This window comes from Podarcis erhardii (genome assembly GCF_964252035.2).
Source record: "Podarcis erhardii genome assembly, chromosome: 1".
NCBI classification, from domain to species: domain Eukaryota; kingdom Metazoa; phylum Chordata; class Lepidosauria; order Squamata; family Lacertidae; genus Podarcis; species Podarcis erhardii.
This window is the reverse complement of record NC_138497.1, coordinates 22,554,844-22,817,318: the sequence shown is the minus strand read 5'-3', so window position 1 is coordinate 22,817,318 and position 262,475 is coordinate 22,554,844. Positions and strand designations below refer to the sequence as shown.

General features: G+C 43.4%; 3 protein-coding genes and 1 long non-coding RNA gene across 6 annotated transcripts; 3 read left to right on the top strand and 1 right to left on the bottom strand.

Moving 5' to 3' along the window:
* Positions 1 to 5,306: 5,306 nt before the first annotated feature.
* Positions 5,307 to 31,984, top strand: GOLGA5 (golgin A5). 2 transcript variants are annotated; one of them, XM_081860873.1, is made up of 13 exons: positions 5,307 to 5,503; positions 9,384 to 9,995; positions 12,234 to 12,452; positions 13,475 to 13,694; positions 15,757 to 15,880; positions 16,539 to 16,742; positions 17,499 to 17,669; positions 21,036 to 21,164; positions 24,195 to 24,293; positions 25,003 to 25,228; positions 27,061 to 27,166; positions 28,468 to 28,531; positions 31,327 to 31,984. In XM_081860873.1, exons 2-13 carry the CDS (start codon positions 9,431 to 9,433, stop codon positions 31,405 to 31,407), a joined length of 2,208 nt encoding a protein of 735 aa, XP_081716999.1. In that variant the 5' UTR covers positions 5,307 to 5,503; positions 9,384 to 9,430; the 3' UTR covers positions 31,408 to 31,984. The 2 variants fall into 2 exon arrangements, with proteins under 2 accessions (XP_081716999.1, XP_081716998.1); XM_081860872.1 differs by having other exon boundaries at positions 5,307 to 5,534.
* Positions 31,985 to 89,886: 57,902 nt separating this feature from the next.
* Positions 89,887 to 112,514, top strand: CHGA (chromogranin A). Of its 2 annotated transcripts, XM_081862493.1 has the most exons (9): positions 89,887 to 90,131; positions 91,061 to 91,107; positions 102,922 to 103,015; positions 103,244 to 103,312; positions 105,094 to 105,192; positions 106,890 to 107,447; positions 108,152 to 108,606; positions 110,512 to 110,622; positions 112,051 to 112,514. In XM_081862493.1, the coding sequence occupies exons 1-9, from the start codon at positions 90,086 to 90,088 to the stop codon at positions 112,132 to 112,134; spliced, it is 1,563 nt and encodes a 520-aa protein (XP_081718619.1). In that variant the 5' UTR covers positions 89,887 to 90,085; the 3' UTR covers positions 112,135 to 112,514. The 2 variants fall into 2 exon arrangements, with proteins under 2 accessions (XP_081718619.1, XP_081718620.1); XM_081862494.1 differs by lacking the exon at positions 110,512 to 110,622 and having other exon boundaries at positions 89,891 to 90,131.
* A 3,526-nt stretch (positions 112,515 to 116,040) lies between these two features.
* Positions 116,041 to 247,733, bottom strand: ITPK1 (inositol-tetrakisphosphate 1-kinase). The gene is made up of 10 exons (XM_081864237.1): positions 246,850 to 247,733; positions 211,505 to 211,529; positions 170,300 to 170,425; positions 155,007 to 155,124; positions 130,939 to 131,037; positions 130,134 to 130,174; positions 128,181 to 128,346; positions 127,016 to 127,083; positions 125,019 to 125,181; positions 116,041 to 121,339 (listed from the first exon to the last, which is right to left on the bottom strand). The coding sequence occupies exons 1-10, from the start codon at positions 246,942 to 246,944 to the stop codon at positions 121,020 to 121,022; spliced, it is 1,221 nt and encodes a 406-aa protein (XP_081720363.1). The 5' UTR covers positions 246,945 to 247,733; the 3' UTR covers positions 116,041 to 121,019.
* On the top strand, positions 227,181 to 232,331 carry LOC309336057. The gene is made up of 3 exons (XR_014153874.1): positions 227,181 to 227,841; positions 229,450 to 229,588; positions 231,940 to 232,331. It is a non-coding gene; the product is annotated as an uncharacterized lncRNA (long non-coding RNA).
* Positions 247,734 to 262,475: the final 14,742 nt, after the last annotated feature.

The window sequence follows — 262,475 nt, the reverse complement described above, 5'->3', positions numbered from 1 at the left end:
CTACTATTATTATTATTATTATTATTATTATTATTATTATTATTATTATTTGCAGGAATAATGATAATACATCCTAATAATAATGATTTACATCTCTTGCCCTGTTAAAATGCGTTTTTTGTGGGGACGGCCCTATTGGGTTGTTTTTGTTTTTATTATGTATTTTGTGGTTTTATATCTTGATTTTATTCTGTGACTCGCTGGTATAGGACGGTATGTAAACTCAATAAATTATGGTGATGTCTGAAATCAGTTTATGAGTCTCGCTCACAGCACGATCCCTGTGTATGTTTTAACACATTGAGTTCCATGGGAAACACGGGGGGGGGGGCTTGTATTTTCACAACAACCCTGTTGAAGTAGGTTAGGCTGAGAGGAGGTGACTGGCCCAAGACTTCAGGGCTGAAGTGAGGATTTCAACTCGGGTCTCCCAGGTTCTCCTCAAACATTTTAATCACCAGTCACACGGGTTGGCACAGCCGGCGCCCTATCATTAGACAAGAGTGTGGAGGCTGTTCTCAGGCAACTGGTTTTTTTAGGGAGGGTAGGATTTTGTCTCTCGGCTTGGCTGGCCTTCGGTATTGTTATGTACCATGATTTGAAGGTGAGGGGCCAGTTTGCTGTTCTGCCCCAGAGAACAAAATGTCTTTGGACAGGTCTAGAGGTCATGTGGCTCCACTGCACAATATACTTCGAAAACATTTGAGAAGTTTCAGTGACCTCTGCTGGGTGAAAACTGAAATTCCATTTGCTGGAGAAGGAAGTTTCAGTTCAAAACATATTTTTAATTTTTAATCTCTCTTTCGCTCTTGCGCCAACTTTTCTTCCCAGCTTTACTAACCATGGCAATCTCTTTTTGTTTTAACAACCCTGAACAATTTAGTGTCATCAACATGAATAACTTGGGATCATTCATTTCAATGGGGATACTCGTAAGTAGAACTTAGTCAGATATTACCCAAAAGCATCACTAGCTCAGATGCTACTTCACTTTCACTACAAGTTTGTGATATTGCTATGAGTTTGTAGGTACTAGACATTCCTAGTACTCCTGGCTTTAGAATTTAATTAAAGCTTGATGTTAAGAATAGGTGCCAGACTCCTGTGTATTAAGCTGTGTGCAATACACTTTTAATCCCCTGGAATTAAAAAACTAATTAAGGATTAAAAAGCCAATTAAATTAGGGTAAGCTTCACTGTGAGATGATAGTTTATGGAACGAGCCCTTAAGAGGACAACGCATCAAAGAGACTATGTGAGATAGCAAATGGCTGAGGCCTCTCCCTCAACTCAGAGTTAGACAATAAAGCCAGATTTTAGAGAGGTTTAGAGTGAGAAGCAATGTGAGTTAGGGATTATGTGACTGGGATGCAAAGCAGCAAGCAGAGCATGATGTCTGTTTGAATCCAGGGTTGCAGCTATGGGAGAAGCAAGACTAGGCATAGGCAAACTCAGCTCTCCAGATGTTTTGGGACTACAACTCCCATCATCCCTAGCCAACAGGACCAGTGGTCAGGGTTGATGGGAGTTGTAGTCCCAAAACATCTGGAGGGGCGAGTTTGCCTATGCCTGAGCAAGACCCTCTTGGGATGTTAATCCTTGAACTCCTCCATCGTAGGCTCAGGTTGTATATATGTGTAAATAAACCATATATCATAAAAACAACACAGCCTCCGCTGTGCCTCATTTCCGAAAGGAAACACAAACCCTGGGTAAGCTTGCTTAGAACCCCTGGAATCTCACACCACTCAGAGACTGGAGTGGCATACAACAGTATTTTGCAAGCCACATTGAGCACTCTGCAATGGAATGAAAATCCCAAAATACATGTATACACAATGGGACAGCAGCGGGTGCGTATCTTGTGTTCATGGACACACTTCACCAGAATCAAATGGGCTGGGGTGTAACACTGGACAGCAGACAGGCTACCTGATCATTATTCCTGCCCATGCCCAGCCAATATAGTACTATAACCCAACCTGATATTGTACTATAACCAATGAAGTTGTGGCCTGTTTTGTACCCACAACTAAGACCTACATCTGCACCATACATTTAAAGCACTTTTATACAACTTTGAACAGCTTCCCCCAAAGATTCCTGGGAACTGTGGTTTGTGAAGGGTCCTGAGATTTGTTGTAGAGACCCTTCCCAAAACTACAGTTTGACAGAGGAGCTTGTCAATCTTGCTTCCCAGGGAACCCTGAGAATTTTAACTATGAGGATTCAAGAAAAAGGGCCATGCAGCTCATAGTTAAACTCTGGGATTTGTTACCATAACATGTAGTAATTTTCATCAACTTTTAAAGCTTTAAAGGAGAATTAGGAAACCTCATGGGTGGAGGGAAGTACTGGGCTGTGGGGGAGGGAGGTGAAGGTATTAATTGAAATTGTTAAAGATTGGTATAGGATTTAAGAGATTTAAATTTTTATATTCTATAAGGAAAGCAGAAAGCAGCAAGAAATATCAAGTAAAGGTATCGGAGAGAAGATCAGTGTAAATGAAAACATGAGACTTATGGTTTTGTTACATATGATTTTATTTTGGAGTTGTTTGTTGTAAAGAATGTATATTATGTGAATAAAATAATAAAGGATTTGGAAGTGCTGGGGGGGAGGAACCTCATGGAAGATGAGGCTATTAAATACTTGTCATACTTGTTCCCATATGATGAAACCATCATCAATATAGTGTTACCACACCTAAAGTGATTGCAAAAATGGATTGCAATAAACAAAAATACATTTAATATCAATGTCCTCTGTAGAGATTAGTTTTCTAAGATAACAATGTGTGATCTTGTAGCAGGAACCCCCCCCACCCCAATCATTCTGTTTGTATAAACTACACACTCACACACTACATACGCCACATTTCTGTTATAAATTCATAGAAAATCAACCATACATCGGATTTGCACTGTTCCGTTTTTATTTTACTCCATATGACAAGAACTAACAAAGGGGGGTGACTTAGTCCTGGTCAGCCATAATCCCTTCACTGTCTCAGCACATACACAGGAGCCCTGCCCATGCCAACCCTGATGATCCCAGACAGAAGACAATAAAGATCACAAAGAACTTGCATATGGGAGTGGATTCAGCATGGACTGAAACAAAGGACACTGATCAGATCTTCCCTCAGGGGGCAGGAAACTGCCAACTCCCCTCTGTCACCTGGAAAGTACTCATGGGGAGGGGGAAAGGGGGAACCAGCCAGGTGACAAGACACTCAAGTTACCACCAACTCCTCCCTCAGCCCCTCCTTTCTGTAATGTATGCCTCCCTCAGCCCCTCCTTTCTGTAATGTATTCATGATGTTTCTGGGGGTGGGCTTGACCTAGAGGAGGGGAATTTCAAAAGTTTTTATAAGACCTTGTGTAGCGCCCTGCTTGTGGTTAACGCTTAGCTGGAATGAAATATTCAACGCAGCAATAGAGAAATTAAAATAGTAATTTATTTGTCAGACAAATAAATGAGAGGCTCAGTGGTATATGGTTACCAAGCTCTGGCCTGGCCTCCTGCCATTCTGGCCAGCACTTATATTTCCTTAATCCAGCCCCCTTGCTCCTCCTGTGGCTGCCTCTGTCCAATCAGCCTGGTTGAAATTCCTATTGGCTGTTTGCTAGAACCAATCACAAAAGATACACCCACTTCCTTCTGTCCTTTTATGGAACACAAAGAGCTATATATTCTTATCTATAAATGACAAATAAGTAGTAATATATCTTACATATGTCTCAACAAGGAATCTTAATTACCAGCTCACCTCTTGCCCTCCTTGCCCTATTGCCTTCTAAAACAGATGGTTAATCTTAAATTTTTATCTTCAACAGATGTCAAGGATCTTGAGCTCACATCAACATTGAAAGATCTCCTTCATTTGATGGTTTCTAAACAAAAAGGCCTGACAACTATATATCAGGAGTGCTCGATGGCGTCTCCTGTCTGGCAGGGGGGCTAGGCTGGTGGCTGACTTAATTTCAGGATAGTTACAACTCTTACAACTATATGAAATAAGAATCTAGCATTTCTTAAATCCTTTGCATAATTACATTTAAGCCAATATATTTAAGCTAATATATTTCATACATTATCATAGGTAGCCTTTTAAAAGGAATAAGGCCTTTGTAAAGTAAAAAAAAGGAACTCAGTAAAAAACAGCTTTAAAAGAAGCCTCTTCAGTTTACACCCCTCCTTTCACAGCCAGCTAGATGCTTCTCCATTGCTCCTGGCCTTAGGAAAATACGGCTCAAGTTTTAATGGGAGGCCCATGGTGTTATTTTACCCATTCCCAATTGTGTTTATCTCTGCTTTTTTTATCTTCTGTAACATGTAGGATCAGTGTCCTCGCTCTCAGCCTGTAATTTCCTTTTTTTTTTTTTTTTTACGACTTTGAGAATTGTTTTCTGCTATAAATCAGGGGGCCCCTTGTTCAGGAGGAAAACATTGCCAAGGTTCTTTCTAAGCAGCTGGTCTTCTGCCTGGCATGAAACATTTGAAAATCTTTAAGCTTATTTTAAAATGTAAGCCCTGATTAAACATATAGAAGCTTTGATAAAAATGCAGGCTTATGATTAGATGCCTCACTTGCACACTATTCTTCTGGGTCTTTCCTCTCTCCTGCACGTGAAGGGAATACCCTGTTGCAACAGTTCAATGTAGGCCAAGCCTACAGGCTGCTGTTTTGCTCCAAGTTATCCTGGTTGGTGTCTTTGTTTTGTCCAAGGGAGCCCTCGGATTTTTCCTGTAACAATCTCCGCTTCAGTCCGTTTTAAAACATGATGGCATCATCATCTGCTCACCATCCACATGAGAAGCAGAGAAGGACAATTTTGTAGCTATCTGCTAGAATTTCACATGTGCAAACACCTGGTGCACAATAAAGGCTTTCCCTTCAGTTACTTCTGAGTAGTAGAGATCATGCCGGTGGTCAGGGATGATGGGAACTCTAGTCCAAAAACAGTTGGGGAAACCCTGATCTGGCAGTCTTGAGCATCTGAAGAAAAGGCAGAAGCTCAAATCAAGCCCGTGAGCATTGGAAGTAGGAGTGGGAAACCCCTTCAGCTAGCAGGATCACTCCCCCATCTAAAGAACTGGGCGGATTTCCCTCTCCCCAAGCCACTCGCAAGGCAAAGAGGGAGAAAGCAAAGAAACTTCGGCTACGTTTCAACTCCACGGGCTACTCTAGCCGTGGCCCTATCTCTAGACACTTCGAACGCCGCCTTTCTACGTAACGGGGGCGCGGCCACCGCGGACGTGCGTGCTCGCGTCACTTCCGCACGGGGTCAGCCGCCTTGCGAAGGGATCGCCGACGTGGGCCTGACGCCGCTGGGTCCCGGTGCCCGCTGGTTAGTGGCCACGTCTCCCGGAAGATGGATCCGGGGAGTCCTGGCTAGACTGCGGCCTGGGCAGTAGCTGCTGTCAGCTTTTCTTCCGCCTCGCTCCTTTCCTCGGCGTCGTAGGCCCAGCGTGGGCTCCTTGGCTTCGGAGACCTGGGGTAGGAGCCGGCATGAAGTGAGACCGCGAGGGTAAGCAGAGGCCTACCTGGGAGCGGGGTTTGGACCCCTAATATAAAATAATAATAATAATAATAATAATGGTAATAATAATTGCATTTAGGTTATCTACTGTGGTGTAATTTCGCTGTGTCTTGGGGAGCGGCTGGTACCGCGCGATTGCGATTTTATTTGTTGTTTATGATTACACCGCCGGTTTATAGTCTTCATTTTCGCCCGAGGTCGCTCACACGCTTCTCCCCGCTCTCCCATTTCATCCCCACGACGGCCCGGCGAGGTAGGTCAGGCTGAGAGGCTGGAAATCAACCCGTGGGCCTAATGGTGGAGTGGGGATTTGAATCCTGGTCTTCCAGGTCTTAGCCCGACATCATCATCATCCATTACTCTTGCTCTTACTATTATTAATTTCTTTAAACCCCATTATTATGTTGTTATTATTCATTTGTTTAAAGCCCACTTTTCCCTCTGAAGGCTTTAACCACTATTTTGCACTGGCTCTTCTCTCTCTCCTGCCAATTATTATTATTATTATTGGCAGGATAGGGAGGAGAGCCAGTGTAAAATACCGTAATAATAATAATAATTATTAAATTTATATCCCGCTCATCTTGCTGGGTTTCTCCAGCCACTCTGGGCAGCTTACAACATAAATAAAAACACAACAAAGCATCAAACATTTTTTTTAAAAACCACTTATACGATCAACAAACCAACCAGTAAATCAATAGAAACCAATGATAACAACAATAACAATAATAAAAATATTAAACAGTTTACAGTTATACCCAAATTAAAATAACCGCCAACCCCAACTAAACATTTAACCAACATCAACCCGACAAAAACAAAACAGGATCCAAAATTAGAACCGTTTAAAACATTTTAGTCAGTTGCCCCAACTCAAGAGTTGTTCAGGAGCCTCTTTTAGAAAGGACACATAGTGGCTTCAAATCAGTGTGAAGGTAAGTAACCTGCTAATTGTGAACTAAGTTAAGATTTAGCAGGCGAACTCCGCCCGTAGAGAACTGCAGCAGAGAGATTCTGCCTTCCAAAAAAAGAGATTATTGTTGTTCAGCTGGAAAAAGCACAGGAGCCTGGCCACTCAATTTTTTTTAAAAGGTGGCAACCCTACTGTGGTGGAATTACCGCCATTGTAGAACTGTTCTTTGTTAAGGAGGTGGTGTGGTTTGCATAGAGAGGAATGTGTGGGTCAAATATAGAAAGAAATAGGAGGTAGGAAGAAGAGGGTTGGGAGCATTGTGGAATTTACTGGCTGCAGTGAGGGCATGGGGCAGAAATTAAGTCTGAGGTAATATCTCTGGTCTGGGAAAAGATGGAGCCTTTGGCAGAGCAGGATTCGATGAGCAAGATTAAAATTTAAAAGGCAAACAAATAGAGTAGGAGAAAAGGAGTATTATTGTCTGTCTGTCTGTCTGTCTGTCTGTCTGTCTGTCTGGAGTTTGAGCAAATAACAATGCACATCTCAGTATTTATGCCAACCCCTGGCCCCACCCACATGTTGTTTTTATTTTTGAAGCATGTTCCTCCTGTGCACTAGAAGAAACACCCACACAATTTAATCTACATAGCAGGCAAGAGTTTGCCAAGGTTGTGGCTTTCTAAAAACAAAACAACAACAAAAAAACTGGTTGTACAGTGCTATATATTTAAAGATAACTTGGCTGTGGTTTTTCTTTCTTTCCACAAAATGTGTTGTTTTTTCCTCCAGATTTGCAGTAGCAACCATCCCCAGGCCTGGAATACATTTATGTAAAACATGAGTGGAGCAATCACTGGCTGGCAGCTGTTTTCATGATGGTAGAGGTTTAAAAATCTGCCATGATCCAAGGATTTGGTGTTGTCTGCCTGTTTCTGTGATTGTTTTCACACATTTGCCTCTTTGGATGAACGTCATAGCAAGGGGGAGACTAACCTGGCCCCATCCATTGGGTAGAGGAGCAGCAGTACTTCCCCACACTCTATAAATATTATTATTATTATTATTATTATACCACTCTTCTGTGACTTTCTAAACTTTGCTTGCTTCCCTCTTTGTTCTCCATCCTTTTCCCTTTTGTATCATATTTATTGGATTGTGAACCTGCCGACAGGGGATCTCTTATGTTTTAATAGCTGTATAACACTTAGAAAGTTTTAGGTTCTTTAAAAGTGTTCCCTAGAGAAATGTAACATTTTTATTGAGGCCAGAATTGCTCATATAAAGTATAAATTATTGTGTGGATGGATCCTAGATGATGCGTGGTAGCTCAACCAAACAAACTTATTAATATTTTTGACTGATCTTTATTCGTATTTCTGGTCACATTTTCCAGCAGTGGGGTAGATGAACTTGTCATACATAAATACTTAAACCAGTACTCCTTCCTTGGAGAAAACTGTTTGGCATTTGAACAGATGAAATAAAGAATTCTACTAGGATTTATTGTAAATAAAAAGGCTGATATGTCCAAATTTGTCTCTGGCACAGCTTCCATTGATTTCAGCAAGACTTGTACAGAATAGCTTCACAGTGAATTTTGTCTTGTTGTGTAAATCTGTCTGCCATTTGTCTGCTTTTAATAATTCTCAAAATCCATATATATACCTGCAAGCACCAAATGTTATGTCATTGCATCCAGTACACATGTTTACATCCAGATCTCGCATAATCTCATAGAAAGTAGTGATTTGTGGAGCAAAAGGAATGCATGGCTGAGCCAAGATGTATCTTTTTTCAACTCATACTTATGTCCCCATTGTCCAACTCCACCAGAACAGTCAAGGTCACAAAATTGTAGAGTTGGAAGGGGCCATGTGGATCTTCTACTCCAGGGGTCTGTAACCCGTGGCTCTGGAGTCGCATGTGGCTCTTTTACACCTTTGCCGCGGCTCCGGGGCGGATACTAGCGAGGGGAGGAGGCGCATTGTGCGCCCCGACACTCCCCACTGTGGCAGGCGCTGTACTGGCTGTGACGTCGCATGGGGGCGGTGCGTGCGTTAGTCACGCACCGTCCCGACGTCACCTTCCTGCCCGCCCACCTGCTACATTGTAAGGGGCATGTACGCTGGTCACTGCATTGGAAGGGGGCATGTACGCTGGTCACTGTTTTGAAGGGGAGTGAAGAACACACACACACAAAAGATAACTTGTTAATTTAACGTTTATTTCTATGAGGAGGAGTAATTCTGAGGGGTCAAACAAAGAAATAATAAAAAAGTGACAAAAAAGTTATTTTTATAATGACGAGTTTTGCGGCTCCCAGTTTTTTTTTCTTTGGAAACGGGTCCAAGTGGCTCTTTTTGTCTTAAAGGTTGCAGACCCCTGTTCTAGTCCAACCCCTGCAATGCAGGATTTTTTTTTTTGCCCAATGTGGAACTTGAACCCACAACCCTGAAATTAATAAGAGTCTCATGCTCTACCAACTAAGCTATACTTCTCCCCCACTCATCCCTTTTGCTCACTGAATGGGACATTCTTACTTTCTGTGTGATTTAGATCTGTGTTGAAACCCATGGATTTTCTCCCACAGCCTATGTCCTGTAGGGCTGCCTCTAAAAGTACTGCTGAGTGAAATGGAGATGCTGTCCATAAATGTACCATGTTAGATGGCATTGCCCTTCTGCCTGACACTTTCATTGAGGATATAATTTTAAAGAATAAGAGAAATGTTAACTTGGTGATTTGTTGGGTTCCAGCTCCAGTTTATGTGGTGATGGAACAACTTCCTCCACCAAGCTCTATAAAATTGACTTTGCGTGGCAACCTGAAGGAAATACCAGCTGAATGCTTTAGTTAAAAATAATCATAACCTATGTGTGATCTAAAAATCCCATTGTTTGACTCTTTTCTTCTCCCACCAGGGCGGATATTGGATCTTCAAATTCCATATATTTTTAAAACTTTCATTATGTCTTGGTTTGCTGACTTGGCTGGAAAGGCAGAGGACCTTCTCAACAAGGTGGATCAAGGTGCTGCATCTGCTTTGAGCAAGAAAGAGAGTTCTGGCAATGCAAATTACAGCAATAGCACCTTGGATGATGTTGGCGAGTTCCCCAAAGTGCACCAACAGACCCGGGATCAGCAGTATCCAGCATCATCTAAGTCTGGCTTTGTCTCCTCGGCAGCAGATAATATTAAACATCAAAAGGCAACAATCCTGGCAGGAACCGCCAATGTTAAAACATCATCCAGGATATCCATGGAGTCTTCCCCTTCCACAGAGGCAGCATCCATGCCCAGACCGTCTTCCCAGTTTGTGAGAAGGAAAAAGTCCGAACCCAACGACGAACTCCTGTTTGACTTTCTCAATAGCTCTGAAAAGGAACCAAATGGGAAAATGGACCTTAAGCGAGAGAAGAGCAGAGCAGCTGCTTCTCAAAATCACTCTCGGACTTCAAGCATCAGCTCCGTGTCGGCAAGTTCGCAGAGTGTCAAAACTGGTGAAGACGCTTCCGTTCGGAGTCAAGGCAATGGTAGTTAAGCATAACTACAGAGGTTAAGGAATAGGTTAAAGTGTGGTAGTGGTGAGAGGATTCTGGCCTTTATTATGATGATTACATGGTGCAAATTCTGATTTCTGTGTTATTAAAGGATTTTATTTTAGGATTTTTCTGCTTGCCACTTGGCGGGGGGGAACCCCTCAAGGTGGTTTCACAATAAAATTAGTAAAACAAATTAAAAAGATACAGTTCAGCTCATCAAAACTACAACTTAAAATAACTTGTCTACAAGCTCATCAAAAAAACAGTAGCAGCAGTTAAAACTCTGGATTGGAAATATAAACCAGGATCATTATTCAATAAAAAGGGGTTTTCAGCAGTCAAACCCTTTTGAAAACAATAAGTGAGGAAGCCAAACAAACATCCCAGAGGAAAAAGTTTTACTGTGATGGGGCCACCACTGAAAAGGCCCTGTCTCTTGTGTCTTCTAGCCTGTTAGATCTTACCATTGACCCATGTGAGGGGTCTCCACAATTTACCTTAAGGCCTTGGTAATATCATATAGGTACATCTGCCTTACTCTGAGTCAGACCATTGGTCCATCTGGTTTAGTAATGTCCACACTGACTGGCAGCTGCTCTCCTTTGTTTTAGGAAGGGGGACATTCTCACCCCTACCTGGAGGTGCCATGGATTGAACCAGGCACCTTCTGCATACAAAGCAAATGCTTTATTATCTTCAACCCATCAACCCTTCTTGAAGGTGGCAGGTGAGCCTTCAAAGAATATAGTCCCAAGCTATTCGGAACTTTTAAATTGGGCCTGGAAATGTGCTGACAACCAGAACAGCACCGGTGCTTTATCCTCTGATCGTCTGACCCCTCACAAGCTACCAAGCAGCTGCCCAGTGTTGTCGAAAACAGTACATGTTTGACTCTTCTTATGTTCTTAGCATTGTATCCTTGGTACATGTGTGCTATAAGCACTGTTTCTTTCTGAAATTCCCTGCCATTCCCTGATGTTTGGTTTTTTGCCAAGACTTTAAATATTTGGCCAGTGGCATCAGTGAATCTTTCAACAGTGATCAAATCTATGTGGAGTTTTTCTAGTTAATTCAATAGCAGCTCTTAATTTTAAAGTTCTTTGCATCTTTGAGAGGAGTATAAATTAATATGATGGTAATAAATAGTTTATATTTTCTGTGTATTAGTTAGCTGAAAATTATGAAATGCAAGCTGGCACTTGAAACTTGTACTTAAAAGTAGCATCTGCTGTCCATTAGGTTTTGCCAAAGATGTTTGGGTGCCTAGGGAAGAAAAGCCTGCTAGTTAACACGAGTGGCAGAACCCACTGAGTTTTCCTCTACAAGCTTTATTGTAGTGAACAGGAGCTGTTCCTTTGTGTGCTTCCCATTCATTTCATTACACTGGGGATCTTACTGGGAATTTGCACCCTGTGGGCCTGTTTCTCATTTTAATTCTGAGATCACCACCTCCCCTTTCCTCCTGGTAGGCCCAACCTTCACCATGCATAAGTGTGCACAAATATTCTGCATGCAGTTTTGCACTTCCATTGGGCTTTCATTTTCTCTCCCATGTTGCATTTCCTCCTGCTGAATGCAGGAATCAGGATACCATGTCCTGGCTTTTGTCTAGTATCTGTTTACTGTGCCATTGAAAATAAGGTTAGGTTTTGGGCTTTGTTTGGCTAGCACGTTAGAAAAAAATAGATGGGGCATCCTGTTTCACACATGTCTCCGGCATGGCGGGGAACATCATTTTGGATTTTAAAAGATGCCAATGTGCTCCCACGAAGCAATACTGAACAGTCGGTCAGGCTGGTGGGGTGATGAAAATGGTCAATTTTGATGCACATAGTGATCATCAACCTACACCAGTCCTATGCAACTTTTGGCCCACTGAGTCTTCCACATTCTACCAACAGGGCACAATTATTAGGACAGGGCCATTGAAAACAGCTCCACTCTCCTCAGGTGTTTGGAATTGTGTGGGGCTTGGAACACCCAGACAGGGCTATGGAGTAAGGTAGTATCTTTGTATGTGTGGCAGTAATTTTAAAAGAATAAATATCTGGTGTGTCTGACTGCTATGGCAGATAATTGTATTTCATTAGACTACCTGTGAGTCAGTACATAGGAGCCTCTGTGAGGCTTGTTTATGATCAGACAGGCATAGGATTACGCTGTTCTGTTGATCGTAGAAAGTAGGTCTGCAAAGAGATGTGCTTGCTTTAAATGTGGCTCTCTGTACAGATACTCTGGATAGTTCCAGTTCTGGACTGGAGACTGATGTGGATGTTAAAAAAGACCCATTGCCAGCTGCAGAAGCAAACCCCAGCCTCGCACCTAATGATGGGAAATCGCACGAGTTGTCCAATCTTCGCCTTGAGAATCAACTTCTGCGGAATGAAGTGCAATCTTTAAATCAAGAAATGGCATCATTAATTCAGCGAGCCAAAGAAACGCAAACAGGTAGAGCATTTACAGCTTTGACATTTCAAGCTATTAGCACCTTTGGAAATAGTTGAGGGTAATACAGCAAATGATTGGGAATGGTGCTAATATAATTTATGTAAAGCCCTCTGAATACTTGAAACATGCTTTTAAAATTCCAAGTGTTATTATTGATATGGGGTTGGATCCAGAGTTCCAATTGGAGGAAATAGCAGGGACATATTATACTGACATATTTTCCCTCCTGAATGTCTTTGCTGGATTCTCCACACTAGTGAGAACCCTGTTTAGTATTTTTACAAGTGTCTTCAGTCCTTAAGTCTTTTTTTACACATTTGCATTGTTTTGCTTAATAACATTATTTATTTCAGGTATTTATATACCCCATTTCCTAACTGTACTTAAGAAATTGGTAACACTGGGTTTCGTCCAGGCTTCTCCCTCCACAAACAGAAGGGCTACTTCTGTCCATGGATGGCTTTTGATCCAGTGGAAGGATTGTGGTGAAAGAAGCAGGGCAGTTGGCACCCCAGCACCACCCACTGCACTATTTCAAAGGGTTCCCCAGTCTTCCATAGCAGATTTTAGAAGAAGCTCCAAGGGATGCTCTTCTAAAAGGGAGCTGGCAAAAGCATCCTCCCTCTTTTTGTTGGTGGGAGCAAAGTCTGGATACAAGTTGGTGGTATCCAAGAAACGTGTCCTGTTAGTGCAGGGATTTCCACTCATGCAATGCAGCTTCCCCTCTCCTTTCTCCACACCCTCCCCAGATCTGCTCTGGGGGGCTAGAGAAGGGTCAGAACAGATTAAGGAGGAGGAGAGGGGGAGTTCCGTTGCACAAGTGGAAATCCTTGTGCTGAAGGGGCATGTTGACTTGAAACTGCCCAGTATATCTGAATTGGGACAATGTGGTCAAACACTGCTTATTTACTTTCATATTTAGTATTCTAATTTCTAATCACTGGCAAAATCATGTTACACAAACTAACTATACAAACAACCTTGTCAATCACATTGATGTCTGCTGACTTAAACTTTTGCAGAATTAAATAGTGCCCGAGCAAGAGTTGAAAAGTGGAATGTTGACCATTCAAACAATGACAGGCTCGTTCGGGAACTTCAAGCTCAAGTGGATGATCTGACAGAAGCCGTTGCCGCCAAGGATTCCCAGCTTGCTGTCCTGAAAGTGAGGTTACAGGAAGCCGATCAGCTTCTCAATTCACGTACTAAAGCATTGGAAACAGTGCAGAGTGAAAAATCACGGTACTAATATATTTCTCTTGCCTTCCTATTTTTTAACTAGAGCAGGGTTTCCCAAACTTGGGTCTCCAGCTGTTGGACTACAACTCCCATCATTCCTCCTAGCCTGCAGGACCAGTGGTCAGGGATGATGGGAATTGTAGTCCAAAAACAGCTGGAGACCCAAGTTTGAGAAACCCAGAATTAGAGAAATCAAGGTCTTTAGGCTTGCTGTCTCTTAATGTATCCCTTTTGCTTATAACATGATTTTTGTATCTCTCAATAACCTGATTGTTGGCTTTATCCTCAAAGGCATCAGTCGGATTGCTCCGGCGGTACTTCTTCTGTCCATAAAGGAGAATGCTCATCATATGCTGTGCTGAGGGCCTGATTCATCTGACACATTTAGTGCTGTAGAAGCTGCTGCCACAACTACTACAGTTGCTTCCATGTGGTTTGGCCAGCTTGCATGATTTTGAAACCTAATCTGTGACATCTGCAGGTGTGGTTTCGAACCATGGAATCTGCCCAAGCACTCTCTGTCGAGATCTTACTCATGTCCCTTGTGATGTGGGAGCCACCCCAGAACAGTGGCTCACTTAAATAGGGCCTAATTTTCACTGGAATGTGCAGTTCCTCTCTGGAGGTGGAGAATGGGCGGCTCCTGAAAGCCCATTGGCTGAAATGCATCAATCCAGGCTCTTTCAGGGTTTCTAAGGGGGTGATGTGAGCTCATTGCACCTCTTGTTTTTCTCAATAACAGCATCATCATTTAGTGTTGCAAGCTGCTTCTTAAGCTCCCTGAGGTATTAAGGCCCAGCTCATTATGTAGTACCCGTGACTGTTACTTAGAAAACAGAACAGATGGAAAATCTGTTTGCATTCTCTGCATTGGGAAGTGTTCAGTTTTAAGGTGGCTCTTCCTCCTTCATTTGGTTTGCAGAAATCGACAAATTTGTAGTGGTTAAGGCTCTCAGTCGTTACTAGTGATGGTGGCAATACGTTACCTCTAGTGTTAGAGGTGCCATGCACTGGAGTACTTATGGCCAGGGAACAACAGCAGGAGAGATCTGTTGTCTTGCGTGTGGGTTTTCCAGGTGCATCTGGTTGATTGTCAAGGGAGACCAGAGACTATGAATCTGATCCTGCAGGAGTCTTGTAAAGTTGAGTTTTTCTTCTCTGGAAAAATGAAAGGAAGCAAAGAACCCAAATGCAGTCACTGTCCTTGTCAAATAACTAATTTTCCTTTGAACAGGCAAACAAACTTGAAAATGTAGTTTGTAGTTTGTTTGCCTTGAGATTAATTTTCCCTTTATAAACTTTGAAAAAAATACAGAGAGGGAAAGTATGCAATATAACATTTGGCTCGGTGTCTTGTTTTGTTTTTAATTGAGAGTTCCTTTTTGTGAAAGCTAGGCACTAAACTAGAAGAATACTGTGGAGGAAATGTTGAATAGAACAAGAGGAAGGAACCTCTTGCCTGCAGGCCAAGTTTGGCCCAGCTCAGGTCCTGATTTGTTCAGTGAGGCTTTCCCCCTAAACTGCATCCACCTGCTGTCAGATGTGACGTCAGATGTGGGGCAGGCAGAGATGCGGCTGGATCATTGTGAAAAATGGGATAATGCAGCAAGGCTCATGTCACTGCCCATCAGCTCATGTCTGTTGACTCTAAGCCTGCTAGACCTGCTGTGCAACAGGCTTCCCTGTGGGGAACATGGTTGCGCAGCTCATCCCTTCAGAAAGCAGCTTTGCCCGCCATGTGCTCAGCATTGGCAAAGCCCCTTCCACAGTGGTTCCTAAGTGCTTGTGCAAGGGCCTCCCATGGGTGCGTAGGATAACCCACCAGTCAATTGTCTGGCACCATAATGCCATCACGTGATTGGCAGGTGAGTTGTCGCACCCACGTGTCAAAGTTGGCCTGCTGGATCGGGGACAGATAAGGATCTGGTCCACAACACACACAAAAAGGTCCCCCACTCCCAAAGTAGGATTTTACAGTACTGTGGAAAAGCTGGCATTACTATGGATTGTGTCTTGATATTCTTCACATCTTGTTTCACTAAACCTTTGCTGTCTTCCTCTCCAGAATAATACAGGATAACAGCGAAGGGAACAGCCTGCACAATCAAGCTCTCCAGACTCTTCAAGAGAGATTGCATGATGCAGAGTCTGCGCTCAGACGGGAGCAGGAAGGCTACAAACAAATGCAGGTTAGAACAGCAACCTTGGAAGCGGGTGCTTCACTTCAGTGATTGAGGAACTGCAGTTGACAGTGCAGTAAAGTGCCTTCAAATCTTGGTGATGCTTCTCCTCCCTAAGCACCCCTCATGCAGAGTCTGCGCATTTGTTCACCTAGCTCAGTATCATTGATACTGACTGGCAGCAGATGTCCTGGCTTTCAGACAGGAGTCCATCTCAGCCATACTTGTATATAGATTTTATCTCTTAATTATGGATGGTTTGTGTAATAGGTTTTTATTATTTGTAAACTCCCTGGGAGCCTATTTTGTTACTAAGAGTTATATAGACTTAATAAGAAACAATAATAAATAATGCTTTGCAACTCCAGGGATTGTACCTGGGACCTTTCTGTGTTCTGTCACTGAGCTACAGCCTTTGCATATGTACATTATAGTTATAATTAGTCGCTATGGAGCAGGACCACCTTTCTTTCTTTCTTTCTTTCTTTCTTTCTTTCTTTCTTTCTTTCTCACACCCTCCAGAGCCAGTTTTCAGTCCGCAGGGGAGAGCTGCGGGGGAAAGGGGTAGAATCAATTCCACCAACAATGTCCCTTCCAGTTTTCTCATTTTTTCTCTACGTCTCTTTTTATTGTTTTGAAGTGATAAACATTAATCTTTCCTTCACAGAACGAGTATGTGGCTCGTCTTGGTAAGTTGGAAGCTGAGCGTCAGAACTTGGCTGAAGCAGTTATTGCAGCAGAGAGGAAATCTGCAGAGGAGAAGCGGAGGGCGGATGAATTTCAGCAACAAGTCAAAATGGCCAAGAGCGGCTTGGAGTCTGCTAGGCAAGAACTGGTAGACTACAAACAAAAGGCTACACGCATACTCCAGGTGAAGCAAATTTATTGGATCAAAATTCATACCTCCCCTCCTTTTTATCTCTTTAAAAATTAAAATTAAAATGTTCATACGAAGTAACGCAAGCCTTATCCGCAAAGATACGTATGCAGTCATGTTTTACTGATAGCTGGGGCTGCTAGGGAGAATCTTCAGATATTATTATTATTTACTTATGTACTTACGTACTTATGTACTTACTCACTCCACCTTTTCCCCTAATGGGATTCAAGGTATCTTACAGATAAACTTAAGAGCTGCTAAAAACCTAGAAAAAGCAGTAATTAAAAAACAAATAAACATTGACAAAAATTGAACAATATACATATAGAAAATCTATTTAAACCATACCAATAATTACAATAAAACTAGCATGGCAGCACCCCTTTCATCGAAAACAGTTGTTTCCCAGCTATGGGGTTGGTTGGCAGGAACACATAACTAGTTACAGAGTTAGTATCCCTCCAAGTAACAGCTGCTGAGGATGAACAACAGGGAGCTGCCATCACCTTCAAGTCCTGCTGCTGCCAGATTCAAAGTGAGCCCTTCTATGGTAGTAAATGTAAGGTTTTTGGGTTTTTTTAAAAATGTGTGCAATCAAGCATAGACTCTGGTGATTACTTTGCAATTTCATTAATATTACTTCTATATGTTAGCTTGTTTTATGCATGGCTGTAATGTTCATTTTTGTAAAAAAATTAAAAATTAAGCAGCTAATATAAATGAGTAAAATTACATCTTAAATCTTAGTCGAAAGAGAAGTTGATAAACAGCCTGAAAGAAGGGTCTGGCATTGAAGGTCTGGATAGCCAAACCACAAGTATCATGGAGTTGGAGGAACTAAGGCACGAGAATGATATGCAAAGGGAGGAATTGCAAAAACTGCGGGGGCAGATACAGCAACTGAGGACAGAACTGCAGGTATTGTAACATCCATAGCTGCTCCTGCTGCTGCTGCTTCTTTTTTTTTCTTTTCTTTTTTTTTAATAATATTTATTAAAAGTTTCCAATTATAACAATATAAAAAAAAACAACATCCAAATTTAAGATCTTATTTTCCGTAACATTTTTCCAGGACTTCCCCTCCCCTCCCCCTCTTATATTCCAATTCTTACAAATAAATTCAGCAATTTATTATCCCAAATTTTAACCTTATTATCATTAACCCAATTTAAAAATATTTTCCCATCTCCTAAGATCGACCTATTCCCTTCCACGCGTTCCCCCCTTTAATATACATAATAGATTAAAATATAATAAAATAAAATATAATTTTACACCCTTTGGATTCCAAATTTCCCTCCCCCTTTTCCTGGTTGCGTTCCCCATATTAATCAACATCTGATGTCTTCCTGGAGCTCCCACACTTATTTAAACCATAGTCCTTAAACTTATTTAAACCATAGTCCCACACTTATTTAAACCATAGTCCAAGGAGTCTATCTCAAAAAGGCCCATTTTTTCCATCCAGATTTTTATATACTTGGGAGTAAAAACTCCAATTTTATTTCTTAAACCTTTCAAATCTGGATGTCCCAAATGTTCCCACTTCCAACTTTGTCCAATTCTTATTATTCTTGTTGTTCTTGTTAATCTCTCTCCTCTTTCTTTTCCTGTTTTCCTGCACAAATGTTCTAATTCCAAAAGCTTCTAAATTCCACTGCAGAGGCTCTGTTATTCAGGAACGAAACATGATGCCAAGTCCCTTCCATTCTTCAATAGATAAGTCTATTGTCTACTTTAGTGTGAAAACCTCTGTAGCCAAAATAGTGTTCCATTTCTGCAGTTTCCCAGGAGATAAAAAGCTCAGTCAAATTCGATGCCAACAACTTGTAATATCCCTCGGCTCCTCTAGGTGGATTGTAATAACTCAGTTCCCTTCCAGATCACGTCCACCAGTCAAAGTAACTTAATATTCCTTGTTTTAAACATTTTGTATCCAATTTGTAACAAATATAACCGGCAAAGTCCTCGTAACAAAGTTCTCATTTTTGTTCTTCTGCTTTGACAGCTCTTTGACAGTTGTCAAAACCTCTCCTTGTCTTCTCCCGGCGCTCTAACTAAAGCACTCCCAGGTTCCGGGGGGGGGGGGGTTGCTTTTTGATTAAATTCCACTTTTCTCCTCCAGCTCAGTCTTATAATTTTCCATCGCGAAATTTCATAACTTTATCAAAATAGGGTTGCGCTCAATCTTAGATGTTAAGTCCTTTACTTTAGCTGCTCTACAACGGGGGGGGGGGCTGACTTCCTTTTTACGCCTCCCCCGCTCGTTCCGAATTCTTTAAAAATTTCTCGCCTTTTTTAATCCAAGTTCCGATTACTCACGGGTTATGCTTTTAAGTCCAAATTTCCAATAGAAGAAGTCAGCGCTCTCCGTCAAATGGCATGCGGCTTCGCTCGGCAGGGGAAGCGGAGGACTCAAAGCACCCCCCCCCCGTCACCCGTTCCGCAGCCTTTAAAAAGGCTCCTTCGCGGGTCGGGGGGGGGCTCAAAAGGTGCCAGCCGAGTCACCATGTCCATGGGTTTCAGCGCCCATGGTTTTTAGGGGTCCCCGCGTCGCCGGCGCGGCAGGACCCAGCCCCTGCCAAGCAGGCTCCCTCCGGAGCTCGGAGGGAGTCCGCCATTCGGCGATGGCGCCAACCCGGAAGTGCTGCTGCTGCTTCTTGCCCTCTTGCTTACTACATAAAATATCTCAAATCAATTTACATTTTTTGAAAAAGAGTTTAAAACAAACACTGAAAAGAATAAAATGATGGCATTTATCAGAAGTGCTCATCCTGCGGTAAAGGACAAAACCCTACCTCACCTACTAAAAAATGGAACACCACTACAGGCTAGCTTGTTGTCATACTATTTGATCCCAGTTAAGAACCAAATGCTTGGGGAAAGTCTTAACATATTTTCTTGTTGCCTAAAAGTTGGTAGTGTTGGTGCCAGGCGCACTTCTCTGTAGGTAGCCGGGGTGGCATCAAGGAACAGACCTGTTCTGCTTTGCAAGGGGGCCGAAATGCAGGGTGCAGGTTGGTTAATGTGGCACAAGAATCATCAGCAGAGGAAACTGCCTTGCACCAAATCTTGGCCGTTAGTCTGTCTAGTTTAGTATTGTCTACACTGAGTGCCAGTGACTCTCCAGGGATTTGGGCAGGCCTCTTTGCCAACATTGGCTTAAAGATGCTGGAAGTTTATTTTATTGACTGAATAGGGCTTGGGGAAGAGAAAGAGAGCTGCCGTGGGGCTCCATTGAGAGAAAAGGCGGGATATAAATTTAATTTAACAACAACAACAATGAGAATGGCTGGGGTGTTGCTTTTGAAGCAGGATGTGCCCGATTCAAATCTTCTCTCGGCCTTCAAGCTTGCAAAGTGACGCATGAGCCAAGCCACCTCAATCTAACTTACATTGCATGGTGGTTATGTGAGGGTAAAATAGGATAAGCATACAAAGGAAGGAAAGTGTTACTACACAAATGTGAGAAATAAAATTCATCTGCACCAGTGCTATCATCTTGTTCATTAAATTAAACCAACCCTATCTTTGGCCCAATGCTTCAAGGTGGCTGCACCCATTGGCTACAGGTGCTTCCATTTGAGATCTTGCGGGGAGACAGGGCAGGATGCATAGAGAAAGAGAGCGTGAGAGAATGAGTGAGCGTGTGTGTGTTCATCTGTCACCTTTCCATAGGATATAGGACAGTGCCTCCAGCTACTGGCAGAGAGATTTGAAGCATTGGCCACCATAGATTAAAAGATAGAAGTTCAGAATACACAGAGCAGTAGAGCTGGAAGAGACTTCAAATGACATCTGGTCCACCGCACTTTCAGTGAAGGAAATCCATTACAGTATTGCAGCACTCTGATTAGCGGCTATCTAGCTTCTGCTTAATCTCTTAGGCAAGAAGTTGGCCTTTTCAGCATTCTAATGAAGCACCACCAGCACATCACTCAAGAGACTGCATGTGCAGTTAGCCACACTTCTCCATAGTCTCTGGAGTTGCTCCCAGTGGGACTGCCTTGGCACATAAGCCAACTGCTGAGGAGGAAAAGTGTTGTGTGTTGCAAGGTCCACCCTGCAGTTATCACACGCAACCAGTCGTGGCTGGTGAGGTGATGCTAGTGGGGCACCGTCGCTCTCCCAGTTTCCCAGCACTGGGAGTTGCTGGTGCTTACTAAGAGGGGTCTTGTGAGAAGCTTGGCTCAGTTTGCCACGAAGATAGGGCCACTTGCTCCTGTTTGTAAGAGCTGCCATTTATGAAATTGCATACATAAGTAACATCTCCTTATAATGCAGGATATGGAAACCCAACAGATAAACGAAGCCGAGTCCACAAGAGAACAGATTCAAGATTTGCAGGATCAAATTGCAACACAAAAAGCATCCAGGCAAGAAGTGGAAGTTGAACTAGAGAGACAAAAACAGGTACGTGTTGGAGAGAGGTTATCATTTCGCCCTACTTAAATATTTCCTGCCACCCAGAACTTCGAAAAACTATTTTGGCTGGTGAACTGCATGTCTTTCTGAGGGAATTGAGGAAGATGTGATTAACAGGTGCTTATTGAGCCTACTGAATGAGGTCTGTGGAGCAGGACAGGATTATAACTTTTTATTAAACAGACTTTTTTTTTATTAAACAGACTTTAAATTAAAAATCTTCCAGAATTGCAAGGATTTGAGCCTCTCAAATGTAGGTGGTCTTTAAGCTCCCTGTGCCCATAAAGACCCCAGCTACCAAACCAAAATCTAGACAAGACGAAGAAGTGCTGTTGGTTCGGGTTAGGTTCTTGGAATCTCGGAGTGAGTGTTCGGCCATTTTGGATGGGGTTGCATTCTCCCCTCAAAATCTAATTAAACCACCAGGGAGTGTTCCTAGATCCAGTCTTGCTTCCGGAAGGTCAGGGAGGTTGTTGGCTGTGAGTGCCTTTTCCTTGAGAAGCCACAATTTCGCCGGAGTCATTCATGTCCAGGTCACTTCCACTTTGGATTACTGCAATGTGCTGCCTTTGAAGACTCTTTGGAGCTTCCGTTTGTTTTGCACATATGAAAGTGTAAATTTTGCACATTTACAATAATTGCATGTTCACTTCCTGGCTCAGAGTGTTCGGTTTGATCTTTAAAAGCCCTAATCTTGGTAGAAACCAAACTGCTTCTATAAAGAGCCAGCGCAGTAGATAAATACAGTTGTGAATGCTACTAAATGATACATTGCAATGGTCCTGCCGACAGGGACATGGAGTGCTTACCACCACAGCTATGGTGTTCATACATTAATGGAAATCATGGTGTGCTTTTGCACATAATTTTGATGTTATGAACCCTTGACAAGGTCAATGAAGAGCCCTCAAAAAAAGTCATAATCTAACCTGATTCAAAAGGTCCTGTCAATGCTCACTTGGAAACAGATTGGTTTCCCTGTATCTCATGAATCTTTCTCATTTGTTTTTGTTTTTATCATGTATATTGTGAGATGAAGGCAAAGTCACGGGGAGTGAAAAAGGTTAATTTGCTTTACCTGGTTGGAACTCTCCATCTTGTAGGATTACTTGTCCTTCCAGAAATTTCATATTAACTAGAGAGTGGCAGGCTGAACTAATGAAAAGGCAAAAGATCTACGTTTGCTCTTGGAAGGCAGCTGCATAATGTTTATTATTATAGTATTATGAAGCCATATGGTGTGCCCTGTTGCAGTTTGATGGACAGTCCGTTTTTAGCCTGTGCTTTGGCTCTGAGGTGGAAACTCTTAAATGTACCCTGGCTCATCCATTTGAATGGGCTTGTTTTAGCACATGAGTGTTGGGTGTAATTCGCTTCAGCCTTCTTGCTTGTTGTTTCCAAGCAATACTTGGGTTAAATAGTTTGAAAATGAGGATGAAATCTGACAACAGTGTAGTCCTGCTTTATAGTCATTAAAGAGCACTTACTGTACATGTCAGGTAGGTGCCATCGCTCTTGTCTTTTTGGCATCTGTTGAAGACTTTCCTGCTTCAGAATAGAGATCTTTCTCTGTCCGTATTGAATTTGAAAATGATGTTTAATGCATTTTAATGGCTTTTTTTCATTTGTATGTGCAAACAAATTTGAATTAGCTTTTTATATAAGTAGTGACTTTTAATTGTATGTATATATGCATATGTTCATAAATGAAATAATCGCAGTGCTGAACACAAGGGTATGAAGCCCTTGATCCACTTACTGCATGTGACCAGAGAGGCACTTGTTGCTTAAGTAATGCCTTTCTAGCCTGCAGAATAAGTCTGGAATATGTAGTGCAAACTTCCTCGTAAGCAGGCATGGGGAACCTGTGGCCCTTCAGATATTGTTGGAACTATAGCTCCCATCAGTTCCACCCCAGCCATGTTAATTGCATGCAAGGGGGAATGCCACTTCACTCAGGCCTGTTTCCATAATAGATGTCCTCTCTGCTGAGCAGGTTGCTCAGCCGTCCAGTCCTTGTGAAGTGACGAGCCTTTCAAATAGACTGGCAAGGGTCGTCTGCCTTTTTGGGACAAAGGGAACACTTTGGAAATCTAAGAAAGTGTTGTGAGCACCACCAAATTCTTATTTCACAGAAGGAAAACTGGAGGTGCTCAGAATCCCTCTCCTAAACAGGCAAAACTCCTATACACACACACTCCCAAGGTGCAGGTGGCCACTAAACTCCCACTCTCTCTACCTGACAGAGTGCTATAGTGCACTTTTGGAACCAGACAGAATATTTTTGGGCAGTATTAATATTCCAAGAGGCAGCCCCACATTTGATGTACTGGGGGTGGTTCCTGCCAGTTTGGTGGAGGGGGCTTCTGTCCATACTTTAAGGGCCAACAATGCCAAAACACTTCTCCACAATCCCCATCCTTAAAACGCATCATTATGGATCTCCCAGGCCCATTTCATTCAAGGTCTTCATCCTGTGTCATACTCGTGCTATTTCACAGTGCCCCGAGTTGTCGTTTCCAAGAAGAGGCATATTCTGAAAAGGGCCCCTGATCAAGTTCTGCTCATTTGTTTCCATATTCATACCCAGAGGATTTTGCTAACAGGTTTGGGAGTCTGTAGGTGTCTCTGTCACCATGCAGAACTCACAGCAGATGAAGCCAGTGTGCAAGGAATGCCAAGAAATGAGGCAGGGGAACATCTAGATGTGAAACGTCAACTTTTCACCACTAAAGAAACAAAACGTGTTGGAGCTGTTCCCCCCCCCCCCTTGTACCATTCTTGTGTGATCAGCCATTCATCTATATGGCTGGCACTGCATTCCATTACCCATAATTTTATTCAGCCTTGGATAGCCTTAACATGCTTTTCTCAACTCTTGACGTACCCTTTCAGCTATGGATGTGGAAACAACAGTCCATTGGTAAAAAGCAAAGGGACGTGGTAGTGGCATAAGGAAGCAGAGTTTACTTAACCATCCCATTTTAACCATCATTGCTGGATACATTTCTTTTCCAGGAGCTACGTTACACTGAAGAAGAACTGTACCGGACAAAGAATACTCTGCAGAGTCGGATATCAGACAGAGAAGAGGAAATTCAGAAGCTGAGAAACCAGGTAACTTGAGTAGACTTTAATTCTTTTCATTCCAGGTAACTTGAGTAGACTTTAATTCTTTAATTCTTTCCTCCTCCTTGGAGGAAAAGTGCGATGTAAATGTAGCATAACAGAATCATTAGCCAACGTACTGCTGGTAGATGCTGGAAGAAACCAAAAGCTTCCTGTGAAAGCACATAAATACTTTGGATGTGAGGGATGCTGGCATCACACTGGCCTGGCACCACAGTGGGACTGCTCCAGATGTTGGGTTGGTATTGGTTTTTGTAAAAAAATCAATTATATTAAATACAGTGGTATCTCGGGTTAAGTACTTAATTCGTTCCGGAGGTCCCTTCTTAACCTGAAACTGTCCTTAACCTGAAGCACCACTTTAGCTAATGGGGCCTCCTGCTGCCGCCGCGCCGCCGGAGCCCGATTTCTGTTCTCATCCTGAAGCAAAGTTCTTAACCGAGGTACTATTTCTGGGTTAGAGGAGTCTGTAACCTGAAGCGTCTGTAACCTGAAGCGTATATAACCTGAGGTACCACTGTACTGGCATTCTTGTACCTGACATTGCTTGGGACTTCAAGTTGTGCAGTGAGTGATATTGTACTGTATCTTTGCTTGTGTTCAGGGAGAGCCAAACAGGGAAATTGATTGAATTCACGCCACTCTTATGTGATAGTCAAGATGTTTTCATCTCCTCTATCCCTTTTCCTCTACCTAGCTGACAAACAAAACACTAGGTAGCAGCAGTCAATCGGAGTTGGAGAATCGGCTTCATCAGTTGACGGAGACACTAATTCAGAAACAGACCATGTTGGAGAACCTGAGCACAGAAAAGAACTCCTTAGTCTACCAGCTGGAGCGATTGGAGCAGCAGCTGAAGACTGCCCAAGGTCCTTCAACAAATGGCCCCTCCATTAATATGGTGGGAATTGACGGCGGCGAAGGTAAAAATGGAGGCATGTTGACAACTAACAACCATGTTCACTAAGGATGTGTGCATTGTAAATAAATTCATGTTAGTACATGGATAGAATGGGAAAATACCTGGAAGCTAAGCAGGTTGTGTTGCTTTCCCCCCTCCAGTTAGAATCCAGTGGGACCCACACCAAATGTTGCAGTGGATCTACTCTGAGTATGAGTTGGTCATGTACAGCAGTTTTAAGAGAAGCAAGTCAATGACTGCGTAGGGCTTTTCATTGAACTATTGTTAAACATTTGATTACAACCAGTTTACATGTTGAAAGTTTAACCTGCCCTTTTGTAGAGATCAGTGGGTTACAGGAAGACACATGGGGGTGTTTTAATTCCTTTTCAAGCAATTTTGTTGCCAGCATACCCGAACTTTTCTGCAACGTATTCAAAATAAAACCTTCCCTGTTTTCGAAATGTTTAAGCTTGGAAGGAAGTCCTTCTTTTTAAACTTTGATTATTTCTTTTCATTATTCTATCTTGTATATTTTTGCTCAGTCTTTTCAGAAATGATAAATATTCTCCCCCCCCCCCTCTTATTTAGTTGTGGTCAGGTGCTTAATGATAGTAAAACTACCCAATGCAGTCATTAGCTTGCTTCTCTTAAAATTGCTTTTCACTTTAAAATCAAGGTTTATTTTGATTTGATTTTCTTGTCTTAAAAAAATAAATAAATATTCAAAATAATTATGCATGGTTGGGGGCTATCTTTAGGCGCCCCCTCCACTTTGAACCTACTAGAAATTATAAAACGTTGTGTGGGACTGGAAGTGTGAGCCAGTCAATTGAGTGTAATTAATCAGTGACTTCATCAATGACATATAATAATGTGGATTTCAATTACAATTACATTCTAATGTTCTTAATGCAATCAGTAAACTCAACAGGACATTCCAGCTTATCAAAAGTTATAGCAAGGGAAGTCTTTCATCTAGACAGAGCTGTAGGAGAATTTTCAGAGTATTCCAGCACCCTTTTAAGGCAGTAGTAGCCCACTGCCAACTCAACAGATTTAATCCTATCATCTGGACTAGGGTACCACAGTCCAGGACTCAGAAACAAACAAGGTGTCTGGTGCCAGAGTTAAAAACAACAACTGGTTTAGTAAAAGGCTACGGATGACTTGAGCAAGTTGGCTCTGCTCAGCACTATATTTGAAGTACTTTCAAAATGCAGTGTAAACCAGTTTACTCTGAAATAAGATACACTGTTTCCATTGAGGCTTACTTCTGAATAACTGCATCTTTATGATGGCAGCCTTAATTTGTCATTTGGCTGCAATCAAGATAGCTAAAACTCCTTAGTCAGTTTACAGTCCAGCTTTTTTGTTTCAGCGCCCCTGCAGAAGAGCTGGGCCTGTGTTGTATACTTTCTTCTCCTTCTTACTACATTTAAGTCATAGCATTTCCCCCAAAATGAATCTCATTTATCTGTGTACATGAGCTTAAGATGTGCTCTTTCTGCTATCCCAATTGTGTGTACACATATCCTGGGATTTTTATTCCATTGCAGAGCACTCGGTGTGACTTTCAAAATATGAGCTTTCTGTTGAAGTCAAGTGGCATCTAAGCTGGGTCCTTCAAGTGTTGTGTTTGGGTGGTATCCCAATAGGTTCTACTTAAGAGTAGAATCATTGAAATGAGGGGACCTAACTTAGTCATTTTGGTTAATGTCAGTAGGTCTGCTCTTGAGTAGGACTATAGCCCTTTTCATTTTTTGTCAAGCCATATGTGGACTTTCAGTATTACCGACTGGTTGATGAATTCTTTTTTCTGCTACTAATTTTTTAAAATTGTTTTTAATCTAGGTGCACGAATGCGAAATGTTCCTGTCCTTTTTAGTGATCTTGATGTTAATGCAGCAGGAATGTATGGCAGAGTCCGCAAGGCTGCCAGCAGTATAGATCAGTTTAGGTGAGGAATTGAAGCCATTGCGGTTTTCTGCCTTTCCCTCCCCTCCCCAACTCACCTGTCTACTTACAGTATCAGCTAGTAATATAAACATAATTCTGAAAAACCGGCGAGGTGAACGAAGGTCCTGAATCTGGTACATGGTCATTTTAGAAGTAAAAAGCCCTCCTTGTTCTCTCATACAAGCCCACTGATTTGCATTCTTCTTCCGTCACTGCTCTGGTGGGGCAGGAATCATTCTCATTTTCCCATTTCTCCATACTCTTTGAAACCTCAAAAGGTATTCTGTGTTAATCTTGAAAAGTTACATATGTAAGCAAACGAAAGTTGTCTCTGTTTACAAGATAGGGCCTATAGATCAACCACCTTCTTATAGGGATTTCAGAATCTATCCCCATATGTGTGGAAATCTTTGTTCTGTTATGTCTTGTTTGATGGCTTAGAGCTGGGTTGAGGAACTCCTGCCCACAAGGTGGATATGAACCACAGCCAAATTTTGCCTAGGAAGTTCTCTCCTGCCCATCAACTATTTAACAGGGCGCTTTTGGGATGGAAAGGGTTTGATGTTTTGCAAAGTGTGCCATTACAGATCTTTCTTCTGTTAAGAATTTCTGTTACAAGAAGGTCAAAGAAGAAGGGGAGATGTCTCAGCAGAGAGGTAGACCTTCGTTCTTTGTAAACACGCAAAATGCGTCCATGCATTTTGCTATTGCATGCAAGAAATTTCCAGGATGCAGTTGTATTTAGAAGTTTGAAGCTTTGATGAGCTCTAAGGACTTGCCGTTCTGCTGTGAATTGATGCTTTCAGCTTCTTTTGGTAGGATTCTGGAGTTAATTTTGCCTTTTGTGCAATCAGGAAAGATAAACTGCTGGAGAGTGTGGCTTTTTTGGCTTTTTTATTTTTTACAAAGTTTCTAATGGAGAAAATTGAAAGTGACACTTGAGTTTAGTTGCCAAGATTTAAATGTATGTCCATTGTGTGTTATTTTGTGTGGGCCTTACCCCACCCACTACTGGAATACAACCCCCCCCCCCCAGAGCCTCACCTCTGGATACTGCAACCTATTCTCTTGACTGTGGCAGAATGCTTCTTTCAAGCCTAATTTCAGCAGGGGATGGGAACCTGCCAGGAACATGTCAGGAGTGAGTGCCCACAGCCTCCATGTTGTCAGCCCGTGTCTTACGAGGTTGTTGTTGTTGTATAAAAAAATTAACCACTACTCCAGAAATGATTTAAATAGTAGTTCACGGCTGCAAGCTAATAATATATTATTCCCTAATGTTGATATTGCATTTGGTTGCAGCATTCGACTTGGAATCTTTCTACGACGGTATCCCATCGCAAGGGTATTTGTAATCATTTATATGGTGAGTCTGTTTAGCCTACTTTGAAAGCACAGCAGTTTTATTCCTTCTTACATAATAAATAATCTTCATCTGACAGGCATTGAGTGGCATGTACAAGAAAAATTGGATATAATTAACGTTGGCAGTTGAGCATGCTCTGTAAGTAGGTTATGCAAGCTGCATCTTGGAAACATGCAGCACAATAGATGCTGGCTGTTGTCTTTTTAAAAAAGGTCTTGTGCTTCAGTGCAGTTTTACAGTTGGCTCTTAACTCCTAGTAATAATAGTTTGCTCCCTTGAAGTAGCAATGTGCCGTCTGGCATTAGTAGTTGCTTTCTTTGACTTAACACTTGCTTTTGGTAGAGCAGCATTTCCAACGTGGAAGCCCTGTGGCGGCGCAAGAAGCTAGGAACTGTCAAAGGCTGAAACAGGCACATGGCAGTCCTGAAGATAAGCTTTCATGGAAGATCACTTGGGTTGAAGGCCTGGAACTGCCTTAAGAGAGGAAGCTGAACATCTTGTTCCATACCCTCACCCTAAGCCCATCACAGCAAACAGGCTGTGGGCTGGTGCCTGCTTGTTCCAGGAAGCTCAGAACAATGAACATGTTGTGGTCACAACCCTGGAGCTGTCTTGCCATAGTTGTGCCTCTCTTTGTACCCTATCACTGTTTAGACCTACAACAAACTTTATTTTTTTTAATAAGATTTTAATAATAAAAATTACACTTTTTATCCTAATTTAAACTAAAAAAATAAATAAATTGTGATTCTGCCGCTGTTGCTGCCAGGATCCTTTCTATTTATCTCACAGCTTCCTTGCAGCTAAAGCATACAGTACCATCCTATAGGTGGAAACCAGAATGGACAGAAATGCCGTTTACCTTCCCACTGCAGCGGTACCTATTTATTTACTTGCACTGGTGTGCTTTCAAACAGCTAGGTTGGCAGGAGCTGGGACAGAGCAACGGGAGCTCACCCCATCATGGGGATTCAAACTGCCGACCTTCTGATTGGCAAGCCCAAGAGGCTCAGTCATTTAGACCACAGCACCACCCACGTCCCTACTTGGCCCATTTAGCTCAGCATTGTCTCCACTGACTAGCATAGGGACCCTGCAGAATTTCAGCCAAGGGACATTTCCACCCTACCTGGAGGTGCTGGGAATGCATGCAAACCAGATGTTCTATCATTGTTTTCCTGCTCAATCATCGCGGCAGATAAGATTGATTTTATTTTTTATTTTTTTGAATGCCATAATTGTCCCAAAAGAATGCATCTGTTTTGCCTCTACAGGGGTGAATAAATTTCCAGCGCATATAAAACTCCTGTCCTTTTCCACTAGAGGGAACTTCAGCCTGTGCTTTGTCGTGGTATCTTGCCTTGTTATATAAGCAATCCCTTTTTGAATTTCATCTGTCTTCTTTTGGTCTCTCCACTTGTCGAAAAAATGACTTTCTCGAGAGCATATTACTGAGTGTCTGAGATTTTCATTTTTCTGGCTTCACAATAGTGACGTACTGCAGGGGGCAGAAAAACACTTCAACCGAACACCTACATGTTGTTCCCTCCATGCCAGTTCCAAATATTAAATCAAATGGGCCATGTTAATTCCCCCCTCCATCTTTTAAAATTATTCAGACCCAAAAGTCCACTCCCACTTAACAGTAAAATCTTTAGATTGATATCCAAGTTCAGTTAGCATCTGCAGTGTATCAGCGGGGGTTCGGCCTTCCCACAATGTAATCTATAATCTCTTCAGCAGCCATTGTCGCTGCCCACGGGAGACTCTCACAAGGTCACTGTGGTATTTGAAAGGCTTTTCATAACGTGTCTGAAACTGCACTTTACTTTGCCATCGCTCAGCACCCTTGTCGTGACTAATGCAAGAGTGTGCCTTCTCAGTTCGGTGAAAAAAGGGGAAAGTCAGAATTCATTTATTTTGTATTGCACTGAAAGCTTTTGCTTTAACCGTTTTGGCATCTGGGTAGGTAGAGAGTCAATGTGATGCAACAGATAGAGCATTGAGAAGAACTGAGTTCAAATCCTCCGTTGGCCAATAAGCTGACTGGGTTTACTTTGAAGTGGTCTCTCTCTCAGCCTAGCTTCCCTCCAGTACATATGCATCTATGGGGCCATTCTATTTTTCCTTCAAAAGCTGATATACCAGGGGCCAGCAAACTTTTTCAGCAGGGGGCTGGACTATTTTTTTTTGGGGGGGGGACGAATTCCTATGCCCCACAAATAACCCAGAGATGCATTTTAGATAAAAAGACACATTCTACTCATGTAAAAACATGCTGATTCCCGGACCGTCCGCAGGCTGGATTTAGAAGGCGATTGGGCCGGATCCAGCCCCTGGGCCTTAGTTTGCCTACCCATGTGATATACAAATGCAAATTGGTCTCTGTGCTTATGGCATTCCCCCCCCCCCGCCCCAGCCAATGCAAATTCCCCATCTGCACGTGTGAGGTTTTATGGGGAGCACATGTCCCATTGCTGTTCCCTGAGTGGAATTGGATGAAGTTCCCCTAATGGTGCAGGGCTTTGCCTCAGGAGTGGGATCCAACATAGTGCAAAGTCTCTCGTTCCACCAGAACATTCTTCCCCTCTCATCTCCCTGCTCACTCCCTAAATCTTTTCTAGGGCCCCCCCAAAACATCTGGAGCAGATTTGGAAATGGTGTGTGCATGGGGGGTGCCCAGAGAGTCCAATTCTCCAAGCTGAAATCCATGTGGTGACGGGATACTGCCCAGGGTGTTTGGGATTCTCACAGTTCATTGTGTTGTGCACTAACTCCTGTTTCTCTCTTGCCAGGCGCTGCTTCACCTCTGGGTCATGATTGTTTTGCTCACCTACACCCCAGAAATGCATCATGATCATCCAAGTGGGAAATAAAACCCGATTCCGGAACAGAAACATACTTAGATGGTTTATGTAACCTTCATTGGCCAAGGAGAAACCCCCCAACAGCTGTTTGGAAGGGAGAGAGGGGTTTTGGCATTGGAAAACAGGACAGCGGCTGCATTTGTTTCCTTTCTTCTTTCGCAAACTTAAATTATTTGGCAGGTGATCTAATTTAAGTATCTTTCACTTCCATGAGACAAAAGCCATATCCCTGGGGGAGAAGGCTATTCAAAGAATTCTAGCCTCTGTTCTGTCTTTCGTCACTCCCTTAGCGTTGCCCACACTTACGAAGCCTGTGTAGAGCAACACCATTTTTTGAAACGTATACATGGATATGGGGCACACTGTATTTTTGATCCTGCAGGAAATGGGCTCTAATCAGGGAAACTAACTGTAATTAGAAGCTAAAATGAACTTCCATTCATTATTGCACCTTTTGACTTTGTAAATATACATTTAGCTTTTCTTTAATAAGCTCTCTCACAGACCTGACATCTGCTTCTCAGAATTTACCTTATCTGTAAATAGCTTTAAAGAGAAATAAAGAATATATTGTGCATTGCTTTAACTTTGGTCCTTCAAAATTTTGGAGTGTCATCCATAGTAATGCAGAAAACTGATATTTTTGAACCATATTTTGATAGTCATGTATAGTCGTGTACATATGCAACTGTTAGATTTGAGTGCCTTTTGTTCTTTGCATCTTTGCCATTGCCCATCAGTTGCCTTATTAAATCTTTCCTGTCTTCAAATTTTCATGGTATCGATCTTAGCATCATGCTCATTTAATAGAAAGAAAATATTTATTTATATATTCAAACACATTCAAAAAATGTGTTGAGGATTGATCATTAAAGGGGTTGGCAGCTGGCAATAAAAGCAACCACCAAGCTTGAGCTATTTTTGACCACTGTTGATTTCATGCAATTTGTATATCCTCCTATATCTGTGGTCTATTGATCTGCCAGTGCAAATTTCCTGTGGTCTTTTGACATGCTTTCCTATTAAGAGACTTTTCTTCCTTTTGCTTGTGCAGCTGAGAAACACAACAGTGATTAAGGTGAAGGGAATTAGACCTTTTGGGTCTGAGGAAGGGATATGGGGCAAGCCACCAGGCCACTTTGGCTTCCACTGGAATTTATTCCCAGCCTGTTCTGATGATAAAATCAAAGGAGCATCGGAAGCAAGCAAGAAATCGGAAGCAATGGATGATTTCACACAGACTCCTGTTATGCTCCTGTTAAAATTTCTAGATACCCTAAATGACTGTGCCCTAAAGCAGTGGTCCTAGGCTGCAACTCCTGGTGCCAAGCTTTCCTTTGGGCCACATCAGTGAGGCTGAGAGAGGGGTCTTGTCATCTGGACAGCCCAGAACCTCTAGGCTTGCAACCTGGGGAGGTCACATTGGTACTTGCTAACGCAGGGGTTTTGTTTCACCCCTGGAGGCGAACTCCATTGTCTCTTAAAACAGATTGATGCCAACAAGAACAGTTGGACCTGGAACCAACCAGAGGGAGGGTGACCCTGGCCTTAAGTGGGTTTACACTCAAGCCCAGTTTCCCCAAATACCCATTGTTGTTTATCTAGGCAATAGGCATCTGGTGCAAAATGCAATTGTGGTTGAACCAATTGGGAGCAGCGACAATAGGAGGAGTTGAGCCCACTCAGGGAGGGGTTCTTCCTGAGGAAATCATGCCCAAGGGTCCTCCAAAAGCTGCAGGCAAGAGTGCTCTCCCTTTCCCTCAACTTAACCCACTACTTAACCCTTCCCCTTAACCCACAACTGTCATCACTCCCTGCCAATCAAATGTTGATTTGTTTTTAGCATCCCTGCATGCGGTACAGCATGGCTCTCTCATTCTCCAGCTGCTGAACTACCATCATTTTTCCGGAAAAAAAATTGGATCAAGGGGATGGAGCAACTTGCCTATGCAAAAAGGTTGCGGAATTAGTACTTTTTGGTTTAGAGAAAAGGCGACTTAAGAGGTGGCGTGATAAAAAAATTACGCATTGCATGGAGAAAGTGAATAAAGAAAGGTTTCCCTCCCTCTCATAAGCACCAGAGACATCCAGTGAAGCTGAATGTTGGAAGATCGGGACAGATAAAAGAAAGTTTTTTTCCACCAAGCAGATAATTAAGACTATGGAACTTGCTTCCATGGGAGGTAGTGATGGCCACCAACTTGGATGGCTTCAAAAGAGGAATGTACAAATTTCTGGAAGATAAAGCTGTCCAAGCCTGCTTACCATGATGGTTATATTCTACCCCCACCTTTTGCCTCTACCAGTTCCTGGGATTTGCAGGTGGGCCAAGTGCTCTTGTGGGCATCCCACAAGCATCTGATCGGCCACTGGGAGAACAAGATGCTGGACAAAATGGGCCATTGGCCTGAGCGTCTCTATGCGGACCCTGAGGTCCAGCGCTGAGGGCCTTCTGGTGGTTCCCTCACTGCGAGAAGCCAAGTTACAGGGAACCAGGCAGAGGGCCTTCTCGGTAGTGGCGCCCGCCCTGTGGAATGCGCTCCCACCAGATGTCAGAAGAAAACAACAACTACCAGACTTTTAGAAGACATCTGACCGACTCTGGGGTTGTGGCGCTCATCTCGCTTTATTGGCAGCTTCCAGGTCATGTGGCCAGCATGACTAAGCCACTTCTGGCGAACCAGAGCAGCACACGGAAATGCCATTTACCTTCCCGCGGGAGCTGTACCTATTCATCTACTTGCACTTTGACGTGCTTTCGAACTGCTAGGTTGGCAGGAGCAGGGACTGAGCAACGGTCATGGGGATTCAAACCGCTGACCTTCTGATCAGCAAGTCCTAGGCTCTGTGGTTTAACCCACAGCGCCACCCGCATCCCTAAGCTCCAGTATAAAAACCCACCACTGGCACACTTCTCGTGTCAATGACATGCTGCAGAATGCAAAAATGAAACAAAACACCTGCCTGGAGGGAACCAAAGTAGAATCATAGTAGAGTTGGGACCGCAAGGGCCATCTAGTCCAAACCCCTGCATTGCAGGACTCTCTTGACCAACCTTCCTCAGAAAAAATCGCTGTGAGGAAGGTGGCCATGGCAGTGCCTGTTGAAAGTTTCACATTTTAATTTCCTTTTTCAAGTTTCCTGTCTGGCAACCCAACACAGACCCTCCAATTGTTCTTATTTTTCAGGGACAGTCAGATGGGTGGGTTATTGTTATTAAATAGGGTGTCCCTGAGAAATGTTGGAGAGTATGACCTAAGTCTTTTAGTTTTGACTGTTAGTACTGAAGCTGGGTCTGGATTGTGTTGGTGTACCACTCACTTAGCTGCCTATCAGTCTTTCCCTCACCAGACTTAATAGTTGTCTCCCCAGCTGTGGGGGAAATAAATTATCGTCGGCATTAATGGGAGCACTGATTGCAGCAATGGGTGGAAGTAGATTTTCATTGGGATCACAGCTGGGGAGTAAAGAGTTAACCTCCTTCCTGTACACTGGGGTCCCTATGAGAATTTCCCACCTCCCTAGCACATTCACATTTATTTCTTAAGTCCTGGTGTGGTTGCTCATCATGCGATAAAAGTAACATCTAGTTTAGTCCTGAGATGCAACAAATTAATAACACAATTCTGAGTGCTAGAGCTGTTGTAAAAAAGCCCAGACAAACTTCTCTGTGCTAGATCAGCATGAAGGCAATCATGTTAAGTTATGTCCTGGTTTTGCTAATACACATTGAAGATATCTACATGCAATATGCTAACAAGCTGGGTGAAAATGAGAGATCTTTGCTGTGATTTGGGAGCTGCGTCAAGTTGTCCTCACCATAGTCAGAAAATGTGACCATATAAATGATACCTTGAACCATTTATAGTTGACTAACAAGACAAATATAAGCAGAAAGCCTTCTTGCGGAAGACTTCTTAGCTAAAGTTTAACAAAGTTAAAGGAACTTTAGCAAATGTTTGGTCAAAATAATGTGAAAGAGAGAAGCTTTTACTGAACGATGTTTTCATTTGAATTGTGAACTGTGTGGCTTTTCAACTACAGTAAGTCTTCAGTGGAACAAACGGCTATTTGCTCTAACAGACATCTCACAGCATTTAATCTGGATAACACTCCCAAGTATTTAAATTGTCCGACTAACAGGAGCAGAAGTGGCATTTGAAAACACAAAAAAGTTGGAAACGGTATAGCAATTAGAACTCAAAAGGATCTGGCCAATTAAAGAAGGAGTTCTGATCTTCTGGTTTTTGTGTACTGTCAGGACATGGCGCTTGCTTCCCTGAATGGGGAAGAATTTGTGCAAGTGGCTTTTTTTCCCAGATGAGACTTGTCTGAATCGTACTGTCTCTAATTTTCTTGCCTGTCTTTTGGCTAACCCGAACTGCGTCGTCCTCAGCGTTAGCTTCAGTTGTGTTCTGCTGTTCCACTGGCTCTTCCTCTGTTGGGTGATCTTTTTGTCCCAATTCCTCCTCCTCCTGTGGCGGCTGATCATGTTGGGACCCTGCTGGTGGTTGATCACCGTTCTGAGATTCTTCTGCTATAGGTTGGCAGCCCTCAGTGTGCATGACAACTTCATTTGTGTCCATCGTCTCCAAGTCAATGACTTCGTTTCCCTGAGCTGTTGTCGAAGCAGGACATAGGATTTTTGCAAGAGGTATTCTTTCCCAAACAGAACTTGTCTGGACTAAGTTGCTCTGCACTTCTTTGCCTGTTCTTGGGTTTATCATAGTTCTGCCATCACTGACGCTAACTACATTTGTAAGTGTCATGTGAGATTTTACCTGCGGGGGTGTGCGCTGGTCAGTGGATGAGGGACTTCTTTGGCTTACAGACTGCTGCCTTTTGACAAGGAACTGTGACCTGACACCCTGGTTTGGGTTCTGAGGCTGTTCCTCAACCTCATTATCTGCAGTTGTTTCCTCTTGGGCTTCTCCCATTTCTTCTTCACCAGCAACTCCACTTTCCTGAGGTTCATTACTTTCATTGTTACCCTCCTCATTAATTTCACTGTTAGGTTTTTCCTCCTGGACATCAGAGACTTCTTCATTTGTGATGCTGCTGCTCTCGAGAGCTTCCTGATCAACCAGGCCTTCAGAATCCCCCATCCTTCCTATTTGTCTCCAAACTACTATTGTCAGTCAGTCCGCTTGGAACAGATGCTCAACATTTCCTTTTCCTATTAGCTACCTGCAAAGTTAGCACGTCCTTCCCTATTTTCTTCTTCCTTCTCTCTGAAAACAATACATCAAGAATAATTGGGAGGTGTTTTCCCTCTTATTTCGGTATAGCCCCACCTTCATGAAGTCTCATCTGAGTTCAAGCTTGTATGGCTGTTGCATAATGGATCCAGATGGGCTGCAGATGTCCTCTTTCCTCTTTTTCCTGAGAGTGAGTTCACATCATGGCATTGATACAAAAGCCATTGATAGGTTGGGAAAGACTTAGGTGGAGTCTTTCTGTTTTTACTGTGGCTGCTACACTGTTCTAGAACCTCTGACTGATTTCTATGACATCACTGTCTGTTCTACATCTATGCGTTCAGGGATAGGCAGGCTTCTAGATTACATGGTCTCCTTTTGTTTTTTTCCCACTAGAAACTCTGTGGTCCACCAATTTGTTTTAAGTTTACAGAGCAAGAGCACATAGCTGGAATATATTAAGGCAAAATTGATTTATGTTTAGTGATCTATGCTCTTGCTTCATAACAAAAATGGCATGTTGGATGTGATCAAGAACCACAGTGTTGATAAAAAACGGAACCAAGGGAGGGACTAGGAGGAAGTCAATTTATTTTGTTTTAATTTTGTGTTGTTGTTTTTATTTTTGTTACTTTTGGAAAATTAATAAAATGTTATCAAAAGAAAAAAAAGAACCACAGTTTCTTGACAGTATAGCTTAGGCTAGTACACTAGCTATGGCGCTACCTTGCTTCAGTTTCCCATGCTTTGGCAACTTCCAGTTTGGATTCACTCAATATTCATGAAAAACACACAGTACTGATTTTAGTTCAAAGCAGAATAGAAATGTCATTGCCCCGAAAAAAGCAGCGCATTGAAATATGTTGGGCATAAGGCCTTCCTTTGCAGGAACGGTTTAAATCCAAACCATGCATGGAAAGCATAGAAAGAAAGAATGGGGAGTGCTCTCCCCAATTCTTTCATTAGCTGGGTATGTTTAGCTTGAAAAGAGGAAACCGAGAGGAGATATGATAGCCATCATCAAATATCTCAAGGCCTGTCACATGAAGGCGGAAGCATACTTGTTTTCTCCTGCTCTGGAGGGTAGAACTCGAACCAATGGCATCAAGTTACAGTGGTACCTTGGGTTACAGGCGCTTCAGGTTACAGACACTTCAGGTTACAGACTCCACTAACCTGGAAATAGTACCTCGGGTTAAGAACTTTACCTCAGGATGAGAACAGAAATCGCGCGGTGGCAATGGGAGGCCCCATTAGCTAAAGTGGTACCTCAGGTTAAGAACAGTTTCAGGTTAAGAACGGACCTTCAGAACGAATTAAGTTCTTAACCCGAGGTACCACTGTAGAAGACAGGAGGTTCCAACTAAATATTAGGGAAAACTTTCAGATCGTAAGACTTCCTCAGGAGATGGTGGACTCTCCTTCACTGGAGGTTTTTAAGCATAGATTGGATGGACATCTGTCATGGATGATTTAGTTGAGTTTCCTGCATTGTAGGGGCTGGTGCAGTCCCGTGCTTGCAGTCCCGTGCAACTCTATGATTATATGAAGTTCAGTCACCGGGTGCATCGTGGTGACAGATGATTGACAGGTGGAGGGTCTCACCTGTCGAAATGGCCTGCAGGCAGGACCAGCCCAATCAAGAGGCAAGGTGAGGCAGTGACTCCCTCAGGTGGCAGGATCCACTGTGGTGGCGGATCCCAGTGTTGACCTTTCTTTCCCCGCTTGTTCTTGTTGTAGACCTTCACCCCTCTTTCTCTAGTGGGGGATGGGGCACCATTTGGGTGTTGCCTACTTGCTGGGGTGGGGAGGATATTAGCCACCCATTTTCTAGACAGGATTGTAAATTATATGTGTGGGTAGGAATTGCATTATTATTATTATTATTATTATTATTATTATTATTATTATTATTTTATTATTATTAACTTGTACCCTGCTCAGTCACTCTGAGCGGCTTCCAACAGGATATAAAACAACATAATGAAACATCAGACATTAACAGCTTCCTGATAGAAGGCTACCTTCAGGTGTCTACAGAAAGTAGTATAAATGTTTATCTTTTTGACTACTGATGGGAGGCCATTTCACAGGGTAGGCCCTCTGCCTGGTTCCCTGTGATTTCACTCCTCACAGTGAAGGAACTGCCAAAAGGCCCTCAGAGCTGGACCTCAGTGTCCGGTCTGAATGATGCAGGTAGAGACACTCCTTCAGGTATACAGGACCAAGGCTGTTGAGGGCTTTTTAAAGCTCAACGCCAACATTTTGAATTGTGCTTGGAAATAACAGACAGGTGCCATCTCTGTTGCATTTCCAACACCTGCTAGAGACCTTCCACTTTCAACAAACCTTTGAGGTGGAGATCTTCCCCAGCATCTGGGTTCCAGATATTCTTGAAGTTTAAATTATTTTATTACAGTTGTGTTGCCAACCTGGACTCCTTGGAAGGGGGGTGGGATGTAAACTTAATGATAAAGAAATCTGCACCGTTAACTAGGAGCATTGAATTTATTGAACACTATTGCCAGTTTTAAAATTGACCGGTGGGCAAAGTTGATGAGAAGCACCCCCCGCCCAAGATGCAAAATGAAGGTGAGGGGCCCAAGGTCCAAATCAGAACCACAGAAGGTTTAAACATCCCCTTTTCCAAGGTAGGATTGACTCATATCTGCAATTTACTTTTAAAGAGCCAATCATGCAGTTGCTGATCACATGATTAATGGCGTTTGAAAGAAGAAGATCGTGCATAATCATCGGGCTCTGGGATGACCTGTGGAACTACGTTCGCTAGTTTCTGCTCTCGTAAGAGGAATTAGCATTTCGTCCAGTGGAAGAAAGACATAGTAACTTGGAGGACAGAACAGATACTCTGTTCTTCAACCCCAAAAGAAACTTGTCGGCATAGTACTGCATTTAACTTCTTTGCCTACATGTCAGTTTAGTCAAATGGCATCCTCCTCAACATTAATTTACTTCCTTTGCTGCAGCTGCTTAGTTGTTTTGCTCTGGAGGTATCTTTGCTCAATTGATTGTTGACTGGACTGCTGAGATTCCTGATCCGCTGGCTGTTGGTGGCTGCTAGGAAACGCTTGCAGCAACTGCTTGATTTCTGGGCCACTTGCCTTTCTGCCTGTAGAATGCAGGTACTCTGAAAGGGTTTTTCCATCCCAAAAGAAAGTTGTTTGAGTAGCACTGCATCTAAGCTCTTTGCCTGTTCGTGGGCAAATCCAAACGGCACCTTCTTCAGTTTTAGCTTTCTTTGATTGCTGGGGTGGGTAAGCTTTGTTTCTTTCCGGAGACTGGTTCCTGTACTTGTATTCCGCACCGGCCGGTGGTTGACTGACACTCTCGCAATCCTGCCCCACTAAAAATTGGAAGCTCGGGACCAATTTATACAAGGAAGACTCTTCAGGCTCCGAGCCCCCAGGTGGAGCTGTACCTTCTTTTGCACCTCTCCCATCTCTCTCAGCATCTTTGTTTACCTGCCGTTTGTTACTAGAAGGGCTCAGGACTTCTGCAAGAGGTTTCTTCTCCCAGTGGGGACTTGTCTGGTTAAAGTTGCTATGCAATTCTTTGCCTGTTCTTGGACTTAACAAAGGTTTGGTATCCTTGGCGCTAGCTTCGTTTGTAGGAGGCACTTGAAGAGTTTTAGAGCTCTGCAAGCAATGGTGGCCAATGGATGGGTGGCTTCTAGGGAACCCTTGACTTACTGGCTGCTGGCAGGAGTGCTTCCTGACCGAAGCATTACCTGCTTTGCTGCCAGGCAGACCTGGTGTTTCCTGGTGTTTGCTCATTTCGTTGTTTCTTTCCTCGGGAATTTCACCCTTGACACCAGAAATCTGTTCATTTGTTCCGCTGTTCTGATCAAGCCGGCGTTTGGGATCCATGCTCCCCTTTCGTCTCCAGACTACTAACGCCAGTCAGTTCCCTTGGAAAAGATGCGGCAAAGTTTCCCGTTTTCTACTAGCCACCAGAGAAACACTTGGGAAGCCTTCCCCAAATGTCCTCCTTCCTTCTCTTTGAAAATTATAAATGAAGAATACTTGGGAAGTGTTTCTTCTCTTATTTTATTCTGATAACAGGTGTCTCCTCCCTGTTCTTCCCATCTCAGCTCCAGTTTGAAAGAATGTTGTGTAATCCCATAATGGTCCAGACGGGTGGTAAGTTTCCTGTTTCTTTTGAGAGCAAGTTCAAATCATGGTGTATTATATATATTAAAGTAACAGCTCTGGGTATGCTGCAGGTGGATTTCTATGGTATCTTCATGTTTTCACTGGCTCTACCACACTGTTCTAGAACTTCCAGTTGATTTCTATGACATCACTTCCTTTTCTACTCCACCCATGAACTGTAATCCTGAGCCTACCAAAGTTTAGTGCCAGCACCAATCAGGGGAAGCTGTGCATGATCAAACCATCTACCTACTCAACGGCTTCAATCTGAAGAACTGGCACTTAGACAAGTCCCTCACAGTGTTCCGCATTTGCAGGGGATCATAAGAACATAAGAAGAAGAGCCTGCACGATCACATCAATGGCTCATCTAGTCCAGCAACCTGCTCTCACAGTGGCCTACCTGCGGGAAACCCAAATGCAGGATCCGAGCACAAGAGTATTCTTCCCTCCTGCAGTTTCTAACAACGGGTATTCAGAAGCATATTGCCTCTGACCATGGTGGCAGAGCTAATAACCATGGATGACCTTCATTAATTTGATGGCTTTTTTAAAGCCATCAAAGTTGAGGGCCATCACTGCCTCCTTAGTTCCACATTTTATTTTATTTTATTTCATTTTATATTTATTGAACTTGTTCGTCTTGCCCAGGGTAACCCAAAGCGACTTACAATCAACCAAACAGGCAAATAACCCTGCCCCCCAATCATTTCATTAAAACCAAGACATCTGAGACATTGTCCAGAGTTTGGCGGGGGCTTGAGAGGAAGTTTGCTTAGAATTCTTTGGTAGGGTTGAGGGATAAGGTTTACCTTACCGAAACACAGTAGCTGACAGACCCCTGCCCCTGTCTTTATGGTTTTGAAATGCTTCATCAGCATCACCCACTACAGTAAATATGAATGCAACCAGGCGAAAAGGAAAAAGGAAGAGGCGGGACTTGTGGCTCCTTCCTGTCTTAACCCGGCAGTGACCTCTCCACCCAGCTGCAGCAAGACAAGAGATGAGCAGGGCCTCTTCACTGCAGAGAACAGCTCCATTTGCTGCTCTTCCTCTCCCTGAACTTTTCCATTCCGACAAGCCATTGTGAGAAGTCCTGTTTAAGATTCAGAGCCCAACTTTGCTTCCCTCCCCCTTCTCACCCCCTCTTTTCCGTTTGTGTTGCCTTTTAAATTGTAAACTTGCAGGCTTCAGAGACTGCCCAGTTTCTCCCCACCTGGGAAGCCTGTTTGGCTAAAGAGGAGGTTAGAAACACTTTAATTAATTAACTATTATTATTTTCAATTCAATCTTTATTGGTTTATAAACAATACATCCAATCCACTTGAAACACCAAAACGCAAAAGCATTACAATTAAATGATTTTGCAGAACTGTGCTGAAAAGCAGGATGCAACGTTTACAAAAGCAGAACAAAACCCCCCGCTTTAAATGAAAAATAAACAATTAAACAAACTCTAGCTATAAACTGTGTGTGCTAAAGACCCAAATAAGGTAAAGGTAAAGGGACCCCTGACCATTAGGTCCAGTCGTGGCCGACTCTGGGGTTGAGGCGCTCATCTCGCTTTATTGGCCAAGGAAGCTGGCATACAGCTTCCGGGTCATGTGGCCAGCATGACAAAGCCACTTCTGGCAAACCAGAGCAGTGCACAGAAACGCCGTTTACCTTCCTGCTGGAGTGATACCTATTTATCTACTTGCACTTTGATGTGCTTTCGAACTACGAGGTTGGCAGGAGCAGGGACCGAGCAACGGGAGCTCACCCCGTTGCGGGGATTCGAACCGCCAACCTTCTGATCAGCAAGTCCTAGGCTCTGTGGTTTAACCCACCTGCATCCCTAGAGACCCAAATAGCTTTGCTTTAAAAAAGTGTGTGTTTTTAACTTAGCTTCCTATGTTCCTATTTAACCTTTCTTGTACTTAGTCCAACCATTGGTCCATCTAGCCCAGCACTGTCTACTACACTGACTGGCAGCACCTTTCCAGACAAGGGTCTTTACCAGCCCTACCTGGAGATGCTGAGGATTAAACTGGGACCTTCTGCATGCAAAACAGATGCTGTTCCGCTGAGCTAAAGCCCTTTCCCTCAGCCTTGCTATAGTAATTATGAAGCATAAATAAGCCCACAGCTAATGGTCGACAGAGAACGTTTATTAGGCCACTGGCAAAACTACCAGCCATTTTGCAGCTGTTGAAGCTTTAAGATTATTTTAGGCCTGCAGATGGGCCCCTGCCCTTGATAATTAATTATGTTATGTTTTAACTGGCCACTAGGTAAGCATTGCTTTTCTCCCTAGAGTAAGGTACGTGCCCATTTTATCAACTATATTTTTCCTGGCGCTGGAGGTAATTTGGTTACTGTGTTCCCCTTTGCTTTGTACCCTGTCAACAAGGCCATGTGGCAAAACAAACAAGTCTTTATTAAAGCCATCTATTTGCTAGCAGTCAAGTCGGGGATTATTATGAGGAAATGGATGTTCATCTTTTCTGACTAATACCTTTATCTTTTTTAATTATCGCTGCTAACGAGCTGGCAGCTGACATGGCCTGTTATTGACTGGCTTTCTGTGTAAACTTTCATTCGAGAAACTGCAACATAATCACAGAGGAAAGGTGGTTGGAAAATTCTATAGACTCAGGCAACGTTTGTATTTTTCATTCATCGCGTGGGCAAACACAGCCCAGCCCTTTCACACCAAAGCTTTGTTCCCTCCACTTCTTTTACTAGTCAGAAAAGATGACTCAGACCACATCCCTGTGAAGGCAAAGGCAACGCATTTGAGTTGCTAACTTCCACTGTTGGTTCATCAGTTTACATTTGGGGCTCAATTGCTTTGGGAAAATACTGAATAATTCCCAGGGTGATTTTTAAATAAGAAAACAATCTAATCTTTTAATTTTATCTCTGTGCTGGAAGAGTATTGTTTTATAAAGGAACATGTTACAGCAGGGATAATTTTATGTCAGTTTGAAAGTGCGTGAAGATCCTGCTTGACAAACATTGTGTGTGTGCGTGCGCACGTGCAGGCTTTGCCATTTCACAGGTAAGCACAACAGAGTTAGCACAATAGAGTTTGCACAACTGCTGCTGCTTCCAGTTACAGTGGTACCTCGGGTTAAGTACTTCATTCGTTCCGCAGGTCCGTTCTTAACCTGAAACTGTTCTTAACCTGAAGCACCACTTTAGCTAATGGGGCCTCCTGCTGCTGCCGCGTCGCTGGAGCCCGATTTCTGTTCTTATCCTGAAGCAAAGTTCTTAACCTGAAGCACTATTTCTGGGTTAGCGGAGTGTGTAACCTGAAGCATATGTAACCTGAAGCGTATGTAACCCGAGGTACCACTGTATCTGGCTGGCCACTGTGGGAAACAGAAGGTTGGACTAAATCAGGGGTTGGCAAGGCTTACCTTGCCTGGGCCAGTTCACTGGCGCAGAGCCCCCTCCGTGGGCTGGATTGTGGGTGCGCATGACCGTGTGCACTCACTATTTCTGGCATCTGCGCAGAGGCAATTTCCGGTGTCTGTGCATGCAAAGATGCGATTTCCAGCACCGTGAAAGTGAATCCCCCCTGCCGTGCTGCGCCGGTTTAGTGCAGCACTCAGGGACTCACTGAGCAGACGGCTTGGTTTGGGGGCAGCTCGTGGGCCAGTAAAACAACCCCCATGGGCCACTTGTGACCCTTGGGCCTTAGGTTGCCGACCCCTGGGCTAAATGGACTTTTGGCCTGGTACTGTCAAGCAGAAGTTGCTTATGCTGTTCACAAACCCTCCAAGTGTCCCTATTTTCCAGGTGTCTCTGATTTAGAGAAGCCGTCCTGGTTTCTGATTTGATCCCAGAATGCCTCACTTTTCCTTAGGATGTCCCTATTTTCATTGGAGAAATGTTGGACGGTATGGAGTTACCCAACTCCTGAGCCTTCGGAAGGCAATCCTGTATAGAGAAGGGTTTTTTTTTTTAATGTTTAATGTTTTATTATGTTTATATAAATGTTGAAATCTGCCCAGAGTGGCTGGGGCAACCCAGTAAGATGTGTGGGGTATAAATAGTAAAATTCTCACTATGGAATGGGATGTCCCTATTTTCATCGGAGAAATGTTGGAGGGTATGTTGGTACCTCTGTGCAGTTGACATTTCAGGTAAATGAGCACAGTTCAGTTGTCTAGGACACTTTAGTGACAAGCAATAATGAATAGCAAGAAATCTTTTCTGCTTTGTTCTCTCTTGCAGAAGTGGTCTCTTTGCTCTCGGCCTCCAATCCTATTTACTGTCTCCCATTAGAAAGCTAACTAGGAGATTAAAAGGAGAGATTACTTTAGAGGTACGTTTCAGGGTTAAGAATCCAGTCCAGTTCTATTTTAGCATTATCCTGTCGAGGTCTTGGAGGACTTTGATTATCAGGGAGCTTTAGAAACCAGATTTTCCAAAAACTTCATCCCATATGACAATTAAACATGGCCTTTTACCCAGGTTTGATCATGTGAGGCCTGAATGGAGGGTACACATGTGCGCATAGAAACCTCTTGCCTTTGTGTGCTGGGAAAGGACAGGTTGTACAGAGGTAGGGTTGCCATATTCCAAAGAGCAAAAAAGAGGACACATTTGTAGGTGGGATGGGGAGGGGAGAGGAAGAAAAATGGTAGTAGTAATAATATGTGTGCAGGTGGATTGAAATATTTAATAATGGTATTAAAAATGGACATGACATGCCCTCTAACATTTTGTGAGAAAAATTCAGGCAACCCCCCCACCCCCAATCTCTGTCGCTTGCCCCCTCCCTGCCCCTGCTTGCCTGCCTGCTCACCCCCTCCTTCCCTCCCTTCTCTTCCCTTTGCTGGCTTCAACCCAGTGGCGGAGGAAGGGGAAGTTGCGGCCCGGGTGTCATAACTGGGGGGCAGGGCGGACAAAATGAGTTTTTTTAAAAGGGCTCACGGAACTTTTAAGGAGTGATGTGGTGGTTTAGGCCCCTGTAGGTTCCGCGCTGCCTGAAATGGCAGCGTGGGACTTGTGTCTGCCTACTGGCTCTCCCTCAGCTGCCCTACAGCTGGGGGGAGGCAGCGAAGAAGAAGAAGAAGAAGAAGAAGAAGAAGAAGAAGAAGAAGAAGAAGAAGACGAGGAGGAGGAGTTTGGATTTGATATCCTGCTTTATCACCACCCGAAGGAGTCTCAAAGCGGCTAACATTCTCCTTTCCCTTCCTCCCCCACAACAAACACTCTGTGAGGTGAGTGGGGCTGAGAGACTTCAGAGAAGTGTGGCTAGCCCAAGGTCACCCAACAACTGCATGTGGAGGAGCGGAGACGCCAACCCGGTTCCCCAGATTATGAGTCTACCGCTCTTAACCACTACACCACACTGGCAATTGAAATGAACAGATTACGCTTGTAGGACTGCAAGAAGTTCTGTAAGGAGGACTATTTGAAATATTACAAGAAAGATTGTGAAGAGAATTATTAGTTAATGATAATTAAGAGTAATAGAGAAATTAAGAAGGTTGTTGACGGAAGTCTAAAATATTGTATAAGATAAGAAGTTATGTTAAATGATTGTTGGAAATTATATGTTAAAAAAACCAGTAAAAATGTATAAAACAAAAACCATGAAGCAAAATTAAGCAGGTGCTTAATGGTCACCAATTGCTCAGCTGAGCACTCATTTTCTCAGTTGGAAAAAACCCCCAAGAAAACAACTATGCCAGAAGGCAGGCTGGATGCCTTATCTCTATTAAGTATAGAAGCAGATGTGTTGCGCAAGATTAGTTTTGAGGATCTGATCAAAGACTTCGCAGTTAGAAAAAGCTGGAGAAATATAAACAAAGTGGAAATATTTAAAAATGAGCATTATTTTGCCATTTGCTGTCAGCTTTGCTTTGTTTCAAAAAATAATAATTTGTGGTTTATTAAGTGTTTAGGTTTTGAATTAGATATATATGGGGGCACGAAAATCTTTTAAAATCTTCCTTCAAAGGAAAGCAGCCTTCAGGCTGAAAAAGATTGCCCTTTGCTTGTATTAAGTATTCAGGCCCCATCTGCATTTAAAGTGGTATCGTACCAGAGGTACCAAAGAATCCTTGGGGCTGTAGTCTGTGAAAGGTGCAACAGTAGAATAAACTAGGCACATAAACTAGCAGCCAGCCTGCCAACACATGCAGTTCTCTGACCCAGTAATGTCATGCAAAAGTATTAAGTGAAAATAAAAATGTGTATATGGGTGAAAACATACAGAAATACATTATATTAGGGAAAACAGAATTATGAGGGAAAGTACATTAGGACAGTGTTTTTCAACCACTGTTCCGTGGCACACTAGTGTGCTGCGAGATGTTGCCTGGTGTGCCGTGGGAAAAATTAAAAAATTCGAAAGATTTAAAAACAAAGTATTTTATAATTTTTCATATTTCTGTTTACTTACTATTTCATAATAAAGTAATTATAAAATACTTTCTTTGTGTTTATTTGATTCCTATTCAAGAGAATTACTTTATATATAGTCAATATAGGCACAGAGTTAATTTTTTTAACATTTTCTAATGGTGGTGTGCCTCGTGATTTTTTTCATGAAACAAGTGTGCCTTTGCCTAAAAAAGGTTGAAAAACACTGCATTAGGAGAAATGTGTACATTAGGACAAATTTGCACTAAGGTGCTGATTAATTTTCAATCGAAAGCTGATGTGAAAATATGGAGAACTAAAGACTAGGGGGAAGAAAGAGGAATTGAGAGAAACTGAAATTGACTGAATTTGCTCATCCCCCTCTTATTATTTTAGAATAGACAAGATTTCCTTAGGCAATCTATTGTTCCAAAATATCAAAAAATGAATTGCTCCCAGTGCTTTTTTGTACAATAGCAAAACATGGTCACAGCCAGTCAGTTCTTTCAAAATTGCCAGCAGCTTAGCATGATTATAATGTATCAGATTTTCCTACCCCATTAATCAAGCAGTAGCCATCTTTAGATCTTTCCAATATTTAGCTGTCAGCCTTTGGGCTCCAGCCAAGAAACTACTGCATGTCAGTTGAAATGTTAGCTGGTCTAAATACAAACAGCACCACACTGTCACATTTTGCTAGACTGGATCAGTGAGATCCTGAGATGTAGCCAGTTTTTGTCTTGCATGCTTGCAGTAGGAAGCTCCCAACTCAGCAAACTCACCACTATTGTTCTGCTCTAGGTGCCCCTACTTGACCAACCTTAAAATCAGCCCCATACAGAATGGATTAGTCCAGTTTGGGGAGGAGGCTGGAGAAACCTATGTCTATGTATAGAATAAAAAAATTCCTTCCAGTAGCACCGTAGAGACCAACTAAGTTTGTTATTGGTATGAACTTTCATGTACATGCACAGTTCTTCAGATACACTGAAACAGAAGTCACCAGACCCTTATATATAGTGAGAGGGTGGGGAGGGGTATTACTCAGAAGGGTGGTGGGAATGGGTGATTGGCTGATAGGTGTGGTAAACCTGTTGACGACTGTTAATGACTGCAATTGGTCTTACAGGAAAAAGCAAGGGGTGAGATGGCTAAAAATGTCTAGATGTATGTATAGAAACGCTTGAGTTTTGCATGGCTGAAATGTAACCTTAAGAGTCACATCCATTGGTTGTCTCACTTTTGCACCTGGCCCCACTTACCACTGGGATGCAGCCCCCTCACCAAAAATTGGAATGCAGCCTGGTAGAGTGGGTGGTCCTCTTGGACTTGCTGATTGGAAGGTCGCGGTTCAAATCCGCTAGACGGTGGTGAGCTCCCGTTGCTCTGTCTCAGCTTCTGCCAACCTAGCAGTTCGAAAGCACACCAGTGCAAGCAGATAAATAGGTACTGCTGTGTTGGGAAAGTAAACGGCGTTTCCGTGTGCTCTGGCACTCATCACGGTGTCCCATTGCACCAGAAGTGGTTTAGAGAGCCAGCGTGGTGTAGTGGTTAAGAGCGGTGGACTCGTAATCTGGTGAACCGGGTTCACTTCCCCGTTCCTCCACATGCAGCTGCTGGGTGACCTTGGGCTAGTCACACTTCTCTGAAGTCTCTCAGCCCCACTCACCTCACAGAGTGTTTGTTGTGGGGGAGGAAGGGAAAGGAGATTGTTAGCTGCTTTGAGACTCCTTAAGGGGAGTGAAAGGCAGGATATCAAGTCCAAACTCCTCCTCCACTTCCTCATAAGACTCCCTGGAAAAGACCCTGATGTTGGGAAAGATGGAGGGCACAAGGAGAAGGGGACGGCCGAGGACGAGATGGTTGGATAGTGTTCTCGAAGCTACAAACATGAGTCTGACCAAACTGCGGGAGGCAGTGGAAGACAGGAGTGCCTGGCGTGCTCTGGTCCATGGGGTCACGAAGAGTCGGACACAACTAAACAACTAAACAACAACAAAAATCATAAAGTTGGAAGGGACCAAGAGGGTCATCTAGTTCAACCCCCTGCAATGCCCAAGGGGGTGCTCGAACCTATTACCCTGCAATGAAGAGTCTACCGACTGAGCTATCCTAGCACTCTATTTGAGCGGATATGGTTCACAGCAGCACCCTATAGCGCAACTGCCAGGGGGCCAAGGTGACATCCAATGCCCTTTTAAAATGTGTTGGGGAGGTGGGGTAATTGGGTTGTTTTTGTTTTTATTATGTATTTTGTGTTTTCATATTGAGACAATTGGACTGTAATAAATAATGTGTGTGTGATATTGTGATTTTATGTTGTAACCGCCCTGAGACCTGCTTGTATAGGACGGTGTACAAATTTAATAAATCATCATCACCATCATCACTGAATGTCCTTCCCTAAAACTGGCCCCATAGCTAAAAGAGATCTGCAGTGCCTCTCCTCCCAGGCCACTAAGTCAGTGATGCCATGGCCAATAGTATTGAAAGCCCTCTCCTGATAACGTCATCCATCTGAGTACAATGAAACCAGCTGCATTTCCCGCACGTCCAATTCTTGGCTTTGCTTCTGCTTCAGAAGAAATTCATCAGCACACTTGTTTGGCAGATTGCCATCGTGTTGTGTGTTTCATTTACCATTCAACCTTTGCAAGCTGCTTGCTGCAGGCTTTTAAGTCTTTTGGATCCTTTATTGAACCTTGCTGGGTTTGTAGCCTGTTCAGTGACAGTAACATGCATCCCCTCTAGCAGTGTGCAAATGAGACGTGACCTCTTGCAAGCTGAAACCTAAGCAGGGATGCAAAACATTTTTATTTATTTTTTGACAGAGCTCCCTGGTCTGCTTGTTTTCCAAGAAGCAGAGGATCATGGGAGAATATTAAATGACCAAGATACATGACAGGACAGGGGCAAAGTTTTGTAATGAAAGGTGGTTTCTTTAGGAAAGTATCTTCTTCTTTTCCCCCAAGCAGGGTTTTGAACCCTGGGAGCACAGCATGAAGGTAGAGAGGGCAGCTCATTAACATAAGCCTGAGCTCGTTAGCAGCTTACTGCTAATTTGTTCGGATAGCTAGAGAGAGTAGATGCTAGCGACCCTGATACAGCTCTGAAGACTTGAAATCCACAGTGCAGTCTAAATTACAATGAGCTCTCATTTCTAGGTGCATTCTATGTCACAGCTCATTTTCACTTTAATATACCCACACACTCACTCTGGAATAAGGCAATAAGTCTGAGGAATAAGTCTGAGGAACTGAGGTACATAGTGCTGATGAGAAACAAAGTTCTAGGACTAGTAGACCCCCCTCCCCCAAAAAATTAATCACCAGGCATCCACTCAAATAGCTCAAATGTGAAACCGCTGCTCTTCTAACAGAAATATGTAGTTCCTCCCCAAGGTCATCCTTCATACCTGAAGACTAGAAAGTGCCCAAGGTGACACCATTTTTAACAAGGGACGCAGGTGGTGGAGGGACATGAGTGGGTTAAACCACAGAGCCTAGGACTTGCCTAGGACTAGGACTCAGAAGGTCGGCGGTTTGAAGCCCCGTGACGGGGTGAGCTCCTGTTGCTCAGTCCCTGCTCCTGCCAACCTAGCAGTTTGAAAGCATGTCAAAAGTGCAAGTAGATAAATAGGTACTGCTCCGGTGGGAAGGTAAACGGTGTTTCTGTGCGCTGCTCTGGTTTGCCAGAAGCGGCTTAGTCATGCTGGCCACATGACCCGGAAGCTGTACACCGGCTCCCTCGGCCAATAAAGCGAGATGAGCGCCGCAACCCCAGAGTTCGCCACGACTGGACCTAATTGTCAGGGGTCCCTTTACCTTTACCTTTACAGCAAATTCCAGTCAGTTAGCTTAACGTCTCTCCCAGGAAAACTGGTTGAAAGTATTGTTAAAGATAAAATCACCAAGCCTATAGAAGAATAAGTCTTGTTGAAGTAGAATCAGCATGGCTTCTGCAAGGATTAGTCCTGTCTCACTAACCTCTTAGAATATTTTACTGCTGCTACTATTATATCCTGTGCTGCCCCCAAAGAAACTTAAAATCTGTATTTTAACAGTGGCTTTGAAGATAGAAAAAATGACAGATTCTTTCCCCATGGGAAATACTCTGCAAGATGCCACAATGATCTCTCCCACACCCCCCCACACCCCATGTTTTTCAACATATATAAGAAGGCACTGTGTGAGATTGTCTGAGGATTTGGGGGTAAGGTATGAGTAGAATAGCATCCAACTTTTATTTCTCCTTTTCTTTAGAGCCAAGTATGAGGCTGGAGTCCATGAACTGGGGTTAGCAATGGGCTGAATGAGGATGAACAAGCTTAAGTCAGTTATTGATGGGAGCTGTCCCAATTGGCTTTAGAGTTGCTGGGTTGCCTGTTTTGGAGGGAATTGCCCCCACATACACACAGCTAGGGCGATACTTCTGCATTTTTAGGTGCAGGTGGCATTTGTGGCCAGGAACAGTTGTTGCTGTTCTTTGCCCAGGAAGGGCTGATTAGCAGGTGAATGAGATGGTTGAAGGGGCTCCTCACTGAAGATGGACAGAATCTGATCTGTTTAATTTATGTTGGTGCTCAGTCATAGGTCCCATTCTGTTCCTCTTCGTGTGGATTTTTGTTTTAAGAATGTGTGAGAATTTTGCATTTAAATTGTATGCATTATTATATGCGTTTTTGAATGCATTTTGCCAAAATAGCTATTTTCTCATGTGCTTTCCCATAAAATACACATTTTATATGCACCTTGCATGGGGGGAAAAATGTATTTTTGTGCATGTAAGCCAGAGGTTTTCAACCTTTATGAGTCCATGGTTCCCTTGACCAACTACAAACTTTCTGTGGCACCCCTGTGGGGCTCAGGAGCATAGCTGTCAATGTTTCCCTTTTTAAAAGGGAAATTCCCTTATTCCGAATAGGAATTTCCTTTAAAAAAAGGGAAACATTGACAGCTATGCTCAGGAGCCCTCTTATGGCAGCCTCTCATCCTTTGTCAAACACCTTCCCTTGTGGAGTGTTCCCTCAGCCTCATCTCCCCTCTCCTTGGGAGTCCTCCAGGCAGCCGCTGCTGCAACCCCAATCTCTGAGCTGCCCCCTCCAGCACCACAGAGAGCTGCCTCCTCACACAGAGGCCTGGGACTTGTCTGTCCATTCTCAACAGCAAGGGCTGGCTGGCTGGGCTCCCTCGCCTGCTTACTTGCATACTCTCAGGCCGCCTCAGCTCCTGGCAACCAGCACACCCAGAGGCACCATTTGCCTGAAGAGCTTGTAGCCAGGGTTGCTGCAACAAATAGTTGTACAAGCCTTTGGGAGGCAGAGACACAAGAGGGCATCAGAGGAGGAAGGGAAGGGAAGAAGAACAGAGGCCAGTGTTCCCCGTGGCACCCCTGACCATCATTCAAGGCACCCCAGGGTGCCACGACACACTGGTTGAAAACCACTGATAGCTAACTATGATGCAAAACTAGAGAAGTGCACAATCCAATCAGGAGTTCCGTCCCCTTCTGCGAGCAAGTTTGTTATCATTGGATTCAATCAGACCTCTTCAGTGTCAGTACTTGCTCACAAGTGAGAAGATTACCATGGTTGAGTAGCAACCAGGGGCCAGGAGCTCCTGATGACAGGCTTCCTGCAGAGGTGTCGGCCTCAGCAATTCCGGGACCATACAACCTGGGCACCAGTCCTGGGGATCAGGATATTTCAGGGCATAGTATCTTTCTTATTATCTTTAATCTTTTGTTTAATTCACCCTAAAACCCTTCTTTCCTCTTTCCTCAGGCTCCTCCAATGCTCTGCTTATGATTTCCGATGCAGCCCTGCATGGCTTTTCTAGCTGTCCAGACAGGCAACGCTTTCTTCTGCCATTTCAGTCAGAGATCCAAATGAGTTACTTCATCGGCCAATACGCTGATGCAGGCGAAGTGGTGCTGTTGCTAATACATCCTCTTCATTAGGCAAGTCAGTAGAGTCTTCTGTCGTTTCATTGTAAAGCACAGCTGTAATTAAGCATGCTACACTTTGCGATGGGATTTGTTAGGCAATGAAAGATGGGCTGTGGATCAAGTGAGACAGAGTTTATAGCAAAAGGGATCGTCTTAGATTATTAGCGGCAGGAGAATCTGTACAGAATGAGGAGCAGCCAGAGGCTTTGTTAAGTGTAAGGTGAGTCTGCTTGAGCGGGATCTGCAGGGGGTCAGTTCAAAAACCAGTCAAGTTTTTTTCTGTTACCTCCAATCAGGGCCGTCTTTAGCATATGTGCTGCTGGGGTGCAAAGATCCACCCAGCACCCCCAAATTTAGTTTAGCTGCCCCAAATTTAATTTTATTGAGCTATTTGGGGGAGGGGGAAAGCCAAAGTTTTTGAGGTTTTTTTTGGGGGGGGGGAATCGCTCACCTGTAGCAATGATGCAGTGGAAGAAAGTGCTTTTGTTTCCTGACTCGTTGGGAATATTTGACGCTATGGAGTAACAGAACAACAGGGGGGGAGGAGGGACTTTTGCTCCATTGCTTTTCACTGCCACCGATCGAGAGGGACGGATATACAGTAGGTATACATTTGGAGCCCCCAGAATTCGGCGCCCGGGTGCCCCGCACCCCTTGCACCCCCGGGTAAAGATGGCCCTGCCTCCAGGAGATGCTGGACTGCAACTAACATCATTCTTGGCCAGTAGCCCTGCTAGCTGAGGCTGATGGGATCTGTAGTTTAACAACACCAGAAGGGGCAAGAACAGTCTCCCACCTTGCAATACAATGGCAAGAAGCAGGTTATGTTCCAGGTCAGTGGCAGTCAGAGCCTAAGAAAGGACAGTTGCCACATGATGCTTATTTCATAGGCAGAAAGGTGTATTGGGTTAGGTCACAGCGGTTCTCAAGCTGTGGATCCCCAGATGTTGTTGGACTACAACTCCCATTATCCATGAGCTCTGGCCTTGCTAGCTAGGGGTGATGGGAGTTGTGGTTCAACAACATCTAGGGACCCACAGGTTGAGAAAGGCTGGGTTAGAAGGAGATGATTAGATTTCATAGATTTCATAGAATCATAGAGTTAGAAGGAACCCTGAGGATCATTTAGTCCAACCCCTTGCAATGCAGGAATATGCAGCTGTCCCTTACAGGGATCGAACCTGCAACCTTGGCATTATCTGCACCACAATCTCACTAACTGAGCTATTTATACGTGGGTCCCCCCTCCCCCATAAGGGCAGGGTGAAAAGAGGGGAAGGTGGCCAGGTTGTCTGCACTCATTTCAATTTCATTATGTTAAACAGGTTGCACAGGTTTTTGCATTGTTTCAAAAACCTGACTGTCCAGATGCATACAACACAGGAAACAATATAAACCACTTCCAGTTTTCTTTAAGAAATGACTCTGTCTGCAGCCAGACTGCAGTTGTAGACCTTCTATCCACTGGAAACTGGTTGTTAGTATCAGTTCACTATAGATGTAGGTTTCCTTTCACTTCAAAAGGCAAAAGTGCCTTATCCACACAGACCTAAACAAAGCCAGCATCCTCGGTGCATATTTTGCAGAGCTTCTGGTTCTATGCAGCAGCTGACAATCCCCTGACACTATTGCAAGCAGTGTCATTATGGCTGTCAGCTTTAATTAAATGCACTCCCATTTCTGTGACAGCCTGAATCCTGTTCCTGAACCAGCTATAATTCAATATGTGGCCGGGTTTCATCAGAAAGGTTCTCTGGATTATTATCAGGGTCGGCCCAAGACTTTCCTGCCTGAGGTGAATAACAAGATGGGGCCCAGCCCCCACCAATTCTATGTACAGAAGTTAACTAGGCTGTCAGTTCACAGTTTGACAAAGAGTGTCCTTCATCTCCAGCTCACCTGAGAGCAGCAGATTTGGGCTCCATCTGCACTACATTTAAATACTTCTTACACCACTTCAAGCAGTCCCATCTTTGTGTAAGTGAGGGGGGTGAAGAGACAAATACAGGCCCTTCAAGTGCCCCTATTTTCCAGGGACAGTCCCGGATTTACAGAAGCCATCCCGGTTTCTGATTCGATCCTGGAATGTCCCTCTTTTCTTTAGGATGTCCCTGTTTTCATTGCAGAAATGTTGGAAGGTATGGAGTTATGTGACCCCCAAGCCAAGGAGATAAGTAACTATACAACCTTTTAGAAGACATCTGAAGGCAGCCCTCTATAGGAAAGGGTTTTTTGTTTGTTTAATGTTTAATTATGTTTATACATCTGTTGAAAGACACCCAGAGTGGTGGGGACAACCCAGTCAAATGGGTGGGTTATAAATAATAAAATTATTATTATTATTATTATTATTATTATTATTATGGAATAGGACACCCCTATTTTCATCAGAGAAATGTTGGAGGGCACGCAACAATGGGGTTCTGGGTGAGTCTCTGATCACATGGAGGTAATCTCTATTGCAGATGGAGCTACTGCGGATCTCCTCTGTTTGAGAGAGTTGCACCATCCATCAGTTTCAAGAGAAATCAGTGGAAAGTTCCAAACACTTTTATCTGAGGCATAAAACTGATTGTTCTATTTAAGTCTTGTTCCACAAAGAGGGAGGGAGGGAGGGAATGAGAGAGAAGCAGAGGAACGTGCTATAACAACTTTTAAAAGAGTGATTAAAATAAAATACCAGAGAAATGTGAACTCCTTCTGATAATCCATCTACGTTTTTTTGTGCAAATATCCTGCTGTGTGAGAGAAGCTGATTCACGTTCCTCTCAAAATACAGCATAGAAGATAAAGCTGCAACAATATGCCATGATTTGTTTTTAAGTCTGCCTTGGCAGCCATGTCACTGTAGCAGGAGGAGTGAAGTATCTAGGCAACCAGCCAGCCTTGATGATTAGAAATATGGTGCCTGTAGCCTGATTTAATGAAATCTCTCACAAGGAGACCTGACAGGGCTCGTGCCAAGGAAAAATCACAAGCGAAAAAAAGAGAAAAGTAAATATGGTACGTTTCTTGAAATATATCTTCACTGGTGTGCCACCCCAAACAAAGTAGGCGTTGTATAGAGAGATGAGGACATAAACAGTCACAGTACATCTGCTTTAGAGTAAAACTGTGAACAGGATCAATACGGCGGTTGAATTGTGTCAAAAAGAGTGCTGAAGAACTGCTTCTGGCTGAGTCTTTATATGTGAGATGATCGACTTATGCTGACAGATTCTCTTGCTGCCACGTAATAGAAGACAGACTTGACCAGCTTAAGTATAGCAAGGAGCAGGTAGTGACCCCGACATAGAAAGCTATCAAACCTACTGGTCCATTTAGCTCAGACTTATGTACTTACTGACAGGGGCACTGCAGTGTTTCAGAGAAGGAAGATGCCAGGGACTGAAGCAGGGATCTTCTAAATGCAAAGCAAGTGCTCTTGCTACTGAGCTACGGCCCTCCTGCTTCTCTCAGAGCCATCTAGAATCATAAAATCATAGAATCATAGAATCATAGAATCATAGAGTTGGAAGAGACCACAAGGGCCATCGAGTCCAACCCCCTGCCAAGCAGGAAACACCATCAGAGCACTCCTGACATATGGTTGTCAAGCCTCTGCTTAAAGACCTCCAAAGAAGGAGACTCCACCACACTCCTTGGCAGCAAATTCCACTGTCGAACAGCTCTTACTGTCAGGAAGTTCTTCCTAATGTTTAGGTGGAATCTTTTTTCTTGTAGTTTGGAACCATTGCTCCGTGTCCGCTTCTCTGGAGCAGCAGAAAACAACCTTTCTCCCTCCTCTATGTGACATCCTTTTATATATTTGAACATGGCTATCATATCACCCCTTAACCTCCTCTTCTCCAGGCTAAACATGCCCAGCTCCCTTAGCCGTTCCTCATAAGGCATCGTTTCCAGGCCTTTGACCATTTTGGTTGCCCTCCTCTGGACACGTTCCAGTTTGTCAGTGTCCTTCTTGAACTGTGGTGCCCAGAACTGGACACAGTACTCCAGGTGAGGTCTGACCAGAGCAGAATACAGTGGCACTATTACTTCCCTTGATCTAGATGCAATACTCCTATTGATGCAGCCCAGAATTGCATTGGCTTTTTTAGCTGTCACACTGTTGGCTCATGTCAAGTTTGTGGTCAACCAAGACTCCTAGATCCTTTTCACATGTACTGCTCTCAAGCCAGGTGTCACCCATCTTGTATTTGTGCCTCTCATTTTTTTTGCCCAAGTGCAATACTTTACATTTCTCCCTGTTAAAATTCATCTTGTTTGTTTTGGCCCAGTTCTCTAATCTGTCAAGGTCGTTTTGAAGTGTGATCCTGTCCTCTGGGGTGTTAGCCACCCCTCCCAGTTTGGTGTCATCTGCAAATTTGATCAGGATGTCCTTGAGTCCATCATCCAAGTCGTTGATAAAGATGTTGAATAAGACCGGGCCCAAGACAGAACCCTGTGGCACCCCACTAGTCACTCTTCTCCAGGATGAAGAGGAACCATTGATGAGCACCCTTTGGGTTCGGTCAGTCAGCCAGTTACAAATCCACTGAGTGGTAGCATAGTCAAGTCCGCATTTTACCAGCTTCTTTACAAGAATATCATGGGGCAACTTGTCAAATGCCTTGCTGAAATCAAGGTAGGCTACATCCACTGCGTTCCCTTCATCTACCAGGCTTGTAATTCTGTCAAAAAACGAGATCAGGTTAGTCTGACATGACTTATTTTTTAGAAATCCATGCTGACTATTGGTGATCACAGTATTCCTTTCTAGGTGCTCACAGACTGTTTGCTTAATGATCTGCTCCAGAATCTTCCCTGGTATTGATGTCAGACTGACTGGGCGGTAATTATTTGGGTCCTCTCTTTTCCCCTTTTTGAAAATAGGGACAACATTTGCCCTCCTCCAGTCTGCCGGGACTTCGCCTGTTCTCCAGGAATTCTCAAAGATGACTCCCAGTGGTTCTGAGATCACATCTGCCAGTTCTTTTAATACTATTGGATGCAGTTCATCTGGCCCTGGAGACTTGAATACATCTAAACTAGCCAAGTATTCTTGTACTATCTCCTTAGTTATTCTGGGCTGTGTTTCCTCTGCTGAATCATTTGCTCCAAATTCTTCAGGTCGGGCATTGTTTTCTTTATTGGAGAAGACTGAGGCAAAGAAGGCATTGAGGAGTTCAGCCCTTTCTGTGTCCCCTGTTTGCATTTCACCATCTTCTCCTCTGAGTGACCCTGCTGTTTCTTTCTTCTTCCTTTTGCTACGAACATACCCATAAAAGCCGTTTTTGTTGCTTTTAACCTCTCTAGCAAGCCTGAGTTCATTCTGTGCTTTAGCTTTTCTGACTTTGTGTCTACACGTGCTGGCTATTTGTTTGAATTCTTCTTTGGTGGTTTCCCCCCTTTTCCATTTTTTGTACACATCCTTTTTTAATCTTAACTCAGTTAAAAGTTCTTTAGATAGCCACCCTGGCTTCTTTAGGCACCTTCCATGTTTCTGTCTCATTGGTATTGCCTGAAGTTGTGCTTTTACTATCTCCCTCTTAACAAACTCCCAGCCATCATGAACTCCCTTTCCTTTTAATATTACTGTCCATGGGATCTCACCCAGCACTTCCCTAAGTTTTATGAAGTCAGCTTTCTTAAAGTCAAGAAATTGAGTCCTAGTATGCTTGGCTGCTCCTTTCCGCTGTATAGTAAACTTCAGAAGAGCATGATCACTCGCGCCTAATGATCCTTCCACTTCTACCCCACTAACCAGGTCATCAACATTGGTTAGACCAGATCTAAAATGGCTGTTCCTCTTGTTGCTTCTCCCACTTTCTGGACAACGAAGTTGTCTGCAAGGCCAGTGAGGAATCTGTTTGACCTTATGCTCTTGGCTGAGTTTGACATCCAGCAAATATCCGGGTAATTGAAGTCCCCCATTACTACTATCTCCCTTCCTTTTGCATGCTTGGCCATCTGTTCCAGGAAGGCATCATCTATGTCCTCCGTTTGGCTTGGGGATCTATAGTAAACTCCCACAATGAGGTCCCTGGTATTCTTCTCTCCCTTAATTTTGACCCAAATGCTCTCACTTTGGCTTTGAGGTTCTAAATCTTGGATCTCTTCACAGGTATACACATCCCTGACATATAACGCCACTCCTCCTCCTTTCTTGTCTGGTCTGTTTCTCTGAAATAGATTGTATCCCTCCATTATTACATTCCAGTCGTGGGACTTATCCCATCAGGTTTCAGTGATGCCTATTATGTCATATTTAGTTTGCTGTACCAAGAGCTCAAGCTCATCTTATTTATTACCCATGCTTTGTGCATTAGTGTACAGACATTGAAGTCCATTAATCATTCCCCCGTGTCTCTTATTTAAGGATTTTTTCCTCCTACCACTAGGTCTGTGTGCTGTTTGCTCCATTTGGTATGACATTTGGATGATCATCTTCATCAATTGATAGACTCCTACCTTCAGGAGCACTGTCTCCCTCCCCCACGTTAGTCAGTTTAAAGCCCTCCTGATGAGGTTTCTGAGATTTTTGGCAAAAACATTCCTCCCAACCGTTGTGAGGTGCAGCCCATCGCTTGCCAGAAGTCCATCTTCAAGAAACTGCAGTCCGTGATCTAGGAATCCAAACCGTTCCTGTTTACACCATTTGCGAAGCCAGCTGTTCACTTCCACTATTTTTTCCTCTCTCCCTGGGCCACGTCGTTCAACTGGGAGGACAGATGAGATGACAATTTGTGCATTTAATTGCTTCAATTTCCTACCCAGAGCCTCATAGTCTCTTTTGATCTTCTGGAGGCTATTGCTTGCAGTGTCATCGGTTCCCACATGAACCAAGAGGAAGGGGTATTTGTCAGTGGGTTTTATGATTCCTTGCAGTCATTCAGTTACATCTTGGATCTTAGCCCCGGGGAGATAGCACACTTCTCGAGACATCTTGTCAGGCCCACAGATCACTGCTTCTGTTCCACTCAGTAGGGAATCCCCTATCACCACTACACGCCTCCTCTTAGGTTTGGTCGGGGTTCTTCCGTGATCTGTCCGTTCCAAGGTCGCCTGCACATTCCCTGAGGACTGACTTTGCTGCTCGTCTTCATATACTTGATCGACTGTAACGAGGGAGAGATCCTCAAATGGAGTCTGCTCTTCGTCTTCCATGCTAGGGGAGAGGACCTCAAAGCGATTGTGTATTTCTAAACAATCAGAGCGAACCCTGGGCCTCCTACTTCTTTGAGTCACATTTCTCCATATATCTGGCTCCTGTGTTGGTGAACTAGCCTCCTTCTCAGGGGAGTCCCCTGTCTCCTCCTTGGTGGCGACGGTGTGCTCTGTTGCTTCCAAGAAGAGCTCCAGCTCTCTAATTCTTTGGAGCGTAGCCACACGTTCCTCCAGTTGCTGGACTTTGTCTTTTAAGAGGGCAATCAACATGCAATTGCTGCAGGTAAAGCTGCCTGCAACCTTTGGCAAGATGGCAAACATTGTGCAGGAACCGCAGGCGACTGCAGCTGTTCCCTTACTCTCCATCTTGAGAACGTGTCGTTGGGGCTGGCTACAGCGGTCCTCCATCATAAGAAGCGTGCAGACAGGACAAATAACTCCCCCCCAAAAAACCCTAGGTCTCCCCCAACAAACGTTTGAGACTAGCTCCCCTAAATCTAAAGATGGATCAAACTGTGCGCGCCTAGCGGCCCGCGCCGCTGCCCTGCAAGCTCTGATAAACTCCTCCCACCGCTAATCACCTGCCTCAACAGAAACCCTGCCCCCTCTGACCTTTGCACAGGGAGAGCAACTAATCAGCCACAAGAAACACACACACAAGAAACACCTTTTTCCTCCTTCTTCAGCTGCTGCCCTGCAAGCTCTGATAAGCTCCTCCCACAGCTAATCACCTGCCTCAACAGAAACCCTGCCCCCTCTAACCTTTGCACAGGGAGAGCAGCTAATCAGCCACAAGAAACACACACACAAGAAACACCTTTTTCCTCCTTCTTCAGCTGCTGCCCTGCAAGCTCTGATGTATGGTGACAGAGATGCTTGCTGTATTTACAAAGGGGTGTTCTGCTGCAAATGCAACATATCGGCGTGCAGGGGAGTGACTCCCACTGCACGCCCCAAAACTATTTGGAAATATCTGCCTCCCCTTTACACTTTATGTACTCCTTCCAAAGAGTTGCAACCAGGAAGTGCTGCATTTCTCTTTCCAAGGTTGTGGGAAATGCAGTCAGTTTCTCTTGCTTTATTAGTCTCGACACCATTCCATCTGCAGGCATTGTCTACTTTGGGGGGCCTTTGAGCATGTTTGCAAAGTGGAGGAACTGTTGCGAGGAGGAACCAGGCATCGACCTCAACCACACACCAATGCACATTCATTCTCATCATCACCAGACAGCAGTTAGTTTCGCTCCTCCTTGATGTGTGATCTTCTTGAAGAGTATTATCAGAGAGACAAGAGTTAACCTTCCCTCCCGGGAAATTGCCCCCACCCGACCAACAATTAGGCTAATCATCATCATCATCATCATCATGAATTATTTATACCCCACTCATCTGGCTGGGTTTCCCCAGCCACTCTGGGCGGCTTCCAACAGAATATTAAAATACAATAGTCTCTTAAACATTAAAAGCTTCCCTAAAGAGGGCTGCCTTCAGATGTCTTCTAAAAGTCTAGTAGTTGTTTTTCTCTTTGACATCTGGTGGGAGGGCGTTCCACAGGGCGGGTGTCACTACCGAGAAGGCCCTCTGCCTGGTTCCCTGTAGCTTTGCTTCTTGCAGTGAGGGAACCGCCTGAAGATCCTCGGCACTGGACCTCAGTGTCTGGGCTGAATAATGGGGGTGGAGATGCTCTTTCAGGTATACTGGACCAATTTCCGAATTGTTTTCGGAAATGTACTGGGAGCTTATTGAAAAAAAGCCTCCTATTAGAGCCAATAGAAAAATCTCTTTTTCACCAGGCCATTGGTTTTTAATTATCTGTGGCTCCTTTTAGTGGAAGGGTGAGCTCCCAATTGCTCTGTCCCAGCTTCTGCCAACCTAGCAGTTCGAAAGCACACCAGTGCAAGTAAATAAATAGGTACCACTGTGGCGGAAAGGTCAACGGCGTTTCTGTGCACTCTGGTACCTTTACCTTAGTCTAATTGTGATGTTACTGATGTGTGGACTACCATCCATACACTGAACTTTGACTGGTGCTCCATAGTCTGGAGCCTGTGTGTGTGGTTCCTCATCATCCCTCTGCTTCATGTCACTTGCCATAAATCAAAACTTGATAGATCTTTTTGGTCAAACCAGTGCAATCTCTACCACATTGTCGATGCTTGTCGATGCTTGTTAAGTAAACATTTCTTGATTTAAACCCCAGTTCAAACAGCTCTGGTTACTTTGCCAGCTTATTAAAACCCTGCTGTCCCTATGCAACTTTGCACACATAAGTCAATTAGTTCCATGCATGTTCATAAAGCCAGCTTTAATTGGGTGGCCCTGTTTGTTTAGAGTCATCCTATCTTGTTTATATGCAACAGCAGGATATTGAAAGCAGATGTGTGGCTGACAAAGGTCTAGCTTAATATTTCTGGGGAGGGAAACAAAAGCAACCCACTGGGAGATAGTCACTGTTGTGCAACTCCCTTAAATTATAGCCAGGAGGGAATTAAGGTACTGCATTAGCAAATAATAAAAATGGATTTGAACTAAATAAGTATGAGGCTCATCATTATCATGGATCATATGTTCAAAAGGAATATCCGTGTTTATTTCAAATGAGTTGTCTGAGTCCTTATCATTAGAAAGAAGAGCCATGCTCCATATGTGGTGGGTTTGTAAAATGATCAAAACCTTCTGGAATGACATACTTACTCAGCTTCAAATAATGTTAAATGCATCCTTCCCAAAAAACCCAGAATCATTTTTATTGGGTATTACAGGACCAGATATAGCCAGGAGGATAAGGAAAATCTTTCTGTATGCCACCACAGCCGTGAGAGTACTTACGGCAAAACATTGGAAGAGTGACCAAATACCCATCAGATCAGAATGGTTATTAAAATTGGTAGAATATGCTGAACTAGATAGTCTTTCGGGAAATATTAAAGATAAGCAAAAACAGGAGTTCATTGATAACTGGAAACTCTAAAGAGTTACTTTAAAAATAAGTGTTGCAGTCTGAATTCGGTAGCAGCTTTTGAATAAGCTCTGTAAATAAAGGTTAAATGGGTTAAAATAGATATATATATACATAGATGCATATTAATATTTTATTATGATTTTGCTGATAAATTTATGTAATAGGTTTATTAGAGTGAAAAGATGTTGAGAAGGATGGGAAGTCAAATTTATGAAAATACATACTTCTTTGTTGGAATTTTTATTTTGATGAGTTTGATTTACAGACTATAAAATGTCTTTGGTGTATGGATGTAACTACGGTTAATAAAGCATATAGAAAGAAAGAAAGAAAGAAAGAAAGAAAGAAAGAAAGAAAGAGGAGCCTGATAATCAGCTCTGAATGACAAGGAACTAGGAGGAATCAGTATGGTCTTAAGACACATCCACCTTACTGGCGCTAAGGGCATTGGGCCAATGCTTGGAGGAGATACTACCTGAGAATCCAATGTACTCCATGTTGAGTTCCATGGAAGAAGAAAGCCAAGGATATAAATGTGCTACATGAGTTATGTTGTTAATCCTCCAGGAACATAGGAACAAGGTCGGAACTTTGGTCCACCTAGCTCAATACAGTCTACACTGACTGGCAGTGGCTCTACAAGTTTCCAAACAAGAAATATTCCCAGCCTTACCTGAAGAAGCCAGGGATTGAACCTGTGACCTTCTGCAGGCAAAGCAGATGCTCCACCACTGAGCCATGGCCCTAGGAGACCCCCTATTCCCTTCACAGAACTACACTTCCCAGGGAAGGAGAACTGACAGACCACTCTGAGAACTGGCATCAGAGTGGGAGAACCAACACATTGGGGTGGGGTGTTGGAGAGCACCCAAAAAAGAAGGTTTTTAGATTTGAACATTGCACACAGGTCATGCTTTAGCCACCTCTGGTGTAGACAGTACTGAATCAGATTGTCCACTGGCCTGACTTAGTATAAGGCAGTTTCCTGTCTTACTCAAAGTGCTGGTTAATAAGTGTTTATGAGTGCAAGTGTTCCTAGCATACAGAAAGGTGAAGAATTCTGAGATATAGATCATGTTGCAGATTTTCAAACTGCACAGTTTGAAGTGACTGGAAGCATAAGAACTGACTCCTTTTGGAAGTAATCATTGTCCATGCCCATAAAAATATTATTCAAACTTTTACTTGCAGAACTCTTTTAAAAACAGAGCATAAGCATCAAAGATACATCAAAAATAGCCATACAGTGTCTTGTGCTGTCAAGCATAGGCTCAGCATCTTAGAAAATATGAAATAATCAAAACAGACCTAGAAGCAGAGGTCTCTCTCTTCCTACAGCCTGCTTTCCAGCCTCCATTGGCCTTACTTAGACTGTTTACTCTCCATTCAGGAGAGCTTCATTTAGATCCTCACTCCATGGAGTTTGGGAGAGAAAAGACTAAAAGCAACTCCCTTTCAAAATGGGGATTTGCAACTCAATACCTTCATCACATGATAAAAGGTTCACTCTCAGCACAGAGTAGAAAACAACCAACAGTTGTTCATTAACCCACCAAGGAGCTCAGAGTCCTTTAGAAAACAACATTGGAAAACCCCCAATATTAGCAACCCTTCAGCTATTTATTAATATACAGGCATTTTCATTCCAGTGTCAATTAAATCAATTACACCTAACAGATAATAGAGGCAACAATTATCATATTGCCTGCTGTTTGTGTGAACCAGGCCTTCATGTATAGATCATGCCCTGGTTGTGGACTTCCCAAAGCGTACGGCTGGCCACATTGGACCCTTTGCCTGACCCAACAAGCCCATGCTGATGTTCTTGTCAGACTGATGCCTGCCTCTCTTGTTGCGTACAGCAGTGGCTTCATGCTGCAATGCCACCTGACATCCCACAGGCAGCTGCGAATACAAATTGAAACTGGTCCAGGAAAACGGCACTGCTTCCTGACGTGTCCTTAGGAGAAGATGCTGGAAGGGAGCTTTTGTGGCTGCCTAAGACAATGCCAATGGCTACTTTATACGCCTGCCCAGCACTTCCTGTAAACTTAATTAATGTGATGGACGCAAGAGCGAAGGAAGCAATTAATACAGCAAACAAGCAGGAAGCAGCAGGTATGCTTTGCAACAGCCCTGGCACTGTAGCATCTCTCAGCAGCTCCTGGCTGCATGCCAGGTCACCTTTTCCGTGACACAGAGTGGCAGCCAGAGTTCTGTATGTCTTGCTTATGTTGCTCTGTAAAGCCCCACGCATTGGCAGAAAGAAACAACTGATGCCAACGTATCGTTCTGCAGAGTATTAATAAAAACAAGTGTTATGTACTGAGTTGAATAGGATCCAGAATGCAGCAGTCTGATTGGTTCTAGAACAATAGGATCCAGAATGCAGCAGTCCGACTGGTCCACAGGAGCCACCCAATCCAGCTCCAGGTGGAAGTGAATCCGCAACCTGATTGGCCTACAGGTGAATCCCGGAATTAGCCAATCACGTGGGGCCCATTGTGTAAATAATGTACATAAAGCAGACAATCTGGGGGAACTTCCATTCCTCCTCACCACTATGAGCTGAATAAAGAGCATGAAATCCACTCTCGACTCTGAGTATATTTCAACAAGGGTCTTGCTTGCTGCAATTTGTTCTGTCAAATTGTTGCATCAAAGCTCCCCAAGGAATCCTGATTAGGCTGGCCTGGCCCAAGAACCATTTTCCTCGTTTGATTGCAAAGGGATAGAGGCCATGAACTTTTCCTCCCAGCTCTGCAGTCTTGGCTTTCTCAAGAAGGTTAAGGAGCCCTGATAGGCCCAAGAGTGGACTTGGTTTGTTTTTTCTATGGTGGTCAGGGGCGCCGACTTATAAAAAATATTGGGGGGGCCCAAGACCTCCAAACCGCTGCTGCTGGGGGAACGAAAGGGGCGAGCCCCGGGCTGCCCCGACCTTAAGTGAACCTGTGAGGGCCCGCCCTTTGCGGCAGCCGATTGGCTGCCGCCGTGGGCGGTGAATATTAATGAGCTAGGGGGAATCCCCGCTTCTCGCGGGGCTGACGCCAGCCCCGCGAGATTGTTGATGGGTCGAGAGCCCGCAACCCCACCCCCTCTCTAGATCGGGAGTGGCTTTGTTTTAACTCATTACTGAATGCATTTTAAAAGGTAACTATCGTCAAACAAGGAAAATAAAAAATACCAACATAATTTTGTGATTTTACAAAGCATAATATAACTAATAATTTTCTTAAATTATTGGGGGGGCGGAGCCCCCCCAAACGAATTTTTGAGGGGGCTCGGGCCCCCTCAGGCCCCATGGAGTCGGCGCCTATGATGGTGGTATATGATATAAGACAAGGGTTGAGAGCCTCAGGCCAAATACAGTCCACCAGACCCCTGTTTCTGAGCCTGAGAACTCTCCTCAGGCCACAACCCTCACTGATCCACCTTTGGACTGGGGTTTCGTTGGGGTTTTCTGTTGTTGTTTCTTGCTTGTCTGGCTAGAAGAAAGAGATGGATGCATGAGTGTGTATGGAAACTAGCCTTCTTCCTTCTGGCTGAAGCCAGACAGGTCCCCTCCCTCTTACAGAAGACATTTTTTTTCTTCCAGCAGGCATCTAAACTGGTCTGATTTTAAAGTTTTAACCGATTTTTACATTTTCTTCATTATATTTTCTGCACACCACTTTGATCCAATTGTAAGGTAAAGGTAAAGGTAAAGGTAAAGGTAAAGGTAAAGGTAAAGGTAAAGGTAAAGGTAAAGGTAAAGGTAAAGGTAAAGGTAAAGGGATCCCTGACCATTAGGTCCAGTCGTGGATGACTCTGGGGTTGCGCTCTCATCTGGCTCTATAGGCCAAGGGAGTTGGCGTTTGTCCGCAGACAGCTTCCGGGTCATGTGGCCAGCATGACTAAGCCGCTTCTGGTGAACCAGAGCAGCGCCATTTACCTTCCTGCCGGAGCGGTACCTATTTATCTACTTGCACTTTGACGTGCTTTTGAACTGCTAGGTGGGCAGGAGCAGGGACCGAGCAATGGGAGCTCACCCCGTCACGGGGATTCGAACCGCTGACCTTCTGATCAGCAAGTCCTAGGCTCTGTGGTTTAACCCACAGCACCACCCGTGTCCCATGATCCAATTGTAGTCAAGTGGTATATCAATGGTTCCAATAAATAAAAATGAATAAATCCCTACGGGTGCAGGATTGTGGCATTCACTGCCACAAGATGTGCAGGTGAAGGCCACTCACTTAAATGGATTTAGAGGAGGAGGAGATTACCAGTGGCTACTAGCCAAGATGGCTATACTCTGCCTCCACAATCTGAATAGCACTTGCTGGAAGCCACAGGAGAGGAAAGTGCTGTTGCACTTATGTCCTGCTTGCAGACTTCCCATGGGCATCTGGTTGGCTACTCTGAGAAGAGGAGACAGGACTAGATGGGCCTGATCCAGCAGGACTCTTCTTAGGAGTGACATAGAGCTGCAGCATTAAGTTTTTTTTTTAAAAAAAATCATTTATATTTTTATTAATTTTTCACATAATCCATCTTCAGTATGCCACAAGTTATCATATTTGTTTGACTGCCCTTATACTGCCCTTGATAAGATGTCAAATCTCTTTACTGCCCGTTTATTTCATCCCTTGTCTTGTTTTTCCAAGAGAGATTTGAGCTAAGCTGAGGCAGTTTGCATTGTTGAGTTCCATTTCCCCCAAAATCATAGAATTGTAGAGCTGGAAGGGACAACAAGAGTCATTTACTCCAACCCCTTATAGTGCAGAAATCTTTTTTGCCCAACGTGGGACTTGAACCCACAACCCTGAGATTATGCCTCCCCCATGCCTCCCCTCCCCACAACACACATAACTCAATTTCCAGTGTTTTAAGGCCAGTATGAAAAAGGTGGCTTTAAAAAGGCACTTTTGCTTGTTAGTTTGCATTTGCACAAATGGCCTCAATTGGCAATATTGATTGACTTTATGCAGCTCATTCTGTTTAGCTCCAGGAAAGCTGGCCGGTCAGCCTAATAACAAATGGGAGCTGCACGTTCCCATTTGTCGTTAAACTAGAGGGAACCATTTGCTCCTTTATAATAAATATTGTGCAGCATATAACTCTGCTGCAACGGGGAGCCATTACATCAGGGTAGCTGCTGTGGCTACAGTTCCCATCATCCCTGACCATGTGGTTTGCTTGCTGGGGATGATGGGAGTTGTAGTCCAGCCACATCTGGAAGGCAGCAGGTTAGCCAACAACATTAGATGCTCAGACAGTGCCCAAACATCACAGCTGGAGAGTAGCCACATTATCCCCCCTCTGCGACCCATCCCCTCTGCAGGGAGGTGGGACCGATTCGGATGGTCCGCCCCCGCCACTTAATGGATCCAAATGGTTTCCAGAGAGTGGTAGGGGATGCTTTATCCCATGTTGATGGCCTTTCAGCCGATTCCTTGGTGGCCCACTGGAATGTGGAGTTAACCAGGGCTATTGACTGTTTGGCTCCGAAGCGCCCTCTCCGATTGCATGGAGCCCGGAGAGCCCCGTGGTTTTCCACGGATCTGAGGGCAATGAAACAATCGTTGAGACGGCTAGAGCGCCGGTGGCGGATAACTCATTCCGAATCTGACCGGACACAGGTTAGAGCTCAACGTCGAGCCTACCAAGTGGCGATAGCGACAGCAAAGAAGACTTTCTTCACCGCCTCTATTGCATCTGCAGAAAACAGCAGCAGGAGACTCTTTCAGGTGGTTCACAATTTAGTGGAACCACCTGTAACATCGGGGCCCAGTACGGGCCACATGTTCTCCTGCAATGATTTTGCAAATTTTTTTGCAGATAAAATCGCTCAGATTCGGGAAGAAGTAGACTCCACCGTGGGAGCAGGGCCAGGGCAGGAGAGTGCTAGAGTCCTGTCTGGTCAAGTTGTGTGGGATCAATTCCAATCTGTTACCTCCGAGGATGTGGACAGGCTGCTTGGACGAGTGAAGCCAACCACCTGTCTCCTGGATCCTTGCCCATCCTGGCTTATAAAAGCTAGCCGGGAAGGACTGGGCGATGGGCTTCGTGGGGTGGTGAATGCTTCCCTCAGTGAGGGAGCCTTCCCAGACCTGCTGAAAGAGGCGGTTATTAAACCGCTTCTTAAAAAACCATCTTTAGATGCGGCCACGATGGCCAATTATCGCCCAGTCTCAAACCTTCCATTCTTGGGCAAGGTGATTGAGCGCGTGGTTGCTGAACAACTCCAGGCACGCCTGGAAGAAGCGGACCATTTGGATCCCTTCCAGTCAGGATTCAGGCCTCATCACGGGACTGAAACTGCTTTGGTCGCACTGGTTGATGATCTCCGGCGGGCTAGGGACAAAGGTGAGAGCTGTTTCCTAGTTCTGCTGGATCTCTCAGCGGCGTTTGATACCATCGACCATGACATCCTTCTGGACCGTCTTGAGGGGCTGGGAGCTGGGGGCACTGTCATACAGTGGTTCCGCTCCTTCCTCCTGGGCCGTGGTGGTGGGGGATGAGTGTTCAGACCCCTGGGCTCTCACTTGTGGGGTGCCCCAGGGTTCTGTCCTCTCCCCCATGCTTTTCAACATTTACATGCAGCCACTGGGAGAGATCATCAGGAGGTTTGGGCTGGGTGTTCATCAGTATGCAGATGATACCCAGCTCTACCTCTCTTTTAAATCAGAACCAGTGAAGGCGGTGAAGGTCCTGTGTGAGTGTCTGGAAGTGGTTGGAGGATGGATGGCGGCTAACAGATTGAGGTTGAATCCTGACAAGACAGAAGTACTGTTTTTGGGGGACAGGAGGCGGGCAGGTGTGGAGGATTCCCTGGTCCTGAATGGGGTAACTGTGCCCCTGAAGGACCAGGTGTGCAGCCTGGGAGTCATTTTGGACTCACAGCTGTCCATGGAGGCACAGGTCAAATCTGTATCCAGGGCAGCTGTTTACCAGCTCCATCTGGTACGTAGGCTGAGACCCTATCTGCCTGCAGACTGTCTTGCCAGAGTGGTACATGCTCTGGTTATCTCCCGCTTGGACTACTGCAATGCGCTCTACGTGGGGCTACCTTTGAAGGTGACCCAGAAACTACAACTAATCCAGAATGCGGCAGCTAGACTGGTGACTGGGAGCGGCCGCCGAGACCATATAACACCGGTCTTGAAAGACCTACATTGGCTCCCAGTACGTTTCCGAGCACAATTCAAAGTGTTGGTGCTGACCTTTAAAGCCCTAAATGGCCTCGGTCCAGTATATCTGAAGGAGCGTCTCCTCCCCCATCGTTCTGCCCGGACACTGAGGTCCAGCTCCGAGGGCCTTCTGGCGGTTCCCTCACTGCAAGAGGCCAAGTTACAGGGAACCAGGCAGAGGGCCTTCTCGGTAGTGGCGCCCGCCCTGTGGAATGCCCTCCCATCAGATGTCAAAGCGATAAACAACTACCTGACATTCAGAAGACATCTGAAGGCAGCCCTGTTCAGGGAAGTTTTTAATATGTGACATTTTAGTGTATTTTTATCTTTGTTGGAAGCCGCCCAGAGTGGCTGGGGAGGCCCAGCCAGATGGGCGGGGTACAAATAATAAATTATTATTATTATTATTATTATTATTATTATTATTATTATTATTTGCCATGTGGACAAAGAGGATCCCTATAGGCTTTTATGGGAGGCCCATTATCTCCACTCCAGCTCCCCACACTCACCTAGGCTTATTATTCAGCAGCAGTCTATACACCTGCTGACTTTTAAAGCCCTAAATGGCCCTGGCTCTGTATATCTGAAGGAGTATTTCCACCGACATCATTCAGCTGGGGCACTGAGCTCCAGTTTTGATGCCTCCTGATGGTTCCCTCGCTGCCAGAAGTGACAGGGAACCAGGCAGGGGATCTTCTCAGTAGTGGCACCAACCCTGTGAAACACCCTCCCATCAGACGCCGAGGAGATAAGTAACTACACAAGTTTTAGAAGGCATCTGAAGGCAGCCCTGTATTGGGAAGTTCTTAATGTTTGATGTTTTGTTATGTTTTTAATATATGCTGGAAGTTGCCCAGAGTGGCTGGGGCAACCCAGCCAGATGAGTGGGGTATAAATAAAACAATATTTTTGTTGTGACGTGGTGTTTGTGATTTCAGCTCTCTTGACATAATATGCTGGAGACAGCTCTCTAGTAACAATTCTTTATTAAAGCAACAAGACTAAGACCTGAGGAGGGGAGAGCTACATTTATAGGGACAGGGAACTAGCTAGAAGGGATACATTTTGGAGGGAACAATAACAGGCAATCACAGTCCTGCCTTTTGGAGGCAACCAATAAGACAGAGGATCCAAATACAGCAGCTTAAATGAACCAATAGTAGCTGTACCCTCTGGAACCCTCTGTACCCTAATGCAATTACAGACAATAATAATACAGATATAAAATCCGTTGACTCAATACACAACAATTTTTATTATTGCTATTATTATTATTATTATTATTATTATTATTATTATTATTATTTGCTCCCGCAAAGAGTATAAGTGCACCATAGTCTGGAGATCCAGCAGAGTATACAAATATAATAAAACATCAAATGTTAAAAACTTCCTGATACAGGGCTGCCTTCAGATGTCTTCTAAAAACTGTGTAGTTTAAAAAGCCATAAATAGTAACCTGCTAAAAATGCTCTATGCTCAGAGTAGCAATCTCAAATAAAGCAAAACAAAACCCAGGGCTGTAATAGTGTGAAATGTCCCCGTCCCCCGTCCCCCCCGCAACACACACACACACACACACACAAAAACTGGTGTTTAATAACCTTCGCTTAATAGTAGCTCCGAGGAAGCATTTATCTGTGTGGCCTTGCAAGAAAGTGGTTTTGATTAATTAAAAGAAGAAGATGATGAGATTGCTAAGTGGATTTAAGTATACTGTAGATGTGTTATCTGATCGCCCTCCCAACGGAACACATTGGTTATAATAAATGCAGAGCAGATGGCTTGCTACAGGGGAGGCAGATATGATGCCCCCCCATATTTCTCTGCCTTCCTCTCCTCTCCTTCCTTAACATTATTTTCTATCCTAAAACACCTATTGCCAGATTGTTATCTGATACAGGAACAGGCAATTGGTGGCCCAGTCTGGTTCCCAAGATTCAGTACACCACCAGCACTCAGCTTCGCCCCAGCGGCAAGTCTCCCCTTGCTTGCTAGAGCTGCGTTTTACTAAGGCAATACGCAGGCAAAGAGCTGCTGATTTTCCGTTCCCTCATTTTCCGTTCCCTCATTTGAACTACTACGGACGCTTTGTATGAATCCTTCCTTTAGTTTTGCGTTTATTTATTTAAAATATTTATAAGCTGCCTTTTCGGATCATGCCCATGCAGTATAATTGATGAACGATGTAACAATTACAAGTACAGTACCATAGCGTAGCATTCAGTATTGTATATATCGATCTGGTTTATCCCTAACGCTAAACCAATCCATCGTTTAGCACAGATATGTGAGCAGCTCCCAGAGAGAATTTTGCAACTGCTTTGCTCCTCTGTGGTGAGCTAAGCCACAGTTTGGCTTACCGTGTCATCTGAACGCAGGTTCATGGTTTGGCTTCCTCCAGGCAAACCGTATGCTTTAACCAAGGTTTGTTCTTGGGTTTACAGTTCATGGTTTGCCTGGAGGAGACAAACAATGGGTGTGACCACCAACACACATAGTCAAACCATGGTTTAGTGCATAGCAGAAGGATCAGAGGAGAAGCAAAGTGACCGCAATCTCCTCTCTGAGAGCTGCTCACACATCAGTGCTAAACAATGGATCAGCTTGGCATTATGCTAAACCAGGTCAAAATATACAATATAGTCAAACACCTCCATTTTGGAACGTTTTGGCTCCCGAATGCCAAAAACCCAGAAGGAAATGCTCCGGTTTTCGAACATTTTTCGGAAGCCGAACGTATGACGTGAATTCCGCTTGAGTGCAGGAAGCTCCTGCAACCAAATGGAAGCCGTGCCTCAGTTGTTGAACATTTCGGAAGCCGAATGGGCTTCCGGAACTGACTACATTCAACAACCGAGGTTTGACTGTATCTATGCTATGGTTGTTGTGCTTTTTTTTTGTCCAAAGTTGTTGAGCTTTTGTAAGTTTTGTCCAAAGTTGTTGAGCTTCTTTGGCAAATTCACAAAAAAAGGAAATATTTTTTTTTAGCTATTTTACAGAAAAAACAACAAAAATGACACTACTGACATGGGTTGCCATATGTCTGCCTGGACACTGCTTTATTGGTGTCCATCATTTATACTGCATGGGCATGATCCAGAAAGGCAACTTAGAAATATTTCAAATACATCAAATCGCAGTACACAGATTAACAACAGCTTCATTGCCCTTTTCTTCTAATTATGAATACTGATCTTTAGCCATGCAGCATTTTTATCGATGAGATCAGGCCATTGCTGCTGCTGGGATCGAGGGAATGTTGCTGGCAGGGTTGATTTGGGATTGGTTTGCCATATGTAGATCAGATAAGGTTGCCAGAGGCTGTTGCAGACCTAATTGTGAGTAGGATTGGAACTGGTACATCAAATGCAACTGTAGCTTTGAGGTGCCCAGAATTCGACTCACGAGATTTGGTCAGCCCATCTGAAATATTTGTACAAACTGGGGAATTGTCATCTTCTGTGTCTTTTGGGGTTTACATTTAATTTGTGCATATATTGATGTGCCTAAAAGCAAAACTGCACTCAAAATGTACTGCAGCCAGTGGAGACCTAATTAAGCAAGAGCTGCTGCGGAAAATATAGTGACTGCAATTTTTTACCAGAATAGACAGAATAATGGGACAAGCAGGAGACAATTGTGTTACTGTAGCCGATGTACAGTGGTTCCTCGGGTTAAGTACTTAATTCGTTCTGGAGGTCCGTTCTTAACCTGAAACTGTTCTTAACCTGAAGCACCACTTTAGCTAATGGGGCCTCCTGCTGCTGCTGTGCCGCCGGAGCACGATTTCTGTTCTCATCCTGAAGCAAAGTTCTTAACCTGAAGCACTATTTCTGGGTTAGCGGAGTCTGTAACCTGAAGCGTATGTAACCCGAGGTACCACTGTATAGGAAATAAGAAATTCAATAATGAGTTGATTTTTTTAAAAAAAATAACTTTTTAAAAAAACAACAACCCTGAAGCCTTTCTTTTAGGAATTCTAGGTACCAAAATCCCAAATAGAGAAGAAGAAGATTATTTATGTATGCGGCCACAGTGGCACAAATGTTATTGGCCCAGAGATGGAAAGAAGATAAAGTCCCTAGAAGAATGGCAGATTAAGTTGATGGATTATGCCGAAATGGCTAATCAGAAAGATCAAAATTTTAATTAAAAAAACCCATTGTAAATAACTAGAATTGTTAGTAGGATTGGAATAACACTTGTAGTCTAATGGTGAATTTTGGACATAATGGAGATGTAAAAGATTTGGATTATCATAAAAGATGCAGGAGGAAATGATTAACAATAGGACCCACAAAGGGGAGGAGGGAAGTCCAGGAGATTCTTTGGAATCTTGTTTTTATGTTGTATGTTGGATATGTGATTGTAAAACTTTTATCTGAAAAAACAAATAAATTTATATTTATAAAATTTATAAAAGAAAGAAACACAGGTGTCCTGCAAAACCCACACTTATCCAAATTTTATGATGCAGTTCTCTAACCAAAAATGTTTGCAAAAATTCATATATTAGGGGGAAATGTGCAGAAAAAAAAGAAGAAAGATGAAAAAGACAGGAGGTGCAGCATGCAAAATTTGTTGCAGAACACGTTCACAGCCATATCCTGTCAAGGAAGCGCATTTTGCTCATCCAAACAGATCCCCTATGCCACTTAGTTAAATTAAACTGTAACACATATGGCAGATTTAATGGCAATGCTATCTTGCATCAAGGGACTGGAACCCATTGGTTTTTCTAAAGAGATTCAAAGATTTTTCTTCCTTAGCGGGGTGAAAGATAATAGCCTCATCAGATATACTGTTGAGCGTTGTTTCTCCCAAGCACTCGATACCATATCCCTTCTGGAGGTCCTTTAACCAACACACACAGCGTTTGTGGTAACTAAAGTGAGCTCACCCCACCCCACTCCAAGGACAATCAAGGCTGCTGTTTATCTCAATATTCCAACTGTGAATCAAGGTTACTGTATTCCGGGCACAATTTTACACTGTAAGATTTAAGGCATCTGCGGCGTTACTTAGCTCCTTGATCTCATTAGTGAAGCTGCTCTCCGATTTTGCAAAACAAGCCACTTTTCTATGAGATCAGAGATATAGATTCCATGCTCACGGCCAACAAATCAGAAAAATCTGGCTCAGCTTGAGGGTTTGAAAACCCCTCTCTAGCGAATGCGGAAATCTTACAAGGGTTACTGCCGACAGAGAGAGGCCTTTTAGTGAGTCATGTTTTTGGCATCACAGACATCTGCTTCCATTGAGTAGCACAGGTGTATTATTAATAGACGGTGGCCACGATCCAGGGCACAATCTGCATCATGTGAAAAAGCCCTCAGACCCTACATTAATAATAGCAGGTTACTTAGCAAGACCAGATTGCAGATAAGTAACTGTGTTAATTGTTTTATTACCTATCCCTGCTGTTGTAAAGGGCCACTGCGCTCAATCGGCACACATTGCAACTCTAATTGAATTGGCACAGACTTCCTTCTTCCATTTTGTTTCCCTTTTGCCTGGCTTATTACAGATCTCCTCATTCCACCCCCCAAAAACTCTGGCATGTCTTGAGGGTGACGATGTTCCTGAGCCCTGGTTGGGGTAGATGTAAGCTAAGGAAGGTAAAGGACCTCTGGACAGTTAAGTTAAGGTTACCAGTTTTTTTTCAATGAATCCAGGGACACTTTTCAACTTCCTGCTACAATAAATAGATGGATTTTGTCATGGGACTGATTTGTAAATCTGGGGACTGTCCCCAGGAAACGGGGACGTCTGCTAACCTTAGGGTCAGTCCAGTCAAAGGCGACTTTGGGGTGCAGTGCTCATCTCTCTTTTCAGGCCAAGGGAGCTGGCGTTTGTCTGCAGACAGCTTTCTTGGTCATGTGGCCTGCTTGACTAAATCACTTCTGGTGCAATGGGACACCATGATGAGTGCCAGAACGCACGGAAACCCCGGTTATCTTCCCACCGCAGTGATACCTATTTATCTACTTGCACTGGCGTGCTTTCGAACTGCTAGGTTGGCAGAAGCTGGGACAGAGCAACAGGAGCTCACCCCATCACTCTCAGTGGTTTAGACCACAGCGCCACCCGCGTCCCTTCATGGTTGTGGACCAGATATGTGGTCATCCCAAAGTCAGGAAAGGACCCTGGATATGTGGACTCCTATCACCCTATTTCACTCCTCAGCCAGGACCAGAAACTTTCTACAGCCTTCCTAGCAGCACAGTTTAATAGATATATATCCACCTATATCCATCTGGACCAGGTGGGATTTGTAGCAGGCAGACAAGTTATGGATTCTATCTGCCACTTGCTTCCCATAATCCCTTAGTTCTCATCATTTTTTATGCCTTCGAGGCATTTGGTTTTCTTGAGGGGCCCTATATTCTATCCCCCTGCCCTATGATGTCACCACCATGCTCCAAGACGTAAGGACTGCCCTCCCTGAAGTAATTAAGACCACTGATACATGGTTATCTAAGGTATCTAACTGTTGGAGATGCCATGGGGATAATGCTTCTCTAAAACATTTGTTTTTTTGTTGTCCTGTATTGAAAGATTTTTGGCAGAAGGTAACTGAAACCATCAACAGAACTGTACAGAACAACCTTACATTTACAGAGCAAAATATCCTCTTGAATTATATACCCAGCACATGGAACCTTACAAAAGGACAATATGAGTGGACTCTCCGTGCCCCGACCACAGCAAAAAAGACTGATACTGATGAAGTGGAAAAATAAAAATGTGGCTCCCTTCTACAATTGGATTAAAGACTTATACAAACTTGCAACATATGAACAACTTGCATATAATCGCAGACTTGCCATGGACAAATTCAATGATATTTGGAATCCATTCTTACAAATACTGTAATAGGATAAGATCTGGTGAAGTACAATAACAACCTTGTAAAATATACAGTTTTGGGGTTTTCCCCCTCCCTCCCCCCTTTGTTTTCCCTTCTGCATGGGTTCTGTTTCTCTTTCTCTTTTTCTCTTTTTTGCTTGCGTCTCACCATGTCTGGTGCACATATAGTTGTGTACATTTTGAACTTTCAATAAAGGTGTTTATTTTTTTATTTTTTAAAAGACCACTGATACATTTGGCACAGAATCAGGGTTTTGTATTAATTATAATAAATCTGAATTCCTCTCTGGTTTTTGGAGCATTAGCCCTTGAGTCCAGTTGGATATACTCTGACCCTGGAGATATAGATTTGCCTGCAGGCTCTATGTTATTTAGGGATCCAAATACTCAGGAATCTGATTAAACTATAAAACTGGGACGTGCTTTTCCAGATATTATAGAGATCTTACAAAAACAGCATCAAACTCCAATATTCCCTTCTCATAAGGAAACCGACCCTGCAAAAAGAGACCCTGGAACTTCCTAGCACTTGGGAAGGTGAGGACATGATAGAGAGGGAAGTGCTGTTCTTTTTTTCTGAAGTATGTGCATGGGAGAGGGATGTGTCTTGTGACTATTGGTGAGATTGTGCAAAGTGCATTTGTATTAAACTCTGATCCAGGGGTAGCCAATGTGGTGTCCTCCAGATATTGTGGACTACAACTCCCATCAGCCCCAGCCAGCAAGGCCCATAGCCAGGGATGATGGGAGATGTGGTTCCAAACATCTGGATGTAACCACATGTTATCCATGCGCTGCAAGTAAAAACAATGCTTACCAAGAGCAGGGCACCAGAAACCGGTCGTTTAATTTGGTATTGTCTCCTGGATGCTTTGATTATGTAACTTCCAGAAGCCCACAATTTGGAGCTGAGTTGTCTTTCTTAAAACCTCATTGGATATTTTGCTCTTGTTGTGTGTGCTGTCAAGGCTAGCAAATGAGGATGCTGTCAAATGACATGGTGCAGCAGTTGGGGGAAGAATCCATTTGGTTTTATAGAATATTTCCCTGTTGGTGCATCTTCTGCCATCTGTCAGCACCCCTATTTCAGCCATTGCGATCACCAAAATGGATCCAACAGCAACAGCAGCAGCTGTACCTGTTTTCAACCGTTTCAAATAAGAGATCAGACTTTCTGAAAGACAGGCAAATGCGTGCACACTGTCTTTCAGGCTGGCTTCTGTCCCCCCAGAGTGGCTGGCAGAGACCAGGATCTGGGATGCTGTCCAGCATTTAATTAATACAGCAGTGAAAGCATTAGGAAAGGCAACAGAACTTAAAGCCAAGCGCAGCCTGAAAACTCCAGTCACGGAGGGGCAACTCCATAAATAGGCTGCACAAATGCTACAGGATGCAATTTCCTTGCGGCAAGCGAGGCTGTTCTGCTTCTGCTTCGAGGGCTGTTCACACAATATGCCTGCTGTGGTGTGGGAGCCTTGGCTTGGATCCACTACTGCGATTGCACCTCCCTTCCTCGGTTACCGGCAGTGATGCCTGGCATTGGGAAGCCAGGTGAGCAAGACCACTGAAATATATTCAGAGTTGAGAGTGGATTTCATGCTCTTTATTCAGCTCATAGTGGTGAGGAGGAATGGAAGTTCCCCCAGAATGTTTGCTTTATATACATTATTTACACAATGGGCCCCATGTGATTGGCTAATTCCGGGATTCTCCTGTAGGACAATCAGGCTGCGGATTCACTTCCACCTGGAGCTGGATTGGGTGGCTCCTGTGGACCATTCTGGATCCTATTGTTCTAGGACCAATCAGACTGCTGCATTCTGAATCCTATTGTTCTAGGACCAATCAGACTGCTGCATTTTGGATCCTATTCAACTCAGTGCATAACAACCACCCACATGTACTGCCCCTCCAGTCTCATGATATGATATTCATATGCCGGTTGTTGGTGGACCTGCTGTTTTCCTTTCTGTGTAGGAAGAAAGCCCTCTTTGCAGTAGACCCAGAGCCACTTCACGACATCAGCAGGCCCACTGCATGTGGTCTGTCTTATGTAAGTTGAAAATAGCCTTGATTCTTTTCTTAGATGTTTTTCAATATTGAGCTTAAAACAAAGCAAGGATCAGTAGAACAAACTGCCCCTCCCCCCCAGTCTCTCACACCTTCAATTGCAGATCAATGTCCTTGTTCAGGAAAATCATTTCTCCAGAGATGGATCTCTGTAGCAGGCAGATGCCAAGTTTTTATCACTAAAAATGATATGAATGGATCCCACCTTTCAATAAAATTGTCTGGGTGCTATTTAACGTGTTTATATGCTTAGTCAATATCTGCCATTGAGACCATTTGCCTCTGCTGCAAAAGATGGCTCAAAACTATTCCAGCTCTGTGCCACATTGGTTTCTGATTGCATAAGCACATGTAGACACAACCGCACATAGGCAGTTTCATAAAACACAAAATGCATGTTTTCTCTTGCATGTTCTGGAATAAACTTCAGCTGTGCACACCTGCTAATTCTCAGCTGTTCCTGGCACACGAATCAACTACCCACATCGTAAATACCATTCAAACGGATGTCAGGCTATGAGCGAATGTACAAAATAGCACCTGATCTTGGTGCAGCAACAACCTGTCCCTGTTCACTGTGAAACAGCTCTGGGGCAATCCAGTTCTGGGCAGATCTAGGAACAACTCTGGCCACAAGAAAACATCTCTTCATAGTAAACAGAGCAGTGCCGCCACACCTCTAAGAAGTCTGGTTCATTCCATATACAGGCAATGGCTCAGAGGGCGACAATTAAAGTGCATGCAGGGATAATGTGGGGTGCTGCTCCCCCCCCCTTGTGGGAGATTATCTACAGCAGTGTTTCCCAACCTTGTGCCTCCAGCTGTTTTTAGACTACAATTCCCATCATCCCTTGCCACTGGTCTTGCTAGTCAGGGATGATGGGAGTTGTAGTTCAAAAACAGCTGGAGGCACAAGGTTGGGAAACACTGATCTACAGTAGCATTCCCTAGCCTGCTGCTTTCCAGCTGCTTTGGACTACAACTCCTATCAGCTGTTGGGCTCCCAGTTGTTGGAGGCAGCCCTGCAATGTAATTGAAGTGAATGCTGAATAAGTCCCTGCAAGCTGGAGAGGACTTTGAAAGTTATTCCTGCAAATGACAGTTTTAATAAGTTCTTTGCTGGCAAAAGTCATGTTTGACATTTTAATGTGTGACCTAAGGGAATGCCAAGCTTCTCATCCAAAGCAAACTGCTCTCCTAATGATCACTGGCTGGTCTTTGTGTAGCTGTGGCTTCCTACATTGATTCTTCCAGGTCCCCTAGATTGTCCATGAAGTTCTTCTTCTTCTTTTTTATTTAGATTGTGACAATCATCTCCCAAACAATGCAAATTTGTGCAACCTTCTCAACATCTAGATCAATATTAAGACGCTTAAGAATACTTGACATCTATTTGCAAGATTTATTATGGTAGAAAATGTCCCCCTTATTAGTTGGGAAAGCATAATATGTAATGAGTTGCATAACTGCCTGGACTTCCTTCCTCTCGCAGATCATTAAAACAATGTCATTTTCATACCTTACGGGTAAAGGGATGTGATGATAGGAGAGATGTGTATCCCCAGCCTCCAGGTAATAGTTCGTGCACATTATTGAAAAGCAAAATGTTCGCTCAGAACCAAATGGGATGTTATGTAATAAAATTAAAATATTGCTTCCCCCAGTTTATGAGCTTCTTGGTCATTGGCTAAACTGCTGTGATGTAACAGGATGCTCATGAATTTTCTAAATACCAGGGAGCATTTAGCCAATCACAAATTGTTGATAATGCAGCACAGCATTGGGAAGGGAAGTTTCCTTGGGGGAAAGCCTTACACAGGGCCTTGGGGCAGGAGAAGGTGTGTAGTTCTGGTTAGGAAATGTGCAGAGAGGTTAGATCATGGGTAGGCAAACTAAGGCCTGGGGCCGGATCCGGATCCGGCCCAATTGCATTCTAAACGTGGCTCGTGGACGGTCCGGCAATCAGCGTGTTTTTACATGAGTAGAATGTGTGCTTTTATTTAAAATGCATCTCTGGGTTATTTGTGGGGCTTAGGAATTCGTTCATTATTTTTTAAAAAAATATAGTCCGGCCCCCCACAAGGTCTGAGGGACAGTGGACCGGCCCCCTGATGAAAAAGTTTGCTGACCCCTGGGTTAGATGGTATTTCACTGAGTAGGTTGGCTAAGATTTACAAGACAGAATCAGATAAGTGTTGGACATGTAAAGTTGTGGAGGGAACATTCTTTCACATGTGATGGACATGCAAAAAGAGTATTGGGAAATGATTTAGAATGAACTGAAAAAATGTTTAAAATTACTTTCCCAAAAAACCCAGAGTCCTTTCTGCTGGGGATAACCCAGACTGAAACCACCAGGTTTCAGAAAATTCATGTACGGAACAACTGCAGCCCATGTTTTGTTAGCCCCCAAATGGAGAGTGAGTGAGGTCCCAACTAAAGAAGACTGGCAACTCAAGTTGACAGAATATGCACAACTTGCAGATTTAACATATATAATAAGAGGACAAGAAGAACATACATTTAAAGAAGATTGGAAAATATCTATTGAGGATATGGAAAATAACTGTACAGCTGAAAATGCTGGCAGCATTAAGATAAACCCAAGAGAGTAAATAATTCTTGATGGATGTAATAGCAGAAAACTGATTTGAATGGTTATTGTAAAATATGCAGGGATGTAAGATATGTAAAATGAACCATGGAAAGAGAAGAAAGGAAGCCATTAGATAATTTAAGGTTTGTAAAATGTTTATTTGAAATTATAAAACAGAAAATTTAATAAAAAAATTTATATAAAAAAGGAAATGTGCAGAGAGGTAAGAGGGTCTGAATCCAAATACATAGATAGATGATAGATAGATAGATGATAGATAGATAGATAGATAGATAGATAGATAGATAGATAGATAAGATGGTTTTTAAATACAATTTTCCAAACCTAGATTAAAGTGATGTTGACAAGCTATCTATCTGCTTTTATTGAAAACTAAGGTCAATTAAAAACTGCAGGTTTTGTTTGCCAGAACACTAAACCACGCCAGCTGCTGTAGCAAAACAAGACTTCCCATGCACAGGTCTTAGAAGGTGAATATGCATTGTGGGAAAGGCCAGTATGTTAAATATATGTGGGAACAAGATATTCCAGGTCATCATTCACCAAACAAAGAATCCATTATATCTAATGGACTCCAATCTGGCAAAAGATACACACAGAACACGAGTAATCAGCTTCCCCTCCAAGGTTCGCTGGGAAAATCAGTTGTTTGCTTGAAGTGTTATTACACATTGTTCAGCTGAGAGAATTAGTGAATGAGAGGCTCTTCAGGCTTGGCATCAATCCGTTTTTGCTAACTGTGAAGCCAGTGTCAAGCTCCAGTGCTTTTCTTGGGGTCTTATTTAGGAGAAAGTAGATCATGCACCTGCAAGCGCTTGCTAAAACCTGGTGTCGTCCAGTGAAGTTGAAGTGCAGTAGATTCTGGACAGTCAAAAGAAAATGCTTCTTTACATAATGCATTCCTTTCGAAGGAAGCATGGTTGGCTTCTGTACATGGAATGGGACAAGGGAGAGGCTGTCCTGGGCCATTCCTGGGGCTATTGCCCTCCTCCTCTGCTTGTGGGCTTCTGATTGGGCTCCAAGTGAAACAGGATGCTGGACTAGAAGGAGCTTTTTTAAAAAAAAATATGATTTTCATTGATCTATATTACAACAATTATTAATTTAAAATTTTAACATTTCAAACTCCAACTCCCATCTTTCTGTGGTTCTTTACATTTCTTTTCATCTTCCGGCATACTCCAAATTATCTCAACATATTCTTTTAGGTATCTGTTCCCATATATATTTTGAAACCACAGGTTTTTACATTAATTCTGCCAATGCCATAATCTGTTTGTTTGTAAATACTCAGTAAATCATTTCCATTCCTTTCTTTAAAAAAATAGTTATTTTGATTTCTTATTCTCCCTAGAAGTTTCACCATTTCTGCACAGTCCATTATCTTCTGTATCCATTCTTCTCTTGTCAGGACCTCTTCTTCCTTCCATTTTTGGGCAAATAAAATTCTTGCAGCTGTGGTTGCATACACAAATAAATTTCTATACTATTTAGGTAGTTTTGATCCCATAATTTCTGAAAGAAAAGCTTCTGGGTTTTTTAAAAAATAAATATTATCTTAAACATCTTTTTCAGTTCATTACATATCATTTCCCAGTACGCTTTAACCTTGTTACAACCACCACCACATATGGAAAAGGTACCTTATTTCTCTTTATATTTCCAGCACATATTCGATTTGGATTTATACCTTTTTGCCAATCTACTAGTTGTTAGGTAGCATCTATATAACATTTTCATATAGTTTTCTCTTAAACTGTAACATGCTGTAAATTTTACACATTCCATAAATGTTCCCATGCATCCATTTCAGTATGACCAATATCTATTGCCCAGTGTATCAACTGAGGATTTCACTTGTTTCTCCTTTGTCTCCCATTCAAGTAACATCTTATACATTTTAGACATCACTTTAATTTTACAGTTTAACAGGTCTCTTTCTAGTTGTTATGTTTGTTCCCCAAACCCCCACTTCATATCCTTTTTAGTCAGAAGATGATATTGTAAACATGTTGTTAACATCTCTGATAAATCCTTAAATCCTTTAAATTTTAACTCTCCAGCCTCTTCTCTTAATAAATTTCTATAAGTTGCCCAAATTCCCATCCTATTTTTCTTTTTCACCACTATGGCTTCCAAAGGTGAAAGCCATAGTGGTGCTTTGGTCTCCAACAAGTTTTTATATTTATCCCATACTCTATACAATTCTTTCCTAATTATTGTTAGGATTTTTATCTCGCCAGCTGCTCAGCAAGTAGCACTATGGTTGTTTATATCATGTGAGTGTCTGAGAGCTTGAGGCAGGAAGTCTCAGTACTGTTGGGTACTGTGAGAGAGGTTACTTTCACTGCTGTGTGAGTTGTTTTCTGTACTGCTGCTGTGAGAGAGTAGACATGCTGGTGGGTTCTCTGTATATATGGACTGTAAATAAAGTAGTTTATAGCTACTGATTGTCTTTTTCTTCTGAAAGGAGATGCCAGACTACGAGTATGCTCCTCTCAGGAGGGAGGGGTCGCTTATCACCAGTCTCTCTGGACTGCGGAAGATTTACAGCCAGAGGGTGACAACTGGAGAGACGCCCCGGTGTCTTGAGAAGGTGGTGGCCTTCCCAGGCATTTTCCCAACAATTATATGGTTTGTAAAACTTTTATGTACTTTCACCTTTTCATACTACAAGTAAATGTGCCAACCAAAAATATTATCATGCCCTTCCAGATCTAAAATATGTGAATTCTTCAATAACAACCAGCACAGACAGGATGCTTCATAAACCTCCTCTCTCTTTCACATCTATCTATATTTTATACTCATTTTTTCCACCTTGCCAGATATATTTAGAAATATATTTTTGCCATTTGTTGAAACAATCTGTCTTGCCGATCACCAGTATTGATTGAAACAAAAATAACATCCTTGGTAATATATTCATTTTAATGGTTGTCACCCTACCCAATAATGAAAGTTTCATTCTACTCCATATGGACTAGAAGGAGCTTTGATATGATGCAACAAGATTCTTACGTTCTTGTGTTCTTAAACATGCCCTGTGTCTATTGATTTTCTATCTCATGGAACTAGGCCCAAGAACACTTAGAGAGGGCAAATCCGATGAGAGTGAAAATGAAAGAAATTTACTGTCAGAATATGACACTATTTATGTCTCCCTCTCTGTGTATTTTTTTGGCAGCGTGTAAGCGAGATGCTTGGCAATTCATGCAATTAATTCCAGGCTGCTGTAAGTGCAGTCGAGGCAAAGGAAAATCAAAGGGATTCACATCACTTTGCTGCTGACCTAAAAAAATGACGATAAAAGATGAATACCCTTTTGCAGACGGGCGACAGCCTGCTCTTTGAAGCTGTTATATTTTGGGGGGGGGGGGGATATATTATTCTGTTTTGACATATGAGACATATTTCACTTGCACTAGGAAAACAGCCCCATTCTCAGGGAAACACGAGGCTGAGGAAATATGGGAACGTTGTCTGTTTCACTCTCTTGAAGCAGCTGAGCTGGAGTTTGTGGGCAGGAAGAGACCAGAGGTCAATGGTAGAACACATCGTTTGCATGCAAGTTTAGCTCTCACACCTGCGGTTGAAGTGTCTCAGGTATCATAAGTGGGAAGAACCCAATTCTTGGAGTCCTTGAAGAGATGCAACCAGTCAGAGTAGACAGCTCTGGTACAACACAGTTCTGTCTCAACACATGAAGAGTTTCAGTTGTTTCCATTAGTAACTCAAAGTCAGCTTCCCCGTGATTGGAAACTGGAATCTTTTACAAGGGGCTATATGAGATCTCTTCTGAAAGTAACACTGAAATGCCCTCTACTTATAAATGTACAGTATATTCAGTGCTGTTAGATGGACTTCTAACAAATTAGTAAGCTTTGTTGGAGTAACATGGGAAGGGGTTAATTTCCTTCATGACTGTAAATCACCTCATGGATGAGCTAATCGCAGGTGCAAGGTGAGCCAATCCAGTTGCTATGGTAATGGCTCAGTGCCCCAATATATGTGATTAATGTCAGCTCAGTAGTAGAGTCTGTTGCTTCTCCGGTGTTACGTCTTGAATTGCTGAACTTATTTAATGGATATACTTTGTACTTGTATGTCTCTATCTATATCTGTACCTGCAAGAGCCTACAAGCTGTATACATCTACATCCAAAACTGTTTTACTGAGTCTTTATCTTCTGCAACAGTAAACTATTTGGACCTTAAGCTACTTTCATGTGGTGACTGGTACTAGCAACAACTTCTTGAGATTCTCAACAAGCTTCCCATAGAGACTGATAGAATTTCCAGCTACAGGTCCACAGGCACAATTCCAGAGCTTCACACAAGCTTCACAGATGAAACTTCCTTGCAGATCTCTCCCCACTCCCTGCTTTTTCCTTGAGGATGTTTCTTGCAACCATGGATGATGGTGACACAGCTCAACAGGCTAGATGAGAATGAAATCTGTGTCTATAGATAAAGAAGTAACAGATAGTTCCCCAGTAAACCTCTTAGGCAGTGTCTGCCACCACATAAATATGTGGGTTGGTGCAATATTGGTTGCATGCTGTTTCTCATTCCACCTAAAACAAACTCACCTTGGTAATTTCATTGCTCATTGGCTACATACTGATGTGCATCTATAGCCAGGATATCTGTGGGTGAAGAACACCCACATCAATTTTTAAAGAGCAGTCATCAATGCATCTTTCATGCTGCAAATAAGAATCACAACACTTTAAACAACTGCAGAAGTGCTCCAGGAATTGGAGAAAGAGATATGTTGCCAGTGGCATGGGTGCTAGCCAATAAGCACCCAACACATACAGCTTTTCTCCTCAGCAGGCTGAAAACTTGCAGAAAACTTTCTTCCTCTTCAGAGCGCACTCAAGGAAAGAAGAAACTATGTGTATTTTCAGGGCAGCCTTCAAATCGCCTTCACCATGTTTGAAATGTTATGTGCATCTTCACCTGAAATGACAGACTTTCTTATCACTGGTGAAGCTGTGCCACTTTCATTGGCCTCCCTAATCAAAATAGGGTCCTTTGCCATGACATTCCTGATCTTCAGTGTAATCACACCTCATTGCAAGGTGTATGTCTAAATCCACTTGCGTGTCCATTACACATGTTCCTACTTGCAAAAGGGTAACAGTTAAGTTTGGCTGATCTTTTCTGTGGCTTATAGGGTCAGGATGCTACTTATTCATTTCAGGTCACATCTCAGAGAGGCGCTTGAACCAGGGTCACAGATAGCTCATGAAGTATTATATATTAGGCTCAACTGCCCTGATGTCATGATCCATAGAAATAAACCATGTAAAAATCTGGACTAGCACCCATTGTCCCATGCCTGCCCACCAACGTTTTACTGCATTAAGAGCAGAGTCAGCTGGAAGTGGAAAGTACAGTCTTAGAAAATATTTGTGACTCACCTTTACAGAAAGACAATGGTTTATTTCTTTATTGTGCAGGAGTGAATTTAGAGCACTTCCAGGCCGGTCACTTTCCAAGTGGCCTGGAAAGATTCCTTACATCCTCCTGTTACAGACACCTCCTCACAAAGAGCTGCATGGAAATGTAAATAGAGTGAGATCTAGAAAACTGTTAGTATTGACTGATGTGCCAGGGGAGGAAATAAAGAAGTTATTCTCATGGCTGTTTTTCAGAGTTCCATGGAGATTTAGCATAGGAAACATGTGAAGTGTGTAAGGGAGCTGCACCTGTGGCAGAACCATAATGTGCTACAGTTGTCTGGTAGGTGTCCACTGTAGCATTGCCATTTACCTCTTCACTTTACATTAGAGGAAGCATGCATGTACCTTGTGTACAGGGCCATGGAACCTAGCACCCTCCAGATGTTGTTGACCCATAACAACCATGACCCCAGATGTTCAGCAACGTCTAGAGGGTCACAGATTCCCCACTGCAGGCTTTAGTAGATCCATATTTAACCACAATGGCTTAACTTCCACTGCTAAATGTAGCACAAAAGGTTGGAAGCCTGTTGTGTAAAATGGCTCACCCCTTATTTCCACAACAATCTCCTTGGGTAAGCAATGCTTAGAGACAATGACTGGTCCAAGGTCACCCAGTGAGTTTCATTGCTGAATGTGGGTTTGGACCTGGGCCTCCCCAGTCCTAGTCCAGCACTCTAACCACTGTGTCATGTTGGCTCTTGTCCTAATTATTAAGAGAATCCTCTAGGGCAGTGTTTTTCAACTTTTTTAAGGCAAAGGCACACTTGTTTCATGAAAAAAATCACGAGGCACACCACCATTAGAAAATGTTAAAATTTTTTAACTCTGTGCCTATATTGACTATATATAAAGTAATTCTCTTGAATAGGAATCAAATAAACACAAAGAAAGTATTTTATAATTACTTTATTATGAAATAGTAAGTAAACAGAAATATGAAAAATTATAAAATACTTTATTTTTAAATCTTTCGAATTTTTCAATTTTTCCCACGGCACACCAGGCAACATCTCGCGGCACACTAGTGTGCCACGGAACAGTGGTTGAAAAACACTGCTCTAGGGCCCTGTTTCCCCTCCATCATAAGTAGCCCCACAGGATGGGGGCTTTCTGATGTTCTGATGGTTGACGACAAGAAAGGAAGTTCATCATCACCACAACACTCCTTATGATGACCAGGTTCCCACTCCAGCATATTGACTTGGAGTTTATTGTAGTTTTAGCCTAATTGCATGCATTTTATTGTTTGATATTGTTCTAATTTCCTATCACGTTGTTTGCTACCTTGATTTATTTTTCTTTTATAGGAAAGAAGGAGACAGCTGTTGAAAATAAGTAAAGGAATAAGCAAACATGCATGTCTGAATTAGCTCTTGTCCAATTTCAGCTCCATAGAAGTTTTCTAGTGTGTTTGCATACCTTCACCCCTCCTTCCACAGTAAGAAAAGACACTGGTTGACATTTGAGGAGCCCTGTTTTTCCTGTAAAGTGGCCCTAAAAGTACAGAAGCTTTCTGCCTCCTTTTTCTTGGGAGAAAAAAACAACAAAGCTTTAGGGGGCAATTTGAAATGGATAAATTACAGGGGCAGGCGATGGGAGCACTTAACCATCCTTCCACCTCTTCAAACCCCCACCCCATCCCCCGCATCCAAATGAGCTTCTACATCTGTAATGTTCCAGAAGTGAGTGTGAAGATGGAAAGCAGTTATTAGGATTTTTGTGCTTGTGTGCAACATGTAGTTGGGTCCTAAATGTCTGTGAAAACACAATTTAGTGGTTACAGTTGTGTGTCCCTAATCTAACAGGAGTGCCATTTCAGATGTGGGGGGGGGGGGGGAGGAAAGATTTTAGGAGGACTCAAGATCCACAGCCAGCTTCAGAGGCGAATCTTAGAGCAGAGTCAACATTAGATTACCGAAAAGTACTCCCTTGAACTTTTAAGGGTTTATCTGCTGTGGTCATCTCTTTTTTCATCTTCTTTTGACACCTCTCAATCACTAGATCTCTAACTGCTCTGAAGAACATGACAGCCCACCATAATTGGTGCCCCTGCACCGCTCGCTCGCTCGCTCGCTCGCTCCCTCCCTTTCTTTGGAGCCTACGCTGCGCCATAGGTTACCTGCCAGCAGTGAGCATTTCGACTGGGCGCATTTGTGCCTTCTCTAAAACAGCTTGCAGAGTGTGAAAAAGGAGGAGCTGGCATACGCCTCTCTTACTGGAGCCGAGCGCTGTCCGACAGGAGCAGCAGCAGGGCTTTTACTAAGCTAGCCAGGTTCCCGCTCTAAGCGGGCAAGCTCAGAAAGAGTAGCTTAGCCGCGCATCGGCTCTGCAATCCCTAGCCAAGGAGATCTGGGACGTACCCTTCCTGGGAGGGAGAGATGGCTTCCTCCTGACGCCGTTTCCGGAGGGGAGGGGGAAGAGACAGAAGGGAGGGGATGAGATGGGAGGGGGGCCCTATATAAATGAGGTTGCTGCTGCAGTGCCCCGTCGGGGATCATCAGCATTAGAGAAGGAAGAGGATCTAGGGAAGGGAAGGGGACGGGGTGATTAATCTGCCTCCCGGCTCAGCTCTCGCCCGATGCCAGAGTCCCCCTCCGCCAGCTGCTACCTCTAAAGCCCGGCCGTCAGCAATAAAGGCAAGAGAGATCTCCTCTAGCCATCCTTCGGCGCTGCAGCCCGTTTTGCCAGCGTCATGACCCGCACAGTATTGCTTGCTGTTCTTCTCCTCACAGCGCAAGGTAAGCCTCCGAGGCAGCGGTGGGTGGGCTGGCTCCGTCCGTTGCCCGCAGTTCCTCTGCCGTGTGGAACTTGCCCGGGGACCGCTGTCCGCAGCGGCGGTTCATTTCAGCACCAAGGACAGAGGCGCGGTGAGGCGCGGTCTTTGGCTTGCTGGCCCCGTCCGGCTACCGTGGACGCAAGATGGAGGAGCTGCTCCAGGAGGACGGGGAGTTGCCTTGTTTTTGGAAGAGGGGAGACTTGGCTTGGGGGTACCACGCAGTTCTCTGAGTCAAGAGACTTCATTGAACTCCTGCGAGAGCCTCGCGAATCTGACTTGATCCACAAGGTCATTTTACGCTAGCAAACTTTTTGAAGCCCAGTCGACCCATTTTGAGTCTGTTTGGTTTCTTCCCCTTCTAAAAATAAAAATTCCGTCCTGCAATTTCTTTGTGTTTTTAACCAAAAAAACCCGTTCCTTCCTCCTCCTTTCACTCCTGAGCTTCCTACCCATACGCTTCCTCTTATCTGTTTGCACCCATGAACAACCTAAACAAACCACCAACCAGCTTACTCAGACTCAGGATGGTGAAAAGAAAGATTCTGCAACCTACTTCTGAATGATTTGTTGCAGATCTAACCCCCCCCCCCCCAGCACGCAATCATTGCTGCAGTCCACTTAGCCTTCACTTTGGATGTCTATTTGAGCAATTGTGCTCAGGAATCAACCACTTCTCTCTGTTTTTAAGCCCCAAAGTGGAGCAATCTTGCGATGCTGGATTTCATGCACTGTTTTGTGACTTATTATCCTAGCAGAATATATTTGTGCCAATCGCTCTCTCTTCCCCATCTGGCTTGCATTGGCTGAGTTTTGCATGCCATGGGCCAGCTGGCTGGAACTATTCCAGAGAACATGTAATATCTTTCCTTTCTCTCCCTTTCTCTCTTGCAGTACTTTCACTTCCAGTAACAAACCCAGCGACTAAAGATGACACAAAGGTGAGTTGCAAAAACAAAATGGTAAAAATAAATAAATCAGGAATATTGTTTAAGCAGAACTATGGGGCAGTGTCCTGTCTTGTCTGTTTAAAAGATTCCACAATATATAGTAGCTTGAAATGAATAAGATGAAGCAATCAATTGTCTCTTGTGGAGGCCACTTAACATGTTACATTTTTAGGTATATATCCAAGATTCGTGTGTGCTTTTTTTGTACCTAAAAAATATGGAGCAAATATTGGCTGCAAATCCCCTCTGGGCGTAAACCCAGGCATGTTGCTTGGAAATGTAGGAAACAGTCCTTCTAAAAAGTCATTTCCTTGCCCTAGTTTCTGCTCCTTCCCACTTTTTGCATGTGATTAAAAGCAAGACAACAAAGACGTGCGTAATTTCATCACTGTTTAATAGCAGCTGTAGGTGCCCCTCTTGAGTATCTGAAAGGTTAGTGAATTAGCTTTCCAATTATATCCTGCATAAGCCCATTGTGGACTAAACTTAACTCCCTGCTGTTAAAGGGCTTAAGTGTTACTGGGTAACATACTTGAAAGTTGTCATTAAGACTGATGGACTGTCTAAAGTGAGGCAAAACCAAACCAAAACGAACATTACACAAGTGTATTATTATGCCAGGAGCTTAAGAGATCAATATCAAGGCTCAGATAATCAGTGGGTAAGCGTATATGCTGTACGAAGTGGGTTACAATTGAAATATTGTAAATCCACATTTGAAGAAATGGTTGGATGAGGGTTTTGCTACAGGGCTGCCAATGGGTGGCATGGAAATTATTAAGATCCCAGTGAATTCTACCCAGTACTTGTGTAGCAATATGATTATGGGAAAACAGACAGACTGGGAATTCATTAATTCCATCAATCCATTCTATCACCTATCCATGTAGACACATTGAGCTGTAAAAGTAGTAAGATACAAATTTGATTGGGAGAAATATGTTACAGGAAATGAAAAAAGTACCATACTGAGGCCACTTTACCTTGTATAATATGTACCTTCCTTTATGGCCTACTGTGGTCTGGTTTATGTATCTACAGGACTGGTGGGACTGGGGAGGCATCATTTGGACCTTGGGCTTGATGCCCCTTTCATGCCTTTATTTTCAAAGTCAAATGCATGCATGGGGTGTGTGTGTGCAGAGCCAGAGGGCTGAGGGAGTGGGCATGGAAGCACATCCTCAACAGTGCAGGTGGGGAAAGGAATTGGTGGTTCACATCTGGTGGCCTCCCACAGTGTGGATGCACAGTGCATTTCCGTATATAGATCTGTGCTGGGACAGAGTATTTGTCTATTTTGCACAGTGGTATTTTACAAACTATTGATTAGTGCTCTGCCTCAGCCCCTGACACACTGTAGTTTGTCATGGGTAAAGGGGCAAATGGTTAAGCCTAAGACTGACTTTGTACATCTTGGGACTAACACAGCAGTCGTTGCTGTATCTGCTGCCTACTATCCCTATATTTATATTTATTTATATACTTCTATAGCCCTTCATCACATGGCCAAAAGGTGGTGCACAAATTATTTTTAAAAATGCAGCGATTCGTATTTCTAAAATAAATTATTTCAGAGCAAATTAAGCACAGCATAAACTGATAAATAAGAGGGGGGGGAGCAAGGGGTACAATACAAACTGACCTCAACAAATCACACCTCTTTGCCCCCAAAAGCTTGGCAGAAGAGATACATCTTCACCTTCCTTCTAAAAGAGCACAGCTCTAAGGCAAGACACGCCACAGTGGCAAAATCCAGTTTTGGAGCTGCCATTGAAAAAGTCTTCCTACAAACCCCTGCACTGTTGAGCCCTCACAGGCAGTGTTAGAAACTGAGATATGAAAGCTAGGAGCTAGGTTATGGGTGCCACAATGGAGTGCTCAGGCATGCAAGAATACAAAGCTGAAAATGGATGAACTGCAGCTAAAATCTTATGTTCATTTTTCACATAATCTAGTCCTTCCCCTGCCTACCCCTCTAATATTCTTAAGAGGGTCTCTTCTCCAGTCTTCAGAGAGTAGCTGGAAGTGGGGAGGCAGAAAAAGGTCCTCCTTTCCTTCCACTCTGCAGTTTTAACCTGAAATCTTAGGCACAGTACTGCACCCACAGCTCAGAAACTGCTCACGCTAATGAAATTCCCTGTTGCAAAATGTGACTAGAACAATGGGAGTTTTGAATGCTGCTCACAGGGACACCCCAGGAGGGTTGGACTAGCTGATCCTAAAGACTAGAGAGGTTGGTATGGGGAAAGGGATTCTCTCAGGTTTTTGGGTTCCTGGCTGTTCAGGGCTTTGTGTGTTTGTGTGCACTTGTATATCACCTGGAAATCTGCAGTCAAAATTCCCTACTACAATGTTTCTTTATGCAACCTTTTTTTAAAAAAATGCTGCCCACTTTAAATTTACCTAAATTGGCTTCCCTTGCTAATGGAGTTGAGCTTACATGCCTTGACTCCATCTTTTACTGAAATCTGCTACAAGAGACCTTTCCATTTTTGCGTGGATGGGGGAAAAAAGCTTTTTGCCAGCTTTGCTAATTATCCATAATCTCTCCCAAAAACACAATTACCTTTCAGCCCATGTGCTTTAAGAAATGCTGCACTGTCCCCTCTCTCTGCCAGCTGGGAGATTTTGTTTGGAACTCTCTTTATGCCCAGCGGCAGTTTTGGAGGCTTCCAAATATCTTGGGGTAGGGGGTTGATGTAATTTCACTTTTGTCTGGGGCCCCCATGCTGGCTCAAATCACTGCAATTTTGCAACATTTTCATTAGAAGAGAGCACATCAGCACTTTTGGAGGCACCGTACTGTACAGAATACTTGGCTGCGGCTGTTTGAGAAAACTCTAATAAGACCACAAATTCCCTCTCCCTACCACCATCCACAAGTGCTTTTATATCTGCAATTATATGAATCTCTGTTGAAAAGCCTTCCTTAAATGTTTGATGGTACCATTTGCACCACAGCACCCCTGAGCAGTAGTCAGTGGCTTGGAATTAAAATGCTAGAACTGTAGAACTGGGTGCAAAGACTGGAATGGCGAAGAGAATAATCTAAAGGCCAAGAAGATGGTTCTGTTGCTGAATATAAGGAAGTTTGGGCCCTGAGCTGTGTTTGTATGAGAAACTTCCAGGCTTGCAGTCCAGTCAGAATTATGCCCAGTGCTGTCTGTGTTGATATGACCAGGCTTCAGCATATGCATGCTGGATTGAGGACCATATGCAAAGAAATCTCAGCCCCATGAAGGAAGAGCATCATATAAATATAGGGTATAATCCAGATTAAGTTAGCTGAATTTAGTTCCCATTGATTTGGACTCAGGTTAAGCCATGACAAACTTGTCCCATTGATTTCAGGGGATACTAAGCACTGTACATCTTGCTTTGCACTGATTCAGCCTATAATAGCAAGTCAATGCTCATTTCAAGATTACCAATGCCCATGTGTCAAACAGAAATAACAGCAATCCACAACTTAAAGATTGTTACATAGCCCACATTGTTACATAGAAGCCCACATTGTTACATAGAAGTAAGCCCCGTTTAAGGATTTACTTTTGAGTCTCTTCCTCCTCCTCCTCCTCCTCCTCCTCCTCCTCTTCTTCTACTTTGTCTTCCTTATTAAATTTATATACTGCCCTTCATCCAAAGATCTCAAATCCAAAGATAAAAATACAGGATAAAAGCTCAATTTAAATAGTTAAAACAAAAGCAAAGCAAAGTAATAACCCCCCTCCATCCATAAGCTGTAAGCCTTGCAAAGCTCTCTGCACAATGAGCATGCTATAAAATAAGATAAAAGAATTACTAACAGCACTGTTTCCCATTAAGCCTTTGCAGAACGGTTTGCTTCCCTCTGCAAGCCACCAAGTCAGAACTCAATTCCGCCCCACCCCCGCCCCCACCCCGACCACAGCACCTCCTGCTGACTTCGGCCATCCAGCATTGCTGACAATGTGAGAAGGTCAATGCTGTGAGCTATGAAGTTAGCCTACTTCCATTACAAAAACTGCCAGCATCACACACATTGATTCCCCCCCACCAGGTACCCATCATATAATTCACCAATCTGCAGTGCCAGGCATAACACAGAAGAACAAGAAGCAGCTGCTTTGGGCAGCACATCTCAGAAGGAAGGGTCATTAGTCTTACTCTAGCCTTATTCTGTATGTATCCTTCAAATAAAACAGGAAAGGGTGCAACTTAGCTCTTCCTTTTAGCTGTGCCAGTGGCTTAAACTGGTCCTGCCAATGTCCATCATCTCCCCTCAAAAAATCTCTACTTTACTGTAGTTGACTATACAGTGGTACCTCGGGTTAAGTACTTAATTCGTTCCAGAGGTCTGTTCTTAACCTGAAACTGTTCTTAAACTGAAGCACCACTTTAGCTAATGGGGCCTCCTGCTGCCGCCGGAGCACAATTTTCTGTTCTCATCCTGAAGCAAAGTTCTTAACCCGAGGTACTATTTCTGGGTTAGCGGAGTCCGTAACCTGAAGCGTATGTAACCTGAAGCATATGTAACCCGAGGTACCACTGTACTTCAAAAGGACCCCACCCAGCATCTTTATATGCTATTCTAAACCTCCTATGAGTCTGCTTCTTTCTCCTGTATGTTGGGACAACATACCTGGCTTGGATAAAATTAGGGGAAATCACTCTAATGAAATACTTGCTATAGGGAAATGTCCTGCTTGACAGCCTTCCAATTGCCTCCACTTGTCCCCTGCCCACAAGACGACATGGTATTCTCACTGCCTTCCTGCCTGCTTATATTCCTGAGACTAATCCAGGAATATAACCCAACTCCATATTGTACGGCAGCGACTCTCCAAAAGTCTCAGGCAAGGAACTGCCTGAGTTGTTGTTGTTGTTGTTTGCATTTACAGCCCACCTTTCCCCAAGGAGCTCAAGGTTTTTTTCTCCTCCTACTCATTTAATCCCCACAACAACCCTGTGAGGTAGGTTAGGATAAGAGGCAAGGTCACCCAATAGGCTTCGTGGCTTAATGGGGATTTGAACCCAGGACCTAGTCTAGCTATGCCACCACTGGTGTACCCAGACCTGCATAGAGAGATGCTGAGGACTGAACGTGGGAACCTAGGAAGCAGATGCTCTACCACTGAGCTATGCCCCTTCCTCTAACCCCAACCGCGTGAGTATGAGCTGTGGCCCAGGAGACCCAAATCCCAGGTCTCTTGCACTGGCCACAGATGCCGTGGATCTTCCCTCTCTTTTTAAAAAAGAAAAAGTGCTGCTGTTGCAGCTTGCAGAGTGTGGCTCAGCTTGCTGCCAATGAAATGCTGGTGGGATCCCAGCGATCCATCATCTTGTTTTGCTCAGAAGCCCAACCTTGCATCTGTACACTTCCATTAGCACGTACAAATTTGTATCGGAGCCTATGACCTGGTTCTTAAGTGCCTAACACCCTCCAGCTGGCTGCACCAGACCCTTAGGTGCTTGCAGAAAGTCATACAGCAACATCCCACAAAGCAGACAGCTCATGATCAGAGAGGCATCGTTTTATGGCTTTTAGCTATTTCAGGGTTGAGCTCTAGCATCCACAACATGTTTCTAGGCCGAGCCCCATAGGGCCATAAAAAGGATCCTGCAGAATCTAACCATAGGACTATCTAGGCCAGCATCCTCTCCCACCGTGGCCAACCAGATGCCCCCGGGATGCCCACAGTAAGCATATCCTTCCCACCATACATCCAATGGGTGAACTATGAAGCAGGTCTCCCGTAAAATCCATTATTCCCTGACCCTCAAATCTCCTGCATAGCTGAAAGGCAATTCAGTCAGAGTGAAGAAAACACAGCCTTTAAAAAAAAATCTATTCAGCCTCACTTCAACTGAAACTACCCATTCCTTTATTCAGTGCCCCCTGTAGAGTCACCAACACACTAACTGCCGCGTTGTTGCCCATTAAGACCTTTGGCCTTCCATATGTTGCCTCTATCATCCTTGACTATTGACCAGGCTGGCTGCTGGCTGATAATAGTTGGAAGTCCAACAGCACTTGGAAGAATAGAGGTTCCCCTATCTCAGTCCTATAGGGTTTAAGTACAGGCAACATTTCTTGTGTTTAAAGGTCCCCTGAGGAGTCCATTCTCCAGATCCTATTTCCTCCCAGCCCACAGTTAGGCTGGGCTTTCTCAGTGGTGGTCCCTCGACTGTGAAATAAAATCCCCAATTAGGCTTAGCAGGCTCAAGGATGATTTTCCTTTAGGCAAAGGCTGAAACCTTTCTGTTTTCCCATTCTTTTAACAGTTAACGCTGCTCATTTTTCTTCTTTTGCTTGCTTATGCTTGCTATGACTAAGTGCTGAGGGGTGTATGCCATTTTAATATTTTTAATTAGTTCTATTATTGTTTTGTTCCTTATGTAAAACCTCAGGCGCTTGCAGAAAGGCCAGTGATAAATGTGAATAAATAAAGCACTGCTATGAAAACACATCTTTCAAACACCCACTTCTTCAAACGTGCGCATAATGCTCACATACCTGCCCATATAGGAACACAAATGCATTATCTTTTGTGTGTCTGTGAACATTTTATAGCACCAACATTAAGGGGGAAATTGCAGGGTAGTGAACAGCATAAAACCAACAATAAAATGTCACTGATAAAATAAGCATAAAATATGTCACAGATCAGTAGATCAGCACACACACACACACACATCCATGGTTTTATGTGCAGTTGTGCCATGTGTCATCCTAATGTGTCGTTAGCAAATAAAGGCTTGTCACATTCCCAGCCAGAGCAGTCAAGGACCTCTGGTCTTCTCAGAGTGACAAAAGATATTGCAGATGTAGCTCATCATACCTGTCCCTTTCCTGTTCTTGTTGGACACCTCACCCCCAAGCTGCTGCAAATGATCCAGATATTCCCCGCATCTAGCAGGAGTGGGACTAATGTGTCAGAAATCCTCTCTCCACAGTGCATTGGATCCAGACGAAGTCACACTTGAATCCCACTGAAATCAATGTGATTTGAGTAAGTCATTATTCACATAAGCCCAATTGATTTCAGTGGGACTAATTTGGTCTAGATCCAATTGTGGGAGTCCCTCTGCACAGCTGTCTTGCCTTTAGCAACTGATTGAGCAGCGGTAGGGCAACCTCTGGTTCTCCAGATGTTGCTGGACTCCCATCAGCCTTAGCCAGCATGACCAATGGTCAGGGATGATGGGACTTGTAGTCTAACAACATCTGAAGAACCACAGATTCCCTCATCACTGTGGGAGGGGGAGCCTTGAGAGCTGGAATTGACTCAAGGACCAACAGTTGCTAACCCAAAGTGCACAGCAATTTGTCACATAGCAGAATTCCAAAATGGTGCCCCAAATTAGAATATTTGCATGCAGGATTGACATTCTTCCCCTCAACTAGAGCAAGTCTTCCAGCAGGCAAGTCGCTCTTGGCCCTGAGACTATGTTTTCTCCAACATTCATTGTGCTCTTTAACCTGGAAGAAGGGGGTTCATTGTTTGCCTGTGGGATGTGATGCCTATGAAAGCTTATGCATCAATAAATTAGTTAGTCTTTAAAAACTCTGAAGAATGTAAAATCAAAGCATTGGTCTTTAGGAAGAACTAGTAGAATAATATGATATGCGGTGCCATGTGAAATGTGCAAAACAAGAATGAAGAACATATTTGTTATGTGTCCCCCTTTATTGATACTGGGAAAGCTCAGTGGGAAGAGCATGAAGCTCTTAATCTTAGGGTTGTGGATTCAGGACCATGTTGGGCAAAAGATTCTTGTGTTTAAGGGGGTTGGACTAGATGATCCTAGTGGTCCCTTCCAAATATACAATTCTATGTTTCTATGATCATGCTCTGGGTTACCTTTATCAGGGAGATAAGATCAGCACATGGGTTGGAGCATGGCCTGTTCTGCAGTAAGACTACAGAATTAGTACCCAACAGATCAGTGAAACTTCCCATTTGGCTTCAGGAAGAAGTATAAAGCACACACCTTTTCTTTTTCTTTGCTCATGGCTTTGGAGAACAATGGTGCTGTCATTAATCTATCTGCTGCTGCTTGAAATTGCTTAAGTGGTGCATTGGTTTTTTTTAATGAACTGTGAATTTATTTTTATTTTTTACAAATCTATTTTAATGGCTGTAAAAGCAACCTTGAGCAAATGATGTAATGAAGTGCACATTATTTATCAATGAATAAAACATCCACACTGCAAGGAGGCTGGTGGCAGTGCTGCAACTGGGAGGAGGAGGCAGTTCTAAGGTTTGGAAGAGGAAGAGAACCAAAGTGGTTTCTTTCTCCTTATCCCATGCTCCTGGGCTGATGTGTTTTCCTCCCTGGTTTGGGAGCAGCTCAGGCGTCAGAGATGGCTATGGGTCCTTTGGATCCACATCTTCCCCTGGCCCTTCCCACCATGAGATGCATCCTCAAGTAACTTCCCAGGGAGCCATAGGATTGCAGGGTGTCACAGCGCTAGCAGGCCCAGAGTGCGGAATTAACTCTTCATTGTCAAAAGCACACTTACAAGTTAGGGAAAGGCAGGTCCATCAGTCCTTCGTCTCTCAGCCACTCGTAGGTATGCACCCGATGAGGCAGTTGCCACAACAGAGAGGCCCCTGGCCTTGGCTTAAGTATCTCCCTGATCTGAGCTCCACGCAAGCAAGTGAAGACTCTGCCTGCAGGGAACCTTCTGCACCTCTCTCTTCTGGTTCTGGGAGACAGTGGAGCAAGAGAGGTAGAAGCAGAAGGAGGAAGTATGGAAGCCCTGGGCTCTACCCTAGCTTGACCTCTCCCTCCCTCCACCTGTTCTTCACTTTGCAATCCTGCAGCTTCTCCTGCCTCTGACTCTTAACTCCTGGCTGCTACAGGCTTCCCCAGATCATTGATCCCTTCTTCAAGTTGGTCTCCAACCCCCCTTCTCACAGGGCCCACTCCTCAGAATCCAGCCACTACCCCTCAGTGTCCTGCCAGTCCCTGACATCAGGTCAGCAGCTGTTCTGCAGAAGGATACACAAAACAATATAAAGAACTAAAACAGCACCCAACGCAATAAAGGCAAATGCCAGTAAGATCCAATAAAACAGGGATGGGGAACTTGTGGTCCTCCAGATGTTTTTGGGCTGCAACTCTCATTGTCCCTGACCATTGACTATGCTGCCTGGGGCTCACCAATGTTGAAGTCAAACAACAATTTCTTTTATTTGTGGGTTGTTTTAAAAGAGGTGCAGGTTGTTGCAAAAGATGGGTATTTGTGTGTGTGTGTGTGTGTGTGTGTGTGTGTGTGTGTGTTTTAAGTCAGCACTAGGTTCGAAAGCTGGAAGACCATGAGAGCAAAAGGGTTCCTTCCCATGTGGTTATATTTCCAAATTCCTTTTCATCTGAAATGTCATTATGGGGAAAGCAATTTTCTACGGGGATGTTAAGGGTTAGTCACTTACAAACCACAAACATTTGGACAAGGCTTGATGAAGGGAAGTTATTGGCAACTGGGACTCAATTGCCCACACATTTAAATTTAAAGGGCAGCTGTGATTGTCTAGTTTTGTGTTGCAGCAGCTTGTGGGAGGTTTAAATTTGGAACACCCTGCTGCTGATGAGTTTTTAAAAGTGTTCTGCTTCTAGAAAAGAAGGTTGCTTTGCAATAACTTTAAACTAACACCAATATCACAAACACACCCTGCCGTTTATGAGAGTCAATGTGAATTATTGCTTATCGTATATGATTAGGAATACAATCCTATGCCAATATACTTGGGAGTAGTGCCATTGAGCTCAATGGGTCCTGTTCTCAAGTAAATCTGTATAGGCTGGCAGCCTAAATTGAGAAATGCTCCTCTGCATAGACTTAAAAAAACAGGGCATAAATATTCCAGTGCTATTAATCCCTCTTGTGCATGATTGATAAATTGTGATATGTGGTGCTCAGCAAGGACAGGATAAAGTGTTCAGGGCTTTTAGCCCATCTTCCCGAACCTGGTGCCCGTGGGCAGTTTTGGACTCCCATCAGTGTGACTCTTTTGCATTGAAAGGCAGAGTACAATGTTGACATTTATTGCTTTATTATTATTAAGGCTTGGTTATCTTGCTAAGTGATGCTAGCAGCAGCTTAGGCTGCTACTAGGGGGTTGGGTCCAAAGCAGTGGTATGTAAGCATTCTGTCAGCTCCAGGATTTCCCCTTCATTAGGTTATTCCTGCCTTTCTCACCCTGCATGTGCCCATGGCGAATGAAGAAGGAAATGGAAATTACAATCTTGGCAGGCCCGGATTAAGCAACTGGAGTCCCTGAGGCTATGCAAACCTGGGGGGCCTAAACTTAAAAGCATCTGACCACAAAAAAACAAAACTTAGTTCTCTTCTTTACTATTACTAAGCAACTGGGTCTAGATCACGGGTATGCAGCCTAAGGCCCATGGGCCACAAGCAGCCCAAGGGGGTCATTTAACCAGCCCACAAGCTCTCCCTGAACCAAGCCGCCCGTTTAGCGAGTCCCCGTGCGCTGCGCTAAACTGGCGCAGTGCAGGGAGTCGCTTCCACAGCGCCAGAAATTGCGCCTGCACAGACACAGATGCCGGAAATCGTGAGCGCGTGCGCTCAGGCACACGCACGATCCGGTCCACAGAGGGATCTCTGCTGGAGTGAACCAGCCCAGGCGAGGTAAACCTTGCCGACCCCTGGTCTAGATAGTAAAATCTGCCAGTTTAATTTTTATTTTTTGGCAAGAGGTTAAGGGCTTGCTCATTTATCAGGCCCTGGGCTGCAGCCTGCTCAGCCTGTACATAAGTCTGGGACTAGATCTTGGTGCACAGCCATCCACAACATCATTGTGCAGGCATGGGTGCACCCACCCACGCCATTGCTGAGAGTAGCTCCGTCTGGTTTCAAATGGACACACTGGTGGTGTGTGTGTGTGTGTGTGTGTGTGTGTGTGTGTGTGTGTCATGCAGAGCCAATAGGCACCAAGCTTTGATTTTCAGACTGAAGCTAGTTTGTGGGGGAAATGCTTTTCAGGGACACAAAATGTGCTTTAGGTCCAGATTGTGTGTGGACTGGGTAAAAGAAACAAGATCTCAGAGAAGAGTGGCAACTTAAGTTGACAGAATACGCACAGCTTGCAGACTTAACATATAGAATAAGAGAAAAAGATGAACATACATTTAGAGAAGATTTGAAAACGTTTATTGAATATATGGGAAGTAACTGTGTACAGCTGAAAACGCTGGCTGCATTAAGATAAATTCAACAGCGTAAATAAGTTACGATGGGTGTAATAATGTAATAGTGAATGGTATCGTTTGTGTAAAATATGCAGGGATTTGTGATATGTAGAATGAAAGAGAAGAAGGGAAGTCACTGATATCTTAAGGATGTCAAAATGAGTATTTTAAATTGTAAAACAGAAAATTTTATAAAAATTATATAAAAAAAGAAAAGAAACAAGATCTCAGCATGTGTTGACTGTAGAATATAATGTCATGTGTATGCAGCCGGACTACATGTGGAACCATACAAGTTTCCCTATTCCATATACCTGCAGCCCTCCAGATGTTGTTGAACTACAGTTCCCATCATCCCTGTCCATTGGCCATGCTGCATGGGGCTGATGGGAGTTGGAGTCCAACAAGATCCAGAGGGACATCACAAGGTCCCTATGCATAGTTGGAGTGTTGTATTAGTGCTGAGGAGACCTGGGTTCATATCCCCACTCAGCCATGAACCTCTCTGCGAGGATGAAATGGGGGGAGGGAAGGAGAACCACGTCCAGAGCGTCCTGAGTTCCTTGGCAGAAGGGTGGGATGTAAACCAATATATTTTTGTTTCTCCAGGTGATGAACTGCATTGTCGAGGTCATTTCTGACATAGTGTCAAAGCCAAATCCACTCCCAATCAGCCAGGAATGCCTAGAAACTCTTCAAGGAGGTACAGAGTCATTTTCTCCCTTGCTAATGAAAAGTCCAATGTGTTAATATTATAAAATTAAATTGTGTGTTCTTTTTTAATGGGCTGCCATAATGGATTATTTTTTAAACAAAAACCAAAAAGATAACCTCAACCAGCCCATGTGCTAATGGAGCTATGATGAGTACGCCAGCTCGCCTTGGCTTTGGCAGGCTTCCCTGACAAGCTTCTTCTTCTTCTTCTTTGCAGATGAAAGAATCCTTTCCATTCTTCGCCATCAAAACTTACTAAAGGAGCTTCAGGAGATTGCAGTCCAAGGTACAGTTTAGCTGGAATCATGGGGAGTGCCCAGTCTTTCACTTAAGAGGCATGCACAGCTTCTGTGGTGTAGTGTGGCCAGTGTGGTGTAGTGGTTAAGAGCAGTAGTCTCGTAATCTGGGGAACCGGGTTTGTGTCTCCGCTCCTCCACATGCAGCTGCTGGGTGACCTTGGGCCAGTCACACTTCTCTGAAGTCTCTCAGTCCTACTCACCTCACAGAGTGTTTGTTGTGGGGGAGGAAGGGAAAGGAGACTGTTAGCCGCTTTGAGACTCCTTCAGGTAGTGATAAAGCGGGATATCAAATCCAAACTCTTCTTGTATTTTACCCAAATGGAAATAATTAAGAAAAAGTGAGAGAGAGTGAATTGTGCAGAATAAGGGAGTTGCATTATCTATTCCTATCACATCATTTCATGTTATTTGACACAGGGTTTAGCTTGCCCTGGAGTTAGGGCTATTGGTCAGTTATGTGTGAGGAGTACACACAGTTCTGTCTACAGACAGCCTTTGCAAAAATGGCTATGCTCCCAATGGCATAAAAAAACTTTCTCAGCTAGCCGTTCTGCAGAAGGCACATTTCAGCCCAGGGCTTCCTGATTTGTAGCCCTTAGCATGTTGCAAAGGCTACCCTAGACATTCAGTGAAAGCCTGTTGCATTTGTGTGTGCTCAGGTCCACCTTACAAGCATTGTATGAGAAACGGGTTAGCAAAAATGGAACCCCACAGCGCCATCTGGTGTCACAGTGTTAGAATGCATAAACAACACATATAAAGCCCTTTTTCTTTGCAAATGTAGCTGAGACCTGGGATGCTGGACTAGATAGGCCATTGGGCTGAGTCAGCAGGCTCTTCTTATGTTATAAAATATGCAAAGCAGGTGGTGCTGTGGTCTAAACCACTGAGCCTCTTGGACTTGCCTATCAGAAGGTCGGCGGTTTGAATCCCTGCAATGGAGTGAGCTCCCATTGCTCTGTCCCAGCTTCTGCCAATCTAGCAGTTCGAAAGCACGCCAGTGCAAGTAGATAAATAGTTACCGCTGTGGGGGGAAGGTAAATGGCGTTTCCATGTGCTCTGGCTTATGACACAGTGTTCCATTGCACCAGAAGCAGTTTTGTCATCCTGGTCACATGACCCGGAAAGCTGTCTGTGGACAAATGCCGGCTCCCTCGGCCTGAAAGCGAGATTAGCACTGCAACCCTATAGTTGCCTTTGTCTAGACTTAACTGTCCAGGGGTCCTTTACCTTTTTACCTTTACACACACACACAAGCACACACACACACGCGCACACACACACTAGCTGCCATGGGTGGGAGCATCGCAGCCCCAATGGAAGTCTGTTCCCCATCCCACTGCTATTTGCCTCCTGGTGCAAATAGCAGCTTCAGAGCCATGCTGTGTGTGTGACTGCAAGGAGGGGAATGGTTAAATCTCCTTCCCAATCCACCTCGCCCACCATGGCTGCTATTTTGAAAGGGGAAAAAAGATGCCCACTGGCTAACCAAAAGATTCCTAAGACAGGGGGTTGGATTAGATGACCCTCGGAATTCCTTCCAATGCTACAGTTCTATGATTAACGTAACATGCATTTTGTTCCGGGGGGGGGGGAGGGGAATGCTTTTAGACAACAGGTTTTTCCCGTATTGTTGCAAGGAGAATGAATGCACTTGAAATAGTTTGAATTTTAAAAGAGGAGAGATGCCAAGTGTTGATTTCCTTCTCTCTCTCTTTCCTATCCCCATCTCCCCTTCATTAAAACTTCTGTGTGTGCAAAAAAACAGGAGCAAGCGAAAGGACAGAGCAGCAGAAGAAAAGCAGCGGCTTTGAAGATGAGCTTTCTGAGGTCCTTGAAAGCCAAAGCAACAGGAACATGGAAAGAGGTCAGGGACGCGGGTGGCGCTGTGGTCTAAACCACTGAGCCTCTTGGGCTTGCTGATCAGAAGGTCGATGGTTCAAATCTGTGCGATGGAGTGAGCTCCTGTTGCTCTGTCCCAGCTCCTGCCAACCTAGCAGTTCAAAAGCATGGCAGTGCAAGTAGATAAATAGGTACCGCTGTAGCAGGAAGGTAAACAGCGTTTCCGTGACTCTGGTTTCCATCACGGTGTCCTGCTGCACCAGAAGCGGTTTAGTCATACTGGCCACATGACCCAGAAAGCTGTCTGTGGACAAACGCCGGCTCCCTCAGCCTGAAAGTGAGATGAGCGTCGCAACCCCATAGTCAGCTTTGACTGGACTTAACTGTCCAGGGGTCCTCTACCTTTTACTTTACCAGCTTAACCCACACATAAGTCAGTGCAAACCACATAAATAGATATTAATGATGAATTAACATGTACCATTAAGGTAAAACAGGGAATATGCAGGGGAAATGATTTTGAGGAGATATGGAGGGTGTTTGTAGAATTTGTACTGTTAAAAGGGAAAGGGGTCAGACCATCGCAAGAGGTATTGAAATTTTGGGAGGTTGGATAATTACAATGGAATGGTCTCGGTGGTGAGGTGCACATATTTATTCCTATTTATTTATATTATTACTTTGTCAAAATAATAATAATTAATAAAAAATAAATCTGGGCCCTGTACTCATGATGTGGCAATCAGTTAATTCTACCTTTGCAGTTGGCTATTTTCTACACACACACCCACTCCCACTCTCCTCTCTATCCTCCATCCATGCAAGCGAGAGTCATTATCAGAGTCCGATGACAGATTCCAGCCAGGCAAAAATACCCAGGGTGTGATGCAGTGAGGGGTGTGGCCTGGGGAGAACTCAAAGGGCCAGTTAGAGAGACTTGGATGTCCACATTTGGCCCCTGCGTTTGAGGTTCCCCACCCCTACACACCTGCTGCCCAGCAATGTTTCTTGGAAGAACTTAGCAGACTCTTTCAGAGTCCCTAACAAAAACCATTCGAGCCTGGGAAACTGGATATCGTCAAGGTTTGTTTTGTTCAAAGGAAATTGCATAACAAGGTAGATCAGGAGACTTCCCGGGAGTTGGTGAGGTTTATGAAGTCTGAATAGAATGCTAGAGTTAAAGAATATTGTATAATTGTTATTGTTAATGCAAAAAGGCAAAATGAATGAGTTTTATCAGAGGAAATATGATTTGAAATTATGATCAATGATTTATATGGATAGATAAAGGAAGAATAACTCTACTTGAACAACTTGGAAAATGTTATAGTTAAACAAAAGTCTAAGCAGGAACTGCATGCACAACCAATGGAAATTGAAAAAGGATGGAAAAGCAATAGAAATTAGGAAAAAGTATTTTGTTGTGAGCAGCAAAGGAGAGAAAATAAACATATGGAAAGGGGTGGGAAGTCAACTTTTAAATTTGAATTCATTTGTTATTAATTTGTTGGGGGTTTTTTTGAAAATCAATTAAAATTAATTGGCAAAACCAACAACACTGTTCCACATTGTGGGGAAAGACCCTTTGCCCCAGTAAAGTAAGTGCAACTGCTTGACTCACATGAAACATTCAAGGGTTTGGTTATGAACTGGGGCCGATTTCTACTGTGCATTTTGTAGCACAGCCCAATTCCCCCTTAACTCTACCATTTCGCCTCTCAGATCTGTCAGAGGGGACCCCTGACGAGGAGCCCACAGCCTCCTTTGCCGAGCTGGAGGCAGAGAGAAGTCAGAAGAACAGCGAAAGCGATGTTTCAAAAGAAGAGGAGAGGAACAGCGTAGAAGAAAGGGAGACGAGGGCTAGAGATGTTGACTCTGAAGAGCAAAAGGAGAATGCGGCGGGATTTGACGGCAACGAGGTTGGTGAGAATGAAGGACTGCCCTGGGACAACACAGTAGACAATCACATCCACGATGAGGCCCAAGACGATGAGGCCCCTCAGCAGAGACGCCAAGAGCGTGAAGAAGATGAAGAGAGAAAGGAAGACGATGAGGTGGTGGGGGTGGAGGGGGAGGAAAAGGGGCACATTTCCAAAAACAGCCAGGAGGAAAGCGAAGAGGAAGGAGAGGACAGTGTCAGAGACCAGGCTGAGGAGGAAGAGGAGGAGGAAGAAGAGGAAGAGAAGGATGGGGAAGAAGAGGATGATGAAGAAGAAAGAGATGCCTCTGAAGAGGAACGTCCTACCAGCTCAGAGGACAAGGATGATCAAAGGGAAGATGGTATGTTTATCAGCTTAAACCCATGTCCCCTCATTTGACTTACTGTCTGATGTTGCAGTCATCACCACTTTGAGCTTCAATACTTGGATGATCTATTTTACTGATGGGCAGTATCCAAGTTAACTTGTTTCATTAGGGCAAGGATTTCTACTCGTGCCATGGGACCTCCCCCATCTCCCTTTCCCCAACCCCCCAGAGTAGATTTGGGGAGAGTGTGGAGAGAGGAAGGGGGGAAAGTTCCATTGCATGAGCTGAAATCCTTGCACTGACGGAATGAGTTGGTTGGATAATGCCCTATATGTTTGGATGCTTCTAGCAGTGGCAGGGAAGACTGTTCCCCTGTTCTTCAATCCTAAGTGCACTTAACTGGAAGGAAACACCATTAAATCTTTCAAGTAAATCACCCAAACACTCAAGTAATGGAGGGGATTTGAATGGAAGAGCTGGGCTGTTTGTGCTCTCTGCTCTAGGTCTATATCCGCTCTCGACCCATTCCTTTCAGGCGTGTGAAATGGGGCAGAGCTCCTTCCTTTTCCTACCCTAAGATGTGTTGGTTGCTAGACATGGAGATGAAGGAGATGAAGGACAACAGCCAACCTTCAGAAAGGTCTTTAGGGAGGCTCCATAATCAGTATAGTCACCTGCATTTTATTTAGCCAAAGCAAACCATTAAACTACGTTCATTTTGTTCAATTTCCTTTTAGATAACCAAGATGCTAATGAGTTTGATCAGGATGGACAGCCTTCAGAAGAACAAGAGAAATTCCGTAGTACAAAGGGAGGAAGGCATCACACATCTCGAGATGAAACAATGCAGGATGAGGACACCTCCCGCGCCAGGGATGCTGAAAGTGAGGAAGTGGAAGAGGACCCCTCCAAAGGTTTAGAAGATGCCAAGAGATGGAACAAAATGGATGAGCTGGCTAAACAACTGAGCACTACGAAGAGGGCGGAGGAAAGCGAAAGCAACGAAGACCCAGACAGGTCCATGAAACTGGCTCTCAGATCCCGCAAGCAGGACTTCCGTACCTCTGAAGAGGACATGAGGAGAGCGCAGAAGCATCATTCCAAAGGGGAGAGCAGTGAAGGAGCCTTCCCACTCACCACTCTGCCTGAGGAAAAGAAGGATGAAGAAGGAAGCGCTAACAGGAGAACAGAGGTAAGATTACCCTATCTGCAATGACCAGTCTGAGAATGGGGCTGCATACACACCATGTGACTGAAGCACATGGCTTGCCCCAAAGAATTCTGGGAAGTGTCATTTAAGGGTACTGGGAATTATAGCTCTTTGGGGGGGGGAAGTAAACTATAGTTCCCAGGATTTTTGTGTATATGCCATCTGGCTGTGTTGAGTTCTAGAAGAGGATGGAGTGAGCTTTCTGGCAAAGGAAATTGCTTTTTGCAATAGCTATTTTATCACACACTCCAGGGGCAGTGCTACTTGGGCCTGGGCTTCCTTTGGAGAAGACACTTCCTGGGAGACTCATGGGAGCACGTACTTTATTTACAAATACTCATATGCATTTCTACCTAGGGCTTTTGGTGCCTATGAGCTATCCTGGAAGGCGGCCCTCCACAATTTAAAATCGTTATGTCATAAAGTACAGTTAAAGATACATTTATCTTTAAAGATATATGAAACATAAAAAATTGCAACAGAAGAAATACTTCACCTTTGCAGTAGATACTTAGCAGGCAAAAAAGCCTGCCAGAGCAAGAACATAAGGGCCTGCTGGTTTAGGCCAAAGGCTTATTTATTTCTCAAAGTGGCCAACCAGTTGCCTATGGGAAGCCAACAAACAGGACCTGAAGCATGTGTGACCCCCGGCAACTGGTACTGAGAGGCACATTGCCCCTGACTCTGGAGGTGTCTTCCTCAAACTCCCTATTTCCCAAACCTTCTCATCTCCCTTTGGTCAGAGCTGCATCCCTAGTAGAAGTGGGGGCCTGTTCTCCTGTACCTTCAGCAGTACAGAATTGAGGTTTCTGAAAGTGCAACACTGATCAATTGATTTTAAGCATCTTTACCTTTCCTTTCAGCCAGAGTAGCTTAAAAATGCCAACAATAAGACAGTCCCTGCACTCAGGTTTACAACCAAAAAGGTGTGACTCCAAAGGAAATGCGGGTGGCGCTGTGGGTTAAACCACAGAGCCTAGGACTTGCTGATCAGAAGGTCGGCAGTTCGAATCCCCGTGATGGGGTGAGCTCCCGTTGCTCGGTCCCAGCTCCTGCCAACCTAGCAGTTTGAAAGCACGTCAAAGTGCAAGTAGATAAATAGGTACCACTCCGGCGGGAAGGTAAACGGTGTTTCCGTGTGCTGCTCTGGTTTGCCAGAAGCGGCTTAGTCATGCTGGCCACATGACCCGGAAGCTGTACGCTGGCTCCCTCGGCCAGTAAAGCGAGATGAGTGCCGCAACCCCAGAGTCGTCTGCAACTGGACCTAATGGTCAGGGGTCCCTTTACCTTTACCAAAGTAAAGGGAGGATGGGAACACTTGTTAGAGAATTCTTGCAATGACCGGCTTTCAATGACCAAATCTTTGAAAAGGGATCGAAGAGAGGACCCAAAAGTTGCTGGTCTCTTAACAAAGCCCATGCAAAAGCCCTGCGAGCCCCTTTCTGCTTCTACTGTAGCCTGATTGAATGCCAGGAAGGAGCCTCAACTGGTGTATCTCATCCTTGCATGGCAAACTGTATCCCTAAAATCTCTTCTGCAAAGAAGGTACCTGAGCTCCCTTTGTATTGCTTTGCGTCTGATAACTGGGATCCCTAATAGCCAGCAGAAACAGGCCAACTTACTTGGCCACAAACTGAGAGGCTATTCCCTTTCTTCCATCTACAGCAGATGTGGGGAATCTTTGGCCTCTCCCCAGATGTTGCCAAATGGCAACACCCATCACTCCATGCTTGCTGTGGCTGATGTGAGTTGTTGTTCATCAACATCTGGAAGGTTCAAAGTTCCCCGTGACTGATCCGCAGCTCCACACTGCCTTGTTGTTCAGGATTTCAGTTTGTTCCTTTCAAGTGCATGCACACACATACACACAAATCACTGTGTTTTCAGGGAATTGCCAAGACACTGATGAGACACCAGGGAGGCCACCAGAAAACCATGACGACGGTTGCTCAGGTGCCAGTAGCAGAGCAAAAGCCCTCATCGCCAGCTCAGCAAAAAGTAAGGGAGGGGTGGGGAAAGAACAGCACACCTGCCCTTGTTCGTTAGGAGGAGAAAGAAATGTGCTACCAGTGAGATTGTTCAAACACATAAGAGAAGCGTGTGTACACACACACACACACACACACACACAAATACATTAACACCAGTTACCTGGCTTGCAACTCACGGCAAAACATTTTGCAACCCTTGATTGTTTTCAGCGCTCTCTCCTGTTTTACAATCATCTGAGACCACATGGCACACATCTCTTTGTCAGGGTAAACTTCTCAGCCACCTTAGGGGTGCAAGTGGTGTCGTGAGATGCTGCGAGCGACCTTGGTGTCAAAATACTCATTGTGCTTAATGCACGGCATGCGACAGCGGCTGTTTTCTCTCTAGGCGTTTGGATTTTCACCAGGACCGCGGGACATTTGGAAGAGAGACTTAGTAGAGATGGAGAAATTTGGCGCAGTTCACCTTACACAGCTAACTTTTTGAAATTCACACTTCTTCGAATGTTCTTGCAAAAGAACAGAAAATGGCCATTTTGTTCCACAAACAAAGTGTCTCCTGTGATGCTACAAAGTCTTCCTTCCGGTTACATTAACTGGCTGCTCTCCAGGAGATTCTAAGCACTTTCGTTAAATGGGTAGGGTTAAGTTCCTCAGCAGCTAACATATATTTCTAGCCAACTCACTGATATTATCCAGAGACATAGGATAATATTTAGGGCTGTTTTTTAAATAATACCATTGCTGTTGTTCAGGCATGGGGAACCTGTGATCCTCCAATGCTGTTGGATAACAATTCCCATCATCCTTGACTATTGGCCATGCTGATTGGGAATATTGGGAGGTGGAGTCCAATAACACCTGGAGGGTTGCAAGTTCCCCATTCTTGTTATATCAAGTGCAGGCACAGTAGCTCATAAGACCAGGCAGGATAAAGATCCGACATAGGCGAGAATGACATGCACTATTGGTTCTGCCGATGGCTGACTCCAGATTTAATCTAATGCTGAGTATATCAAAGAGCAGGCCTTTCAGTTCATTCCCCGTCCCATTTAATTTTTTTAAAATTTTAAGTATTTAAATTAAATTAATGTATTAATTTGTTATAATAAATTATATTAAATCAAATATTTTTAATAATTAAGTTAAAATGTTTAATTAAATTAAAATAGTTACACAGTGGTTTATAAAAAGGATACAGACTTAATAAAAACAAGCAAACTACTTGTGCAATAAGTGCATGTAAAACCCAAGAATCCAGCAAAAAAAAAGGGCAGTCCATTGCAAAATACATTCTTATATATTTTTTTCAAAGTCTTTAGAGCCACTCTAAAAGCAGATAGTTCTGTCTGCAGCGTTTCACAGCTGTGGAGCAATTTCTTCCAGCCCTGAAATAACCCTTCATGTGGTGTCTTTCCCCACTTTTCTTTTATAGGACCAAGAACTGGAGAGTTTGGCAGCAATAGAAGCGGAGCTGGAGAAAGTGGCCCACAAGCTGCATGCCCTGCGAAGGGGTTGACACTTTTATAACACACGCCGTAAGCAAGAAGCCAGAAATTTTAACTCACCCTTTAAACACTGCAATTTAATGTCTCTGTGTGTGGTTTTTGTTTTTTAAAAAGATGAAAGTAATAATAATGGAGAAAGTGCATTTTACATAGGAAGCCAATTATCACTAGAAAAAACAACAACATCGATTTCTCTCTCTATGGTAGTCATGCTTTCCATTCACAATTGCTTGTTGTTTGATTTCATGCTTGCTTTACTGGCTTGTAACTTTTGGATTACAGGATCACAAGCAGTATGGCTTACTCATGTATTTTCTGTTGATTAAAGGGGATTGTTTTGTCATTTCCCACCTTACTTTTTTCCCTTTCCTTTTTGTCCATTTCTTTTTTTCTTTTTTTAAAAAGAAAAAGCCATGACAGCTTTCTAGAATGTTTAACTTGTACCGTTAGGTTTTACTGGATAAAAGAACTTGCAATAACTTGTTAATCTTTTGATTCAAAGATGAGAATTCTGACTGCAATATATTCTATATAAAAATTAAGGACGAAAATAAACACACAACGTTGGGCTCCTTCCTTCGTCTCTCACAGCTGCATTCTAAGAACCCCCAGAGCAGTGCTTCTCAATTATGTAGATTTCTGGGGCGGGGACAACTTGAGTGAAATATATTGTACTTGTATTTCTTTTACAATATAAGTAAAAGAAATACAATATAAAAATACAAAAGTATGCTGCGTTCAGAAGGCAAGATCCTGTGCATGATCTGCACATCATCGTGGGGGCACAGTTGTTTAGCATTATCTCATGAAGAGTGGGGCATACAAGACATGGGCACAGTACATGGTGTGGTTAAGGGTGCTGTTCATTTCCATTAAATTTGATGTCAAATGTACTCCGTGCTATTGCCATTCATCCTCAGTTCAAGGCAGGTTTATTTTAGCGCGCAAATGCACACACACACCAAGTGCAGTTGGAGAAATGGGGAGAAAACTAGACTTGCCATTCCGGCTTCTGATTTTATCCCAGAATGACCCTATTTCCCCTGCCAGTGTTGCAGCTGAGCTCGGGGAGAAGGATGACCCAGCTCGTCCTGATGCGGCGGCAAGGGAGCATCTTGTTGCCTCTCCATGGCCTCCTCATATTATTATTATTTACTGAATTTATATACCGCCCTATACCCAGTGGTCTCAGGGCGGTTCACAGTTCCTGGAGAGCGAGTCAGGAGGAGAGGCTTCGCTTCCACCACGCAGGCCCAGCTCTTTGTGATGAACTGACTCTGAGAAGCAGGCAAAAGGAAAGGGCTACCCAAGTGGAAGAAAGATTTGTCCTCCTACTAGGAAATGCTCTTTGGGATGGGATATCGGGCCAGTCAGGACCTGGAACTCTACAAAGCAGCAGGTTAGAATATGTGCAATTTAAACTACACTGGGATTGTAAATCTGGATATGAAAGTTGTGTGCTTTTTTTAAAAAGACCAGTTTTATGGAATAAAATCTCACCAAGGTCCTGAACCCCAACCCAGCTATCTTGAACCATTAAAAAGAGTGCAGGAGAAGGTGGTTTAATAAGGCATTTATTTTAATCATGTGTTTGGAAAAGGACAGTGTTGTACCCAAAGCAGACACAGAAACAACAGGTGATACTTAAGTGCATTTTACTCTCGTTAAAAAAAAAAAAAATCTGTCACAGGTGTTTGGCAAATAAAGACAAAAATGGGATAAACTGCTATTGAAATCAACAACATAAGCAAGAGTTGAGAAGCACCATATTATTATTGAGAAGAATGTCAGACATGCAGTACATGTAAAAAAGCCATGGAGCTAATATTTTTGGTTTTTATAGAAGCCCAGATGTTTTTCTTATATCTTATCTAATCTATCTATCTATCTATCTATCTATCTATCTATCTATCTATCTAACATGTATGTATGCATGTATGTATATATAATATATACATATTCAAATTAAATACAAAACCATTTAGTTTTTAATGAAAGTAATTTTGTGAATGGGAACATAACAATCACAACACTCACACTTGCTAACACTACAGAAAGTGGCAAAGAATTATGAATGTTCTTTTGCAATCTTGGAAGGAGGAGGAAGCTGGTCCCGAATGAGGCGAGCTTTGAACTGGGAACACTGAATGTCAAGCATGCCTTAAAAAACCAAAACCCACAACAATTCCTGATTCATCAAACAAAAGATGTGAAATCCCAATTACTGGCAAAGATTAGTCCAGTTTAATGGGGTCTTTATTGGGGATCTCACTCGAAAGGGTGCACTTGAGCCACGTTTATAAACACTGAGGAAGGCAGGGATCTAAAGAAATAAATAATTTTAAAAATACATCTAGCATAGATTTTCATTTTTACAGCAGACTTTTCTTTTCTTTACAAAAGAGATGAAGACCTCTTATCATTCATATACAGCCTCAAATATAGAAGTCACTATTTTATACTTACATATTTGCAATGTTCAGATACTACACAAATCTCTTCACACCCTGAAATGTTGTATCAGTAAGTTACTGTGCAAGCAGGGGAAGAGAAACGTGAAATGTTAAAAAGGAAGACATGATTCCTCTCCCCACCACACACACCAACACACAGAAATTTCACTAGCTTTGCTCATTAGAAATTAAGACAAGCCCTTTTGCCGCCTTTTTTTTTTTTTTAAGGGCAGGAATTAAACTGAATTAATAAACACTCAAGAGTTTGATTTTCAAGTCATCCATAAGTCAATTATGCTGTTAAGCCCAGTGTACAAAAAACAGCAGATCCAAGGGACGGGACTCTCTGATGTATCTGGCAAACACAGGCTCCAGCCTAAGAAAACTTGCACCCCTATATATTTAGTTGTGTTTGAGGTGCCACGAAACAATGTTATTGTTCCTGGACTGTTCCAATTTAGGTGGCAGGTGAGTGCTCTGCCAGATAAAAAACAGAATGCTTCCAGGCAGGCAGGGAGGTGGCAGCGAACGGGATTTTCACCTAGGCAGCTCCCTAATATTCCAGCTTTCTATGTACCTACAAGCCTGCTGCCTGAAGCAGTCCAGTCCAGAAGAGATTTAGCACATGACCTGTTTGCTGCTGTCCCCCAGGGAAAACTGCTCTTTAGAGCTCAGTCGGAGCAATTGGCAATTTTGGTCTTCTCCAGATTGATGTTTGCTCCAATTTAGCATCGGGTTTTCCCTGGGAAAGCAGCAGGGCAAGGGGGTAAACTGTTCAGACCCATGACTAGAAAGGGCTGGGAGAGTGGGAAACATCTTAGATCCATGCTCTCTAGGTATGGGACACAAGCCCTGGGTGAAAGAAGTTCATATGGATGTTACTAAGAACAGGAATTGTTGGTCAAACGTGTGCTTTTGATCACAGGGGCTAAAAAAGCAAGCAAGAAAAGGCTCAGTTGCTTTGAAATAGCAGCGCTCAAGTCGTGCTACAGGTTGTTATGTAGAAATTATGTTTCTTTAAAAAGGGAGGGCTCCTCATAAAAGCTGAGTTTTAATATTAGAGCTGCAAGGTTAAATTATTTACCTGCTCAATGAAATAATGTTTTGTTTGACTAAGAAGATACCCCCAATATTTTTAATACAAGTAGTTAAAATTGCACATTGAAAGCATAGTAATAACAGAATTCCTTCTCTTAAGAAATTAGGAATGTCTCGTCTAAACTGATGCCTGGTGCACACATGCATGATTAATTAAAAATAAAGCTTTTTTGATAGATAGAATCATGGAAAGGACCCTACAAATCATCTAGCCCAACCCCCTGCAATGCAGGAAAATGCACCCATATAGGTATCAAACCCATTACCTTGGCATTATCAGCAACACACTTTTTTAAAATCTGCAAATTGACTGATTTAATTAAGAACCAATGAACTAAAACTCATGATTAAACCAACCAAGACAGATGACAGACGTAGTTTTTATTGATTAAATGGCCAGCATCCACCACCACTTGACAACATTTTCCAATCACACAAGAAAGCTTTTGAAATCAAGTGTCAACCAGGGTGTGATGGGTGCATGGGGGTAACAGAGGGGTAAACTCTTGTAGTTTTAAGTCAGCCATGACAATAATAAAAAATCGGGTATATGGATAACGTAGCCCCATGTAACTCCAATGGCTGATTTCTTTAAAGTACAGTTCAGTGCCATGAATAATTTACATAAATTAGGCTATAACATTACAGCAGATTCTGAGAAATTCTTTACTCTTGACTTATTTTGCACACTACTGGGAGAGCATGGCAGTGCTCATGGCAAATGGCATTACATTCACACTGAAAGAGCTAGGTTTTATATACATTTATTTCTAGAAGGAAGGGCTTTTCAGAACTGGGGGGCGAAGTTGAATGGGCTGTGGATTTATGCCCAAGTGCACTCTGAAATCTTTCAATCCATATGTACACAAAATACTAGCGTGAATGTCTTCTTTCTGTTCATACAATGTTCATACAAGGATGGGCAAAGCACCTGTTTCTGTAATACAAAAAAAGCCCGGTGGCTGCCTTCTGACAGGGCCTTATTTTAAGCGTGACATTGCTAAGTGCACACAAACATTAACGTTCTCAGGCAGTCCGAGAATTCTTTGCAACTTCTGTTAAAGATGTATCTACTGAACAGCAGCAGCAGCAGCAGTTCAGTTAGCTGTTCTCCTTGCCAAAGGTATATGTGTTAACCCTTGGTCCTGTCCCACTGATGGCTGCAATTGCCTTTCATTTTAAATTAAAGCAACATTTATGCATAAATGCGTAAGTTCCCCCTTCCCCTAATTTACAAATGTTTGAAGAACAGTAGCAAAACAAAAACAATTCCCCCCTGACTCAGTAGCAAGACTGTTCCAGGGCTTGGGTGTATCCGTGACAGCTCTGGTGCTAGCCAATAGGTAACCAACACTGGCCTTTCCTTGTTCCAACTGAACAAGGAAAACCTGCTGGACGATAGCCCTATTCAGGCATTAGTTCTCTCTGTGCATAAAGAAACAAGTGACTCAGTGCATGCTGCCAAACTGTACCCCTTCCAAAGCATCACAATTACCGTGTTTAGAGCACTCCACAAGCAAAATCTGCAGCGGGGAGCCTCCTCTACCAATCATTTTCAGCATTTAGATCCCTGGTTATATGCTGGAGTGGGACGGCACATGACAGCAAGCTCCCACTCACATTTGTTTATGCATTCAGTAAAAACGGTGCCCAGTAAGGTGTGTGTGTTTCCTGTAAGACAGAAAAATGTACAACTGTTTTCACCCTATGTATGACAAGGAATATCACGCGTACTTTCAGACTTTTAAGCACACACACAAAACTGGCACTGGAAACTAAAATCTGGAAGCACCTCAAATATGGGTTCAAGAGTTTTGATGCTCCTGTGGCCCATAGATGAAAAGTTCATTTTATACTGATGTAGCTTTATTTTTTAATAACATTTGCTAATTGCTCTGCAATTTGGAACAGCACACCCTTACTTCCCCAGCACTTGTGTGAATTAGTTGCATTCCTTACTCATGCCATATGGAAAGACTGATGCAGAGAAGCCTGAGGAATTCATTTTCTGCGGAATCCACTGCAAACTGGTTATCCTTTGGAGTTTGCATTTCTCCAGATTTTGAGATAAGAGATCTCAGCTCAAAAAAAAAAAAATATGGAAATGCTTTTTTTAAAAAAAGTGTATTTTAGTATTATGTAAGTTTAGAAATGCACACACACACTGATGTAAAAGACATGTTCAAATATGTATTTTGTGATAAAATACATATTTAAAAATAAATCTTGTGTGGTTTAAAACAAAAATCATTGATTCATGCGGACACGGGAACAGGCTTATGAATGAACATGTGTGAAATTGACACAGACCAGAGTTGGACTGATCCACCATCCGTAGTTTGACCCAAGATACTGACAGGCAAATGTCATACTAACAGAACTACAACTTACTTGCTGATCAAGCCAGTTGTTAATACCATCTTGTTACAGAATATTTGTAGGATATGAAACTTCAATAAACTTCAGTTATAGCCATGGGAGGAAAGAGGCTGGTCACCTATTTGGCTACGAAACTTAAATTAGGTTCTATTGGTAGTCAAGATTTGGACTGCATTTTTGTGTTAAAACTTCAAAGAAATTACAAAATTTATTAAATAATCATTTTTAAACAAATATTAAAATGCACAATTATATTTCAGTAGTTTATTTTGGAGAAATGAAGCAGTGCAAAATAGGCCAACCACAATTTAGAAGGCAGCCGCGAAAATAATTCCTTGCTTATTATTAAATCTAGCAAACAGCATAAATACACTGTAATTGGATCCAATACTCAGATTCATGTAAACATTGTTAGTTTTTAAATGTTTCCCCATTCCTAAACCAGACCGAACAGACTCTTCTTCTAGCTTGCTCACCCCTTAACTCAAATTTAATATTGCCACTTCAATTTTTTTAAAAAGGTGTGTGTGTGGGGGGGGGGGAGAGTAATAATTAAAAACGCTCCATAAGCCAGTGATGCCACAGCACCACAATATATATCATGGTTGACTGCTTGCTCCCTGAGGACATCTCTGGCAAGAAGCCATGACTCTTCCTGCTGCTCACAGCCCATAATGGTAAGTAAAGCAAAGTTTGTGACAGTACATCACATTGCTGGTTTCCTGACTCATGTCAACGGCAGCCAATGAGGTGGCACAGGGTTTGCAACACTCAAACCCTGATAACATCACAAACCTTGTATTACTGAACATTACAGGCAGAGAAGGAGGGGGAGAATCAGTTGCTTTCAGTGATGCTTCTCACCAAGAATAAAAGGGCTTTAGAGAAATACGTTCTGTTTGCATTCATTTATTTTTTTTACATCACAAACTTTGAAAAGGCTTCCTGCAACAGGAAGAAAATCCACGTTTGACCTACTTTTCACTCCCGCCCCAAATGCATGTTTTAAAAAAATGCACAGGCAAATCCGTACAATTTGTTTTGATGCCTCCACAACGGCTGACATGGGAGGAAGATAATTATTTAGGATTGCTGTGGCCTAAATTTCGTACGGAAAGCGCTAGCGGTCTCTCGTGGAAAATAGTTTACCAAGGATAGCCTCTTTCAGAGGGTGTGGGGTGGCTAATTAAGTTTATTACTTTCTTGTGGCGTTCTATAACGGAGTTTATAAATGAAACACAAACATATAAGTAAAGTTAGCATTCTCTCCCCAACCCACCCCCTGCTGCCCTCTAATACCAGCACTTATAAACCTTTCTCCAAAAAACACACCCCTATGGTTGGGCAGGGTGAACACTTGTCAAGTCTCCAAAATGTGTGTGGTCATTCTCCCACTCTGGTTCTTCCCATGCCCCAAAATTCATCAATTGCTCCCCGTTTCTCTTTCTTTATTGCATATCCAAACATTCTTGGGACCAATGGGTGGGGTCCTTAAGGCCAGTTCATATTCTTTTAGCGTTAACAGTACATCAAAGCAACGTGTGATGTGTGAAGTGGCTGGCAGACATGCATGATGGACATGCTCCGTTCCCCTGAAAACCATGTGTGCTGGGAGAGAAAACACATGTACAGCCTGGGCCACAGGCTGGCTTGCATGCACACATATCCTCTTACCATGCACTCACCATGTGTGAACTGGCCTAGGGAGCTACAATCCATGTAAATGCTCACTCGCTCCACCAGTATCTAAGCCCAATATAAGACCTTACTAGCGTTTCCTTAATTAAACGACTTAGTGATTGTTTCAAAAAGGAAGAAGCCCACAATCTCACCAACAATGCCATCTCAACATCCTGGCCAGCTCCATTAATTTTGGTTTAAGATTCGGAACTGGACAAATGCGGACAAAATTCCTGGCAGGAGAATTGAAAGGAATTGTGTGCTGAAAGAGTTTAAGGTGCACTTTTGCTTTGCAACCAGGTCCTAAGGTATAAGCAGGCTGTGAAATAAGTTATAGATTCAATAACATTGCCCTAATGACACTATTCTGGTGACAACGAGAGGAGGTGGGGAGAGAAAGAGAGAGACAGCCAAACACAAAGAGTGATTGGGATGGGTGGGTAGTGTAATGAAAGTTGCCACCCATTGGGTTTTTTTGTACAAAGTTCTGCCTGTTGAGTAAAATGAATGATGGGGAGTAGTGGTCACAAAACTAGTTGACCCTTTGCAGTCTCAGGATCAGCAAAGCAGCAAGAAAATTTAAAAAGGCCTGGTTGAAAAGGATTGTCCCGGATTACTCCTGTGCCAAATACAGCAACATTCATATACGCCAAAGGAACAAATGGCAGTGTTGGGTCGACCTACGCCAATAAGAAATGTACTGGGAAAACAGACTGTTCACACTTGCCAAGTACGTAATTTTCTTATGAGAAAAGGGGGAACATTTTGCAATTGGCCCTAACATTAGCGTCCACCAAACCAAAACTAATTCTGGGCATGTAGGTTGTGCCCTAGTCCTGAATCCTTTAAAAGCACCCATAGACATTCGTGCTTAACTCTTTGGACTGGTCTGGGAAGGAGTCACGAAGAAGAACTGGCATGTGCAAATTTTCAAATACAATCCTTATCGATTCTGTGAAGTTCATCCTTGAAATTCTGGTCATTAATAATCACAAAGAGGAAAGGAGTGGGGGGGACAGAGACCCCACCCTCCAACATTAAGATCTAGTGTTTAAGACAGACAGACAGACACACACACACACACACACACGTACGTATGTGTAAACTCACTACAAATCTACAATAGGAATCTGATGAAGTGGACCCAGATCACTAATTTTGTTTTTCATTTCCAAAATCACGCTGAACCGAGAGAGATTTGTTTCGTTTCGTAGTTGCATTACCAACCATCCTGCTCTGATCCTGGGGCCTATAGAGTTTTTTCTTAGTCCATGGCACTGATTGGGTTATTGAGAGGAAGCTTTCGTTGCCAATGTAGCAACGCAGTGTTGCTGGAAGCTAGGAGACACTGCGGAGTTGCAGCCTAGTCTCTGGTGCTGAAGCTTCACGGAGCTGTTGGTCTCACTCTCCACAATCCAGGAGTCTTTGCCCGCCAGGCTCCGGCAGCCCATGCTAGCACAGCATGTCCGCTCTCCCGCTAGGCTGTTGCTCTGCTCTGTCAGGTGCTTGCTGCGACTTAGCTGCGACACCTCCGGAGACTGCCCCTGCAGGACAGTAGCTATGTGATTCAGGAGGTCTGTGAAGAACTCCGAGACACCCTCATAACCTGAAAAGGGAATGGGAAAGAGGAACAGTCAGGCATGGATGTCTTCCTATTAGACTAGCTCTTTCTGTAAGTTCTCCCCATTCTTCTTCTCACCCTGTATCAGGGACTGGACAGAGGAGGAATGGTGGAGACCACCTCCCCGTCCTCCTGAACCTTCCAGAGAAGAGGAAGACAGTATAGATTCACAACAGTGGTTTGATGAAGGTCACGGCTCAGGGGCAGATGAAGAGCAGAGAAGGGCAATAATGGGAGAGAAGGAGGGGGGGAAGCAGACGCGGAGCAGCTGGCTGACACATTATCACTAGAAAGCCTTCCAGACCCCCCTTCTCCCAGAACCCGGCGAGCATTGAAAGTAGGTGAGCAAAGCGCTCATAGGCAAATGGCCTTAAGCGGCCACTGTAAGGTGGGTGGTGCTGTTGACAATTGAGGAGAGGGGGAGTTTACTCGGAGCAACGCCATTACTACAAGAGGCTACATTTCTAAGCCTCTCTCTGTGAATACTGAATAAAAGTCCTTGGTAAAAGCTTCCGTGTCTTTCTATTCCTGGCAGCCTACCGTGTGTGTGTGTGTGTGTGTGTGTGTGTGTGTGTGTGTGTGTCAGATTCCCTGATGCTTGACACCCTGCAATACACAGGGACAACAGCTTAAGAAGTGATTATTTATGGGGGAGGCTTCTGGTTCTGCTCTGCCTTAATGGAGGCAGTCCCCAAGGCAGTGGGAGATCATAGGCGAAGGAAAAACAAGGATGCTTGAGGGCAAATGATCCTTGTAAATTCCCCCCCAGGGACCGGGGGGGGGGGAGGACTTCACTCGCAGTTCATCTTGGTACCTGGCTCTTATTCTGGCATGGAACACAGAATTTTGGAACACAGAAATAAAGAAAATCATCAAATCTAGTATGCAGGGGGCCACTTTAACTAAATTATATATAATTCGGTACTTGAATGATTGGTATTAATAACTGTATTATAAATTCAGTTACAGATAGGTAGCCGTGTTGGTCTGCCATGGTCAAAACAAAATAAAAAAATTCCTTCCAGTAGCACCTGGTATCTGAAGAAGTGTGCATGCACACGAAAGCTCATACCTAGAACTAACTCAGTTGGTCTTTAAGGTGCTACTGGAAGGAATTGTATTATAAATTGGTACTGTTATAATGAGGCTATTATTGGACTGCAATTGAAAACTAATAAAATCCCCCCCTTTTAAAAGGGGGATCATTTTTTGTGGGAATGTAACAGTCGAATTCTAAGCTATACTCCTAAAAACATACAGCGGAGGACTATCACTTGGGTTTGCATGCTCAGGTGGTTTTGTTCTCAATAGTGCTGTCCTTAAATTACAACCCTTAATTCACCTCATGATTCCTTTACTCGCCAAAGAGGTCACTGCATGAGAGGGCAAGAGAGTTAACCTAAGGCTCTTGGACCAGTTTTTTACCCCCTTTGGTGAAACCATACTATGCAGGCTATTGTTAGGAATATTGAGGAGGGCAGACAGTGCTCAAGATCCATTCCTAACCATGATGCACCCAGAACAACCCAAGCCAAAAGGTCCATGGTGGGACCATGATTATTTTCCCTGCCAGTGTGAGCAAAGGTAATCCACTCATTTACTAGGAACTGGCATTTGCAACTATTTTCCTGGGCCAGATCTTGTTCCCTTTCCCTTTCTGTGTTGTGAGAGAAGATGAAGCAGGGGACTAATTAGTAAGAGGAAGTGTTATGTTGTTTGTGAGAAGTCCAATCAGTACATTTGAACATTGACTACCATCTCACCCTTCCTACCAAGATGGCTTTGTGTTTTCTGAGTTTGAGGAGCATAGGTGCTTCTCTTGCATGGCTCAAGGGTTTAGTTCTATAGAACTTCCCTCCAGAAGCATGGGAGGAGAAATCAGTTACCTAGGTTAGTTGTCCCTTAACCCATTCCTGATACATTCACACATGGAACTGAACCAAAGTATTCCTACATCCTTTTCCATTCTCTCAATGGAAGTTCCTGATGAAATGGGGATTCTAATTCACATATCAAATCTTTCTTTCTTTCTTTCTTTCTTTCTTTCTTTCTTTCTTTCTTTCTTTCTTTCTTTCTTTCTTTCTTGTATCATTCAGACCTCCTACCAAGTGATGGAGGAGCATTTAACTAGGTCTGCAATTTTAAGCAATCTTTCCTACCTTTCAGAGCAAATATATAATTATTCTTTGGATCTCGCAGTTTTCTGAAATCTGTATATGGTTCTCAGCTTATAAAACATCCTAACAGGCACTTTTAAGGATAGAATACATTTGAAAACGAGTACAAGGAGATAAATAGTATGCAGTATGGATTTTCATACAGATTACAACGTGACTGGAGGAGGGGAGAGCAGTAAAGTGTCTTTAGAGCACTTTAAGCACTAAAACATCTTAGCTGGAACAGCCCCCAAGTGTCTGATTGTGGAAGGAAGGGCAAAAAGCACATTTCCTCTCTAGAGGTGATGACATCGAGTGCCATAAAGCAAAGCAAACCCACCATGTTCCTAACTGCAATATTTTAAAGTGAAATTCTTTTCCAGAGAATGATAAATCCTCATGACAGAATAAAGCAAACATGGGATAAAGTAGGGGAAACCTGGATATTTTTAGGTGCTATACTTAGCAAGAAATGTTAATCTAAATACAGGAAACATATCCTGAAATTGGTTTTTGTTGTGGTTAAGAGATTTCAATTCATAACACCAATTTCTCATTATCAATGAAACTCCGGTTTCTAGTTTACCACTGTCCAGGTTTTCCCTCTCAACCTCCCGCCATCATAGTAGGAACATTGCAGGGAAGGTGAGTGCTGCTCCACTGTTTCCTGCAAAATCACAAAATGCATGGACATTACACGCAAGTATAAGCATGACTGGGGAAGCTGATTGGGTCACTTTCCAGAAACGTATACGCTGGTGTTAAAGAAGTATCTGTACTCAAATGTGATGTCCAACAAAGTCGTCCTGTTCACAAAAGGACTTCTGTTGCGCAACAAAACTTCCCCTCCCTCTCCTCTCGTGCATCCTCCAAATCTGTTCTGGTCCCCCCCCCCCCAACATGAGGAACGGTTAAGGGAGCTGGGCATGTTTAGCCTGGAGAAGAGGAGGTTAAGGGGTGATATGATAGCCATGTTCAAATATATAAAAGGATGTCACATAGAGGAGGGAGAAAGGTTGTTTTCTGCTGCTCCAGAGAAGCGGACACGGAGCAATGGTTCCAAACTACAAGAAAGAAGATTCCACCTAAACATTAGGAAGAACTTCCTGACAGTAAGAGCTGTTAGACAGTGGAATTTGCTGCCAAGGAGTGTGGTGGAGTCTCCTTCTTTGGAGGTCTTTAAGCAGAGGCTTGACAACCATATGTCAGGAGTGCTCTGATGGTGTTTCCTGCTTGGCAGGGGGTTGGACTCGATGGCCCTTGTGGTCTCTTCCAACTCTATGATTCTATGATTCTATGAACACGTCACAGCAGATTTGGGGTGGAGAGAGGAGAGGAAAGGCAAGTGCCCTTGTGCAGCGGACGTCCTTGGGCGAATGAGACCCCTGCAATGGGCACAACCCATTATATATTTGCTGCAGAAGGTGGTAGTGAAATCACCAGTATTTTCCACATCCATCGTAACGTTTGCGGATGCTCTCATATGCGTTGTAGCAGCCCGCTCTTACCTGGGAATGCATTTATATCGATGACAGCATGCTGACCAGTCTGGTTGTTAATGATGATGTCAATCCCAAAGAGAGAAACACCCAGGGCTTGCCTCAATGTCTTCGAGATTGCCTGAATGACGTCATCATTTGGCCTCTCAAACACACCTTCTATTTTATCTAGCTATAAAGGAGAGAGAGAAAGAGAGAGAAAGTTTAAAAACTGGAGTGTGTGTTTTGTCTCCAAGACAGTTTCCTATTTTACTGCTGGCAGATTTTTTTATTTTTTAATCACTGATTAGTGACAGCCATGGAAGAGTGTCTTGTGTTTTTTTAAATACTCTATGGTAATTGCATTATATATTGCTCTCAGTTATAAGACTTTAGAAGAGGGAGGTTATCTGATGCTCATAGGATGACCTCAAAGCCACGCACTCATGGAAAAGTTACGATGGACTTAGTTACTCATGTAACTTTTCTAAAGGTTCAGGTGTAGTGCTTTAAGTGGTAAACATCCACCTGGGCCATTAGCACTTCAAGGGAAAGCAACAACTACTAATACACCCTTATTTTAAATGACTTCTGAGTACTAGATCAACCAACAAGCTGTATGCAACAGATTTCTTCTCTCCTCCCTCCTACAAATTATTGTATGCCCTAAAAGTCTGCCCCCAAATCCCTGAAGAAGATTTTGAGGAGCTGCTGGGGCAAGGAGAGGAAGGTAAAGTACTGAGCAAGCAATGTCTGTCTTTTTGCACCATGGCAGCAGGGTGCTAGAACGGAAGCAGGCAGCACAGTGGCGGCAAATCAGGCGGCACATCTCACTTCACCGCTAGTGGCTAAATGGAACATGCCACATGGCTGCTGAATAGAGTAATGATAGACACCAAGTTGCACTCCAGATGTTGTTGGCCTCCAACTCTCAGCAGGCTCAGCCAGGACAGCAATGGTCAGGGAGGCTGGGAGTCGTAGCCAAGTGAAACCACACTGGCTAGCCTTACAACTGGAGTTTAGGGCAGTGGGACCAACTAATTCACTCTTTTGTCCCATTTCCTACTGCGCAGCCAGTGCAAGCCACATTTAGGACACGAAAGTGACTAATCAAGAAAGGGTCTTACGGACTAGGAGAAAAACACAAATACAGAGGAACCTCAGTTTTCGAGCATCTCAGAAGCTGAATGATTCAGAACCCGAACGCCAAAAACCCAGAAGTGAATGCTTCTGTTTTCAAACGCGCCTCGGAAGTTGAATGGCTTCTAAGGCGCATTTCTCCATTCTCAATGGAATTGGCTGACTGCCCATTGCGCCTCAGTTGTCGAAGGTTTCGGAAGTCAAATGGTCTTCCAGAACGGATTACGTTTGACAACCGAGGTTCCGCTGCACATTTATCCTCCCATAAGTGACTGCAGAGGGAGTGGACCTTAAACTTCTCAGAGCTGAGGTGCACTGCTCAAATTGCTCCACTGTTTACTGTTTCCTTTTTATTAATTCAAAAGGACTGCATTATTACATCAAGTGTCAGGAAAACACTTTGTTGCACTGTAACCCATTCTCCATTAACCCCTTCAGTCCACTTCTCAGGAGTGCTGTGGGGAATTACTACATGTTCAGCACACTGATGGGGGGGGGGGGAGGGCAACCACAGTGCATGCAACACACGCAGAAAACCCCAATCCAAGGCATTTCCATTTAGTTATAAAAAGGAAGAAGAATAACTATCAGGTGCTGAAAGGCCTTTGCCCAAGACTCTGGCGGCCACTGCCAGTTACAGCAAACAACAGTCTGACTTGGTATAAAGTAAGTTTCCTACATTTCTGTGACATAAAAGGTGCAATTAAAACATTTCAAGAGGCTTTCTTAGATGATTTTGATTTGCAGCTTTGCTGTAGCAGAAACCATTCCTAGAATGAACCAGGAAAGAATGGCTTTGGAATGGAGAGATTGTTGCAAAAAGGGGCCTTGAGATCTGTTTTGTTGCTTGAGTCACTGTATTCAGAAATAGGCCTTGTTATACTTACTGCTGTTAGGACTGAAGAGGATTCTGGCTTTGATACGTTGTGGCTGTTGAAAAATATCGATTCTCTATCTGCAGCGTGTAATAGTAAGAAAAGCATACATGTTAAAAAAGAACTCTGGAGCTGGTGATTTATAGGTGATTACTGTGCTGCATGGGACACGGGTGGCGCTGTGGGTTAAACCACAGAGCCTAGCACTTGCCAATCAGAAGGCTGGCGGTTCGAATCCCCGCAACAGGGTGAGCTCCCGTTGCTCGGTCCCTGCTCCTGCCCACCTAGCAGTTCGAAAGCACATCAAAGTGCAAGTAGATAAATAGGTACCGCTCCGGCGGGAAGGTAAACGGCGTTTCCGTGCGCTGCTCTGGTTTGCCAGAAGCGGCTTAGTCATGCTGGCCACATGACCCGGAAGCTGTACGCCAGCTCCCTCGGCCAATAAAGCGAGATGAGCGCTGCAACCCCAGAGTGGGTCATGACTGGACCTAATGGTCAGGGGTCCCTTTACCTTTTTACTGTGCTGTACAGGTAGAAGAAAACCCTCCCTTCTGCATTCAAATCATTATTCTTGGCTCCTTAAGGGATTTGAATAGATAAATGCAACACCAGGGGGCAGTGTAACCCAGGAACTCTATGTCTTTGCGATATTTGCAACTTGTTTAGAAGTCCTGGGACGATTTTACATCATCCCTTCATTTGCACCAATCCAGAACGAGCACTGCAATACTTCATCACAACATAATGGACAGGGAGGTGGTACATTTGCTGCAAAAGGGAGGGCACCGGAGCTTTTAATTAAATTGTTGTTGTATTTTTGAAAAGAAAAATATTGGGAGGAGGCAATAGAGATGTCACAAGCAGGTGCACGTGGCTCCTCACAACACTTGCAAAAGCAATGCGTGCACACACACACACAATATGATGGGCTGTGTGCTGGAAAAATGTGATACATTTCCAACCAAAGGCTTCCCCTCAAACAAAGACATCTGGATTCTGTGCAGATGTGAGAAAAAGCAGGCCATTTACTGCAAAACAACGACGACAAACATGATTATCCATCATGACCTAAAGCCCAGTTCTTGAGAAGGCAGGTTCAGAGGAATCCTCCCCTTTGGTCACCAAGATTTCTTTCCCGTTCAGGCTTGCACCAAAAGGGCCATTCTCAGAGGTTTACCTGAAATGCCTGCTGAAAAGTTCTTCACCGATGGTCTCTTCACCACAGTGTATGACTCTCCAACCACAAAGACTTTGTATAGGACGGCGTTGTGGTTGATGAAGCTTTGGATCACACACGGAGGCTGGATAGCTTTCAGGCCTTCCTGGTTGAATATGATGGCCATCTGAAAAATGGATAGGGGAAACCACATATTCTTACAAGGACTTGCAATTAAGCGTAATTAACGCACATTACATGGCGTACAGGATCACTGTACGTACCAGTGGCTCCCTGCAGCAGTAACACAGATGCGCACATAATCATTTTAAAGCCCTAAACGGCCTCGGTCCAGTATATCTGAAGAAGCATCTCCACCCCCATCGTTCTACCCGGACACTGAGGTCCAGCTCCAAGGGCCTTCTGGCAGTTCCCTCACTGCGAGAAGCCAAGTTACAGGGAACCAGGCAGAGGGCCTCCTTGGTAGTGGCACCCTCCCTGTGGAACGCCCTCCCACCAGATGTCAAAGAGAACAACAACTACCAGACTTTTAGAAGACATCTTGGCAGGGGGTTGGACTCGATGGCCCTTGTGATCTCTTCCAACTCTATGATTCTATGATTCTATGATCTGAAGGCAGCCCTGTTTAGGGAAGTTTTTAATGTTTTATGTATTACAGTATCTTAATATTATTAATATTATAGTATATTATTATTATTATTATTATTATTATTATTATTATTATTATTATTATTATAAGTCTGGAGAAGGTGTGGCTTCCACCTTGCACCTTGGGTGTGTTCGTCATGCAAATTGCCAAGTGGATGAAGAGCCCACTTTGGCTGCCTTTACATTTAGTATTCAGATGAGTCAATGCAGAAAAAAGCTTTCTGAATTATTTTATGCAATGTTTGGTTTTGGGGTGGGGGGTGGGAAGGAGACTGAAAGAAACCAAAGTTCCTAATCGGAGATCTCAGACAAGCAAAAATAACATTTTAAACCTTGAAGGAAGAAGCATGGACTGACAATAAAACCTTTCATTTTAGCAGTTTTGCATGACACAGCAATGAACCAATGGTCCGTATGCAGCTTTCTGGGCAGGGACTGTGCGACTTCTGTTGAGCTGCTGTTATGACCTCTTTTGTACTGAGCAGTTGGGGACTCTTTGCTGCCCCTGCCTATTCAAGCTGACAGCTAGCTTCTCACCTGCTGCGCTAACTTTAGAATCATGGAATCATAGAATCGTAGAGTTGCAAGGGACCCTGAGGAGCTGTACTTTAAAAGTATGAAGTATAATTTAACATGAAAACTCTTTGAAAGCAAACCAACAGCCAGCCCACTGCATCTCTGAAGTCGGTTCCACTGCTTTGCTGAAGATTTGGGTTCAGAATTTAATTAATGTCTTCTTAAGCTTTATTCCATACTTTTCCGTCAGGTAACCCAAGAGCAACAAAGAGCATGCTTTTATCAGTGTGTGCTGCATGTGGATAACATGGGGACCTAAAGAGGCATTCCTATCAGTTGCTGCACAGGTATGAAGCTCTCTTTTTACAATGCCTGCCTGTCAATGCAGAGGCTGAATACCTTCCAGGTAGCTAAAGGTAAAGGGCTGGCATTTAGTGGCTGGAATTGTTAAAAATGTCTCTGTACTAAATAGAATTAGGAACTCTCTAATGTTAATTTGGAGAAAAACACTTCAATAATAGTATTTCATTAACTGGGTATTAAGTGTTTATTAATTTGGCTTGCAGAATGAGAAAACAGTTAACTGTGATGCCCAGTATGAGTTATGAGACAATTAGCAATGACTTCTGAATTTTTTTTAAAAAAGAGAAGAACCTTCCCTACTTTTCCTTCAGATATATAAACAAAACTACCAACGGGGGCAGTTTCTCTCCTCCTTTTCTACTAGGACTCCCAACAAAGGCACTTTTTAATTTTTCATCAGGCAGAAGATGGGAGATAAATACTCACCTCATGCGAGTTGGTTCCATGGGCCACTCTTGTCTTACAGACTACATGAATGAAAAAGGAGAAATGCTAAAATGAATTCAAATTCTTCCATTTTCTGCAGAAGCTTTTCACCCTGTCATCTAAATAGGGTACAACATAACCAAAACACTCTTCACTGTGACTACCAGAGCCCTGCTGGGGGCAAGAGGGTCAGCACTGGTAACAGGCTGTGCTAGTACATTTTGGGGCCTAATGCAAAGGGATGGTTTTAACCTTTAAAGCACTAAGTGGACTGGGCCCAATTTTTTTGTTTGTCTGCCTGAAGCCTGCCCCAACCTGACCACATGTTAAGATCAGCTTTGTGGGCCCTCCTGGTGTGTCCACCCACATGGTTCATAAGATGAGTGGCCATGGGCAAAAGGGCTTTCTCTATGGTGGCCACCAGAGTTTTGGAATACTGTTCTCTCAATGCCACCAATATAATCAGGGACCCGAGTCTTTCACAATGACCCTGGAAAATCATTCCATACAATCTGGAAAGAATCAAACAATGGGAAAATCTGTTGCACCACACTGTGATGCTTGGTGAGAGCTTTCCTGCATACTATGTACACACAGTAAATCAAAGACACACACGTTAGTCTAGGGGTGGGGGAACGTTTTCCAGCCTAGGGGCCACATTCTATTCTGGACAATGTTCCGAGGGCCACAGCCAAGTACTGTTTTCAACCTTCTTTTCTGAGATGTGCTGATTATCAGAATACATTTCAGGGGATAATACTCTAGTTGCCTATTATTAGGTGAAATGCAAAGCCTGTTGACGTACTGAATGGGAATGCAATTCCATTGTTCTCTATTTGCTGCAACGTGTCACCTCCACAAGCACTTGTCAACTCCATAAATGGTGGAGAACAGATCCTTTCATCTGAAAAACAAGTGGGGAGGGAACAGAGACAGTAGATTGAAGCAGTCTGTCCGCATTTTTCAATTTGTGCCAGTACTGGCTTTCTAAGGAACAGTTTTGAACCCAATATTTACAACATTCTCTTCCCTTTCCCCTTATGCCTGAAATCTGGAGGAGCTCACTTCATGCATCTAGTCCATAAAACCTTATGACACAATAGATTTGTTAGTCTTTAAGGTACTGCAGAACAAAGTGGACTGCCCTGCACATCATGTCAGACTATAACGTTTAACTATGGGCAACGCAAATGCACAACATTTGTTCTTGGCTTACCATTTGTGGTTTGTTTTGAGGAATCAAACCACGAGCACAAGTTTGGACGACACAACAAGCCAAAAGCTAGCTGCTTGTTGCTCCCAGCTCAGCAAAAATGCAGAAGAGCAAAGTGGGGACATTTGGGCAGTGAGCACCAATATGCTTCTCACTCACATTTAACCACTGACTATGGTTTAATGCAGAGGTGGCAGCAGGCCCAGATTAAAGCAACTGGACATCCTAAGGTAGGATAGCTTGGGAGGCCCAAACTTAATAGCATATGATCATGAGAAACAAAATCTTGTTCTCTTCTTTATCTATGCAATGAAACTAGAAGATTGCTGAAATTTTAGCATTGATAAAAAGCCTATTTTTAAGAATAAATTTATAATCTTCAATAAGTTTACAAAAGTATGGAAGTAATAAAAACATTCACACAGAACATTCATAGGGGAATCATAGCTATGCTGTAACATTACACTACATACAAAGTCGGAACAGTTTCTTTCAAGTTATTTTGGATGCAAACGTATCAATTATATCATTAAAATCGGTAAGTCTCAGTTCATCATTTTCTATGCAGAGCATGCTTAGATCAGACAACCAATCTCAGGACATTGTTGACCGTAAATCATTCTTTATCCTTCTTAGTCTAGAAAATGATCTTTTGCCAGTACAGTTTGTGACCATTAAACAGAGGAACAATCTGAAAATTGTTTCCATATTGGGAAAAGCTGTCCAAATTTTCTCCAGGAATATTATTTGATACATATCTTGGTGGTGAGCTCGTTTAACGTACAGGTGGAAGTGCAAGAGATCATGGACTAGACTAACCTCAACATCCTTTGGATACTCTTGCACCAGCATCTCAACACCATTGTGAATCTGTTCCTTGGCTGTTTGCAGGTTCACCAAAAATGGAAAATTGCCAGCTGCACTCCTATACACTGTTGCTGTTCTGTCTAGGTTGACTTCAAAGCCATCCATGACAGGGATAAATGAATTTACCCTAAACGTGTCTCTTAGAGAAAGTTTGTCTAAGGCAGTGATAGCCAAACTTGGCCCTCCAGCTGTTTTTTGGACTACAACTCCCATCATCCCTAGCTAACAGGACCAGTGGTCAGGGATGATGGGAACTGTAGTCCCAAAACAGCTGGAGGGCCAAGTTTGGCCATCACTGGCCTAAGGCTTCGGGTGCTGTCTCATCATTCCCCCCCCCCCCCGCCCCCAATACTCACTGCCTTCTTTTCACAGATTCATACTCTACATCTGGTAGAGTAAATTTTGCTTGCTGTTCGATTTCATCAAAATTAGCCTGAATGTTTGATACAGACTGCAATAGTGAGCTGTAAATATCTGCACATGTGCTCATTTTGCAAACTTTGGAGTGACTTGCTAACCCTATGAGATTGGTCTAGCAAATGCCTCCAAAGGTGAAGCATGAAAATGAATTCAAATTCTTCCATTTTCTGCAGAACCTTTTCACCCTGTCATCTAGTCTCTCCTTTTTCAGTTTCATCACAAGCTTTCTTGTTAAGTTTGTTAACATGGAGTCCATATGACATTTAGAATTTCCATGGGTTTGAACAAGATAAGCGTGGTGCCAATCATCAAATCTAGTAGAAGATAGAGCTTATAGTTGAGGTTGGTTAGAGAAAAGTCTGCACACAAAGCAGTAGACTGGGTAGATTTCTCCATTGACTTTGATGGAGTAGAATAAATTATTTGAGCAGAACCAGGCTGGGTTTTTGAATGCTTGCTTCAAAATGGCAAAAGGTCCATTGCAGTGCTAATAGTCCAATGGACCTTTGTCCAGTGATCTGAACACTTGCATTGCTTAATAGCTGACTTTATCATTTGAATCCAAGAAGCTTTAAAGCCTCCATGAACTTTACTAAACAGACTCATACATCATGTGCTTAATGTTACTTAGCAACTGGGCCTAGAGAGTAAAATCTGCCTTTTTAAAATAAAATAAAACCAGGCAAGAGGCCAAGGCCCCTCTAGAGTCTGAGTCTCTGGGCTGCAGCCCACTCAGCCCGTATGTAAACCTGGCACTGGGTGGCAACTGCCTATTGGGCAATTGGGAAGCACTATGGCATGCTGACAGGTGAGCAGGACAACCCACCTATTGATCATCTGACATCGCAATTAAGCAAAGTGATTTGACGCTTGCGTTGACCACCACACCTGCCGAAGTTGGCCAGAAATGTTCCCTATCCTTGGGTTTAACATGATATACAAACACGGCCATTGTTTTTGCTGCAATAGACTAACACTGTTACTCCTCCGGAAGTTTTGCTTCTTTTAGTTATTCAGAGGAGGTCTATTTTTGGCTTTCCCTTTGAAATATGGGAGGGCATCCTTGAGCATCATTATGATGTCTGAAATGTGGATAGAGAAAATTATGGCCCATACAACCAGCTGAAAGCAGTCTTCTACAAGGTATTTGAAATTTATTTGAAGTTTATTTTCAGATATGGGACTGGCACATTTGTGAGTCACACCCTTCAGACTGACACTCCCTTCCAGAAAAGGGAAAGTGCAGTTCTATTTATTTATCTTATTAACTTACGGCTACTTTTTGCCTACCCTTCATCCCGAAGCGGGATACAGATACATAATAAAAATACACGGAATCACAAAGCACACCATAATATACAAACTCATTCAATACATCAAAACAGAAAGAACAACTAAAAATACAAAGCAGGCTATCTATTGCCATGGAGGCACAGGGAACAGAGACACCTCCTCGTGCATGGGCAGAATAAGACTGGGGCAGGTGCTCCTTTCATTTGTTTAGGTTCCAGGCTGTTTATGGCTTTAAAAATAAGCATTGCCACTTTGCATCAGGCCCAGAAGCAGCTAGTGAGACAGCCACTGCCATATCATTACAGTGATGGTTACTAGAAGATGGGTCAGTGGCTGGGCTACCCCTGTTCAGGAAAGGCAAACCAGCCAAAGTTGTTAAAAGGCATTCTGGGCCACCAAGGCATTAAGTGACAGATGTGGATCTAGGAGTACCACCCTAAGTAGGCATCTGCTTCTTCTAGGGGGAGCAGTCCCACCTAGACCAGGTTGTACACCTAATTTTTAGTGGTGTAGCCAGGGGAAGACGGTGTGGCAGCAACTTCTCTCCTGCTTGGAGGTGGGGAATGAGTGACTGCTTCCCTGCCTTCCTATTCACCTCTTGACTCTAAGGCTGCCCTGCTTCTTAACATCCATATCCATTCCTTGTGAAGCAAGAATAAATTAAATTAGGGGCCGTACATGATTTATTGAAGTTTGCAGAAGCATAAAGTAACGCTACCAATTCTTGTTCTTAACCTGTGAACTAAGTTTCAATTCAGATTCAAGTGCATGAATCCAGCTGTATATGCTAGTCTAACTGGCATAAGCATATACAATTGGCCCATTGCCCATGCTGGCTGGGTGCTAATAGGACAACATCTGTAGTATTACAGGTTCGCCATCCCTGCCGTTAAGCCATTATTTTATTGGAATGCATTGTAGCAGGCGAACAACTTGTAAGAAAGGGAGGATGACAGACAAACTGATGTTTTGAGGTCGCCTTGGATCTAAAAATAACACCTTCCAAACAAAATTAAGTTCTCCCGGCTTCAAAGCTTCCTTCTCCTTGCCATGATGAAACAGGCACCAGCATTTGAAAGTGACAGGACTGCAATACTTTTAAGTTCCTGGGCAGAAGAAAGTTCCTTAACTTCAATTAAGGACTTGCACCTGATTTAACCAAGATACAAGGGACTCTTTCTGGGCTTGATTGAGTCCCCATCCACATGTCTAAAGCTCACAAATATCTATTGGCGCCAGCCCTGTAAATTCAAAGAGAAGTCTAGTTCCACCTTTGTTCCCTCAGCTTGTCTTCCATGGAAACTCAAATGGGAAAAAACCCTACAGAAGATTTGTTTTGTATGTACGATACCATCACCTATTTTCAGCATTCATTCTGTGCCGCTGCCAAGAGTGTCCTACTTGCCAATGATCTCAAGCACAGGTGCACTGAGGGTCAGGAAAACTTTTCCTTGGAGGACACAGCCTACTCACAAAAAAGGACGGAGGGGAAAAGGGCAACACATGTATACTTACTTACATACCCGTCACATTAACTCCCAGACATGGTGCTGTTTCAAAGCATGCCACCATCTTTTGCACAATGCTCAGGGGAATCACAAAAGATTCAAAAGTGAACCTTGAAGCGGAAATGAAATATGACCGCAATATAGTGGAAGACGTAAGGGAACATGGGGGTAACACAAACTTTTGTCCCGGTCAAGGTCCACATTCCTGTAGGGACAAATCTTGTTGAAGGTTGGTAAACAAAAGTGTTCTGGGTTCAAGATAATCACAGCTACTTCAGATTAGAATTCCTAGTCCTACACAGAAACAAACCTACTGCATTTAATGGTGTTGTTATTGTATAAGTAAGTAGAGGATTGTGTGTGTGTACAACACACCTACTGTTTTCGAAAGCGCATCTGGCTTTAGTGTGCTACAGACACACACACAGACACACGCACACAAATGAGTGGCAAGAAAGGGAAGTGAATGAGTAGGTAGGAAGGAACACTAATGGGATGGAAGATAATGGCAGCTTCAGGCACTGGGAACTACATAAAATAAGGTTGGAGCTGCACGAGGCCCAGTGGCTACAGGTTACCAACCTGTGACTCAAGGAAGAGGTAAATGAGATCAGAGGCACAGGAGAGAGAAAAGGGGGGTTAAACAGGAGGCATTCTGAATTCCCCAGAACTAGTTCACTTTTGACCTTTGGTGAGCTTAAAAGGGCAGCTGATACTGCAAATGGGGAACCCAGCAGACGCCACCCTCTTCCAGTGAACAGGCTCTTCCTTCTCAAATGCTGTTTTGAATCAAAGTGAAAGCCTACCATGACACTAGTCAATTACATTCAACATCAAGAGAGAATTAGTAAACGAACAAACCCGAAAACATCCCTATGAAACTTGAGTAACTGTGTTTAAGGACATCTGGCCTCACAGCCTCCAAGGGAACTAGCCAGGTATGCATTTCAGTGAATTGATAAGGCTGTGACCCACAACCTGCACACATTTAAAGCCAAGTCTAAGGTTTAGAACAGATAACGTAAAGCATGAACAAAGTGCATCTCCTTCCAAACTGAAATAATTACAGAGATTTCATAGTTTCCTGGTATGTGAAGGCAGAAGTTTGCCTTAATTACTCAGTACATGATGGAATTCCCCCCATTCCTTAGAGCATTTAATAAGTTTTGAGATGGTGGCAGCTAACCTAAAGGCAGAAATACGCTTGTCTGCAGCTCCCTATTAGTGCCACCTTTATCTGCAGCTTGCCTGTGAAAGCATCTCACCTCCTCTGCCTAGGCCCTTTTATCATACAGAGAAAGCTACTGGCTTTGGGGAAACGAGAGAGTCAGTATAGAGCAAGAAGCATTTAATAGCAGATTTCACTGTTTCATCTCATCTCCCACGAACAAAATAGATTTGAGACCCAGTTATGTCATACTAATCCAAGGCTCGAGTAAACAACTACTGGTCCAACCCCCTCCTCTCCATGAAGGCTATATCGAGAAATCTTAGCTGCATACCAGCGTTAGGTAGCTGCTGTGGTTTCTCAGCAAAGCAAATGGTTTCCATGGGTGATAACCAACAGAAGAATAAAAACAGTAACTAATGTTCATTGGCAGGTTAGGACTGGGCAGCACGGAGTGGCCAGCATAAGAACAGACCACTGCGTAAGAACAGGCCATTATTTCTGTGCTGCAATGAAACAACTGCCCTGTTAACAGCACTGGCTCAATTCAGCGTTGGTAGACTGGTAGTCCGCCTGACGCAGAGGTGGAGGAAAACTCAGTTCCCCTCTTTCTTTTTATAGCAAGAATAAAACCAGCCTGTTTAGAACTGTTTCAACACACAATTCCCTTGGAAGGTATAAGGAAACTTAAAATCATTTTCTAAATTCGAAAGATTCTACATGCCCAAGATTACACGAAACGCCAACAAAATATGGTGCCCCGCAAGACGAATGCCTCGCAAGACGAAAAACCCGCTAGACGAAAGGGTTTTCCGTTTTTCGAGGCGCTTCGCAAGACGAATTTCCCTATGGGCTTGCTTCGCAAGATGAAAACATCTTGCGAGTTTTTTCCCTCCCCCCCTTTTTTCTAAGCCGCTAATCCGCTAATAGCCGCTAATCCGCTAATAGCCGCTAATCCGCTAATAGCCGCTAAGCCACTAAGCCCCTAATAGCGCTAAGCCGCTAATAGGGATGCTTCGCAAGACGAAAAAACCGCTAGACGAAGAGACTTGCGGAACAGATTATTTTCGTCTTGCGAGGCACCACTGTACTGCTGTAAGAAAAAAAATCAAGTTACAAGGGACTCTGCGACAAAGAACAGATTAAGAAGAACAAACATCTACCAAGAATAGAGAGTCAATGTGGTGTAAAGGTTAGAGTGTTGGACTAGGACCTTACAGAGCAGGGTTCGAATCCTCACTCAGCCATGAAGCTTACTGGGTGACCTTGGGCCAGTCACCATCTCTTAGCCTAACCTACCTCACAGGGTTGATTGAGAGGATGAAACAGGGAGGAGGAGAACCATAGACACCACCTTGAGATCCTTAGAAGATAATGGGGAAATATAAATGTAATAAATAAAATAGTTATGGGTGGGTGGGATGGGATGTAAGGGCAATGTAAGGACTCTAATAATGTAAGGACACAGCTATATCAGGCAAAAATCCATCTGGTCACAGCATTTATCTCCAACAGTTGGCCAGCCAGATGCCTCATGAAGCTTATAAGCAGATGTTTGGCAAATGTAAGCTTGCTCCTCAAAGGGCTACTTAGATTGCAATATCTGTTGGGGAAACTACATCTCCCAAGGGCCACTGGGGTTGTTCTTCCTGGCATGCAACCAGCACACTGAAGGGGAGAGGCAGGGAGAAGTTTGTTCCCCCTCTTTCTGTGACCAAAAATGCCAGCTGTGTGAGTCTCATTTAAAAGGGAAACGGGGAGGGAGTCAGTGTGTGAATGGAGGAAGAAATGACTTCCGGATTGGCTTCGGAAAAGAAGCCAAGTCATTTTTTTATTTTCCAATCAAATCTGACATGAGCTGAGAGGAAGTCACCCATCTCCACTGGCAGTGAAGCCTGTAGGTTAATTTATGAAGTGTAAACGTCTTTTGCCCATGTAAACTTGCAGCCACACAAACTTCACTGTGGTCCTCAATTAGGAAAAGAGGAGACAAATTGTATGCCCCAATCTCTTGAGACCTAGTATTCAGTCCAGTGCTGGTACTTACTTTCTGAGTGTACACATCTAGGCTTGCACCATTGGAAGGCAGATTCTATTTCAACAGCAGAACTAAATCAGAGGGAATTTTCTTTTAAAGAGAGAAGGGTGAGAAAAAATCCTGACTTATTCAGGGCAGCTCTGCACAGTTTATTGTGGACTTGCTGCTGTTTATGCATTCATGTCTTTTCACAGCATCCACACAAGTTGTCCTCGAAAAAATGCTACCCCATATTCACCCCTGCACAAACCCCATTTATTTTTGTGTCTTTGTGTGGACACTGCAAAAGACTTGCGTGCATTGCATGCACAAGTACTGAGTCCACAATAAAAAGCTGTGAGAAGCGCCCACAATGTACAGGTCAATTCTTGTTTCAGTGGCAGAACATTTTACCTGCAAAATCAGAACTAGAGGATTAAGAGGATACCCTTTGTTATATCAGTTTACCGTTGCAAATGCAAAAATAAGGTTTGTTGTTTTATTTTGCTGAGTAGCGGGTAGGTCCCGTTAATGGAAACCTTGTGTGCTTACATCTCTCTCTTGTGGAAAACACAACAAATACATCCAATTCTCTAACATGGCACAATTCTTGAGACCCTTTGACAGTATAAGCAAGATTTTTTTTAAAAAAACAAAACAAAGAATCAGTGGTGCATAATGTTTGTATGTTATGGTGGGAATGCAGTTACCTGCCTTTCTACTGCTGGCAAGACATATTAAAGCTAGTGTTATCATGCTGTGGAACGCGCCCTGTTGTGTTAGCATTTTGAGAAGTCAAATCAACATGGCAACAAAAGTCACACCAAACACTATGGTTCTAGAGGTATTCCAGCACACCGCTGTTAAACCACTTCTTGTGGAAGGATGAAAGAGAAACTGTGACCCAAAGAACGATTTTGTAAGTGCCTGAAAGGGACTGGTGTGGTTGGCCTTTCTGCAAAGAGCAGCAAACAAATGCTAGTGCTGCTTTATTTCCCATCTCCACTGTCTCTATGGCAGGTCGATCTTTGCCACAGCTAGATTCACAAATTTCTGCAGCCCTGCTGTAAGGAACATGCTTCTTTCACTGGGGCCAGGAGCACTAACCAGGCCAATCCCTGCCCCCTAACCTCAGAAACAGGGGCTGCCCCTCTAGAGAGAATGAAGATAGTCCAGGCATAGTTATCTATACCATAAAAGTCTCTGTGGGTGACAATACTTAACTAAAGTGGGAAACGGTTTCTTTCTAAACCGCCATCACAACAAAACGTTGCGTCACTACTGCATAGCAACAGCCAACATGTGAAGCGTTTTCTTGGCAGCTTTGAACTACCAGCTATGCACTGCGGTTGGCATCTATGTTAACATCAATTAAAAAAACCACACATTAAAGGCCACACACTCAACACCATCACAAACCCAGTAGGTGATGTCTATGTGGAACAGCCTGGAATTGCTTCAGATGCTATCAAACATATGGTAATTTCATGAAGCCAATTCTTTTTCGGTTCTGCTGGTGGTGGTTACATCGGTGCCCATCTTGGAGAGGTGTGTGTGTGTGTGTGTGTGTGTGTGTGTATTGTGTGTGTGTGTGTGTGTGTGTGTGTGTGTGTGTGTATACCTAATTTGCACAGTCTTTGCACCTTTGGAGGGCAGCATTTCCCAGCAGAGCAGCACACTGGGAAGAGGTCAGACTGGAAGAGCAGCAGCTTGAATTCCACTGAAGGGAAACAAGCAACCCCTTTCATGAAAGGATGTTAACAACAAGCCCCTTTCAACCACTGCCCTCAGTCCAACAATGAACTCAGGGGACAGTACAATACCTGCTACAAGCTGAGAGGCTTCCTTTAAAGGCAACACACATACACATATGCACAAAACAAAACAAATTCCTTCCAGTAGCACCTTAAAGACCAACTAAGTCAGTTCTTGGTATGAGCTTTCGTGTGCATGCACACTTCTTCAGATACACTGAAACAGAAGTTTCCAGACCCTTCTATATAGTGAGAAGGTGGGGAGGGGTATTACTCAGAAGGGTGGTGGGAATGGGTGATTGGCAGATAGCTGTGATGAGCCTGTTGACGACTCTTAACGACTGCAATAGGTCTTACAGGAAAAAGCAAGGGGTGAAAAGGTGAAAAATGGCTCTGTCATGTATAATGAGATAAGAATCCAAGGTCTTTGTTCAGACCAGGTTTCTCCATGGTTTTAAGTTTGGTGATAAGTTGTAATTCAGCAGCTTCTCTTTCCAGTCTATTTCTGAAATTCCTTTGTAGTAAAACAGCTACTTTGAGATCTTGTATAGAATGTCCTGGGAGATTGAAGTGTTCTCCTACTGGTTTCTCTGTCTTGTGATTCCTGATGTCCGATTTATGTCCGTTTATTCATCTGTAACTACACATATCTGTAACTACACATATGCACAGTCCTGACATTATTCACAGTTTGCTCAAGAAAGACTGTTGCTACCACAAATAGCAGTTTGCACTCAGAATGCTTCCCAGAAAAAAATTTCTCAACACTTTTTCTGAGTAATGAAGTCACTGGTCTTTTAGGAGTAATACCTATGGTGAATGGGATTCTACAGGTGGCCTACAGCAGGTGAAACCTTTGCTAAAACATCTCTTAATGGCTACCCGTACGCTAGCCATCAAGAGTCAAAGCTCCTGTGTTGATATACAAAGCCCTGAACAATTTGGGCCCAGGATACCTTAAGGATTGACTGAGCCCTTATATCCTAGACTGATCACTGAAATCATCCAGGGGAGCTCCATTAGTAGTCCCCCATATTACAGATACCCAACTGGCCTCAAGCAGAAGTCAGGTATTTAGTGTTGCCAGTAGTATGCTATGTATGGAACACTCTTCCAGCAGAGATTTGGTAGGCATCCTTGCCTTTGACTTTCAAGGTGTCTTTATGCTGACAGGTCTGTTCAGTTCAAATTTCTCAAGATTGTTGTTTAGTCGTTTAGTCATGTCCGACTCTTCGTGACCCCATGGACCAGAGCACACCAGTCACTCCTGTCTTCCACTGCCTCCAGCAGTTTGGTCAAACTCAGGCTGGTAGCTTCGAGAACACTGTCCAACCATCTCGTCCTCTGTCGTCCCCTTCTCCTTGTGTCCTCAATCTTTCCCAACATCAGGGTCTTTTCCAGGGAGTCTTCTCTTCTCATGAGGGGGCCAAAGTATTGGAGCCTCAGCTTCACAATCTGTCCTTCCAGTGAGCACTCAGGGCTGATTTCCTTCAGAATGGATAGGTTTGATCTTCCTGCAGTTCATGGGACTCTCAAGAGTCTCCTCCAGCATCATAATTCAAAAGCATCAATTCTTCGGCAATCAGCCTTCTTTATGGTCCAGCTCTCACTTCCATACATCACTACTGGGAAAACCATAGCTTTAACTATATGGACCTTTGTTGGCAAGGTGATGTCTCTGCTTTTTAAGACGCTGTCTAGGTTTGTCATTGCTTCTCAAGATTAGCTGGCCATTTAAACAATTTTTTTTATATTGCTTTAAGGGCATTTTATATTTTATTGGCGTTGCAGATATTGTTGTACACTGCCTTGGTAATTTATGTGAGATGGTGGTATAGAAATACTTGTATAAATAAATAAGGCAGACTAAACAACTAAGATGCCCAGAGAAACAGAAAAAAGCTTTGATATGGCACTGAAAGGCTAACAGGTTCAGTGGCGCCAGTTGTACTTTGTTGGGGAGGATGTACCAGCTAGGGTGCTATAACAGAGAAGCCTCTCTCCCTTGTTGGCGTGACATTGGTAGAAGTACTTTAAGATCACCAACCTCTGGCCCAAGCCTTGATTCTATTAGTGGGGTAGGAGAGCTGGAAAAAGAATTCCCATCTGGCAACCAATGTGCCCCTTTGGTTTCCGATAGTACATGGGCAGACACGTCAAAAAAGCCTGGGACACAATTTTTCATGGCCCACTAGCAGCTATTTACCAGAAGGCTTAGTCTAGTCAGAACTGAGTATACAGTTCCAGAATTAATGCTAAATACATTACTTCTGGTAAATGAGGCACCGTAGCTGCTAGAGGGCTATGAAAATTTGTGTCCCAGGCTTTTTAGACTCTTCTACCCATGTACTTTCTGAAACCAAAGTGGCACATTGATTGCCAGATGTGAAATATATTATTATTTTCTGCTCTCCTACCCAATATATATATATATGGGGGCGTTTATTAACCTGCATATATATATATATATGCAGGTTTTGGTGTCCTCGGGTGTCTTCCCGTGTAAAAGTTGGGGTGTCTAGGCGACGTTTCGACGAGGTCTCACTCGTCATCTTCAGGCTGGTGCTTTCGGCTTCTTGTTACTGGAACAGAGCAGGATCTCAGTGTTTGAGTTCCTATAAATACTGTAGAGGGGGTGTGGTGTATAGCCTCCAATGTTCTGGGCAGAGAGGAAGTTCCCAGGCTAGTGTGCCTTTTCTTCTTTTGTTCCTTAATTACTTGAGAGGTATCTTGAGTGATTTCTTGAGTGATATCCTGAGTACCACTTAGGTGGGTCATTAGGTGTGGATTAGTTGTTAAAGTCTTTGTGTCTTGACCTCTTGAACTTTGTGAAGAGTTTTCCTGAGAAGATGGCTGTACTGTACTTAGTTGTGCTCTGGCTTGGCTTCGTGTATAGGGGCGAATACACATCCCGTGTATAGGGGCGACGACACTTCGTGTATAGGGGCGACGACACATCCCGCTTGCCAGACATCTGGAAATTAGCCCTCCCCACAAAAACTGACACCAGATCCAGAGGCACACAGAACGCCAACACCAATCAACCACACCAGACCCAAACCCAGACCCTCTCCACAGATGAATTACAGACACCATCCAGTAGCCAATCCATGGTGGCACCTCCGGATGCTGCACCCCCCTGCAATCCCTACACAGACCTGGCTGACACAAGCCACAAAACCACAGCTCGCCCCTATACACGAAGCCAAGCCAGAGCACAACTAAGTACAGTACAGCCATCTTCTCAGGAAAACTCTTCACAAAGTTCAAGAGGTCAAGACACAAAGACTTTAACAACTAATCCACACCTAATGACCCACCTAAGTGGTACTCAGGATATCACTCAAGAAATCACTCAAGATACCTCTCAAGTAATTAAGGAACAAAAGAAGAAAAGGCACACTAGCCTGGGAACTTCCTCTCTGCCCAGAACATTGGAGGCTATACACCACACCCCCTCTACAGTATTTATAGGAACTCAAACACTGAGATCCTGCTCTGTTCCAGTAACAAGAAGCCGAAAGCACCAGCCTGAAGATGACGAGTGAGACCTCGTCGAAACGTCGCCTAGACACCCCAACTTTTACACGGGAAGACACCCGAGGACACCAAAACCTGCATTCCTGTACCCGTGAAAATCTACGAAAGCAAATATATATATATATATATATATATATATATGGGTCTTTATTAACTTGCTGCCTTGGTGTAAATGATAGGCGCAGAGAAAAATAATAGAGACCAGTGTAAAACTACAGTGGTGCCTCGCAAGACGAAATTAATTCGTTCTGCAAGTTTTTTCGTCTTGCGAGTTTTTCGTCTTGCGAAGCACGGTTTCCCATAGGAATGCATTGAAAATCAATTAATGCGTTCCTAGGGAGACCGCCTTCAGACCAGGTCCGGGGACAGTCTGTCCCCGGACCTCGTCTGAAGGCTGGTGGGGGGGGAGGACTTTTCTCCCCACCGCCAGGCTTCAGAACAGCCTTCTGAAGGCTGGCGGTGGGAAGAAAAGCCCTTCTCCCACCGCCAGCCTTCAGAAGAGTTCCTGCAGGGCTGCCTAGGCTGCTAATAGCAGCCTGCTGCCCCGTGCGAGGGACGCTCTGAAGCAGAACGCCCCTCGCGCGGGGCAGACATCTGCAGCTTGGGGAGCCCTGCCGGACTTCCCCACAGGGCTCTCCAAGCTGCGGATAGCAGCCTGCTGCCCCGCACGAGGGGCACTCTTAAGCAGAGCGCCCCTCGCGCGCGGCAGACATTCACAGCTTGGGGAGCCCTGCGGGGAACTCTTCTGAAGGCTGGAGGCGGGAGAAGGTCTTTTCTTCCCACCGCCAGCCTTCAGAACAGCCTTCTGAATGTTGGCGGTGGGGAGGAAAAACCCTTCTCCCACCGCAAGCCCCGGGAAGAGAGGAGAAGCTGCGCGCCTTCCCCTCTGTTCCCGGACCTGTCCTGAAGGCTTGCAGCAGGAGGAGGGCTTTCCTCCCCACCGCTAACATTCAGAATGCTGTTCTGAATGTTGGCGGTGGGGAGGAAAAACCCTCCTCCCTCCGCAAGCCCCGGGAAGAGAGGAGAAGCTGTGCGCCTTCTCCTCTGTTCCCGGACCTCCCACCGCAAGCCTTCAGGACAGGTCCGGGAACAGAGGGGAAGTCACGCAGCTTCTCCTCTGTTCCCGGGGCTTGCGGTGGGAGGAGGGTTCCCCGCTGTCCTGGAGATTTCCCTATGGGCTTTCGTCTTGCGAAGCAAGCCCATAGGGAAATTCGTCTTGCGAAGCCGCTAAAAAATCGGAAAACCCTTTCGTCTTGCAGGTTTTTCGTTTAGCGAGGCATTCGTCTTGCGGGGCACCACTGTAATCCATAAATGCCAGTCTCCAGCTGCACAGCTATCAGGAACCTTATGTACAGAATTTTAGTTTGATACTTGTATGTTAGGAAGTCACCTCAGATATTGGGGGGGGGGGGATGATGACCCTCAATGGGCAGGAACAGGCCTAACCCCCTCCTTCAAATTGCAGAGCAGCAAACCTGGAATTTGCTTCTTGACAGCTTAATTCATCTGAATTTATGTTGTCCTAACAAGAGACTCTGAATTGCAATATAAGGTAAATCAAAGAGAGAGCTGACATTCTGGCTGCTTTTCAGAGAAGAAACACAGCTAAATTCAACAATCTGGACACTTCTCACCATAGTCCAGTATGGCTTGTATAAAATAGGCTTTGATTTATTAGACAATCTATTTCCTTTCTGTCTGAGTTATTTAGTATCCCTTGCTAGACTTCAGTTTGTTTTTCTTTTCAGCTGTTTACAGGCTCAAATTTAGCTTTCAGAAAGTTTGGCTAGACAGAACTTAACACATCACCACAAATTACCAGAATGGGGTCCTTTTCTATATAAATGTATCTAGAATATTTGCATAAATGTTTTTGTGTTATCCTTTCTTATTTCAACACCAGAACTAGCCTGATTTTATACAAAGGACCCTCCCCCAGGGAGGGGGGGGGAGCAGGAGCACCAAAATTATGTTATTAGCATGTAAAAGCTGCAGTGTTTCTTTTGTGACAGCACTCACTGGTATGGAGCGCCGCCACCACTTTTTCTGCTTTTTGTGGCAGCCATTTTGTGCTGGCACCTTCAGCACTTTTATCAACATATGAGTACCAGCACCTTATTTCTTGCCAAGAAAAGAAGAAAACACTGAACAGCTGCTGTGCAGTAATACTGCAGTGGAACAAAGGGAACGCGTTTCCCAAGTTTTGAATTACATCCTATAACATTCAAGCGTTAATTAAAAAAACAACAACAACTAGCATTTTAAAACACCAGGGGCCCAGGAATACCTGGGCAAATAGGTGAGTTTTTAGCCATCCGCGGAACACCAAAATAGTTGGTGCCTCCAAAGGGAGATCATTATACAAAGCAGGTGACACTGCAGATAAAAACCCTACTCCTAGTAGTTAAGAAATGCCGTTTACCTTCCCACCGCAGTGGTGCCTATTTATCTACCTGCACTGGTGTGCTTTCAAATTGCTAGGCTGGCAGGAGCTGGGACAGAGCAATGGGAGTTCACCCCGTCACAGGGATTCGAATCGCCGACCTTCTGATCAGCAAGCCCAAGAGGCTCAGTGGTTTAGACCACAGCGCCACCTGTGTCCCACGCATTCTGAATATAGTACTACGTGATAGTTCTTAACATGTTTAAGGTATTGTTATTGACTTAAAAAGACATAAACAGCTTGGAATATGAGTATCTCAGAGAAAGCCTCACAGCAACTCCCCAACCCCCACCTGATTGTCAAAGGGGGCACTTCTAGTTGTTTGATGTCTTGTGGAAATCCCTTTCCGTGCATTCTGGTTTCCATCACGGTGTCCTGCTGCGCCAGAAGCGGTTTAGTCCTGCTGGCCACATGACCCAGAAAGCTGTCTGTGGACAAACACCGGGCTCCATTGGCCTGAAAGTGAGATAAGCGCCACAACCCCATAGTCGGCTTTGACTGGACTTAACCGCCCAGGGGTCCTTTACCTATATTCAGAATGCATCTGGGAGAAATTACATTTAAAATGTCACCCACAAAATGTCAACAGAGAACTGACCATCCCAATGCACTAGGTAATCCCGTCCCCCCGCCCCTTCAAACATGCCTACAACCAGGCAGAGGTTCTTCCCATTATCTGTTCCCTGGTCCTTCTAACTGGAGATGAGAGAAATTGAACCTGGTCTGTGATCTGTCACAGAGATATGGCCCCTTCACATGTGTAGACCTACTCCCAAGACAAAAGTAGTTTGTTTGTTTTTTACCCTAGAAATTGTTTACTCATGTGCAAATATATTCAGCTTTAAATGACTAGAATATCCTTAAGTTTATTTATCAGTTGTGTTTTAGTCAGGTGAGAGCCCCAAGCCATGTCTCTGCTGAAAACTTGTTTCGGAATGAAAAAGAGAGATCAGCTCTCCCCTCTCTGCTGCTCCCAATCCTATGTAATAGGATGCATTTATTCCCAGGCAGTTATTTTGTCATTGTTGAAAGAACATCCTGTCCCCAGCACCTGTTTCTTCAGTCTCCATGAATAATGAATTTGCTGCAAATGTGTTTGTCTGCTGGTCAACACTGCTTACTATTTTCTTTAAAAAGTAGTTTTAGAAGGAGACGATCTTTCTTTCTTGCTCTGCTTCACAAGAATAAGCACTTTCTATACGGAAAATGGGAGGGATACCCTCCCCCTCCTCTGTCTCCCCCACAACATGGCTGTGTTTATTCCACTGAATGTGCAAAGCTGCCAAGGCTTCTTTTGATGGGCAAGTCTTTTCAAGTGGAGTACCTCTGAATGTGACAGACTTTAAAACACCACCACCACCACACACACACACACACACACACACACACACCTGGCTTTTTAGCCATCTGATCAAGAATGTAGCACAATATCATCTGATTCAGCCATCTGGGTTTCTTTCTGTTCAAAGGAAGGAAGGAAGGAAGGAAGGAAGGAAGGAAGGAAGGAGAAGGAGAAGAAGAAGAAGAAGAAGGTGGTCTAGATTTGGGCCACTTATCACAACTGGTTTTCAACGCCAGAACATAACCCCAGGAGATGTGAAGCAGGACAAGAATAGTAGATCATCCTTTTGATAATGGATGGGCAACTGTTAGTCCTCCAAAAGTTGTTTGGACAATAATTGCTATCATCGTCAGTGCCATGCTAGCCGGGGTTCATGAGGGCTGCAGTCTATCATCTGGAGGGCCACGATCCCTATTCTTGAGGGGAAAGTGAATAAAGAGGATTTGCCTTTGCTATTTTGGAAAAGGCTCAAGCTATTTGTTACTTGGTAGGTCAAAACCTGCTGCAAACCACCATAATTGATTTTTTCTTCTTCCCCAAAATGGCACTTAATTATGAATCGCAATGGAGTGCTTTGAAAACCCAGCTCATATGCTTTTGGCTTCCTGCAAGATCAAAACGAGGAGGACTGAAAATGGTTGGAAATGGCTCAGATAGTGAAAATTGGTTTAAATCAAAGTCTGCCGCTATGAAAGTGTGTGCACTTAGTGACAGCGGGAAGGTATGTCTTCACCTTTTCTTTTACCTTGGGAAGGAGCTCAGAAATGAAATGCATGTAGTTCTAAGAAGCCTACACATCTACTAAAAGGCATCCCTGTAATATAACAAAATTGACCATTTAAGAAATCTGAACCTTTCTCAACATCACAGCCTTACTTCAACGCCTATTTTCCCTTTCTCCTCTGCTGTATTATTTCTGGATCACAAGAAACAAGAGGGGGAAGAAGGAGAAAGGGGTAAAAATAAAGAGGCATACATTTACAGAAAACAACTGCCTTGACACTATCTAGTCAGCCATCTTTTAGAGTTGTGCCTATGGAAACTTTTGGAGTTGGAAAATAAATCAGAATAAGTAGCAAATCTAAAAACAAACCAGCTTTGTTTTGGAAACAAACATGACCTTTCTTGGTCACTCAAGCCAGTAAAGACTTAGTCCCATAAAGCTTGAAAAGTTGAGAGCGTTCTCAGTTTAGAAACGTTATGAAACCAGGTTACCTGCAGTGTTGCAAACCCCGCAATCCCAGAATGTTACAAGGCTGCAAAAGTCAAGTTTCCCCTTGCAGCAAATACAGTTACAGGTAGTAAGAGGTTAAAAAAAAACACCAAACCCAAATATAATAGCATTTCCCAAACTGAGTTTGCAGGATCAGCTTTACCATGGAGTAGCTACTTCAGACAAAGTATTCTGTAGGGGTGCTGTTTTACTGCTTTCTCTTTGGATCCCTTCATGCAAAGAGGGAGTTATGCAGTCAAGGAACAACAGGGCTGTGCTGACATCCATGCCTACAGGTATAGACAATTACACACATCCAGCTCCCAGGGAAGCCTACACATGCAGGATTTCCCTCTGCAGATGTCCATGCATAACATGTGGGTGTTAGGGGTGTGGCCAGTAGAGGATTGAGCCACTAGTGCAACTCAGCAATAGGGTACACCACTTTGCCTATAGAAACCCCCTCGCCCCCAGGTTTAATACCCTAACTTCACTGCCACTGCCACTGTATTCTGCTCTGGTCAGACCTCACCTGGAGTACTGTGTCCAGTTCTGGGCACCACAGTTCAAGAAGGACACTGACAAACTGGAATGTGTCCAGAGGAGGGCAACCAAAATGGTCAAAGGCATGGAAACGATGCCTTATGAGGAACGGCTAAGGGAGCTGGGCATGTTTAGCCTGGAGAAGAGGAAGTTAAGGGGTGATATGATAGCCATGTTCAAATATATAAAAGGGTGTCACATAGAGGAGGGAGAAAGGTTGTTTTCTGCTGCTCCAGAGAAGCGGACGCGGAGCAATGGATCCAAACTACAAGAAAGAAAATTCCACCTAAACATTAGGAAGAACTTCCTGACAGTAAGAGCTGTTCGACAGTGGAATTTGCTGCCAAGGAGTGTGGTGGAGTCTCCTTCTTTGGAGGTCTTTAAGCAGAGGCTTGACATCCATATGTCAGAAGTGCTCTGATGGTGTTTCCTGCTTGGCAGGGGGTTGGACTCGATGGCCCTTGTGGTCTCTTCCAACTCTATGATTCTATGATTCTATGATTCATCTGGGGAGAAGGATATCTGGTAGAGCCCTTTACTAACTCTGCTACCTGCTTAAGACCTTGCAGAACTGCTTGCAGTCTCAGTCAAGTGTACCTGGGCTAGATGATGTAGTATAATTGGTACTCTGCTCCAAAACATATGCCAAGATCCAATTGGAAATATGAAGTGCTCCACATGCATACCTGAGAGCCTTTTAGGAGCCCATTACACTGCTGCTGACAACCACCACCACCCCGGATAAAATCCTGAATGTTGGGGAAACCTCCAAGGCAGCATTTGGTATTCAATATAGTTCAGAGAGCTTGCAGCCAGATGGGGAAATTGGGTAAGGGATTCTGCTTTGTCAAAGGATCAGGGTCTCTTCGGATCACAGGCACACTTGGTTGTTAGTTCCATTATTTTGGAGAAACTGTTCCAGTGGCTTTTATTCAGGTGAGCCAGCCCTAGTTATCAGAAATAAAAGGAGCCTTTAGAACAGTCAAGAAACCCGATGAGAGAGAGAAAGAGAGAGAGAAAGAACAGCCGTTATCAAAAATGAAGCATTCGCAGAGCCTAACTTAACGAGATCCACACTAATAATAATAATAATAATAATAATAATAATAATAATAATAATAATAATACTCTGCCCATCAGGCTGGGTTGCCCCAGACACAAAGTCAATAATGTGCTGATCTTTGTTGAAGGAAAGGCATTGCAATTAATTTAGAAAGAGAAGTAGCTAGATATTTCTCAGTCAGCCGTGAAATATTATTATTTAAAAAAATGTTGCTCTTATCGTGCTTTCCCGAATCACTCGAATGATGCGTGGGTAAGGGAAGCATGCAAGAGAGAACAAGAGGTCAATTCAGGAGGCAAGAATTCTTTAATCTGTTTTCCCTTTGCATCACGAAGCAGCTCTTTCTTTCTTAGATGTAGCCCCAAAATGGATTTAATCAACAGGGTGAAAATAGCTACAGGTAGAACACGGCACTCTGGGTAATTCCATTCATCTTGTACTTGCTTTTCATGACAAAATCCTAGCACAGGAGTGCTAGTTATTGATAGCCCACGGCAGTGACAGGATTATCTAAGAAAATACTCAATTCATAACTGTGATAAAGCAAGCAATCCTCTTTTGGATAACAGGGCACAACTTAACGCAGACCTCACAATCCTCTTGTGTCTACAGTGCAATAAATAAAACAGAAACAGCCGGCACTTCACTGTAACTAAATGTCTGAACAAGAGCAATTGTTTTAAGACTGTGTTCTAGAGAACTCTGAAGTTCCACGGAACTTCAATGGCTTTTTTAAATAAGAAGGAGGGAAACAAAAGCAGGCCTCCATTGCAAATAATTAAAAAGTTAGTCCCTTGTTGCATGTTAGTTGTGGGTGTGAAAAACCTGGGGTGTATTAGTTTAATATCTGTTTGGTAGAAGGTCGTTTTGTTTTTCAAGAGATGTCAGGCAAGAATCTTAAATTGTACCCGATACTATTATGTAAAAGAACTGAGTAATACCCCTGGAGTTACGAGGGTTTAGCTCTTTAATCAGGCAGCACAATTCTTTAGATCGTGTTTTGGCAGGAGGAAAAGAATTCTTGTGGCAGCATGTCCCTAAAGTAGCAGCATTCCAAAGCTTAAGTATAATCTCCCACTTGATCAATTTTGGCCGTAGAGTGGACTGAACCCTACCACACTTTCGTAAGATCATTATACAAGAAATGTTTACCATAAAGGGTATTTTTCCTCCTCGTTTTTTTGTTGCTGTTAAAATTTTTTTAAGAGGAAGAGGTGAGATCATGAGTGGTCAGTCACCTCAAGAAGCAGATACTGAGGGGCAGCAAGCAGACAGAGCTCTGTGTGTCACAAGACCTGCACCCCCTAAGCTACCCTGCTGCCCTCAGATTCAGCTGTTAGTCTGGTTAGCTTTTGTAAATGTAATGGAGGGGGACGCCATCTTGTCCTTTGCCTCAGGCAGCAAGATGTCTTGGACTGGCCCTGGTGGCCATACTTGGCCAACGTTCGCTATAATGCAACACACACATTTTCAATTTAAGTAATCTTATATATCATCTTTTTCAGGGCCAAAGGAGCTGTCAGAGCAGTTCACAGTTAAAACAATAAAAAACAACTATTTAAATCAAAAGATATAATACATTTAAACCACCCAATATAACATAGATCAGGGGTGGCCAACTCCCAAGGGACTGCGATCTACTCACAGAGTAAAAAACTGGCAGTGATCTACCCCCTTTTGGGGGGATCTACCCAGACATCCAGTGATCTACCAGCAGATCACAATCTACCAGTTGGATGTGCCTGACATAGATAAAAAAAGAAAGAGTTAAAACACTGTAGACCAATAGCCCCATTCAGTTAAAAGCAGTTTGAAATTAATGGTCTGTCTGAACACAACTAGAGAGGGGGTCATAGAATCATAGAGTTGGAAGAGACCACAAGGGCCATCGAGTCCAACCCCCTGCCAAGCAGGAAACACCATCAGAGCACTCCTGACATATGGTTGTCAAGCCTCTGCTTAAAGACCTCCAAAGAAGGAGACTCCACCACACTCCTTGGCAGCAAATTCCACTGTCGAACAGCTCTTACTGTCAGGAAGTTCTTCCTAATGTTTAGGTGGAATCTTCTTTCTTGTAGTTTGGATCCATTGCTCCGTGTCCGCTTCTCTGGAGCAGCAGAAAACAACCTTTCTCCCTCCTCTATGTGACATCCTTTTATATATTGGAACATGGCTATCATATCACCCCTTAACCTCCTCTTCTCCAGGCTAAACATGCCCAGCTCCCTTAGCCGTTCCTCATAAGGCATCGTTTCCAGGCCTTTGACCATTTTGGTTGCCCTCCTCTGGACACGTTCCAGTTTGTCAGTGTCCTTCTTGAACTGTGGTGCCCAGAACTGGACACAGTACTCCAGGTGAGGTCTGACCAGAGCAGAATACAGTGGCACTATTACTTCCCTTGATCTAGATGCTATACTCCTATTGATGCAGCCCAGAATTGCATTGGCTTTTTTAGCTCCGCGTCACACTGTTGGCTCATGTCAAGTTTGTGGTCAACCAAGACTCCTAGATCCTTTTCACATGTACTGCTCTCAAGCTAGGTGTCACCCATCTTGTATTTGTGCCTCTCATTTTTTTTTTTGCCCAAGTGCAATACTTTACATTTCTCCCTGTTAAAGTTCATCTTGTTTGTTTTGGCCCAGTTCTCTAATCTGTCAAGGTCGTTTTGAAGTGTGATCCTGTCCTCTGGGGTGTTAGCCCAGAACACATATACATGGAATATATATACACATATACATGGAACTTACTGGCAGGCCAGATCCTGCTTCATCAGACACATTATAAATGGGCTTTGGCCCATGAAAGCTTATGGCACAATACACATGTTAGTCTTTAAGATACTACAGCACGCTGGCCTACTTCCATTAAAAGGAACCTTTCAGGAGGATTGCAATCTGTTAATCTCTAGAATAAAATCTACTTACAAATTCATTTTATAAGCACAGTCAACCTTGAACAGATTTTCAGGTAAACACAGATCATAAAAGCTTCCTTTAGTAGAGATACTGGAACAGAATTCTGCCTGCCTGCAAGCTGCACACTTTCTTACAGTACCTTTATGAAAATACCTTAATATGTATTCAATTTCCTGCCCCAAAGGCATGCACTTTATTTAGGAAGTTCAATAAGCTCATTTGCATAGCTAGCAACACAGCCTCATTGAAGAGCAAAGATAAAATTAGTGTAATGGGACAAGATGACATACTTCAAAGAAAGCTGCTACTGCACTGAGCACGAAAAAGCTCATATTCCTAAATCAGCTACATGTACAAGACAAAAAACAAAAATGGAATGAAATATGTCAACTCAAGCAGCACTAACCTCAGCAGATTCATCACTTCATGCTTCATTCACCTCTAACCAATCATTCAACCCTTTCTAATAACTCTCGTCTTGAGAAAAACATACATAGTAATTCAGACAATTAACACCACCAGCATACTTGAAAAATGGCCACTGTAAAGATCCTCTCCACACTTTTGTAGCCAAACAGGTAAACTTCACCCCATTTTGCAAAACCATGCAATAAATATGTAGGTAGCAGCTCAAAATCATGGAACAGCAATTCATCTATTAAAATGTGAAATGCTTTCCTTAAAAAAATTAAAAAGTGTAAAGGTTGACACACTCTGAGCATGCGTGTGTGTAAATATCTATCTATAAAATTTGAGAATAGCCCCTTAAAGATACAATATTTTCCAGCACTGAAGGTTCAATGAGCAACTCCACAAAGCTAGATAAGATGCTTCTGCAGTATTACTCAAGGTCCTAATTATTTGCTACCGAAATCTCTTCATCTGCCCCAAATAAGAAGTGCCTGCTGTTCTCATAGTGGCCGGTTGAGTTCACTTTGTAACTGAGCAATCTGATTGGCAGAGATGTACTGCTGTCATCCTTCTACCCAGTGCTATTTTTCTAGAAAAAGAGGTTCCGGAACTCACCATGAACACCTCCCTTGCTCTCTAAGAATGGCAATGGCGCCCACCTGAGAGGTGTCGGAACTGAGTTCTGGCGAGTTCCGGCTAAAAAAAAGCCCTACTTCTACCCTTCTTCCTCAGACTTGCTCTGCATGGTTTACTTCAGGATAGAGGTCTCTGGTGCCATGTCATACCAAATGTGGTAGTAACAGGAGCTTTCTGGGGCTTCTTCAGGGCAAAGGCCTATACACAGGTGCAACACCTGTATTAAGATAGCTAGTATAAATAAGGGTTGGAGCTGTGTAGGAAACAGACAGAATAAAGCAAATAATATAGCAATATTTTTTTACTGGTGACATGCGAAGACAATCACTGTCTTAAGTTGTAAATAGACAAAAAAAAAAAAAAAAGGCTCGGTGTGACTTGATAGATCCAGTTTTGAATGATGAGCAGTTAGATTTGTCAGTACTGAACTTAGCCATCAATGAATGAAGACTACCTTTCCAACCAGGTATCAATCCCAGCCCCCTCCTCCACACTCAAATAACCAGTGAAAAATGCTAGCGACTTACCTTGCATGTAGGTCTCTATTTGCTTAATAAGCTCATAAGACTTCGATCTGTCCAGCAGGGTCCTGATAGCAGGAAGGGGATCCAAAATTATGGTTTCAGGATGAGCATCAATATACTCCTATGGGAATGAAGAAATATGGCACAAAATGTTACATATGAAGGTAAATGATTTGCTGGAATCTAGATGCATGAAGGGAATAAGAGTGCCAGAACAGAGGACACTAAAAGTTGACTGACAATTCCTGAATTTCATGTTTCACACCAATTTATCTTGCTGTTCTAAAAACAGCAATTGTTTAGGTAAGAGAAGCTAGGACTGCCAGCCACAAACCAAAACTGGAGGGGCGAGGTCTATAGCATCTCTTGCACCTCTTACTTTATGTATTTAAAAATATACATTAATTGTAAAAAATATTTTTCCTTGAAACACTGGCCAAATTGTCCCATGTACTGAACACCAACAGATCTGAGTGATCAGAAATACAAACACGCAAACCACATATGGCCATTATCAAGGGGCATTCAAGGCACCGTAATGACCCATTGCCTTGTAGGGTCTGGCTGAGGAGTCAAATGAGGGTGGGGTGCAGCCTACATACTTGGGAGAAGAACCGCCAGTATTTTATGACGGGCACTCCTGGCCAGAGGAAACAGTGGAACAGACTCCCTCGGGAGGTGATGGACTCTCCTTCATTGGAGGTTTTAAAGCAGAGGTTGGTCGGTCATTTGTCATGGATGTTTTGGATTTCTCACTTCCATTGAGAAAAATGGAGAAACACGCCTCGGAAGCCGTTCAACTTCTGAGGCACGTTCAAAAATGGAAGCATTCACTTCTGGGTTTTCGGCATTTGGGTTCTGAATCATTCAGCTTCCAAGATGCTCGAAAACTGAAGTTGCAAAGTGCTTGAGCAGCCTATCAACAGATAAATCAATCAATAAATTAATCAATAAATTTGCAACGAAGAAGAAGAAGCAGCCTATCAATGGCTAATAGATTTCACAGAAGTGTCTGGCTGGTCACTGTGGGAAGCAAGAATGTGGACTAGATGGGATTTTGGTTTGACCCAGCATAGCTCTTCTTAAGTCAACGTCATCTGTCCAGCTGAATAGAATTGCTATGGCACTTAAGAGATTACTGTTGGCATGGGTTTAGAAGGCTCATCCAAATTGTGAGGGACCACACCACATCTGCTAAAATCAGTCTGATGTCTGAGCTTAAAGGCATACAGCGAGTCCTGCTAAGCCCACACTTCAGCGATGGATGCCTGTGGGCCTTTGGATGTTGCTGCACTCAAACCCCCATAAGCTGTAGCTAAAACAACCAATGACAAGGGAGGGTGAGAGTTAGTACAGCCACATCTTCTCCATCCCTGTTCTACCTGAAGCTTTATAGGATACAGGAAGTGCGGCTAATCTTAGGCTCAACAGGGTTTCCAGTATATAACATCCTACGATAATGATTAATCCAGAAACACAGTGTTCAGCAAAGTCACAACCCACACTAAGAAAGAAAAAAGGAAATACACTTATTTTCCTGTGTATACTAGGGAAACAAAAATAAAGTCTACGAAAATGCTTAGAAACACTCGATTCCACTGCGCAGTCAACTACGCATCCCAATCATCTCTCATTGATTAAGGTGTCAGACTAATGGTCTCTTGATCTCGAAATTAAGCCAGTCCTCTCCGATGATCCTAAAACTTCAACTTTCTCACTTGTTCTGCCTGCCTTAACCAACATTTTCACCACTTCATCTGCCTGTTTTATCAAACATACCAATCATATTACATATAAAACTTATGAAAGGGCTGTGTTCTTGGGTTAAGATCAGCCTAACCCAGATGCTGTAGGTGTGTCCCTCTGCCTTTATCTTCTACACACAAGCCAAACCAAAAGAAACACAGACCTAGATGGCCCTTTGTTTGGATTTCAATACCGTTGTTTAGTAAGACATATGAGTGAGCCTATCGGCACGCCAAAAAACAACAAAGAATTCTTCCTTGCCATTCTAAGAGAAAGAGGGAAGTGCTCATGGTGATTTCCAGCACCTCTTTTTCTAGAAACAATACCCATAAAGGTTTTCCCACAGGGTCTCCTCCTCCTCCTGCAATCCAGCTTGAAAGAAGCATTCTATTCTAGCGTATCAAATAGGATGCTATGTGCACTTAGTTGTGGTGTGTCCATGTGTGGGTTGTGGGTGTGTGCATGTGTGTGGTACCCACAACAGTTTTCCTAGTTTGCAAGCAACCCCTCATAAGATATTCTATTTGGATTTGTTTAAACTCCTTTAAAAAATACATATTATTGGCAATGATTTGTCATTTAATCAAAGTATTTAAAAAAACAACAACACTTTTCAAGAATTATTATTTGTGATGCACTGGCCCTGGGCACAAAACCAGCTATCCATGTGGATCTTGACTGAATTATTTTTGCATTCACCAGTAATTCTTTTGCTGAGATATCAAAGAGCCACAAAACAACCCATGTTAACTAGACTTTACAGCCCGAGATGTAGTGACGACATCTTGCGATTTTCCGAAAGGTTGCTTAGTCTTAATTTAAGTCCTAGCTTTCCTTTACTACCCATAAAGGGCCGATAAAAAACTCTCCATCTCCAGAGTAACCCCCTAATTGCCTAAGTGGAGGAGTTCTAACAAGAGCAAGTACTCCAACAGGAACTGAAGTCTGGAAAACAGACTTAATTCATCAAATCCCTAGATGGGGCTCATACCACAGAAACGCAAGGAGAGGGGAAAACCAACTGCTCCTGGCAAAAGCAGTAGGTGAGAGCCAAACAAAAGGACGACACTCTCAGCATCACCCCTCCTTCCAAATCCCAAAATAGTAGGCTTAAAATGTTCAGTTGTAAACAAACCAACTTCTAGATGTACACTAAAGCTAATGAAACTAGCTTTTCAGCAGGATGAAAGATAATGTCAAGAAACCAGCTAGGCAGACACTAGCTTTTAGCCTTCGATTCCTTACGGACAATGACCTGCAACAGAGATAGTTACAAAGAAGATTGTACAATTCCAATTTCAGCTATTAAAAAATAAGAGGAAAGGACCTGTTGTGCTACTAGGAACAAGCTTTCTTTAACCTTCTTTTTACATATGGGGAGAAAGGCACAAGATATACAGCCGTCTCGGGATTCTGGCAATTTTGCTATAAATGAGGAGCTGTGTGACCATGTCACTGAGAGAAATATGTAGCTTTTCTTTTTTTAAAATTAAAAAAACAGCAAGGAAATGCCCCTTTGAGCAACAGCAAAATAAAATGGCTATATTAAGGCATTACTTATTTTTAGCTTGACCTTGAATTCCTCCAACTCTATATCTCTCCTTCTCTTAGGCCTACAGAGTAAAGGCTGGTTCAGAATACGCACCACCTTATGCAGCTAGCTAAATGCTACATCCCTTGGGAGAGCGGCTCAAGTTATTTCCGCATGGGGAATGAAGATTATATAGAGCAACAGTAATCCTACTGCGAATGGGAGTTCACTTATGGGCTGGCTGGCACAAACAGAGGGCATTTCTGCTCATTTTAGAGCAAAGGCTACAGCACTCTCCAAACCTGAGACATCTCATTTGGTGAAAAATGTTAAAATGAGTGCCCGTTTCTGATCTACCAGTGATCTGGTAGTGAAATAAAAATATAGGCATGGATTTAACGACGAACTCCACTCATGGGATGCTGCTGCCGGAAGAAAGGGTGATGGTGAATATTTTTTCCAGTTCCTCCTTCCTCTTGAACATCCTTTGAAAAGCTGCTTCAGAGAACTGGGATGCTCTCTGGAAAGATGTAGGAAATAGTCCAAGGAGGAAGAGGGGGAATGGCAAAAGTACCCCCTCCCTTGCCACAGTGGAAGCCTCTGCTGGGTCTCAGTCCCTTCCACAAACAGAGGGAGCCCTTCTGTGAGTGGCAAGGACTCTGGATTGTCTCTTGAAAACAGCATAAAATGGACTTGATTCTATGGTGCCACTGTTCCCAAGCTTTTTTACTTAGGGATCATTACCAGCAACATTTTTTTTTCCTCCCTCTCTTTCTCTTTTTCAGAAACCAGTTGCTGGTCCTGTGTCTATTTCCCCATTCCTGTCCTGCACTGTTTTCATTAACCATGCTCTGCTTTCTGGTGCCAAGGCCAAAGGCTAATGGGAGTGTCTGTTTAGAGAATCAGTTACCGGAGGGTGGCATACTGCGAATTCATGTCCTGTCAACTTTCGATTTAGTTATACTTTAAAGGGGAAAAAAGGAAATCGATCACACTTGGCCTAGCATAGGCACTTCCTTGATTGCTCACACAAGGTTGAAAGGGAAGCTGAATCTAAGTCATACACTAAATCAACTGAAATCAGTGGGCATGGCTAGCCTGAGCTTGCTGATTTTAAAGTGTTTATTCTGAGTATGACTTAGTTGCACACCACTGTTTTTTGAAAAATGTATTCAGGGAACCCTTTCTGTAACCACTTTTCTGCCAAGGACCCCCTTGCATGTTGGAGAAAATTATGAGGAACACACTCAATGGGGGGGAGGTGCTAAGCCATGGGTAGGCAAACTAAGGCCCGGGGGCCGGATCTGGCCCAATTGCCTTCTAAATCTGGCCCGCGGATGGTCTGGGAATCAGTGTGTTTTTACATGAGTAGAATGTGTGCTTTTATTTAAAATGCATCTCTGGGTTATTTGTGGGGCATAGGAATTCATTCCCCCCCCCAAAAAAATATAGTCCAGCCCCCCACAATGTCTGAGGGACAGTGGACTAGCCCCCAGATGAAAAGGTTTGCTGACTGCTGTGCTAAGCAATCCAAATGGGCCTCACCATTTTCTCTGACCTGCAAAGGCTGTTATTGCCTTGAGAGGTGGGGGTGGTCATAAAGATTTAAATACAGTGGTACCTCCGGTTACGAACTTAATTCGGTTCCAGAGGTCCATTCTCAACCCAAACCGTTCTTAACCTGGTCGCGCTTTCACTAATGGTGCCCCCCGCTGCCGTCGCGCGACTTCCGCTCACATCCCGGAGAAAAGTTCGCTACCAGGAGACCTACTTCCGGGATAGCGGAGCTCATAACCCAAAGCGTTCATAAGGAGGACGGTACATAACATGAGGTTCCACTGTACTGTATGTTATCTTTAGGTTATTTTTGCCTCTGTTCTTGGCATGTGAAAGTTTTAGACACACACACAAACCACCAGGCATTTGTATGCCTTTGCGAATAGAAGTTAATCCCGTAAAAGCTTAAAATCCATTTGCTGCAAGAGAAAACAATATATAGTTGTGCTATAACAACATTTCCCAGCAGCAGCAGCAGCAGCAGCAATACAAAATTTTGTGCAAAATTAAAGGAGACATTCCATCGGCTCCACGCATCTATCCATTTGTGAAAAAGCAGCCATCTGGCTTACATCAGCAGGTGGGCCGTAAGAAGCTCAAGGTGAGTTCAGGCCTTCCCTGAGCAGTGGGCTCAAAGACTTTGAATTAAAAACACCAAATTGTTTTGTTTTAGATTTGCAAATAGAATTTCGTTATTTTAAGGACTGGGCTTCTTTTGTGGGCTTTCTTCCAGCAAACTAAGAGAAAGGCAGAATTCATACAAAATCCATTGCTCCTTCACCTACGCTCAGAGGGGCGAATGCAGCATTTTATAATATTGTGCTATCCAGTTGCATGACACCTTACACAGCAACCTTAGCAGAAGACATGTTCCATAGGACTTACAACCTCAATGTTTTTTTGGGGGGGGAGAGAGTGAGAGAGGGTGATTGAGAAAGAGAGAGGAGAAACTATCAAGCAAATGCATTTGACCACACTCAGGCTTTGTGTGTGGGTGTGGGTGCAGACTAAGCCGCTAAAACTTAAAAACTTCATTGAAAAGGTGGCAGAGCCAAGAGGCAACAGTCTGCAGGTGTTTTGGGAGAGCGGTCCAGGCAAAAATGACAGGAAAGAGTGGCTGTGTCAATACAAAACTATTTGTCTTGCTTACTGCCCTTCAATGGAAATGCCCACTTGAGACAAGTGCTTTCACGCAGCACAAACGCAACATGGGTTGTTCCTAGGCAGCAGAAAGTCTGTGCACGATCAAAGTCCTAAGTTCATTATGCACCAGCCTAACAATAGGTATGCAATTTGTTCTTGCCCTCTGATAGACAGCAGGAGATCACACGCACCACATGCGAGACAGCTCATGGCGCTGGACAGCACACAATAGGAATTAGTCACTTTTTAAGCCTTATAACAAGGACACAGTGCACACACCAGGCTACATGTTGCACAAAACTCCAGATTGCCCAGTGTGTAACACCTCCCCAAGCTGTAATCAACTTGCCTTTGTGTTTTTAAATGTTTTTTATTTTATTTTTAAGCGTACTGTTTTTCTGCTTTGTTGTTTGCTGTCCTGGACTCCCTTGGGAAGAAGGGCAAGTGAAATATAACAACAACAACATACTCCACTCTGCCATCTTGCAAAGTCTTCTTAATTAGAAGGGGGGGGGGAGATCTAATTTTCTGCAAACCAGTAAAGAAATTGTACAAAATCTTCAGTGCCCACAGCAACGTGTTTTCTGAGAGCGTGTTACAAAGATGGGAGAGAAAGGGAAACAGAAATCGGCTATAATAAAAATATCAGATGACTGAACTTAAAAAAAATGTTTTTCTCCCTTCTTTCCCTCTCTTTGAGTGCAATAGGAAATGTGCTGCTTCAAAAGAAGCATCGGCAAGGGATCAGTGCCACTGGGCAATTGCCAAATTCCCAGCATCTTGGAGGGCCTATTGCCACTGCTTCCACAAGACGTTTTGTACCGCAAGAGGCGTGCTAAAGGCAATTTCCTGGTGTGTTGCCCCAGTTTCAAAAAGGGAGGTGGAAGCAAAGGGCCTGGGTGCAGGTGCCCGAAGGTCACGCGTATCCCAGGCAATTAAGTCAGAATTGGATTGTGCAAACACAGAATTGGGTTGTTCAAGTTGTTACGCTTTTAAACGAGTTCCCAAAGTCTGTTATCTGAAGGGTAACAGGCGTCTCTCTCACCATCCAGCCTAAGAATCTGGCTAGTTCCCATTGCCTTACAATCAATGTCAGAATGTCTGTATCCCTTCTTATCCTGCCATTCTGCAGAAAGACTAGAGTCTCAGGAGGAGCACATTTTTCAGGGGTGCAATAAGGGTAAAGGGTGGTGGGCATTATAATGTTCATCTGGCTGGCACTGGCATGGGGAAAATAATAAATGAAATCTATAACTCCTTGCATTAGCATTGTTAAAATCTGTGCAAAACTGTCGTCTTGAAGTTTTTTTAGATGAGATAGCTACCCAGCCTGGCAATAAAATGTCTCGCTAACAAAGCTGGTATGTATGAACTTCTGTCTCCAAGCCTCCCTCTCATGATCTTTGGCTTGCCTAGAAATACTAGAAGGAATATGCCTTCTAAATTAAATTCCTATGTGACTTCATTCCCTCCCCCTTTTTCATATAAAAAAGGATCATGTGGAATTCTTCACAGCAGGCTGATAACTTCAACTCTGTAAAAGCAGGAGAGCTGGTGAGCAAGGCCCACTAGTAAACATGGTTTCTGTGGAACTTTATTCTTAGTTAACCTACAGCCAAAGCGAGGTCAACCAGACGCAATATGACCCAGCATGCATTTCCACTTAGGGTAACATGCAAAGGTTAGTGTATTTATCTGTATTTTTACAATGGATAAATACATTGTTCAAAACAGCTTGTAAGAAAGAGCAGTGGCTGTTCATTAAGTTGGACACAATTTTTTACATACATATACAGTGGTACCTCGGGTTACATACGCTTCAGGTTACATACGCTTCAGGTTACAGACTCCGCTAACCCAGAAATAGTGCTTCAGGTTAAAAACTTTGCTTCAGGATGAGAACAGAAATCGTGCTCCGGTGCCGCGGTGGCAGCAGGAGGCCCCATTAGCTAAAGTGGTGCTTCAGGTTAAGAACAGTTTCAGGTTAAGTACGGACCTCCAGAACGAATTAAGTACTTAACCTGAGGTACCACTGTATATTCTTACATATGCAGTCAAGTTTGATAGCTACAACAGAAGGCCTTGTTATGTTGCTAAAGCCACAGCAAAATGTACCGTAAATAAATTAATCATGACAAAGTTAAACGAAAGGCCATTATGTCTGAGCATCTGAGTGAAAGTGGCATGGAGCACAATACCAGGGCATGAATAGCAAGTGAACTAACGCAGCTGAAGCTGCTCTCCGTAACGTGCATTTTAAGCAAAGATAAAATCAATAGCCTCTAAAGAACTGCTCATGGAGCTAAAAGCATTTTTGTAATGATAGAGCATGCAGAGCAGCTTCTTGAACATGCCCAAGAGTACAATAAGAATTGCATACAAGCTGTCCAACGGCCTGGGTGTCACACAAGTGTGCAATTATATCTGGAAACGAAATATGCCATCCTCAGAATCTAATTTAAAAAGAGCAAACATCTACTAGGGCTTATGTGAAGAAAAGCAAACCAGAGAATAGTCAGGCTACGGTGAATGAAGTGGATTTTGGAAAATGTTTTCTTTTTTTCTGAATGAAAGCAATTCAACAGCTTCACAGACCATTTGTATTACTTTGGGCGGGTGGGGGTTCTAGTAGGAGGAGTAGTAGTAGTATGCCTCTAATTTTTATACTCCATTGAATAAAATGGAAGTTTTATTATTAGTTTCATATATCCAGTTGATCTTCCTATTTGAATCCTATCACAGCATCTCCTGGATTTTGATGCTTTCTCATTTCATTCTTATCTCTCGGGGTTCCCATTGCATTTCTTTCTCTATTAAATTTGCACTAGATTGCCGCTGTGCTGTTTCTCAATGGCAGCGACTGAAGGACAGCAGTCAGAAATGAGAAGGGCCGCAGAATATGTGGGATGCTTCACTGCCATGGCTCTGTCAAAATATTGGGTACCACTGCAGGAGCAGAAGATGAGGGAGGGAACTTTTTCTAATTTCTCTGCTTACCTCATCGACCACCAATCAAATCTGGCCCAGCAGAAGTGGGGAGATAAGAATCTGGCCTACTGACCAGAAAAGCTTCCTTGCCCCTGGCTTATCTTGTTTACTTTTTGACTGAATTGTCTTCCCATTATATTAGCTACCACAAGATTTAGTGATGACCACCAACGTGGATGGCTTAGAAAAATTCATGGGGAATAAAGCTATGAATGGCTACTAGTCAAAACCACTTAGAGGATTGTTGTTGTTTACAATTAAGCGGCATACAAATTCTGTTCAATAAAACAAATAAAACTGAGGCTGTAATATTTCCAATAATACCAGTTGCTAAGGAATACGAGTGGAAGAGTGCTATTGAACTCAGGTTATGCTCTTTATTTTATTTATTTATTTATTTACTTCCTTACATTTATATCCCACTTTTGCCATCATGAAACCCAGGGCAGAATACGTGTAGTACCCAAGCAGTCAATCATCCAGACGCTAACCAGAGCCAGCCAAGCTTAGCTTCAGCAAGGTGGTGGCCTGATGTAACTGTAACCTGGGGCCCTGGAAAATTTGTTGGATTCCCATGGGCATCTGCTTATCCACAATTAGAGAACAAGATGCTCAGCTATGTGGTCCTTTGGTACGTTCCAGCAGAGTTATGTATTATTAAGTTACGTATTATTAATCCGACTCTGGGGTTGCAGCGCTCATCCCGTTTTACTGGCCGAGGGAGCTGGCGTACAGCTTCTGGGTCATGTGGCCAGCATGACTAAGCCGCTTCTGGAGAACCAGAGCAGCACACGGAAACGCCGTTTTCCTTCCCGCCAGAGCGGTACCTATTTATCTACTTGCACTTTGATGTGCTTTCGAACTGTTAGCTTGGCAGGAGCTGGGTCCGAGCAACGGGAGCTCACCCCGTCACGAGGATTCAAACCGCCGACCTTCCGATCGGGAAGTCCTAGGCTCTGTGGTTTAACCCACAGCACTACCCGCGTCCCTTACGTATTATTACCTCAAGCTTAATTTATTCCAAACTGAGCACCCGCCTTCCTATTTCTACACCTGAACCTTCTTTTTCTCTCACTCTGAATAATACTTGCATTCTTCCTTTTCCTCCAAATGCTGAACTGTGAGTTCTCCAACTCTCCCCCAACTCCCACTCCTTTCATTCAAGCTCCAGCAAAGAAAACCATACTGGTATCAGCCTGAAATGTCTTTTGTCTTCTACTCCTAACAGTGCCTTATTATTTTATTCTTTCATGGTTTGATTACTCTCTCTTCTTTCTGATTGGCATCTCTCTCACCTTCACCCTGGATCTCCTTTCTCCCACGTTTCCCTTCATTAGAGAATTCTATTCATTTGCTTCCATTTCCTTAGCTGATCCAATTTAAGTTGCTGCTTCTGGTCATTTTAAAAAATCTCTTCACTTCCTTTTATCTATCTCTGCTTCTTTCTCTTCATTTGCCTTCTTGTTTTGGTTGAGTCTACGGATAACGTTCCTCTTGGTTAAACCTCAGGTTGCTTCCTCTATTTCACCCCTTCTCTGTTCCTGCCCCCTTTTCTCTGGAACTTGCACAGTCTGTGCTTCTTCCTCCTTGCACACGTTTCAGCAGCCTCTGAAAACTTACCTTTGTTACCAAACCTTTGACATCTGATCTCTGCCTCTCCATCTTACTTGTACTCAAAGCAACATAGGAAGTCGCCTTGAGTTACCCATTGGTCCACCTAGATCTGTACTGTTCGAAGCATCTCTGCAGGGATCGAGCAGGAGCTTTCCCCAGCTCTACCTGGAGACACCAGGAATTGAAGCAGAGACCTTCATAGAAGCATAGACTTGTATAGTTGGAAGGGACCACAAGGGTCATTCTAGTCCAACCCCTTGCTATGCAGGAATCTTTTTGCCCAACGTGGGGCTCAAACCCATGAGCCTGAGAGTACTATGCAACTGAGCTATCCCATGCTAAGCAGGTGCTGTACCACTGAACCACGGTCTTCTCCTCTCCCCACAAAGGCTCTTCTAAAGAAAAGTTATGGGCAGTGTTTGCTCTTCTTAATACAACTATTGCACACTTCCTAGATTCTAAGGTGCTTCATAAATTACAATTGTGAATTCAATCACTTGTATATTGCTGTTGGGTTGCATGCATCCAGAAGGAACATCCCCTCCTCAGAGGATGCTCCTGATACTGGAAAGGGAGCAGGCAGGAGACTTCTTCTGAATCTTCTATCCCCCTAAAGCACCTTGCACCTTTTGCAACTGAGTTCCCAGGTGGGGGCAGGTGACAGTGTTAGAAACTCAGATATATAAGTATAGGTGTCAAATGGCACCTTAAACCAGGGTTACAGTAACCAAAACGGAATGCCTAGTTGCCATTTTGGAGTCAGACAACTTTTCCAATACAACTTTTTGGTTTCTGAAATTCATTCTGATTGTGCAGATAAAATATAATGGATAGAATTCTGCACGATGTGTGGAAATAGTCAGGATCCAAGGATCCTCAGGCATGCATCTCCAGGTAGTGGAGACGTCAGGTGCCATCCTGGCAACTGGGCATCTTTACTGGATTGGCAAATGGCCAATATCCAGGTGAAAAATGCACCTGACGAATTTCAAATGCTGGTGGGTGATGACTCTCCGAAACAGTGAGAAGAGGGACTCTGTCCTCCATCCAAGCAAAGAAGAAGTACTGTGAGGGACACATTTTAGCTAGACAAATAAAATAAAAACTATCAAGGAGGTAGAAAACAGGGCTGGTGAGGGGGATGGCATAGGAAGAAGTTGGGAGGCTGAGGAAGGTGTGTAGCCAGGAGAGAATTCTGAGGGTCAGATAGGTTCTCCATCCCTGGCCTAGCTACCGATAGCCAATTGTGACCAGATATGAATAGCTACATTGTGGGCTCTTCCCCCCGATCACATATGAAAGTGACAGAATGTTGGGAACTGGCTTATTATTATTATTATTTGAACCCTGCCCATCTGGCTGACTTGCCCCAGCAGCTCTGGGCAGCTTCAAGCATATATAAAAACACAGTAAAACATTAAACCTTAAAAAGCTTCCCTAAACAGGGCTGCCTTCAGATTTCTTCTAAAAGTCAGATTGTTTTTTATTTCCTTGACATCTGATGGGAGGGCATTCCACAGGTGGGTGCCACTACCGAGAAGGCCCTCTGCTGGTTCCCTGCAGCTTCACTTCTTGCAGCGAGGGAACCGCCAGAAGGCCCTCAAACCTGGATCTCAGTGTCTGGGCTGAATGATGTGAGTGGAGACACTCCTTCAGGTATACAGGGCCAAGGCTGTATAGGGCTTTAAAGGTCAGCACCAGCACTTTGAATTGTGCTCAGAAACGTATTGGGAGCAATGTAGGTCTTCCAGGACCAGTGTTATATGATCTCAGCAGCTGCTCCCAGTCACCAGTCTAGCCGCCGCATTCTGGATTAATTGTAGTTTCCGGGTCACCTTCAAAAGTAGCCCCATGTAGAGCACATTGCAGTAGTCCAAGTGGTAGATAACCAGTGCTTGTGAGACAATGCGCAGGCAGGTAGGGTCTCAGCCGGCATACCAGATGGTAGACAGCCGCCTTGGACACAGAATTAACCTGTGACTCCATGGACAGCTGTGAGTTCTTAAAGGGTTAAAATGTAGAGTCGAGGCAATTACACTTCAAGGGGTAGAAACCCCCTCAGGAGATTGTTGGTGCTGACCCTTCCACTGCAGGAGGGAGGGGCAATGTTTTATTCATGTAGCTGCTAATTAGTACACAGCTTAATTTAATATCTAGTAATGAGCCCAAGGGATACCCAGTTGCGTCAAGTAACTCCAAGGTCAGATGAGTGGTATGTTTACATTGCCAAGCACTGATGAGGATTTCTTGCTCCTGTTTAGTTATCACAGAAGCTTGCAGCGCTTGGCAGAGGCTTTTCATCACAGAGCACACAAGGGGTAGGGGAATTGCCAGTTATACATGGTCCAGAGTCAACTTCTTCTGCACCAACCATTCCAGCAGGAAGCCTGCAGAGCTGATTAGACAGAAGTCAGGTGTGTAAGAGTGTCCCCATGCGATAATGTTGTTGTTGGTGGTATCGAGAGACAATGGAGTGCGCCTCCAGGGGTGAGCAGCACCTGGGTGGATTGTGTATGGAGGTCCTGGAATGCCCAGATGACAAGACCCACCTTCTTGGCCTCACTGATGTGGTCCAGAGGAAAGCAGAGCAATACATTAGGCACCAGCTTGGCTGCAGGAGTTGCTAGAAGGAGGCGTATGAATTGCCATCCAACCATCTTAGGGACTCCACTCCAGATTTGTGTAGTGTTTACTCTGAATATCAAATGCTGGGAATCACAAGTAGGGAGAACACTGTTGTACTCGGGTCCTGCTTGCGGGCTTCCCAGAGGCATCTGGCTAGTCACTGTGACAACAGGATGATGGACAAGATGGGCCTCTATCCTGATCCAGCAGAAGTTTTCTTCTGTTTTCAGTAGGAAGGAGAGGATTAGCCCAAATGAAGACAACACAAAAGTCCCAGGGCAGATGAACAGTACATCCTCTAAGTCCTCTGTCCTGGGCTATGGAGAACATAAATACCTTCACTTTTGTACTTGGTTTAAGTAGTCCTGCAAGAAGGTACTTAAACTATATATAGTTTAAAGTGTATTTCTTAAGAAATCCACTTTTAAAGTGTACAGCGTAGAATAGTTTCTGTGAACAATAATTCCCTTGCTTTGTTTATTTGAAATATGCTACTTGGCTGCAACCATTGTACAAAGGTCCTCCTGTATTTATTTTGTTTAAAATGGTGCTTGCCTCTCAATACTGAACAACTGAAAGCTTGTTTCCAGCTAAGCTATTTAATACGCTGAGCTCACCCAGCCAACGGCAAACGTCTTAAAGCTGTAAGAGCATCAGTTGAAAACTTCTGCTTTGAATGCAAAGGCTGGCCAATTAACTGGAACAGCTCTTCTTAAATTAAGAAGGTATCACCTTGAAGTTTTTGTACCCAAGGTAGAAAGAAAGAAAGAAAGAAAGAAAGAAAGAAAGAAAGAAAGAAAGAAAGAAAGAAAGAAAGACAATGTCAGCAACATAAAATGCTGCATTCAGGACTTGCAGAAGCAGTAATTCTCAACATCCACGTCAGGTTTTTTTTGTACCACCTGCACATCCAAAAGGAAATGCAAGGAATAGCCAAGGGAACAGGTCACATGACATGTTCTGAAAGATGCCTGTGTTTAGCTCCTTAACTGCATTCACGCTTCCTTCTGCTGCAGACCATGGTGAGAAATCTTTCTGGCCCAATCCCCACATCCCACAGGCTAACTTTGACATCACAATGACTTCAGGTGACTTTCCCCCACTTCCCACCCTCCCAGGTCTTCTGAAACCCTGTTCAAAGTTCAACTCTGCCAACCGGCTGAGCCTGCAGAAACAGCCTTTAAGCCAAGCCCTGGCCTTACCTGCGCAACACCTGACATCACATATGACACCAGGTGGGTGTGATTTGGCCACAAGGGAAGCCCTAGAACAGTGTTTCCCAACCTTGGGCCTCCAGCTGTTTTTGAACTACAATTCCCATCATCCCTGACCACTGGTCTTGCTAGCTAGGAATGATGGGAGTTGTAGTCCAAAAACAGCTGGAGGCCCAAGGTTGGGAAACACTGCCCTAGAAGAACCTAACTGTAGGCAATACAACACTGCTGCTAGGTCTAAAGGTGAAACTACAAGGAACATATGGCACAGGAAAAACACAAATAAATCCCTCTCCCCTGTAACTTTTAAGCTCACTTCCTCCCATGCTGAAACAATAATAAAATTGAGCACATTCCCACAGCTGCCAGCCGGTAACGTTAAGCAAGGTCAGAACATCTACAAGCTATAGGGGTGCTGTTTGTAGCAGCTTCCCAGAGTTATACATAACATGTAGTTCTGTCCCAAGATATCAAATTCCCACTCAACCCCCACCCTGAACACAAGACAACTCAGGGCATTTCCTCTTTTGAACATTTTTGCTGGCACAATCACAGGGCTGCGGATGCATACCCTGGCAAGGGAACAGTGCTCACCTATGAGATTTGCATCTCTTCACACATTCAAGCAGACCCAAGTCAACCAATATGCTAGAGGGGAAAGGAAAATTCGCCTTGGAAAAGTGCAATGGGCACAGAGGGAAGGGCGACAGCACGTTACATGCAATTCTGCTGCTTGGCACATCTGAATGCTGTTCTGCAATACAGGCAGAAGGCCATAGGACTGTCATTTGCAGGTGGAGGGATAGCTTAACCAGACTCTTCTTCTTGCCCTTTGTATCCGCCATAAATCACAAGGAGGTATCAACTATGTTACTCACCTGAAACCTGTGAACCAGCTCCAGCGATTGGCTGTCATTTTGGTCAGCTTCAATGATGACGTCCGTCAGTTTGTGTATGATCACATCTAATGGACCCTGATCTTCTATCCGTTTGGTAAGGTCAAGCTGGAAAAGTCAAAAAAAGCAGGAAGTAGGTTTATTCTGTGTGAGATCAAATCTGGGTGTTCAGATGGAAACTCAGCTCCAGATATAAAGATACGGAGAATATTAGAATATCATGATGCATAGTTGAACATGCCAACCTGACCTACTGAGCTGGGCCATGTGTACACCTGCATCACGTCCGCAGTGGCATTCTAAGGGGTGCTCAACTAGTAGCCATGAATTACCATTTCCCAGAACCACTGCAGTCAGAATATGAAGATGTTTTACACCAGTTCAGCTTATTGATCTATCTAGCTCGGTTCTATCTACTCAAGACAGTAGCTCTGCAATATCACCAGGCAGACCTGTCTTCTGCAGCCCTACAAGATACCTGCATTCCTGTTTTCTTCAGAATGGTACGAAGGCTCACAATATGGTTAAGTTTCCAACCAAAGCTACAGCTTTTGTAGAATAAAATATATCCAATGCCACCTTGATCTGTCTTCCTTCTTGTGTCTGTATCCCCCCCGGCACCAAGATGAATCTTAAGGCACTCTTGTTCAGTGTCATGAACTCAATGTTTGCACCAAGGAACAATTGATCTTACATATCCAATTGTGAGTTGGGAAGGATTATGTAGGAAGACATCCAATCAAATGCTTAAATAGGCCTCCCTCCCCACGTCTCACCAGCAAATGAATAAAGCTAGACCATGCTGTACCACAGGAACAGAGAAGGAGGAACTATGCCAAGGCCACTTCTGTAGCATCTAGCCCAGGGGTTCCCAAATTTGTGGCTTGTGGACTATCAGTGGTCTGCAAGCTTTATTCAGATGATCCATGGTATGTCTGTGGATTTGTGGCTGAAAATGGGAGATGGCACACCCATTGCACTGAATATTCATACTGATTTTTAATTGCATTTTTATTGCTTCTTCATTTAATAATACAGTGGTACCTTGGGTTAAGAACTTAATTCGTTCTGGAGGTCTGTTCTTAACCTGTAACTGTTCTTAACCTGAAGCACCACTTTAGCTAATGGGGCCTCCTGCTGCCGTTGCGCCGCCGCTGTGTGATTTCTGTTCTCATCCTGAAGCAAAGTTCTTAATCCGAGGTAATATTTCTGGGTTAGCGGAGTCTGTAACCTGAAGCGTATGTAACCTGAAGCGTATGTAACCCGAGGTACCACTGTATAAATAATTTAACTTATTCAAATTATTAAATTTAACTATTATGTAGAAGAGCAAATTTCAGGAAATGGACGTTGCATGACAAACAATACCAGCTGAAATCCTCTCTTTTTATACATCTACTGAAGGTCCTCTTTTGCATCTAACCACCTCAGTAGGACAGATCTACTTTTGAACATGCAGGTGAGGTCTGTCATCGTCACTTGCAGTTTGGGCTCCATACTGATTTGGAATTAATTGAGTGCACTGTTACTTAATGTGGCCAAGCAAAGATAAGTGTTTTTAAAAAGAAAGAGGAAATCCAGAAAAGCTAAGTAGTAGAAACAGCTGCATTTGCCAATGCCAAATCACCACTCTAAAATCTAAAATCCTGGGGGGAAGTGCATGGGCGGAACCTTAAATCTACAGGAAGTGCATGAGGCTCAGCAGAAGAACACAAGACCCGAGTGAGGAATTGGCAAGCGACCCTGAAATAGCAAAATTTAGCATGCGCAGAAGCATCCTTTTAAGTTCACTTATATCAGGTGATCAGGTAGGCAGGCAGGCAGGTTGCTCACAGCACTTAAAAAAGAAAGAACTGTGTTTGCTTCCGTTTAAACTCAACTTTCCCTCCACAGCCCCCAAGTTCCTCGGAAGACAAGCAGGATGTAACAGAGACAATTAAGTTCTAGTGTCGTTTGCATGCAACGTAGGAGACATAAAGGCAAACAAAAGTTTCACCACCACAAAACACGTACTGAATCATGCAGCTGAGCGTAAGGCAACAACTGCACATGCAGAGCAAGAGATGGAAAGAGCACTTTGGTATTGCAGAGTCACAAAGAACTTTAAGCTGTTATAAAGACTCAAGGGCTCTCCTGTCCTCCCTTTCCAAGCAGCTGTAGGAAGCGGGACTAATAGTTCAACGTCACAGCAGGGAGGCGAGGAGGAAGGGGAAGAAGAAATCCAGCAGTAGCAGTGCAAGAGCCATTATTCCCTCACCCAAAATAGCGTGAATGTAAACAATCCAAATAAGGATGAGATATAAGAAGCTGTTGTTTTTTCACCATGCAGTTGCTTGGTTTGTATTCATGCAAACATGATGCAATTATTTCCCCTGCTACAAATTCCAATGTGTACTAAAAGCTGGGGAGCATCTAATGAAAAGAGGAAGAACCTGTGGCCCTCCAGATGTTGTCGGACTACAAATCCTATCAGTCCCAGCCAGCATGACCAATGGTCAGGAATTGTGGAATGACATCTGGAGGTCCACATCATCCATAACGATGGATGATGGGAGTTGTAGTTCAGCAACAACTGAAGGGCCAAAGGTTCCTCAGTCATGGTCGAGACCAGTGTTTCCCAAACTTGGGTCTCCAGCTGTTACTGGACTATAATTCCCATAATTCCTGACCACTGGTCCCACTAGCTAGGGATTATGGGAGTTGAAGTCCAACAGCAGCTGGAGACCCAACTTTGGGAAACACTGGTCTAGATCAGTGGTGAGGAACCTTTGGCCCTTCAGATGTTGCTGAACTACCATCCATCATCCATGACCCATGATCCATCATTATGCTTGCTGAGGCTGATGAGAGCTGAAGTTCAACAACATCTGGAGGATTAAGGTTCCCCTCACCTGGTCTAGTTTGCAGGCAAAAACTCACGAAAAAAATTGGAAGGCAAAAAATTGAGGTTTTGTTTTTTAAAGGTGAGTGGGGTTCACCTCCCTGGTCTAGAGGTATGCCTTCTATGTACTGTATTCCTTGTTATGGGATGTACATTACAGATGAATCAGCTATTTGGCCATCACAACTTTAAAATCCTCATATTAACCTATTTACTGCAAGGATTATTCAACTCAGAAATCTTTACCCTAAGAGATGTGAGGGTCAAGTGTGCAAAGCATATATATGCAAATATATGCTCATATTTACCGTATCCACATAATATGTAAAGTTCCTGCACAACACAAGGTTAAGAGAAATAATTAGCCACCTGAAACCGCTTGAACACAAGGAACAAATGCTCAGTATGTTGCTCGAGGTTTCCTCTAAATGGGGAAGGTTCTTTTGCCCAAAGTGCTTGAATAGGAGAAAGAGCTGCTCTGTATGGTGTAAGCAGATTTCTAAATGTGGAACAGGTTCTCTAGATCGTGACCCCAAACAGCGAGAACCAACAGCTTCGACCGATATTGCAAAGATTAAGCTGTTTGCAAAGAAGTTCTCCATGTTCTCAGAACAATTCATAGCTGTGGAAAGTAAACACTTCTAAACTGCGCAAGGTTTGGAGCTTTTCCACCTTTCCTTTGTATACTGGCATGAAAAGTCTTACATGAAGCCTTTTCAGCAGAAATATCAGCTCCTGTCACAAGTCTGACAAAGTCTAGTGCACATTTCTGATGGCCCTCTGCTGAGCAAAACAAGGAGCCAGTGTTTCTCCTTGGCTGGAATTCCAGCCCCTCCTGCTTCCTGGTCTTTGCAGCATCTCTCCAAGTTTTCCCTCACATCTGACATGTTCACCCCCCAAAATGTTAAGGTTTATTCCAGAGAATTCAGCACATTGCTCTCACTCGCAGACTCTGGACCCCGCAACTAGGAGACAAAAGCTGCCAAAATAAAAGAAAGGACTCTAGGGCAAGGGAGTTTTCAATGCGGGATACAGCGAGGGAGGTGTAACATGGCAAGAAGAGATGGGTGGTTATTCAGTGAAAGGAAATAAAAATCTTAGAAAGGAAAGAATGCCTTACAGGCTGTAACAATTCATAATTGGCCACTTCATGCATTGAAACCCCAGCTGCCATTTCTCTATGGACATCTACCATTTTTCTCCTGCAATTGCACCCTAGCCACAAACTTTATAAATGAAACTTTTTATTCCCCATGTGTGCCTAGAATTCTTTTCCACTTTGTGTGTTCCTGTTGTAGAGAATGCTCCCCACTTTCTTTTTTATTTCGGTTATAATACTGACCTGCATTTCTGAAGTTATTTCTAGGGATTACTAAGATAATGTATCTATGAAGCCCTATATAGAGGACTATAAAAATATGAAGGGTTTTGTGTGTTTTTTTGCTCTTACAGCAATTTTAGGGAGTGCAACTCAAGAACTATTTTGATTTCTAAACCCAATGTGGTTAACATCTAACTTGCATCGTACTGATTGGAATTAAAGTTTAACGTTTGGAGGGTGTCAGAATCTAGAGTTCATGACTGCACCTCATGCTATAACACCTACAAAGGCAAAAGCATTTCTATGCTGTTTGTACTTCGCTCCAGCATCAGATTTATGGCACTCTAACATATTTCCATAAATTGTACAATTCAATGCTGGTAATTTCAGTGTTCTCTGGCACCGGGTGAGCCTTCTTCTGAACAGAATGTACAGCGCCCGTCTACATTGACCTTGGCCAAATTCTGTATATGGTATTCCTAAGGCGGTTTGTAATAAGTATGATTGCTCACTTAGGGTTACTGAGCCAGAATAGCTTGTTTTTCTTCTTCCTTTGCTTCAACATTTGAGATTTCAGTTTATCACAGTCCAGCAAGACCAAGCAATTTAGCATGCAGCTTCCTGGGCAATTAAGAAGAAGAAGAAGAAAAAAAAGCTTCAGTTCATTCTTGCCATATAATCTCTTACCAATATATTCTTATTACAGTGGTACCTCGGGTTACAGACGCTTCAGGTTACAGACTCCGCTAACCCAGAAATAGTACCTCGGATTAAGAACTTTGCTTCAGGATGAGAACAGAAATCGCACGTTGGCAGCGGGAGGCCCCATTAGCTAAAGTGGTACCTCAGGTTAAGAACAGTTTCAGGTTAAGAACGGACCTCCAGAACAAATTAAGTTCTGAACCCGAGGTACCACTGTATTACATTTTTATCCTGCCATTTTTCCAAACAGCTCAGGATAGTGTACACTGTTCTCCCACATCCCACCTGTGTTATCCTCACAACCACCCTGTGAGGTAGATTAGTTCGGGAGATGCCTGGCTGGAAATCGATCCTGGAGATGCCTGCCTACATAGCTGTCATGACTAAGTGCTTGAGCTCACTACCAATACATGAGCTTCCATCATGCAGCCAGGCCTTTAGAAATGCTCCAGTAGACATCAGCCTAAGGAGAAGTAAATTGGCACCCCAAAATCTAGTAATATTATTCATCCCTATCTGAAGACAAAGAGTCTCTGTTGTAAGCAAGAGAAATCTGTGCCTCTTTAACAGTAACAACTTCATCAAATAAAATTGCCCTGGAACTGCAGAGCTGAAGGGGACCACATGTTGGTCTCTGCAACTGGCCAGGGAAACAAGAGCCATGGGAAGCTTCTCCCTCTGACATCCAGAAACAACAATATGGCAAGGTGCAAAAGAACCCAGCCCTATATCTCGCCTGTAGCAGGAACCCCCCCACCCCAATCATTCTGTTTGTATAAACTTCACACACACACACACACACACACACACACGCCACATTTCTGTTATAAATTCTTAGAAAATCAACCATACATTGGATTTGCACTGTTCCATTTTTATTTTACTCCATATGACAAGAACTAACAAAGGGGGGTGACTTAGTCCTGGTCAGCCATAATCCCTTCACTGTCTCAGCACATAAACAGGAGCCCTGCCCATACCAACCCTGATGATCCCAGACAGAAGACAATCAAGATCACAAAGAACTTGCATATGGGAGTGGATTCAGTATGGACTGAAACAAAGGACAATGATCAGATCTTCCCTCAGGGGGCAGGAAACTGCCAACTCCCCTCTGTCACCTGGAAAGTACTCATGGGGAGGGGGAAAGGGGGAACCAGCCAGGTGACAAGACACTCAAGTTACCACCAACTCCTCCCTCAGCCCCTCCTTTCTGTAATGTATTCATGATGTTTCTGGGGGTGGGCTTGACCTAGAGGAGGGGAATTTCAAAAGTTTTTATAAGACCTTGCACACCATTATTCTGGGTCTTTCCTCTCTCCTGCACGTGAGGGGAATACCCTGTTGCAACAGTTCAATAAAGGCCAAGCCTACAGGCTGCTGTTTTGCTCCAAGTTATCCTGGTTGGTGTCTTTGTTTTGTCCAAGGGAGCCCTCAGATTTTTCCTGTAACACGCCTAATGAAGGAAGAGTTGAAGGGAGTTTGCAACCCTCAACCCACCCCCAGCCAAGAAGAGCACTCTGTTCCAGTTGCCCTGGGATTGCAGAAGAAAGCAGAAAAACAAAACTCTGGCCCCATCCATGGGTCAAAAGACAAAGGGGGCACCAGCTGCTCTCCAAGCAAGAGCAACCAGCAAGAGAAGATCAGCCTGGTCTGAAACAAGAATAAATGCTTCTTAGCTCACCATTCTGCTATATTTTCATGCCACATCCTTTTCTATATATATCTATGGGTTTTTTGCTGTTGTTTTTTTAGCTTGTAAGCCTGAAGACAGGTCCTCAACTTTATGATTGCTAGAAGCCATTTTGGGAGGAAATGATTGACTGAAAAAGTGGGGTGTAAGTAAGTAAGTAAGCAAGTAAGTAAATAAATAAAGTTCAAGTGTGTGTGTGTGTGAGAGAGAGAGAGAGAGGAGGGGTGTGTGATTTTAGAGTTGGGCAGCCATGTTTGTATTTAAACATTAGTGCACCTTCTCAAGCTTTGAAAACCCTGCTGAATCCCAATTGCTCAGTCACAAAGAAGCTTGCATAAAGTGGGATTAGAGGTCTATATAGCTGCAGATGTCATGTAAAACAATTTCTCAGCTAAGTCAGGCCCGAAAGCCTTTGCCTGGAAGTGCATGGGTGTGAACCTCAGGCTTAAAGCAGGTGGGCCTAACTGACAGCTGCATGGCAGACACAGAATGAAAGCTGCACCAGCAGTTAGAAAGCCACATGACTGGGAAATGACGATAATGGATGTATTAGCAAAACGTAAAGATCTACAGCAGCTAGCCTATCTGACAGCAACCAGGCAGACTTTAGAGCCATGCTGTGTGCGCCGCTTGTTAAGTCGTTTAATCAACTTTAATGTGTTCCCATATCATTTCTACCCACTTGGAAGAGATCTTCGCCCTCCCCTTGACGCCACCGCTCTCCCCTCCCCTGTCCAGTTGCCAAAATCAGCTCAGCTATGTTAATACTTGCAGCAGTTAGCATGGAGCCAAAGGGCACCGAGGCAGAACTGGTGGCATGAAAACCTCCCTTTGTGACAGAAGAACTATCCTGATCCCGTTGCAAAGGGCAAACTCAGAACAAACCATTGCAGAAGCTAATCAAAGAGTTGAAAAGTTCAACAAATGGGATTTCCATTTATCCCTCCCGCCCTGTTCTTACATGCTGCAGTTAAGTCATCTAATTATCCATTCCGGTTCTGCTGAAACAGCAGAGGGTCGAGAAAGGAAATATACTTCCATGTGGAATTTTCCCAGTTTTTTCTCCCCCTTCAGTGTCTGCCCGGACAAACATCTTTGCACTGAAGCAGGGAGCAACTTTCACCGTGAAGGAAAGATGTCAAAGCACTAAGTTTCCTATTCTTCACAGAACTGGAAAACACCAAGATGGAGAATATCTGTCCAATCCAGTACAATTTGATTATGAACATCTGGATGTTAAAATAACTTCTAGTTGCTATTTTTACATAAGCCTGCACCAGGTGGAGACATTCATGAGGAGGATGGGCGATACTTTTGTACTATTCTGCATATAAAGCATTTGCATTACAGTGGGCAAGTGTCCTGCTTCACAGAGCACAGTCCTCTATTCGAAGGCATTCTCTGATTGGAACGCTGCTGACTGAAGTCACCCATCAAAATAGCACTAAGCAGCAGGCTAAGCTAATACAACAACTGCCCCAGTCAGTCTCTCTCTCCATTAGGAGATGTATTCCTATTTAAACTAAATTATAGCAATTTCTAAATTTTCATCTATGCATATAAATTAGCATATGCAGATTTTATGACCCCTTTTGAGGGGGGTTAATGCGTTTCCTCTCTCTTTAGCAATGCATAAATGGGCAGCCTAATTTGTGTGAATACTACAAAGTACATTCCCCTGCCCTCTCTCTCCCCACCAGGGAGGAGCATTTTCAATAAAAGTTGTATAAGAATATACCAATATTCAACTTTCCCCTGATTTCTACAAAATTTCTATTGATTTCTATTGTGGATAGGGGCAACTAGGGGAAGTATGACCATATGTGAATATGGTGGGGAATCTGTGATGTTCTAGATGATACTGGAGTTCAGCTCCAATCAGCATGGTGAATGGTCAGGGATGATGGCATTTGTAGTCCATAACATCTGGAGGCCACCATGCTCACATTTACCACATTAAGGCAGAAACCTTTCCCAGTACTTTGAGGGTCTTCAGCTAAGTTTTATGCAGAGTAGACCCACTGAAATTAATTTCATGTTCACTAATTTCAATGGGTGGTATTCAAAATTTAATTGCATACCACCTCTTACTCCCAATACTGTATTCTTCAACTAGAAGTGCAAGGGTAAACACTTTAAACAGACTGAAATCATATTGTACTTTTGGAAGACAATATTTTATTTTATCTTGCAAAATTGAATAAATAGTTAGAGACTATATTTCTGTAAAATCATTGTTATTCATTCCTCTTATTCTTGCTCTTAAATTCCTAGAGCTTAGTCATTCTTTACCATATGGTAATACTAAAGCTTTCCACTTTTGGAGTAACAACATCCTTGCTGCTATGATCATATAAAATGATAAGTTTTACATGTTTCTCTTTTTTTACTTAAAATGAATAATAACAAAAAGGGATTTAATGGTATATCATATTGTAATGTTCTTAAAATTTGTTCAACAATCATTTTCCAGTATCTTTGACTATGCCAGCACCACCACTACATATGAAAATACGTTCCAGACTCTCTCTTACACCTTTCAGCAAAGTTTAGACCAGTCCTTACTTACGACTAGAGTTGGAAACCATCTACACATAACTTTACAACAGTTTTCTCTTACGTTTGCATTTAATGAGAATTTATGGGCCTTTCTCCAAAGCGTTCCCCAAGTTTCCATCAGAATATAATATCCAATCTCTCGTTGCTGTTTTATCGGGCATTCTTTTAACTTCTTCTAGTTCTCAGTCACATTACAACATCAGGCGATAAATTTTGGATAGCATCTATTTCTAATTTTAAATATGTAAGCCACACTTGGAAGAATACTACTCAGGAAGGTGGCATATAAATGTTTTAAAATAAAACAGTCCCAACAGGGCGTTCTGCCCTCTGGTGTGATAAAAGACTCTGTCTCAATGCCAGCAGCCACCTTTAGTATACTGAATAGAGGCGGTGCCATCTTGCCCTTCGCCTCAGGCAGAACAAAGTCTAGGGTCCACCCCAGTTGCCTAGCATTATCAACTTTATATTTAAAGCTCCAGGAGATTCCAGGTTCAATAGTTCAGGGTACATCTGATGTCATGTGAGATAATATCCACAGATACATGAGTATTGGTTGATTCCCCCCACCCCCACAACATCAAAATTTATATTTGTTTCAATGCCAAGGGTATGAATTAACCAAAAGCAAATTCAGCTGCTCTCATTCTAAAGTATTTCTCTCTAAAGAAGTTGACTTGGCTTTGTTATCTTAGAAAGCTGTCAATACAAACAGAAAAAAATAAAAAGTAGCACCACCACATTCTGCCTATGGGTATCCTCTTCCAATGGTAATAATATACAACAATATTTTGTTGTACAGTGGTACCTCGGGTTGATTACTTAATTTGTTCCGGAGGTCCGTTCTTTTTATTATTATTATTATTAATTTTTTAAAAAAGATTTTTCTTTTACAAATTTATATAAACACATTCATATCCAATATAATACGAAATTCTTTTAGACTTCCCCCCGCTCCCTCCGCAATCCTCATAATTTTAAATTTAGTTCACATTTCCTTTATAGTTGTATTGCCAGTTTATAAATCTTTACAGCTCTTTTCCCTCTTACAATACCCTTTCTCCTCACAAAGCCTCTTTAAATCCAACTAGCGTTGTCTGTTCATCACAAATGTTTTCCAGATAAATCGTAAACTTTCTCCAGTCCTGAGTGAACTTGTGATCTTTTTGATATCTGATTTTTCCTGTCAGTTTATCTAATTCAGCAAAGTCTATCAATTTCCGTCTCCTCTTCTTGTTTCCATTTTTGAGCCATTAAAATTCTTGCCGCAGTCACTGCATATTGAAAGAGTTTATGATCACTTCTGTTAATTTCTCTTCCTGTGATTCCTAACAAAAAGGCTTCTGGTTTCTTCACAAACGTATATTTAAACATCTTTTTCAGCTCATTATATATCATTTCCCAGAAGCCTTTTACTTTCTTACACTCCCACCACATATGGTAAAACGACCCTTCCCTTTCCTTACATTTCCAACATTTGTTACAGCCGGAGGTCCGTTCTTAACCTGAAACTGTTCTTAACCTGAAGCACCACTTTAGCTAATAGGGCCTCCTGCTGCCGCCGCACCACCAGAGCACGATTTCTGTTCTCATCCTGAAGCAAAGTTCTTAACCTGAAGCACTATTTCTGGGTTAGCGGAGTCTGTAACCTGAAGCGTTATGTAACCTGAAGCGTATGTAACCTGAGGTACCACTGTATATTATTTGCCCCCAACATTTCTCCTTCAATCCTTTTGTGTATGAGAACTACTCAAACAAAAAGACAGCACTGGCCTAGTAAAAACTTAATGGCGACTGCCTGCAAACCACATCCATGAAAATCAGGAGCCGATCCCACCCCCCAGTGGCGTAGCGTGGGGGGTGCAGGGGGGGCCGGCCGCACCGGGCGCAACATCTGGGGGTTAGGGTTAGGGGGCGCAAATCCACGGGTTAGGGGGTGCAAATTACTTGCCTTGCCCCGGGTGCTGGCAACCCACGCTGCGCCACTGCCACCCCCACTTCTTCCTCCTTTCCTTTGTTTACTTTAATGATATTTAATGGTAGCTAGGACTCTATGAACATTGTATGTACCTTTGTTATCTATGAAAATCTTTCAATAAAATCAATCAGGGGGAAAAACGGTTTAGCACTGCACCTACAATGATGCGAGTAAAGGTAAAGGTAAAGGGACCCTTGACCATTAGGTCCAGTCGCAGACTCTGGGGTTGCGGCACTCATCTCGCTTTACTGGCCAAGGGAGCCGGCATACAGCTTCCGGGTCATGTGGCCAGCATGACTAAGCAGCTTCTGGTGAACCAGAGCAGTGCACGGAAACGCCATTTACCTTCCCGCTGGAGTGGTACCTACTTATTTACTTGCACTTTGATGTGCTTTCGAACTGCTAGGTTGGCAAGAGCAGGGACAGAGCAGCGGGAGCTCACCGCGTCGCGGGGGTTCGAACCGCCAACCTTCTTATCGGCAAGCCCTAGGCTCTATGGTTGAACCCACAGCGCCACCCGCGTCCCTAATGATGCGAGTACAAATAAAAAAATCCCTCCTTGGCCTTCCATTGCCTTTGGGATTCATTTCTTTGCAGTGGCATGGATGCTGGCCACTTTAAACGCTCGCCCATTTAAAGCCCACTTAAGCCCACTTCAAATCCTTGTTGGAAAGCAAGTATTTATTAAATTTATATACCGCAGGGGCTTTTTTCAGCCAGAACTCAGTTCCAGAACCTCTCAGGTGGGCGCCATTGCCATTCTAAAAGAACAAGGGAAGCGTTCATGGTGAATTACAGCACCTCTTTTTCTAGAAAAATAGCACTGCAAACCACCCTTCATCTGACAATCACAGGGCAATTTACAGTATAAAAACACAAAAATACATAACTTGGAGGATGGGGAAGGATTTGCAACCGAAAACAGCAGGGAGCACTGACTGCAAGTCCTGGTTTGCAGAGAGTGTGCTGGGTCACTGACTTAATGTGACCGAGGAAGAAGAGAAAACAATACAAACATAAATATTATCTAAGACAGCAAGCAAATATAACACTTTTAACACTTTATGAAATCACTTATCCCTGCCAGTTACTTTCATTTAGATCACTGTCATTAGCCTGGCTCACAGAAAATGCTGAGCCATAGTTTGTTTAGCTAATGCGTGCTTTGTTCAAACTCAGCCCGATTTTTTGCTACACATGTAAACCTGAATGCGCACAAGTTAAATGTGCATAAATTGTGGGCTTACTGTACACAGTAGGGTTAAAGATGTGAGCATTTAATACAGTCAAATATAGCAACCCCTGTATTTATTCCAAGCATAGCCTTTACCCAGGTGCAATTTTAACACACAGCATATTTTATTTGTATATATTTTCCACCCAAGAGAAGTAGCTAGACAAAGTGCATTTGCTTTAGATAGTCGCTGGGCTGTTTCAACGGTTTAGAAGGAGCATACTCGTCGTGATGTTTCAATTACATTTATGATCCTGATTTTTATGATATTCATCAAATTGTATTTACATAACGATAGGACATTTTTGCACTTTTTTCTGTTTTAAAGCACATAATTTATGGCACTGTTGATGTATAATGTGATAGCTAGGGAATAAATGTTTAAAAATTTAACGATGGGTTATTACAAAGGAAGCTTCCTTGTACACAGTCAGATCACTGGTCCCTCTTGCTCAGTATTGTCTACATCCCGCCTTTCTCAATCTTGATTCCTCAGATGTTGTTGGACTACAACTCCCATCATCCTTGACTGCTGGTCCTGCTAGCTAGAGATGATGAAAGTTGTAGTCCAACACCACCTGGGGAACCAGTGTTGAGAAAGGATGGTCTACACTGATTCAGAGTGATTTTTCAGGGTTTGAGGCAGGAGTCTCTCTCTCCCAGCCCAGCTGGAGATGCCGGGGACTGAACCTGTGACCTTCCGCATGCAAGTCAAGTGCTCTGCCACTGAGCTATGGCTCTTCCCTTACCACTGAGCTACTTGTAACTCATTATTTATGCAAGGAGCTCAAGGTGGCAAACTTGAGTGTTCATTTTCTCATTTTATCCTCAAAAGAACCTGTGAGAAAGACCAAACTCTTGCTGGCCCAAATCAATTAAAGACTGGCCAGATTTTTAAAAAACCCCAGATCTCCCCAGTTCAGTTTTTTAAAATTGAGAAGCAGGATATAAATACAGTCAAGATTATTCCCAAATCCAATGTTAAATTCTGACCATACCATGCAATCCAGCTTAGCATGGATGCTTTTCTCTATACAGAGGTACCTCGGGTTACAGACGCTTCAGGTTACAGACTCCGCTAACCCAGAAATAGTACCTCGGGTTAAGAACTTTGCTTCAGGATGAGAACAGAAATTGTGCGGCGGCAGCAGGAGTCCCCATTAGCTAAAGTGGTACTTCAGGTTAAGAACAGTTTCAGGTTAAGAACGGGCTCCGGAACAAATTAAGTTCTTAACCAGAGGTACCACTGTACTGCATAAACTCCCAACAGCTTTGACTTCCTAGCTGCCAACACATTGCACAGAAAATTTTACTTGAAATTTAAAAGCCTTAAAGAAGGAGCTTGTTTTGCAACAAAACCCCATTCAGTCAGCTCCCTAATTAGCTGCCTATATTTGCTACCAGCCAAAGATTTCGGAAACAAAAATCTACTGAAAGCTTTTGTGTCCCAACACAATCCAACACGAAAGACAGGTTCCAATTTGGAATCCCCCCCCCCCAAAAAAAAACCCTTCTAAATAATGTGCTTTTCTTCTGACAAACATCAGAAAGAGAGAAAGCCACTTCTACTTTAAATTCACTGCAGACTCTCGGAAGGCCAAGCTTGTTACCAGAAAAAGAACTAATGAGAACTTTTAATGAACTGGATATGGGATTAGGCCTTGGTACGAACCAGTGCCAGATCAATACTTGCTTAGATTTGTTCACACACAGTTATCAAGGAGCCAGGAAGTAGTTCAGAAACTTAGCACACGAGAAGTAGCTTACATAGCCTCTCATGCTTACATTTCTGGGAAGCTACAATTACTTGAGAGCTGTACCTCTATTTTGGCCCTTTCACAATTCAACCATTTCTTACTGTGGGCAGGGGAGACCTTGCCCATGGAAAGAAGAAGCCAGATGTCAGAAGTTCTATGAAACATGTACAGGATGTCAGGGTGTGTCTATTTTACCTTTTAAAACATTACAAGGCAGCTGAGTGGTTTGCATTCTTGCTCTCGCTTTTATTCACATCTGCTCTCCAGTGCTACCCTGACTCCCATGAACGCTGAAAGAACTGCAAGAGGACATAACAGTCAAGAGGTCTTCTGGCAGGCATTTCAGGAAGGCTATATTTTGTTGAAGTGTGTGAGAGGTTTATTTTTTAAGTTAAAGTAAGTTTTAAACTAGCACCACAAGTTCAAGTGCATGAGCTTCCATTTTCTCTCCTCTCTCCAAATCAGTTTTCCTTTCGTGCCACGTCTTTCAGCTTTTAAGTATGAGCTCAGGGATTGTCCTATTATTATTCGTAAGCTGCTGTGGGAGCCTTTTTTCAGCCAGAGGTTGAAATAAAAATGGTTTTAGTAATAAACGACTCCATGCATCTGAAGTTATAGTGTTTATATGCGTATATGAGCTCATTAAAAGTAATTCATCATGACTTTTTGTCCTTCGACAACTAAACTAGGACAGTTTCATACATGCAAGTCCTGCTTACTGAACAGAATGTGTTTCCTGGAAATGGTTCGTTAGTTGAGCATTTGCATAACGAGTCCACATTTTCCACAGATTCCTTTGGGAACATTTCTAATCCATTATTTCTCTCCCCTCCTGCCGCCATGGTTTCTTCCTAAAATGGCTGCAGTCGACTAGCAAAAGTGAGGCAAAGGGGAAACTGCTTTGCCCGTTCTCTCCTGCTCTCCAATTTCTCTCTCCCCTCCCTCTCTCCATGGTTTCTGACTGAAAATGACTGCTGCCGACCAGCAAACCGCAAGAAGTATGGAAGTGAGCAAACCCCAGGTATTTGGCTATCTAAATCACCTGTGCATGCAGTGGCGTTTGGGCATAATACGTTGTAAATCTATGGATAACAACTGGACTGACAGCAGAACCTCCATGTAGTATGAATGTGTTTTATCTTTATGTTCATTTTTTCACATGTGACAAAACCATGTAATTTCCAGCAAATATAAATGTGGGATTTGTGGCCAACTTTGCAGAGCACATGGTGGAGCACTCAGAGAATCACAGAACTCAAAGTTCACAGAGTTAGTTACAGGTAGGTAGCCGTGTTGGTCTGCCATAGTCAAAACAACAAGAAAAAAATCCTTCCAGTAGCACCTTAGAGACCAACTAAGTTAGTTATTGGTATGAGCTTTCGTGTGCATGCACACTTCTTCAGATGCATGCACACGAAAGCTCATACAAATAACTAACTTAGTTGGTCTCTAAGGTGCTACTGGAAGGATTTTTTTATTTTGTTTCACAGAGTCAAACACCTATTCCTACCCCAATACACAGTAAAACTAAATGTCCTTTCCATTATGTGGGGATTCGGTCTAAGTAGATCATAGAACTGTAGAGTTGGAAGGGAGCCCAAGAGTTATCTAGTCCAAACCCCCTACAATGCAAGAAATTTCAACTAAAGCATCCACGACAGATGGCCATCCCACCTCTGCTTAAAAACCCCCAAGGAGAGTTCACTCCAAGATCCCAGTGGGTAACCTCTTCCCTGTGGTCCAACGTGAACTGTCCAGTCAACCCCTGCCTAATTCATCCCCTGCCCCACACCTGCAGCCACATTCCCTCCCTCTTCCTCCGTGCATGTGTGGATGCAGATGAGGATGCCAGTGCCCCACCATCTCATGTGGCCTCTCAAGGCCAAAGAAGTTGCTGACCTCTGAAACAGAACATTTAGAGGGGGATTTAGCTGTAATTGCTTTCATTTTTATGAAACATCTGGGACAGGCCTACTGTCAGTTGAATTGACATTACATGTGAACAGAGAGCCATTTCCAACGGCATTCTTTCATTACGGCATGGAAGACGGAAAGAATGGCAGTACAGAGAGTTGTGTTTCCATGATGCATGCCATGTTGTCCGTTTCCTACCAACTGGTAACAAAACAGGCACATTCAAGGTCTGTTGCACCAACTGCATGTCCGGAACAGCTCCCTGCCAGCCAAATGAACCAACTAGGACTAGTGAAGAAAGGCTGGGGCAGTTCAATTGGTCCCCAAAAATGAAGCCATCTGGGCATGGGACCAATTCTAGTCAAGTCTTTCTGACCACCGATTAATGTTTGCAAAAGAAGAAAACCATTAAAGGGCTACAATCTCCTCCTCTCCAACTTCTGATGCAAGATAATGTTATCCATTGTTTATGTGGCTTTCATTAGGTTATCTGAGGCAGGGTCAGAGAAATCAGACTTTAATTCTCTTGTTAATAAACTCTAGCTGGACATCCTTCCCATTCAAATGAGAAGTGACACTGTTTTACTAGTGGACAAACTTTGCACGCAACAAGCTACTGTATAGGGCTGTAGAAAAAAAGAAATGCAGCAAGTTAGATACGGCTCTCAACCACAACAGAGGGTAATGTGTTAAGTCCTAGACAGTCGCAGTGAAAACTCTGTGGCATAAAAACAGGAAGCATTAGAGCTACAGAGGAACATGTGTGCACGCATAAAGCACAGCTTTAGGTTTAGTTAGAAGTTTTGATTTAGAAAGCAGAAGCACACCACTTCTTTATGCAATTGTCAGCAACGGATGGGTCTGGCCAGAAGCTACTTTGACTGATAGTTAGTGGGCAACTTCGAACGTGAGAAACCAATAATTCCTTTATATGCATTCTCTTCTGAATTGGTAACCCAAGAACCAAATGGAAGTTGCCCCATCAATAGCACTGGACAGCACATTGAGCTGGCACATAAGTCTCCTGGTCACAACATTCCCCTCTATAGTGAGATGTATTGCATTTCTATTTAAATTATGGTAACTGTTTTAAAATTTGCATTTATGCATATGTGCATTTTATACAAATAAAGGCTCTCTTTTTAGAGGATGTGCTTCCTCTTTTTCACCAGTGTGACCTCCCTATATGAGTTCCTGACCATTAGGCCAGTCTATTAACCAAGTACTATCCACTCTGGTACCATTTTCAGTGGAGAAATGCTGTACATTTCCCTTCACTACCACCAAGACCACCCATCCTTTGACCTGCCTTTTATTATTCCGCCACAGCCACAGCAGTAACTGGCACTGAAACACACACAAATTATTTCACTCCTGGTTTTGCAAAATAAAAAAAGCAAGCCTTTCCTGCACATTGCAAAAAAGCAACAAGGAAGTAACAAGCTTTTTGCACATGGTGCATTTTTTTTATGAGAAAGAGGACAGAGTGCAATGCATAAAGGTAACACCCTGTACAAATGTCATTGATCTTATTTACTGTCCGATAAGATATTTGAGGTGGTGACCGAGACATTGTATGAACTAAGCAGCTCAGATTGTGGAAGTTGCACCTGCACAGTGCACTATGGCCCTGCTGCCTCAGCACTTTGGCAGGCTATTTACAGTGAACCACGACCACAGCCTGGGGTTACTGGAACAGCAGTCAGTGGTACACCCAAATCAGGGCTCCAATACACAAAGAGGTTATCTAAACAGTCAAGATCTCTGCAGTCATATTGGCCCTGGTGATACACTACTGCCCAATCTCATAGCCACTACTTGCAGGCTGGGAGCATCTCATGAAATTATTCAATGGAGTTCTCTTGAGCAGATTCGGCCAGCCCTGATAACTTGGTGGAACTTCAATGCACCAAAACTGGTAGACTCCTACCCCTTCTCTTCTCAGGCTTGCAGGGTTTTCCCTCCTTACCTTTGCGGATTCCCCTCTACCTTTCATTTTCTGAGCCAAGCTCAGTTAGCATAATGTTTTTGTTACAGCATTTCTGCCATTGTTATCTAAAAGCAAAGTTGGCAAGTCCACTTATAACCATGGTTGCAAGCTAGGATTTGGAGCTGAACCATAGCTAGCAAAAATAGCATGGCTTTACAATTGGTAGCTCATTAAAAAAAAAATGAAGAAGGAGGAGGAGGAATTAATGTGTGGAGGGGGATGAGTATGAGAACATATGCACTGCTCCTAATTTCCTAACCTTACCACAATTATTTATTTTATTGGGCCAATTCTTCATGCTTCAAGCTTCAGGTCTTACAAATATTCTAAGCAAAGACTGAATAAAGGAATGAATAACTAGTGGTCACCTGAGTGTTTTGAGAACAAATATTCACAGACTGCCCTTCCCTTATTTTGTTATCCCCTTTGTTGTCTAAATTAGAAAACGCAAGTTCCTTGGGCAAGAGCCTCTTTTTGTTTGTTTTCCTACATTATTGGAAACGCACCACATACATCAGTGTTATTATGCAAACAAACGGCAACATAGAACCAACAGCACTTCCATGTACCCTGCCCCAAGAAAGGCAAGATGATATTCACATTTCAAGCCTTTCAGAACGAGCAGCAAGCAAACACACAAAACTACTAGAGTAAGCAATTCCTGTTAGGCAAGCAGCTTTGTATTTTCTATGCCACTGGGAAACTTGTTTAATTCAAGGGTCACTGCAGATGTTCAACCCAAGTCCACATCCCCCTCCACCTCTTTTTACTATGGTTACGTGGGAGGACCATTGTGAAGTACACAATAGTGCCAAACAATTCCTACCTGAGCATATGCTTGGCATCCTTTTAAAACTTGGAACAAAGGGAGAGAGAGGCGGCGGCAGCAGCTGATGCAACCTTCACTAGGTGAAGGATAAATACACCTAGAAGTTAACCATGTGGAATATCTGTGACATCTGTAGTGTCTATGATACCAGTTGCTCAATGGGAAGTTGCAGGAATCTAGGCAATGCAGAGCTAGGAATTCCTTTGCCACACCCACTGTAGGACATGGCGCTCTGATAGAGATAACCAAGTGTTATTGGTCTACTAGCTCTGATGCATTGAAGTTCCACCAAATCATTAATGCTGGCAGAATCTACTCAAGAGAACTCCATTGAACAATCTACTCTACTAGAATTCTGGTATGGAAATCAATGAGAAGAATTAGAGAGAGCCAAAGTGGGTCCTTTTCAAGAATTATTGAGCTGTCACCTCACACTGGGCCAAATTAAGACTTCCCAGAGACCTCCAGACCGTGGATGGGATCAAAGGTGTGAACAGACATGTACACCATCAGAGAAGGACCCAGGCCTGATCTGTACCCTGGCAGGCCTAAAGACCTTTCAGTGGCCACTATACAGCCTGAGCCAGATTCATACAAAGCAAAGCAACAGGTTTTCTGCACTGGCCCAGCATCAGATCTCCTACGGAATTCTGGATGTTCGCAGTATTTGCCAGTGACTATTATTTTATGTATTTATTACATTTATATTCTGCCCTTCATCCAAAGATCTCAGGGGCAGTTCACAAAATGTGCCTTTAGGGAGAACCCTGGCCTACTGGCAACAAATGACCCAAAAGGTACAGTAACTTCACCGATGCAATAAGTTCGAAGGGCATCTTCAACTATGGAGACAAACTTGAGAAGAAACAACTCAAGCTGCTGCCCAGCTGGTTGCGACTAGCCTACTGTAAAGTTTAGCAATGCTACACATCAAAGCAGAAATCTATGCATAGACAACACAACCTATCAGACAGGTGCTTTGCTAGATCTGGAGATGGCAAGTTTGTCGGAAACTCTTGAAATTGCCACTACACACAACAATATTTTCCCTAAACAATGTTCGTGTAGAAGCTGACAGCACTAGTGATACAAACAACTAGCCAGCTGGAGTGTTTGCTGTAAGCAAACTGGTACAGATTCTATAGAAAACTAGAGGAAGATGGAATAGTTGAAGCATGATACAGCTCTGTCACTGCCACAAGACTGGACTCTTGAGCCTGTTGCCTATAAATGCAAAGAATCATAGAATTGTAGAGTTGGAAGGGATCCTGAGGATCATCTTGTCCAACCCTCTGCAATACAGGACAATGCAGCTGTCCAATACAGGGATTGAACTTGCAACCTTGGCATTATCAGCACCACGCTCTAACTAACTGAGCTATCCAGGCAGACGTGCATCTTTCCATGAAAAAAGATTTGCTGCAATGGGTCCTGCTATGCGTCTGGGAAGTTAAATGTCTTTAGTTTCCTACCTTGTACAAGTCTTCAGGTGAAGGTTTGGGATCAGTACAACTAAGCAAATAAACCCACAATAATTACTGTCCTATAAAACCATTTAGTAGCCAATCTGCCCACACACCTCTCTGTCCATTGTTTATGGTTCGTTCCCGAGATACAAGAAATATATATATATATATATATATATATATATATATATATATATATTCCCCTACTTAAAAGCAGATTAGTTGCTTTTAAAATGTTCACCCATTTGGTTACTCATAATTCCAGAGGGCTGTTGAATAAAACCTCTAGAATAATCTCTCCAAAATAAGAAGAAATCACTACCCAAGGCAGTTTTATTTGTATTCTGCCTTTCTTCTATAGAATTCAAGGTAGCACACATAGGTTGCCAGCACATGTAATACTAAGCCATGGTTTAATGTTACGAGGATCAACTGAAGCAAGCTCCAATTCAAGGTAGCTCCCGTAGAAGGATGGCACCCACATATAATGCTAAATCACAGTTTCCAGACACTTCACAGTTGCACTGAGGAAGGCGGGAAACAGAGAGAACATGAGCACAAGGTTTGCCACAGCACACGCTTGTAACTTTAACCATTGTTTATCATGGCATAATAATAAGGCACTGGTTTTCCATTCCTGCACTGGCCAGACACAGATCTCCGCTTCAGTCAGGTTGCTCCACATTTGTCTTCAGATTATGCTCCCGGGGCCACTGCATTTCGCGTGTATTTGGCACAGAGTTGCCCAGAATAGAATGGCAAAATTGAGTGAAACCTCAAAGAGCATTTAGTTCACAGTTTTCTGCAATGTCAGAATTTTTATAACTAAAGATTTCCCCCAGGTGTTTATCCTCTGCCCTCGTTATTACAAAACACCAACCCAAATCCTACAGCTTCCTTATGGCTTTACTCAACCTGCCAAATGTTTCTTCAGTTTTGAACCTTTCATCTTTATAATGAAGCCTCTTACTGCCCATGGTGATAAAACCAACAAAGAATCTTATCATAACATATCATAAAGGCTAACCTGCTTGTTTATTTTAATTTTTATTAAAGTCGTTTATAGCCCAATTCCTTTATCTCGGTGCATCCCAGGATCTGTTACAAAATACATGAACTCACAAAAAAATAGAAAAACCCATAGGAACAGCTTGAACAGCTTAAACCATAAAGGTTACAAACAACTATGTACTACCCTAAAACACTATAGGCAACAGTGGTGTTGGTAGGTTTCTTAAAGACTTGGGACACAGCCTGAGAACACAAATATTTATAAAATAGGCCTATACTAATTTATATGTAAAGATGCAATTTAAATCAATTTTCAGAGGAAAAACCTCCCTCGGAAGGTTGTGGACCCTCCTTTATTGGAGGTTTTTAAGCAGGGGTTGGGTTGCCATCTGTCATGGATGCTTTTGCTGAGATTCCTGCATTGCAGGGGGTTGGACTAGATGACCCTCAGGGTCCCTTCTAACTCTTCAAGTCTATGATTCTATGATTCTATAGTTAACTGGGGCTTGGTGTTGAGGCTTACAGTCTCACTGTCAGACCTTAATTTCCCACTGAATGAATTAAGGGGGAGAGGAGTGTATCTCGCTACTACTGTGCTTTGCAGTGTGGACAGCTGCTATGAAAGCAAAGTAAAAAACAAATAAATTAAAAAGTTTTTCTTTTCTTTTTTAAGGGGGAAGGGACAGGGAATCTGGGGACCAGCACAAAAGGCCTGGGGCTCAGGCTTCCTGGGCCACCAGCTAAAAATGCCCCTGCTTGGCAAATGAGTAAGTATTTAATTGGTGCTGGCATCCTATGGATCCTATGGCTTAAAACAACTGGCACACAATTACAAATGCAGATTGAATAGTTCCTGGAGGATACTGATTGTGTAGATCTATTTCAGTCCGGGTTCAGGTGCAGTTTTGAGACTGACTCAGCCCATATCACCCTGATGGATGACCTGTGTGTATTGGGGCACTCTTCTACAGTGGTTCTACTCCTCCTCTCCATGGGGCCATGTCCAGACAGTAGCACTGGGGGTGCCATGCTTTGTCCCCACGGTGCACCACAGGGTACACTCTTGTCCTCAGTGCTGTGAACATCTATATGAATCCAGCAAGTGTGGTCATTTGGAGTTTGCTAGAGAGTCCCATGGACTGCAAGAAGATCAAACCTACCCATTCTGAAGGAAATGAGCCCTGACTGCTCACTGGAAGGACAGATCGTGAAGCTGAGGCTCCAGTACTTTGGCCACCTCATGAGAAGAGAAGACTCCCTGGAAAAGACCCTGATGTTGGGAAAGATGGAGGGCACAAGGAGAAGGGGACGATAGAGGACGAGATGGTTGGACAGTGTTCTCGAAGCTACCAGCCTGAGTTTGACTAAACTGCGGGAGGCAGTGAAAGACAGGAGGGCCTGGCATGCTCTGGTCCATGGGGTCACGAAGAGTCGGACACGACTAAACGACTAAACAACAACAAGCTGCTAGAACATAGGATTCACTACAGATGACGAACCAGGCTGATCTCTTTTCCTACTGGGGACAAGGCAGGGGACCTTTCTTGCATCACATCACAATTGCAGTTAGAGAAACTTAACCTTCTTTGTCAATTATTGTTCCTAACAGCATCCCCTTTCGCTTCAAAATGAATGCGGATCATTGAACTGGATTGTTTCCACAGCATGCCTTTGGTTTGCTAAACTAATAAATAGGAGCTTTTAACAGTCATTCTTACACTGTCTAACCTAACCCTCTCCTATTAACTTGAAGCATACTAATGAAAAGTGAGCAGAGAACAATATACTCAGGATGGTACGTAGAAATCTGCTACTGGGACCGGAGAATAATTGTGAAAGACACACTGACTATTCAGCCAGACAACAGAGCAGCTACTGTCACAAAATACACAAAACGAGTTTCTTTCATTGTGGGAAACACTAACTTTATCCTAGATCAAGACACTGATTGTGCTCATAAGTAACACTAAGCGAATTTGAGGTGGGGTTTTAACACCATGTTTTGTTGAACAAGCCAGGATGAGTACTGCAGATGACCGAAGAAACTGTGGTTTGTTTCCCCTTCACTTCCTCAGTCACTTCCCATCTGACATGCCCCAAAGCAGACAGTCCTCCTTTCCATCTCAGACACTCCCAAATATGAGGATATGTTAACCCTTTACTACCACCCAGTAGAATAAAATACAGTGGTGCCCCGCAAGACAAATGCCTCGCAAGACGAAAAACCCGCTAGACGAAAGGGTTTTCCGTTTTTCGAGGCGCTTCGCAAGACAAATTTCCCTATGGGCTTGCTTCGCAAGACGAAAACGTCTTGTGAGTCTTGCGAGTTTTTTCACTCCCCCCCCCTTTTTCTAAGCCGCTAAGCCGCTAATAGCCGCTAAGCCGCTAATAGCCGCTAATAGCGCTAATCCGCTAATAGGGATGCTTCGCAAGACGAAAAAACCGCAAGACGAAGAGACTCGCGGAACGGATTATTTTCGTCTTGCGAGGCACCACCATAATTTATCTCAGCAGGGCTCCTGTCTTCATCCCTGCTGCGTTTTCTTTAAAGTTCACCTGCTAACTGAAATGATGAACAAAGGGACATCATCATACTTTTCCAGCAGATGCTCACACACCCTTTACAGGCCAATCCAAAATTCACCCATTACCCATCAGTGATCAGTACCTTTAAGGCAGGTTTTATCAAACTAGACCCCAAAGTCCATCCAGATTATCAGATGTTAAATACTTTAAAGTCATAGGTATGGGTTTCTTACCAGCGGGAGGGGGGCAAACCCTAAAGTACAGCAAAAGAAATCATCAGTATTCTTTGAATCCTTTTCAGAATTGTTTTATACTCCACAGGTGAAACAATCATGCTAGCCTAAGAGTTAAGTTGTGCCCTCAACAAAACAGCCCTGGATATATGTCAATAAATTAGGCAGATGCCCCTTTGAGTTTCCCTCTCCTCACAAAGAATCATCAAAACCAGGCTTCCTCAACCTCGGCCCTCCAGATGTTTTGAGACTACAATTCCCAGCATCCCTGACCACTGGTCCTGCTAGCTTGGGATCATGGGAGTTGTAGGCCAAAAAACATCGGGAGGGCCGAGGTTGAGGAAGCCTGATCAAAACCATGCAGGTTGGCTTGAGACTGAAGGCTTGTAGGGGGAAGAATGAATGCAGAAAAGAGCCTGATGCAAGGAACAGCTACTTCTGGAAAAGTGCCAGATAAAGTTGCTTAACCTAGGGAGTACTTATATCAGAATTGTGTGTGTGTGTGTGTGTGTGTGTGTGTGTGTGTGTGTGTTTCAATTTTTAATCACTTTCAGATGTTTCATGGGAAGTGTTTCAAAAATTAAATGCCTAAATAAACAAACAAATATTTCTAGTTGCTCTTGTCTTATGCCTTTTTTGCTTAGTGAGCCATCTACAGCAGGGCACTGAAACAAACCAGGACTAAACTAGGACCCTGGCTTCAGATTTGTTGACGAATCATGGTTAAAGCAAGCCAGGTTACAGAAGCCAACAACAAACTACAGTTAAAAACTGTGGGTTAAACTGTGGGTTAAACCACTGAGTCTCTTGGGCTTGCCAATCAGATGGTTGGCGGTTCGAATCCCTGCAATGGGGTGAGCTCCCGTTGCTCTGTCCCTGGCTCTTGCTCCTGCCAACCTAGCAGTTCGAAAGCACACCAGTCCAAGTAGATAAATAGGTACCACTGTGGCAGGAAGGTAAACGGTGTTTCCATGCGCTCTGGTTTCTGTCACAGTGTTCCATTGCACCAGAAGCGGTTTAGTCATGCTGGCCACATGACCCAGAAAGCTGTCTGTGGACAAACGCCAGCTCCCTCGGCCTGAAAGTGAGATGAGTGCTGCAACCCCATAGTCATCTTTGACTGGACTTAACTGCCCAGGGGTCTTTTACCTTTTACCTTGTAGATAAAATGTAAAGGGACCCCTGACCATTAGGTCCAGTCGAGGTCTACTCTGGGGTTGCAGTGCTCATCTCACTTTATTGGCTGAGGGAGCAGGCATAAAGCTTCCGGGTTATGTGACCAGCATGACTAAGCCTCTTCTGGCGAACCAGAGCAGTGCACGGAAACGGCGTTTACCTTCCTGCCGGAGCAGTACCTATTTATCTATTTGCACTTTTACATGCTTTTGAACTGCTAGGTTGGGCAGGAACAGGGACCGAGCAACAGGAGCTCATCCCATCGCAGGGATTCGAACCACCAACCTTCTAATCGGCAAGTTCTAGGCTCTGGATACAGAACCACAAATACATGGTTATATATAGTCACTGTTGCTTTGCAGTTTCTGAAAGCTGTAATAAATATTGTCAGCTCCATATCTATATTATTGGTTCTCAGATATTTATGGAAGATGCCAGATTTTTAAAACTATGGGTCTTAAAAAATGTTTTGCTAGACTTTTTAGTGAAGACGACGTCAACAGTATTTTGACAATAAATGAACCCTACACTACTGGCTTTGCATTCTTGTCTTTATACTCAATAAAACCAAGATTCCATATTACCCAGCCTGAGCCACTTCTGCTGCTATCAACACTCCAATCATGGGCAAAGATCTTTCCCAGTACTGCTATGCTGGATCACTGAACTGGAATTTAAATCTTGGCCTTTATATAAAGCACATGCTCCAAATGGTGTTTTACTGCTGAACTGTATCCTCTGCTTCCACCAAGCTTTCAATTTCACACTTACGCATCAACGTTGCGAAACCTGACTCCTGGTAAACTTTGCTTCTCAATATGATATAGTTCAGTCCTCATTAAGTCAATCTTAAAAATAAAAAATCTTTGTCCCAATCCCCGCACCCTTCCAAAATAAATTGTGAAAATTGGCTACATCGATAAAGCCAGGACAAAGTAATGAAGGTCTGAGAAATCATATTATCTGAGGAAGAGGCAAAACAATGAAGAGAGATGGACAAGGGTTCTGGCATAATCTCGTTAGCAAGGGACGGTCCAAAGAGTAAGGAGTGGCAATGCAATATGAACAAGAACTTTATGCACTGCCCATTAAAAACAGAGATAAACATACAAAATGGAGCATTACAGCCCTAGATCAAGGCAACTATTTCAATAAGCTTTTGGACACAATGTTCTTTTGGACATAATTTGGGCATAACTGTACTGTATGCATTTTTTTCTTCTTCAAACAAAGGAGGTTTGCAATTCAAACAGGGTTGCTGTTTAGTTTTTGCCCTGGTTATCATTCGCCATGCCTCATGAGGTCGTGGCTATCTACAGCAAAACCTAAGATGATTTCTGGAATATGTAGAGAGAAAGGTGGTGTTTAAGGAACTCAGATCCCAACCTAGAATATGGCTCAGACTTAAATCAGGACTGTAGGGTAGGGGGCTTTAATGTTGTGGTCCTGACTGGGGAACCTGCACCTGCAAACTGTATTGCAAAACAAAAAAACCAACAACATTAAAACATCTTGGTACTGCAAATTGGTACTGCAACATCATCTTGGTACTGCAGATTGTGAGAGGTCCAAACCAGACAGGGACCAAAGCAGGGAAGGGTCAAAGGCCTTCTGCTATGATGCAAGGCTCCGAAGTTTGGATTGGACCCCCAGAAACTGCTATTTGCAAGGGCGTGAATAGGAAATATCTCCACAGTGCTAATTCCAAGGGGTGGGGGTGTACTGACCACAACCACTCGTGCCTCCTACCATTTGAACCCACCAACCACTTCTTCACCAAAGGGATCTTGGTTTAAAGTGTTGGGAAATACTGTGAGACCTTCAAGGGCCTCTACAAATCAGTATATAGTTTTATACTCAACAGCATAAAGCAACTTCAAGTGTCTATATGAACAGAACACAGTTTTAGTAACCTGTTACTGTCTTATTTTCATAAAGGCCAGAAAAAGCCACAAATTATCCATGTCTAAAGTTGATTAACTTAGGCAAACTGTTGAATCTCCATTATGCAAGAGAGGCTGGTTTATGCAATGTATTAAAAACCTTTACCCTTCAATCAAATCATCACTGCAGCTGGCTAAGTATATTCACAGCTTACAGCTGCCATGCTGCTTCCTGCAAGTGACTCCAATTAAGCAGAAATCAGATGGGCACATTCCACGACCAAGCAGCCGCCTTTTCCTCCCCCTGCATTCCCCCATGGTTGACTCAACTTACCTCATCTCATCAATTAATTAGACAGCAAGTTTTCTATTGTTATGTTTGCTATTTCTGTTGCACAGCTACAGGTTATAGGCCCAGCTGTAAGAGATCAATCTCTACAAGCCACACAGATCAAGAGGCATCAGTCTTCCCACACTCTCTTGCTTGATTCCCCCCAGCTTGGGAAAAGTTTCTATATTAACCTTTTATCAAGACTTCTTAAAGCCTGCTCTGTATCCATGACTGCTGCTTATTCTCAAGGGACGAACAGCTTCAACATCAGTTCTATAATGCATGTTTTCCACACAATTATTCTATTCTAAAGAAGGAGAGTTAAGCCTAGAAAAGGGTAATCCATCAGCATCTTCCATATTAAGGTCACTCCATAATATGGAATAATAATATCAGGGAACCTTTGGCTCTCCATTTGTTGTTGGATTCCATCTCCCATCAGCTCCAACAAGTGGTGGAGTCTAACAACAGCTGGACACAAACACACATGTTCCCCATTCCCCGTCACCAGCACTTTCTAGGATTTACAAAACTGAGGTACCAATAACAGGGGCACAGGATTTCACTGAAAAATTACTAACAAAGTAACTGGCGTCCATTCAATGATAATTCAAGGTGCATGACACTGGTAACCTGTCCTTAGATTGATGAAGCTTATGTTTGGCTGAGCTCACTTTTGAGTAATCTGGAGCTATTTTCTCGAGGGGGGGGGGAATCCATCTCTCTCTGCTTGCAGCACACAGTGGCTGCACATTAGGGAGCAATTTAGGAGCTAGGCTAGATGGTCATTCAGCCTCTTGCAACTCATTTACTGAATAACTGTAAACTTTTGACATTTTGTTCAGTCGTTGATTGATTTCTATACCACTTGATCGATTTTAAAAACTCTAAGGAAACTGAAGCCACAACAGAAAACTTAAAACAAAATGTTACAAAAAATACAGTTGCATATAAAAATGCTACAATAATATAAAGTTACTAATATATATAAAATGATATCAATTCATTTTCCTTCTGACACACCCTCCCTCTCAGACTCTAGGTTCTGACCCAGGGCCCAAACAAACTCAGCTCACCCACAAAAGTCACACAATGAGAAGAGTTCCTGGAAACAGCAGGTATCATCCTGGTCTCTCACTCTAAACCTGTTTTTTATGGGCAGGCCCAAGGTGGATGGTACTTCCTCAGGCTGCTCACAGCTGTGTCCCATTCAGCTTGCACTCTTCATACTCAGTTCCAGGTACACCAGGTTTGTTCAGTTTCCCAGTGGGTACAAAGGAGGGGGAAAGGACTGACCTTCACTCGAAGCTCTTTCTTTACAAAAAAAAAAAAAGGAGCAAGAAAGCCATGGTAGTTTGACTAAAATCCTCTTTATATATAGTATTGCTCTTAAGCCTGACAGTATTTCTCTTAAGCCCATGTAGAGCAGCTGTCATTTTCTCCCACTATCTTCCTTCTCAGAACAAAGTAAGTCCAAGTGGGCTTCTCCATCATGTTTATAGGTGTCATTGAAGTCAGAATTATAATAAAACTCACTGCATCATCCAAAAAAGGATGAAGGTCCAACCAAGGACTATGAAACTTCAACTGAAAATCACTCACACAGCTTTCTGAAAGATGTACTGTACAGACCCCTTGGAAAGACACACAGAATAAAAGCGGGACTCCACAAAATCTGCAAAGTAGGACTAAACAAGTTACATTTGATCACCCTGAATTCATCGACTTGGAAAATCTTTTAGTGTAGTTAATTGGGCGTCACGGCAAAATTTTGAGGGCGTTATCTTGCTAAATCTAAAATTCCATGGTTTTAGAAAATCACTGAGCAATGAATATGCAGAAGGTGAATAATCTGATGGTTTGAGATAGCACTTATGTCAAAGCACATATTTGCATAGCTCAAAATATGAGCCTCCAAACTGTAAGCAGCCAAAACAGCCAAGTGCCTTATTTCACTGTTGGCCTCTGTTCATCTGCCTGAGGCAATTCCATTAACACAAAATGCTATCTTCATTAATCTAGTAACCCTCTTTAGTAGCCATTCTTCTTCCCATTTCTAAAAGATTGGATTACAAAACCACACTCCTCTAAAGTTTAGGACCTTTGACGTCTTTAAACCCAATTAATGTAACTATATTAAATCACAGAAATCACAGAAGTCAGAAAGGAGCCTTGACTGAAGCCCCATCTCACAGCACTGTGACTTTCAAAGTCAGTTAGCAATTCTATCAGGGTGGTCCAGTTCTCTCAGAGCAAGAATTTATCCCGGTGGACAAGGTATTCTGAACAAAAGATTGTCACCCTCACATTTGCATTAATGGAAGCAAAGAAATGTAAGAGCTGGTAGCTCCCAGGTTTCAGCCATGAAAGCTCCAGCAATCATCCGTCACAGAAAAATTGCTACCATTGATAGACGTACAACTACTGGCTATATACAAAACCTTGCAACAGTGAAGGCAGACAAAGGAAGTCTGAAGTACATGGCCAAGTCTGAAGTACATGGCAAATGTCATAATTGGCTCCTTGGCTCTCTGCTCATCTTAACCGTAGAGGTTTGACTGGGTGGGTCCAGGAAGTGTTTGATGCTTTATTGGAGGAGGAGAAACCGTCTCCTCAAATGGAGGTAATTGTGCATCCCTTCCTTAAAAGGGGACCCAGAATATTAAACAACTCACCCAGTGGCAAATAACCCCTTTCTGAGCAAGGTGCTTGAGAGGGTTGTGGCGGCACAGATTCAGGTATGTCTGGATCCATTTCAGTCCAGCTTCAGGCTCAGTTATGGCACTGAAACTGCTTTGGTCAGCCTGACTGATTTGTTGGAAGGAAAGCAACCTTGCTTTTTCTCCTTGACTTTTCAGCTGCTTTCAATGCACTTGACCACAACATCTTTCTGGAGTGGCTAAGGAAGGTGTGGGTTCAAGACACTGTACTTCAGAGGTTCCACTCTCCCCCCTCAGTGACTCCCAAATTCTCATCTGTGGGAGGTAGGTGGATGGCCTGTTTTGGAAGGAGCTGCACTCTCCTGGAATGAGCAAGTTGATAGCTTGGGGGAACTCCTGGACCCAACATTGTCACAGGATGCCCAGGTGGCCTCTACACCAAGGAGAAACTATTTCCAGCTTCAAGCCAACTTTAGACAGACAGACAGACAGACGCACCCATACCCACACCCACACCCACACGTACATTTCCCTAGCTTTGGTTCTTCTGGCATTTTCAAGGGATGAGAAACAGCACTCAGAGTGAGACTGCAATCCATTATAGCAAAGTGAACAAACACTGAACAGGAAGGATAGTGGCACTACTTCTGCTCATCATCATGAGGTAACAGGAAAATTTGTTACCATGGTTTCCACCCATAATAATTTTTTTTTGGGGGGGATGACCCCCAACTATGACGACACAAAATGAGAGAGAACCTTTTCAGTGGCTGCACCCAGATTATGGAAAACCTTGCCACGTTAAATGCAGCTGGCACCCTCTCTCAGTGTCCTTTGACAGCAATTTAATAGCTTTGTATTCCAACAGGCTTCTATTTTATAAGACTTTAATAATTTTCTACCTGTTGCCCTCTGTCTTTTGTAATATTCTATGTTGTTTTTCTGCCCCAAGTGATACATATACACTAGAATGGGGATAGATAGATAGATAGATAGATAGATAGATAGATAGATAGATATTAAAAAAACATAGCAACGGCTGCCAAAATACAGGCTCCTTTAAAGTGATCTAATGTTCTATCCAAAACAAAAAACAAGAAAACCAGGGCAATCATAACAAAGCTAATCTCTATCTGAAAATGGTAGCCAGAGCCCCCAAATGGCTTCCACAGGTGGACAATCAGGATTAAGATCAAGAAAGCAAAGGGTATTGTTTACAATAAATCTATTATAATAAATCTACCACTGGATTTTTTTTTATTAGATCCTCTTTGGACAACATTGTTGTGCTGGAGCAAAGAGAAGAACTAGATCAGCATGCCCTTGGAGACTTTTTATTAATTGTAAACAAAAGTCTTTGGGAAGAATCCAACGAAGCTTAGCACGTTCAATAGGAGAGATTAAATGAACTGCTTAAAACTTGCAATCCATAGGTTTCCAACAAAAGAAAGCGTTTCATTTTGGCTGAATTATGTTTTTGTTCATCTATGCCATGCTGTGCATATACAAACGAAATAATGGTTTGGAGAAAAGGGGGAAAGTCCTGTTATGCATGTGCAGCTTCAACTCATGCAACAATAGGAGCAGCCTACTGGACTCGATATTAGGGAAATCATGGCTTGAAACAGGTTTTTCTAACCTACTTATCCACATGTCTGGTGATCTACCCTTCATTTGACCAAATGTTTTGCCTTAGTAATGTTAGTAAGGCTCATCTAAAAACAAAACAAAGCATACAAACACCAATTAACAAAGGATCCTTCCCACACACACTCATCAACCCACCCCATGGATTCCTATAAGAGCTGGCTTGTTGAACGATCTGCTTTGGCTCAATCTCTGCTTAGTATGTCACGCTGGATTTAGTTAAAACCCTGATGATCAAAGCAAGGCCTCCTTGAGGTTGTATACAGCTCCGGCTACTATCGCCCAGTGTTTACACACTGCAGCGAAAAACTTGAAAAATTGTGGTGAAGAGACAGGGAAAATAATAAGCAGACTATAAGAAGTTATGTTTCAATGACATTTGAGGAATACCAAATGCACAACTTTTAAAACCCAAGTCAAGCATTTATTTATTTTTTACTTCAAGCGAATTTTTACTTCTGTTAACTAAATGGAGATGTTTCTTTTTAAGTGTCAGGCTTTCATCACCCACCCTTGCTCTTGCCATGTTGTCCATCATTGCAGCATACCCGGTTGCTATGTCACCATTTGGAAATGCATGCACACAAGGCTGTACGTAACCTTGAGAGCTCCAATAAAGAAAGGTGCAGAAACCTCAATCCACCGGGAGTCAAGGGAAATTAACATTTACAACCTACTATGTTCAATATTGGTTTTAATCAAAATGAAAAGCCTTAGCATAACCCCTCATAAATAGCACTTGACTTGATAGCCCTCCTGTTTGCAGAGATCACAAATGAGAACCAGTGCAGAAGATACTGAGATCAGAAGTGTTCATCCTTATGTTACTTTTACCAAGGGTGCACTGCTTGCTTAACTGACTCAAATTATAAACAGCTTTTTTAAACTTCTTATGCACCAGCATTGTCCGGAAGGCTCTAGCAGCAACTTCTCATCTTCGATAAACCTGGCATGGGTGATGTTGTCTGAGGATGCTTAAATTCTTTCTTTACGGGTACTCTGCCAATTAACACCATTCCTTCTGCACAACCCAAAGTTTTAGCAAGGAAGCAGGACAGGCTACAGTTAGAGAGGAAGTGGCGCAAAACTCAGTGTGAAGCTGACCGAACAGTCATTAAAAAGCACAGCCGAAACTATCAGATAGTGATGCTTGCAGCAAAAAAGGTCCATGTTGCTGTTTCCACTGTGTCCTCAAGAAGCCACCCAGCAGAGCTCTTTTGGGTGGTAGGAAACCTGGTACAGTGGCACCTCGGGTTACATACACTTCTGGTTACATACGCTTCAGGTTACAGACTCTGCTAACCCAGAAATATTAGCTCGGGTTAAGAACTTTGCTTCAGGATGAGAACAGAAATCGTGCTCCGGTGGCGCAGCAGCAGCAGGAGGCCCCATCAGCTAAAGTGGTGCTTCGGGTTAAGAACAATTTCAGGTTAAGAATGGACCTCCGGAACGAATTAAGTACTTAACCCTAGGTACCACAGTACTACCTGCCTTACTTTGTAACCATCAAAGGCCTGCTGCGATAAGTTTGCTAGGCACTTTGAGGACAAAACTGTCACACTGATCTTGATGCTGCTACCAATACGGCCTCCGGGGAGATGTCTAGCACACTGTCTTATGCAAATCCATCCATGTTGGTGATCATCATTACATCTTGCAGGGTCTGTCCTAACTCTTCCAACATTCAGTTTCATTAGATTTGGGTTCTAGTAGCGTGATGGCCCTTCCCACTGCAAGGCAACACCTACTGGGTACATTAAGAGTTTTCTATAAAATGTTTTTATAGCAGCTAACTATTTTGCATGCATTTAAACCACAAGGCTCCATGCTTCTGTCAACAAGACTTAAAAGCTTTCCTTTATTTGCACAACCAGTCAACGTTCTTCTTTTTGGTTTTCCTTATAATATGATCCTATATCCTATCTGTTTCCCTCAATGATGTCTTTTCTATCCATTCTTCAGCGGATTCTTTCAAAGCCACTATAAATAACTACCTTTTGTCTAGTTACAGATAGGTAGCCGTGTTGGTCTGCCATAGTCAAAACAAAAAATTCCTTCCAGTAGCACCTTAAAGACCAACTAAGTTAGTTCTAGGTATGAGCTTTCGTGTGCATGCAGAAGTGTGCATGCCCACGAAAGCTCATACCTAGAACTAATTACAGATAGGTAGCCGTGTTAGTCTGCCATAGTCAAAACAAAATAAACTTCTTCAGATACACAGTGTGCATGCACACGAAAGCTCATACCTAGAACTAACTTAGTTGGTCTTTAAGGTGCTACTGGAAGGAATTTTTTGTTTTACCTTTTGTCTGGCATTAGTGTGTTGGTCAATGAGAGGGGCAAGAATTGGGAGTCTCTGCTAACAACTGAAGTAATGACTCTTTGGCATACTGGAAGAATGGCCTAAGAATTTCCATTATGGGGTGAATGAATCCGTTGTGTTTGAACTGAAAGTTATCCTAGCTCCGTGATAACTTCCGCCTTGGGGATGAGGAAGATAAGGAGAGAAGGAGCAGGTTGCACAAGTAGTACCACTAAGTTCTAACCTATTTGGAACCATTCAATTTGCAGCACATACATGCAAACTAATGAATTGTCTGAAAAATATTGATAGTTTAACTGTCCAGCATTGCCCCCTGGATCAGTCAGTCACCAAGGTGATTTCCCATTTTACAACCACAACGGCATTGACCCTTTATTATTTCTTCATCTATTTGCTATTGAGAACTTTTAGGGTGGGTCAAACATCGGAGAAAGAGGCATCTGTTCCTTAAAAAGCAAAACCAATGACAGTATTCCTGTTTTCAAGCATGAGGTCTTTGGGATCTATCTGCATGTTCCCCTTAGCTACTACAGACCAGATGTTTCAGTGCTGTTTATAGCGAAGGGCAGATCACACTTTGGAACTTCTGAGAACTTGTATGAAGAAAAGAACGGTGTGCATCATTTTCATTTTTCACTCTCCATGCCTTGTGGCTGTAGCAACATCTGAAAAATTCAAGGACCATTTTACCATCTTCTGCTTGTACAGAGACTATGGGAGAGAAGGAGCTGTAAGCATTCTGTCTTTAAAAATAAAATTCTGCTCCCAGGCAACTCATTCCGCACCAAGGAAAATGAGACTCTGCAACCCATATACATGAGGCTATTTTGAACACTTCATTCCAAAATTTTTGCTCCTTTGCTTAATTTTTATTATGCAATTTAATTTCTAACCACAGTAAATTTTGTTTTGCTACCACTCTGTTTCTTAGATTGAAGATGATAACACACACACACTTTCCTAAAATGTCCACACAATCCTAAAATGCTATTTTAAGAAACTTTAAAACAAAGCTGAGAATCCAGACTGAGGCACTACCACATTCTATTCTCCTAAAGAACCAAAATACAGTGGTGCCCTGCAAGACGAATGCCTCGCAAGACGAAAGGGTTTTCCGTTTTGGAGGTGCTTTGCAAGACGAATTTCCCTATGGGCTTGCTTCGCAAGACGAAAATGTCTTGTGAGTTTTTCCGACTTTCCCCCCTTTCCCCCCCTTTTTCTAAGCCGCTAAGCCGCTTATTCACTTATCCGCTTATCTGCTAAAAGCCGCTAAGCCGCTAATAGTGCTAATCCGCTAAGCTGCTAATAGGCTTGCTTCGCAAGACGAAAAAACCGCTAGACGAAGAGACTCGCGGAACGGATTCTTTTCGTCTTGCGAGGCACCACTGTACACAAAGCTCCTGGGATAGCCCATTTAAAAACACACACACAAACATATGCCATATACCCCTAGAGCAACTGTTCTCAAATTCTGATAAATAAGCAAATGAGGAGTTATTGGTTGCATTTTATTTGTTGCCTTCTGCCAATTTACGGCATGCTTGCATTCTTTTTCATCTTCGTGTTAACTGCCACTACAGCATTCATGCTGAAGGTTGTGGGATATAACACAACCCTGTGGGCTTTTGTCTTTGGGAAGATGGATGCGAGGTAGCACAAGAGAGTGAAAAATGGTTGCAGCAACCTTACGCAAAGTTGAGAAGCCTATTCATTTGTTAAAGTCAAGCTTTCTGGGGCATGTATACCGTCTACAGGTGGCGACCATTTTGTGTGTGTCCAACTGACGCACAGCCACCAAGGGCAGAACAGGGTCAGGCAAGGGAGCCAGGAATGGAACCCCGGCACAAAATGGTTGCCACCTGGATACCCTCAATATGTTGGCCAATGGCATGAAAGGAAGAGTTAATGTCATCAACCCCCTCCTGTGGGGATTCTAACTGCCATTGAGACAGCTGTCTGAGAGAAGGACTCTGGCAGGAGCTTATCTGTTCTCCTGACCTGGATTTGGTCACCAGCTCCACTCGGATCCGATGGCGGGTTGTTTCTGAAGAAGGGCTGCTCTCTATTCAAGGACAACCCACCAAGAATGACCACTGACAATGGTTGTAACTTTAAAATGTGTGTCTGAGCTTGCTTTCTCCTCCTCCCTCCCAGTCTTATTTCCTTGTCTGCCCTGCAGGGACTGTCTTAGAATGGAATTTTGTAAGTCACTCTAAGAGCCTTTTCGGCTAAAGGGCAGAATATAAATGCTGTTAACATCATCATCTTCATCATCATCATCATTATTAGGCACTGAAGCCAGAGTTGAACTATACTAGAAAAAAGTGCCTTTTTCTCGTAAGCCACTGGCACGCAGGCAAAGAAAAGTAAATACCATTTCCCTGATCCTAGGGAGATAGTTCACCAACATCCTTCAAACTGTGCTTGGCTTGGAGGGCTTCCAGACGGGTCTCTATGTATACGATATGTATTTTATAAGCTCCCTTTCCTTGGATATATTCTGCTGTTCTTTGCTTATTCTACTAATGCTTCACACAAAAGTAAAGCCCTCAACATTTCACAAAAATAACCGTTGCCAGGCAACAATTAGTGCAAACTGTTTTCATCGGTATCTTGACTTTGGCTAAAGATAAACTCGCTTCCTCGAAGCTTTCTGGTGAATCCAGCTGTTTTAAAAGGATGGAGATTTTCACTGTGTTGGTTTTTTTAAAAAACAACAACAACAACAACCCAGCAACAGTAAATTGGGAGCACTGTTTTTAGGAGTATGTCCATAAATCGCCTTGGGACATATTTGTGGAGGGTGATTCAGATATCAATTCAATGAAGGTGATGATGATGTGTATGCAAAGGTTTTGGAGGGGAACAATCCTCTATGTAACATTATTTTAATCTTTTTTATTTTAAATTTGTAATTAATACTTTTATAAACTGATATTCACCCCTACATGGATAGCACAGCGATGTGAAATGGGCATAACTAAACTAGTTATACCATTTCTAAACAGATAAAGAAACAGAAGCAGCCACTTGGACGGCATAACCGATGCTTTAAAACGTCCAGGCAAACACACACAAATAGAAGTTTTAATCTGGCACAGAAAGGATTGTAGTGTCAGTGCAAATCATGCATCTACGAGGAGGGTGTTCCACAATCTGGGTGCCACCACCGCTTCTGTACATGGGTGGTACGATGCCAGTACAAGCAGATCACACCCTCAGTGTTTTGCTTTTTAAAACAGCAAGTTTTTCTAAGTAAACCTGCATACAGTATTAGTAGGCTACACAGAATAGAGGACTGCAGACATACAGAACTGTAGTTGTTGTCAGCAGCCGCCACTGCCGGCTTCTCCTAAGCATAGATCAGGAGGATATAATCCTGGAACAAATGCAAGCCTACTGCTTAACACAAATGCACCCCCTACCACTTCACTAAGACCGGGATATCGTAATCTAGAGCCAGGGTACGTGACAGGGTACATGAACCACAGTTAAAGAGTTGACCATTTTCAGAAGTAACTGGTGTGAAAATACCCAATTAAATCCTCCTGGTGTGCTGTACAGCAACCTCCAGCATTTCCACCCACAGCATGCAGAACGGTTCCGCAGCAGAAAAACGACGTCTTCCAATTGTGACCAGCAATTTTGTGTCACAAGCTTAGTAGAGATTTATGAAGCGGTGCCGTATCATGAGAACAAATATTTGCACAAGCCAAGCAGGCATAGTATATTCAATACTGCAGAGCGTTGGCCAAGTTTTTTTCTCCTGTCACATGGGCTGCGACTGAACTATAACCTATTTTGCATTTAAAAACAATAGAAAGCTTTCATTGGCCAATGCTGCACACAATGGCGGGGTGGGGTGGGGCTGTTCACAAAGAAGATATCCAATGAAACTGAATGTTGGAAGACAAAAGAAAGCACTTCTTCAACCAGCATGTAGTTAACCTCTGGAATTTGCTTCCACAAGAAGTAGTCATGGCTTCTAACTTGGATGGTTTTAGAAGAAGCTGAAACCAATTTAATGGATGAAATGGCTATCAGTGGCTACTAGCCACAATGTCTAAGTTTTGTGTCCACTGTTGGAGGCCTTGTGTCTTTGAATACCAGTAACAACTGGGGATAGCATTCTGGTACTCAGGTCCGGAATCCTATAGGCATCCAGTTGGCCACAGAGAGAACAGGATGGATGGACTTAGATGGACTTCTGGCCTGATCCAAGCAGGGCTGTTCTTATGACGGAAGGACGTGCATTACAGAGTTGACACATCTAGATCAAGCTAGAACTGGATCACCATTTAAAAGGGCACATCTGCTAATTTAGCAGGGAAGGAATCCCAAATTAAGACTACAACTGTGGCAACAACAAAAATGTTGTTCAAATTCATCACCAAAAGCAAGACTATTTTTATGTGCAAGAGCTGTCTTAACAGCACCTGCTTGATAAGAATCTCCCTCTTTGGACTGGCCAGTTAATTTTTCTTTATTAGCAGAGAAGGCTATTTAGACTGATCCTCTGCACTTTTGCATGCCTCTGTGATGTTTTTAGTTTGCCTGAGTTATATATGAATTTTAGAAGCTGCCTTGAGGAGAAGCCATAGCTCGGGGGTAGAACACATGCTTTACGTAAGCCTTCCCCAAACTGGTGCCCTCTAGATATTGTTGGAATAAAACTCCCATAATCCCAGCTGTTGGCCATGCGGGTGAGGACTGGTGGGAGCTGCAGTTGGACATTATCTAGAGGGCATCAGCTTGGGAAAGGGCTGCTTTACATGCAAAGGGTACCCTTTTTAACCCTTGCCATCTCTACTAGGACTGGAAAACACCCATCTGAAATTCTACAGAGAATCTGCCAATCTGTGTTCAGAGCATTTTGAGCTTAGATAGACAAATACTCTGATTCCTATATGTTCCGATGGGTCATATTTCTGATGGAAGCACAGCATGTTAAGTAAAAACAGATAAATCTTTAAGAATAGTATCTATTAATATATTCCTGTTACAAGTTTAAGCTGAGTTGCAAGTTTCAATTTTAATCCATCCTATTTTGATTTCTCAGCATTTTCAGCAACCTCTTCGAAATGCATTCTTGGTATGTGCATTTACACAGAAACGCCAATCCAAACTGAAAGGTGGAAAAGCACTTGCTGCTTCTGCTCCTAGATTTGAGATTTCATAAATTCCTGTTCAAAAGGAACAGTGATCTGCACTGATAAGGCACCAGTACCGCCTCTCTGAACACACAGAATTGTTCTGCCATGAAATGTTGCAACAGGTTATGAGCAATTTGACAAAAGCAATTCATTTATCCTTATGCAATAATAATCTGAGGTTTTGCTATCCATTTTGGGAAGAGAGGAAAATCAAGCTCCAGTATGACGCACCTGAGCCTAACCCTGAGATGTCTTTTGAGTGAATGAGCACCAAGAAGCTGGCAAGGTGCATAGGGCCCCATTTGCAGAGTGGGGAGGATATTCTTCCATGAAAACACACTGTAGGTAGATTCTCATAAAACTAGCCCCTCTGAATTGAAAGCAAGAAAAGCTTTAGCCATTTCTTCTGGTGATTTTATCCAAATAGCATCTCCAGTTCCGCAAGCAACTGTAAGCATCTCCTCCCTATGCTTCTGTGACTACAGTGGTACCTCAGGTTACAGACGCTTCAGGTTACAGACTCCACTAACCCGGAAGTAGTACCTTGGGTTAAGAACTTTGCTTCAGGATGAGAACAGAAATCGTGCTCTGGCGGCGCGGCGGCAGCAGGAAGCCCCATTAGCTAAAGTGGTACCTCAGGTTAAGAACAGTTTCAGGTTAAGAACGGACCTCCGGAACGAATTAAGTTCTTAACCTGAGGTACCACTGTATTACACTTATTCTGAAGTACAAAATTTTGTTCTTGAATAATAATCTTCAAACAGGATTCACTAGCGATAATGGAAGCTTTTTTAACTACAAGGCACTGAAAAAAAAATATACTCCATCCCTTCTCAGCAAAACCTTTGCTTTGCACTAATGTCGCTGGAACGCAGAAGAAAAAGAACCGACACCAGTCATTGTACACCATCTCCAGCTGATCAATATTAGTCATGGATCTGGATTCTTCATTCAGTGAGACACTGCTGCCCAATTTTTGAGCTCCAAGAATTAGATGGATGACTGGAGCCAAGGATTACAATTTTTAATTAAAGCAAACTTCACCGGGTGACTCCTACTGAGTCAGGGCAACGGGTTATAAAGCACTGTAGACCTTCTGACATTAGCCAAGTCCAGATGCTTGAAGACATTTATAACAGTGTATTGTTGAGTATTTCGTTTTTTGTTCTTTCCACTGGCACATTTTGTGCATTCATTCATAATAGGATTTCCCCCCCCCCCTTCCCTCAGGTCTTTGGGTGATCTCCAACATCAATCATACTCAGAGTAGACCCATGGAAGTCAGTGGACTTCAACAACTTAAATCCACTGATTTTGATGCCTTTGCTCAGAGTATGACTAACAATGAATATCAGCCTTTGGGTGCATATAAGGCACTGCCAACAACAGATGGCTTCTCCTGCGACATTCTGCCTAATATCTCCTCTTCTCCCCATCACACGTAGTAATCAGACACACAACCCATTGTGTGTTTCATCACCACATTACAAGGGAAAGGCAGGACAGGGGGAATAACCATATTACCTGGATTACAGGGGGGCAGAGGGAGGCTACCCCCCTAGATCCTCTTTTTAAAAGGCTACTGGAGGGCATGATTTGGCTACAAATAGGTGGAGCCAGAAGGAAATACTGAGAATTGCACTAGGTGCTTCCTACGTTTGTTCTCATAATTTGAGTGCCAAAAGCAATGCAGTGTGCTCTGGAAACCATGTGTTGTTGTTGTTTTGCAATGCCTTCTTCCACCCCATAATTGCAATACTATGGCATAATGAAACCTATCTGCAATCCAGCATTAGAAGTACAAGTCCGCCACTGCAAAGCAAGGAAAACTTGAAAGGCAGTGATACCAAATATAGATAAAGAGATTTAGAAAGGAAACCCCTTTAAAGAATTGGGGGACGGGAAAACAATTGTACTCACCTGTATAACTTCTATCCCTCTTTTCCTGAAAAAGAAAAGGTAGAAAAATACAGTTATTTATTAAGAAATTAAATTCAGTTACTGCCTTAGTTTCTTTTTAAAGAAACAGCATATTCCAGGCTGGGGAAAACTGAACTGTCTATGACCTGACATTACATACAGATGCAGGACAATAATGTCATTCTAAACTTTCTAGACATGAACGGCAGATTTTTAGGAGCATGGCCAACCCAGTGAATGGAACTTTTGCAGACTTGAATGTTTCAGAAGAAAGTTCAGAAGAAAGAGGACATACTATGGCCAGTTTTAAAGCCCTAAACAGCCTTGGCCCAGCACAGTGGTACCTCAGGTTACATACGCTTCAGGTTACATACGCTTCAGATTACAGACTCCGCTAACCCAGAAATAGTACCTCGGGTTAAGAACTTTGCTTCAGGATGAGAACAGAAATCGTGTTCCAGTGGTGCGGCGGCAGCAGGAGGCCCCATTAGCTAAAGTGGTGCATCAAGTTAAGAACAGTTTCAGGTTAAGAACGGACCTCCGGAAAGAATTAAGTACTTAACCCGAGGTACCACTGTATACCTGAAGGAGCGTCCCCACCGCCATCGTTTAGCCCAGACACTAAGATTCAGCGCCAAGGGCCTTCTGGCAGTTCCCTCACTGCGAGAAGCCAAGTTACAGGGAACCAGGCAGAGGGCCTTCTCGGTAGTGGCACTCGCCCTGTGGAATGCCCTCCCATCAGATGTCAAAGAGATAAACAACTATCTGACGTTTAGAAGACATCTGAAAGCAGCCCTCTTTAGGGAAGTTTTTAATGACTGATGTTTTAATGTATTATCTAGATGCGCCGGGTATAAATACTAAATTATTTATCATCATCATTGAAAGGTCTGATGCAATCTCCAAGAAAATTCATACCCCCCCCATCAGACTGTCCTTTAGTAAAGATCCAAATATTTATTATTATTATTTTAGTCTACATTCAGATGGTTTTACGGCTGTCATTTTAAAGAACCATTTTATTCTAGATTATTTTATTGTTGTTAATTGTTTTTGCCGCTATTTTAAATATTGGAATCTTAACATTGGCTTCTTAGGATGACAACTAATCATTCAAATACAAACTAGAAATCTATAAAATAATAACTGAAAATCTCAATACTGAAAGACAGTGAGAGGTATTCTACTAGGTTTTATCAAACACTGGAATTAATTAGCAGGGTTAGGTCCATTCATTTCAAGGGTTCCACTCTGACTAAAACATAGCTGAATATCACCCAGTATTTGCTATCAAATCAATCAATTAAATTCAGTTACTGCCTTAGTTTCTTTTTAAAGAAACAGCATATTCCAGGCTGGGGAAAACTGAATTGTCTATGACCTGTATGTCTATAAACATACAACCATAGTATACATTATTTTTATTTCTATATTATCTGAAGCATGTCAGGCTATTAGATGTTTATAATAAGCAAACTGGCAACAAGATGAGGGTAGAAATCACCAACCATGAAGTCATTTTTGAAGAGTGACATATGTCCCTAATCACCCCCGTTACATATTTTTATTATGCTTTCAAATGGAGAAAATAGCAACAAACTGATGGCCGATATACTTAAGGTGTTTCTGAAAGTTCTTTACAGTGCCAATTAACAAAATGTATTCACTGATTTACTAGTGCATATTCCAGTGCAAAATAAAAAAAATCAAATGAAAAAGGCAGTGCCTTCTTGGCTGCTTGCATCCACTAATTTCCTACACCAAACAGTAAGAAAATGTGATCACTGTGAAGGACAACTATTTTGATTTGGTTTCTAAATTACGGTATTCACAGATGCTTTATAATTCTGATGTAGCCTTCTTCTAACTGAAATGCACAAATTTCACCTTTGAAAACCAAAGGAGGCAAAAAAACCAAACAAACCCCTAATCGGCTTTCTTTGTTAAAAGAAAAATCTGCTGTTGAATTAATTTTAGCAGGGATGGGGACTCCAGCTGTTCTCGGGTCCCAACTCTCACCAGTTCCAGTCTGCATGGGCAACAGTCAGGGGAAATGGAAGTTGGAATCCAATATCTGGAAGGCTACAGGTTCCCTACCCCTGATTTACAGCTCTAGGGCAGTCATATCTCTGCCTTGCCTTTCAGTCATGATCTCCTTCCCTCCAAGTGTTAGAAATTAGCCAGGCGCCAGGTGCATTTTGCTACTGGCGTGGGTCCAACTGTGATCACGTGGAGATTTCTGGATGCTAGGCTGGCAACTGACATCTCCATCTGGCTGGCCCCTCCAGCTTTCTTAAGCTGGTAAATAGAAGAGCTTATTTACTGCATCTAAATCCCACCTTTTCCTCCCTTGAGTACATGGTTCACCCCCCTCCAGCTAATTCCTACAACAACCCTGTGAGGTGAGTTAAGAGGCCCAAGATCACCCAGTGAGCTTCATGACTGAGTGGGGATTTGAACCCTGACCTCCCAGGTCCTAGCCCAACACTGAATAAATACAGTACAGTATGGGGAAAGCAAAATGTCACTTAGAGGAGGATCTGAAATATTTTGCTTGAAACTTTGTTTTATTCTGGATTGTTTTATTTGATGTTTTCATGTGTTGCAAACCACTCTGAGGTTTTCTCTTTAAAATATATAGAAATGAAATTCTTCTTCTTCATCATCATCATCATCATCATCATCAACATCATCTCCACTGGGCGGGGAATGGCAACTAGACATATGGTTGTGGCAGCCCTAATCTAGGTTTAAGGAGCCATTAACTTATATATCTGAGTTTCTAACCCTGCCTCCTTCCCCCTCGTGACTCAAGAGGGAATGTGAAAGCTTTGACTCCACATTCTCGGAAAGCAGAGCCGTACATAATGTTAACATGCCCTGCCATCGCGCTGGATGCAGAAGCGACTGGGGAAGAGCAAATGTCAACAGGAGAATCATATTTTCCTCAAAAAAAAAAAAAAGTGTAACATGACACACAGAACAAACATGGTTCCGTACGCTGCATGTTATGGCTACAAAATGACTTAAGCAGAAAACGACAGTAGTTGCGGTTGTCGTATGACTACCAGATATGCTGTCATGGGGGTTGGAAAGGAATTCAAGATATTCCAAGCCTAAAGGCAGATTCTCATTTTACTAGTTTGTTCTTGTATATGCCTATCCTGAATACTAAACACATATACACCTCATCAAGCGTGAAGGGCACACGTGTGTAAGCAGAATACTGCCTCTTTAAAAAAAACTGGAAATTCACTTTTATTTATATTATGAGCTGTTCAGAGACCGAGATACAAACCAAACAGGGGGTGTAAGTGGCTGAGGGAAGGTAAGGGGGTATCTTATAAGTGCAATGAAACAGAAATGAGGCAAAGATTAAAGAGGGGACAGGGAAGAGAAAAACAGCGCCTCTAGAAAAATATTGGGAGGGACTGTAGATAAATTAAATGAGACAGGGACAAATAAAGCAAGAGAGAACTTGGAAGAAACCTGGGAATGGATTTGGGAGAGCTGCCCCAATAGGTGCAAGGAAAGCACGGGTGGCCATGGGGACAAATGCTGCCCCCCCCCCCATGAACCATAATCCCCAGGTTCCCACCTTTCCTTTTTTTAAAAAAGTTACATTTCTAGCATTTGTAGAACCTGAAGTATAAGTCAAAATGTGCAGACATTTATTTTATTTTTATTTTTGTGAGTAACTAGCTTGCTTCCCCCCCCCCAACACTGTTTTACTTCACATCCCTCCCCCACCACACACACCCTGGAAAAAATGCCTCTGGAAACCCATGAAGAAAAAGGCACATGAGAAGAAAACCGGGTGGTGTGACATGTAGGGAAATGGCTCTCTTTCGAGGAGGATGCTCTATAATTTGTGAGGCAGTGAGGACGAAAAGTTGAGGGAGGAAAGAAAGAAAGAAAGAAAGAAAGAAAGAAAGAAAGAAAGAAAGAGAACTAGGAATGGATCTTGCTTTCTTATGAGGGGACTGTGTCACAGGTGTGTCAAAATATATAGAGAAATGGAATTATGGGGAGGGAAAATTTCAGATCACTGTGTCAGGAGCCATAACTCGGTGATAGAAAACATCCCTTGCATGCAGCGTCAGTTTTCATCCCTGGCTAAAGAATTAGGTGTGGGGGAAAGGAACTTTCTCCCAAGCTTCCGAAAGCTGCTGCCAGCCAGTGTCAATAAATACTGGTCCAGATGGGCCAGTTGTCTTGTGCAGTGCAATGCCACCTCCCTTGGTGTTTTCCTAGATTATTCTTTTTATCAGCAAGATTTAAATCAATAAAGTTTATTTGGAACACATTAGATATATTTAAAAACACCGAGTAGTGCTTTTAAGAGACACATGCATATAAAAAGCAGCACGAGAAGAGGCCCCAGGCATCTCCCTCAGAAGATATTGATAGATGGTTTGACCCTGACTCGGTCAGAATTTCCTAAGCCACAATAGAGCACCAGGCCTCTCACGTACAGAGCCATTATAATCCTTTTCCTCTTGAACTTATGTTACTTGCAGTCTTCCTGTTTTGGATTAGATTAGACGGCTTTGACAGTATAGAGTCAGCAGCACAAGGGCTGCCCCGTTGAAACCCTTACATAAGCCACAAGGCCTTGTTTAAAAAAACAAACCCTCCGAAAATCTCGGCATTCAGTTTTAAAAGGCTTCTGACATGCATGGGGCTGGTGGGGTCAACTATAATCAAGGCGACAGGTTCGTAAAGTAGACCTGTAATTCTCATACCGGGAAGAGCTGAGTCACGATTCTTGACACTGGGGATTAACGTTGTAAGACTCCTGGGCTACTGCCCCAGCTGGCTAGGAATCAGCTGTTGAGAAAGCACTTATCACCCTTCCTTACATACCAGAGATTGTTCCCTGAAAATGAAATGCCACAATAACTTGTTATAGGTGAATCACAGAGATGGAGAAAGAAATAATCTCTGAATGACTGTCCATGTTTTTCAGCGCTGGAATTCTTGGGACACAGAACTGGAGCAGTAAACTGTCCATGCGTAACCTCATTTTTGTCATGAGAGTCATCGCCAGACAGGAAGATAACAGCATTGCTGCAGATATACCATCTAACTATAGCCACACACAAGCACAGCCAATGTGCTCTTGAAGGTATTGAATATAGAACTGCAATGGCATTGGTGGGCATACCCAATATTCTTACATGCTGAAGGATTGACAAAGGCATAGTGTACTTTGTTGAAATGCAACAAACAGTTCGAACAAGAGGCCTGGGTGACATCTAAGTGGTGTGTTGTCTTCTACTCCTGGCTTCCACAGTCCCTTGCATGCCCCCCAAATCTGCTCTGGATGGTTGGGGGAACTTCTGAAGCAGAGGGGAGGAAAGAAAAGTCCCAGTGCATGAGTGGAAGTCTGCCTGAACCTCAATGGATATTGCTAAAAATATATTTGGCCAATACTTTACTGGATATTTTATTAGTTTCACATTCAACAGCCAGTTGAAGGGCTTCCTTAAAACAGATAAAGATGTACGTAATATAACCGACATGTTAATGCAATACATCAACAGTTCCTCTATAACTTGGGTGACAATAGAACAGGAAACATAAACTTTTCTTTTGTGTTTACACTGGACACAAAAGAAGCAGGAGCTTCATTTTTAATCTGGATGTGCTGGCAATAAGACTTTAAAAACTATACTATTTTAATGTTAGCTTGTGATTGTATTGGTTTTACTGATCTTGTATTGTGTGGACTGCATTTAAATTTTGTTAACTGCTCTGTAAGGAGCTATCCCAAAATACACAGTATAAAAGAAACCAACTCTTCTAGAGTAGAAGTAGCTTGTGTCTGCTGCTGCTCAATGTAGTTCTGGGGGTGGGTAGGTAGACCCACAAAACTTAAATAAGCATTACTGATTTAGATTCAGAAAAATAGATTCTGGCTCATCTCATTCCAATAGACTTTTCATGAAAATTACAGGTGAACTACCTGTAGGGTCACTTAAACCTAAATTAAGCCACAGAGGGATTGCTATGTAGGTAAATGAAATTGTTGGATGCCTCAAATATTTCCTAAAATCTTCTTTACCCAAGGGCATCGTTTTAATTGATAGGTTTTAAGCATAATCATTGCATTCTGATCTTTATTTGTATTTTACTGCTTTTTTATTTTATAGCCATTTTTGCCAAAAATGCTCAGCAGCGCTGTATATTAATTTTCTAAATAAATAAATAAATTTGCATATGCTAATATTAACTATTTTTTTAAAATAAAAAGGGAAGGATAAGGACAGGAGAACCAGGGTATAAGTTGAAAACATTGCTTCAAACATTGCCTCTGTCAAGCACTTTGGGGGTGGGAGTTGCTTTTATAGGTTTTAACTTTTCATCCCACCAACGCAGCAGACTGCTTTTAAATCTAAACACAGGAAATGACTTCTAAGTGGCATCACAGCAGTCTCCAAACATGCCCAGTAACTGCTACGCACACAAGAGCGTGAGGAGAATAGTAGCAGATCAGACCAAAGGCCCATCTAAATCTAGCATTTTGTCCCCAAAATTGCCAGTCGGATGTCTATGGGACGGCTACATTAAACTAAGCTCATTTTAGCTACACAATGCAACTCGTCCAACAAAATTCTCTTTAGGTGGAGAGCAACAACAGGAAATATACTATTCGTTTCCAAATGGTTTAGTCAGTTCCTATACAGTGGTACCTCGTGTAACTCCACTAACCCAGAAGTAGATGCCCCTTGTTGCAACCTTTGCCCCGGGATGCGAGTGGAAGTTGTGCTCTGGCGGCGCGGCAGGCGCCATTAGAGGAAGCACGCCTCATGTTACGAGTGGTTTCTTGTTATGAACAGACCTCTGGAACGGATTAAGTACGTAACACGAGGTACCACTGTAGTAAGTTGCAGCCATGACACAAAACATGTGACTTTTCAAAAGAAGATGTTGAAAAACAGAAAAGGGGAGACAGACTAGGGGTAGCAGGTTTATCCCGGTTCTACACTAGTTTTACGGCTTTTCTTCAAAGTCTTGGGAATTGTAGTTTGGCGCAGACTCTAAGATTTATGTTGTTGGCTTTCTCTATTCCCTCCATTCCAAACACACAGGAATGCAATTCCCTGGGGTTTCCTAGGGAGAACAAACAACTTTAAACAGAGTCTGTCTGGCTCACACACACACACACAGAGAGAGAGAATTAAATTAAAACTAGGTCCCATGTTGCAAATTGCAGTCAAAAGGAAGATCCCGGGTCAGATTAGCGCCATGCAACTGAATGAATTTCCTTGGTGGGAAATTGAACGAGCTTCTTTATATACCCTTTGACACTTTCCGGAACTGCTGATGTGTGCCTGCGTAGGTCTCTAGAGACTCAACCCAGACACACTTACCTTGCAAGAAGTCTTAACAAAATGAATTTGTCTGCAAGAAAGTTTCAAATAAGAATAGCAATTCCCCAAGCATCTATGTACTGCAAATCTTAACAGTGTTAAGGGCTGGTTCTTGACATCCATGCAATGTTTTTTTACTTCCACCTAACCTGACCTTCCATCCCAGAGGACTGTAGGTACAACTGCCTGAAGTGAACCAAATATAGTAAACACAGTATGTAGAAAATCCTACTGTGCCTTAGGGCTTATCCATGTGTGTATTTTCTTAAAGGTCTGACCCTGTTCCTGTCCCCCCACCCACAAAATGTTCTGTCCAACAGCCTGTGATTATTTAGTGGAGTTTAGGTGCTTATATAAAAAGAGCAGATTGAAGGCTCCAAGTCTCTTGCCATCTGCCAGCTTTGTTCTTCTTTCTCCTACTGCAGGAGGATCGCTAGGCTACAGAATCATAGGATTATAGAGTTGGAAGGGACCACAAGAGTCATCTAGTCCAAGCCTCTGCAATTCAGGAATCTTTTGCCCAACGTGGGTCTCAAACTCGGACCCTCAGATCAAGAGTCTCATGTCAACAGAGCCATCCCAGGGTTGTTTTTGTAGGCATCACATGAGACGGTTTAGGGAGGGCATTCCATATTTGGGGTGCCACTGCTGAGAAAGATCTCTCCCTTGTTACTGAATAAAAGAGACAAACCCAATCTTCATCAATTTGGGCAGGACTAAGGAGCTAGTCTTGTGTGAGGAGCTACACAGTGGGTGCTGAGGAAGCTGAGCTCCTTTTGGAAGGGCATCAATTGAGGACTGCCCAAGCTACCAAAATGGATGTGGCCAAGGGGGTCTACACCTTCTCAATCCAGCACTGAGTCTTTTCCTTCATGTTTTGGCTTCATACTCAGAATGCGCAAATTTTAATTCACAAATCAACCCTGCTGATCCTGTGATATAGGATTAGCCTCCATAGGCTGAAGCAGCCAAACCACCTAAGGCAATTTCTTCATTCAGCTAAGATTCATCCCACAGTTAGGTGATTTGGCCGCAATTCACACTTGTTTTATTATCCATTCCACGAATTATAGAATCATAGAATTGCAGAACTGGAAGGGACCATATAGTCCAGGCATAGGCAAACTCGGCCCTCCAGATGTTTTGGGACTACAACTCCAATCATCCCTAGCTAACAGGACCAGTGGTCAGGGATGATGGGAGTTGTAGTCCCAAAACATTTGGTGGGCCGAGTTTGCCTATGCCTGATATAGTCCAACCCTCAGCAATGCAGGAATCTCAACTAAAGCATCCATGACAGATGGCCATCCAACCTCTGCTTAAAAACCTCCAATGAAGAAGACACATCCCATGTTGATTTCATATTTTATTTTTGCATTTATATCCCACTTTCCCTCCAAGAAGCTCAAGGTGGCATGCATAGTTCTGCTCCTCCCCACTTAATCCCCACAACAAGCCTTTGAGGTAGGTTAAGCTGAGAGTGAGTGACAGGTCCAAGGTCACTCAGTGAATTTCATGGCTGCATAGGGGTTTGAACCCTGGTCTCCCAGGTCTTAATCCAGCACACTAACGACTGTATCACATATCAGTATAATAAGCTGAATTTCCACGAAGTCTGCTACTATATAGTACACATATGTTCGAAAGGGGAAGACCAAAGAAATGCTGATCTACCATTAGCACAGCAAAGTACGGGGTCCAGACCGTTTTAAGGAACATAATGAAAAATGACATGTTTGCAAACCACAGGCGCCTTTAAGACTCCTGAGCACTCACCTAAAACAAAAACGAAAGTGAATCGTGCTATCCTAAGCTAAAAGAAGTCAAAACACACCCTAAAGCTGGGTGAACCAAAATCTAATTCTGACAACAACACTACATGTTAAATTGAACAAGAACAAGCTATTAACTGGATCACGTTTGATTAAACAGAACTTTGTCTCCAGTGGCTCTTAATCTCTGTCATTCGTCAGCACAAAAACTTGTGGGATTTCATAGAATTGTAGAGTTGGAAGTGATCCTGAAGGTCATCTAGCCCATTTGCATCAAGATAACCTCTGTTTCATATACAGTATATGAGGCTGAGGAGTGGAAGTATATGAGGCTGAAGGAGTGGAAGCCAGGGGTGGATGGGTGGGTGTTTGTAATGCAAAACCAAGCATAAAGCAAAATCATCACAGAAAACAGGTATGAAAGATTGAAGCAAAGATTAAAAGCAGGGAGGGAGAGACATAAGTAATACATTCCAGACTAACCATAATCCTAGGTATCTTTTTTTTTTTTTTAAAGGTATATACTGGTTCTCTAATCAGTCTGCGGCTAACTTTCCCATAGAGTCCTAAGGGAAAACAAAAAGGTGAATGATTCACTGTGTACTACAAACACCAAATGCTCAAGCTCCAACAGGTCAAACGACTCTCATTTCAAGCGTTAGAACTGAAAGAGCTTGGAAGGGCCACCACGGACACAGCTGCAGTGAAGACAGAGTGTCCTCAGTTGAAATTTTCCATTATTACAAGGAGAGGCATTGGCAAACCAATTTAATATGAATCACGGTGCCCTATAAAGACAGCCAAAGAAGCGCAGATTGTCCAAAACAAGGGCCTTAAACTGCGTGCAGCATTCCTTTGCTGCCCCCAAAAAAGTATCAGAAACATGGATTCAGAACTTCCTGCAATCCAAACGTCATTTTGTTGAGCATTTGGTGCCAGCATACGTTGAGCTGCCAAATCAAAGCCAAAAAATAAAAATAAAAATTACAGAGCACTTAATGGTGCTTAGACCCTAGGACAGGGGTAAGCGATGTGGTGCTGTCCCAGAATACTTAGATACTTAGATACTTAGATACTTCCTTTCTTCAGAAAATAATTAACTGAGATACTTGTTGGAACAGTCCGACCCAGAGAGGTTTTGCTATATTAAATAATACTTTACCCGATGTTCAAGACAAAACAGAATGTGTTAAACATCCATTTGTTCTGGGATTTATTTATTTTTTTAAAAAAGGGAACAGCAGATATTTCAAAAGAGGATTAAGGTTAGCATTACGATAACAAGCCTCTGACACGGCCACACGGAGTTTGGGAACCTTTGCTTTCATTTTAGGTCAGTCACAGCTTACTGTGTCTAAAGATATAAAAATTCCAGAAATTCTGAAGCTATGGGAAAAGATGGGGTTTTTCCCTTGAGAGGTTTTCTGGGGGGGACAGAAATTTGAGGGGAAATTGAAAAATGTGTCATACTTCAAAGAAAAAATGAAAATAAAAATCTCACCCTTTATGGATCGAGTCACTTCGTTATACACCTTTAGGTGCCAGGCAAAAAGTTCCTCTTTAATCAGGCCTTATTGACATCCTATGTGCTTTTAAAATGTGCTGGGGGGGGGGGTTATTGGGTGATTGTTGTTTTTATTTTGATTATGTACTTTGTGGTTTTATACTCTGATTTTGTCCTGTGAACTGCCCTGAGACCTGCAGGTGTAGGGCAGTGTATTCATCATCATCATCATCTTCATATATTTTTAATTTTGTTGTTACAAATAGAGATACAAGCTAGTGAACACCAAGGGACCTGTAGCCTCTGGTTTTGCCAGTTCATAAGGATCAATTTAAAAAACCAGAAGAAGCCACTAAGATTAGAGTAAAGAAAAATGTCATGTATTCTGAAAATTATTATGCCTTGTTTCCAGCGTAGCACTAAGCCACCATACCATCCGCACAAGGATGTCCACTTGTGTGACAGGACTTCTGCTCCCCCCCAATAGCCCCCCCCCGGCCTTCCAATTCTAGCTGTGTCATCCAAACCCAAACAAAACAGGGTTAACCTTATGGTTTGTTGAAGCAAGTCAACTTCCAGTCAGAGTTTATGAAGCTGGGCTTAGCCAAATGGGCTTAGCCAAGGGAGGGCGGGGGGGGCAGCTGTCCCCCCATTAAAATAAAAATAAATAGCAAATTGAGGTTCTGCCCCTCCCCCCACAAAAGGCCTGCCCCCCAACAAAAATCCTGGCTACACCCATGACTAACCATAGTTAAAATTAACTGCAATTCAGGATGAAAACGACAAGCTGCATTTTAGACAAAACAGAGGTAGCCATTTCCATTCTCCTCATAGCCATACATAGCACACAAAGCCAACACTCGTTCTCGTTATGTCGAATTGCAGCCTTTGGCTTATGGGAAAAGGATACACTTATAGCAAATTGTGGCCAAATTAGTCACAAGACCATAGTTGTGAGCTGGCCAGAAATGTGACATATGTCCGAAACTGATGATCTGGGGGCTGAGGAACAGGGTGGGGGAGATTGTAGAAGGCCATATTTGAACATGTCTCAGTATCTTGATGGTTGTGAAGTTTCAACATGCCAATTGCAAGCTGAAGAATCCCTTGGTGGAATCTCCCACAGACTCTTAAGTAATTCTATGAATTTAACAGAATTACTCATAAGCTCACAGCTGTGAGCTGTCCAGTTCAAGGATAGCTTCTATTTCCAAACTTGACAAAAGCACATGAGATGTGGCATGTATGAAAAGCTGGTGCAGGGTTGGGTTTTGGAAAGCCATATTTGAACATACCTTGATGGTTGCAAAGTTTCCATGCGTAAATTGCAAGTTACAGATCTTCCAATATTTTGGGGGGGGGGGACTCCCAAAGAGTCTTATGTAATTCTATGAACTTCTTCCTGTTACTGAATTATTCAGAATAATCTTGTTTATGCTTCTGAAAGAGTGCCTTGTAGCAGATAATTCAGCACTGGACCAGAACAATTCTTGTGGAATTCTGTCGGGACCTGTTCCACGGTTGATCAAGAGATATCTCTGTGTGTAGACAAACCGTCCCTTTTGGCACCAATGTTGTTTGAAACATAAACATTAATGAGAGTTAGTGACCCAGTTGAGGTTTCGAATACAGCAGATGTAGGACTAGAGGTCTCTAAAACAGATTATTTACCCAAGACCATCTTGTCCCTGGATTCCTTACTAGATCTGTAAACAACCCCAATCAAGTATTATAAATATCTTAAGTTTGAGAGGGTTAAGAATCTGACAGGGAATGAAGTACACATTCACTTGGGCTATCTTTAAATCTCGACACAGCCACTATCTTGAAACTCAACACTATTAAATGTATTTTCTTCCACTACCACACAGCAATTTCCGACTTTTGCATTTACAGCTAGCGAGATAAAGTCGGGGGGGGGGGGATTGCAGCTCCGTGCCACCAAAAAATGGCTTCAGGTCACTTTTATAAGCATTGAAGAAGCCAGAGAGAGAGAGAGAGAGAGAAATCAGTTTTTGCACCTATTCAATACAACACATAGCGAGGAGGCTCATTAATTTCCAGCTCTAGAACAAAACCTTCAATGCAGTTGCTTTGATCACCTCTTACTGACTTAACACACTTGGGGCCAGGATGGGGGGGCAGTGTCCCCCCCCCCCCCACTACCACCATCAATTTCTGAATTCCTGGCTCACCACTGTATCTGGAGAAACTGTTGTTACTACTCACATTTCTTTTGAGTAGCTAAAAGCCTCTTAGGCCCTCAGCTGTTAGTGAAGATGCAAAGTTCATTGTTGTTTTATGACCCCAGAAGGTCATTAACTTGTGGCGACTAAATCTTCAGCAAGAGTCTAACAGTCATGGTCAAAATCGACCTCACACACCATCTGGAGCATAAGATGTGTGCAAACGCAGACACGCTTAAGATCCACAAGGTATCTGACCACCTTTAATTTCCCAGGGGTATCTGGTAACCCATTTATACCAAGGTGAATAGAAGGTAGCTCCCCTGTGCAAGAGCAAATGTGAATGAAATGAATGAATGAATGAATGAATGAATGAATGAAGGTGCAGTTGGAGGCCTCAATAATCTAGCCTAATGGCACTGGGGACCATGAAAACAGCAGATTCACAAGCACCCGAAAGATACTTAAAATATTAACTGATGCTAAAGAAAGAGGGGGGTTTGCCCTGCCAGACTTAAGGTTGTATTATGAATCAGCAGCTTTTTGCTGGCTGAAAGATTGGCTGCTCCTTGAAAACACTGATGTGTTAGATTTGGAAGGATTTAACAATGCTTTTGGATGGCATGCATATCTGTGGTATGACAAGGTTAAGATTCACAAGAATTTCAAGAACCATATTGTAAGGAAGGCAGTGTTTAATGTCTGGACAAAATACAAAGACTTATTAGAAAATAAGACCCCAAGGTGGTTATCACCTATGGAAGCTAAAGCTGTGAAAAGACCCAATATGGAGGTCAAATGGCCGAAATACTGGGAAATATTAGAAAGAGATGGAGACAATTGGAGATTGCAGAGTTTGGAGAAACTAAAAGACAAAGTGCGAGATTGGCTACATTACGCTCAGATTAAAGAGGCTTTTAAATTGGATAAAAAGTTAGGATTCCAGGTGGAAAAATCGAAACTGGAAACAGAACTGTTAGAACCTAAGACTAAGGTACTCTCAAGAATGTATAACTTGTTGCTGAGGTGGAATACACAGGATTAAACGGTTAAATCAGTTATGATAAAGTGGGCACAGGACATTGGGTATAATATCATGTTTGCTGACTGGGAAAAGTTATGGACCACCGGTATGAAGTTTACGGCATGTAATGCCTTGAAAGAAAATATTATGAAAATGATATATAGGTGGTACATGACCCCAGTCAAGCTTGCAAAAATATATCACCTGTCAGATAATAAGTGTTGGAAATGTAAGGAAACTGAAGGAACGTTCTTTCACCTCTGGTGGACTTGCCCCAGGGTTAAGGCCTTCTGGGAAATGATATATAACGAACTGAAAAGGGTATTTAAGTATACCTTCCCTAAGAAACCAGAGGCCTTCCTTTTGGGCATTGTTGGCTAGAGGGTGTTAAAGAATGATTGAACATTTTTCATGTATGCAACAACAGCAGCAAGGATACTTGTCGCTAAATATTGGAAAACTCAAGATTTGCCCACGCTGGAAGAATGGCAGATGCAACTGATGGACTACATGGAGCTAGCAGAAATGACTGGCAGAATCCGAGACCTGGGAGAGGAAGCAGTGGAAGAGGACTGGAAGAAATTCCAGGACTACCTACAAAAACACTGTAAATTGTATGAGTGCTAAGAAGGATGAGAGATTTGAAAATAACAGGGCACCATAAAATTTGGTGAAAAGATTGTGAGAATGAGTGAATTTTATGAGAAAAATAAATTTTGAATAAATACTATGGTAAGATTAGAGATTTAAGACCTAGATAAAAATATTCAAAGTCAGGGACAAAATATTGGAAAAGTGTACAATAAGAATGGAAACAAGGTGTCAGAGTCACCCGTGGTCCCAGCTCACAAGAGACCAAAGTCCAGTCCGGCTTATGTACAAAAGTTTTTATTGAAGAACATTCTTAGCTTCACAGCCGAGCTCCGTGACTCTACGTCTGTTACGCTTAGACCGCTGAAGTCCCCTCTGAGTCAGTCCCGCCTCTACACCAGTTTAAGAGGCTTGTACTGGTCCACCTCTTCCTCTCTTTCCTTTTCCGCAGGGTCTTTCTGCCCCCCTGTGTTCTCTCCCTTCGGGACTCCCCAGAGGCTGAATCCTCTGGCGCCTCCTCCCCCCTCCTTTGGGCTTTGGGACCAGGCTCCTCCCCAGGACTCTCTTCACTTCCGCGCGCCTCCCATTTTGAACTTGGCGCGCGTACGTTGCTCCTGACCTTCCCTTCGACAGTTACACTGCTCTCGATACTACTTTCCTCCCCTTCCGGCAGGACGTCTTGCCCTGATCTCCTTCCCCTCTCTGCTTCCTGTTCTGCTCCTTCTGACACACTGGTCACTCCACCCCCTTCACTCCGTTCCGGCGGAGCAGCCGGTCCCGATCTCCAACTCCCACTGGGGGTTCCCCCTTCGTTTCCCTGCTCCTGACTGCTTCCCCCTCTAGCTCCCCTTGGCTTGACCAGAGGGGCTCCCTTTTGGGAGTCCTCCGATTCACTGGACGGACTCATGGACAATCTTGGGTCATTGTCGTCCTCTTCCTCGTCACCCTGGAATCCTTCCCCCTCGCTCTCTGTCTCCTCCCTCATCTGCGCCTCTCTCCCTGAACCCCTGACACAAGGTGATAAATTGCTGGTTAAAGTTTTATAAATTTGGAAAGTAGGAGCGAGAGACGTGAGGAAGCCCAGTAATGAAGAAAAGTTGGTTATTATATGATGTTAAATTTTATGTTTGTTTTTCTTTTTTGTTTGTTTTTTGCTATGCTGTTTCTTCTTTCTATTGTAATAAAAAAAACTCTCAATAAAAAAAAAAGCACCCGAAAGATAAAGTACTAGTGGTCAACAGTCCTAAACTCACTCCATCTGAAGAATCTTAGCTGGCACAAAACCATTGCGCCTTCCTAATAGCAGAACTGCTGGAAGTTATTGTAGCACAAACCCTTATCTTATCCATTTTCATTTCACCTGAATGTCAGAGAGGGATTGACTAAACTTCCTTTCATTTAAGACACCGGCATTCAAAAGTCTCATTCTTGAACCTTATCAGAACAATCAGCCAGAGACATTCCGGTATAGTGACACTTTGCTTCTAGATAAAGGGAAGACTGGCGGCGATTTACAGTGCTGTGGCAACTATATGAAACATTTATTGATGTGTCCAGTAAATGAGAAACTTAGTCATAGTTACTCTATGACTAACAGGAACCTCCTGGAAGATTGCAGTGAAAAAAAGAGCTCTGCCTCAGAAACACAAGTTTAGAAAAGTAGAATGTCAGCCTTGAATCATATGGTCCTTCCCCTCTCAAGTGTGAATTCACCCCAACAGCTTTTATCAACAGGTTTTTGCTTTTAACTAGGATTGAAGCTGGTTTCAAGTCTGGTGGAAATTAAGGTTAGGAGAGGAACACAAAACGATGAACCTAAGGACATCTACAGACCCTCCATGGATCAGACAAAGGACCCAACTCGTCCCGCATTTTATTCCCACAGTGAGTGCAGGAAGTTGAACCAGAGGGCCCTTGGGCCTGATCCAGCAGAGATCCGTTTAAGTGCACACAGTGGCCCACTAAATGAATATGGTAAGCCCACAAAGCAAGACAGTAGCCCTCTTCTATTCCTCTTCCCTAGCAAATGGTAATCAGATATCTCATTCATTTTATTCATTCATTTTATTTTAAGCACTTATATACCACTAATCCATTTTTTAAAAAATCAGTCGGGTTTACAAAATTAGTATATAAAAACAATACAGTCATACCTTGGAAGTCGAACGGAATCCGTTCCGGAAGACTGTTCAACTTCCAAAATGTTTGGAAACCAAGGCACGGCTTCCGATTGGCTGCAGGAAGCTCCTGCAGCCAATCGGAAGCCACATCAGACATTTGGGTTCCAAAGAACGTTCACAAACCGGAACACTCACTTCCAGGTTTGTGGCGTTTGGGAACCAAAATATTCGACTCACAAGGCGTACACGATCCAAGCTACGGCAGTGCAATAAAAACCGGGGGGGGGGGGGGAGTTAAAATCGGAAATCAGATAACTATCGTGGAAAGATGTATTCTTGCACAAATCTCTGTTGACAGAGTATTCCACAGGACTGGACTGATGACACTAAAGACTCAGTTTCTTGCTGTTGTCAAACGAGGAACATCAGCTCAGGAAATTGCTGCAATGCTCCTGCAGATAATACAGTGGTACCTCGCAAGACGAATGCCTCGTAAGACGAAAAACTCGCAAAACGAAAGAGTTTTTCGTTTTTTGAGTTGCTTCGCAAGACGGATTTCCCTATGGGCTTGCTTCGCAAGACAAAAACATCTTGCAAGTTTGTTTCCTTTGTCTTGCAAGTTTGTTTCCTTTGTCTTAAAACCGTGCATTCACGGTTGATTTTTGGTGATTTTTGAAGCTTTTCCAAAGTCCGTGCTTCGCAAGACGAAAAAATCGCAAGACGAAAAAACTCGCGGAACGAATTAATTTCGTCTTGCGAGGCACCACTGTATCAGTGATCGAGCTGGAACATAAGGTTTCAAGCAGTGCCTTAGGCTTAAGGGACACATATCTAAGCCAGGAATTGTTGTTTGCATCCTCCATGTGCTGGTGGGAAGAAGTGAAACAGGCCAAAAGGACGCAATCACGGTATACCATTAACTATGGTTTACTGTCATGTGTGAATGAGGCCAATGTCCTCATTTTGGACTTGGATGCCCATAAGCCCTCATCAGCTGGGACGCAAACTGGGTGAAACTCACAGGGTTCTGGTGGGAATAAAATGCCGCTCTGAGCTCGAAAGAGGGGAAGATGGCATGGAAAGGCTGGGGGGGGGGGACTCTGTGCCCTAGTACTTAAGCCAAATGCCACCACTGCTTCCTCTACCTACCAGTAATTGCACCATCAGCCTTGGATCTGTTGTTCCATCTTCAGCACCAATGTGACTAACACACATCCAGTATGTATGGGCTACCATATATTTTGCAGAGGGCTAGAATACATTTTATGATAGCTTCCTTAATCAAGATCTGTATTCTTTCTACCCGATCTAGTAACTTGAATAACTCCTATTATTATTATTATTATTAAAAAAGGGTTTCCATCATGGGAAGAGTTACTTCAAACATCAATCACAATTCTCTGGGCGATGGGTCAGGAAGAAATCTTTTAGCTTCTCCAAGACGTTGAACCTTTGTCTGCCAGGGAGATGGACAGAAGACAACACAGTAACAGCAGCAGTATAAAAAACAGGTTCAATTTTTGTGCATTTAAATTACTATCTCTTCTGTTCAAATGAAATGGGTGACACTCCCAAGTAATTTGCGTTACTTAAGTCAGTTTGATCATCTATTTATAAATTCATCGTAGGGCAAGCATATTTTTTTTAACTGCCTAGCGAGGAAAATGGGGGAACTTAAAATGAAACACCTAAACTGCAAATTTTTAAAATGCCAATTCGAGTTTCCAGATGCCTTTCTGGAACTTTTCTAACATAGGTTAGCAGCAATAAATTTGATTTATTTTTTTAAAAAAGTTTATACCACAGTTACCAGATTTAATCAACTGAACTCAATAAGTTTGCTCAGTTCAAAGGGTGGGAGGGGAGCAATGGGAAAGATGCAGCTCAGGCTAACCCAAGAGCACCATCATCACTGTTGCATCATAAATACTCAAATAATTATCTCCTGCAGGATACTGCTGTCACCCTGACTCTAGAGACACCCCCCCACAGACATTGCTTTAGATTCTTCAGGAATGAATAACATGCAGTTAGCTGAAAATATCTCCCAGTGCAACGCATTAATACCATTCTTTGGTTTCGTTGGGAGGGGGACGGGGGGGGGGAAGCATCCCTCCACCCATGACTGCAATTTAATTATTCTTATGGGTTCTATAAACGCACTGGTTGCATTCTTAGGAACAGATTAGGGGCCTCTAAACTGAAAGCGAGTGTTTGCATTAAATCACAGAATGCAGTGAGTGCAAAAGCTGTTTGTTTGTTTTTGCAAATCAAACATTTGAAGTGCTTTTACCCAATATTCAATGCACCAAACAAAAACTAGAATGCAACTTCGATTAACTAAAGAGAACCTCCATAAATACATTATCCAACATATGCTTTATTTAACGTACTTTTCATTTACTGGTAATTGCAACAGGCAGGGAGTGAGTATGGAGGAGAGAAAAAATAAGAGAAAAGAGAGTTTTAAGCTTTTTGTTTTCAAAATTTATATACTTATGGAGGAAACTGTCTATTGGCTCTGGGAAGAAAACCAGGCTTCGGTTTTGATCAAAAGTTAGAAGGGAAGATCAGACAAATATCTGGATAGCTCCCAACAGGTCTCTGCTTGCATGGCTGCAGCAAACTGACCTTTGACTATTTGCTGTTGGGCTATTACTGTCAGAAAGTTCTTCCTGATGTTTAGTCGAAATCTCCTTTCTTGTAACTTGAAGCCACTGGTTTGAGTCCTAGCCTCCAGAGCAGGAGAAAACAAGCTTGCTCCATCTCCCATGTGACAGCCCTTCAGATATTTGAAGATGGCTATCACCTCTCCTCTCAGTCTCCTCTTTTCCAGGCTGAACATACCCAGCTCCTTCAACCATTCCTCATAAGGTTTGGTTTCCAGACCCTTGGTCATCTTGGTTGCCCTCTTCTGCACACATTCCAGCTTGTCAATATCCTTCTTAAACTGCGGTGCTCAGAACTGGACACAGTATTTCAGTATTCTAACAGCCTTACTATGAGGTAGTGTGTGGTGTCTGCCTCAAACGGCATAGTCTGCCCGTTGCCTCTTAAGCTAGCTTAGTGTAGTGGACAAGTTGTGGTGTCACCAGCATTGAAACCAGCTCCTCATAAGGCTTGGTTTCCAGACCCTTGATCATCTTGGTCGCCCTCCTCTGCACACGTTCCAGTTTGTCAATATCCTTCTTAAATTGTGGTACCCAGAATTGAACATAGTATTCCAGGTGTTGGTGCTGGAGGAGACTCTTGAGAGTCCCATGGACTGCAAGAAGATCAAACCTCTCCATTCTTAAGGAAATCAGCCCTGAGTGCTCACTGGAAGGACAGATCCTGAAGCTGAGGCTCCAATACTTTGGCCACCTCATGAGAAGAGAAAACTCCCTGGAAAAGACCCTGATGTTGGGAAAGATTGAGGGCACAAGGAGAAGGGGACGACAGAGGACGAGATGGTTGGATAGTGTTCGCGAAGCTACCAGCATGAGTTTGACCAAACTGCGGGAGGCAGCGGAAGACAGAAGTGCCTGGGGTGCTCTGGTCCATGGGGTCACGAAGAGTCGGATATGACTAAACGACTAAACAACAACAATTCCAGGTATGGTCTGACCAAGGCAGAATAGAGTAGTATGATTACCCCCCTTGACCTGGACACTATATTTCCATTGATGCAGCCTAAAATAGCAGGAGTTCTTGTTGCTGCTGCATCACCTATTTCACATTTGAGACGGCAGACATGAAAGTTAAGGAGCATCCTTGGAAAAGAGATGTAAATAAACCAACAGCCTAGATCTGAACTTTACATTCCTGCCTCCTTGCCCTGCACATTTTCCTGTTTAAATGTTACTTTACCACTCTCCTGTAGATGCCAGAGGTGCACACAGAAAGGATTTCAACTTGGAACCAAGTGAAACAGAATCCTGCCAAATATACCAACCAGGGGTGATGAAAATGAAGAATATATTTAATTATCATGTCAGCAACAGACATCATGGTTGGAGTTGGCCAAGCAAACGTGGAGTTATATTGGCTGTTACTTTTCAACTTCAAGGCAGAAAAGAAAAATATATTACAGGAAAAGGTTCCTGTGCCAACTCTCTCCCACTAAACAATGTCCATTGTGCAAATGTGTACATACAAGGGGACAGGCTAATAAAGAAACAAGCGCTTCAGAGTAAGTAAAAAAGCAATGAAAATAATTGGTGCAATTCCACTAGAGCCTTCTATCCCACAACTCCTTGTTGTGTTAATGCTCAAAAGATTGTGTTAATGCTCAAAAGAGCAGATGTTGCCAATGTTGTGCCCTCTAGATAGTGCTGGGCGACAATAATAATAATAATAATAAATTTTATTTATATCCCGCCCTCCCCAGCCGAAGCCGGGCTCAGGGCGGCTAACAACAATAAAACAGTACAACAGTACAACACAACACTCTAAAATCATTCATTATAAAATTAATTCAAATCAAACCAATGGCAACCATTGGGCCAGAGCTCCGCGAAGATTGCCGAAGGAGGGAGTCAGGCTGTGCCCTGGCCAAAGGCCTGGTGGAACAGCTCTGTCTTGCAGGCCCTGCGGAAAGATGTCAAGTCCCGCAGGGCCCTAGTCTCTTGTGACAGAGTGTTCCACCAGATCAGAGCCACAGCCGAAAAAGCCCTGGCTCTAGTTGAGGCCAGCCTAACCTCTCTGTGACCTGGGACCTTCAAGATGTTTTTATTTGAAGACCGTAAGTTTCTCTGTGGGACATACAACTCTCATCACACTTGACCTTAGGCCTTGCTGGCTGGGGCTGATGGGATTTGGAGTCCAACAACTTCTGGGGGGGGTCCCATGTTGACCACTCCTGGTACAGAGAAATTAGAACTGCACCTGTTTCCCTAATAGCAAAAGTATTACTTAACACCGATTTATTAAATGCATACAACTATCTTGTTTATTATTTATTTAATATAATTAATTAAATAAATACATACATACATGCATGCATACAACTATCGATTTGGGTTTTGATACAAGTTTGCTCCATTTATTAAGAGCCACAACTATCCCCATTTGAAGACAGGGCAGAGTGTTTGTACAGAGATTTGAAATTTATATGTTCCAACGTTTTTTATTAAATTAAGATTCTAGCTTAATGACTCAATGAAGTGACCCTCAGGGTGGCAAAAAAACAGTGTTAAAAACTCAGGTATATAATCTACTTGCCAAATGGCACCTTAAACCTAGGATACGGTTTCCACAATGGAATGTCTAGGGACTGTTTCTTTCCCCAGTGGAATTTATTTTTCACTATTATTATTATTATTATTATTATTATTTACATTATTGTTATTTCATTTCTATACTACTTTGTATTTTAAAGAACAAATCTCAGTGTGGTTTAAAACACTGTGGGAAGTGTGCCTGGCTAATTTCTAACACTGCAGAAAAAAGTGTTAAGTATCATCTACAGTTTATAAAGCAACAACAAACCATGACTTACAGCGTTGTTTGTTCACGGTTAATAAACCACAGTTATTCCACTGGGCCAGATTCAGATGATTAATCAGTAAACCATAATTATGAACCATGGGTTAGTGTTACATGCAAACCAGGCCTATGCATAAAGCCAACCCAATAAACTGTAACAAAGACATATATATATATATATATACTATATTATATATATAATATATATATATATATATATATATATATATATATATATATATATATATATATATTACAGCAGGTTGATAGAGACATATATGGTTTGAGACAGAATCACTCACTCAACAAGAGCTTTTCTAAAGCACAATTCTTGCCAATGGAACTTGTTTGATCAGCTTCAACATGTTTAAAGTCTAATCGTAAGCAATATTAGGCACACTCAACCCCTTTGAAATCCATGGGTGGAAGATGCAAGCCCTTTTAGGAGAACAATAAACCAAAAGCAGAGGGGGGAGATGCAGCTGCAATGGCTGCTACTATTCCTCCTCACCACTAGGGGCAGAAGTGGGGGGAAATGAGTAACTTGTACAGCAGCCAGTGTGCTCCCTCCCTTCATTTTCACCAAAAGGTTCAGAGCTCTCACCTGACCAGGGGAGCCATGAGCCTTTGACTGAAAACAAAAACCCAACAGGAACTTCCAGAGTTGCTCCTTCTCTTTACTACCATGGCAATTTTGGAGTTTCTAGGCAGTCAGAATTAGCTTGTGGTACACAAGGCAGTTCCTGTCCACTCCAAACCCACCCTTACATTGCCTACATTAAGAAAAAGTCCAGAAAACTAAATGCCAACTAAGTTATACTCAAAGTAGACCCACTGAAATTGAATGGCCTAAACCAGTCATGTCTTTTCATTTCAGGTGATCCACTAGATACAGCCCCATGTGACTGATTTACTCAGGTCCTGGTTGTAGGCTTCCTAGAGACATCTGGTTGCCCAATGAAAATACTAGGATACTGGACAAGATCCAACAGAGCTCTTCCTATGTTCCTAGTCTGGAGGGTTCCTTTTTCACTGACAGAATCACCACCAAATCTGAATTGTTCCATCTTGCTTGCAAGCTTCCCGTAGCTTCCCCTGGTTGGCCACTGTGAGAAGGGACTGCTGGCCTCCAGTCTGGTTCATCAGGGCTCTTATCATGTCCTTAATTCCCAGCATGGTGATAATGTCAAGATTAGATAAAATACAGTCCTATATTACATGCTATTCAAGTACAAGAACTTCATTAACCCTGATGAACTATACTGAACTCTAAGGAAACCAAAGTTGCACTGCCTTATCCGGTTGTGCAATGAAATTTTTTTACCCACATACATGGAAAAGATTAGCATCTTTAAACTAGTAAGTAGCAGCTACTCAGATATTTTAAGAGGATTCCTGCAGTTACTTTATCCTAATACGGAAGGACCAGTTGCCATTTATTATTTTTTGCACACTATATGAATGAAGTACAAAACACTGCATTTCAAAACCTTAAGTGTTCAGGTACTGCAAACCTTCAGTTTGAGTAATGATCTAAATGTCTGTGTTACGGCTGCAGGAACAGCGAAATGATTGCAGTATCACTCGGGTGATTTTGCTCATTCTTAACAGACAGGTCCCAGAGGGTGATTGCTTCGGATCTCCATGGGACTTTTTCTACAATGCCAGATTCCAAAGAAACAAAAGCCTCATGGAGACTTACTATATTGCATGCAATCCCTTAACCATGCATTAGAGATAGGATCTGCAAAAATCAAATCAAATCACCCTTCCTATTTCTTATAGACATCTGCTAACCATGGTGTAGCATGGCATTCATGCCAAGTAAAACCTAACAACTGTTACCTAAAGAAGAAGAAAACCCGATCTGCAAGCCAGATTCACCCCAGGATTTCAAACTCTGGTTAAAGCTAACCATGGTTGACATTAACTTTGATGCAGGGGCAATACTGATGTAACAGTGGTGAGGAATTGAGGAATCCATGCAGGAAACAGAAGGAGGGAACTTACAAACACATAAACATTGTCCTGGCTTGCACATACCACTACGTCAAACTGCGGCTTAGCGTGAATGAGTAAACCACTGGGTACACAGAGCAAAAATCACAGCTGCTATACTCCTCCCCCAGTCCTGCTACAGCACAGTAAGCCATGGTTTGGCTTACCATTATGTGCAAACCAAGACTCATGATACGCCTTGCTCCAAACTTGCCATGAGTATAGCTAAGGTTTGTTCTTGACTTATTGCTAATGGTTTGTTTCAAGTGAAACAAACTATAAGCCCAGGCTCACATGCAACACTTAGCTCCAAGGAGAATGGAAACAGCAGGACCAAGAGGAGAATGAAACAGCTGCAATTTTCGCTTTGTATACACCAACGCTTATTCACTTGTGCCAAGCCATAGTCTGAGGTAATGCTACATGCAAAATGCACCATGATGTACATAGTGTACAGAATGCTATACTTCTCTTACCTTTTCCCCAAAGCTATGGAACCACTTTCCCCTACATACTAGACAAACCTGAATTTTAGGAGGAAGGCAAGAACTCTTTATTGTGAGTCATTTCCTGCAGATGAGGCTAAACTGGCATACGGCCTGGATTTCAACAACAAACACGCCAACCTTACACCAACCGCATGGGTGTTAAGATTTGGATTTCAGTGAGGTGGGACAACAGGTCAAAAGTAGATGAAGATAGGATAGCTTTTGTAGATTCCTGTATCACGACAAGAACCCAAGACACCAGGATTCAAATCCCCACTTAGACATGATGCTCAGTGGGTGACCTTAAGCCAGTCACTGCCTCTCAGCCTAACCTACCTCAAAGGGTTGTTGTGGGAATTAAAAAAGGAGAACCACATACGTCCCCTGGGGCTCCTTGAAGAAAAGGGGGGTAAAAATGCAATAAGTAAATATGTAAATGGGCAGCTCCATAAGGTAACTGGGATTCTCCACAAAGGCACAGGCCATGACACACTACAAGAAAGCAATTAAATTCAGCATTTGGAAAAAATACTCTGCAATGCAAGTTTACTAGCCATGGTGTATATTCCCACTGGATGCAAGAAGCCAGCACAATGCAGAGACTGTTAGCTCTCTCACCTATCCTTTGTCACAGAATTTTTAGAATTTCATATTCAACAGCACACACTTAGTTCTTGGCATTGCATAACGCCAACAGCTCACTGCCTGGTTGTTGCAGGGTGTAACGCAATATGCTCCTTCCTCCAAAAGAGAAACAAAAGGGCTGAGGAACATTATATACTCATGGCATATAAAAGCTATTTGCGGACTTTTATGGGGAGAAAAGGGCAAATCTAAAATATTCCAACCTATTTCTTTGACTTTATGGACAAACCTGTTATGTGGCCGAGTTAAGCCAGTTCATTTATACAATGTGGTCTTATATGAAGCAACGACAATATTTAACAATATAGAAAGGAACCTTGGAAGCTTACTTTTTCAGGCATCAGACCACTGGTCCACCTAGCTTAGCACAGTTTCCTTAGTACAGCATCAAGATTTCAGAGGAGGGGGGTCTGTCTCAGTCCTATTTGAGACGCCATGGAACTGAACCTAGAATCTTCCACTTGAAGAAAACGGCTGCATATACAGTGGTACCTCTGGTTACGTACTTGATTCGTTCCGGAGGTCTGTTCTTAACCTGAATAACCACTTTAGCTAATGGGGCCTCCCGCTGCTGCCACGCTGCCGCTGCACGATTTCTGTTCTCATCCTGAAGCAAAGTTCTTAACCCGAGGTACTATTTCTGGGTTAGCGGAGTCTGTAACCTGAAGTGTATGTAACCCGAGGTACCACTGTACTTATCGTTCAGCAGCAGAGTGTATAGCTTTGCATGCAAATGGATCTGGATTCAATCCCTGATATCTTCAGGCAGGACTAGGGAAGACCTTGAAGAAATTGTGCAAGTCGGTGTCGACAATACCGAGTTAAGAGGGATCAATGGTCTGATTTGGTATAAGACCGGTTCCTAGATTTCATGTGCAAAGCATGTGCCCTACCACCAAGCTATGGCAGATGTTTATGCTAATGGAGCCGTCAGCAACTGAGGGCCTGTGTCTCAAATCCGGCCAGCTGACCCTATGCTCTCATAATAACTACAGAGAAAATGTTCCGTTCCGACTAAGCACACAATGGCTGGTTTCAAGAGGAAGGAAGAACAGAGACTCAAGGGTTTTTTTCCTTGCAGTTTCCCTCTCACTCTCGCACAAGCATGACATCAGTCTGTAACTTTCACCCACATCCACCTGCGGTGATCTGGCTAACCTAGGTAGGAGAGCAGGGGAAGAAGAGAAATGGACTCTGCCCTGCAGTGGAATGGCTTCACATTCAGTTCAGATACCAGCCATGGGAAGCTGGCTTATACCAGTATTGTCTATTCTACACTGACTGGCAACGGCCCTCCAGGATTTCACAAAGGGGCCTCTCTCAACCCTACTTGGGGGCTGAACCTAGGACCTTCTACTTACAAAGCAGATACTCTACTGCTGAGCTGTGGCCCACCCTCCTCATTCAACCACATCACAACTGTAGATCGTTTTTCCGCCTGGAATTCAAACACCCTTATAGCACTTGATGAGAAAACGCATGCTCCACTTATTCCCAGCAGTGGCAATTCCAGCCATTTTACTGGTAGGGCTGGGCAATATATCAATATACTATCCAAAACCTGTTTGAAATCCTTATTGTGATATCGATTTCATAATTTTTGTCCTGGCAATATATCAGATGTCAAGGAAATAAACAATTATCTGACTTTTAGAAGACATCCCTGTTTAGGGAAGTTTTTTATGTCTGGTGTTTTATCACATTTTTAATATTCTGTTGGGAGCTGCCCAGAGTAGCTGGGGAAACCCAGCCAGATAGGTGGGGTATAAATAAATTATTATTATTATTATCATCACCATCATCATGATCACGAGTCATAGTGTGCGTTAAGGCAGGGTGATATGTCGTCTAAAGTGGGTTTGAAGTCCATATTGTGGTATCAGTTTCATAATTTTTTATCTGGCAATATATCGTGAATTATTGGGGGGGGGTGCTATGCAAAAATCACAATGCAGGAAAAACCGTGAAGCCAGTCAATGCCTCTACAGTACAGTGGTACCTCGGGTTAAGTACTTAATTTGTTCCGGAGGTCCGTTCTTAACCTGAAACTGTTCTTAACCTGAAGCACCACTTTAGCTAATGGGGGCCTCCTGCTGCTGCCGTGCCGCCAGAGCCCGATTTCTGTTCTTATCCTGAAACAAAGTTCTTAACCTGAAGCACTATTTCTGGCTTACTGGAGTGTGTAACCTGAAGCGTATGTAACCTGAAGCGTACCCGAGGTACCACTGTAGTTCCATCCTTATTTCAGACATCGTGATGTATCAGTATATCACGATGTTTAGCTGGTGATATATCACCATGTTCAAAACTTGATACCACCCAGCCCTAACTGCTGGTGTTCCGCCCTCCCTCCCATCAACATGCTGCTAAGCTGTGATGGCAATGCACTGCCTCAGAGCCGTTGGAAACTGCAGGAGGGGAGTGAAGCAAATGTTGAAAGGCTTCGGCCTGCCCATTTGAAAGCTTTCCTTAGAGAGGTGAGGAAAGAGCTGTCCCCGTGTTAAACCTATTGTACCTCAGCTCCCAAATTAGACTGTAACGTAATAGGTTTCAAAGAGTCATCATCTCTGCTGCAGAGATCTTGCTTTGTCACAATTCAAAAGAACTCCATTCAGAGGGAAATTAATCCATGCCGAGTATAGTATATTGCAGCGCTCTTCCTCAAAATGATCCCCCTTACCCCCTCTTTTTTAAAAAAATAAATAAATCAAAAGTTACGTCTTTGAAATGTTTGGGACAGAGTATTGCTTCCACCGGTATTCTGGGGTCCCCCCTTAGACTCAGCCTAACTAATCCCTAACTAACCACATGGTAACAATACACACCCAACATTAATTCCCTAGCAGACAATACAGAAGTCCCAACCATTTTGGGGAGGCGAGGGTGTTAAGAACAGCCACCACAGTGCCTTTAAAAAAATAAAATTAAAAAATTATACACAAGGAACTAAAGGTGGCACGATACTTTATCCACACAGCCCTGTGTAGTAGATTAGGCTAAGGCAGCATTCTTCAACCTTGGGTCTCCAGACGTTTTGTTGGACTACAACTCCCATCATCTCTGGCCACTGGCCAAGCTGTCAATGAATGATGGGAGTTGTAGTCCAAAAACATCTGTGCACCCAGAGTTGAAGATCATTGGGCTAGGAGATAGAAACTGATTTCAGCATAGCTCACATCTGAAGTCACACCGGTAAGGCTGAGGTGAAAAGCTAAAAAGCTAACGATTTCAAAATTGTATACAATCGACAGATTAAAGGTAAAGGTAAAGGGACCCCTGACCATTAGGTCCAGTCGTGGCCGACTCTGGGGTTGCAGCGCACATCTCACTTTATTGGCCGAGGGAGCCGGCATACAGCTTCCGGGTCATGTGGCCAGCATGACTAAGCCACTTCTGGCGAACCAGAGCGGCGCACGGAAACGCCATTTACCTTCCCGCCAGAGCAGTACCTATTTATCTACTTGCACTTTGACGTGCTTTCAAACTGCTAGGTTGGCAGGAGCAGGGACTGAATCAACAGATTACATGAAGCCAATAAAGGACGGTTTTCACTGATCTCTTAAAGCAAACTTAGGGGCAGGCTGCACTAAACTCAAAAAATGAAGTTTCAGAGAGATTTGCATATTTAAGTGTCTGTTATTTATATTCTCTTTGTTCGCTTCTGGAAACACTGACACAACACTAGCATACCAGTCGCGAATGTAATTGTTGCATAAGTATAGAGCTGTTCTGTATACAGTAGATAAAAGATTTCAGTAATATGTTTAAGGGCTGGCAATTAGAAAGGATATTATTTTTTTAAAATAACATTATTTTGAAAAGGGCAGTGTTTAAGAAAGTGCTTCTGCTAGCGCAGGAGTTTCTGCCTGCATAACAGAACTTATTCTCCCTCTCCTCATGCCCTCCCCAAATCTGTTACCAAGAGTTTGGGAGGAGGACCCAGAATAGATGGGGGCTGCGAGGAGAAGAGAGGAAGGGAAAGTTTCGCTTGCACAGCCAAAAGGCGTTGCAATAGCGGAACCACTTCATTGGATACCACCCCCCCCCCAAAAAATATTTATAGGCTGCAGAGCCCTCACATGGCAGGCGGTGTATGATAAAATGAGATACATTTGTAATGCTCTTCCATTCTTCTGAAAAAAAGTCATAACTTTCTGCAGATGAGATGAGAATAATGACAGGGTGATGGTGTTGTCACATAGTTGCCCTGTAAAACGTGAGCAAAGCATGACAATTCCATGTTAACCACTCGTCGTGTAACCCAACTCTCCAAAATCCATTTCCAATTCTCTACCTACTGGCTCTCCCTTCTGGGTAATTTGAGCTCAGGAGGCACTAACACCAAGCATTAAACTCTTAGTATTAAGATGCTGGCATTATCAACAAATCTTAGCGCATCAGCATACCAAAACATTTAGTAGCACCATTTCATCCCTACCTTTTAATATAAAACTTGCAAAAATCAAATTAACAGCTAGCACAAGAAACCTCACAGTTCTTAAAACCTGGTTAAGGCAAATACATTAATCCAATCTACAGCTCATACTCGAGTATTAAAAAGCATCCTAGGGAACAAGAGCCGCTGTTCTTAAACTGTTCTTAAATGGGCTTAATTTTTACTTTGGAATCAAAAATAAACTCTTAACTGGCACGTGGCAAGCACCTGACAGAGAAAAAAACCCCAACTATCTAGTCTCTGCAAGTTCAGGATGGAAAAGGAAAGTTAATGAGAATTCCTGGGAGGATATGCAATATACTTCATAGCTATAAAAACGCTGATTAATGCTGGAGATTGTAATTAGTCTAATTTCTAATGCTTGGCATCTTGTCCCTAGTGTTCGGCACACAATGTGCAATAATTTCTAATCCAGTTTATATCATATACAAGATTCCAATCAATGTTTAATTACTAATTATTTTTATTTATTTATAAGACTATTTATAAAATGCAACGTCAAGGTGGTATGTAGTGAAATCATAGAACTTTAAAATCTTAAACTTATAATGTTTATTTATAAAGAAGACTTGTATACCGAAACATCATTTTTTTAAAAAAACAACCAACATGTTTATAACCATGCAAACATACAATAAAAGTCACATACAAAATATCAAAAAATCATCAGCCAATTTTTTTTTTTTAACAGAAGATGCTCTCTTAATTGTCTGCATAAACCTGGCAGCATAGAAAGGTTTTTAGCAAAGGTTTAAAAGTTAAAACAAATGGTACCCGGTGAATCCCTATTGGGTAATCAATAATATACAGAACAAATGACCAACACTGAATCAGATCAATTCCCTAAAAACACTTGGCAGATAAATAAATAAAAATAGAGGGTAAGCTATGAAAAAGCCATGGTGGGAACTTTTCCAGCTAAAGAGCGGGATATAGATGCTGGGGCGACGGGGGCACGGACAGAAGTCCAACTTTGGTTCCTTATGCACAATTGACAAAAGAAAACTGAATCTCTCTATAAAACAAAACATAACAACACTCCAAAAGTACAGCCATCATCCTCATGGAGCAATCAGTCAGTGCACCTGGCTGTTTACCAGAAGACTGCTGGTTCAAGCCCAACCAGAGACAGCTGTGGGCAGGATTCCTGCATTGCAAGGAGGTTGGACTAGATGACCCCCAGGATCCCTTCCAACTCTACGATTCTATCAAATCAGAACCGGAAGCTGCAATCGACAGGCTGCAAAAAATATTCCTACTGTTTGTTCCCCCTTTTCTGCGAGAAGAGGGCCAAAACACACGATCATCCTCCATATGGTTGGCTGCTCCCCCAATCCCCTCGATTTCTCCTCTCATCCAGTTCATCCAGATTGATTGCCATGACGACAAGTTATGATTTGTGCATGTCAAAGACACTGCGAGCTTGCACTTGGGAATACAACAGTTGGCTATGCTGCAGTTTTGCAGAGATTGTCTACCAAAACACATTTGTAATAAATAAAAAATCAGTGTAGACATGTGCATGTTATACTTCTGCAAAGATTTGCAAAGAGTACAGTCTTAATCAAAGAGGTTCATACGACCTCGTTGAAAAGTTTCCCCAACTGTGTATCAAAATTGCCTTCATTATTATTTTTTAAAGAGTCTTCTCGGGTAACTTTTCCACAGTATGCTTAAGCTAGTGAGGCTACTATCGTATTTCCATGTCGAGCTTTCTCTCTGTCCCTAAATTTTCAGGTGCTTGCGGGGGAAACACCAGAGTTGTCAGTAATGTTTTACTTACATAACGCTTCCTGGTATGAAGAACTTGACTTTACAGTTCTTATCTCCGATCTTCCCTACTTAAGAGATAAAGGGACTGAGAAAGCGGCCTGCTTGTTCCTGAGAATTTCGTGACTTCGGTAGGAATTTCAGGCTGGGCCTCCAACCAGGTCAGGAGGTATATATCCAATGCTAACATACCTTTCTTAGATTTTCTATTGCACATGTTTACAGAAACGAGCAAGGCTCAAAAGCACTTGTGACATCACACCTGAAAATGCTCTGCAGATGCAGATCGATCATTCCTTCACAACTCAATGAAGGAGTGTCTCCACCCCATCGTTCTACCTGGACATTGAGGTCCAGCGCCGAGGGCCTTCTGGCGGTTTCCTCATTGTGAGAAGCAAAGCTACAGGGAACCAGGCAGAGGGCCTTCTCAGTAGTGGCACCCGCCCTGTGAAACGCCCTCCCACCAGATGTCAATGAGAACAACTACTACCAGACTTTTAGATGACATCTGAAGGCAGCCCTGTTTAGGGAAGCTTTTAATGTTTGATGCTTTACTGTATTTTAATATTGTGTTGGAAGCTGCCCAAAGTGACTGGGGAAACCCAGCCAGATGGGCGGGGTATAAATAATAATAAGTTGTTGTTGTTGTTGTTGTTGTTGTTGTTGTTGTTGTTAACCTGCCCTGCTTCTCCTCCATAACAAGCTGGAACCAAAAGCAGCCTGGGAAGAGGAGCTGGTGGTGACAGAAGTAATAGGGAATAAGGGACCATAAGAAGGAGCACTCATCAGCTTTGGGGAAGTAAGATGCAATGGAATCAGGAATCATGCTGAAGATGCAGGTGTTGGGTGCATTGGTCAACTTGTAGTAAAGAAGCATGGCTGTCTCTGAAGGTGGAGACAGAGCACAGCCATTATAGCTAGTAACATACTGTACTCATGACCCTAAAAGAACTGTGTTGATTGGCATTAGACTGGGCTTTCAAACCATGATTTGGAACCAAGGTTTTGACATGGATCTCCAAACCATGGTTTGGGGCAATCCTGGTTAAATCAAGCCATATTTAGCCATAATATATATGTAACACTAAGCTACTGTTACAGTAAATGATGCAAGAGATAGGAGAGAAATCATTCATAAAAGGGTGCACAAGAACCCACAGTGTGCTGCTCCCTGATCACCAAACCATAGTTTGGAAATTACGGACTGTGACATCTCAGCTGAGCAAAATAAGGGGCTCGTGCAATCACTCTCAATGCAAGTTACATGAGAACTGCTCAGACACTGGAGAAAACCCTACCTACACCTTGAGGAGATGTATGCTTTGATACAGGACATAGAAACATACTGGACAAATTCTAATAAATGGTCAAACTCAATTCATAATATATTCAGCAAAGAGGAGGGGCTAGAGGAGGTTTGCTATCTCCTCCAGCTAAAAAACAGGTGGGAATCGTGGAAGAATTCAGGCGGCCACAATGCAACTTTGCATCAAATCTACCATTAACTAGCAGCCAGGGGTGCAGGGGTGCTCCAGCAATGTTTGAATTAGTAAATTATTTTCTCAGTAACAAAATACATGCACCCTGCCTATCTTATTAAGTGCAGGATTCCTGTTACTTTGAGTACAGATTCTAAAATTCCACTCCACCACTGCCTCGTTGTCATGCCTGCCCCTTGCTACTGTTTATTAGATGCAACTGGGTTTTAATTGCTTTCCCATATTACGGGGGCTAAACACATCATGGGAGTTTGCAGCACTCCTTGCAAAGTAGCCAGACCCACGGGACGACTTTTCCCCAGTCTGCTTGCCATCGCTACAGGCCAATGGGGCTGGATATATACTGTATATACTATTCAAACTTGTCTCGTGTTGCACTTGCTAAAAAGGCTAAGAACTATTACAAGCACCAGCCTCAAAGAGATGAAAGAACCAGATACTAGGTGGACCAAGAGTCTGCCTTGATATAAGGCAGCTTCCGGTGTTTTTAAGTCCACATCATTAAGTGTTCACACTTAAAACAAATAAAAAGAAAGGAAAGGGCTCCGTCTGAAATCCCGGAGAGCCCACAGCCTTCCCAATCTGGTGTCCTCCGGCTGTCTTAAACTACAAATCACAAACATCGTTGACACTGCCCATTCTGGTTGGGGCTGACAAGGGTTGCAATCCAAAACATGCAGAACACTGGGTTGGTGCAGGCTAGCATAGACAGTACCAAACTAGATGGACCAATGGTCTCATTCAGCACAAGGCAAGTATTTCTATGTTCTAGGACACGTCGAGTTGCGTAAGTAACCCAAAAGGCTTTCCTTTGACTTGGGAGGACATAAAATTCCTTCGGCATACCCTCACAGGGCACTCTGCTCACACAGCTAGGATCTGCTCAGGTTCCCAGATGCTCACATCTAGTTGAATATCTTCCCTTCCATAAACTTGTGATGCAGCAGGAGGGGGAACAACACCGACTATCCCCAGAATTTTGCCAGGGCCTTGCAAAAAGCGCCGAGGAACTTCATGCATTGCATTTTGAGACAAAAAGCCTTGGAGATACTGCTTAGACAGTATAGTCAAACAGATGAAATCTCTCCCTTTTTCTTTCTTTTTTGTTAAAGGAGCAAAGAAAGTACCCTTGGATTAGCAACACGGTCAGAATGTTGTCTGGGTGTTTAAGAATAAAGACTTGATTGTTCTCGCTTGCTTTTAACTTAAAATATTATCTGGAATATTTGATTTGGGGAATTCAGGTCAAGACAAGGGTAATAAGCAGCACAGAACAGTGGCTGAATAGAGCTGCAGCCACACATAACAGAAGTCATGGAAAACGGCTACCTTTGAAAAACAACTTCTTACGGCTGGCAAAAAATAAAATAAAATAGTGTTTAACCATTCAAGAAGTCTCCCAAATAGCTGTATGAAACCCCCCACTGTCTTCAGCGAGACCACTATATAACTCAACCTTGTGTTATATACCAAGACAATCGGCTCATTCATTTCTTCTGTTCTTAGTAGCCTGAACCATTATGTTACCATTTTGGTTCTCAACCCAAAGCAAGAGCCGTTCTTGCTTTCCCCATTAATAAGTCCTAGAAGTCTTTGAAGAGGAGCATGCAAATGTAGGTTTAATCAAACTCCCAAACAGCAAAGCAAAGAGAGACCCTTAAGTGCCTTTCACATTCTTTAGGTTTCTGCAAAAAGGCTCTCGCAACGTTTAGGCCCATCTTGGCTTGGGAGAGAACCCTTCCCACGGCTGCACTTTCCAAAGGAGAAGGGAGATGAGGCTGCCATTGCAAAAAGATGCTTGGTCCAGGAAGGCAAAACTGAGTGAGAAAATGTATTAGTTATTCAGATGTATGTGGCTCGCTCCATTAGACAGCTTACCAACATTCTGTCATTTTTGCCTATTCCAGTGTTTAGGAAACTGCCTCGGTGGACCAGTTTACCTACGAGAGCATTTACACCGCAGGAAATTCGCAAGCAACAACAAGCGTGGCTGCAACTTTCCTCAATATGTTATTCAGGAACCTTGCACATGTCTACATAATCCCCAAAGCCGCACATTATACCCCATCTGTTTTTGGTGAATCAGGAGAGGGGTGGTGGGGGTGGAGAGGAAGCCAAGCAAATTATAAGCTTTTCACATCATCATGGCTTTGGGCACTTTCCCTTTTTTTTCACCTTGATCAGGGTGTTGTTATGATTTGTAAGGCTGGATTTCCCAACTGGCAATTACCGAGGTTCTAAGCCAAGCTGCACTGTGCAACTGCTCCTTCAATTTGCTCACCAGACGATGGTGATTAAGGAGCAAGAGGCCCGTCACATCCACATCCTCGGGAGAAGGGAGGGATGCTCAAGTGCCAAGTTAAAGAAGAGTCCCAGAGAAAAGGGAAAGGAAGGTTCTTTTGTCACAAACACACACACAGCATAATAAACCGCCGATCCTCGCTCCTTACCTGCAAAGCTCTGCGAACGCCTGGAAATTCAGCTTCTTGATTTTCTTCTCGCTCAGCCAATAGCCAACCCTTTTCCCTTTCAGAAACGTCTGCATCTTCCCTTCCACTTGCACCCCGGAGCAAGTTATTCTTTTGGAAAAAAAGAAGAGGAGGAGGAGGAGGAGGAGGAGGGTGCGTGCGCGTCGGGAAAGGCACCCCGTATGCAAAAAGAAAAATGATGCAGGCACTCACTTGGAAATCTGCATATATCTCTATATATGCACGCGCGTGTCTGTCTCTACAGGAGACCCATTCAGTCTTTCTCGGGTGCCTGGGCACTCTGGAGGGGGAGGGGAAGGGCAGGTCTCTAAGCTTCCTGCTTCACATCTATTTGGGATTTCGCTCCTTTTAAGCAGCAGAACCCCTGGAGGGGGAGGCGGGGATGGCCAGGGAGGGAAATCTCTCAGCAGCCATCCGGAAACTTCGCCCCGCCAAAGGGCTTCTTGCAGGGCTCAGATCCTCCAGCAGCACTAGCAGCAAGTTGGGTGCAACCCTTTTCTGCAGGCCCCTCGGCGGCGAGGCGAATCCCGGAAGGCTCCGAGGCGACGGGAAGAGCCTCTCCGGCTTCTCCTTCCTCCCCTGCCCGTTTTATAATGGAGCAGGCGCCGAGGCGGAGGCGGAGGCTAGCTGCTGCTTGCTTGCCGCCGCCTCCCGCCTCCCAGGAGCCGCGATGGCCCGAGGCGGCGGGAACCCGGAGCCTGGACGGGAAAGACCCGGGCGAAGCTGGCGAGTCTCCGGAGCCTCCTTGGTGCGCGGCTGCTTGCAAAGCCTTCTCCGCCTGCCCGCTATTCGCCGCCGCCGCCGCCGCTTCCACTTCCTCCCGCGACGCCGGTCTCCTCCTCTCGCCCCCCCTCGGCCAGCAGCGAAGGGTTGGGGGGCGCCGGGAGGACACGCCCTCAAGCGGGGGCTCAGCGGGGCCGGAGAGCCCGGGGACGCGGCCGGCCTCCGCAAGGGGAAACAGCGCGCCTCGCTTCGGATCGACGTCGCCGGAGCCAAAGGGGGAAGGAGAAGGGGAAGGAAGGAAACGGGGCCCGGGAATCGACGGCGCCGGCAGGGGGCAGCGCTGCGCGGACAGCGGCGGCCACCGCGTGCCGCTTCCTCGGATGAAACCCCCGCGGAGGTCACCGGGGGCTGCTCGCCCGGCACGGGCAGACTTTTAAAAGAGACCCCGGTGCCTCCCCTCGCCACCTCTGCGGAGGATTCCTGTGTTCTGCTTTGCCCCCCCCCCCCGGTGGCGAGGGTGCCTCTGAGCTCGTGCAGAGCGGCTCTTCTTCTCCCACTGTGGCATCACATGGGCATGGCCAGGATTTATTTTATGGGGTGGGGGCAGGCTTTATGTTGGGGGGCAGAAGCGAGTTATCTCATACCCTCCCACATTTCTCTGGTGAAAATAGGGACGTCCCATGCCATCATCATAATTTTATTATTTATACCCCACCCATCTGACTGGGTTGCCCCAGCCACTCTGGGCAGTGTCCAACATATATCAAAACATACCAAAACATTAAACATTTTTTTAAAAAAAAACCTTCCCTATACAGGGCTGCCTTCAGACAGCTTGTGGGTCGGATAACTCCATACCCTCCAACATTTCTTCTATAAAACTAGGGGGACATTTCGGGATCAAATCAGAAACTGGGGCGGCTTCTGTAAATCGAGGACTGTCCCTAGAAAATAGGGACACTTGCAGCGTCTGTTATCTGCAACGCAATTGGTCAGTAATCAAGTATTTTCATTTATTTACTTGATTTGGGGGACCGTTGTTCCCCAACCCCCACCCCACTACACCCATGTGACAGGAAGCAAGTTCAGATAGATTACATACACACTCGCCCTGAGGGCCGTGAAGTACCATTGACTCCCCCCAATTTTAGACAAACCATGTGTGGAGCATGAGACTCTTAATCTCAGGGCATGGGCATAGCCAGGGGGGCAACTGCACCCCCTAACAAAAGTCTCCCCCTCCAACAAAAATTTGGCTATGACCAAGGTCATGGGTTTGAGCCCCATGTCGGGCAAAAAGATTCCTGCATTGTAGCAGCTTGGACAAGATGACCCTCGTGGTCCCTTCTCTGATTCTTTGAGGTCCCTCCTCTTAATAAAATACATGTGTACCATTGACTCCCCCCAATTATAGACAAACTATGCCTCGTGGAAAGAGTAACTGGGGGGCAGGGTGCCAACTTGAATAAAATATTGGGGATCCCAGGTAAGCCCTGCCCCACATAATCGCACATACACCATTTGAATGGCAATGTTGATCAACTTGAGGGGAAGGAATGGCCTCAAATATTTTACAGGGAACTGCTACAGGGAACCTGTCAGAGGGCCTTCTTGGTAGTGGCACCCGCCCTGTGGAACACCCTCCCATTGTCACCCTACAAAGGAGGTCTGGATATAATGCTGGTCCTTTTTAGCCAAATAAATATATGCAGTGTCGTGGAAAGAGCAGGCTAAGGTCAGTTGTGTATCGGAAACATGATCTGTGACAGAGGATGGGAGCATAGCTGTGTGTGTGCTGGGAGTTCTGACATACTTCCTGGCCAGGACATCCACCTGGGTCCCAGGTCATGACACCCAAGTATCACCATCAGATGTCAAACAGATAAACAACTATTTGACTTTTAGAAGACATCTGAAGGCAGCCCTGTTCAGGGAAGTTTTTAATGGTTGATGTTTTACTGTGTTTTTAATATTTTTCTGGGAGCCACTCAGAGTGGCTGAAGCAACCCAGTCAGATAGGTGGCATATAAATATTATTATCATTATTATTATTATTAGGGTCCAAATAGAACTTGTCCCCTAGGATTTGATGCTTAGGAGGCTCATTAAGAGCTCCAAGCACACACACACACACACCAGTTCCACACTGTGAGACATAGCTGCTTCTAAGCATGTGTAGAGTGCAGGGTCAGTGCCAGACATCAGCATCCTCAAGCATGTGCCAAGGCCTACACATCAGCAATTGGGGGGGGGGCACCAGTCCTTTTACCATTGCTGCCTGCTTGCCTGTCCTTTTCTAATCTAGAGGGGGAATGTAGTCGAATGAGGGCAACCTGCTCCTACCCACTAATTGCACTGGCTGTCAGTTTCCGGACCCAATTCAAAATGCTGGTGCTGAACTATCAAGCCTTACACAGCTCAGGACCTCAATACCTTATGTGTGTGGTACGGAAGCTGTACTACCCAGGACAGGATGGGGTTGTGCAGAGTTGTTAAGGCAGCAGAGAGCATTGCTGGCTGCCCACTCTCCACCTTAGAGCAGATTTATGCCACAAGGTGCCATAGGAAGGCACTGGACATAGTAAAAGATCCATCACATCCTGGTCACTGTCTCTTCGAGCTCCTGCCGTCGGGACGGAGATACAGGACGATGAAGACAAGAACGAGCTGTCTCAAGAACAGCTTCTTCTCCAGAGCGATCTCGGCCCTGAATGGGAAACCTGGACTTTGAAAGTCATCTAATCTTCCTTGCTGTATTATACTGTATTGTTTTAATTAGTGTTTTTATAGTTGTTCTGATTTTGTGTGGAGTGCCCTACCTGGGTGGATGGAGCAGCCAAGTAATTTTCGTTGTCCCCAAGAGGGGGAAATGACAATAAAGATATTATTATATTATTATTATTAAGGACCACCTCTCCCCATACAAAGTGACCTGGGACTCAGCTACATTGGCAAAGAAAAAACGCTTTATATGTGTTGTTTATGCATTCTAACACTGTGACACCAGATGGCGCAGTGGAGTTCCGTGTTTTGCTTACCCAATTTCTCATACAAAGTTAGCAACGCGTTTAACTGAAACGCTTCTTTGATGTGTCCAGCCCCAGCCCTAGGCCCTGCAATTGTCATCGGAGGCCCTTCTCTATTTCTCCTCTCCCCGAGAGGTTCAGAGGGTAGCAACATGAGAACAGGCTTTTTCTGTGGTGGCTCCCCATCAATGGAATGCTCTTCCCAGAGAGACTCCCCTGCTGCCATCATTACGTGTCTGTAGGCGCCAGGAGAAAACATTCCTCTTTACCCAGGTCTTCAGCCATTCTATGACCTGTTCAATGTAGGGGGCAGAACCTGTTCTTCTTTTTAATTATTTTATTGTGGTTTTATTCTTATGCTGCGTAAATTATGTTCTCAATGTTGGGCACTGTCCTGGGATCTTTAGAGAAAGTGTGGCATACAAATTAAATAAATAAATAAATAAATAAATAAATATAATTTGCTCTTTCTCCAAGGCGGTGGTGGGGATTGGGCTGAGATGCAGAAGGAGTGTGGCAACAGACACAGACACACACACACACACACACACACACCCCTTTAAAAGTAGCATCCAAATCAGTTGTGTATTGTAACTTTTTTCAGGTCACATTCCTTGCAGACACCACAAGGCCAGAGGCAAATTTGGGCAATGAATGCGAATTTCATCTTTCTAAAATTCTCTCTCCACATCACATCCCAAAAATTCTACTCCAAACTCTGGCTTTGTCCATTGAGGGAGGGGGCCAAGCCCATTTTTTTGTATTGCACCGAGCCCCTTTAACCCTTTGTTCTCTTCATGAAAGCTAGCCTGGCTTATAGTTTAACATTTACTGGATCCAGGATTTGGAAGGATCATGGCACCCAAGCTTAACACCGCCAAACTAACAATATTTTACTAAATGAAATGATGGGAAAAGGGGGGGGGGGAGAGGTTTTCAACACCTCCTGAAACATGATGTGAAGTAAGGCGGGGAAATGTCTTTGATCAGGTGCAGAGTTACTTTTATTACCCCATTCAGTCTTAAAATTATAGCCAATGCCAAGGTGTAACTATTAGTATGTAAAGCCCTCAACAGCTTGAGATCAGTTAACTTGCAGGATCATTTACAGGTGCCACGTAATACTCCTTCCACACTTACAGAAAACAATCTGTCTGTGTGGCAGTACCCCACACTTTGGAACGCCCTACCTATTGATATGAGACAGGTGCCTTCACTGTACTCTTTTCAGTGCCTGCTTTAAATTTATATATATATATTATTATTATGTTATTTATACCCTACCCATCTGCCATCTGGCTGGGTTTCCACAGCCACTCTGATAGGCAAGCCTAAGCAGACATGTAGACATTTGCATGTTTTAATCTTATTTTAGTTACTGCAGATTTTAATAATCTTTTAACACATATTTTTGACTTGGTTTTTTTATCAATTTTCATTGTTTTATTTTATACAGTCAAGTAGTATATAGATTTTGCTAAATAAATAAAGATGAGAAATAAAGGGAAATGCTATATTCTGTTTTTATTTTGCTTTTTTAAAAAATAATCTGAATATTCTTGCTTTGTTTTTAATTTGAATTAATTTTTCTCCTTGTATTTCACGTAAACACCTTGGAAATTTCCTTTTCTATTAAACAGTAGATACAAATATTGGTGAGAATAGCAGATATCAGAGGTTTTCAACCTTTTCTGAGTCTCATGGCTCCTTTGACCCAGTACATTCTTTCTGCAGCTCCCCTGGGGGAAAATGTGCTCCGGAAGCCTCAGAAGCCCAGTTATGTCACCCCTTGCGTGCAAAGCTGGCAGCCCCTCACCCCTTTTCCAACACCCTCCCTTGTAAAGTGTTTGCTCAGCCCCCTCTCCTCTCCTCTAGCCAGCCCCAGAGGTACCATTCACCTGGGGAGCCTGTAGCCAGGGCTGCTGCAACAAACAGCCACACAAGCCTTTTGGAGGCAGAGATGCGAGAAGGCATCAGAGGAGGGAGGGAAGGAAAGAGGGACAGAGGCCAGTGTTGCTCGTGGCAGCCCTGAGCATCATTCAAGGCACCCCTGGCATACATGCATAAAATTAGGGGAACATCGCTTGCAAAAAAATGTACACATTAGCAAAAAAACATGTACACTATAATACAAAGAATGCTAAAATGCTAACAAATTTTCATGAGGATCTTCTGTAAACAAGCTATGCAAACTGATGCAGGAATGTGGCGGACGTAGACTGGGAGAAGGAGAAACAGAGTGAAATTGAAATGGATAGATTTCTCCATAGCTGAGCATGTGCTCCTCTCATTTCCTCCTGCAGCCTGCTATTACACTTCCGGTGCCCTGCAGTGCCCTAGCAGGAAACAGATCCAAAGATGCTGAGTGAGGTGCTGCTGAGTCACAAAACTGGGTGTGACTCACTAACAGTACTAAGCTGACAGTCTCTGGCTCCATTTCTTCCAGGAATGAAAGGGTACGAATGGGGAAGGTTGGTGGGAGGCAAGTGATGGAACATTGTGATAAGCCTCATGCATGTGGAAGAAGCCCTGGAGGTGCTGTGTGCATTAACAGGAAAGTCAAGGCCCAACTTTTCTATGGAATACAGGACATGAGTGGCAGCCATTCACACAGAGCTTCCCTAGGCAGGAGTGTGAAAATGCCATTGTGCTTTTTCTACACGTGCTGCTTGGTGACCAGGCTGCATCCAACTAAATCCCCCTCAAGAGGAGACACATTGAAATCAATGCAATTTAGGCCACGTTCACACCATACCTTTAAAACACTATAATAAAACACTTCGAACGGTCATGGCTTCCCGCCCTGTTCCCCTCGCAGAGCTACACTTCTCAAGAATTCCCTGTGAAGAGAGATTGATTGTTAAACCACCCTGGAAAGGGGTTCTCCAAATACAGTGGTACCTCGAGTTAAATACGCTTCAGGTTACATACGCTTCAGGTTACAGACTCCGCTAACCCAGAAATATTACCTCAGGTTAAGAACTTTGCTTCAGTATGAGAACAGAAATCGTGCAGTGGCGGCAGCAGGAGGCCCCATTAGCTAAAGTGGTGCTTCAGGTTAAGAACAGTTTCAGGTTAAGAACAGACCTCCAGAACGAATTAAGTTCTTAACCCGAGGTACCACTGTAACTCTCAGCACCAGGGCTGGCTCAAGACATTTTGGCACTTGAGGTGAACCACAAAATGGTGCTCCTCTCCCTGCCAGGGAAGAAGGGGCAAATGAAAATCTACATCATGGACAAGGCAGGAATAAAGATCTGCATTGGGATCTGCTGCCCCTGTGCCTCCTGTCGCCTGAAGCGTTGGCTGCACCTTGCCTTGTGGGTGAGCCGGCACCGCTCAGCATCCTTAACAAACCACTGCTCCCAGAATTCTTTGGGGGAAGTCATGGCTGTTTAAAGCAACCGCATGGTGCTTTAAATGTAAGGCGTGAGTGTGGCCTAGTCATGTTTGTTAATTTCAATGGGTCTACTCTGAGGATTACTTGGATATCATCCAAGGAGGCTAAAGAGCCTGGTTTCAAGGGTTTGTACTCTTACATTTTTTTCTGGTAGAATGAGTAGGCTGGATTTATTGGAAGGTGGGAATTGAGGAGTTGGAGAGTCCTTAGAACAACCTTCATCAAACTAGAGAGCTGGTGGGAGTTGTAGTCCCAACGCATGTGGAGGGCATTAGCATGGTGAAGGCTGCATTAGAAAACACCACCAAATCAGCCATCCTCCTTTGAGTGAACACAGTCTTCTCCAGAAGAGGTCTATAATAGCTGATTAGATGTCAAGGAAAGAAGCAACCATCTGACTTTTAGAAGATGTCTGAAGGCAGCTCTGTATAGGGAAGTTTAAAGTTTTACTGTGGTTTTATAATTTGTTGAAAGCTGCCCAGAGTAGCTGGTACAATCCAGTCAGATGGAAGGCATATAAGTTGTTGTTGTGGTGGTGGTTGATAATGATAATGATAATGATAATGATAATGATAATGATAATGATAATGATAATGATACCCTGAGGCATAAAATCCAAATTTCATCTCCCTTACCCATAAATATTGCAATATTTTAAAAACATTAAAAAAATATAACACTAATTTATGGGCAATTCACTGCCTTTTAACAGCACTCAAAATCTTACCCATATATGCCCACTCGACTCTTCCAATCTGCCAAACTGGCACTGTTGCAGACACCTCATAATCAGCATTTTTAATAAAATGATCTGTTACTGGGGCAGCACCAACAATCCGATACACCTGACTGTTGACGTCAGGCAGGTGCCTTCGCTGTACTCTTTAAGGCACTTGCCAAAAACCTGTGTAGGCAAGCCTATGTTGAAGGTTGACAAGTGTTTTAATCCGGTTTTTAGCTTATCGTTTATTTTTTTCTTTAAGGTTTTGAATTGTCGTTTTTAACTTCTTTTTTAACTGAAGATTTCATTGTATCATTCTTTTTGGAAACCGCTTTAGAGGTTTCTGTTACAATCAAACAGTACATACATTTTTTGGGGGGGGGGGAATAAGTAAATTCTGCTCCTGAGCTGGTGAACTTACGCAGCCTACCTCATAATGTGTATGGCTGCTGCTGCTGATGGCCAGGGCCAGCCAAATATCTTTTTATGCCTGAGGCAAAGGACAAGACGTCTGTTCCCTGTTGCACATACAGAAGCTGATTTCAGTATTGATGACACCACAACTTGTCCACTACACTAAGCTAGCTTAAGAGGCAACGAGCAGACTATGCCGTTTGAGGCAGACACCACACACTGCCTCATAGCAAGGCTGTTAGAATACTGAAATACTGTGTCCAGTTCTGAGCACCACAGTTTAAGAAGGATATTGACAATCTGGAACATGTGCAGAAGAGGGCAACCAAGATGACCAAGAGTCTGGAAACCAAACCTTATGAGGAATGGTTGAAGGAACTGGGTATGTTTAGCCTGGAAAAGAGGAGACTGAGAGGAGATATGCTAGGCATCTTCAAAATATCTTAAGGGCTGTCACATGGAAGAAGGAACATGCTTGTTTTCTCCTGCTCTTGAGGGTAGGACTCAAGGCAATGGCTTCAAGTTACAAGAAAGGAGATTCCGACTAAACATTTGGAAAAACTGCCTGACCGTCATAGCTGTTTGGCAGTGGAACAGACTCCCATGAGAGGTGGTGGACTCTCCTTCCTTGAATGTTTTTAAGCAGAAGCTGGATGGCCATCTGTCATGGATGCTTTAGCTGCTTTAGCTGGACTAGATGACTCTTGGGTCCCTTCCAACTCTAGGATTCTATGATTCTAAAGCAACAACAGCATGTGTCCAAGCATATATGTCCAGTCTGGCAAGTAGTTTTTCTACAAGATCTGCTACTGATATTGTGATGATGAGGTCTGCACCACATCCTGTGACCGCAATTCTCATTTTTCAGTACACCATTTCCTAGACATTTTCTCTCTCCCATGTGAAAACTTGTACGTAATGAGACAGAAACCTCCTTGCAGAAGTCACCCCACCTTCCTAGCCATTCTTCTCTTTCCATTGCTGGAACTTGTCTCAAAGTCCCATTGTGTACATGCCATGCAACCTCTTTGACCTCTGCATCCATTCCCTTTTAGCAAAAATCTCAACCTGGTGACTTAACTGTCCCTTTCCCCACACCCTTTTATATGGAGCTGTCTTAAATGCATCAGATAATGTATGGAGGTGCAGGCAAAACCAGGTAAACAACACAATGTTTAAGGGAACCACACTTGCAATTCTGCATAGAACAAATACTTGAATCTGCGAAAGACACCAGCGATCTGTGTCAGTGTAACAGCCATGAAGGTGCTCGGTAGGGAAGAGTCAATTGAGATCCTAGAGGAAGGAGATGGAGTTTGTTCTTCGGCCTGCTACTGTATTTCTGGGCTCTTGTTACCCTGTATAACACAAATTAAATTCATGTGTATGCCAGTGCTATTTTTCTAGAAAAAGAGGTGCTGGAACTCACCTTGAACACCTCCCTCGCTCTCTTAGAATGCCAATGGCACCCACCTGAGAGGTGTCAGAACTGAGTCCCGGCTGAAAGAAAAGCTCTGTGTATGGTTAGCTGGAAAGGGAACGGGAACCATTCTTGTATGTCTGGTTTTATTTGGTATAAATGTCTTATTTTATTTATTTGGAAGATTTCTATAACGTGCCACTTACTGGATAAAAGTGGTGTACGGAAAACTAAAGCAACACCAGACAACTAGAACAATCCACCCAATATTAGAAAAAAAACAGTTACACAGAAAAATATTAAATGAATACTAGGCCTGGGCGATAGGAGGAGCAGACTATGATGCTGGTTTCACTCAATTCCTTCCTCCAGTGGGCGCTGCTAGCAGAGGGACTCAGGAGCGGTGGTGGTTTCAGGAGAGGGAGAAACAAGCTGTATAGGTGAGGTCGCCAATACAGCTTGTTCCTCCCTCTCCATCTTTGAACTGCTCAACTGAGGAGTGTGTGGTTGTTGCCCTTACCTCAGCTGAGCGGTTAAAGGAGCCCCTAGCCTGGCACTGGGACACGGGTGGCGCTGTGGTCTAAACCACAGAGCCTAGGGCTTGCCGGTTGGCGGTTTGAATCCCCGCGACGGGGTGAACTCCCATTGCTCAGTCCCAGCTCCTGCCCACCTAGCAGTTCAAAAGCACGTCAAGTGCAAGTAGATAAGTAGGTACCGCTTCGTAGGGAAGGTAAACGACATTTCCGTGTGCTGCTCTGGTTCGCCAGAAGCGGCTTAGTCATGCTGGCCCCAGGACCCGGAAGTTGTCTGTGGACAAATGTCGGCTCCCTTGGCCTATAGAGCGAGATGAGCGCCACAACCTCAGAGTCGTCCACGACTGGACCTAATGGTCAGGGGTACCTTTACCTTTAGCTTTAGCCTGGCACTGGCTCCCACAAGCCATGGCGGAGTGGGGGCTCTGTGAAACTGCTCAGCTGAGGGGAGTGCAGTTGCCACTCCCCACAGCAAACAGATAAGGAGTCCCGATGCTCCGCACATGAGGGGCTGTCTCAGCTGTGGGGGAGGACCTTCCCTCTCCCCAGCTGAGCAGGGCAAACAAGCCACATTGTCCCAGCCTGCAAGCCTGGGTGAAACTGCTTCAGCTCTCGAGGTGTGAGCTGGGACAGTCTCACCCAGTGTATCGCAGACAGAGGCCAATGCATCTTGTTTCTTCAGCATCGTGGTATATCGCCAAACCGCAATGTATGGCTGGCGATACACCATGATGTTGAAAAGCTGATATCTCCCAGTCCTAATGAATACAAAGAAATATCAACCAATATCAACTCCTTCTCCTTCTGACACACCTCCCTATTCAGCTTGCACCCAGGACTCAACTCGGAGCCCCAAACAAGCTCACAGCTCTCCCACAAACATTGCACAAAGAGGAGGCTTTCTGGAAACTGCTGACATCACCTTAGTTGTTCAATCCAGGCTTGCTTTTTATAGGCAGGTGGATAATGCACCCTCAAGCTACACACAGCTGCGTCCCATTCAGCAGTCGGCTGCATTGTCCACAATAAGTTCCAGGTACAGGTTTGATGAGGAAGAGATACCCATCTACCCACAGTTCCTCCTCTAACCTCTTCCTCTCCTCTAGCAGCTATGAGAATTGCCTAGCAGCTACAGCCTTCAAGCTGCAGATCCTAAACCTGCCACTAGCTACGCCTGATCTGCTGCAATGGGACTCAAGCTGTTTGCAAACAAGGAAGTGGCCCCTTGCTGAATTAGAGCAATGTTTGGAGTGGCTGACCGCAAAGTCTGCAAGCAAGAATTGTCTAATTTTCTCTGTGGACTCAAGAGAGGCCGTTCATGTGTTAAAACAAATGGCTTATGCCTTCAGCTCTTTGGGGGGCTGAATTGTTTTGTATAGTTATGGTTTCAGCTAAAGGAAATGCGTTCACCTTAACCCCTCGCGAGTTTTGTTCCACCTAATCCCCAGAGGAGCCAGACAGGGAGAGGTTGCCCCAGGACAACTGAAAAATAAAGCTGAACTGAAAAATAAAAGAGAGTGTCAGTTCAGACACACCCTAACTGTACTGCTGGTTTATCAGGAGCTCTCTGTATTGGAACCTGTTGTTTGCACTAACCTTACAAGGAAAACAATGTTATCAAATAAATGGCATGCCAATATAGTCTCTGAAAAAGGAACAAGTTAGAAGACTTAATCGTTCGTGGTCTTTTAAAGCACATAGCTCTCCCACGGGGGAACTGTACTGGCTGCTAGGTTGCTACCAAACTAACTTTAAAGTTTTGTTGTTAGTCTGTAAAGCCATATACACAACCCTAAACTATCACACCCGGCAGATGCCTTCTTTCGTTTAGGCCTGTCTGCAATGAGACTACCTAATGAATAGAGGGGTTAAATCCTGCTGCTTTGCCAGCAGGCACCTGTTCCCTGTTCACCTGATTGACAATGGGGAAATAATTGAGGGGAAATAGCCTCAAAGAACAAATTGGAGTCCCCAGTTGTGTTAAAAACATATTTGTTAGCCCAGGCCTTCCACAATCATTAGAACTACTGACTCGGCAGGGACATTACTAAAGGTAATCTTGGACATCTAAATTGCTCTCAGGACTGAGGGAAGAAGAATGGCGGGTTCCTGGCTTTCCTCTCAGACTTCGTTCAACAGAGATCAGTTCATTCTAAGCCAAGAAGAAACACCAAAGCAAATATATTGGATTAACTGTGGTTTCTTTAACTGTGCATGAGTAACTGATATGATGTAAGGGTCCAGGATGTGGCTGAAGAAATTCCGTGTAATTTTCCACTTTGGGACATGAAAAGAGGCCTATTAAGATGGCAGCAGGCTGATTTCTATTGCATAATGCCTGAGGATCATCTAACAAAATCTCTCTTCCCCACCCCACCCCAGAAAGAAGATTGTATACTTTAATGACTATGGATTAATTCTGAGAAAAATCAGAGGTTTGGGGCCAGGACTAAGCAGAGGGAAACAATCTGAAATAAACAATATCATCCTTCTGTGATGTGTAGCGATAATAAAAGCGTGTGTGTGTGGCAGGGGGAGATGCATAGAAGCATAGTTTTCCTATTTGAGGTTCCCAGATTCCTTTTCCTGCATCCAACTTTTTTAAAAAACCAACACTTTTAACAGAGAAATCTTATGACTTCGGTTGCTAAAAACCGTGGGAGGGGAGAGTGCTGTTGTGCTCAGGTCTTGCTCGAAGGTTTCACACAACAGTTATGCAACCCCCGAGTCAAGGAGATAAGTAACTATACAACCTTTAGAAGACACCTGAAGGCAGCCCTGTATAGTTGTTTTTTTAATTGATTAATGTTTTATTATGTGTTCATCTATGTTGGAAGTCACCCCGAGTGGCTGGGGCAACCCTGTCAGATGGGTAGGGTAGGGAATAATAATAATAATAATAATAATAATAATAATAATAATAATAATAATACATTCCTACTTTCATCGGAGAAATGTTGGAGGGTGTGTTCTCAGAGTGACCAAGATGCCCATGGACCTGAGAACATCACTCTGCCCACCTGTGCTTTCCAGCAACTGCTATTCAGAGACATACTTCCTCCCGACAGGCAGCAGGCAAAGAGTGGGAGATTCATAATCTGGTGAACCGGGTTCGTGTCCCCACTCCTCCACATGCAACTGCTGGGTGACCTTGGGCTAGTCACACTTCTCTGAAGTCTCTCAGCCCCACTCACCTCACAGAGTGTTTGTTGTGGGGGAGGAAGGGAAAGGAGAATGTTAGCTGCTTTGAGACTCCTTAGGGTAGTGACAAAGTGGGATATCAAATCCAAACTACTCTTCTTCTTCTTCTTCTTCTTCTTCTTCTTCTTCTTCTTCTTCTTCTTCTTCTTCTTCCCTTTTTAACCAGGCCTTTGGTTGACCTGATTGACACCCTTTAAAAATGTGGCTCTTTTTTGGGGTGTGTGGGTGTGTTATTGGGTTATTGTTTTTATTTTTATTTTATATATTGGGATGCTTTCTGTGAACCGCCCTGAGACCTCCGGGTGTCAGTGGCGTAGCGTTGGTTGTCAGCACCCGGGGCAAGGCAAGTAATTTGCGCCCCCTAACCCGTGGATTTGCGCCCCCTAACCTGTGGATTTGCGCCCCCTAACCCTAACCCCCAGATGTTGCGCCCGGTGCGGCCGGCCCCCCCTGCACCCCCCACGCTACGCCACTGCCAGGTGTAGGGCAGTATATAAATTAAATTAAAATTTATTAGCCCTTGGTAGCCTTATCCTCAATGAATCTGTCAAAATCTCTTTCTTCTAGCAAATTCCATAGTCCATGCGCCGTGTGAACAAGTACTTTATTTCCCGAACCTTCCAACATTCAGCATCATTGAATGTCCACAATTTCTAGTATTATTAGAGGGAGAAAAACCTATCTCAGTCCACTTTCCCTGCACCATGCAGAATTTTATACATCTCTACCATGTCTCCTCTTACTTGCTTTTAAGAAGCTCTCAGTGCTGCAGCCTTTCCTCATAGGAGAATTGCTCGCTGATCATTTCAGTTGCCCTTTTCTGAACCTCTTCCAGCTCTGCGGCATCCTTTCCTAGGTGAGGCGACCAGAGCTGTACACAGTGTCCCAAGTGTGGTTGTGCCATAGATTTGTATACAACCGCTTTATGATATCAGCAGTTTTACTTTTCAGTTCCTTCCCTAATGACTCCTAGCATGGAATTTGCCCCTTTCGCAGCTTACTGCACCTTGGGTCAACATCTCCATCGGGCTCCGTATGGGCCTTTTCCCCATATCAGCAAAACCCCTGAGGCATGGGAAGCAGCTGTGTTGCTGATTGCACCCACATGTCCCTAACTCCACATGCTGGTTTATCAATCACTGAAATAAAATTGAAGCAGGCATCTGTAGCTAGGTGGGAAGGCAATACAGCCATACCTTGGTTCTCAAATGCCTTGTGACTTGAATGTTTTGGCTCCCGGACACCGCAAACCCGGAAGTCAGTGTTCCGGTTTGTGAAAGTTTTTCGGAAGCCTGACACGGCTTCTGATTGAGTGCAGGAAGCTCCTGCAGCAAATCGGAAGTTGCGCCTTGGTTTCCGAAGGTTTTCAGAAGCCGAACAGACTTCCGGAATGGATTCCATTTGAGAACCAAGATACCACTGTATCTATATGCATAAACTAGTCAAACCGAGAAACAATACAATGCACATTTCGACAGAATGCAGAATAAAAACCCAGGATAAAAAATGGAAATAAGTAAAACAAAACAGCAAAACAATACCGCCTTGCCACAGTCACATTTAAAAGGCTGTATCATATTTATCAGCCAAAGGCCTGTTTGAAGAGGAACATTTTTGCCAAGCGCCTAAAATATATATAACAAAAGCGCCAGGCGAACCACCCTAGGAGGTCATTCCACAAATGAGGAGCCACTACAGAGATTTCCTGGTCTCATGTTATCACCCTTCAGATGTTATATGGATGAGACACACACAAAAAGGGCCTCAAATGATGAATGCAGAGTCTGGGACGCTTTATATGGTTTGTTTTATGGTTGGCGTCAGGTGTCAAAATGTCTTGACCCTGGATTTGGAACATTATTCCACTAAACTTAGAGAAAAGGCCTAGACCAGAAACCTCAACTCTAAGGTTGTATCACAAATCTTTTAAAGATGACACAAGCTCTTTAGGCCTCTTTAATGAACCTTGACTCTCATAAAGGTAATGTGTGCCATCTAGTGGGCTTCAGCGGAACTGGGAGAACAGGAGGAGAAACCTTCAGGGAGGTGGTTGGTGCCTTTGCTGCCTGAATGGCTTTCAGTGAGCACAGCAGGTTTCTCTAGCTCTCACATAATGTGGCATGCAGAAAGACCGTGTCACCTCAGTTTC

What these genes read in the sequence shown, in the direction of transcription:
- GOLGA5 (XM_081860873.1), top strand. Translation starts at nt 9,431, where the DNA reads ATGTCTTGGTTTGCTGACTTGGCTGGAAAGGCAGAGGACCTTCTCAAC. An exon ending in AACTGAGGACAGAACTGCAG is followed by an intron (nt 17,670 to 21,035) that starts GTATTGTAACAT and finishes CTTATAATGCAG; the next exon opens with GATATGGAAACCCAACAGAT. An exon ending in GGGAATTGACGGCGGCGAAG is followed by an intron (nt 25,229 to 27,060) that starts GTAAAAATGGAG and finishes TTTTTAATCTAG; the next exon opens with GTGCACGAATGCGAAATGTT.
- ITPK1 (XM_081864237.1), bottom strand. Translation starts at nt 246,944, where the DNA reads ATGCAGACGTTTCTGAAAGGGAAAAGGGTTGGCTATTGGCTGAGCGAG. An exon ending in ATGGAACCAACTCGCATGAG is followed by an intron (nt 128,347 to 130,133) that starts GTGAGTATTTAT and finishes TCCATTTTTCAG; the next exon opens with ATGGCCATCATATTCAACCA. An exon ending in CCTCTTCAGTCCTAACAGCA is followed by an intron (nt 125,182 to 127,015) that starts GTAAGTATAACA and finishes TCTCCTTTATAG; the next exon opens with CTAGATAAAATAGAAGGTGT.
- CHGA (XM_081862493.1), top strand. Translation starts at nt 90,086, where the DNA reads ATGACCCGCACAGTATTGCTTGCTGTTCTTCTCCTCACAGCGCAAG. An exon ending in TCAGGAGATTGCAGTCCAAG is followed by an intron (nt 103,313 to 105,093) that starts GTACAGTTTAGC and finishes GCAAAAAAACAG; the next exon opens with GAGCAAGCGAAAGGACAGAG. An exon ending in CATCGCCAGCTCAGCAAAAA is followed by an intron (nt 110,623 to 112,050) that starts GTAAGGGAGGGG and finishes TTTCTTTTATAG; the next exon opens with GACCAAGAACTGGAGAGTTT.